This window comes from Gorilla gorilla, chromosome 10, assembly GCF_029281585.2.
Source record: "Gorilla gorilla gorilla isolate KB3781 chromosome 10, NHGRI_mGorGor1-v2.1_pri, whole genome shotgun sequence".
Lineage (NCBI taxonomy): Eukaryota > Metazoa > Chordata > Mammalia > Primates > Hominidae > Gorilla > Gorilla gorilla.
Window position 1 is genome coordinate 90,321,281 of NC_073234.2, and position 275,878 is coordinate 90,597,158.

Below are 275,878 nucleotides of genomic sequence, written 5' to 3' on the forward strand. Positions count from 1 at the left end.
CTTTTTAAAAAACATTTTATTGAGGTCTCATTGACATACAAAAAGCTATACATATTTAATATATACAGCTCTATGAATTTGGAAATTAAGTCTATACTTGTAAAAGCATCACTATACTATAATTCATAACATAAATTTATCCATGATCTTCAAAAATTTCCTCCTACCTTCTTATTTATTTTGTTTCTATGTGCGTGTGTGTTTAACAAGAATGCTTAAGATCTACACTTAGTAAATTTTTAAGTATACAATACAGTATTGTTAACTATAGGAACTATGCTGTAAAGTAAATCACTAGGACTTGTTCATCTTGTATAGCCAAAACTCCGTACTCTCTGTAATCTTTGTCTAATACCTCCTCATTTCCCCCTTTGACATAGCTTTTGGCAACAACTATTCTACTCTACTTCTATGAGTTTGGCTATCTTAGATTCATCATATAAATTATACCACGTAGCATTTGTCCTGTGTCTGGCTTGTTTCACTTACAATAATGTCCTCTAGATTCATTCATGTTGTTGCCTATGACAGGATTTCCTTTCACAAAGCTGAATAATATCCGTGTGTGTGTGTGTGTGTGTGTGTGTGTGTGTGTGTGTGTGTAATGTTTTCTTTATCCATTCATTCATCAATGGACAAGTAGGTTATTGTCATATCTTGGTTATTGTGAAAAAATGCTATAGTAAGCATGGGAATTCAGATACCTCTCTGACCTCCTGATTTCAACTCCTTTGCATATCTATACTCAGAAATGGGATTGCCGGATCATATGGTAGTTTTATTTTTATTCTGTTTGAAGAAACTCCATACTGTTTTTTATAGTAGCTGTACCAATTCACATTCCCTCCAACAGTGTACAAGAGTTCCCTTTCATACACATCCTTGCCAGTACTTATCTTTTTTTTTTAAAGTAGCCATCATAATAGGTGTGAGATGATATCTCATTGCATTTTTATTTGCACTTCCCTGGTGATTACTGATTCTGGGTATCTTTTCATATACTTGTTGGACACCTGCATATTTTCTTTGGAGAAATGTTCATTTATTTATTTTTCTCATTTTTAAATTGGGTTATTTCTTTTTTGTTGACTTGTAGCTTCTTACATATTTTTAGTATGAAAATTTTAATATGATAAATGTGAAGAGAGAGCTTTATAATAAAATTATTTCATTTCTCACAGTATTCCATTTCTCCACTGTCAACAAGTTTGCTTTTTGTTTCTTGTTTGTTTGTTTGTTTTTTCATAGTGTTGAGAGGTTTTTGTCTTTAATTATCCATGTATGAGAATATTCTGGAGCAAGTGCTAAAGAAATGTATTTCATATAAGCTTATTCAGTCACAAATACAAACATTCACTTCTGTGTGGTTTCTTTGTAGGATATGATCATTATTCACATTTGTTAATTAAACTGATAATGTTCAAAAACAAGATGTATGTATCTTGGACAGCTACATGGTGTTTTTAAGCTACATGATATTTTAAGCCCATTATTTTGACTTGGGCTACTTTTTTTTTCTTGCTGTATTTAAGCATTTTATTATTATTATTATTATTATCATTATTATTATTATACTTTAAGTTTTAGGGTACATGTTCACAATGTGCAGGTTAGTTACATATGTATACATGTGCCATGTTGGTATACTGCACCCATTAACTCATCAATTCGCAGTAGGTGTATCTCCTAATGCTATCCCTCCCCCCTATCCCCACCCCACAACAGTCCCCAGAGTGTGATGTTCCCCTTCCTGTGTCTGTGTGTTCTCATTGTTCAATTCCCATCTGTGAGTGAGAACATGAGGTGTTTGGTTTTTTGTCCTTGCGATAGTTTACTGAGAATGATGATTTCCAATTTCATCCATGCCCCTACAAAGGACATGAACTCATCATTTTTTATGGCTGCATAGTATTCCATGGTGTATATGTGCCACATTTTCTTAATCCAGTCTATCATTATTGGACATTTGGGTTGGTTCCAAGTCTTTGCTATTGTGAATAGTGCCGCAATAAACATACGTGTGCATGGGTCTTTATAGCAGGATGATTTATATTCCTTTGGGTATATACCCAGTAATGGGATGGCTGGGTCAAATGGTATTTCTAGTTCTAGATCCCTGAGGAATCGCCACACTGACTTCCACAATGGTTGAACTAGTTTACAGTCCCACCAACAGTGTAAAAGTGTTCCTATTTCTCCACATCCTCGCCAGCACCTCTTGTTTCCTGACTTTTTAATGATTGCCATTCTAACTGGTGTGAGATGGTATCTCATTGTGGTTTTGACTGGCATTTCTCTGATGGCCAGTGATGGTGAGCATTTTTTCATGTGTCTTTTGGCTGCATAAATGTCTTCTTTTGAGAAGTGTCTGTTCATATCCTTTGCCCACTTTTTGATGGGGTTGTTTGTTTTTTTCTTGTAAATTTGTTTGAGTTCATTGTAGATTCTGGATATTAGCCCTTTGTCAGATGAGCAGATTGCAGAAATTTTCTCCCATTCTGTAGGTTGCCTGTTCACTCTGATGGTAATTTCTTTTGCTGTGCAGAAGCTCTTTAGTTTAATTAGATCCCATTTGTCAATTTTGGCTTTTGTTGCCATTGATTTTGGTGTTTTAGACATGAAGTCCTTGCCCATGCCTATGTCCTGAATGGTAATGCCTAGGTTTTCTACTAGGGTTTTTATGGTTTTAGGTCTAACGTTTAAGTCTTTAATCCACCTTGAATTAATTTTTGCATAAGGTGTAAGGAAGGGATCCAGTTTCAGCTTTCTACACATGGCTAGCCAGTTTTCCCGGCACCATTTATTAAATAGGGAATCCTTTCCCCATTGCTTGTTTTTCTCAGGTTTGTCAAAGATCAGATAGTTGTAGATATGTGGCATTATTTCTGAGGGCTCTGTTCCGTTCCATTGATCTATATCTCTGTTTGGTACCAGTACCACGCTGTTTTGGTTACTGTAGCCTTGTAGGATAGTTTGAAGTCAGGTAGCGTGATGCCTCTGGCTTTGTTCTTTTGGCTTAGGATTGACTTGGCGATGTGGGCTCTTTTTTGGTTCCATATGAACTTTAAAGTAGTTTTTTCCAATTCTGTGAAGGAAGTTATTGGTAGCTTGATGGGGATGGCACTGAATCTATAAATTACCTTGGGCAGTATGGCCATTTTCACGATATTGATTCTTCCTATCCATGAGCATGGAATGTTCTTCCATTTCTTTGTATCCTCTTTTATTTCATTGGGCAGTGGTTTGTAGTTCTCCTTGAAGAGGTCCTTCACGTCCCTTGTAAGTTGGATTCCTAAGTATTTTATTCTCTTTGAAGCAATTGTGAGTGGGAGTTCACTCATGATTTGGCTCTCTGTTTGTCTGTTATTGGTGTATGAGAATGCTTGTGATTTTTGTACCTTGATTTTGGGAGATTTTGGGCTGAGACAATGGGGTTTTCTAGATATACAATCATGTCATCTGCAAACAGGGACAATTTGACTTCCTCTTTTCCTAATTGAATACCCTTTATTTCCTTCTCCTGTCTAATTGCCCTGGCCAGAACTTCCAACACTATGTTGAATAGTAGTGGTGAGAGAGGGCATCCCTCTCTTGTGCCAGTTTTCAAAGGGAATGCTTCTAGTTTTTGCCCATTCAGTATGATATTGGCTGTGGGTTTGTCATAGAAAGCTCTTATTATTTTGAGATACGTCCCATCAATACCTAATTTAATGAGAGTTTTTAGCATGAAGGTTGTTGAATTTTGTCAAAGGCCTTTTCTGCATCTATTGAGATAATCATGTGGTTTTTGTCTTTGGTTCTGTTTATATGCTGGATTACATTTATTGATTTGCATATATTGAACCAGCCTTGCATCCCAGGGATGAAGCCCACTTGATCATGGTGGATAAGCTTTTTGATGTGCTGCTGGATTCAGTTTGCCAGTATTTTATTGAGGATTTTTGCATCAATGTTCATCAAGGATATTTGTCTAAAATTCTCTTTTTTGGTTATGTCTCTGCCCGGCTTTGGTATCAGGATGATGCTGGCCTCATAAAATGAGTTAGGGAGGATTCTCTTTTTCTATTGATTGGAATAGTTTCAGAAGGAATGGTACCAGTTCCTCCTTGTATCTCTGGTAGAATTCGGCTGTGAATCTATCTGGTCCTGGACTCTTTTTGGTTGGTAAGCTATTGATTATTGCCACAATTTGAGATCCTGTTATTGGTCTATTCAGAGATTCAACTTCTTCCTGGTTTAGTCTTGGGAGAGTGTATTTGTCAAGGAATTTATCCATTTCTTCTAGATCTTTTTATGTTGTTTTTCTTCTCTCTTGAAAAAATTACTACTGAGGTTGTTTCAAAGAAGGTATCTTGACCCAAGATTTTATTGGAGATATTTTGAGACCATTGAAAAAAACTGTATCTCCCTTATCTGATTATAGTTTCATCAATTCCTAATGCCAATCTCTGGGGCTACTTCGAATGGTAAGTCACTTACAAACTGCCAAGTAATAAGCCCAAACAAGAAGTTGTCGGATAACATCCCTGGACAACTGCAAGTAACTTTAGTGTATCTACCTACGGACTTTCAAATAAATGCTCTCCTCCTAATTCTACCAGCTCCAATTCTGTACTTTACTTTTCCTGGGGGAAAAAAAAAGCAAATTTTGGTGATTATTTTGAAAATAAGTATTATTTGAATTTATTTTTCCCTTTGGTCTCTAGATGAAAAGAATTGTCTTAGCTATTCCCAATAGTTCACAGTTCTTATTTTATTTTGCACATTTGTCAGCATCAATACCCACCGTATCTGTTTCCTACATAGACATACTCTGTATGTCTAATTTTTCTAATATTTTCTAATATTTAATATTTGACCGGGAAAATATTGTATACATAGAAAACACAGGACCATCTTGTGTGTGCTTAAATTGTGTTATAGATCTCATTCTTTCTTCGATTATTCCCTTGTCATAATGTTTTTAAGACTTGTTTATACGGTTATATGATATCCTGTTTGCTATTATGTTTCTATTGCTTTATAGTAACGCATATTTCACTTTTCAACTGAACTAGAAATGCAAACTTAGGTTGCTTCCATTTCTTTGATAATTAAATTCCATTTCTTTGGAAATTTCTTTCCAAAATTAGTGTTAAAATGTGTGATTTTCTTTGCGTTCCATAGCTGGGTGTGACTGTAGAGTACATGTACACTTACTTTCGCTAGGTAGGGCAACATTTTCCTGTATAATAGCTGTATTCATTTACACTCCTACTGGAAACACAGGCTTTCCAAATTTCACCATGCTTGGAAACACTATGACCTGTTAGGTTTACCAACCAATCAGAATAAACGGGCATTACATTGTCATTTTAATTTGTGCATTTCTGATGAGGTTATAGGAACCATTTCATTTCCTTATTACTCATTCATGTTTCTCTTTTTATGAATTACCACTTTTGCCCATTTTTTCAATAGAATTTTCTGGGTGTTGTCTGTGTGCACATGTGTAGGCATTTGCATATTTTCTTGACAATTTTTAGAATTTAAAAGTGATTATTTCAAAGAAGGAACTATTTGTTACACTTTACCAAAGGTGTCATTTTTTAAACTGAAATCTTTAATTTTACTGCAAATTTATCATATATTTCTGTTATAGTTGTCAGCTACATTTTTTTTTTTTTTGAGACAGAGTCTTGCTCTGTCACCCAGGCTGGAGTGCAACGGTGCAATCTCAGCTCACTGCACCCTCTGCCTCCTAGATTCAAGCGATTCTCCTGCCTCAGCCTCCCGAGTAGCTGGGACTACAGGCACATGCCACCACGCCCGGCTAATTTTTGTATTTTTAGTATAGACAAGATTTCACCATATTGACCAGGCTGGTCTCAAACTGCTGACCTCGTGATCTGCCCACCTTGACCTCCCAAAGTGCTGGAATTACAGGCATGACTCACCGCGCTCTGCCTACATTTTTTATTTGTTCAGAATTATGCCTTTCAAAGTAGGTTTTTGATTCGGTCAGAATTCGACAGTAGTCAAACTAATTATTTCACAAAATTAGTCAATTTCCCTATTTTATTTCCTATTAAAGAGTCCATTTTCCTTACACATTTCTAAGTTTATTCTATTCCACTAGTATATATGTCTGTTTTGTCATAAATATAACACTGTATCTTTGACCTATATTTTAGTTTGTGTAGAGTGAGTTCCCTGATTTGGTCTTCTTTTTCAAAATTGACACAGCTGTTCGCTCTAGACTAAATGCCTGTGTCCTCCCCAAATTCATGTGTTACATCCTAATCCCCAATGAAATGGTATTTGAAGGTAGATTTGGTAGGTGATTGAATAATAAGAGTAGAGACTTTATGAATGAAATTTGTGCCCTTGTAAAAGAGGCTTCAGAGAGCTCCTTTGCCCCTTCCACTAGGTGAGAGCCAAAGAGATAATGGCCGTCTATGAACAAGGAAATGGGTCCTCACGAAACACAGAATTTGCCATCACATTTATTTTGGACTTCCTAGCCTCCCGAACTGTGAGAAATAAATATCTGTTGTTTATAAGCCACCCAGTCTATGATATTCTGTGATAGCAGTTCAAATGAACTAATATATTATTCAAGAATATTTTATACTTTTATATAAATTTTAGCCTATGATTATAAAATTGTTCAAAAATTCTGTTAAGATCATATTTAGATTATAAAAACTAACTTATTAAGAATCAATATGCTTATAGTAAGTTATTTCATCCATTGAGATTTGCTCTGTGGGCATGAAGAGATCTACATTTATCTTTGTATTACTTTATGTCTTTCAATAGAGTTTTAATTTTATTTCCACAAATTTTTCCTACATCTTTACTTGGGCTAATGCATAAATTATTTTTAATTTTTGTGATTTGTGAATGATGTATTTTCCTACGAAATTGTCTGGTTGATTATTTGTTGTGTAAGGCGCATTATTAATTTTTGTAAGTTAATTATGACAAATTAATTTTTTATCCAAAAGCTTTGTAAACTATTTTATTAGTGCCAATAGAGTTTCAGGTGATCTGTGGGGTTGATCAAACAATCTGCAAAAAGATGACAGTATTTTTCTCCTTTCTTGTCCATATACCTATTTTTTTCCTTTCCTATAAATTTTGTTAAAACACTTAATAAAATGTTGAAGAGTAATTGTGTTGAGGTACATGTCTGGTCATATTAATCTTAAACAGAACATAAATATTTCTTTCTACCTTTCCTGTTAGTAGGTGTTTGGTACTATGGTTTTTGGTATGCTATGGAAGATCCCCTCTATCTGTAGCTTCCTAAAGTATTTTTTTCTTTTGTAGTCTTAACTAGATATTAATTTTATCACTTATTTTTCTAATTCTATTGAAATAGTTCATTGTTTTCCTTCCATTAATACGGTAAATCGATACATTTTCTGTTGTGGAACAACACTTGCATTTCTGGAATAAATTCTAATTGATCATAATAAACTATTCTAAATAGTTTTTTTATTTTTGCATGCGTCATCACTTAAATGATCCAATTTTTCCTTTTTCGTACTTTTGTTTTCCAATTGGAATTAAAATTACATTAACTTCATAAAACTAAGTTGAACACTTCCATTTCTGTATTCTGCAACTGTATATAGATGAATAACCTTAAATGTGGAAGAACTCATTAATAAAATTCATTTGTTCTATGGCATTTTATTGAGGAGAAGGGTCGTACTCTAATCATTATTTGAGTTTATTTACTAGGTTATGATCTATTCAAGTTTTCCATTTTTTTCTGTAACACTTTTGGCATTTTACATATAAATTTCCCACCAGTTTAACCATTTCTCTTGGATTTTCAAATTTTATAATTGTTTATAATATTATTTTACTATCTTACAAACACTGTTGTGCCTGTAGTTAGTCATTTCTTTTTCATTCTGGATTTTCTCTCTTTCTAAATTGCTTCTATTTTTGTTGAGTGGTCACCTGATAATGGTCTAATTACTAATATTTTTAAAGAACCAGATAGTCAAATTTTTTCCTTTCCACTCTTTCTTGCTCTATATTTAATATACTCAAAACTATAAATCTTTCTCTAAGATTTATGGATTTTTTCTGTATCACACAAGTTTTTAGATGCAGTGTTTTCATTGTCATGCATTGTATTTTCTAATTTGTCTTACGAAAACCCCTTTCACACAAAAATATTTGATAGTATACTTTTTAGTTTCCAGATGTATTAGATTTTAAGTTAATTCTCTTGTTACCATTTATTTCGTTGTGTTATAATCAAAGGAGATATTTTTTGATGTTTATGTTTTTTATTCATTGTTTCTTTTACCAGAATATGACATTTCTATTTGCATGTTATGAAATTTTTAAAGTAATCATAAATTCATTATCTGGAATTAAAATTGCTAATACATTTTCCTTTCATTTAGTATTTGCCTGAAATACTTTTTTCTATGCCTTTGTGTTCAAACTTTTGTTATTCACTCCTTTCAAGTGGGTTTCAGACTTTTATTGTTTTACAAAGAATTTTTTAGGTTGATTGTTGTTCTATCAGTTATTATCAGTCATCTTATTTTAATTTTCTGTCTGTCTCCCTTCTTAGTTATTTTATATACCTTTATGCTTCCTCTTTTTTTTCTTCTTCTTTTTTTTTTTTTTTTTTTTGAGATGGAGTCTTGCTCTGTCACCCAGGCTGGAGTGCAGTGGCACCGTCTCGGCTCACTGCACTCCACCTCCCGGGGTTCACACCATTCTCTTGCCTCAGCCTCCCTAGTAGCTGGGACTACAGGCGCCCATCACCACGCCCAGCTAATTTTTGTATTTTTAGTAGAGATGGGGTTTCACCATTTTAGCCAGGATGGTCTCGATCTCCTGACCTTGTGATCCGTCCACCTTGGCATAATTTCTTTCTGATCTGGAGGTTACACCTGATAAATTTTATTTATCTTGTGGTTACTCTTAACTTTCTACAACTATGTAGGCATGTATATATAATCTATTCCTGTAAATTTCTACAGCTTGACATATTCATATCTTCATCCAGAACAAAGAGATGCCTTGGCACGTTTTGTAATTTCCTAGTCTCCACAAAGTCCCTGACTCTCTACCCTCTCATCATAGTGTTTAATCTATAAGTCTAGCTTAAGTTGTTTCATATAGAAAAGTAGGTATGTAGATAGATGGCAGATGTATAGATACATATGCAGATATTCAGAATATTAATAAACAGATAGGTATGTAGATGAATTTAATCCTTATATTTTTAGTCATTTACTCAATGTTACTTTCAATGTCATATGCAATATTCCTGAGTTCATTTTATAATGTTTGAGTACTTCCTCCAAAAATGTCATGAAAGTCTTTGGATGATAAACTCTTCAAGGCCTTGCTGCTAAAAATATTTGTAATTTAACTCTTATACTTATGTGAGTTGGTTCAAAACTCCTTTTCTTCAAAATTTAAAAAATGTTACTTTATTTTTTTTTGCAGTCAAACATGCTAATGAAAAAGCAATGTGGTTTTGATTATTTATTTTAGATGAGCTGCTCTTCCTCTCTAGAAGTTTTTAGTAGATGTATTTCCTCTGTCTTTGAGTTTGAAATTCTCTGGGCCATTTCAGTCTGATACTTAATGTGTCTTTATTTCTGAGACATCCGAGTCATTACTTACTTAAATATTTTCATCTCTCATTTTTTTCTCCCAAAGAGACTCTCAAAATTGTTGAGAATTCTACTTTTATTCTAAAATTTCTTATTTTTTAACCTATATTCCTCATTTCCTTGTTGCTTTCGGTACGATGTAGAAAAATTACTAACCTTCATCTTCAAACCTATTAATTTTTTGGTGCTATTCGCTGTGCTATACAAAAATATCTAGTGTCTCCAACCCACCTTTAATACTTTTGCTACCCAGAGTCTCTCATGGATGTGTGTGTGCACGAGCTACAAGGCAGCGGCAGGACCACTGTACTTGCAATAGAGGTTGGGCACGTCCCTGGATTTGGGCCTGACAGGGGGTCATTTCAGGCTCCACCCTTGACCAGGAGCTCTCTCCCATCTATTCCTCAAGTTCAGATGGAGAAAAGTTGGAGGAAGGGGAATATTCAGAAGCTGGTGCATCTGCTTGAATCTCTTTTCATATTTTTGCTTCTCAGGAAGCCTCTATCTCTACCCTGCCCTTGTTCCTTTATCACAGGCCAGTACCAACAGGCACTGCTGTTTTCTGCCTCTCATTTGCAGTGGGACAGGCAGGGATCTCTTAGGGGAAAGACAATGACCATCCAGTAAGCTTTGCTTCCTAGCAGACCTTCCATTTATGGCCTCTTTGATTGTCGATTTATCCTCCCATCAATGCCAAAATAGCTTCTTTCTCTGCAGATGTTTCAAATGGTCTATATTAGATATTAGGCTTAACAATACTCTTCTCTTTGCTTTCGTGGAATCTTTGGCACTGCGATTGAAAAAAGGAGGTGACAGACTATCGGTTTTTTGGGGGGTTTTTGCCACCTTTTCAGAAGTGACAGCTGGAGTTAACTTCTCTGAGTCTCTTTTTTCTCCTTATTCACTTTTATCAACTCACTATAAAGGGAGTAAGAGGTTTTCAGACTTCCAATTGTGGTTTGGAATAACTGAAATTAAATTTTCAGAGAAACAGCATTGCTTGGGCTGAAGCTTAGACATGTGTTTAAGATCAGAAGGGATGTTGCATGCATCACTCAGTAATTGTTCAGTATTTTAAAACTTTGATGGGTATACTGATGTGAAGCTGGAGAAGATTAGGAATAGGGTGAGGCTCAGATAAATAATAATTTTCAGGGATGGTTTCGTATGTATAACTGGTAAAATAATATTTTTACGTGACTGATTTCATGAGGCTGAGACAAAATTGCTGCATTTAAATGCCATAATTCTAATGAAGCAGATCTTAAATATTAACGTGACTCATTTGTTTATTGCCTACTGTAAGCTAAGCACTACAATATGCTTCTGCTTCTCAGACAGGAAAGTGTTTTCATATACATCGCCCTGTCTGATTCTTCAATTTCATGGCTTACTGAAGGACCCAGGTCTTCTGATTCCACAATCTTAACACTTTCTACCAGACACTAGCTGTTATTCCCTGAGCAGAGTTAACCCTGAATATAATTAATGATGTAAGTTAAACATCTGCCTCTTTATTTCCAGTGCCCTCATTCTGATTCTCAGCTGTGCAGGGATCCCTTCTGAATAAAACTTCCATGGAAATGCCATGTCCACAAACTTTGACATTCACGGCCTCATGAATCCTCACCTCTGCCCCATTCACACAATGTCTTACTGGGCGACTGCTCAGCTAATTGGATTTGAAAATATTTTTACACAGTTACAGATTAATTTGCCTCTCCTCTCAAAGGGTATTTAGATAATTATCAGCAACCTCCAGTGCCTTAACTGAATGAATAATGTGGTAACTTCCAGCCCTGTGGCAGGGTTAGGGGAGAAATGTTTTTAATCACAGTGTGTGGGAGTGGCAAGAACTGGGCTTGACTGAACTGAATTGCACTGTGTCAGCAGCTCTGCCCACACAGCCCACACAACAGGTTACACTCTCTCTGAGTAATCAACCTACAGTCATGGTATTTAGAGACTTGAGATTCAATTTCAAAAGATAAACAAATATCAACACTATTAGGACCACTGAAAACCAGGCAAATTTATACACATATTATTTATGTACATACGATATTTATAAAGCACATTATTATGAAATTTAATTTTATCCAAGGAGTATTTTAAAGGCATGTTAGTAACCTGATTTGCTCCTATGCTGTATAGCCATATTACATGAGAAGAATTAGGTCAAGTAATTAGATCAACTAACATCATGATTTTGAGGTTGTTTTTTTTTTCCATGAAGTTCTTAACTATGGCTTAAAATGCTGCATATAATCTACATCCCAGCTTATTCCCAGCCTTCTTCGTGTTCACTCAGCTCCAGCTGCACTTGCTCCTTGCTGTTCTTTGATTACACCAACTGTGCTTTGGCATTTCTATCCCTTCACACTGAAATACTCTTGAGCCAGATTTCTTCTAGAGCCACACGTTCCTTGACCATCCCATATATCATAATCATACTATCCACTTCCTATCCCCACATCCCTGTTTATTTTATATCCTTTATTACCATCTGACATAGTACTTATGTATTTTGTTTCTTTCCCCATTACAATGTGAATTCCATAACAGCAAGGATTTTGTCTGGTTAGTTAAACTAGTATAACTAGTTTATTGAGTCCTCAATAAGTAAAATTGAGTCCTCCATCATTTTCCTAGTCTAACAAACTAGGAAACTACTTTGTTAAACTAAGAAAAAAGATTGAGGACTTAATAACTACTTGTTAATGAATAAAACAGTAGAAAATTGTTGTGCCATATATATAGGTACATAGGAGTCATATAATTTTGAAATAATTCCATATCAACGAAAATGGAAAAATGTTTATGAAAACGCCTTAAAGTACATAATGTCTTATATAAATAAAGGCATTATTAATTTTTTCTAGTTGCTGACACTTTGTATAGTTTCTAATTATGATTTTTAATAGTCCAAGACTGTGTAGGACTGACTTTTTAATCATCTGAATAATTTATATTTGAAAATATTTGGATATATAAGTGTGATGGTTAATACTGAGTGTCAACTTGATTGGACTGAAGGATGCACAGTATTGATCCTGGCTGTGTCTCTGAGGGTGTTGCCAAAGGAGATTAATATTTGAGTCAGTGTGCTAGGAAAGGCAGACCCCCCCTTAATCTGGGTAGGCACAATCTAATCAGCTGCCAGCATGGCTAGAATATATGCAGGCAGAAAAAATGTGAAAAGAGTGACTGGCCTAGCCTCCCAGCCTACATCTTTCTCCCATGCTGGATGCTTCCTGCCCTTGCAGACGGCCTGTTTTGGGTCCTTGTGATCATGTGAGTTAATACTTAATAAATTCCCTATTAGTTTTGTCCCTCTAGAGAACCCTGACTAATACAGATTTTGGTGCCAGGAGTGGTTCTAGAGGAACAGAATATTAAGGATGGAATTCTTTCATTGGGTTTGGTGTTTCTGGAGTTGGCTGCTTAATATGATTAGACCCAAAATTGCTAAGGGCTCTACTTCTAATAGTATGGAGAACACAGATAGTCCTTGGCATGAACTGTTTAGAGAGTTATGCAAAATAAATGCATTTGACATTCCTGATTCATCACTCGTGAGAGGCAAGGAGTTTAGTGACTCTATACATAATACCTTTGACCATATGTGGATAACCAAGAAACATAGTGTAGCTGGTTGGTCGCTCCTAAGTTCAGTGGACAAAGTGATGCAAGAAAATGATGAACTCAGGGATTCTGTCTCCTGGCTTCAGAAGTGGATACTGAGCCTCAAATCTGCTAAGATTGCCCTGAGTGAGAATCTCATCTCCTGTAGAGAAAGAGCTGAAATTGTGGAATAATGAACACAAGCTTTTATCAAGCGAGCTGGTGACCTGCAACAAAAGATGCATGCACAGCCTTGCCAGGTATCTGCTGTTAAAGTGAGAGCATTCATTGGAAAAGAATGGGACCCTGCAACCTGGAATGGGGATGTGTGGGAGGACCCTGATGAAGCTGGGGACACTGAGCCTGTAAACTCTGATGAACCTTTTTTGCCAGAAGAAACAGTTTCCCCATCCCCAGTAGTGGCAACATCCCCTCCCCAACCCATACTACCATCAGCCTTTCTCCATCTTTGCCAGAGGAGATAAACTCTGTTCTGCCTGAGGCAACAGTGATGGCCTCCCCTGAGGCAGTTGCCAGGAAAGATAATGTTAATTCTCCTCAGGAGCCATCCCCAACACCCCTGTTTTCTTCTAGACCTATAATTAGACTAAAGTCCTTGCGAGCCCCTAGAGGTGAAGTTGAGAGTGTGACTCATGAGGAGGTGTGCTACACTTAAAAAGAACTGCTAGAGTTTTCTAATTTATATAAAGAGAAATCTTGAGAATAGGCATTAGAATAAATATTAAGGGTGTGGGATAATGGTGGAAGGAACATAGAGTTGAATCAGGCTGAATTTATTGATTTGGGCCCACCAAGAAGGGACTCTGCATTTAATGTTGGATCTCAGGGAGTTAAAAAAGGTTCTAATAGTTTATTTACTTGGTTAGCTGAACTATGGATTAAAAGATGGCCCACTATGAGTGAGCTGGAAATGCCTGATCTCCCCTGGTTTAATGTAGAGGAAGGGATCCAAAGGCTCAGAGAGATTGGGATGGTGGAGTAGATTAGTCACTTTAGACCTTCTCACTAAAGTCAGGAGGGTCTAGAAGATATACCCTTGACCAATGCCTTGCAAAATAGATTTGTGATGGCAGTACCTGCATCTTTGAAGAGCCCTTGAATTGCTCTTCTCTGTATGTCAGGTTGAACAGTGGGAACCACAGTCACTGGAATACACAATTTAAATGCAGTTGGAATAATTGGATCTCAAAGTGGCAGGGGCCAAGTTGCAGCACTCAACTGTCAAAGGCAAGGTGGGCATACCTACCGTAATAGACAGCAGAGGCAAAGCAACAATCAAAATAGTCTGATTTGTGTAGAGCTCTGGTATTGACTAATTAATTACAGTGTTCCTAGAAATGAAATTGATAGGGAGCCTACTGCCTTCCTACTTAATTTATATAAGCAGAACACTTCTAGATCAAATGAGCAAAAAAATAATTTGAATTATAAAAACAGATAATCATGGCCCCTCAACCAATTTCCAGACTTGAGCCAGTTTACACACCCAGAACCCTTGAATGAAGGGAAGATTGGGTTCCCTTGAGGAACGAATCCACTACATTAGTGATAATTTATGCAGTAAATCCTTCTTCTGTCCTTCCCCAAGGAGACTTCCGACCTTTTACCAGGGTAAATGTTCACTGGTGAAAGGGAAATGATCAGATATTTTGGGGACTATGAGGAACTGACTCTGAGCTGACATCGATTCCAGGGGACCCAAAACGTCATTGTTGTCCTCCAGTTAAAGTAGGGGCTTATGGAGATGAGGTAATTAATGGAATTTTAGCTCAGGTCCCACTTATAGTGGGCCCAGTGGGTCCCTGGACTCGTCCTGTGGTCATTTCCCCAGAGCCAGAATGCATAATTGGCATAGACGTACTTAGCAGCTAGCAGAACCCCCACATTCGCTCCCTGACTGGTAGGGTGAGGGCTACTATAGTGGGAAGGTCAAATGGAAGCCATTAGAGCTGCCTGTACCTAGAAAAACAGTAAATCAAAAACAATATTTCATCCCTGGAGGGGCTGTAGAGATTAGCGCCACCATCAAAGACTTGAAAGACCCAGGGGTGGTGATTCCCATCACATCCCCGTTCAACTCTTCCATTTGGCCTGTACAGAAGATAGATGGATCTTGGACAATGACAGTGGATTATTGTTAGCTTAACCAGGTTGTGACTCCAATTGCTGCTGCTGTACCTGATGTGATTTTGTTTCTTGAGCAAATTAACACATCTCCTGGTACATAGTATGCAGCCATTGACTTGACAAATGCCTTTTTCTCCATTCCTGTCCCTAAGGCCCACCAGAAGCAATTTGCCTTCAGCTGGAAAGGTCAGCAATATACCCTTACTGTCCTACCCCAGGGCTATTTAAACTTTCCAGCTTTGTGTCATAATCTTATTTGGAGAGACCTTGATTGCTTTTTGCTTATGCAAGATATCACACTGGTCCATTTCATCGATGACAAAACTGGGCTTTGGTAGAAACTGAACGTTTGACTATGGGTCATCAAGTTACTATGCAACCCAAACTGCCTATCATGAACTGGGTGCTTTCTGACCCATGTATACATGTTTTTACATATATACACTTGTACTAAGAAAATATCTTCATTTTATTTCCTTTTCCTTTACCATGTGACATAAGATTTATTAACTTCACATCAGCATTTAAGTATTGTTAACTCTACGTAATAGTATCTGGGTTGGGAACTGATGTATTTCCAGTTGTACGTAGGACAGTTGTAATGTTATGAGTAAATATTGTTGCAGGAGTTTTCCTTAGTTTAGCTAAAGACAGGGTTCTTGTCTATCCTATAGACATGAAAATTTAGGCTCAAAGATGGTTTAAAGGGTGAGTAAAGCAAGGTTTTATTGGGTGAAAAGGGAAAAAAAAGGAGGAGGGGGGACAGGCATCCTCCTGTTTCAGAGTCCCCTGCTAGAGAACTTCCTGCTGCTATTTGAATACTGGGTTCCACACAGGAAGAGGTGGGGCCAGGCCCCTCCCCACTGCAAAGGGCGTGAACTTCCCAAGGCTCCACCTCAATGGGCAGACTGACGGGAATTTCTCCAGGGACCCCCTCCCACCTGGCTCTCATTCACCCCTCTAAAGAAGTACATGTAACCGCTGGTAGATTCAAGGTAAGGAGGAAGATGATCTTAACTGTTTCCTGCTGACAGGGGGTGCAGTTGTTGAGAAACAACAGTCAGAGCTCCCTCAGAGGAAATTTAAAGGTTCCTGGCAGAAGGGGCCATCGTTAGAGGCTCTGGTTGCATGATTGTTTGGAGTTTGATGGCCTGAAGGCAAGAAGAGACAAACAGGGTTATTAGAAAACATGTATCAAAATGAAACAAGGGGAGGGGTAAGGACAGCTCAAAAATTCCAAGGCCGTTTACCAGTTTGCATAGGGAGAGGGAGGCCAAAAGCCTGACTGGCAAAATAAAAACTTTACCCTTTTGCCAGCATATTGGGTTTCTGGGTTACCTTCCCCTGAACCTGATCCTAAGCCAATCAGCTTAAGGTTTGGGAAATTAACTCTTTCCCTTTTGGAGGATGCATCTGAGGGAAGTGTCTCATAGTGCAAAGACAAAATTACCTAACTGAAGAGAGGACTGAGGAGGAGAAAGGGAAAAGAAGGTGCTTTTCAAAGAAGTCCCAGCAGTTCAGGATGCATTTGGAAGGGGTACACACTGAAGACGAATGGCCACCCACCTAGAAAGAGGGGAGCAGACATCCCTGGTTCCCTTCTCTTCCTAGCAGATATCCGGGGTACATGAGAGAGAGAAGGAAGTGTCCTCTTTTCCTCTTCCATCCTTGCATCCCAGAGACCCAGCAACTTTGGCAGGCACCACCATGAGTGCCAAAGCGGCTTGCACCCATGAATCAGGGAGTGCCTAGAGAATGGGAATTGCCCACTCTAACCTATGCATCTATCCCTCCTACTGTCAGTAGCATTGGAGTTCCCTAGACCTCATGTATGCCATGGATACTGACATGGTCTTTATCCATGAAACAGGAAGCTTGGGTTTGGCTTAATCAGCAGGAATCTGCCATGGTCACCTGTGCTGTGCCTTTTAACCTCCATTGCCATCTGCCTCTGGAGCCATTAGATCCAGTTTTCTTTCCAGGGCTTTGACCCAAAGCTTAGAATTGAGTCTGGGACAAAAATGTGTCTCTGGGAGGGTTGCATGGACTCCTTATCATAAGCCAAATGCTAAGGTAAAACTGTGGAACTGATTTTTCCTCCAACAAGGGAGAGGAAAGGATGTTGTGTGACACACCCAGCTAACTGGTAGCTATAGTTATGCTTGCTAGGATTTGGATGCATGGTTCTTGGATTTGGTTAGTTCCCTTGGTCTTACTTTCCCAAAAAAGGAAAACTTCACATGATGGGCATTCCATTTAGTCCCTATTTATTCCAACCCCTAGCTTCCTATTTCATGGATAAAGGCCACGTTAGTATCCATGGCATAAATGAGGTCTAGGGAGCTCCAAGAAACAAATGATCATAGTACTGAGTTGTTTAAATAGACTTTGGTCTTATACTTGGCCTGTTTATTTGCATAAAGTGCAAAAAGAATAATTATTTCTACACAGGCCTCTTGGATTGGCTTTGATGGAAGTGTGTTCCACAAGGAATCACAGATAAGACCTTTTAAAGCCCAGTCCAGCCATGGATTTCCATCCTCAAATACCTGTGGGTTAGGTGATCCCCTCCTCTTAAGGTCCCAAGATAAATTTGGAGCTCCTGGACCTGTTAGAAAGTGGCATTCTTTACTGACCACAGGTCAGGAACCCTCTACAGGGACTGTGTAGACAAGAGTATGAGGCCAGTTTCCCCACGGGGTTTTTATTGGCCCTGAAAGTCAAGCTTGACTCCTTAAAGGGAAACATACCCTTCCAGTTAAAGTCTTGATAAAATAACCTTATCCAATTGTGTCCTGTTGCAAAAGAAAAATTGAGTCTTATTGCACTGACGCAAACAACTATATTGCCATAAGAATACTTACAGATAGTTTACAAATTCTAGAGGAACTAGGCAGAGAGAAACAAATGTGCTGCAAATTTTGATCACAGGAGTACTTAATTATTAAAGGCTGTAGATAGTTTAAAATAAGTTTCCTTGACTCTGAAAAACAAAACATGGATCAGCAATATTCCAAGCAGAAGTCAAAAAGGTTGCTTCAGCTTTCTGAGTGCAATCCATTTAGTCAACTCTTGTTATGCATGATATTCATAAGCATTTCAGCTCTTTATGAATTCTGTACATTTTCCTTTATTCTAATGTTACGATCTCTAAAGTTATCAGAAGTCTGCATTTGAGAGCACCTGTTAAAGTTCTATAGCTCTTATAAACTGTCTTTTGAAAAGGATTAAAGCAAGACAACAATTGTCTGTGAATAGCAAAATGTCAAGGTTAGTTACACTTAGAAACACAATTGACAAAGAAGTTTGGTTATCTCCATGGTTTGCAGTAACTTAACATAAAAACCTTATTTATGATTGGTAGCATATTCTTAGACATTAGAATTTTAGATATCCCATACAATTTGGAACATATATTAGCATTATTCACCAAAAACCTAAAGAAGATTGAGCATCATTTTGGCAATCCCATGTACCTAAACATGTCAAATAATCCTGTTTACCTATTTTTTCTGGACACTTCAGGGGCACTCTGAAGTATTTGAAAAGCCAGCTGCCAGGGAAGACAATTTTAAAATGGAAGTTTGATTTGGGGAATGCTATTAAATGTTTGAGGTTTAAGACACTTGATATTATGAAATAGAATTACAGATTCTAATAATAAATAATTTGTTTTGCCAAAATGATGATTCAGAAATTTTAAACAAGCAAAAACCTTTTATAACTCTTTTGAATTTAATTAATATGTTTACACAGAGAACATATTCTGCAAGATTAATTTCCACAGTTTTCCACCACTTGTTTGAACCTTTAGCTTTCCCTATCTAACTGAAAACAATCCTTTAACCCTGGGCAAAAGTTTACATCTCCATGCCTTCTTATAACCTTTTACATAAAAACACAAGAAATTTTAAACAAGCAAAAACCTTTTATAACCCTTTTGAATTTAATTAATATGTTTACACAGAGAACATATTCTGCAAGATTAATTTCCACAGCTTTTCCACCACTTGTTTGAACCTTTAGCTTTCCCTATCTAACTGAAAACAATCCTTTAAACCTGGGCAAAAGTTTACATTTCCATGCCTTCTTATAACCTTTTACATAAAAACACATTTTATTGTTTTTATACCTTTTGCATTTAAATTTATTTTCAGTAGTTTCAATTACATGTTATAATAGTAACTTCTACCAATTGTTGACTTTAAGGTAAAACTTGGTAAGTTGCTTTAATTGTGCATTAACTGCAGCCAAGGTTTGCCTTCTTAGTTAAGAGCCTGGTTAGTTCCATATGTCCCTAGGCCTTACCAACTCTAAAGCCAGCAAGTGAAATAGTTCAGAAAACCCATAAAGCAGTTTGTAACCTTAAAACACTTAGAAAACCTTGCATCTGCCTTGCATTTTACCAATAATCTTTAAGGCTGTTTTTATTTCTCAAAGATTAAAGTCACATAAACTGAAAGCTACCACAGATTTTATAATCCCTTTAAAAATATTTGATCCAAGAACTTGTCTTTCTTTAGGCAAAATTAATTAGAACTCTTTTGACAGACATTACATACAGTACACAGACAGACAGGCAGAAGAAAACCCAGTCACTAGGCGGGGCCCTTTGAGACAGGCTAGAAAAATATGCAAATATCAAACCTGAGAGGGCTCATCCTCTCAGGCAAGATTGCTAAACGAAGCCTTGCCAAGCAGTAACCAGCCATGCCCTCAGGGTGTAAAGCAAGATGGAAACTTGATTTTACAACCAAAACTTTTCAGAGTAATAGTTGCACAGTGATAGTTGGGGCAGGGTCGGGGGGGTGGGTGGGGGCTAGCCTAGTAAAACATCTTCTAAAAGAAAAAAACTTTAAAAGTTAACTTGCTAATGGGGTAGAAAAGGGGAAAGAAAAGAAACAGTTTAAAAATGCCTGAAGAGAAACCTCTTATTCTTATTCAAGTTGTTCCTCCACCAGGGAGAAAATCTTAAGCTTAATTACTGTCCAATGGAATAAAAACCCTTGGTTGGGGAAGGGGAAGGCTGCAGCAGCTTGTGGCTGGGAACCAGCCAGCCAGCTGTCCAGAATCCCTGGGCCATGCGTCCCAGTCCCAGCAATGAGCAGGGAGTGTGGCAGGGAGTGGGGAGTGTGGCAGGGAGTTGCTGATCACCAGTGGATCGCAAAAAAGGAAGGAAAAGGCCTTGAAAAGGCCCAGGAGTGATGGGGCTGGGGGCATGGTTTCCCCTACCCTAAGAAGTCCGAGGATAAAAAGGCTTAGTAGCAACAGTGACAGGTTTTGAGTCCCCATTTCACTCACTGCTTCTTGAGCCCCATGTTCGGCGCCAAAATGTTGCAGGACTTTTCCTTAGTTTAGCTAAAGACAGGGTTCTTGCCTGTCCCACAGCCACACACATTTAGGTTTGCAGACGATTTAAAGTGTGAGTAAAGTAGGGTTTATTGGGTGAAAAGGGAAAAAAAGGATCCCCTGCTAGAGCACTTCTCACCCATCATTCAAATACTAGATTTCACACAGGAAAAGGCGGGGCCAGGCTCCTCCCCACTGCAAAGGGCGTGAACTTCCTGAGGCTCCACCTCAGTGGGCAGGCTGCTTGGAGTTTCTCCAGGAACCTCCTCCCACCAGGCTGTCTCAATAAGACCTTATTATTGTCTTTATTTGAAGATTATGTATGATCTCAGGAGATGTGTATGGGTTCAAGCTGACAAGGGGTGTACTTGTGATGGTTAATACTGAGTGTCAACTTGATTGGATTGAAGGATACATAGTATTGATCCTGGGTGTGTCACTGAGGGTGTTGCCAAAGATTAACATTTGAGTCAGTGGGCTGGGAAAGGCAGACCCACCCTTAATCTGGGTGGGCACAATCTAATCAACTTCCACTGTGGCTAGAATATAAGCAGCAAGAAAAATGTGAAAAGAGGCCTAACTTCCCAGCCTACGTCTTTCTCTTGTGCTAGATGCTTCCTGCCCTCAAACATTGGAGTCCAACTTCTTCAGTTTTGGAACTCAGACTGGCTCTCCTTACTCCTCAGCCTGCACATGGCCTATTGTGGGACCTTGTGATTGTGTGAGTTAATTCTTAATAAACTCCCCTTTATCTATATATATCTGTTGCATTAGTTCTGTCCCTCTATGGAACCCTGACTAATACAATCAGTATGCTAATAAAATAAAGAGATATTGAAATACCTCTGTGAAAATTCCTAGATATTTCTTTACTTCCTTCTTCATTATGAATTAAAATATCAGTAACTGATTATGTTTTGTGGTTGTTATTCCAGGTAATCAGAATCCTTATTAGAAGTATAATATAAGAGTGTGGTTTTTATCTTTACTCCATACATTAAATGCAACCGGTATCATGTGACTACATTTCGACAACAAAATTAAATCTAACTCTATGCATTTCTCTGCCACTGTGACATGAAATTCAACTAAAGTCATTGTTGAAATATTCCTCCTTTTTTGCCTCTGAGATATGAAGATTCCAGAGTCTTACACAGTTCAGAAAATGAAGGATCCCTGGTCTTTTGTTCTCACTGTTGGCTGCAGAAATGCTTGTATTTCAACTTGACGTTTCTTAAGGAAGATAACATACCAAGTGCAACAGAAGCTGTAGGCTGCATGACCCAACCTCTATTTTCTACCTTGTTCTCTTTTGCTTTTCTCCAACATAAAAGACTATCAACACTAAAGACTGAATTTACCAGCCTCTATGGGTTGGGTAATCTATATGACACAGTCTGGACAATGATTTGAAAGTAAAAGGTCACTGGTATTGCTTTTCAACCTGGGTACTTTCCTATTCTGCTTTTGTGAACAACAATGTAAGGCTGAAGATACAGATGCCATATGAAAAACAAAAATATAAAAAGCCAGCATGTTATGGTTGGCAGAATAGAGAGACAGCAAGAGCCTGTGTCCTTAATGACATTGCTAAATGGCTGAGACAATGCCAAAAACCTATGAACTAAATGCTATGTCAGAAAAATAAACAGCTATTTGTTTAAGATATTTTAAAATTCTGCCTTGTAGTTTAACATATCTCTAATTTAAACCCCAAACTTGGTTAAGGGGATTCTTATCTAGTATGATAGCTCTGCTGCCAATGGTCCCACTTAACTAGGTATATCAGGCAGTCATTATCCATAATTAGGGCTCTGTCTTTCTGGGATATTGTGATAATGTATGCATAGTTCTCTGTTTTCTTAGTTATTTGGGGCTGCTATAACAAAATATCATAGACTACGTAGATAAGGAACAACAGAAATGCATTCTCACTGTTCTGGAGGCTGGGAAATAAAGGGTCAAGGCATTGGCAGGTTTGGTGTCTGGTGAGGGCTGCCTTGTGGTTTATAGACGGTGCCTTCTATCTGTGTCCACACATGGTAGAGGGAGCAAAGCAATTCTCTGTGGCCTTTTTTTTACAAGGACCCATTCATAAGGACTCTTGCTTATGATTTAATGAACTCCCAAATGCCCCACCTCATAATACCCATCACATTGGTGATTTGGTTTCAACATATGAATTTTGGAGGTACACAAACACTCAGACCATAGTATCTGCTTTCCCTCGTAATACCCCAAGAGCTTGTCTCCTTCCCAGTCCTGGAGAATTTCACCCTTCCCCAGAGTGGTAGATGCAGCCTCTACTCTCCAAACACTTTGCTTATCCTCTTTGCCTTTGGAAAGATTAGACATATACACTAAATATGGCCTTTTAGACCTCTAATTTGGGATCTCCTTTTAAAGGTGAGATAGAGAAAAGAATGGAGTAGGGAAAGCAAATGCTGATACTAGATACATTTTTCACATTAATCTGTCAAATTACACTGCTATAACCTATCCTATCTTGGGGTAAGAATTTGATTTAGTCTTTCAAAAGATCAATTTTAAATTCTAGGTTCTGTCTCAGCTACCAGTCAATCAATTAAATGATCAACATACCCAATATATTGTTGGCTTACATAGCAAAGAACAAATTCCCATGTTTTAAAATTTAAGGTCTACTATTAAAGATAATAACAGATAAAACTAAAATTTAATTTGAAAACAGATATTATTACCAGAAATAAAAGAAAATATAAGTCCCTTTTCAGCTCTATGTTAGCCACTTGAAATCTCCTTCAGTCCAGAGTCCCCATATTGTGTTTTCATAGAGTACAATTTAAAAACATTTTTTGTCCAGAAATAAGCAGAGCTTATTTGTAAAAAAAAAATTAAAAGTGCAGCCTTATTGTTTTCTGGATAAAGATAAATATGCTGTCATTTTTCCCATCTTAGGGGAAACAAAGAAAACAAAAACAATCACTTACCTTTACTTCTCCCATTTGCAATTCCTCTATTTCTCTGTTCCTCTTTGTAGAAAATCTCCTGAGTGTCTACATGTGCTGTTTCCAGTTCTACTCCAGACCCTTAAGACTATTTTAATCAGACTTTGCCCTCAACAATACGCCATGATGATCTTGTCAAGGTTGCCAATTACCTCTTCATTGCTAAATTAAACTACCAGTTCTTACTCCTTCGTCCTTCATTTTATTTCTAAATTTTCGGATCCTTGAGATCTCTCACTTTTCCTCGTATCTATTTGCCCATTCTCAATCTCATTTGCTGTTTCTGACAATCTCTCATGACCTACCAATGTGGAAGTGCCCTAGGAATCAGTCCTTAGATCTCTTCTCTTTCCTGTACACACACACCACCTTGGTGATCTCACCCATTGTGATAATTTCAAATACCATCTTTATGCCTACATCTCCCAAATGTATATCTCCAGCCCCATCCCAGATCTTTCACCTGGTCTACCTCATCTCCAGATTCATATATCCACCTCATACCTGAAATTTCCAATTGGAGATATATATAAATTCTTTTTCCTAAGAATTCAAAATAAAGTTCATCAATTTATTTTCTAAGGAGTAAAGCCATGAACAAATAAATATAATAATAACCCACTTTTTGCACCTAGCCAGATTTTTCAATAATTAAATCTTTCACAGATTAATAATCAAATGTTCAAGATGATGTGTAGATTATCTAAAATGTAATTTCTGAAATAGTCAAATATGTGCATCAGAAGCATTAAATAAAGCTTATTCTTCCTTAGTTCAAAGAAAAATATGCCAAGTTGCAATCTCAAAGCAAGAGTTATCTTAACTTTGCATATTTTTGTCTCAGAAAACAGCAATTCAACATCTTGTGTCACTGCTATTGTTAACAATGTTGCCCACTGCTTTTCTCCTTCTCAAGCTAAATGAGAGCATGTTGTCCATTTTGCATAGGATTGTGAACAAATAGCCATGTGGTCACAACAACTACTTTAATCAGTTCAGAACAAAACCTCCTCACGTAAAAGAACCAGACAAGCAAGGTACTTTTGGGGATTTGGTAGATCTCTAAAGAATCCTCAAGATACCAGGGATGTACCAATATCATTCAAAAGATTCTGTTAATTTTGGGAGATCTTAGTGTGATCTGGGGGTAATATTAGAATCTCTTCAGCCTGCGCTACACAATACAATTGACTTTTTATATACTAATATATAAAAATTTTATAGATATGTAAAATATTCAAGAATTATGCTATGAATTTCCAATCTTATCAAACCTTTAAATTGCCAAATAGATCCTGTTAATTTCTATTTATCGTTATCAAATGTAAATATCCCACTTTCTGAAGACTTAGTCTGTAAACAATAAGAACATCATTTGAAAGTATGTTCATGTTGATGCTGGGATAAATTTTAAAGAAGGATTTAATTCTCTTTAAAGGAAATTGGAAATGGGTTTAAAAACACTTGCCAAAATTTGTGTTCAATTATAACTACCAGAAAGAAAATCAATACTAGAGAAAAAAATTACAAGTTGCTAAACTATAAAAATTATGTGTAAAAACAATCAATTATAACATGATAATTGTAATCATAATAGCAGTTCATAGTTACAGAGAAGAATTTCTGTACACAATACTCTGTTAAATATATTACACACATCATCTCATTCAGAACTCATAACAAAATTATAATGTAAGTATTACAAGGTTTTTCTTTTTTGACAGCGTCTTGCTCTGCCATACTGGAGTACAATGGCAATCATGGCTTAACTCAGCCTCGACTTCCTGGACACAACTGATCCTCCTGCCTCAACCTCCCAAGTAGCTGGAACTACAGGTGTGCACCACTATGCCTGGGGAATTAATTTTTTTATTTTTTGTAGAGATGGGATCTCACTATACTGCCCAGGCTAGTCTTGATCCTGGACTCAAGCAGTCCTGCCTCAGCATCCCAAAGTGCTGGAATTATAGGCATGAGCCAGTACACATAGCCAGAAGTCAGGTAGGTAGTAAAGGATGATAACAAGATTCCAACTCATACATGCTTAGACTCTAAAACCCATTTTCTTTACCACAGGTTAAGTATGCTTATCTACAAAGCGTAACAGGACCCAATTACTTGTGCTTGTTACAGGGGGAGGGGGCACCAGGGGAGATGATGAATGTGAATTTCTGGCTTTGGGAACTAACTCGGGCATTGCTGTTGAAAAAGATTAAAGAAACATACAAAAGCTTTGAAATATACTAACCATAGAGTCAGTGGCAAATGGAAGTGAATTAACGACACTGGTTAGTGCCTGGGAAGGTTCAGTCCAATGGGTGAGTCAGGGCAGCAAGGAGTCCACAGATGATGATAAAAACTGGGTCTATTATATTCCAATCATTTCATTAGGCTCTGCAGATACTAAAAGAAAGAATTGTATAAAGGCATTAATAGTTGACCCTCTACAGGTAAGAAGGGGCAAAATCATAAAATGTCTTGAGTGGCAGGCTTTAAAAAGTTTGTGTTTTGTTCTGAGGTTGACATATGAACATCTAGGGGAGAACATGGCGGGATGTAAATTTCAGAAAAATCAGCCTAGGTAACGGTTCAATTCAACAAATATATGTTAAGAATCTTCTGAGAGCCTGGGCCTGGGAGTGTGCCAGGCAGTGGAGATGCAGTGATAAATGCTTGCTGAAGAGCGCTAAGGGACAATGTCCAGAAAAAGAGCAGGCCTAACGGCATCTTTTTAGCAAGTTTCCTGGCAGTAAAGTGAAAAAGGATGAATGACAGCAACTTAGTTTACTTGCAGCTTCCTGTAAATTTAGTCATCTGAAAAAGAGGGGACTGAACTGTTTCAAAACAGAAAGCAAGTAACTGATTTATAATGACTTTCCAATATTTATGATAGTACTAAGAACTTTTAAAAGTCTATTTCCTTGGGAGACCGAGGCGGGCGGATCATGAGCTCAGGAGATTGAGACCATCTTGGCTAACACGGTGAAACCCGGTCTCTACTAAAAATACAAAAATTAGCCAGGCGTGGTGGTGGGCGCCTGTAGTCCCAGCTACTCTGGAGGCTGAGGCAGGAGAATGGCGTGAACCTGGGAGGCGGAGCTTGCAGTGAGCTGAGATCGCACCACTTCACTCCCCCCTGGGCGAAAGAGCAAGACTCCGTCTCAAAAAAAATCAAAAAAAAAAAAAGAATTCTAAATTAAAGTAGCTTATAGATTAGCTGGGATTTCTCCCCACCCTCACCAATCCCTGTAGATCCTTAAATTTTTGATTAGCCAAAACTTAAAATGGCTATCAAAGAACTGTCAAAGAAAATTGCCTCAGATCAGTTAAACAGTCAAGGAAGATGTTATTCAATGGTCTTGCAGTGGGAGTCAAGACTATTGGAGTGATAAAGAGAGATTGAACTCAACTCCACTATAAGAGAAATGGGAGAGCTTTTAAGTGCTGGGATGAGCTAGCAGAAAAGTACTGGAGAATGTTAGTTTGAGGTTGATCAATTTGATCAGGCCATCTGTGTTTGATGATAGGTGTTTATTGAAGTTGGTTCCTGCATTCCCACAGAAACTGAAAGATAGGAGCCCTATCTTTCTTGATAATTATATTCCAAAGGCTTGGCTCCCAGATCCCTGAGAAAGACATTTCTTAGTCATAAAACTGACAAGAGGTTAGGAAAAGATTCACATTTCACAGGGACAGGGAAATCATTTACACTTGCAAGTTTTCTGAAGTAAGTGATTTAAGAAAAGGAAAGCAAGGAGCCTACAGTAAAAAAGAAACTTGTCGAAAGTTTATTCTAGCTGAGAAGAACATTAAAGCCATCTTGCTGATTACTAGCAATGGTAGTTCAAATTTATTAGGTAACATGAAACAGTCTCATATTTAACCTGGTTAAGTTAGATGAATAATTATTTTGATAGTTGGTGTGAAGCTGTAGAAAGTTCTGCCTGTGGCTCTCTAGTGGACCACATGTCAGGGAATGCTTTCTAATTTTTAGGTTGGTGAAAAAGCAATCACAGTTTTTGCCATAAAGTAATGGAATTTTTCACTGCCATGAAGTAATGGCAAAAAGCGCGATTACTTTTTCATCAGCCAAATATTAATTCTGTGTACCCTTTTCCCACAAAATACATATTAATACTTAGCCATGTATTTGGTGTCAGGGAAAGTTGCTACCAAAGGGAAACAGTTTTTTTCCCCCACCTTATTATTTTGACATAATGTAATCGTTCTTATGAATAGAATTATTGGGTCCAAAAAATAAGTAGATAGATCTAAGCTTAAAACATTTAATTTTGAAAAATAAATCTCATAATGACATTTGTCCTAGGGATTTCTAAAAAATAATAACCCAGGCACATTAAAATTTTGAAGATTTTATTTAAGCAAACAGGAATTCATGAATCGGGAAGCGCCAAAATGCAAGTCGTTCAGGGCTCCACCAAAAGTCCAAGGCGGGAAACTTTTACAAGGTATAAAGACAGACACCTAGATAGACAGATAGAAGCAAGACAAAGAAAATGATTGGTTAGAGAGAAGAGTCTCGAGGTAGAGGTTAGTTAGCTGTTATTGATTAGTTAAGCTTAAATTCTGCTTTCCTTGGCTTTGACGTTCACCCTGAGTTGGGTTTTGGTTTACATAGGAACCCAACCCACTGAAACTGTTTCAGCCTAATGACTTCCAAATTAATTATTTTAACAGAATCTAATTTGTGACATTCAGGAGTTTCGCATTAACAGGTAACATGTTCTCTGTAAAATTATATCATTATATTGTGCTCTTGTAACAAATGAGACAAAAAAAACTTGTGTGAACACATTTTACAAAAATAAATGTAAACCCAGCAATATTTTATATGTTGACAGTCACTAGTTGATTTTGAAAGCATTTAACATCACTAGTAATGTAAATGTAAAGAAACAATGTCTGTTTGTCAAAACTACAAGAAAATAGTAACAGAAAAATTTGTCTAAATTCATTTTTTTATAAGAAATGTGAAAATTGATGATTTCTTCTCCTGCCTCCCTGTTAGGCATTGCAAACCTTCAGAGTTCCCAGTGAAAAGAATGTCTCTGATACTTTACTCTGAATTTATTCTAACATAGTTCATGAAGCAGAATGATAGAATTAATTCTTTACTTTCAGCTTATTTTTTTTAATTCACGCTAAAAGACCTTACTTCAGGCAATGTTCTATATCTGCTGCTTAATCTTGTGTCCTCTCTTTGTATATCCAGCTGTGTGTCTGTGTGTGCGCGCGCACAAGCAAGCTGGCATTATTATCTTAGATTCTGGAGATCTCTACCAGCCATCTCTCCAGAATCCTGCCAGTACCCAGTGTGATAACGAACAGCTATTGATATAGGAAGAACATCATGTAGAGCATTTAAACTAGTGCCCTTTATTGCCAGAGAAACCGTGGTAAAATGAAAGATCTGAAGGAAAAAATTCACACACACACAGCCACAGACACACACACACACACACACACACACACAGTCAGTCCTCAGGTACTAACTTCATACTTAAGTCTTTGCAATAAAGTTACAAGTTATTGGCTTGTTTTTCTTTTGTTTTTGATCAAGAAACTAATAATAATATAGCTTCTCTTGGCCATTAAGAAAGAATTAGATTTAAGTAACATTTTAGATCATCCCTAAAAGATCTCAAAAGGAAGTAAATTAAAACACTGAGGGAATTGATTAAAGAAAGGTTTCAGGAACCACAATATTCAGATTATGTTAGGAATTGTTTTCATATACTTGTATTTTTACTTATTTCATATCACTTTTTACCACTCCTAAAAGTAAAATTTTCACTAATGCCAAAATATTTTTATCATTTTATTGTGATGATAGATCTTCCTGGCTTATAGGAAAAATTTTAAATGCTTAACAGATTTTAAAAAGATCCAAAAACATTTTCCCCCAAAAGTAGGTTACTTGATTTTGAGTTACATGAAATTTCCTTATCTAATTTTTATTGCAAAAAATACTTGAAAATGAAAATGTAAGTTGTATCAACTTATAACACATTGACATTATTTTACAAATACTGTTGTCTCAAATTTAGAATCAGATTTGGTAGTTGTAAAATAAATGTCCTATTAAAAATATTTGGCCTGCTAGTAAATGACTAGCTAACCTATATGGTACACAGGAGCATGATATTTTTAAAGTCTGTAATGGTTCCACTCAGTTTCTATATTTTGAACTTAATCAAACACCATTAATAAGTGATCACTGCCAAAATACATGACAATGATGTGATATTTTATCACATGCACAAAACTACTCTAAACAAAACAATGTATTTTGAAATCATAATAGAGTTAAGAAATTGTCCTGATTATTTTAATTTCATCTACTGCTGCTGAAATGTAACATTGATATGATTAGTTTTTAAATTTTGGTCATGATTTTTTTATATTTATTGACCCAATAATTTCATCCTTGGAATAATTTTCAGGAAAAATCCTGCCAAAAAATAAAATAAAGTGGACATACGGAAAGTGGTCAATGCCTTCTTACATATAATGGGAAGGAGGAAAAAGAAATAGAAATTATGAGTGACTTAGGGGAATGAATAAGTAGGGAACAACAATCTACTGGGATAATATGCATCCTTTCAAAATTTTAATTACTAAGAAAATGTATCAATTTGAGAAAATTATTTCAGAAAGAATACTATTCTGTTAATTGTAATTTCAAGGATCTGTCTTCCATTATAGGCCTTGCTAAATAAGAAAAATACATGTGGAAATTTTTTTTCTTCTTTTTTGTTTTGCTTATTTGTTAATAATACACATAGATAAAACTTATTTTTAAAATAATGTATATGCCTAGGCCTCATCCCTAGAAGCCCTTAATTTCAAAAGTTAAAGGTTGCATACAAGGATCTGTATTTTTAAACAGCAACAACATTTTTTTTAACATAGAGCTGGGATTAGAGACCAATACATTAGATGGAGTTTTTCAATGCAGAGATTCATCATTCAACTGTTCAAGTGTGCTTCTATCAGGTTGAAAATAGTTACAGCACAGTCTGTGAGCAAAGAATAAAGTAAGATTATAAAGGTAGATGGAGACCAAATTGAAGCATGGATGATGTGATGTTAAATACACACACACACACACACACACGCACACACACACAAGTTAATAAAATAAAATGAGACTACAAAAGAGAAAAAGGCAAATTGACGAATTGAAAACATTTGGTTTGTAAAGTGGAAAATTACTGAATTATAGTTAATTTTTCCCTTTTATTGATTCTTATGAGAGCTTTTACTATTTTGTGGGAAAAAAATCTTATTTGTTTTAAAGAGAAAGAATCTTCTGTGGATAATGAACCAACGTATTTATATCTTCAACTGAAGTGACAAATTTATAAATAACTCATGTGTGGTGTATACAACCCACACTTGAGAAGATAAATTAGAGAACTGCAGTTTCATTAACTGTTTAAGAGAATCAAATAAAAAACATGAGTATTAACTAAACCGACTCTTACCATATGATCCAGAAATTGTGCTCCTTGTTATTTACCCAAATAAGTTGAAATTTTATTTCCACACAGAAACCTGAACACAGATGTTTATAGCAGTAAGATGTCTGTGATAGCTAATTTTATGTGTCAACTTGTCAACTTGCCTGGACGCCCAGATATCTGGTTAAATAATATCGCTAGGTAAGTCTCTGAGGGTGTTTCCAGAAGACAGTAGCATTTGAATTAATAGACTAAACAAAGTAAGTTGGCTTCTCCAATGTGAGCGAGTACCATCCAATTTTCTGTGGGCCTAAAAAGACAAGAGTGATGAAGGAAATGAGAATTCACTCTCTCTTCTTGACTTTTTGAGCTGGAACATTGATCTTCTGTGGCCTTTAACTGGGCCTTATATAATCAGCACTCTTGGCTCTCAAGACTTTAGACTCAGAAACTCAGACTAAAACTAGTCTACTGGCTTTTCTGGGTCTCTGGCATACAAACATGACATTTCTCAGCCTTTTATAACCATGTGAGCAACTTTCCTATAATAAATATATATATATATATATATAATCTCCTATTGGTTCTGTTTCTCTGGAAAACCTTGACTCATGTAGACTCTATTACTGAAGGTGGTTCTAGAGGAACAGAATTTTAAGAATAAGTTTTGTATATTGGTTCTGGGATTTTGGGAACTGACTTTCTAATCTGATTGGGTTTGAAGATGTGAAGACTATTTTCAGTAATAAAGAGAGCATCGATGTTCCATGGCATCAACTGCTGAGAGATACACAAACTATCTACATACAGTATTCTTAGTCAACCACTTATAAGAAGCAAAGAGCTGGGTGACTGTGCGTTTAACACTTTCCAGAATTTTTGGAAAACTAACAAATACAATGAGTTTGGCTGATTGCTACTAATGTGACTGAAAAAGCAGGGAAACAAAAGGATGATCACAGAGATCAAACTTCTAGCTCAAGTACCACATAAAGGACCTGAAAGCTTCCAGGTGTCCACCGAAGGAGACCCTTATCTACTGTAGCTATAAGATTGAAATTGCTGAAAATCAAATGAAGAATCTCATCCCGTAACTGGCTGAACTACAATGGAAACCGAACTCCAATATTAATTGGGAAAAAATAGGATCCTGTAAATTGGGATGGTAACGTGTGGGAAAACACTGATGAAGCTGAGAACATCAAGCCCCTAAATTCTGAGTCTTCTTTGCCAGTGAGAAATGTGTCCCCTACCTGCAGGAAGAGTGACCTCCCATTCCTAGCAGAAATGTCCTCCCAACTCCCAGCAGTATCAGCCTTTCCATCCTTTCCTTGTCTGAGGAAATGAATCCTGCATTGCCTAAGGAATCCATAATGACCTTCTCTGAGGCAGTTGCCATGCAAGACACTGCTGACTTTCTTCAAGCCAAACCCCCACCAGCCCTCTTTCTTCTAGACCTGTAACTACTCACAAATCTCAGCAGATCTCCAAAGGTAAGGTACAAAGTGTGACCAATGAAGAATTGTCCTACACTCCAAAAGAACTACTTGAGTTTTCTAATTTCTGCAAGAAGAACCCAGGAAACATATATGTAGAAATGGATATTAAGAGTATGGGATAATATTGGAAGCAACATAAAGTTAGATCAGGCCAAATTTAATGATATAAGATCACTAAGCAGAGATTTTGCATTTAATGTTGATGCTTGTGGAAATTAAAAAGGATTCTAACAGTTTTATTGGTTGGTTGGCTAAAACATGGACCTCATAACCTGCAGTGAGCAAATTAGAAATGCCAGAGCAGCCTTGGTTTAATGTAGAGGAAGGAATTTAAAGGCTTTGGAAGACTTGAATGTTAGATGGGATTTTGTCATTGCAGATCTACTCATTTACACTGGAAGGGTCCAGAAGATATATCTTTCTCTACTAGCATGAGAATGAAATTTGTGAGGGGAGCCATGGTATTCTTGAAGTATTCTGTGATCTCTCTTTTCTGTAGGCAAGACAGTGGGGTGGGAACTACAGCCACTGAATCAGGAATCCTAAATGCAATGGAAGCAACTGATTCCAGGGTGGAATGTTTAAAGTGGTGGCACTCAGTCATCAATGGAAAGGTAGGTGTAGTTGCCATAGTGAATGGCAGAGTCAAAGCAGCAATAAGAATAGTCTGGCTCCTACACACCTATTGCATTGGCTAGTTTATCACGGTGTTCCTAGAAGTGAAATAAATATTCCTATTTATTCCTACTAAATTGTTACTTGATCTATATAAACAGAAAAGTTTTAGGTGAAAGAAGTAAAGTCTAACCTGAAACATTAAGACAGAGGCACTGCTTATCAACCAATTCCCAGAGGTGATCCAGTTTACAGACCCAAAGTCTTTCTTACTCCATTGCCCAGGCTGGAGTGCAGTGGCACGATCTCGGCTCACTGCAACTTCTGCCTCCCAGGTTCAAGCAATTCTCCTGCCTCAACCTCCCAAGTATGTGGGATTACAGGCATGTGCCACTACACCTGGTTAATTTTTATATTTTTAGTAGAGACAGGTTTCACCATATTGGTCAGGCTGGTCTCAAACTCCTGACCTTAAGTGATCTGCCCACTTCCACCTCCCAAAGTGCTGGGCTTACAGGCATGAGCCACCATGCCTGGCCCGTATCCAAAGTCTTTTGAACAAAGGGGAGGCCAGGTACCCTTGAGGAAGGATCCCAGTACACTACCAAAAATTTATATTGGTGATCTTTCTCCCAGACTTCCCCAAAGAGACTTATGACCTTTTATCAGGGTAGCTGTGCACTAGGGGAAAAGGAAATAATCAGACCTTTTGGAGAATAGTAGACACTAGCTCTCAACTGACATGAATTCCAGAAGGCATAAAATGTCACTGTGGTCTAACAGTCATATTATGGGTTATTGAAGTCAGGTGATGAAGCTTTAGCTCAAGTCTATCTCACAGTAAGCCCAGGAAAAGTCCCTTACCCCATCCTTTGGTTATTTATACAGACTCAGAATGCACAATTGGAATAGGTATACTCAATAACTGGTTCCCTGATATGTGGAGTGAGGGCTATTATGGTGGGAAAAGTAAGTGGAAGCCATTAGAAATGCCAGTAAACTGAAAGCAACATTGCATTCCTGTAGGAATTTCAAAGATTAGTCCCACTATCCGGGATTAGAAAGATGCTGGGATGCTGATCCCCACCCACATCCCCATTTAACTCTCCTATTTTACCTATGCAGAAGAAAGATTGATCTTGGAGACTGACAGTGAATTATTGTAAGCTTAACTAGGTAGTGGTTCCAATTGCAGTTGGTATATCAGATGTAGTTTCATTGCTTGAGCAAATTAACACATACCCTAATGCTTGGTATAGAACTGTTAATGTGGCAAATGCCTTTTCTTTCATCCCTGTCAATAAGGCCCACCAGAAGCTGTTTGGTTTTCGCTGACAAGGCCAGCAACACACCCATACCATCTACCTCAGGAGTATATCATACTCTCCAGCCATATGTCATAATTTACTTTGCAGAAATCTTGATCACCTTTTCCTTCCCTAAAATATCACACGTCAATTACATCAATAGCATTATGCTGATTGGACTTAGTGAGCAAGAAGTAACAACCACTCCAGACTTACTGGAAAGAGAGTTTCATGTCAGAAAGTAGTAAACAAATCTGACAAAAATTCAGAGCATTCTACCTAAGTGAAATTTCTAGAGGTCCAGTGGCATATGGCGTGCCAAGATATCTTTTCTAAGGTGAGGAATAAGTTGTTGCCTCTGGCCTCTCCTACAATCCCAAACAAGGCAAAATATATAATGGGTCTCTTTGGATTTTGAAGGCAGTATGTAATTCATTGGGATGTGTTACTGCTGCCCATTTACTTAGTGACCTGAAAAACTGCTACTTTTGAGTGGGACACAGAAAGACAAGGCTTTGCAACAGGTCTAGGCTGCTGGGCAATCTGCTCTGTCACTTGGGCCATATGATTCAGGAGATTCAATGGCAAATTCAAAGGTAGATTGGGATGCTATTTGCAGCCTTTGGCAGGAAACCACAGGTAAATCACAGCACAGATTCAAGATTGCAGGGCAAAGCTTTGCCATCTTCTGCAGATAACTACTCTCCTTTTAAGAAACAGCTCTTGGCCTGGTACTGGGTATTAGTAGTGACTGAACACATAACCATGGACCACCAAGTTACCATGCACCCTGAGCTGCCTATTATGAACTGGGTAGGTATCCACAGCAGCACTTCATCATCAAATAGAATTGCTGTATAAGTAACTGAGCCTGAGGCACAATTAAATTATATGAAGAAATAGCCAAATGCTCATGGTTTCCACTGTTGCTACACTGCCTTCTCTCTCCCAGCTGCCTACACCTATGTCTTACTGAGGAGTTTCTTAATATCAGTGACAAGGGAAGAGAAAACTCTGGCCTCGTTTACAGATGGTTCTGTATGATATGTTGGCATCACCCAAAAGTAGACAGCTGCCGGATTACAACCTCTTTCGGGGACATTCCTGAAGAGCAGTGGTAAGGGAAATCTTCCCAGTGAGCAGAACTTTCAGGAGTAAATCTGATTGTTTTCCTTGCTTAGAAAGAGAAATGGCCAAATGTGTCATTATAAACCTAATACATGGGCTGTGGCTAATGGTGTGGCTGGATGGTCAGGGAATTAGAAGAAACATGATAGGAAAATTGGTGACAAGGAAATTTGGGGAAGCACATGTGGTTGGACCTTTCTGAATGAGCAAAAAACGAAGATAAATGTGTTGCATGTGAATGCTCACCAAAGGGTGACCTCAACAGAGGAACATTTTCATAATGAAGTGGATAGGACGACCCATTTTGTGGATACCAGTCAGTCTATTTCCCCAGCCATTCCTGTCATCATTCAGTGGGCTCATGAACAAAGTGGCTATGGTGGTGAGGATGTAGGTCATACATGGGCTCAACAACATGGACTTCTACTCACCAAGGTCAGCCTGGGTATGGCCATTGCTGAATGTCTAATCTGCCAGCAGCAGAGATCAACACTGGTCTCCAATAAGGCACCATTTCCTGCCGTGATTAACTCATTCTTGGGTGATAGGTTGATTATACTGGACTGCTTCCATCACGGGAGGGGAAACATTTAGTTCTTATTGGATTTATTGGATTACAGATTTACTCTGGATATAGATTTGTCTTCCTTGCACTCAATGCTTCTACCTAAACTACCATCCCTGGAATTACAGAATGCCTTATCCACTACATGTTTTCTACACAGCATTGCTTCTGATCAAGAAACTCACTTCCCAAGAAAAGAAGCAGGACAGTGGGCCCATGCTCATGGAATTTACTCGTCTTACCATGTTCCCCACCATCCTAAAATGCTGGTTTCTGAGATGATGGTGAATGGCCTTTGGATACTCAGTTATAGCACTAGCTAGGTAGCAATACTTGTAAGACTGAAATGAGGTTCTCCAGAAGGCTATGTATTTTCTGAATTAGCGTCCAATATATGGTGCTGTTTCTTTCAAAGCCAGGATTCATGGGTCTAGAAATCAAGGGGTGAAAATGAGAGTGGCACCACTCACTCTTACTCCTAGTGCCCTAATAACAACATTTTTGCTTCCTGTTTCCGTGACCGAATGCCCTCCTGGCCTAGAAGTCTTACTTCTAAAGGGAGAAATGTTTTCACCAGGGGACAAAACAACGATTCCACTGAAATGCAAGTTAAGACTTATGCCCAGTCACTGGACTCTTCATGCCAGTTAAACAAAAGGCAAAGAAGAGAGTTACTGTGATGGCTGGGGTGATTGACTCTGACTACCAATGCACAATTGGACTACTACTCTGCAATGCAGGCAAGAAAGAACGTGGCTGGAACACAGAAAATCTTTTACAGTGTCTTTAATGTTACCATATCCAGTGATTAAGGTCAATGGAAAACTACAACAACCCAGTTCAGAAAGTTTGGGTAACCCCACCAAGTAAACCAGCTGAGGTGCTTGCTGAAGGTAAAAGGAATATAGAATGGGTGATGGAAGATGGTAGTCATAAATACCAGCTACGGCTATGTGGTCAATTTCAGAATTGTAATTGCCATGAGTATTTGCTCCTTATTTTGTTATGTATTCATTGTATGTATGTATATAAAAATCTTTGTTTTCTTTTCTCTCATTTCTTTATCATGCAACATGATATATTTTGACTTTATGTTGTAGTATTTAAGCACTATTAATTTTGTATCAGAATTTTTAAGTTATAGGATATTAAAGAGAAGAGTAATCATCACTCAAGGAATTTATCGTCTCTTCTGGTTTAGTACACTTTTGGACAAAAACGCGATAGTTGTACTACATTAGGCAGAATTTTGACCTCATTCTTGTCTTTACTTGGTTCTTATGGTTCAAGGAGCTCCTTATGGTTCAAGGAGCTGCTTTTGAAGTGCCAAGAGTGCCAAGTTGACAAGGAATGGACTTGTGATGGTTAATTTTATGCATCAAGTTGACTAGGGCAGACATCTAGTTAAACAATATTTCTGAGTGTTTCTCTGAGAGTGTTTCTGGAAGAAATTAGAATCTGAATCAATGGACTGAGTAAAGCAGATTGCCTTTCTCAATGTGGGTGGGCAAGATCCAATCTGAGTGCCTGAATGGAACAAAAAAGTAGAGGAGGAAAGATTCCACTCTCTCTGCCTGGCTGTTTGATCTGGCATGTCAGTCTTCTGTTCTTGGACTGAGACTTACATAAGTACTACTTCCTCTCAGGCCTTTGGATTTGAATGGGAATTTACTCATCAGTTCTCCTGATTCTCAGGCCTTCAAATTCAGACTGAAATTATACCACTTGTTGTCCCGGGTCCCTAGCTTGTGGATAGCAAATTATGATTATGGTACTTCTCAGCCTCCATAATCACATGAGCCAATCACTTGTAATAAATCTCTTTATATAATTGTGTGTGGGGATGTGGGGATGTGGGGGGTGGGGGTGGGTGGGTGTATTTTCATTCTATGAGTTCTTTTTCTCTGAAAAACCCTGAAGAATACAATATCCAGTAGGTGAATGGATAAGCTGTGGTATGTCCACAGAATGCAATTATTATACAGTGCTAAAAATAAATGAGCTATCAAGTCAGAAAAGACATGGAAAAACCCTAAATGTGTATTACTAAGTAAAATACACCAATCTGAAAAAAAAATACATACCGTACCATTCCAACTATATGACATTCTGGAAAAGGCAAAACTATGGAGACAGTAAAAAGATCCCCCCGACCCCCGCTAAAATTAAGGGGAAGAAAGGATGAATAGGATTAACACAGAGGATTTTTAGGGTAAACTATTCTATATGATACTACAATGGTGGATGCATGTCATTATACATTTCTCAATACCCATAGAATGTAGAGTACCTATAGTGAACTCTAACGTAAACTATGGACTTTGGGTATTAATGATGAGTCAGTGTAGTTATAGGCTCTTCAATTGTAACAGATGCACCCCTGTAGAGTGAAATGTCCATAGTGGGGGAAGTTGTGCATGCATGGGGGCAGAGCTACATGAAAATCTGCTGAATTTTCCAGCAAGGCTAAAACTTCTTTAAAAAATAAAATATTTTTTAAACAAATGAATGTTAGGTTATCTGGGATTCACAATGGTGGTGGCCACATCCTTTGACGATCTTAGTATTCAAATTGCATATTCAGTCGTTGGTCACTTTGACATGATAGTGTGATAACAAAATCAATCTTGTAATATTAATTCTATCAAATTATTTAATTTTCAGAGAATAGTGAAACACATCATATCCTCTGAACAAAGTTTGGTGAAGAACAGGAAATTAGAAAATTTAAAATCAATATTAATGACACTGAGCTCACATTACAGAACATTAGCATATATCTATAGTTTAACAATGTTTGGGCATTTAAACAATTAATTAAATTTTGGCAGTGGAAATTGGATGGAAGAAAGAATTTTTTTCAGTAAGAAAAAAAATTAACTACATATTTTAATCACCTGAAACTTCCATGGATTTCAATAATTTAATAGATTCATTTAGCTCTAAATGTCTTCAAGCATGTCATAAATCCTCTGAAGTCTCTGCTTTGTAATGTAGCCTATTAATATTCATTACAGCCTGACAATATTCATTGTCTAAGATAAGTTCACTTTTGCTATTCTATTAGTATGTCTAGTGATTTATTTCAAGGATAAAATGAATGTCTTAACTTTTCATTCATGACTTTTTAATTCTGATTTTTAATCAAAATTTGGTGGCAATTATTATCTATTACAATGCATTATTTCCTCTTCCTACAAATTTTTCCTTTTTACAGTAAATCCAACATCCTGACATCATTAAAAATATTTTAATAGTAATTATATTTGGACAGATTCCCTTTTCTGAGCTGTTTCTTAATAGTCTTTTAAGAGTCAACATGGAACATTTTTAGGCACAGAAAAGATATAGAAAAGATTTTGCTTTGCTTAGTCAAAAGTGTTGAATTCTCCAGTATTTTTTTCTTTTATCTCACCCCTCTCCTACCCCTGGATGGTGACATAGAAGTTTATAGGGTAAACTTATATGTATTCCCACAATATAAATGGAAGGCCAACTATGTATGATGTGCTTCTGAAAGAGAGGCCTGTTACCCAAAGGTGAGACAGAAGCCATCTTTGATAGGGCATTTACAACTAGAGGCCCAGTAAATATTTAATCCACAAAAAAGTATTACAGGGAACATTATCTGTGGCAAAAATGTAAATGAACAGTTCTGCCTCTCTCATCCTTAACTTTATCACCCGTAAAATGAAAACAAAATTATCTGCCTCTAGGATTGCTGTAATGATTAACTTGGGAAACATAAATATAAATTCAGCCCTTCGGGAGGCTGAGGCAGGAGAATTATTTGAGGCCAGGAGTTCAAGAACAGCCTAGGCAACATAGCAAGACCCCCATCTCTATAGGAAAAAAGAAAATTTCAGCACTAATCATAAATACTTTATAAATGTCAAATACCATAATACTTAGTAATTTTAAAATCTCAGAATTATGAGAGAAATATAGGCAGATGAAAGAAGAAGAATACACTGGCTATTTGCCTAACGCTTGAATGATAGATAGTTAGAGCTGTGTATGTTTTTAAATCCTTTTATCCCAAATTCTTCATTGCATACAAGAGCCTGGTGTGATACCATAAAACATAAAAATAGTAAAGTCTGTTGAGAACTGCACCACAAAGAAAAGAGCCAAGACAATAATTTGAGTAATTTAATCAGATAACATTCAAGTTTATCCCCAGCTCATTTGCCTTTTATTCTTCATTTCAGTTAGTTACATTTCCACTGGTTATCATCAAGGTTGTGCATGCGCCTTGAAATGTTCACAAAAGGTCCACGATACAGGGGTTTATAATAGGCTATATGTTATATTCAGAATCCCAGGGGAACTAATAGACTCTGAAAATATTGATTAAGCAAGATGTAAAAATCTTATACAGTTTCATCTACAACAGTTTTAAAGACACGTACAAGCTTCATTTGCCACAAAACTCACAAAAAAGTAATTGATTAAAGAATATCTCTTTTATGCAAAATATACATTTTAGGATATAATTTAATTGATATTCTACTATATACTGACATTGCTCCTTGATCATTGAATAAAAAAATACTCTCATTACCAGAATTATGTTTTTGTAATATTTATAATTGAGGTAATAATGATAAAAGACTTAAACTATGAATAATGTTGGTGAGTTTCATTTAAGCTATAACAATTTCCCAGAACTAAACAAATATGTGACTAAACATAGGTCATTTTTGATAAATGAATACTAACAATTTCACAACATAATTGACAAGCTGATTACATCAGTAATTTATAAGAAAATTATACAGTCAAGTTCATAGATTCAACCAAAGAAGTAGAAATAAGGGAAATTAAGACAAAACTATACTACATCAGTATCACTGCCTTAAGTAATTCACAGCACAACCTAATGTGGGCCCATGAAGAGTAATTCAAAGAAGTGTGGGCCTTACTTGAAACTTCAGAGATGTTGATCATGAATTTGGCTTCTTTTGATGAGAAATGGCCAAGACTGTTGACCCATGCACACATGTTGGTATTTACAGCTGTTTCATGGACACTGGCCAGTCTACAAGCAGAGCACTCTCATGGGGAGCACCAGATGAGTTCCAGCCGCAGTTCTTTTATAAGCTTTAAGTGCCTCTTGAAGACGTGAGGATCTCTTCCAAGTGCAACCTGGTCACATCAGGGCACATTCAGCAGCAGAAGTCTGTTTCCAGTATAGTCCTTGGTATGGCTAAATTCCACTGTCCCTTTCTCAGCAGTCAATAATCCATGATAAATTCTGTACAACACTGTAGTCAATAACAGCAGCACCAGACAGCATATTAATTCTTTTACCATAAATTTGTGTGTAATTATAATGTTCTATGTGTGGTGTTATCAAAAGAATCACTGTGTCTCTAAATATCATATATGTATGTCTGGATAAATACATTGCTGTACAACATCTCCAACATGCAGGTCATGCTCTAGGACTTGGGGATATAGAGTAATACATGTTTCGTGGCCAATAATAAAAGTGACAATTGTCTTCCTAACAAAAAATAAACATGAGAAATACGAATTAATCAGCAGTCTCAAGGCTCCCAAATGCCTTAGTGATATTATTTATCCCTCTATTTATATTACGGCCTTTTTCTTCCCTCACATGCTCAACACATGAGACACGCTATTGCTGTTGAATTCATAGGAATGCATAAATAGACTTTCTTCCACTCAGACTGAATATGACTCCCTAAGGATTTTGTTGGAGTGTAGTAATGAATGCTGGTTGCTAGGTAGTAGAAACTGACACTGCAGCAGGCAACCAAGTGCAATGGTGAAATTGCTGCTTAAACCCTGCTTATCAAAAGGATTCACAGTGCCGATTATCTTAGGTAGTCTACAGGGCATCATTAATTTATACACAAAGCAGAGAGGCTGCTCCAAATAGCAAAAAATGGTATGGAGTTGGGTTTGGAGGGAGTAAATATTAAAATCATAAACATCTTACAGAGGCATTTCTGTGCTTCATGGAGACAGATGGCATATACAGGAAAGACAGGGAGCTAAGACAGACAGACAAGAACAACATACAGGACAAAGCACCTGATTAAACACTGCCTGAAAATCTGATTAATCTTTTGACTCAGGAATTTAAGGCTAGTCAAAAAAGCCTTCTGTGAACACCAGTGACATTTGATGTTTGCACAAAAAATTAATAAATAAAAATAAAATAAGGGGGTAAAAAAAGACACAAGAGCTTTGGGTGATATTTGGCACTCTGCCTCTGAAAATGATGACAAACCCTGGGTATTTTTTTTTTTTTAAAGAGTCTAGAACCAAGCAGCAATTTCTGGCTAAACAATGCAAGCCTGGCTGGCAGTTACCTTTCTCTCATGTTTTGTGCCTTCCCCAAGTCATTAAGTAAGAGATCTGGCCTCGGCTTGCGTGTAACCAGTAATGACAACCTCTTTGCAGTTATCTGTGTGCAAACAACCAGAGACATTCAGAACTCCAATACAGCATTTTTGAAGAAAAGGAAATCAATCAAGAAATTAAACTATTTAAAACATATATTTCTTTCAAATAATAAGAAAAAAATGTCAAGGAGAAAAGTGCCCTCCCTGCCCCACAATTCAACATGCAGAACAGTCGACCAATGCTTTCATATCAGCAGGATGGTTCGATGCAAGTACACATATCCTGAGCTATCCACAGTCCCCGAACTCTGCAACATTGCTTTCAGGTGATAGAGACAAGATGGTCCATGCAAATGAGCTGACACAAGTCATGTCGTGTGCAATCAAGATAGGATCCCAGACATCTTCAGAATGGTTTACAGTCACAAGAAATAAAGTTCCAATGAAGTGGTTGGCATTTGGAAGCACACTGTTTTAAATATATCTCCCTGAAGATATGTTTATATATTAGTGCACTGGTCAATATCTGACACTATCTGTCATTTTATTGCAAAAGGAGATCAGGGCAATTAATAGGAGAAATCTTAGCACTACTTTAGACAATCTTTAAAGCCTGGGTAAGATTCATTAGCTACCCAAGTGGCATTTCTGACTTCGAATTGTAGTATCATGCAAGATTTATACTGTATTAATGGAGCCTGGAATAACTCTACATTTAATTATTTCCATTATGGGATAAACAGCACTTGAATTAATACAATTTAGCCGACTGATGCAGTTTGGTTGTTTGGTTTACAAGATAGATGGGATGGGAGATCGAGAGCGCCTCAGAGGACAAGGAGAGTTGTAGGGTGATGTTACTGGAGAGAGCCTCAGAGCATTGCCTGCCAAGCCCGCTATGTTGTTTAAGCTTCGGGATTTTTCATATCCTTTTATGAAAAAATGCACAGACATCAGTTGAATTCAACCAGAATATAGACAGACAAATAATACCATGCAGGGCAATCAAAAGTGCTACTTTCAAGCTCAAAGAAGAATTTGTTTACAAAGAATTTAATATTGAGACAATTTATAACTCTAAAAAAATGAAGCTCACTGTAGTTGCCATTTTGAAAAGATTAAACCAGCCATCACAAATTATTGTTACAATACTTCAAAATCTATTTTTTCCCAGATTATAGTTAGCATTAATGTAATTTTGGCATATAGAATACTAGAACTCATTTAAGAATTAGGCAAAGCAACTTAAGTAAGATATAAGCTTGACTAATATTTTTAAATTTCAGAATGTATTCTTGAAAAAAAAGAGAAATAAGTAGGCTACTTTTTCTCTTTTCATTTTTTATTTCCTAAGCCAATAAAGCATACTTAAGTTTAAATGGACAACTCTTTTTCCAGCATATTTAATCTTCCAGCTTTATAGGGTTAAAAGATGATTCTTAAATAATGGCATTTGGTGCCATTATCCAGGTGATGTAGGATGGAATGCCCATTTCTAATTCCTTGGGTAAGAAAAGTAAAGGAAAAAAAAGAAAATGAATGAAATATAAATTAAGTCATAATTTCAGTGAAATAAGTTTGAATTTGATTACATGATGTTTTCAGCTGATTTCCACCCCCGACCTTCCCACCCAGGAATTGAGAATAATTTGGTGTTAATTCATCTTTTCTTTCTATTATATCACACCTTGATCTTTTGTTCATGATAGCTACGAACTTACAAAATAAAAGATGCTCTTATAAACTTTAGTCTTATTCCTTAGCTACTTAAGCAACCCTATCAAGGTCACCTTTGGAAATATTTGCATATTTTAGTATTTTTTATTACAAAATATTAGAGACAGTTAAATGAGGTGGAAAGCACCTAGTATAAATTTTGAAGTGAAATATCTTAAAGCAGGGCAACTATTGACTAAAAAAGTAGTCATACTACAAAGCTTTGGAGATGAATATTCTGACAGCTTCTTGAAAAATTGTTATAGAACAGGAAAATGAAATTCTTTTTTGGCAACCAAAATTGAGCAAGTAGATACAATTCTAGTGGACTACTTGCCTCCCTTACACTATATGACTTACTTTTTGGATTCTAATCAGACCTCAGTGTACTCGATGAGTGTGTGAGAAAAAAAAAATGGGTCCATTGTTTTTCTTTATGTACCTTTCAGCTATTCGTCTTTAATTCAATCTTTTCATGGAACTTCCAGAGAAGAAGCCATGGATAGCTTTCCTCTTTTCATTGGAAGAGAAAAAGTGATGTATCTGATTATTTTATGTATGAGAGGCCAAGACAGACATAGGTATGGATCGCAGTAACAGCTCTCTTATGGGGTAAAGCTCTCTTATAAGGTGAAGCTGGACTGGATAAGAAAAGAAAACGATGAACATTCCCCTCCCCTCACAAAATGCACACACATTAACTTTCAGCAGACTAGTTGCTTTCTTAGAAATTTTGTAGATAGAAATTTATGTCATCCATTAACTATGATAAATGTTCTCTAGCACATAGTCTCCGCTAATTAAATAATTATCTGCCAATGTTTTGTTAGTATTCTGAGCTATAAAACATAGGAGGTGGTATATATTTCATTTTATGTTGGTGAATGATGGAATAGTGGGAGGATATCTGAAATAATATTTAAGAATTGCAAGTAATTTGTCCCTAAATAGAAATTTTCACATGCACAGAGGGTTAGTTATTACTGCTCTTCTGAAAAGTGACAGAAAATATAACTTTGGGAATTGTAGGAAAAAATTATCCTATGCCATCGAAGTTGACTGTATAACCTAAAAATGTAAACTAGACGATAAACATTGATTGGCTTTGATTAAAGGCAAAGTGGTGAATATGCATGAACTAAATGGGCTGTTAATAATTACACATCATCATACAGATTTACAACTCTGTTCTCTACAATCTCCTTGCTCCTACAAGACCCCCAGAAAGATAAAATTCTCTTTGGCAGTTTTATAGTGTTCATGCCGTAACATATAAAACTTGGTTGCCATTCTAAATGTTATCTTTCTGAATTATAGTTTTATTATAAATATTCTATTCTGTTTATAAGTCCTATATTTCTAACGACTATAATTTCAGTGCCTATTTGAAAAGGCTTCCTTTCTAATTTAGTAACAAGTATTTATTAGTAAAATTATATACTATTCATGTACATATTTTTTCTTTATTCTACATGTTCATTTATGATTAGAAAATTTGATAAAATGTTGCTTAATCAAGGTTTTACTCGAATGGCTAAAAATATAATTCATGAGGGTAAACACTGTTGAACTTATTTTGAACTAACTTCTAGATATACAGCACTCATTTTAAATAATTCTTAAGAGCATGAGCTTATTTGTGGCAATACTGAAACTACCTACCCATGTGCTATTCACGAGCATGTTTTAGTTTATGCAATATGCTTTCTTAAAACAACAAACATGCATTCTAAGTATTGAGAGTTTACTCTTTTAGTGAATCCTTAAAGTTTTCTTAATATATGCCCAATTACATTCATATTTTTAGCTAGAAAAATAATTCAGTGGGAATCCAGTAATTTATTTTCACTTACAGAGAGAATTTTTAAATATTAAAATCAAATCAGCAGATAGACCAACTTGAGGGATAAATAAATGAAAGGATTATATAGAAAATAAATGAATAGAAATAACAGCAGAAATCTATAACCTACATAAGGGGAAACAGGAGAAGAAATGAATAAATTTGTGATAGATATGATAAGATAACCAACTGAAATGATTAAGTGAAGTTAGCCAGAAGTACTATCACGCTTAGTAGGAAAAAACATATAGCTATAAACTACTTAAGCAAGAATGAAAAAGAGTTGATTATGATAAGAAATGACAAACAATAAAAAACTCATGAATAAATTTTCAAAGATGTTCTCACTAATAAAAAGAATTTATATTTGTGAAATAAGATTGCATGTATAAATTTTCCATGCAAACTAAATATCTTATTAATTGCTTTGCTTGCAAAACTTTGCAATTTTATAGTAAAACTTTGTATTTGGATAGTACCTTATAATTTGCAAAGCTTTTTCTCATTCGTGATTTTCTGACAGTTTAAAACTCAAAACATTGTCTAACATAGAAGAAAAACATTCTAGAGTTCTTTAAACATATAATCTTAGTATAAATATTGCATGTGATAATCTTATTGAATGCTGCTTAAAAATGTATGTAAATTTAACATGTATATACATTGCATATAGTGATTTAAGATATTCAATGCAGTTGGAACAGCATGTTCTATATAAAATACTAGTTTGATATGATGATTATTATTTAACATGTACATATATTTTGCTCAAATACTATTATAGTGTATTCACTCTCTTCAAAATATATTTAAAGATTTTTCTAGCACATATTTAATGTAAATCAGTAAACAACCAAATAAATCTATTGAGAGGATTGAAATACATTTTGGTGCAAGAAATAGATGCAAACAATGGAAGTAATTGGAATGGAGAGGTATTTAAAATATTACTCATGAAAGGAACAAGAGTCTTTTGTCTTCTCTTTTAAGTCTCAAAGGCATAGAAGAAGAGAAGAAAAATCTAAAGTGACCAAAAGAAATGAAGAGAAGTACAACATGGGCAATAAAATATTTCAAAGAAAAAGGGATTCACAAAATAAATATTTGAACCTTAAAATGGTAAATAATTCAATAGGGAGAAACTCCAATGAATAACAACTAAGCACAGTATTATTTAAATGCAGTTGTGCTAATATGAAAGTTTTAAAGTGGATTTTTATTCAAATTCAGTCAATTACCATAAGACATTATTATAGTTATTTCCCTATTCTGTCAACAAACAGAGGAAAAATAACTGTGGCAATAAAGCAACTGGAATTGTCAAAGTAGAAGCTAATAATAAAGCATACCACTTTTGACAAAAGTGGGTTATAATAGTCACGAGACTATTCTTAAAGGGGAGGAAAAGATCCCAATTGTCCTAAGGTTGTAAAGTTCACCAAAAGGGAATAAAAAACCTTTTAGGGAATAGTTTAGACAGTGGTACAATCAAGGAAAAAGGACCCACATGATAAGTGGGAGCTTCAGTATTCTGTTATACTCTTTACCAAAGATGCTCATCCCACAATTTTTATTCATTCAATCAAGATTTATTATCTTCTAGGTGTCAGGAACAGTTCATGTCTGTTGAAAAATAGTAATAAAAGGATTTTTTTATTATTGGTCCTGAAGAAAAATTCTGTAAGTGCATTTTGTGAGTACACAAGTAGGCTCTGAAGTGATTAGACATACTGTTCCATATGACTGCAGATCATGGGCCTTTGCAACCTTGAGACCCTCAGGTAAACCACTGGCAAAAACTACCTATGTACTGGATTAGAAATATTAGAGAACGTTTAATGCTTTACTTTGAGAAAAAAAAACTTATAATTGTTTTATAGTCATGAATTACTCATCAAATATGTGCACAGAGCCAATTAGTGAGTTTTATTTTTTGCAGTGAAAAAAGATAACTTTTAATGACTGCAGAGTACATTATATTAAAGTAATTGGATAAGTGATTTAATATTTACATATTCCATTCCAATTCTGCCCATAGACAAATGGCAGACCAAAGAAGAGAGAAAAAAGGATGAGATGTCTTTCAGATATGACGATCACATAGGTTATTATGTATTTTAACAAGTTTCTAAGGAGAGAAGATGTAATGAAGAGAGGAAAAGAGCACTGTACGCAGTCTTTCCTAGAAAATGATGAATGAGCATTTTACATTACTCCATGTATTTCCAACAGTTTATTGCTAAGTCACCTGTTATGATCTGATTAAATGCATGCCTACCTTTCCTGATCCCTCCATCAGAAGCACACGTGTAATCACCTGTCGTCAGTAGGAAACATGTTTCCCCTCTTCTGTTTTTGTCTCTGGTACTAGAGCGTCTGATGGGGAGCCTTTCTGGGGGTGATAGTGGCGGCTCACTTCCTGTACTGTCGTCACCTGATAACACTGGTCACAGCACCATGCCCATTGACAGACAGTGATGAATGAGGAAATGAGACAGTACAAAGAGTTTACACAGAATGCCGGTAGTCCAGCCACTCGATATACAAAACACAAGAATCACATCACAATAAGAAAAAGAATTTTTATCACTCTTCACGAAAAATTACATGGAGCAAAATGGAAATGTATTGAAAAGAATAGAAATGTTTTTTGGGAGATTTTAATTCCATTTTGGATTTTATCTAATAGGAAACTGCCTTTCACACGACTAATATGAATTCAAAATAAATGTGAAAATGAACAAGCATGTGGATTATTGTCTTACAATTTTTGACGTTATCTATTTACTCTGAATAGGAATATTTAAAAATGGAACCTATTTAAGAAAATATCTTAAGTAAACTTTGGCTTTGTGGTTTTTTAAGAGACATGCTTTTATTAATTTCTGAAAGCATTGTGTCCAAAACTCTTAATAAAAATTATTCCAAAGCACACAAACTCCGTTTCCAGGTAGTCAATTTTGAAGTGGCAAGATATTTTTGAGCATGCAGTGGAACAAGGCCAACTTCTCCAAATGTCCTTGAAATAAGTATCTGTTTACTTCTGTATCCTTGCCAAAGACTTTCACATCCTATTGGCCTAGATACTAGCTTGTTATTTCAATGTTTACCTGGGATGATAGTGTGTCCTCTTTTCCCATGCCCTTCTTAAAGGCTCTGCATAGATACTTGAGAATAGTTTGATGAGAGCAGCAACACCAACTAAACTCTACCTTTCATAAACACATTCTTAACAGTTGTTAGATATATATTAGCAGAATTTGCATAGCAATCTACTAAATAAGCATAAGGACTGTGAATGAAACTTACAAACACTTACAAACTTCAGCTCCAGCCACATTGTTTTTTCCATTTACCTCATTAAAATTTCTAGAAGCTAAGGAGGGACCTATGAAAATGATGCCTCCTTTTTTGTTAGTTTGCTTTGTTAGTTGATGTTACTTCTAAATTATGCAAAATCATTCACATAAAATCGTCATAAGTCATTTTTCTGTAAAAAAAAATGAAATGAAATTTATCTAAGTTATGGGGAATCAATAAACCCTACATTTTCCTAGTAGGGTAAAAGCTAATTAAATTGTTTAATCTGCAAAATATTTTACCTGTACCAGACAGTAGACAAGAGGTGACACTACTATTACTTTGGCAGCTGAATGTCAATTTCTGGTCGATCAACTCTACATTGTCTATAGCAATGGGGAGGAGCAGAGATTCAACTAATCTCAAGCAGTAAATCATTCAAAATTCAGTTCTGAGAGAGAGCAGAACCCAACACATTGTGCCTAAAAAGGAATTCCACTGAGAAATTCAACTTTGCCATTGAGTGGCCAAAGCAGATCATCTATTCCCTGAAAAATGGTGGGTTAATTATATTACATGACATGGACCCTCATCAAAGGGGTTATAATGAGATACCCTACTTAATTTAAGAACAATGAAAATCTAATCAATCCTCCAGGATATTACTAGGGAAGAGCTTTGTTATCAAAAAGGTTATCTTCCATATCACCTGTTTGGAGTTTAGGCCTTTGAAATGTAAGCATCCATTCTTCTTAAATAACTGCTTCTTGTGAATTAGGTTGAGATGCATGGCACCATGTGGCAGAGGTAAAACTGAGACAAACACACCAAGCCAAACGATATGGAGATCAACATTTTGAGGATGAAAGATGAAAAATGGCCAATATCATACCATCACATCGTGCAGGGAAACAAAGAAACATCGGCACAAAAGCAACAAACAGGCAAAAGAAAATATTGGCACCATCAGCAAAGGGCATTCCCACTAAAGCAGGAAAACTCTATAGACCAGCTATGCCATCTCCTACTTGGGGTTCAATTAGAAAATGCTACAGTCTAGCTATCTACAAGCCTGACACAAACACACATTTCGTGAAAGGGTTAGGGCTGAAAACTCATGAACATTTGCAGAAAATGAGAATGACTGCCTTCTGCCTAAGGAACATACTGGTCTATAAAGTATTTAATAACATGCATTTGAAGTCCTGCCTTACCTGATCTGTTATGTTCCAGAAGTCGATTGTCTTTGCCCAGACATGTGTCACTCTGTGTACTATTGCAGGCCATATTTAATTCTGTCTTGCAAAAAGTAGGTGAGCTTGCCTGAGGAGCAGGAGGGATGTGCTTCTTTCTTTTCCTTGGAAGTTTCTGCTTTGCCATTGCCAAGGAGTAGTACATTCCAAAATTGTTGACAATGACAGGCACTGGCATGGCTATTGTCAGCACTCCAGCCAGAGCACACAGGGCTCCCACCAGCATGCCTGACCATGTTTGGGGGTACATATCCCCATAACCCAGGGTAGTCATGGTCACTACAGCCCACCAGAACCCAATGGGAATGTTTTTGAACTGTGTGTGCTCACTAGCTGAAGGGTCGTTAGGTTGAGCTCCCACTCTCTCGGCATAGTAGATCATGGTAGCAAATATCAAAACTCCTAGAGCCAGGAAAATTATCAGCAGCAAAAATTCATTAGTACTAGCTCGAAGAGTATGTCCAAGCACCCTCAGACCTACAAAATGGCGGGTGAGCTTGAAAATTCTCAGGATCCTCACAAACCTTACCACCCTGAGGAAGCCAAGTACATCTTTAGCAGCTTTGGATGACAGCCCACTGAGTCCCACCTCTAAATAGAAAGGTAGGATGGCCACAAAGTCAATGATATTCAAGAGATTTTTGATGAATTCAAGTTTATTGGGTGAAAAAACAATACGGACTAAAAATTCAAAAGTAAACCACACCACACACACTCCTTCTACATACGTCAAGGCAGGATCCGTTTCAATTTCATACTGTAGAACAACACTTGTGCCATTGATGACTGGTTCTGTCTTGTTTTTAACAATATTGAAAGCTTCATGTGTTTCCAGGCAAAAAGTTGTAATTGAAACCAGGATGAAGAATAAAGAAGCAAAAGCAATAAACTGCAGAGGAAAAAGAAATAAAAAAACCCATAGTGATCTGAATCGTAATATATGTTGATTCAAATCTAAAAGCAACAATCCCTGTAAATAAAAAAGAATAACAGCATATTTAGAGGTTTCACTTGGATATGACCTAAGGAAAAGAAGATACCTGTATGTAACATTAATTAGAGTGCACAGGTAATGTATTTCAGGTTCTGTTTTCAGCTTATAGATACAAAGGTTTGCTTTATGTTGGAATATAATTTATTGAGATTTTTTTGTGTAAGAAAATATAACCTGTAAAGAGAACATGAAAATCACTGTAAAGGAATTGCAAATGAAAACACACCAAAACAAAAGAGAAATTTAGATGACAGTTTATGATCCTAGAAATCTGTATGCATATGATCAAGTTTTAAACCTTTAAATTTAAGGTGCATGACACACTGATAGAAATTTGGAAGCTACCCAAATTTAACTGTAGATTTGTATTCATATATAAAATGTTCTGGATATCGTATGGTATCAGCATGAAAAAAAATCTTTGCAATATGTGCTGCCATGTAAATTACATCAACTTCAGGTGGAGACTTGTCCAAAAGTGCAAATTTAGGGAGGAAGAATAAATAAGACTGAAAGGAGAAAAACCCAGTAAAGGAGCAATTTAAATGAAAATGTCTTCCTCTCTTGAAAATGGATCTCAAAGTGTTCGAGTAACACACTATAAAGCTGAAAGAGTTTTCTTAAATTCAATTCATTTCTTCAGCCAATAATATATGACTACACACACACACCTACCACCAACACAGAATAATAAAAAAAGGACTCATATAGTTCTTAGTAGTACCATATACTGTTGAAAGTAATTTACATCATTAACTCACATCAATCCTCATAACAGCACCACTCCTACTCCATTTTACAGTTCAGGGATATCAGGACAGAAAGTTTAAGCTACTTTTCCATGGTCATAAACTACAAAATGATAAGCCTGAGTCACTAACCTGACAAATTTAGCTGCAGATTCTGTTCCCCTCACTTACCAAACTCTCAAATGCAGAATACAAATGTGCCGAAAACCATTTATTTATGCTGGGATCACATACTTCTTAATATTAAAGATCTGAAAACTTGAAATCCAGCTGTTTGAATGAATGGCACTGTTACAGTCAGCAGTGCTAGAGATCACTAGTAATCTGTGATAACACTCAGGTTTAGCATGCTAAATGAACACCAATAGGTTCTTCCTTAAATGTCTAAACAAAAGAGTCATCCAGGAGAAGGAAGTTGTCAGTCAAGCGGAGGGAGGTTCTTACTTGAAAATAATAGAATGTATCCAAAATCCAAAGTTGCCCCTAATATCTAGTCCTCAAGCATGCCATTGGGAAGAGCTGAGACAGTTCAAGAAGAGACTGAAACCACCTCCCTTTTTACCTGGTTGAGTTTTAATCCACCAAAATGTAAAGGGTATACAAAAGGACTAAAATATCTTAGGACTGTGGCTGTCTGCCTTAAAGAACCACCTCAAATTATGGAACTTCTTCTACGGTGTGCCAGTTAGTACATCAGCTGTATAGTATTCTAAGGCAGGTCATTTTCATGGCTTTGACTTGCTCTCTCATGCACATTTTCCAACTGCTCTAAGTTTTGGCAATGTGGTCTGACCATTAGCTTTCCCAGACGTTTTATGAGATAATAACATTCTTTTGTCATTCAGTTTTCCCTTTGCACAAGTAAATGTACTACTATTTTTTAATCAATCATTTGTCGTAACACTTAGTATCATAAAGATCCTATGTACACATTAAAAGATAACCTTTCAGGGGAAGAATCAGTTATCCTCTATTCATAAATTACTTCTTAATGTAATCCCAATTTTATCTATAGATTTATGAGTCATGATTGTTTCTTATTCCACCTAAAATCTTTTGTCATTAGAGTCCTGCCAATATGTACCTACTAACTCCCACCCCTCAACTACACTCTTCACCATCCCTACCTTAGACTGAAGCATTTCAGGCATTTACAGACTCAGAAGAATCTTCCTAAAGCCTTTATAGCTCACTACCTCCTTAGTAATGGGATGTGTGTGTGTGTGTGTGTGTGTGTGTATTTGTGTGTATGTTGACAAAATTTTGGTTTCTATGCAAATACTTGTGCATAAATAAAACATGTGAACAGCCTATAAATATAAGCAGTTCTAAGACACAAAACTTTGAAAACCAAAAGTTGCTTGTTTATGTAAGTTGTTTGGCACTTGTATTTATCAATATTTTATTGGCAATATTTAAAGAACCACACCATGATTTTGTATTTGTATTATTCTACTTTGCTATTTTTATAATTCTGTATATCTTTAGCTTTTAAGTACTTTGTAAATTTGCCAGTTTAATACCAAAGTTGATTCCATTTTCAAATATTCTTTTTATTTTCCAATTATAGTAATATTTTACTATAATATATATTACATAATTTATATAATTAAATAATTATTTTTATTATATATAACATATATAAATATATATAGTAATATTTTTACTCTAAGAGGAAAATAAAATAATATTTGAAAAAGAAAACAACTTTGGCATTCTGAGAAAAAGACAACATTCATCTCAGAGGTAGATGATTATTTTGCTTTAAGAACAACCAGAGAGGCCAGGCGCAGTGACTCTCGCCTGTAATCCCAGCACTTTGGGAGGCTGAGGTGGACGGGTCTCTTGAGGTCAGGAGTTCAAGACCATCCTGGCCAACATGGTGAAACCCCGTCTCTACTAAAAATACAAAAATTAGCTGGACATGGTGGCACATGCCTGTAATCCCAGCTACTTTCCCAAGTACCGAGGCAGGAGAATCACTTGAACCCGGGAGGCAAAGGTTGCAATGAGCCAAGATTGTGCCACTACACTCAAGCCTGGGCAACAGAGAGAGACTCTGTCTCCAATTTAAAAAAAAAAAAACAGCCAGAGAGGCAATGTTTTTATTTGTGAAAGCTAAAAACGCTTGTCATAATCTGGATTCTAATCTTAGGATAATAATCTTAGGATTCTAAGACAGAACAAAAGTATGCTTGACAATAACATAATAGAAATTTGGAAACTGAGGTTGAATTCTGAAGAGGGGAAAAGGAAAAGTTCTCTAAGGAGAAGGAGGAAGAGCTGAAAATGTGATGTTCAGCAAATGAGAAATTCCTTCACAGGTCCAGTAGCAGAACTTGAGAATAACAATGGAGAATATTAAATTTTAAGATGATGCCTTTTCTGTTTTGCTTTCAGCAAAAGGCTATTTTATAAAATGAGCTTGATGTTGATTCTGCTTCAAGGAATGAAGGTATTGGGCCAGCAGAGGACAAAAAGAGGAGAGAAGTTAACCATGGGAGGCGGGATATGTTATAGGTATAAGAAACACAGAAGAGTCATAAAAATAAGAATGCCAGGTAATAAAGGGAAATGTAGTCCCCATGAAAATTCTTGGAGATACTGGGAAGGTACAGAGTTTCCCATGGAAGGAAGAGGAACTCAGTTTGTTAGCAATTTACTTCAAGTATCAAATGAATGGGTGACCCAGTGGCTTTGAGGACTCAGAAGTATCCAGAGGCAAACACTTGGGTTGCATTAGCAAAGACTTGGTGCGCTTTATCTGAACTTAATTCTAAGCTCTTTGGATATAAAGAATGTTTTCTTTTGTTTCTGGCTCACTGAGTAGAGCTTAAATGGGTAAATATGAGGTTACATTGAATAACATTCAGAAAAAGAAAGTAAAAAGGAAAGAAATGGAGGGGAAGAGATTTTATTTGTCTTTTTTCCTTCACTGAACTGAGAAACCTTCAAGGACTGGACTGGCATCATATTCGCTTTTTGTATTTCTTGCTCCTTGCACCATTGTTAGTACTGAGTATGGCAGGATAGATAAAGGGGTAGAAGAATTAATGAAAATATAAATGAGGAAATGAATAAGATAGACCACATTCCAGTGGGAATTAAAATGATATGAATAAAAGGTAAGTAATATAAATCAAACAATGAAAAATGAATATTGCAGCAAAAAAAAAGCCAAATTTAAAAAGCAAATTGAACTGGCTTATGGGTTGAAATGTCGCCAATAGTACCTTCCATTCATTCTCTTAATGGAGCATGTGTCTTAGCAAGAAAATGGGGAAGAGAATCACACTGCCATCTCTCTCCGTCTTTTCCCTGTGATAAGACCAAAAACTCCTCCAGACATTAATTAAAAATAAAATTAGGCATGCTGAATAATTGAAATGTTAGAAAGCTCTCCAGACAAGGTATGTCATGTCAACTGATTGTACAGATCTGATGCATCATCCCAGGTAGTTTCAGAATAAAAATACTCTGTTAAAATATTGGCTTGTGAGTCTAATCAGTAGGCACATTTTTCTCCGTTAGTCATGTCCATGTATTTAATTGCAGAGAATGGCCAGGACTCTTATTTTTTTCCAATCAGTGACCATGGGTTGGAAGTCTTCATAGTCCAGGATCTCCATGGAGGGTCTCATGTCAATTTACCTCAATGCAAACATTTAAGCAAATTTTTAGGTATGTATAATAGGCAGAGAGAAAGTGATGAAAAGTGGGGTATATTTTTATTTTCCTCATTTTCTCTTTCTTGTTATCATTAAAATGAGTGAAATTGAGCTCTATAACACATTCACAAATGCTTATTCACTTTTTCAAAACTGTGCCTAGACTGTGTCCTTTCTCTGTGCTACTCTCGCCCAGGATCACTAATATTGCAGCAATTTTCACATACTTTTGTTAATAATTCCACATATCCACAAGTTGCTCAGAGAGACTTAAACATTCTATCCCCAGGACCATGACTTAAAGCAAGAAGTAGGTCTTCAGCCCCTGTTGTGAAATTAGTAAAAGAATAAATTATAAAATTCTGTTGATTTGGTATGCAAAAATTCCACTGGAGCCAACACAGAATCTGCCTTTTAAAAGTTACTTCATCCTCCTATTATTTACAATAGAAAAATCAGCCTATACTATAAAATATAAAGGAAGAAAAACTTAAAAAATATAAGGCTCATCTCTATTTTGTAAATGAAAGTCAGAGAGATAATTTAATATTTGAAAATTAACATCATGGGAAAATCATGAAAATAAGTTACCTAAAATATAATACTAAGGAATTTCCATTTTTATAATTTTACATAAGTTGCATTATTTTTAGTTTGTATTTCTAAGGACATTATCTTTCCAAATGGGAATACTTCATGCCTATTATGCTCATGTTGCTTTTCTTTCTTAAATAATAAAATAAAGACTAAAGAATTACAAGAATTTTAAATGTCCAAGTATCAGAAGTTCATGTAATCCTGTGATCCAAAATTTCCACTTTTAGAAATTTACTGTAAAAAAATTTACATTAAAGTACAAGGATAGACAAATAGAATGATATTCAATGAGGCATTATTTATAATTAAAAAATAAAAATGTCTGTCTCTGAATTGATGGTATGTCTGTAATATAGCATTCCAAGGAATTAGATACTGCAACATGTACTTACATGGAATGATCTCCAAGGAATCATGTTAAGTTAAAAACAAATGATTGCAGAACAACAATATGCAGAATGTAATCTCATTTTTTCTCATTACATACAACTAATAAAGCAAATGAACAGAAACACTATATTTTTAGGAGTGGTTATAGCTGGGTGTAAGAGTGGCATTAAGCAGAGGTATTCCTAATGAGAAATCCTAATTCATTCCATAAATGTCTGAAAAGTTAAAATTCTCTATAAAAAACTTTAAGCATGTATTCTAGGTTTAATTTTAAAACAAAATTCAAAGTAAGTAATAACCAAGAGAAGGTTAAGCCTGATTATTCTGAATGACCATTAAGTTGATTTTATTAACCCATAGAACTTATAAATTGGAAGTTTTTAATTTTTCTTCTTTTTTACTGCACCATAAACTTAGCTGATGGTCTTAATTTTGTGTATATTCATGTCTTATACACTAATTTTGCCATAATTAACGAGTTTGTTGTTCATAGAACTTTGGTCTCTATAGAGAGAAAAAATCTCTTTCATTGCTAATTCTGTCCTTAAAGGCCAATCAAGTAGGAACAAGTAGGATCCACTGTCTGCTGGTTCCATGCAGAGCTGAGAATTAATTCAGTTTCTTCTGAGGCTGCTGATAAAATCAATTTTTTTTATCCAAGTTTTACCACTTAAAAACAGATCCACAAACATTACCACATTTATGGTATTGAATTAGATTGAAGAAAGCTGGCCTTTCAATGAAACCACTATACACAATTACCAAGCTTGGAAATCAGTAAAAAAGATTAGACTTCAGGTGTCTATATATAAATGTGTGTATATATCACACATTACAGATTTTTATATCTATATCCACATAAAGTGTTTCTATGTATAAATAAATATTTAAGTACAGATTGTACATAAACATGTATATATTATAAAGATTGTTATAGAAATAGGTATAAAACAATATAACATTCACTTCTAACATAAAAAAAATACCCAAAGTTACTATTGACCACTGAGACAGATGTGGTCCCTGATAAATATCTTCTACCATGTTTTCTTTATATCCTTATCCAATGTAAATATACAATCCTCCCTCTATATTTTTATTTTGAGGACACAGATTGATTTAATTGGAATTGTAATTGTTTGTTTAGAGTCAAGGCCTATCCATTCACACAAAAATGTAATTTTCTGGGATACAAGAAAGAAAGGCTTGATGTGTTATTGGTATTATCACAATGAATTATGGTGTACAAAATTAGGTAACCAGAAATTAAAAGTCATCAATTATGAACATATAGTATCATTTTGCTTTCTTAAGTCTCATGATGAAATTTAAAGTATGTAATTACCATATTTTATAAAAATATTTTTTATAATTGTTTCATTACACTGAAGAAAAATTTTATGCTTTTCACTCTTAATAATGATAATTGACAATATATAGCAATTTCATGACATAAACCAGAATTGTAATTTCAAAATTGCAATTATTTAAAATTCCCCCTAATATTTTTATCTTTAATATATTTAATATAAATTTATTTTTAAATGATTAATTTGTCTTGGTATGATATGAACTGCTCTACCACCATCTAGTGTTATAGAGTCACATTATTAAGCCTTATCTGCTATGAGTCCCAATATGTCTTTCTTGAAGCCAACAATCATGTCCCAAAATAAATTATCCAAAAATATTTGTTTTTACTTAATGGAAAGTGATGGAGGTGAAGGGAGGTAACTAGCTTACAAACACCTGCTGAAGAGATGTTCTGATTCAGAAAAGTCTGTTTCTTTTAGCACTATGGCACTGCAGTTAAAGCACATCTTACATAGTGCCACCAATGTCTGTCTACCCTGCAGTACCACCTTTGTTAGTCCAGGTACCTGTAAACCAAAGGGTCCCCAAAACCTCAGTCACAAATATTATTGTTCTTGCTGTCTGTATTCTCCTTGCTCAGTAATTTTTTTCTAAAACCATAACATAATCCCCAGGTAGCCAATTTCCATCCAGCTATGGGAGCTAGACCCACCTGTAGATCCAATGAAGCCCCATATTACATATTAAGTTAGAGCTGTAGTACTTTTTCTTCCTTAAGATCTTTGTTTAGTGGACATCTGCTCCTCTTTGCTAATCAGCTTAGGCAGAACCCCTCCAATCCTATCTGGTACACTCCAGCAGGTGTTCCTATTCAGATGTATGAGCAGCAGACACTAGAGTCTCCCTTCCTCCTGTGTCTGAGGAGCACTTTTACAAGTACTTGCAAACTCTTCCCAGAGAGCAGAGGTAAATTTACACTAAAAGATCCTGTGTAAATTGCAATTTGGTTATGAGAAACAAGGAAACCATATTTAAAATCTATAAGAGATTGATTGATTGGCTGTGTAATTGGAAGTACAATAAAATGAACTTTAGTGTTGCATGCCTTAACAAGTTAACTATATCAACTGCTTTCACATCATGGTCTAGGGACTCCTAGTAGCCATGAGGCCTTTTCTGGGGTCCATATAGTCAAGCATAGTTTTGTAGTAATACTAAAATATTTCTTGCCTTTTTCACTCTCATTGTCTCACTTGTTTACAGTGGAGTTCTCTAGAGGCTACATGACATGTGGTCTCTCAACACATTGAATGCAGAAGCAGGTAGGAGAAATCACCCATTGTCTATTAAGCAAGATATAAAAGAGATTTGCAAAAATGTAAAACAGTGCCACTCTTCTAATTTTATTTTTGTCTCTTTTAAATGATTTTCCTTTTACACAATTTATTTTTCATTAAAATGTTAGCTCATATCACTTGGTTATATCCCAGTCCAGGAAAATAGGTGTCTCCCAGCCTTTTTATGTATGACTAACAGGACAAACTAGTGATTCTATACAAGACCACAAAGTCTCAAAGTTAATCTTCAATACAATTGGCTGCTTTACTAGATTATAAAATAAATATGACTATGCATTAACTATGTAAATAAATTTTTTAATATTGTGAATTCTTCTACCCTAAGGAATTCACAATAGTCATAGAGATCTACAATAATCATAAATATCTAGGTCTATTGCTTAAATATTGGAATGTCTTGAAATCTGGTAATCTCATCTACTTCCATGAATCCACCTGCCACCACAGCATCAATGATAACCCAAATGTCATCTCCAGCTCTGCCTTTTCTTGGCGTTTTATAATAGTAATTCCGAAATACACGAAGCTCTTCAATCTCAATGAATAAAGGCAATCAAAATACTAGCTATTATACATATTATTGTTGAAATTTTCAAGAGAACTTCAATTTACACTTGCCCAATTTGTTGATCAAATCTGCCCTTTCTATTCCATTATATATTTCTGTTATTTTGGACCATCATTTAGCAATTAAACAACTTGGTACCAAGAATCTTTTTTCTTCCCCAACACCTTCATCCATTGAATCGCTGAATCCTGTGGACTCTCAAACTCTAAATACCTCTAGCATTTTTCTCCCTTCTCTTCATTCCCAGGGCCAGCAGCTTAGCCTTTAATATGCTTTTAATTACTTTTTCTTGGATTACTGGGAATAAGCACTCTTTTAGGGGAACAAATGTGATTATGGCACTCACCTGCTTAAAATAGTTTAATGGCTCCCAACTACTAGATAATATGGAATGTTCTTTTAAAAACCTTATTTTTATTTTTTGAGACAAGGTCTCTCTCTGTTGCTCAAGTTAGAGTGCAGTGGTGAAATCATGGGTCATTGCAGCCTTGATCTCCTGGGCTCAAGCAATTCTCCCTCCTCAGCCTCCCAAGTTGCTGGGATTACATGCATGTGCCACCACACCTGGCTAATTTTTGTATTTTTTAAAAAATAGAGATGGGATTTCACCATGTTTCCCAGGCTGGCCTTGAACTCCTGGGCTCAAGCAGTCTGCCTGCCTCAGCCTCCCAAACTGCTGGGATTATAGGCATGCACTACTGCATCTGGACATAGAATTTTCCTAATATGTTATTCAAGAATTCCCTTAATGTGGTCCTTACCTACCTTTTCTAATATGAATATCACCTCTCCTATGATGTACCAGGCTATTTAATGACTTTGCACATGCAGTTCCTTCTGTCTAAAATTCACCTTTTTCCTTTGTGAGTCTGGCAAAGAACTACTAAGTAGTTAAACTTCAACTCAGTAATCACACAGTCTTTTAACAAATCCTTGAAATCTGGTCAAAATTAACCACTTCCTTTCAGTTTTCTAATATAGCACTTACCTCATTTCTGTAATATTTGATTTTCTTCTCCGTTGATAGAAAATAAGCTTGTAACAGAGAGTTTTATTCAGATTTTATGTTAATGGCATTGATTTGGTGCTTAGAAACTATTAAGAAGGCATAATGGCAAAGATTATGGCCACACCAAACATAAAGTTTAACTCAATCTTGGTTTATTTATTTACACCACTTTCCCCAAGTGGACTTTTAAGAAGGTTCATGAAAACAACAAACGGAATAGGAAGAAAGATATAAACTAAGACAAATTAGAAAATAGATTGTCATCTTGTGTGACAAGAGTAGGGTACTGTGAGAGATGTAAAGGAAAGAGGATGCTTCAAGGTGGAGAGATTAGCAGTCAATTTATGCTGAATTCAGAGATGATAAAAACGTCTATTGGATGAAATAATCAGGCCACATAGTTTCCTATGATGAAGCAGTTTTAGTAAAGAAATAGGAAAAAATCCATCTCAAGGGATTAACAAACTACTGGGTGCTGAGAAATATAAGTGACAAGTACACACACACACACACACACACACACAGACACACACACATACAAAACACAGAAATTACTGCATCATGAGGGTGGAAAATCAATTTTGTCCATAGAGGTCATCACAAATCTTTATAATTTTTATAGGGCTTAACAGTGAGTCCTAACATCAAATATTCCTGAATGCTAATCCTAAAACTTTCTAACTTATAGACTTTTCTTACTCTTAACCAATCAGCAAGCCATCATAACTACATGATTTTTACAAATTGTTTTTAACTAATTCTATTCCCAAAAAGTAACTGTGTACCTGTTGTTCTGAGAAGCATCGGGAAAGGAAGAAATTAAGGGCTATGCCACTGATAACAGTTTTATAGGATAAATAAGTGGCAATAGAGAAATTAGGAATAGCTTTAAGATACCAGTAGCAATGCCACCTTTGACATGACTCCAAAAAATAAAACGTATGCTTTCTTCCAAAAATAACAATAGTAATAATAACACTAATAGATAAAATTCAGTGAATTCATCTGTCCTAAAAATTATTTTTTATTTAATCTTAACAACATATTACATAGTAGATTCTATTACCTCATTTTACAGAAAAGCAAACTGAAGCTTAGAGACTGGAGTCAAAGCCCTCTTCTTTATAACATACATGTCTTCTCTGAATGGGCCTTTGTTTAACAAGAATCTTCAACTCAACTGGTCAGAAAGATTCAGAAAAGAAAAACTAGACTGATAAAATAGTGTTTTATGCATACACATGCATGAAAACACAACATGCATACATACTAAACTCTGGTCATCAATACTGCAAGAGCAATAAAGCCAGGAAAATGAAGTTAACTTTTATTTTTCATTTGTCTTCTAGATTTTTATATATAGTGTTTTTTTCAGGATCCTTATAAAATAAATAGTTTAACATCCAAATGCTGGTTCTACACAAGCAAAGAGAAATAAGCAAATAAGTATTAGGCTTTAAAAATGTGTTTATTGGCCAGGCGCGGTGGCTCACGCCTGTAATCCCAGCACTTTGGGAGGCCAAGGTGGGCGGATCACGAGGTCAGGAGATCGAGACCACGGTGAAACCCCATCTCTACTAAAAATACAAAAAATTAGCCGGGCGCAGTGGCGGGCGCCTGTAGTCCCAGCTACTCGGGAGGCTGAGGCAGGAGAATGGCGTGAACCCGGGAGGCGGAGCTTGCAGTGAGCCGAGATTGCACCACTGCACTCCAGCCTGGGCGACACAGCGAGACTCCGTCTCAAAAAAAAAAAAAAAAAAAAAAAATGTGTTTATTATTTGAATAAAGTGAATATTCAGTTTAAGACTAAAGTATCTGAAAAATTGTGAAACTTGCATGCATGGACAAATATGAACTAAGTGCTTCCTTTCCCAGATTTTTAAATCTTTCAGCTAGATTTTTTTTTTTAAAAAGTGATTGTTTTCATAGATTATTTAACTCATTTTAGGGCTTTCAGGTCAAGCTTTACAGGACTTGTCCTTGATATAGAGACAACAGAAGGAAAGCTATTAAATATTTAATAGAGTCAGAAAATACTACATTTAATATTCTCTTGAGCTTGCACAGTGCTGACTTAGAAGGAAATCCAAAGTGCCTCGTTTTCACATGTAGAATCTTAAAAATGCAGTTAGTAAATCATCCTCTAAAATGACATCCACAGTTTCAATGACTACATTCTTAAAAGTAAAATATTTCTTTTAAAATATGTGCTGAAAGCTCTTTGTTAATTGGAAAAAAGATAGCTATGGATTGTTCTTTGAGATGTTATTTATGTCCTATTTTTATCACCTTACTTTATCTTTTTAAAATTTCAACAATTAGGCAAGAGCCAGAATTATATATAAGCTTCATTTTTTTTTATTCTGCTTTGTCATTTGTGTTTTGCTATGTTTGGGTAAGGAGTGAATTTTAGAGATACTAAGCAAATCAGCCATATAAGGATCTTTAATAGATATTGTACATCCAACATTATTTGTTGATTTTCATTTTACATATGTAAAAATTTCCTTTAAACAGAGTTAAGATGTTCAACTCCTACGTTGAATCTTGGATTGAATCAATAATAATCAATCAATACTCAACATATGATTCAATGATAAATGTTAAACTCAAATGTTAAACTTGGATTGAATTGATTCAATCCAAGACTCAACATGTGAGTTAAAGATTTATTCAAATGCCAAATTATTAGCCTTCCCAGAGAAACTGCCTGCCTTATCTCACCCCAGAAAAGCCATTATTCTACATATAAAAAAGGTTTTCAATGTCCAGAAATGAGAGAAGCAGGGCAGTGATTGGTGGTGTTAGCAATGTGTTGAGGGTGATGGTGGGGGAGAGCTGAATAGGCAGAATTTACTAGAGGACAGACAACAGGTTGTCATTTTGGGAACTAAATTACCTCAAGTACTTCATTCAATAAACAGTTAATGACAATGTTGGCAGTAAACTCAATAAAATGTTTGAGATCTTTAAGTTTCTTCTTATACATTTTGGCAGCAAAATATGCATATGAACCAGAGACAGGACAAATCCTTTTATAATTTCTGATGAACATGTTTAGGCAAGTAAGAAGCAGATGAGAAAAATAAGATGCAAAGACAAGACTGCTCAAGCATGCCAGCACTTCCTTACCTTGCTAATGTGTTAACTTTCACAATCAATTATTATTTTTCTCAACAAATTATTCACATTAACTTGGATGATTTTAAAACTTTACCACAAAAAATCAGGTAGTTTTCCCTTTGTTGGTGTTACAAAAATGATTTCTTAGCTATAAATGACAAAAATGAGAATACAATGAAAAGATGCTGATTTTCATCGAGTTTGAAAATTGATTTTGTTTCTAAAATCAGACTCCTCCCAAATAGATGATTACTGAAAAGCAAAAGTTAACACACATGTCATGTAATCTCTATTAAGTTCTATTTTAAAACACTTTTTATTAGCTACTTTATTCTTTTATTCCCTTGCTACACTACTCTAAGTTGCTATAAAATATTATTATAATCTCTCTTATTCGACTCTACAAAATTCTAAAGCCAAAAACTCCCCACATATTGGATAAATATTATCACCTCCCTATAACACCTTCTATCTTTCATGATGTAAGTCCATGTTATCAATGTGATTGTTTTAATACAGTGTTCTAATTTTTCTTTAAATAATTACAAATTTTTACTTCCTTGGGTTACAAGGCTGAGTATAATGAATTCTGTTGATCAGCAAGTATACAGGATCCAATAATTGTGGTAGGAAGACTGAATAAATATTTCTCTAAATCACATGGATTATAGAGAAGAACAAAAATTGCATACTAATTATTTGTTGGTATTGTTATTAGAAGACAAATTTAAGTTTCTTCCCACTTAACTTTTGTTCTGAAATTGTCAGCAGTGGCAAATGTTTTTAACAAGAATGGATGCTTTCAAAGGTTGACATTGAAATGACGGTAGGCATTATGCTAAAAAAAAGTCATGTCCAAGCTTATTTCTTATGAGAGAGTATGTTGTTTTTAACTTTAAATTTGATCAGAAAATATTTTCTTTTTATTGTTTCAAATACTTGGATTTTGTGAATTTAACTCAATTATTAAGTATAACGTTTACAACTGTTACTTCAAGAAAAATTGTTTAGTATGCTTTATTTGAAACTTTAGAGTGTACATATACATTTTACTACATATGTGTGTGTGTAGCATAGCACCAACAAATATTATATAAAGATTATACAAAACTTCTATAAAAGTTATGAAACAGTGACTATATTTCTCCCAAATAATATAGGCAACTAAATAGGTGGAAGGAGAAACAAGTATCAGTGAATTTCTTTATTATTTGATGGTCCATAATCTTTATTTACTAATTTGGTTTCCTTATAAGTTAGCATTAACATTATAAAAACAGAAATAAAAAATTAAATATGATTATCAGTCCTTGAAAAATGGATTTCAAGGGTAACACAAGACAGAATCACTGGGATTCAATGAATCACATAGTGGAGACTCAAACAATCACAACAATTATTCATTCAGTTTCTTCAAAAGACCCCTAACAGCAGTGAGTATGTAGTCATTTGGTGTATTGGTATGCCTCAAATAAAATGTCAGTTTTATCTAATTTTAACATCACTTTGAAATTAATAAACATGATTTTTAACTTAGAGTTAAATGTTCATAACTTTTATAAAAGTAATTAGAATACAGTCTGTGCTGGATAATGATATTTCAGTCAATAATGGATCGTATATACCATAGTGTTGTCATGAGATTATAAAACCATGTTTTTAACTGTACCTTTTCTATGTTTAGATATTCTTAGACACGCAATACTTACCATTGTGTTACAATTGCCTACAGTATTCACTACAATAACATGTTGTACAGGTTTGTAGCTTAAAAGGATTAGGCTAGACCATATAGCCTAGAAGTGTAGTAGGCAATGCCACCTAGGTTTATGTGAGTACACTCTGGGGTGTTCACACATAACAACAATGAAATTACCTAATGGTGCATTTCTCAAACCCTATCCCTGTTGTTAACCAATACATGACTGCATTACAAATATTTATAATATTGCCAGTTATTATTAGTTTTCTCTAAAATTTTAATTTTCTAACTGCTTAAAGACAGCATTCAGTATGATCCGGCTTCCCTTGACTTTCTTAAGTAAAATTACATTCATATTTTGAATTTGCTACACATCCAATTTGTACCACTAAAAAAATGTAAAATGTACTATCAAAACTTCATCTAGAGAGACAAAATATCAAATATACGTCTATTAAAATTTAGACATTATTCTTCTTTTATAGAAGTAGAATAATTCAAGAACACCTAAATTTATGATAGCAATATTTTTCACCGTCTTCTTTATCATTTTCTGATTATTTCATTTATTTAGCACTATTTTTTATAATTATCCAATGTTCACAGTGTCACAATAAAATTTTCTTTTTGCTTTGTTATGTTCTGCTCAAATTTTATTATATCATTTCTAATATATTCAAAGTTTATATTTTTTACAAACACTCAAAGCTTGAGCTATACAAAGTGCTCCTTGAAGCATTGGAAGTAATATTAAGGATTTCAAATACAGCAGGTCACTTATATATTTGGTTTATATGGATGTCACTATCTATGACTAAATTAAAGTTTCCTAGATAATTTAAACCTTTTGGCTATAATTGCTGTTCATCTGAAAAAAATCATTTGCTTTTAAAAATAAAAGATTTTGATAATAGCTAAATCAACCAACTTAACTTCTGCTAATTTTACTGAGATGAATAGCACTTTCCTACTACTGGGATGATGAAGATATATTTTATGGGCTAAACTTAAACCAGTTTTCTTTCATCTTAAGTAATCCATTCAGCTTTTAATAAACATAATTTAAATACTAATTTCAAGAGATCCAATACACTTTTAGCCTGGAATTTGTAAATTCTTGTTCTTACTAGTGAATTACAAATAAATAAAGAATTTCAACATTTAACAAGACGTGGTTTTAAAGTGATAATTGTTACCTTAAATATACTGAATAAATGTATTCCAACTGTGTTTGATTTATAACAAATTAGTAGAAAAGGAAATTTTAGATCTGTAAAATAATGTTTTAAATCATTTAATCTAATGCTTTCAATTTGGGGATAACAAAAAAGCTTAGGCGGGCATGGTGGCTCACGTCTGTAGTCCCAGCATTTTGGGAGGCCAAGGCAGGCGGATTACATGAGTCCAGGAGTTCGAGACCATCCTGGGCTACATGGAAAAACCCTGTTTCTACAAAAAATAGAAAATTAGCCAGCCGTGGTGGCATGCATCTGTAGTTCCAGCTACTCAGGAGGCAGAAGTGGGAGGATCTCTTGAGCCTGGGAGTTTGAGGCTACAGTGAGCAGTGATTGAGCCACTGCATTCCAGTCTGGGTGACAGAGGAAACCCTGTCTCAAAACAAAAAAACAAAAATAACTGAAAAACAAATAAACAAAAAAAGCCTAAGAAGTTAGGTCACGTGTTTAGAGTTGCCTTTATAGTTTGTGGCAAAGTCTCTAATTCACCATGGAATTCATATGCAGTTCTTTCTAAAATTTCACAAACAAGTAGATAGATCAATTATAATACATTATAGTGTATTAATTCCTGTTTAAAAAATTCATTGTACATATATTCAACCAACACTTATTGAATACCCATGATAGACCAGTGAACATAACAGATATGAGCAGTCCTATGAGAATGAAGAGACAAGAATATGAGTTCTTCCTGGGGGAATATGGAAAGGCTTCTCTGTGGAGGAGATATTGAACTCTACTTACTTTTTTAAAAGGCTTCCCTGACTATCTTCTACATGGCTTGCTGTGTTTGAAGAAAAATAATATCCAAAATCTTCTATGGCAGCACTGAAAATGGGTTTTACCCTTTAACTACCTGCTCTAAGTGTAGAAAAGTCTTAAAAAGTATTAATATGGAGAATGTGTTCAAGAGCAGTAGCTCCTCTCGCTGTAACTCCCTAATGATGTCAGTGTTTACCTGCCTCCTTCTGTTTTCATAATATATTATTAATTTGTCTATGTGTGTCACATTCTCTATTCCCCCACTCCTTACAGACTATGAACTCTTAGGGCAAAAAAAAAAAATCATACTTTTTTTATGTTCTCCGTCTTGTGCATGTAGAAGTCCCCTTATAAAACTTTACTTGAACTAAAGTAAACTGCGTTTTTTGGAATGATCATGGAGTTTATCTTTTAGGCAAAGATACTGTGAAAACAACTTTCCAGGGAAGGAAACATTTGTAAAAGGTACAGTGTTGTAAAAGACTCTAATGAATCAATCTGGGGAAGAGCTTGACAAATATGCACATCTGGAGGGATAGACCCAGATGTGGAAAGCAGGAGCATGCTGCTTGTGTAGTTAGTGATGAGTGTGGTGTTGAGTCCAAATTGGGAATGGCCACCAATGCCATAATAACCACTGAGTAAACACAGTGTTCTGACCACCACAGGTATCCAAGGGCTATTTTAAGTGGGGCAGTGACAAAATCAGCCTATGTTTTTGTATACGTTTTAATGAGACAAAAGGACTTTGGGGAGAAAAGACTAAATAGAATATCTCAATCAGCCAAGCAAGAGAAGACAAGGGCAAGGGTCAAAGCGGTGGCAGCAGCCATCAGGACGGAGAGAGGAAACAGATTCAAGACACATTTCTGAGGTAAAACAGACACTGTGTGTGGCTATGTTGTGTACATAATTATTTAAGTAGGTTAATAACTTATACAAAGTAGAAGGTAGAAATGACAAAAAGTAAAGCCACATAAACAAATTAAAGGTGCCTTATTCCTATAGGAATTGTCTACTGACAAAAAGATCGTATTTGGACTGATAAAAAGCTTAATTTCCAGGAACATTAAAAAAGAGATTTGAGAAGTTGATTACAATTAACAGTTGCAAATATCAGGGGAATGTCAAGGAGAACTTAAAATAGGTCTTTGGGTTTGGAAAATGGGAAGTAATCAATGACCAGATGAAATTCCTTTCATGAGACTGTTGAGCCCAGAACCAAACTGTGATAGGTTCAGGAATGACCAGGGTAGAGGAAAGGAGGACTAACTGTTCTTTACAAGTTTTACCATAACATCAGGACAAATTGAAGGCAAAGTCTTAAAGGGGGGTTACAATAGAAGGAAGATCTGTTGTCATTGCTTGGTTTTTGCTCCTCTTTCAGCAGAAGATATTTGAGTATGTTCATGGTAGAAGGAAAGAAGTCATTGGAAAAGGAGAGTTTGAAGATATAAGAGAAAACACACATATGTGAAAATACCTTAAACATAGCTAAAACAGAAACATGGCACAGGACTAAAACACAGTTTCAATTTTATATAATCTTTTTTTTTTTTTTTTTTTGAGACGGAGTTTCACTCTTGTTGTCCAGGCTGGAGTGCAAAGACGTGATCTCGGCTCACCGCAACCTCCGCCTCCAAGGTTCAAGCGATTCTCCTGCCTCAGCTTCCCGAGTAGCTGGGATTACAGGCATGCGCCACCACGCCCAGCTAATTCTGTATTTTTTTAGTAGAGATGGGGTTTCTCCATGTTGGTCAGGCTGGTCTCGAACTCCCGACCTCAGGTGATCCGCCCGCCTCAGCCTCCCAAAGTGCTGGGATTACAGCTGTGATCCACCATGCTCGGCCTCAATTTTATATAATCTTAAAGTCAAAACAATTTTCATCTGAAACATAGCATGCTGCTTCCATTGATTCATTCCGGCAGACTAAGATTTCACCATACAATATGGCTCTTACAGAATCATTTCAGTAGACAAATTTTGGTGGTTTATAGAGATCTTACTTCAGTTATTTCTATCTAAACATAACTGAGCTCAATTAACTATTTTGTATTACCTTAAAAGAAGGAAAGAAAGTCCTTTACTGGGTATATCAAGAAAAGGAAAGCATGCCCTTCCTCACCTTCAACCTCTGAGTAGAAGCTTCTTGCAGATCTAAGCATACAAACTTTGGGGATAAGTGAAGCTTTAATTTGATACAGAGTTAATAATGTCCCCATGCCCCAGCTACACTGTTTTCACCTTTCCTATGCTAGGGAGACCCAGGGAAGTAAGTTTGAGTCTCAGAGGGTCAACTTACTGTGTAGTAAAGCCTATTTCACTAGCTCCATCCGTACATCATCATTGAAACAAATCAGAAAGCAATTAACAGGATCGAACTGGCTCCTCTGCAACAAATGTCATGAAAAGTGGGAGATTTATCTCTCTGGCTCCTTTACTTGTGCATAGAAATGTGGATGTTAACAATCATCAGCTAAGCTATTTGAGCTAACTTAAGAAAATGCACTTAATGAATAAAAGAATATTGATAAATGAGAATATTTTTCTGCCTAGTTTGTGTTGACCAGTGCAAGAAATATTTTGTGATCCATATTTAGGTACAAGATAGTCACTTTTTTGGGAAGCTGAGGCAGGCGGATTGCTTGAGGTCAGGAGTTCAAGACCAGTCTGGCCAACATGGTGAAACCCCATCTCTACTAAAAATACAAAAAATTAGCTGGTCATGGTGGTGCCTGCCTGTAATCCCAGCTACTGGGGAGGCTGAGGCAGGAGAATCGCTTGAACCCAGGAGGCCGAAGTTGCAGTGAGCCGAGATTGCACCATTGCACTCCAGCTTGGGCAACAAGAACAAAACTCCATCTCAAAAAAAAAAAAAAAAAGTCACTTTTTACACTCTAAGCATAATATTAAAAAAATGCAAAGGTAAATTATTTCAAGGAAAATTAAATAACAGTATGTAGAAAGAAAACTTCCCACATTGTCTGACACCTGCATTGCCATTTCATCTCCATTCTTAAGTTGAGATAAAAACAGAACTTTAAAAAAATTATATATACTCTCAAATACATTTACTACAAAATGATATTTTATAAACATATAAATGCATTAATATATTTTATTTATATTCACCCTTTATAGAATTTATATCTTTTTAGTTTAGAGACACTAACTTTATAAATTGTAAATATTTATTAGGACAGCATTTGTGGGAAATAAAGAGTACAAATATTTCGATAAACTATTTTTTAGAATAAGATATTAATTCATACACATAGGACATATACATGTAGAAGAAAAAATTGCACATTAAAAATACATTCTTTTAAAATTAATAGTCCATATTCTTAATGGCAGACATATTTTTCACATTAAATCTTTTATTTATCTTGCTCAGTTTTTTATTTTTATTTTTCTCATTATTTTCATGTACCTATTACTTTTTTTGGTATAGTAGAAAGTATATTTTGCAGGATTGGCATTGAAGCATATCTTCACCATTTGCTATATGTGTAATTCTGGACAATTTACTTGGTCTATTTGTGTCCCACTTTAAGGACAGAGATAATGGAACTCTTTATATAGTTACTCTTTGATCCTAAAAAATGACCTGATGTATGCAAAAGGCATTACATAATGCCAGCGTCTCTTGTAGCATTAAAGATGGCTTGGTAGCAATTAAAAAAAAACCTACATGACAGCCTTACTTATTTATTGAAGATAAATCTTATGTTTCATCTCTCCTTCTTAGACATACCAGCTTCACAAATAAAGGGGTATCCTAAAAATATTGGGAATTTTGTTTTTCACAATCTTTAATGTAGGCAATTCAGGAGGAAACCCAACACATTATTTGTAATCTTAAATGGTTGTGTACAGCTTATACTTATTGATAATTATCCTATATCCCTATGCATATTATAAGTTTTCAATGAATTTGAGAATAATAAACTATGCTTTCTACTAAAACTGTACCCCACCCAATAAAATTTTTCTGATTTGGCAGACATTTCATAATAATGTAATTCCACAGGGCCACTATCATGAAGAACAACTAACTCTTGACGGAAGAATTAACTCTTGGCCAGACGCGGTGGCTCACGCCTGTAATCCCAGCACTTTGGGAGGCCAAGGTGGGTGGATCATGAGGTCAGGAGTTTGAGACCAGCCTGACCAACATGGTGAAACCCCGTCTCTAGTAAAAACACAAAAATTAGCCAGGCTTGGTGGCACGCACCTGTAATCCCAGCTACTGAGGAGGCTGAGGCAGGAGAATCGCTTGAACCCAGGGAGGCAGAGGTTGCAGTGAGCTGAGATCATGCCACTGCACTCTAGCCTGGGCGACAGAGCGAGACTCCTTCTCAAAAAAAAAAAAAAAAAAAAAAAAAAAAAAAAAAAAAGAATTAACTCTTCATAAAAGCGAGAGTGAGCTAATAGAACGCCAGATACAGAAAATCTGCTTATAGAAATCACTCAGTATGCAAGTTCAAATGCAAGTGTTCATCAATATAGAGTCAATTTGATATATGTAATTATGCTGACATAGAATCAATATGTTATGGAGCTAGATGTGAAGTTTTACAAAGCTCTCTTTGTCTTTCTGATGCTGCCTGTGTTGCCTGCCATTGTAGCTGTTCATAGCTGTTACTAAACAGCTAATCATTTAATCAAAAGGGAGAAGAACTAAAGTCGCCTTGACAGTTTTGAGCACTATGTGAAGACAAATGTGATATCTAATTTGATTCAATTAAGGTTTAAAAAGATGCTAATCTCTGGTAAGTAAATCTAATACAGGCTATTCAAACTGTTAGTTAAGGAAATTTTAAAAAAATACATTGAAAGGAAGGGAATATTTTATCTTCAATTATTTAAAAAAATTATACTTTAGAAATATGTCTCAGACCTTTCAGGGAGTCCTGCCATTAAATATTGTGTTACAGATGCTTAATCTTTCTATGTAACTGAAGTCTTAAAAACACATAACATTTGAGAAAGTCAAAGATATTAAATATTAGAATATTTCAAAGAAAAAAATAGAAAAAAAGAAAAAGAAAAATCAAGTAAGTCCCATACAAAAAAAAAGGTCACTTAGTATTAACTTTTCAGGAGCTCTTTTATGGACCTCAAAACATTCTACAGAACTTGCTGAGTGCCTGGGAATGACAGTCTTAACTTGCATTTTTCTTTCTCTTGTCAGTTTAAATCAGATATTTAATGCTATTTCAGTAAAGGTTCTTGAACTAAAGATCTTGAAAGGCCTTCAATCTGACATGATTTTAAGACATAAATCTGTCAAAATTGCCAAATAAATATAACTTGCCAACTATTATGGGATTTAGGCTCTCTTGATAAGACAGTTTTCACTGAAGTGGGCAAAATGGTGCCCATTCAAAGCAATAGGAATACATCCCTTATTATGGAAATGTCTATTTATGTCCAAAAACAAAACCCCAAATCTGATCGAAATTGAAGCAAACTAAATTGAGAATTGCAGAACTCATTCCCAGGCTTCATAATTCTGCACGGATTGTTTATCTGTTGAGTCCTGATATTCTTTCACCATAAAAGAGCTACTGCCATTTCTTTGATTATTCAGTCTAAGTGTATAATGTCTGTATGACTTTCTAAGTTGTTCTGAAACAAATGTTATCATGCAGGAATAACAATAATATTGATAATAATGTATAGCATTCAGTTCTTTTTAAAATACACTTAATTCTCAAATAACTTATTGGTTGGCTAACTTCTGCTAAGAGGAACTTTTGATTGTTAAGTGGGAAATACAGCAAAAAGCCTTTCAAAGTAAAAGCAACTTTCAGTACCAATTTATGAAGCCAGTTTTCTTTGTAATTTTGTATCTTCTCACTTCTTGAGATAGGTAAGATTTTCAAAAAATTAAACCAAAGAAATAACTCAATGAAGAGGCATCAACATGTTTAATAAAAACTTCTTCTATACAGTTGCAATATTATACTAGAAGACAGTATTTTGGATATTTTGTTTGTTTTCTTGCTTAAAATATTCTGCACAATTTGAAAGACTGCACTTAAGTTTAGGAGGCTGTGAATTATTCATATAAACTATGTGCAATTAAGATATCTGCTTCGTAGGGGAAGAATATAAAACAAAATACAGAGATAGATGATTTTTGAATGTGTTTGTTGAATAAGCCGTGGAAGTGATTTAAAATTCTACAGATCACATAAATTTATGGGCTATCTAGATTCTAGGTAGTAATTATCATTCCTATATTGCCTTGTCTCTCAATTTATAATTTTTAACTCAATGAATCCAAATAAAACTAGATATATATTTAACCTAATTAAAGTTGCTGCTTTGTACTGAAGTTCTCCCTAAATATGCTGGAAAAGTGACTTTTCCTTCTGTCAGTTCCACGTACAGTAGCACTTGATCATCACTTGATCATTCTCTTTTATGCCTTTGCCTATTGTCTGCCTATTGAAATTATAAACATTTTGAGAGGAAAAGTTGTGTCATAAAAAGAATAATAAATAAAAAGTAGATTTAGAGTTTAAAATGATGGTTGGTTTTAGGATTGTCTTAAGAGCATGTTTAAGTAAAAAAAAGGAAAATATTCTATTACAGTACTAGTCAGAGGAAAAATAAGTAGGAGGTCTGCAAGCTAGGAAAGAAGATCTAAGACTACTCATAGATTTTTTTTTTTTTTTTTTTTTTGCCATTTGGGTAAAGTTGCTGTTGAAATTCTGCAAAACTCACCAGTGGCCTGTTTCCCAAGCAGAAAGTCTAGAGGAGTCCATGGGCAGATTTGAGGCCCATGCAGTGAAGAGGGTAGAAGAAAACGGTCAAAGTTTGTGTACTCTTCTTAGGATGCTCATTCTGATGTCCAAAACTGTGTAAAATTTCTGCTACCTGATCAATTCTACTTTCCTTGCCCTTTTAGAAATTTAACATCATATCAAGTTTCCTCAAAGCAAAAACTGCATTAACTTTGACAGTTTTAGCCTCACTTAGACATTTAGTCTTGATCTGTCACTGAAGTCTTGGCTTCTTGGCCCCCACATGTAATTCAGTGGTTGGACATGATCTTAGAGACCACTTTCAAGATTAAAAATATAAACCTGGCCTAAAAACTGAGCTTTGCTCAGCTCTCATTTATTTCATACATATTTATTATACATCTACTGTGTTCCAAACATTATATGATACTGAGATGACAAAGATGAATCTAACTTATTCCCTTGCCTCAAAAACACCTGAAGTGCTGGACAAGAGAGGCAAGTAAGTTAATGCTATAATAGTGTAATAAGTGTTGTGTTAGAGAAACACAATGTGCCTATGAAAACACAGAAAGAGGCTTATCTAACTAAATGGGAGGAAGAGCTTACTTGAATCAAACTTCAGATTATAGAAGTACGAAAGTTTTCCCGGAATAAAGAAAGAGGAAAAGGGACAGAAATATGAAACAGCAAGATGTGTTGCATTATCAGATGAAAGTTTCATGTGGAGAAGTAGAGGAATGTGAGTCTAGAAAAATTAGACAAAAATAATTTAAAAACCTGAATGTTAACCTGTAGACTGTGAACTTTATCCTTAAAAACAATATTGGAAGTCTGTGCAAGAAAGTGATGGGGTCAAATCTATACTTCAGAACTCTATTAAAATGTGAAATAGCTATACATTATCATTTTTAAAAAACTTAATCTTGTTTTATCCATTTATCGTAACTCAGATCCCACCAGGCCAATGTTGGTGGTTACATTTTACTCCAATCAAGAGATGCTATGATTCCTTTTTGCATTATCCCTTCAGAAAAAAAATACCCCTTAAGGAGCTGAATAATCTCCTTACTACTTTGGGGAAAAGTTGAATGTCTCCGAACATTAAATCCAATTCTCAGGAGAGAAATATATATATACACATATATATATATATACACACACATATATATATATATAAATAACATTGCTACAGCATGTTGCCTGCTAATCTGATGATTGAAAACGAATTAGTGGAAGCCCCTTGAGAAGATAATTACATAGTTATTCTTGAATCTGTGGGGGTTGAGTAGAAGGCAGATGACATGGTCATATTATTTTTTTCTAGAATCTTAGAATCTTGGACTTAAGTATTAAGCCTTCTGACTTAATAGTTTATAAATAAATGCAGTCATAGCTGTATTCCTCCTCTAAATAAAAGAAACTATACATCATTACTCATGGTAGCTACTCAATAAGTGTATCTGGAAAGAAGGTGTAGGATCTTTTCAAGATATTGTTTTACAATGCCTCCTTTAGAATGGACCTGAATAAATTCATAAATTCCTATCTCCACCTGCCTTAAGAAAGATAATACTTCTGTTTAATTTTGCAAATGACCTATTCTGAACTATAAAAACAATGGTAAAGTCTCCTAATGATCAAACTATTGGTCCAAAGATTTTTCAAATGGAAATGTTGTATACATATCTTGGCTTAATGCCTTATTAATGTTACATACACACACACACACACACACACACAAACACACACACACACACTTACAAACAAACCGAAAAGAATACCAGAGTAATTTTATGAAAGCCACACAAATAGAAGGCCTGGTATTCATTTAAACATTTTGAGTTGTACTGACTTACAGCAGACTTAAGAATATCAAAATGTATAACTGATGCCAGAATTTGTTCTTGAACAGTGCCAGAACATCTTTATTTTATTTTATTATTTTATTTAATTAATTAATTTATTTATTTTCTGAGACTGAGTCTCGCTTTGTCGCCCATGCAGTAGCGCGATCTCGGCTCACTGCAAGCTCCGCCTCGCGGGTTCACGCCATTCTCCTGCCTCAGCCTCCCGAGTAGCTGGGACTACAGGCGCCCGCTACCACGCCCGGCTAATTTTTTGTATTTTTAGTAGAGATGGGTTTTCACAATGTTAGCCAGGATGGTCTCGATCCCTGACCTCGTGATCCGCCCGCCTCGGCCTCCCAAAGTGCTGGGATTACAGGCGTGAGCCACCGCGCCTGGCCTCAGAACCTCTTTATATAGTCAGTTTTCAATCAACTTACATGTCTTTATAATAAATAGTACCATTATTATTAGGTATTGTCAATAAGATGCTTTACTTATGATTCTCCTCTAGAATATTAGATTCTTGATACGTATTTATTTCAATAGCCCCAATACACACTACTGTATTTTCTGCAGGCAAGTTGTTGCCTTGCTAAATGTTACTTTCAGTATCTTGGTTTTTAGTGAAATATATCTATCTCTATCTATACAAATATTTTATAAGAATTATTAATTGGGTGTTAATAAAGTTTGAGAACATCTTTTCTGGTTGAAAATATTTCTAAATGTAATCTAGTCAATGGAGAAAACACAGTCAACTTACAAAAATTTTAGTTTCAGCAACTTTTAGTAGTAGATTACTTGTTGTTTTCTAAAAGAAATCTTATTGTGTATATTTCCATTTTAAAACATTATGTTATGGGATTCATACAGCTAATCAATGGTTACTACAGTAAAGCAGATTAACATATTCAACATCTCACATAGTTGCTTTTTGAGGGAACAAGAGCAACTAAAATCTATTTATTTAACAATATTCCCTAATACAAGATAATTTCATTAACTTTAGTCCTCATGTACACCACGAGGACTAGCATTGCCAGTGCTAGAGTTGTATGGGCATTTTCTGGGGGAAAAAACACTTTTGGCATTATTACTTAAATAAGAATACAACCACTTCTATCTGGAAAACCTCATTAAAATCCAGTCAATTTTATAAAATTTAATAAACTCCCGTTTTTATGGTTCTGAATGACTCATACAATAATTACGTTCCACACATGGTCATTTCAGTAATATAACTTCACAGTCTGTCTGTGCAAATTTTGGTTTGTTTCCTAATGGGATATTTCACAGTTCCTCAAAACCATAATTGAGAAAAACAAGGTAAAGTATCTGATACAAATCACTTCTTGGCATTACTCATTTTTGATTATTTATTTGGTCCAGGATAACTTGAAAGGGCAAAATTTTTCTCTCTTCTAAAGGACTCCAAGATATACCTTTATTTGTAACTATAGATCTGTCCATTATCTTAAAATAAACTTGATAACCATAAGAATCTTGGAAGAGAGACCTAAGCAATGTAGGACCTATTCAGTGAGTAATGTCCTTTGTTAGAACACCTAAGTTACGATAGGGTAAAACCTCCAATGTATTTTATACAGAGATACAGTTAAGGGGCAAATGAGTTCATTCTCACTTTGTCTAGTAACTCTGACAAGAAAGGAAGAGGAAGAGAAAGTTTAGAAGTGGAAACACATGGTATACAGGCATCCCAAAAGGAGAGTGGTATTGAAAAAAACCCTAAATATTACATATTTAGTCATTCTGAGTTCTACCAGGAAATCCATAGTTATTATTGTCACATTCCCCTTTCTACCTCAGGACTCAAATTCTCGGAATATATTCTTTTGTCATTTGTTTTTGTGCTTTGTGTTATTACTCTTATACCTCCATTATCGTGTGAATATTTTTAATAAAATAAAATACATTCAGCTTTTCCCGGGTACCTTGTTTATAATATGAATTAGAAATATTGGTCAAAAGACACCATAACTATAAATAAGTGCAAAGAGAAGGTCCAAATGAAAACTGAAAAAAATGCTGTGTGTGTTTCTTCAAGGTGACAGAAGACCAGAGTGGTACTAGGAGACCAGCCCCGGTGGGAGGGCACTGTGTTATGACTCAGGGTTTCAGGATACATCTTTATAAAGTAGTTTAACTTCCACCTTTCCTCAAACTCATGTGTTTCAACATTCAGTTTGATATTTTCATGTAAGTCCATCTTCTGTAATTATAATGACTGTCAAGGAAATGTAGTACAGGAGTAGAGAATAAAGAAAGAGTTGTTGAATAGAATAGCTCTTTCCTTCAGTATTATGTCTTCTCCATCATAATAGTCAACATTTATAGGGAGGCCTTACTATACAAATAGTACTGTTCTAAGCTGTGTACATGTATGAACTCATTTCATTTTTACAGAAACCCTATTTAGTGTCTACTACTCTTTTCTTCATCTTATCAATGAAGAGGAAGCACAGAGATCTTAACTTGCTTAAGGGCACATAGATAATAGGTGGTAGAACTGAGATTCCAATCAAGTTGGTCTGCTTCCAGATTAACAACGAGAGTGAATTTGGGAAGGAAAATAAATGACTTGAAGGTGTTGTGAATATACTTTTAATGTAATCTACATTCTTGCTCTATTAAAGTTTCAGTGTTTTGTCACTTAAGATGTTCTTTGAAGACATCAAATTAACTAACTTGGGGATAACTCAAGAATATTTTAATTACGGTAGGATAAATTCCTTCAGATTCTAGCTGTACCTGACTTTAAGGTAACGACAGAGAGAATTATTTAAAGTACATTTCTTTACGTCAGTCAAATAAATAAATATTAAAACACAAAAGCTTCATAGTTTATTATGAAAAGTTTAAAACAATTTAGGGGGTCAGAAGAAGTAGAATTGCTTGTTTTAACTTAGATTTTAGAAGATACTACCAAATGGGGTATGCATCTTAGAAGAAAATTTTGTGGTGTTATTAATAAGAGAACATGAAATATGGTAAACCCTATTTATGGTATGTTCTTCCTCCATTGAGGAGAATTGTTAAGCATGAAGAAAGAGGAACCTTTGATCTTTCATAAGAACACATGCCCAAATGCCCTAGAGTTCCCAGAAATTCTCCAGTGACCTTCCATAGGAGATGAAGTTTCCTCCACCACTGGATATAGAGACTACATGTAAAATTTCAATTTCAACAGAAAAAAGTTCAGCTGTGAAAAACAATCTAAGATCTTAAGACATTAAGAATGTAATTTTTAATTGTAATTGGCACATTTTGTTGACTACATGAATGAGCAAATGGATAAATGGAGTCTGAATTCATTTGCTAGTATATTTGTGTATTTTAAATGTAAATACGTTTCATTGTGTGCATATATGCTTATGTACTGTTTGATCATCATAACTGCCCACAAGTTAAATCTTATCAGACATCATGAATATGAACAATCTCTACAAAAGGCCAGAATTCTAAGGTAAAATAAAACAAAAACTCAGTTACTGGATACCAAAACCTTCGATATATCTAAGCAACCAAACTGCGAGCTGGAGTTTTTAGCTCTTAATTAGGGTTTCTCAATATAAAATAACCAAATAATCAAAAGCTACGATAATTTTCTGAGACATATACTTTGGCATTTTGGACATAGACAAAAAAGATAGCATGTCTCTTTGGTACCAAAACATTATCTTCATGGATATTATTCTTTTGGGAGAACAATGTGATTCCCTGTTAATGTCTCTGAGTCCTTCCCACATTTCATCAGAAGTGAGAATAAAGAGGAGTACCTTCGATGTTGAATCTGGCAGTGACTGAGGGGGAAGAAGACTTGCTCTATGATTGTTCTGGTCTTTCAGTGAAGACTTTCTTCCACCCAGTTTAATATTACAGAAAAATTTTATTTTGTTAACTTCAAAATATATTGTCTTTTTTCTTCCTGTTTTCTGGCTCAATCTCATGATCAGTGCTGTTGGCAATAAATCATTTTTCCGTAATAAGAATTTCATTGGAAATATTTTTTAATCACAAATGTAGAAAAGTAATTAAAATAACTTGCTAAGAGAAATAGGTGCACTGCTCAAATAATCCTCTCTTTGTAACATTTTTACATCAAGTTTGAGGATTAGAAACTGTTTTGTTTTAAATATGTGAGAGAAAGAGAATGTGTTTCCACATTCATGCATTAGCCCCTCCAGAAGTGATAACTTAGAAAAAGTATAAAAAGAAGGAGAAAAAAAAAAAAAAAACCATCTCCAGGAAACTATTCAAGTCATCTCTTGGTATAAACCAACTAGCCATGCATAAAGGGAACATAGAGTTCAGTGCAGCACCAGAGATTTAATTTACAAAAGAAACAACAAAGCATTGTTGAATGTGCAAAAAATAATGTCTCTGTAGCGAAAAGGCTGAAGTGGGCTAGAATTGTACCAAATGACAAGTAGCAGACCTATTTTCAAGATGTTATTGTCCTTCAGGGATTAACTCAAAGGACAGTTCTGCACTGAATCTGGCCCCTTTAGCATACAGAATCTTTCTCTATTTTTTAGCAGTGTGCCAGTCACTTAGCACACATTTTCTTTCCACGTCATTCTCTCTCTCCCCCTCCGCCCACCACACATTCACATGTGCATGTGCCGTGCTGGGATATGCCTATACTAGATTTAATTGTTAGATAGTCATTCGAGTTTTTATATGACCACTCTATGACAGCATAGCCCTCAGTACGTAATGCAGTGCTCAACATGTATCAGAATTCCCATATATTTATTGACAGAGATTGATGGAAACTAATTATGGCTTCTTAATCTTCTCATCACAGATTCCTTCTGGAAATAGTAATATATGCTAGCCGAGGATAAAATTTACAATTTTCAGAATGCATTACTATTTCCTGTAATTTATATACTATAGCCTTCCTGTATACACTTCCCTATACACTAACTATATCCTCAGTATTCATCCAACATATTAGAGATGTTTCTTTAGCAATTTTTTTCCCAATAACCTTTCAACTTCTTGGAACATTATTCAAACTGAACCAAATCCCATTCTAAATAAAAGTTTATATATCAGGGCTCTGGCACATCAAAAAATTGTAATACTCAGTTAATTTTGTCACATTGAATTCCTAGCAATTTGGATTTTGTATATATCAATATGTTCCTAGAAGTATAAAGTGGAGGCACAATTTAACACTGCCATTCTTTTTTTTTTTTCTGAACTGCTACTATTTAAACATTCTTTTTTTTTTTTTTTTTTTTTTTGCCTTTGAAGCCCTTGTGGCTGAAGACTAGCTGTATAAACACAATAAAGTATAATAAAAGATCTGAGGCTCACTTGACCAACTTCAAAATACTTTTGTTCTACGGATTTACAGCTCTTAGCATAATAATTTGGTTGCTGGGTATAGTTTGCTAAATATTTTATCGGCAAACAGCCTGATTCACTTCTTGTAATAAATTTTCTCAGCTACCCTGGAAAATGTTAGCAATAAAAATGTCCATTCCAGATAATAGAGTCATACTTATGTAATAATTTGAAAATGGAAGAAAAATATAATAACTTTTTGTACCTCAGAAAAAAAGTCATAAATGCTTCAAAGGAAACACACAGAAATTAAAAAGCGTGATGAACATCTGCTACATTTAGAAAACAAGCATCACCCATATTAGTAGACATTTTGTGGTACAACTGATTGTTACCTAGACACCTAAACTGTACCAAATCTACATGAGCCTTTCTTCTGGTTTCAACTCATACCAAGAGTCTTCAAAATGATTATCTTATAGAACTAAAAGATGATTCCAGTTTCCTACTTGTATGCATACAATCTCTTGAGAAACAATTTCTAAGCTTGAACAAGTTGCCTTTCTGCTAAGTTTACTCAAGATGTGCAAAAGAGGCACAATAGTAAGTATTTCTTACTATTATCTCACAGGGATGTTGTGAATATCAATTAAAGCACTGTTTGCTGACAACTTTGAGAAGTGCTATAGAAACACAAAGTACTCCAATTTTGAGGAATAACAAATTAACTTAGGAAGTTTTAAATCCTGGAAATTAAAGATGTATAAGAAGGGATTGGAGTTATCTATAAAATTCATGAAGTAATAATAATAACAATAAAGGTAATTATAATTTTACTTAAAATTATAGAATGACAGTGTCAAGTGAGATTTCTGCACCTGACATTTGCTGTTAATCAAATGCATATATGAATTGGTGTTGATAAAATTCAAAGATGTTTGTTATTCTGGTTGTCAGAAGATTAATTTAGTAATATGACCCTAAAGTCTTGAAAATGTAAATTCTATTTGATTCAGAAATTGTTCTACAAAGTCACCCACGAGATTTTTTTTTTTTTGCCTACAACATTTAATCATGGATAATGTTGAAAAAGTTAGCTGTAAAAATGTCCACTGCAGTGCTGCTTTTCACAGTAAAAATATGGAAGTAACCTCAATACCCAGGGAAAAAAGAATAATTTTGGTAAATAATGATGCATAAATATGCTAAACTACTTGGTAACCAAATAAAATTATTTTCTGGAAAAATATTTAATGATATGAAAATAAGTTCACAAACTGAATGAAAACAATAAGGTTACAAAAAATATTAAGGATGATTTTTATGTTTACATAAAGATAGCATACATTTCATTTTTGCATCTAGAGATGGAGATACCTATAGAGACAGAAATAAGTCTGTACAGATAGAGATAGAACTGGAGACAGATTGAGAAAAACAAAGACAGATATCCCTATACTGGTAAACGTGGAGATTTAAAATAGAGATAGAGGCATCTATACAGAGTAATAGAAATATATCAGTGGAGATAGAATGCATATTTATATGTAAAGAGATATAAATATGAATATATATACAAAAAATTTAAGAAATTATCTATAGTTAGTAAGAATTAAAATTATTTTCTTTTATCTGTTATTTCCAAATTTTCTAAAATAAATATTTAATATTTTGTTAAAAAAAGTACTTTAAAATACAAAAAATAAAGATCACCATAATTGTACCAATAACATTACTACTTCTGTTTTCTGTTTGCTATTTTAATTCATAACAGGAAGAAAATATTAAAACCCCATTAGTCTTCTCTAATAATAATCTAATTAGTTCGTTAATTGTATTGGTAAGGAATTGATAACATATTTAAAACTTTCCAGATTTACATAAAAACTCTTGGAAACAACTATCCCATGTGCATTTAACTGATTAAGAATGTAGTTATTTAGCAGTGAATTTGATGAAACCAATCGGGGTGCATATTAAAGCCAAAAGAGAATAACACATTAGAAAACATGAAAATAAGAGTCTCAGTCCCAGTTCTGCCAGTTACCAGGCGTCAATCCTTAAAATGTTTACTAAAAATCTCCATCTTAGTTTCTTCACATAAAATTGGGCTACAAATAATTTTCCATCAACATTAACAGAGATATTTGAATAGAGAATCTGATGATATCATAAAATCTATAGTTTATATAAGCAAGATAGTAGAATTATTATCCTTTAAAATAAATCAAGAAATTGGCGGCCGGGCGCGGTGGCTCACGCCTGTAATCCCAGCACTTTGGGAGGCCGAGGCGGGCGGATCACGAGGTCAGGAGATCGAGACCATCCTGGCTAACACGGTGAAACCCCGTCTCTACTAACAATACAAAAAATTAGCCGGGCGTGGTAGTGGGCGCCTGTAGTCCCAGCTACTCGGGAGGCTGAGGCAGGAGAATGGCGTGAACCCGGGAGGTGGAGCTTGCAGTGAGCCGAGATCGCGCCACTGCACTCCAGCCTGGGCGACAAAGCAAGACTCCGTCTCAAAAAAAAAAAAAAAGAAAAAAAAAGAAATTGGCAACTCAAATGAATTGCCATATTTGTAACTCAGAATAAAGTGTTTAACTCAACATTTTAATCCTTTAGAAAGATATTTTATAATAAATACATGATTTCTGAAGTTTTCTTACTCCTTTATAAAGAAATGTACTATACAATAATTAGTAAAAACTCATAAATATCAAGATAAGTAAAAGAAAATAACTTTCAGTAAACTCAAGGAATACATACTTTAGTTTTATACCCTCTGTTCTATATTCTTCTATGAAGTGGATTGTGAAAGCACTGATGTTTCTAAATTGGATACATCATCTTAATTAGAATCTTCTGTTTAATTTTTGATTTGAGAGCCTTATACTCCTCTTGAAGTATTCTAGAATTAAACTACTTCAAGTGTGTTCAAAAAGAAAGCTGAAAAATGTGGAGGTCAAGGAAATTAATTTATCCCAAAAGTATCTAAGGACCATCTCCTCTATTGGTATAAGATAAAAATCTTGTTCTCTAGAGGCTCATAATCTAGTTGATGATAGATATAGATAGATAGATAGATAGATGATGATGATGAAGATAGATAGATAGATAGATAGATAGATAGATAGATAGATAGATAGATAGATATAGTATTATGTGTCCCATATGGTTTGGCTGTGTCCCCACCCAAATCTCAACTTGAATTGTATCCCCCAGAATTCCCACGTGTTGCAGGAGGGACCAGGGGGAGGTAATTGAATCATGGGGATCAGTCTTTCTGGTGCTAGTCTCGTGATAGTGAATAAGTCTCATGAGATCTGATGAGTTTATCAGGGGTTTCTGCTTTTGTTTCTTCCTCATTTTTCTCTTGCCACCACCATGTAAGAAGTGCCTTTCACCTCCTGCCATGATTCTGAGGTCTCCCCAAACATGTGGAACTTTAAGTCCAATGAAACCTCTTTCTTTTGTAAATAGCCCAGTCTCAGGTATGTCTTTATCAGCATCACGACAACAGACTAATACAATATCTCTGGGAGTACTGTTGTGAAAGACTGAAGTAATGGCCTTTAGATAAAGGCCTACAGACACCTAGAACGTTTATATACCATTTAAGAAATAACTATTTAAGCATATTCATTGAAGATATGTATGCTCTAAGAGAGTTAATGGACCTTTTCAAATATGTCAGCTCCCCTGTAGCAGTATCTATAGTATTATAGATTTTATATATATTTATAATCTATATGTAAATATAGATTATAATCCATCTGTCTATCCAAAGAGATCAGTTAAAAATGCAAATCAGTGAAGGACTTAAAATTCCCCCAAATGCCATAGGAATTCACAAAAAAACAGGACATCATCCTATTTCTAGTATTTTTTAATTGATTAAGCATCATTCTGCTATATACAGAAAATCAGATTCCTGAGAACTTGTTAGGCTTTATGCAGTAGCCCTTGAGCTGCTTGTTACCAAGAGGTTTAGCTGTCAGATTAGTTCTTGCAATTGTATTTCATGTCTAAATTAGTGGATTTCATATTATTACCAGTAACCTCTTCATCTTGATTATCTTATGTTACATATCTTGTATCAGAGCATCCTTTCTATTATTCACATTCCACCACTACTATTATCATCACTGCCATTACTTTGAAAAGGAAGAAGAGAATGGGGGAAGAGGAAGAGGGGGAGAACCATAATAATGGCAACAGTAGCTGTCACTTGCTGAGCATATACTGTGGACCAGGTACTATGCTATGCATTTTATATTGATTATTTCATTTAATGTTTACAAAACTATGTTGTAGGCCCCATTTTATGAATGAGAGCATCACTTAAGTCTCCTACAATTAGGAAGCGGCAGAACCATGAATTTAACATAAGAGCCTTTGCTCTTAACTGCTATAGGCAGGCTGACATATTTGAAAGCTCCATTAATTCTCTTAGGTCACACATATCTTCAATGAATGAATATATTTAAATATTTATTTCTCAAATGGAAAATAGATGCTCTAGGGTGTTGTTGGCCTCTACTTATAGGCCTTTACTTCATTCTTTCACAATAGTACTTCCAGAGACACACACCATTTAACTGATTATGTTTACTTTCCTAGTAACCTTCCAAATAACGACTCATTTCTCAAAATATAAAGAACAAGAAAATTAGGTAATTAAAGATGACTTTAGAGCTGTGTCATTAATGCAATGGTAGTGATGAAAATACATTATGTTAATATACAAAAGACCTGATTTCCCACCCTTTAAATATTTCTCAGTACACTTTTTTTTCTGCTGAAGGTAAAAGTCGGACCTATGCCCTTGTCAGTTCTAAAACTGACAATTTTAATGTAATTCAGCTTTTCTAGATAAATATGTTTTCACTCATACTATAGTATGCTCTATTCATATTCTAGGAAATATTTAAAATGTAGGAAATACTAATGATGACTCTAAAGTTTCTCTATACCAAAATTCAAGAAGCTACTACTTAGCTCTAAAAACCACTTGGAAGGGCTTTCCTTGGTTTGTGGAGGGAAGAATCAGGGAGGGGTCAATAGGTCAGAAGTCTGGTTATTAGAAGACAAGACAGTGTGCCAAATTTGTTCAACCACAAATGGTTCCTGGCTGTTGAGCCATCTGTAGTCCCTGTTATTTGCCAATGTGCAGTTTTGGCTAAGGTGCAAGAACATGCATAACAAAAGAATTATCAGACAAATTTAACTAAGATAAAAAATAAAATGCAGTTTTGTACGTTAATTTGCTTGCTATATTTTACCTTCTTCGTGTGTCTCCTCTTGAAATACTAAAATGCATGTGAATAAGTCAGATGTTTCTAATTTGTTCTCAACCTACATTTGGTCATGTAGTAGACACGCTCCATGAGTCAGCACCAGGCTTCAGGGATAAGAGATATTTTTAGTTCACCTTCAAGCCAGTAGAATGTAGTCCCATAAAAAGCAAGTTCATTTGGCAAAAAAAAATATATATATATATATATATATATATATACACACACATATTTATCTTAAGTCATATATAAATACAGAGACATAGTTCAAGAAAATGAAGGAAAAGTGAACATTTGAAATTTCTGACATTAAGCAGGACAGCATTTTATACATCTTCTATGTTACATTCTGAGTTAAGAGGGTTTCTTTGGTAGTTGACTCAACTAGGAAACTGGAGTTGAATAGCTATGACATATTTTTACAATGTTTGTAAATTCAAAAGCACTTTTTGACTCACTTCATTTTATTCATGTAGTTATTCAACAAAAAATAAATCATCAAATATTTTCTATGTACCAAGTTCTCTGTTAGGTACTGAGGATGCAAAATTGAATTATACTTTCTTAGCCCTTGTCTTTATGGAACTTAGAGCTTCAGAAGAAAGATAACATAAACAATTAATGATAACTCTATATGAGAAATTCCATAATGATAGAAATTTCAAAAATATTAAACCATTTTATCTTTACACTGTTCCTATAAGCCAAATGTGGTTCACAGTTGCCTCCTTGTATTAAAGGTAGCATTGGATATGGGGTATGATGTGAATTTGTTAGGGCCTCAGAACTCATTGAAAGCAGTTATGATGAGGATACCTATCTCTAATCACTCACCTTAGCATTAGTACATGCTACCTCTTCCAGTTAGTCAAGATAATATTCTAGAGGCTTTGATTTATACATGCTTTGGCTATTGTTTTAAATAAGCAGAGAAATATCTGTTGATGCTCTTAGCAATCTTATAAGCAATTATTCCTGTGCTTGGCCATTTCAGCAATGTTTAAACCTCTAATAATCTTGTAAAGACAGGATACATTTTCTGATTAATCTTTCTCAGTGTTTTCACTATTTTGAGAGTCGTGACCTTTATCAGTCAAGAAAATTACCATTTTTTATGCTCATGATCTTAATTCCCTCATCCACATTAATCTCATTCAACCAAATTTGGGAGAATTCCAAGCCTACACTGCTAGTTAATTTACAGATTCCTATCTGTGAGTACACAGTACTGTAGAGCCTGAAAATGCAAAGCATAGGCACAGGCTGGAGAGGCCAGGCCTGAGAACATGAGCACAGGCTGGAGGAAAGCTGCCTCCTCACCCCAGTGATCTGGAAACTGATTCAAAGAACCTTTCCAAAAAGCATCTTCAGGCAGAGGAATCTCGATATGACATAGGCTTATGTGTTTCAAATGAAACCCTTTGGCCCCCAGTACTGTACCCTTCCTTTCTTCTCAAGCTCTTAATTGCCCCCAAGTGACAGAATCATACATTTCATGGCAATGGATATCAGTTATGGAAAAAGAAATGCCTAATAATTGAGGGATAGACTTTGTGTCTGACAGATCTGGTTTTAGAGCTGGTCTATGAAACTCATCAGCTATATAACATTCAGCAACATATTTACTCTCATCTGTGAAGTTGAGGTTTAAAAAACTATCTATTTTAGGGTAATTAGAAGGATTAAATGAGGCAATGCACAGAAGTATTTAGCACAGGGTCTGGCGTGTAGTAAAATAGACAGGATTTACCACATTTTACAAAGATTACTTCCTAAGTTTCAGTTTCATCTGTGAAATAGAAATAAAAATAATCTATTCCATAAACATGTGATAATTTAATGAGGCCATGCATGTAAGTATTTAACTTGTCTCTCCTATAATGCAAGCTCAATAAATGCAAACTATTAGTACGCTGTACAAACATAAAGTTACAGTGAAAGTTCTTTGAACCTACAATTAATTGACTACCTGGATTAATCAAAACCTCTGTTCTTTGTGTAAAACATATGAACTGTCGTCCAAAATATCCAAACACAACAGCTAGTCAGATACCATCTAGATAGAGCAACCATAGATCTCGGTTTGTCTTAGCCAGTCATAGTTATGCTCTCTTTAATTTCACAAGTATTTAAACTTGGGTGATAAATTATATGGTCACCCTTTAAGTACACTGGAAGCCCTCTTCCCTGCCTCTTCCCTGCCTGAAGATTTGTACCCTTACCATACAAAAGTGATACCCTTTATCAGTTTCCAATGGTGTTTTTGCAAGTTTTAGTTATTAATGTAATTTCATCATTCAAGTAAAATTTACATAAATTGATGAGAAATGCTGTGGATTTATATATAATCTAATATATAAAACAACAAATCTATATATAAAACAACTAATCTATAAAACAACAGTGCTGAATCACAAATCCAAATGCATCTTAAACAGAGGTTGTTGCTTTCAGTTGCTAGGTGATAACCTCCACAGCCCCATAAAACAATGACAATATAAAGATCAAGTGAACAAGAAAATGCATATCAGGTTTAAATCTTAAGCTCAAAATATTATGAATTAATTTTGGAAGATTGACTACAAATGTTCATAACAAAAGAGCATCACAAATTAAGAATAAATCTTTATGCTTATATATCAGAATTCAATTTATGTATACATATATGTATATTAATTACTAAAGAAAAAATGGAAACAGATTAGGTACAGCCTGGTGATTTATTTTCTCTGTTAATATTCTATGAAAACTTAAGTGCCTATATAATTCTACTGTAATGCGCTAAAGTAATGTATTTAATCTGCAGTCAATTAATACATAAACTTTTATGTTAAATAGGAAAGTGTCATTGTATCCTCAGTATTCACTATGTAATACTCCTGAATTAATATCTTCTCTTAGAAGCCTGTATAATATAACTACAGAATAGATTCTTGTTCCACAAGTAATTGAATTGGGCTCTTCTTTGAAAGATTATCTTGTCTACAGTGAAACCAGTTAAATAAAAATACAATCCACTTATATTTAACATATGATTTCTAAATTTTAAAATATTGAATATTGTTTTATCTACATGTTTCATTAACATCAATGAAAAAATGTGCAGTTAAAAGAACATGCAACTTTTAACAGTTTTATACTTAGTCACAATTTTTTTCCATTTTCTTTACAAGTGAGGACTTCGGTGGAATTATTGCAAATGGAATTATGGTCTCCAAACTGCTAATAATGTGTTGTTTCAGATTAAAATATCTAGACCTGTCCTATCCATCTTTGTAGCCCTTAGCTATAGAAACTATTTAACTTTAAAGTAATTAAAATTCAATAAAATTTAGAATTCAGTTTCTGGGTTACATGAGTCACATTTCAAGCGCTCCACAAACACATATGGATAATAGTCGTCGTATTAAGCAATGCAGATATAAAACATTTCCATCATCCCAGAAAGTTCTACTGGACAGCCTTGAACTATGCTTTAGTGGAAGCTATTTCCAGCTTTGATTTGTTCTATGTACAGTATAATGGTCCAGTTTAAGACTTTCTAATAAGCTGGATTAGGAAATTTTGAAAATAATATATCATTTTTATTAACAAACCAGTTGATTTGGGGGTGCTCCCTTATAAGAAGTTCAAATTATCATTCCAACAGTCTAGATGGCATCTCTACAGTAAGTTTCTACATATCCTTAAATACATTACTTTCAGAAACGCTAAATGTCTTCCACATATTCTCCAAAGCTTCTGTTTTCTTGCTTCCCTTATCGATGTTTATAGATCTATTATCTTCTTAGCCACCTATCTCAAAATAAATCTTCAAAATCATATTTTTTTACTTTTTCCTCTTCCTTCTCTTCATGCTTTTAATAGGCCATTATGCCCTGTTTTACACCAGATAATTTTTTTTCCTCTCCACCCTCACTGCTACTATCTTATTGACCTCTTTTTCTCACTTTAATCCATCTTCCAAACAAAAGCTATAGCAGCCTTCTTAGAACTTAGAAGACAGAGCTAACTACAAAATGAAGTTCAAACTGCTTAGCACAGCATTAAGGAATTTCAGGATCCTTTACCCCTGCCACCAGTGACCCCTTACAAGCCTAGGTAACTATTGTTGTAATTTTTAAGAAATCTCAATGAACCAATTGTTAGAAGCCTTTTCCAAATACCTGAATATAAATTCATGTCTTTGTGACCCTCACTTCCTCTATATATAGAGTGAAGGAAAGAATATTTGATGTCAGGAATAGTTTAGAAATTATAATTAAAGCATGTAGCAAATTGTTGTTAATATCATCATTATCATCATCATCATTACCATCATCATCATCATCATTTGACTCTAGCCTCCAAGTGTCTAACTGCATTCTCAAAAATGCCTGAATAGACAAATTAATAAAGACCCTTACGTTTTATTTCACTGGTGAAGAAAAGTGGGTCAGCCAATGCACCATTCACTTGCCACGACCAATCACATCAATTAAGAAGTAGCCTTAGGATTTCAATTACCTTCTCATTACCTCTAAAAGCTACTGAGTGGCTGTTGCATCTCAATGCTGTACATAATCTTAAGTTGTTTTAATATGATTTCTGATTTTAGTGCATAGATTTTCATTGTGCTTCTCCTGATGCAAAGATCACATTTGTAGTCTGCATGCCTTATTTTCCAGACATATTACAATACCAAAGCTACTCAGTTATTGATGTTATTCTATTTCCACTAAACGGAAATTATTGAATTATTATTACTATAATGCTCATCTCAATTTTTATTATCCTTCATTTGAATTTTTTTATTCTTCAACTTTTTCTTTTCAGCTCTTTGTGTGGCAACAGTGGTAGGACCAATATGTCATTGAAGTAGATGCCTTTTGGCCTCATGAAGGCAACTTGTTATTAGCAAAAGCGAAGAATTTGCTGAATGATCATAACATCTGTATGAGCCTGTACTGGCAAGTCAATCTTGAATTTCAGCTTTCTTCATACATAGTTCTGCTTTGAGAAGCAATAAAATAATGCTTGAAAAGTGGTTTGTCCACTGGGGAGCTTGCAAAAAACAATAGTACTTTTATCCTCACGAAACCTAGTGGGAAAGTTGGGTGTTGTGTTGCTCTAATTAGAAAGTCTTTACTCTCTGCGATGCAAAATAGGTTTTTGTTTAGTTTATTTTTTAAAAAATCAGTTTAGAAGTTGTTAGAATATGTGGGGAATTTTATCTCATTGATGGTAAAAATATTTATAGTTCTCAAAAATAACCTACAAATGAGTAGGCACCTATACAGTGCTATGTTAAAAAAAAATCTATGTAGACAATAGAATACAATAAGGATTGCAGGCAAAGATAAAAGTGTATGCTTTAAGATATAATATATGGAAATACTATACATTTTGGATGTAAGTTGGAACTTATAAGATCTAAACTATTTTCTAATTTATGGTAAATAATGAAGTACTCAATTATGGTAATTAGTTGATTGAAGATAAAAAATATACATGTTTCATTTCTATATTCTGATTTTCCTTAAATATCAGGATCATTCTATTATAAACATGTTTCTCAAAATGTACTTTCTGGGCCAACAGCATCAGATCCACCTGAGATGCTTGATTGAAATGCAGATTTCTGGAAGAATCTGACTTTTGGTTGTGGAACCTCATCTGCATTTTATTTTCATCCCCTATATAACTCCCAGTGACTAAAAATTTAAGAACACTGCACTTAAGAACAAAGTAAAAGCAACTGAATGGCAAAGCCAAAGCCACGTGAAAGGCCACAAAGAATTTCTCTATTTCTCTCCTCAAAATCATGCAGAAAAATTAAAATCCTTGCTTTAGAAGTAGAGAATATCAGCCTGTATAATTTCCCTTTAGGATAATGGATCTGATTTTCAAATTTTCTTGACAAAGTTTTGATAATTAAATAGCAAAATAGACTAATGCTTATATGGCTAACATAAAATTATTTGTAAAAATAGCTTAATCAGTGTAACACTCTCTGGGGGAATAAAAAGCTTATTTTTCATTGCCTTGCAAATATATTCAAACATATTTTACTCAAGTTTTCATTAAAATTCACTGATGACAACTTATATAAATATCTTCAAGGCAAATTAGACAAAGACATCTATTCCTGAAGAATGAGATTCTCCCCTGGGTAAATGATAATTATGATACTCAATTGTACAAAACTCTAAACAACACAAAAACATTAAAATTTTATGGTTAAAAAATAAATGAATAATTGTCAATCTTCTCTTTTCCCAACCTCTTCATATTTCTGCCAAAATCCCTAATACAAGAATAACACACATATGAAGTATTACATTTCAGTCCAAAATATAATATTCTTTTAATAAAAAGAACAAGTTAATAGCTTTGCTGAAAATTAAGCCTAATGTGTGGATAAGCTTATTATATTGCAGTAGAAGTCATTCTTGCATCTATTTTTCAATCTGTTCATCACTAATCTTTATCACAGGGATGACTATGACATTAAAATGCAATAAATCTAGTGTGTGATTGTGATTTGACCTTTAGGCTTTTTTTTTTTAATCGTTCGAGTAGCTATCTGTTTCTTCTCCTATATCTAAAACCTTCCAAGGAAATGAGCGTGGAGAGTGCAAAGAAACCAGTGCAGCTATTGAAATTTTTTAATCAATTCATGATTCATAGAATCAAAATATTCTGTCAACCATAAACATAAAAATAAACGTACGTATTCAAATAGAATGGCAACAATTCATAAAGTAGATTAAATTTAGGAACGTCTTTTAGAATCTGTTCTCCTTTATCACAATGTCAATGGTCTTAGTAATGTCAACTTCGCATATGTTACAAGATCAGTTTAATTCCATAAAAACAAAAGATTTGTCAAAACGTGTTCCTACCCTCATGTGGCTATGGAAAGGCAATCTCTGTAAGAAGCTAGAGTTCCTGCAAACCTGATTCCCTGAGATGCAACATCCCTCCTTGTTGAAAATAAGAAATATTCACCACTAATTGACCACCCATGTATCAATGGGATATTAAAAGACCCGAAGCTCCATTACAGCTTATTCATAAATGAAGTATTAATTTTGTCTAGTGGTATAAATCACAACATATTAAAATTGAAGTACCCTTAAATTTAAAGGATTTATGAAGTGGTCAAAGATGCTTAATTTACAGTCGGGCCTTCATTTAGATATGTTGATCTTAACATAATGTGACATTGTGCTTATTACACTAATTTTGCTTCAATTTAAATGGCCAATGGCAGCTAAAACTCATGTTCACCACAGGAGATTCAAGGTTTTCAAAAATATTACGACTAAAAAATCTTTATTATTTTCAATTAAGAAACATAGGTCTACTGCAGCAAGAAAACTGAGATAACGTGAGACTGTTTCACTAGAAGGTCCCACTTACAGAGCTGAATTTAATACATTTTGATTTATATTTAGGTTGGTGAAAAAGTAATGGCAAAAACAGCAATTACTTTTGCACCAACCTAATAATAATGCATAGGCTCGGTACAGTACTTTACTAATCCTTTTTCTTTTTAAATTGTTGCTAACTTTCCACTTAACTAAAAGGCAAATTCTTGCCTCCCCTTTGGGTTGAGATTCAGAGTATTAGACCTGCACATTTAGATACTGGTTCACCATTTTGGCACGTACAACTTTCTGCTTGTTAAGAGTAAAGTTAAATATGATTCTCTTTTAAAGTTGCCTTTTGATTGTCCAATAACAGAAAATTTAAACATATACAAATGATATATTAAAAATAAAAAGTTACCTGCTGCCCATACACTAACATCAAGTATTTATTTCATCAGCTAATATTTTAGAAATGGACCTCCATAAAATATTCCTTTACCAAGATAACACATAGTGGAATGAGTTATTATTCTCAAACTGAACAGAGTAACAGACTGATTTATGAAAGGTGATAGAGTGATATAGCAAAATCATTCTGTTCTTGTATGCTTATACGCAAGTACATCTATTCTCATGCTCTCTTAGCTTAAAAGCTGAGCCTGAAAAGCAAAATTCTCCTCCACTCCATCAAATTTATATTAAGTAATATTTTGCATTTTCCTTTAAATTAATTTTTAAATATAGCCCCTCTGCCACCCAGTGAAATGCTTGACTTGTAAGGTCCTTGATCCTATTTAACAAGAATTTTGACCTTTCCAATAGCAACGTTTCCATAAGAAGAATTCAAGCAGACACTGAGAAGTTTTCAGGAACTTTTTAATTGAATCAGAGCTGATAAAGATTAATTAGCTACATCTGTCCTCATGACAGTCCTGATTTGGGAACAATAATCGAATGAAAGCTCTATCAACAGAAATTGGCAGTGACAAAAACTTACTTACTGCCTCTCTCAAACTCAAATCCCTCCTGCAAAGATATTACAGAAAATGATGTCACAATAAGGTAGAAAACACATTAGCTCCTGCTTAGAAATAGACCATGGAAGTCTAAGAACACCTAGATCTTTTTAAAGTAACAACAGGTAAAATAATAAATTAACAACTTCTAATGTCCCTTTGATATGAGTAAGGCTTGAAGGCATTGTTCTTCACATAGAAAGGACCATACGTTGTCAGCTCATTGAAATACTGAAGGATGAAGACTGTGCTTACTCCTTTTCTGTTTTACTGATAACAGAGAAACTGTAAGAATGAAGAAGAATGGAGAATGGTTTACAGCTGATTATTAGTACATAAAATTACACCACCATGCTACTGCTTTCATCTGCAATCTATGATCTTTATCTTCAAGTGGTTCCTCAGTACTGGCAAGCAACTCTATTATATTCTCTCAGTTAGATCAAATTCATGGGTTTAGTTGCACAGGGCCCACACATAGAATTGTCCCGTGTTTGGTTTACTCTCCCACTGTTGCTGTCTTGAAATTCTTAATTTTTAATAGAAGCCCCACATTTTGCATTTTTCCCTGGCCCTGCAAATTATGTTGCCTGCCCTGTTTCTAATCAAGTCATTCTTATGCTCCTCCAACCTTCCTAATGATTATTTCACATCTTGTTTTCCTTCATTCCTCCAGTGTTCCCTCTCCTTCTTGTTCTCAGTTTAATGATTTGGGTATACGTGTTATTTTACTACAGAAAATAAAAACAGAAAAGAAAATTTTCACTTCCTCCTACAACTATACCCAACAACTTTATTTACACCTATACCCACATTAACTCTGGTCTCTTCTTGTTAAATTGGGTGAACAGCTCTTCCTTTTTTCTAAAGCCACCTAATATGCAGGAAAGCAATCACCTTAAAAATACTTGTTGAGTAAATGAATAAATTAGATTAATCATGTTCTTAAATATTTGTTTACTAAATCTACTAAATAAATTTTCAAATTTTCCTGATCTTGACTTTCATACCATAATTATAATAATTTATTCTAATTTCATTAGAGAATAATGAGGACAGGTACTTTATATCAAATTTTATCAACCATAGGAATGTATTTCAAGTAAGATAGCTATGGCCAAAGATTCAATTTACTTACAATTGTAATTTAGAATGTCTTTGGTAAAATTGAAAAACTACTAGTGACCCTCTGAAATTCAGCTTCCACTCTTTCCCTGTCACAGGTCATTTACAGCTTGATCAAATTTCTTAATTTTCTTCATACATTACAACAGACAAATACCACAGTTGGCACTTATATTATGCCACCTTCAAGTCAACTGCAAACAGCTCACCTCAATCGTATTTCTCCGTAAAAACAAAGACCAAATTCAATCTCCCCACAACTACAGGAGATTCAATTTTCACATGAAAACTCGGGCGAATGAACTAGATGAATGTCTTCCGTTGTGTTCCAGAAACTCTTGATTTTTAAAAAATATTTTGGAACAGCTTTAGCGGAAGTGGGAAAAGTAGAAAGGAATCCCAGTAGATTCTCCTTCTTCTGCTATAGCATTTATCTTCCTTCTTCATAGGATTTTTATAACATTTTTAAAAAATACTCTTCTGCTAAAAATGGTTGAAGTTTCCTTACAGCTCTAAATTTCTAAATAAATAATTTTCATTGAGTATAGGAAAAATCATATGGACAACTTGTTATTCAAAGGACCTATATCACAGAGAAACAGTATTTCCTCAGAAGAAAGACTGAGTGACAGTAAGAGGCAGGTAATTAGGCAATTATAAGAGAAAGACATGGTAATAAACAGCAGAGCAATAAAAACAATTGCAAAAAAGTACATACCCACCCTTACACTATTCTACTACCTTCAAGCACTTAGGAAATAAGCTTATTCATATTTAATCAGTTGAAACAAACCCTGAAATTTGGAGATTAAGACAGAATAGCTTGTAATCAAGCAGGTCATAAGGTTTAGCACATAAATATTCTCATTGCTTTTAAGCACTTAAGAAATTTCTACTTTAAAATCATGAGGAATAGTTTAATTTATAGAAACACAATTTTTAAAAAGGAATGAGATATATCCACACAAAACTTTCATATGAATGTTTATAGAAACTCTATTGATAATTGCCAAAACTTGGATGCCCTCAAGACGCCTTTCAATCAGTGAATAGGAAACAAAGTGTGGTACCCTGACACAGTGGAATGTTATACAGTGATAACAAGGAAATGAGCCAACAAAACACAAAAAAACATTAAAGGACCTTAAATGTATATTGCTAAGTTAAAGAAGGCAATCCAAAAAGGCTGCATACTGTATGACCCTAACCATATGAAGTCATGGAACAGGCAAAACTGGGCACAGTAAAAAGATCTGTGGTTGCTGGGGATTTGCAGACGGAAGGGAGTGACAAATAGGTGGAGCACAGGGGATTTTTACAGCATTAAAATTATTCTGTATGATTCTGTAATTGTGAATACCAGTCATTATACATTTATCAAAACCCATAGGATGTACAGCACCAAGAATGAACCCCAATATAAACTATGGACTTTGGCTCATAATAATGTATGTATATTGGGCCATTAATTGTAACAAATGTACCACACTAATGCTATATGCTGATAATACAGGAAAATGGGAGGAGGAACATAAAGGCATATATAATAATTCTGTATTTTCTGCTCAGTTTTACTGTAAATCTAAACTGGTAAATAAATAAATAAAGGCCCATTACAAAAAATAAATTTTCTGTTTTTCTATTTTCTAAAAGGCCCATTACAAAAAAGGAATGAGAAGACGAAAGTATACTAGTGAAGTGATCCTACCTTATAAAAATGTATTAGAAGACATATACCATGCTTTTTAAGACCAAGGACTTTGAAGACAGATAGACTAGCATTTTAATTTAAGCTTTTCTGCTTATCAGCTTTTTGACTTTGGGAAAAAAAATTAACATCTCAAAACCAAAGTTTCATCATTTATGAAATAGAGACAGTGTTCGTAAATACATCCCTATGTTTGTTTTTCTCAATGTGAAATATTCAAAAACCCAATGTCCTTTTATTGTTAGGAAAATAAGAACAGTAGCAAGTTATGAGTTTGGTCAAACTGAAATATTAGTACAAATTCAGTCCCTTCTCTCTATGAAAACTCTGTAATAAAGCTTATTATTTACATTATTATAAACATGTATAACTAATATGACTGGTTCATTTTCAAACATTAAAAAAGGTGAATTTATAGCAATAAGTCTCCAATCTGAATCTCTTCCTAAGTAGATGCTGTTCTCAGCTAGATAAGAATAACTTAAGAACATGATTATCCTGTGAATATTTTATGTTAAAACACATTATCAACATTTAATAGAAGAGAAGTTTGCTTTTGCTTTTCCTAACAAGAAGCATGAACAGCCCTTAAGTACTCACATGTCTTATTAGGCACTTACATTACTGTGCTATCTGTTGCTATTTGTAAAATATTTATTTCACATTACTCTGGTTGGTTGATTTAGGTTTTGTTTCCATAGAAGACTGCAGAAAAGCTTTTCAAACATTCTAAACCTGCTGTAAATCCCTTTTCTCCGTGGAATTCTTAAATTGCATTGGTCTGGTAAAAGGAATTATTTCTGGCCAGGCACTGTGTCTCACTCCTGTAATCCCAGCAAATTGAGAGGCCAAGGCTGGTGGATCACCTTAGGTCAGGAGTTTGAGACCAGCCTGGCCAACATGGTGAAACCCCATTTCTACTAAAATTACAGAAATTAGCCAGGCATGGTGGTGGACACCTGTAATCCCAGCTGCTTGGGAGGCTGAGGCAGGAGAATGGCTTGAACTCAGGAGGCAGAGGCTGCAGGGAGCTGAGATCATGCCACTGCACTCCTGCCTGGTGATGGAGTGAGACTCTGTCTTAAATAAATAAATAAATAAATAAATAAAGGAATGATATCTCAGCAATCACACTGGAAGAACTCAGAAGCTATACAAAATCACAAGTGAAGCGTTATCTGAAAAGGGCTCAGGAACATCACACCCCTACCACGACAGACCTGCTGACACGCAGTGTGAGGCTTTGCCCTCAGAGAACTTGGAAGGTTCTGTTCTCCACGCCCTGCTGATTCATTGTTTGACCTTGCCCAAGGACTCTTTTTCACTGCATGTGGCAAGTGAGCAAAAATATCTTCTATTTTCTTTAATGATGGTTTATAAATTAATAATCTTATCTAAAAACACACATCTTAAAAGGAATGTTGCTACAAAATGTAAAATGTCACTATTATTTATGCAATTGTAAACAGAAAACTGAAACGCAATAATTTGAAAAATTATGAGTAGCGTCTAAAGGACTGGCACAAATGCAAGGTGCCATTTGTTCTCAGATAAATTTACTTTCTAAGATTCAAATGAGAGTAAAAACTTGAATATTTCATGCACAAACCCTCAACTGTATAATGCATTCAAGGGTTTTGGAGTTGAATTTAGTTCACATTCAAATAAAGCTCAGTTCCACACACTTTTTGTTCTGTCTATGAAAGGCCCAGCTGCTTGCCCAGCTGTGTATCAGTCATTCTTGACCACAGCCCTATGAGAGTGGAATTCTGTACTTTTGCTATTTCCTTTGGTGCTAAAAATGGTAGACATGTCTTTGCTTGAAGGTCATACAGAAAACTTCTGACTATGAGCTTGAAGATTACAAAGGAGACATTATTTAGATAATTTTATGCAAACATATGGTGTTTACAAGAATTCAATACTGATTCAATCTTATGGTTTTATTACATAGCTATTGAATGATCAATCATTTGAAGAAAATAAACTCAGCTTTTGCTCAAATACAAGATTTCTATTATCCTCATTTTAACCTCAAGTCTCTATTGAATAACTGCACATTAATAAACAAACAAAATACATTCCAAAAAAGAAAGCCACATTTCTATGACCTATACTATTTGTCAGAGTGAACCAAATAACTGTGAGCTATGGAATAGTGAAGCAATGGATTAGAGTAAGATGAGCTTTCTCAGATACAAAATGGTGGTATGACTTGGAAAACTAGACAGGCCTTCATTTTTGCACGTAAAAATCAAACACTTGATTAGACTAAATCAAAGATTTTTACATTGTTTTTTCAGAACCTCTGGGCTATATGAAAATGTCTTAAAGAAGGCTAAGGAGGAAGGAATACGGTTCTCCTGAGTGGGGCTTTTACTCCTCTTTCTACCAGAATAGCTCTGTACGTATCTTTCTTACTATTGGGGTTCATCATAAGATTTAGTTTAATAAAAATGTTTCCCTTTCTAAAAATACATTAAATAGTAGGCGAGTTCTATAGTCTTTTTCATATCTCAGAGAAAATGGGGTTCTTCTTATTGTGTATTTTGTCCTAAAATGTTGAATGCCTCAGACTTTGCATCCATCCCTCATTCTTCCCTTATTTATAGATTTTCTAACCTTGGGTCTGGCCACCCGGAAAATTATATGAAAATAATACTAAATGGATGTCAGGAGACCTAACTCCTTATTATCTCTGTGAATCTGACCAAATCAATTCACCACAATGGCACTTAATTTTAAAGGCTCTTTAAATGTTAAAATATCTGATTTTATTGGATGACAAATGAAAAGGAAGAAAATGTAATTTTCCAAGCCACTTATGTCATGACATTGAATTTAAATTATATCATTAAGAAGATCGTAAAATTTTATAAACCTTTAACTTTTCAAATGCTTTATTTACATTACTATCATATATTCTAAAAGGTTCACAAGGTTACTATCATATATTCTAAAAATTGTTTTTAACTTCATGTATTCATCTATTCATCAATGTAACTTATTAGTGAGAACTTACTAGTTAATAGGTTAAGGAAGAGTAAACTCATCCTGTATATTGTCAATATGTTATGATTTATGATGTTTCTTGAATTTTCTAGACAACAGTAGTTATATTTCTACAGATTTAGCTAGATTTGCCTACGTATATAATAAACTAATTTCTATTGTATTGGACAAGGAAATTAGCCTCCAAAGTGAAGCTTATTGAGAGATATCTTCACATTCTGATTTATTAGTGCATTGTAACACTGAATTATGTACATTAATTTTCTTTCAGTGAAAGAAATTACATTTGAAAGGTGAGACATGTCCTCATATCTGTTACAAGGGTATTGATAAATTTAAATTAGTAAGTTTCAACTGTGACTTGATATTTTAATTGCAGACTCACTTGCCATTTTGGACATGAGACTTTTTCACACACATTTAGGCCTCCCGTCTTGGGATTTCAAACCTTATATTTATTATACAAAATTGATGAGACAAGCTTTTTAATTAAGGAGATTTATAACCCACGTTCCATATATCCATTCAAAAAACCAATCCAGCACACTAAAAGCAGGCAGTTTGCTTGATAAAAAATATGACCATTAAACTTTTTTTCACACTGATGAGAATAGTTAAATTTCAGGTTACATGGTGTTCAGAGATGTGCTAATTCATTCTAGGGCAATTTCATGGGTTGGAACTATTCTGGGAATACCTAAAAGCAGTTTTGATGTGATTTACTAAGAAGCCACATCTTGTTTCAGAGTTGGCTGTTTGGTCTGTTACACACTTTGAGGGTACAGCTCTGAATTTAACATGGCAACAAAAAAAGATTTAGTTGATTCAGTGCAAGAGCATAAAGAAACCTTGATTTCCACAAAAAGAACATCTCTTAAAAAGAGAAAACTTGGCTGGTCCCTCAGATCACTTTTTCTTTCTAAGAGCTAACGAGTGTAAATATACTTCTGCCTTAGGAAATAAAAAAGACCAAGAATGAGAGTTCTATATTGTCCACTTTAATACAGATTTTTCAAAGCTTTGGGTGTAAGACTAGTAATACTATAGGGTTCTTCCTTATTCTCAGCACCAGTGAAAAAGGATGAGATTAAGAACAGAAAAGGAAAACAAAAATTGCATATATACATTCCTCTGTGGCTAAATTTAGCAAGCCTTGAAATTGCTAGAAAATGAGATTTCATTTAAGAGGAAAGGACTACATTTAGATCACCAAATCATCAAGTTCAAACTGCTTATCCTAGCAATGCAAACTGACAGCATATGCACATACATAATCAAATGGGAAATAATAATAGTATGTCTCGGCGGACTGCCTAACACAAGAAAGTCAACGGCCCAAGGGATATGTCAAGAATAATTTCTTTGCATGCATTGCTCTGATGCTATGCTTTGACACAGGATTATTTCATCAGTGGAGAGTGTATGAAACTCTTAGGCAACAAACTGGATTTTCCTTTTCAGCCAGTAGGGAAGAGGGACTTAGGTAGTTTCCCTGAAACAAGCCAGTAGTGGAAGCTTGTTTAAACAGACATATTTCTATGTATGCATAAGAATCAGGAGAGAAGGAAAATGAGCCATTTTGCAAACTACGTAAGGACAAAAAGAGAGAATCATGTTGAGTAAATCTGACTCTTTTTTTTTTCCAAAGGAAAATTCCATCACTTAGTATAGCATTTCAAATATAATCATTAGATGCAAATGAGATGACTAAGGTGACATCTACACTGGTTACATACCTCTATTTTTGGAGAGGCTCAGTAGCATTATTATCCAGGAAGAAACCATGCCAGTGGCCAAGATGACCCTCAATAAAAAGCTACAGCAGTGCAAATGTTATCTGCATATTTATTTAGGGTATGTATTTTTTAAGAACTCCTTTCATAATATTTATTGCCAATGGCCAAAGGCAAGCAACATTCTTAATTATACATTTATCTATGTAAACACACACATATTTCTAATTAATATATGCATATGTAATTCCTAATCATTTATGTTTTTTATTATCAAACAGTTGTGCCTTAATGGAGCTAATCAAGGACAGTATAGAAAAAAGTACGTTCCTACAAACATAGTGAGCTTTGAGTGGGCTTTAGAGAGTGCCACTGCCCATAGAATACATCTCCCCCCCACCCACACGTTTATTAATAATAGAGCTTTTAACAGGGAACCATGCCTTCAATCTTACAATAAGATAATTTGTTTTATATAGCATTGCATGGAATGGAGTGTTTTCTTTGAATTTCTCATATAATATATAAAACTGTAACTAATACTTTCCTCAGAGCAGGTTTTCACAGTAGGAGAAAGGACCTGGGGTGTCTCAAATGGGTGCAAGCATGACAAACAGAAGATGTTAAGAGTAGATATTTGGAATGATGAAGACAATTTCCAGTTTTCTCTAAGAAGGTGCCGAATTGCTGCAAAATAGTCTCCAAGGACAAATCATAGGTCTCCAGCTAAAAATAATTAAAAGAGTTAAATATAACATGCAAAACAAACAAGCTGATGAATGGAATTGGAAATTTCCAACCATGATTCAGACTATATGCGTGGGTTCCACATATCCACTACTATGGTTCCCAATTCTTTAGGGGGTTTATGCCCCTATTTGTTAAGTAGAATTGTAAGGAGAACCTATGATGTGTCATCCATTTCCTGAAGCCTGAAAAATCAGCCATTCATAATAGTTCACCAGTAACTTTGTATAAGATACAGAAGCAAGGGCAATACTTAGATGCCCTGATAATTTATTCTTATTCTTCACTGCCAGGGGTACTTTTATATTGTCACTTAATATCAACCAATTTGCTGGATGCCTATATCTTTTACCTCATTTGCTTATTTGCTAGCAAAGATGAGGTGAATAAAGTTTCACATTAGTAACTTAAAGCCAGCAAGTGGGAGACCTGGGGCTACAAATCTGAGTGCAAAAACCCATGCTCATTATACAAGGTTATACTCATATACAGTAATTCCCCCTTATCTTTGGGGGATATGTTCCAAGACTCCAAATGGATGCCTGAAACTGCAAATAGTACCTAACCCTGTATATACTTTTTTCTATACACAACTATGATGAAGTTTAATTCTAAGTTAGACACAGTAAGAGATTAACAACAATAATAACAAAACAGAACAATTACAACAATGTGCTGTAATAAAAGCTATGTGAAATGGTCTCTCTCAAAATATCTATGGTACTGTACTTGCCTTCCTTCTTGCAATGATGTAAGATGATAAATGCCTACATGATGAGGTGAAGTGAGGTGAGTGGCGTAGGTATTGTGGTGTGAGTGTTAGGCTACTATTCATCTTCTGATGATGCGTCAGAAGGAGGATCATCTGCTTTGCATGATCCTGGATCATCGAGCCATGACAATGTCAGGAGACATGATGAGGTGAAGTGAGGTGAGTGGCATAGGTATTGTGGTGTGAGTGTTAGGCTACTATTCATCTTCTGATGATGCGTCAGAAGGAGGATCAACTGCTTTGCATGATCCCGGATCATCGAGCCATGACAATGTCAGGAGCAGACAATGTCAATGATCAAAAGCACGGGCGGCATCTACATCATGAATACTCTGGACAAGGGGAAGGTTCACGTCCCAAGTAGAATGGAGCAGGATGGAGCAAGATTTCATCATGTCACTCAGAACGGTACACAATTTAAAACTTATGAATTGTTTATTTCTGGAATTTTCCATTTAATATTTTCAGACCACAAACCACTAATTGGGTGTAACTGTAACCACTGAAAGTGAAGCCATGGAAAAGGGAGGGCTATTGTATAAAGATCAGTACAGCACGTTTCCTCCCAAAACAGTACCCAAGAGAAACAATATTAATGAGTATATTCAAATGAGTTCAGTAGCCACCAATATACTTTAATTCTGAGCATGGTTTTAAAATATTACTAGTTCACACACAAATTTAACCATCATAATAATAAACTTTTACCTAGAATTTATACATTCCAGGACCTGTTCTAAATAGTTTTCAAATATCAATTTATTTACCTTTCCAACATCTTTGTATATATAGTAGATACGCATATGGAAACTGACATACAGAGAAGTTAAGTAACTTGCCCAAAGTTACACAATTAAGTAAATGATAGAGTCAGGATTCAAACCCAGGCAGTATGGCTCCAGACTCAGGAATATTACCACTGGGGCAGCACTTCCTTTTAAGTAATAAAAACATTTTCTTAATATTAGTGGCAATTATATCAGTCCATTTATTCAACAATTTTTTTTAGTATCTCCCATGTTAGGCACTGATTTAGGCACTTGAGAATGAAGAAAAGATCAAAAAATATAGAAGTCCCCGCCCTCAGAGAGGTTTTATTCTGGTAGAGAAGTCAGAAAAAGACATATCAACAAGTAAAATATGTGGTATGTAAGTCATTTGGATAATAATAAAGCAAAGAAGTTGAATAAAAATGGCTAGATGTACAGGGAGTGAAGATTTACTATTTTTAATCTCCTCATTGCAGAGTGACATATAACGAAAAGGCTGAAGGAAGTGAGTGTGTAAAACATATAGATACCTGGGAAAAGAGTAACTCTAGCAAAGGGAACAGCAAGTGCAATGAAAAAAAAATGCTTAACTCATGAATTACATAGTAAGAAGTCCAGTGTGTCAGAAGCAGAATTAACAAAGGGACAAACTGATACAAGTGAAGTCAGAGACAAACTTCAGTAGGTTGTTAGATCTGTGGAAGGACTTTGGCTTTTACTTTGAAAATAATAGGAAGCCATTCTTGTATTTTCAGGTGAAGGATGTGTTTGTTTAAGAATAGATTAAGAGGACAAAGGTGAAGGCAGGAGGCCCATTAGAAAGCTACATCTGAACAAGTACTGGTGAAATGATATGGGCTTGGACTTAGGAAAAGAAGTATTAAATTCTAGATATATTTTCAAGGCATAGAAACAGAATTTCCTAAGGAATCGAATGTAAGGAATGAGAAAAGGGAAAGCATTAAACTTGACTTGAAAGTTTTTGGCCCATACAAATCGAAGAATCCAGTTGCCATATCATGAGATGGGGAAGACTTTTGGAGGAGTTGGTTTAGAAATTACCATGATTTCGTTTTGGGACATGTTAAGTTTGAAATGGTAGCTATAAGGTAACTGGGAGGAGATGTCAATTAAAGTTGAATATAAGAATCTAGGTTTTGGGGAAGAGGATTCATATGCATCAGCACAGAGATAAATTTCTTTCTTTTTTTTTTTTAGACTTGGGGAGATCACTTATAGAGAGAGAGATTGAGAGAGAGAAAGTAACAAGAGTTTTAAGAACTGAGCTCCCAGAGAATTCAATCATTAGGATACTGTGGAAGAAAAAACAGTAAAAGAGACTAAGAAGGACCAGACAGAAGATAAAGGGAAACCAGACGGTCTGAAAAAACAAATGTTTCAAGCAGGAAAGAATGATCAACTGTGTCAAATGCTGTTGATGAATCTCAGTGTTGTCAAGGATTTAAGATTTAACCTTAGTTTTAGCTAAGTCATGGTGATGGGTGAACTTGAAAAGAGCAGTCTCAGTGAAATTGGGAGTTGGAAACCAGAGAGTGGTGGGTTCAAGTAAGACTTGGAGGACAGGGAATGTGGAGAGGAAATATGGACAGCTCTTTTGAAAAGTTTTTTCTGTACAAGAGAGCAGAGAAATAAGGTGGTGGCTAGAATTAACCACCATATGATTCTATGCTGTTAAGAGTTATTCCGGTGGTAAGCTAAAAAGAAATGATCCCCAAGAGGGAATGAATAACTGCTGGGGAGGTGTCACTAAGGAAATGAGATGAATAGGACTTACTGAGCAAAAGGAGGCATTATTACCTTGCAGGGAGAGGAAAAGTTCATTCATAGAAATAGGAGAAAATCAAAGGATGAAGGTATAGGTAATGGATGCATATAGATACATAGAATCATACACAGGTTTCTTCCAGATTGATACTATTTTCCCAATAAGATAGAAGGTAAATAAAAAACACCACCACCACTCTTATTAATAGAGCATCAATTCTGTAGCAAGCATAAAGCCAGGGCTATTAATTGTGTCTTAATACCTCTTATAATTTAAATATTATTCTTATCCCTATACTACTATGGAGAAAGCAGATATGAGCAATGGCACAATTTATATATTCAATTTCAAAAATATTTTTAGATTTAACACATGTTAATATTTAGGGAAAGCCAATATTAGTCAAGCATTGATATATACTAATGAATAATATTTTTAGAATCAACACTACTTTCTATCAGCAAATTTAATGTTGATTCATTTTTTCTTTAATATTAATAAGATCAGTCAAAAATAATATCATGGGGGCCGGGCGTGGTGGCTCACGCCTGTAATCCCAGCACTTTGGGGGGCTGAGGGGGGCAGATCATGAGGTTAGGAGATCGAGACCATCCTAGCTAACATGGTGAAACCCTGTCTCTACTAAAAATACAAAAAATTAGCTGGGTGTGGTGTCACACACCTGTGGTCCCAGCTACTCTGGAGGCTAAGGCAGGAGAATCGTCTGAACCCAGGAGGTGGAGGTCGCAGTGAGCCAAGATCACGCCACTGCAATCCAGCCTGGGTGACAGAGGGAGACTCCATCTCAAAAAAATAAATAATAATGGCAATAATAATAACAATAACAATATCATGGGGATATGGAGTTGAAAGAGTAGGCATAATTGCTAATTATAACAAATTTATAATTTATTATAACATTAAAAACAATAAAAGTAAAATATTTTTCAGCGTCTATGTGTTATCTGAAATGTTTAGTCTATTTACTAACCGCTGTCAGAAAAGATTTCTCGAAGATTAATTTTCCATTAATGGTATGACCAATCAGTCTCCTGAAATCTTTGTTAGATTTATGGTTTCAGTTGAAGAGCAGAATAAAACATAAAATACATCTGTTTATTTGAATGTATTTCTTGCAAATACTCGCAAGTAACACAGTTACACATTTCAAGTTTAAACGTCAAAAGAGTAAAAGGAATGTGGTGATGGAAACTGAAAAAAAATCAATGTTTGAGTAAACTCTAAGAGCAAACAGAGAAAATTAATTCCTAAGTCATTAATTTTACTTTTTCTAAAATATTCAGGAAGAGCTGCAAAAGAATTGCTTTTACCTGATGCATATGAAAATTTGGAGCTCTCCAGACACTCTTACTTTCTGAAAGTAGCAAGTAGAATCCTGCATGTACATCTAATTTACTTTCAAATTCTATATTCACATTATAAAAGACTTTTAAAAAAGAGGGAAAGGGAAAAGGAAAGAAAACAAGTACAGTGTTTAAAAATAAACAGTCACAAAAATCGTCCTTAGGCCTATGACCTTTGGGAGCTGGCACATTACTTCAATCGATAGTAAGAAAATGTTTGTTGAATACATTAATAAATAAACATCAAACAGATATTTGCTACATTTTGGGTTATTTTCCACCTTCCACTTTATGAAATGAACTCTCCAAAGCTAACTAAATAGATCCAAGAAGGATTAATTAACAGCATGAGTTTTTGACTCAAAACGTTTCAGTAACGGATATGCACTATACTAATGTGTCCTTGGGCAAGCTACTTAACTTCTCTGATCTTTAATTTCTACACAGAGAAAATAGGAGAAAAATATTTCTAATTTAATGATAACATGCCTAAAGCATGTAGGCAACGGGTCTGCAACAATATAAATGAGATAGCTGATGTTATGATGTTATGATTAGCAACTTACCTTGCATTGCCAGATTAGGAGAAGACCCTGCCATTTTTCTCCTTTCAACCCTCCACAGCCTCTAGAAAAAATTCTCTAATACTGTTGCTTAACCATTTGTCTTAGAAGCAATTATTTTAAAAACAAGTTCAGAATTGGGACTACTGTTTACCATGAATAAGCCTTTAACTGCCTTTATCCATTCCAAAACAGCTGTTGAATTTCATAAACCCAACAATTACCACTTGCTCCCCTCAAGCCCTCATAGCTTCTCTTAAATGGATTATCTTTGCCTAAATCCATTCTAAACCAAATAGGAAAATATGTTTTCATGAATCCCGTGTGGTAGTTTCAAGGCTAAGATAGTTTTTTTGGTCAGGAATATTTAAGCATTTTTTCCCTGGGCAGTTCAGCTGAGATTCAAACTATCAAACACAGCAATTCAACTTTATAGGAAATATCATTCCAAAATAATATTTTCACATTTGTGCTGGAAGGAAAAGAGGGAATATTATAACAACTTTTATAATTTATCTGCAATAAGGCTCAGGGTAAGTTGAAAAGTAAGAGAGTTATATACTAGAAGGAATACAAACAAACCTTAGAGTCTTGCCAAATCGGAATCAAAATCTTAGACATTTCCTAATGCAACAGTGGGCAGGCTGCTTATGTATCTAAGTCTCAGTTTCCTCACTTAAAACAGGACACTTGCTATATATCTAGAGGGATTCATGTGATTATTTTAAAGTAGATACTGTTTGTTACATAGGAAATCCCAGAAATGGTATTATCTCTTATGAATACCCGATTATAATCTTACAGGAAAAGCTGAAGATTCCAAAAGACAGCATGTCTTGAACTTAAACCTTAATGCCCCCATCATCCTTTCTCTGTGTCTGTTTTAAGACAGTAACCAAAGAAGAAACACGGGATGTTTGCTCGCCTCTGTGCTTGATGGCAGTCCAGAAACAAGGGGCCTGAAGTGATTATTTAGACCGTGTTGCACCCAAAGATAACTTTTGCCTCAAAGATCTTGAGTTAATTTAGGGAGCTCATGGTTATGTGGGATCTGAGAACCCGTAGGAGAGCTGCAGCTGGGGCTATACTGTTAACTGTCTTTGATGCTAAACAAATATTAAGGCTTGCGCTGCACCCCAGAAGATCAGGGAGCATCAGAGAAGTACCTTTGTGCAGATCGTGATCATAAGATTTTAAGTCCCCTGTCTATTCACCTGTGTCCCAGAGGAACAAAATTCTATTGAGTTTATACCCTCCCCTGCGTGTCTAGCATATACAGGACCCTAAAACCCTGATCTGGTGTCTACAAAAAGGCCACAGAACCCAGAAAACTGTGGGTAAAGTTCCAAGAAGACCCAGAACTAAAGGCTTTTATTTTAAATAGTTCACATAGAGAAGTCTGGTGATAACTTGAAATGAATAAAAGGCAATAAGATTATGTAAGGATATTCTTTAGATCTTAAAAAAATCTAATTTTTTTAAATTGGTAAAGGAAATGAAAGAGAAGATGACAACTTTTAAGAATTGGCAAAAATCAATGGACAGGAATATCACAAAACACAGAGAAAAAAATACAAGAATATAAAAAAATCATGGGAGTAAAGTTAACAGTCTGAAGGAAAAATACAGAAGGTTTTATATGCAAATAATAAGAATTTCAGATGAAGGAAAAGGAACAGATGGAGGAAAGAGAATAATCAAGCCAACAATAGACAAAACGTTTTCTAAACTGAAGAAACACTTGAGCTACAGATTGAAAGGGTTCACCATGTCCCAGAAAGGATTAAGGGGGAAAAAAAAACCCAACATATTTTATATGCATCCTGGTAAATTATTCTGAATTCCTTAAATGAGGTAAACCCTTGCAAGCATCTATACAAAGCAGGTAACTTTTGAAATAAAAGGAACCAGAGTAGCAATAGAACTTATTCAAAATATTAAGACAGAGAAGCTAATATTGACAGAACATTGAGAGAGAGGACTGTAGTCAAGAACCCATCCCCAGATGAGACACCTATCACCAGGGGAAATAAAAGAAGTATATCTCTGGATATGCAGAGATTCTGAGAATATGAACCACATGTTTCCATCTAAGAAAAGTATGTAAGAAGGCAACAAATGTCAACTGACCAGGACCGGAGATCTTGGAATAGGAAAAAGTGAGAAGTGAACAAAAGAGGGCTGAGCCATGTGCCTTAAGTAGATCTATATGGATGATCTCCATGAAGGGGACAGCAATTGATATGTGGTGTTCTAATTATGGATTATTTTTGGAAGTCTTTTCAATGTAATGTATTTAATTATAAAATACTTTCTACATATATATAACTTATATACATACATATTAAAGTTATAAAGTTGTAAAGCAAAAAAGAAGATAAATATTCAGGAGCCAAACAACTACCTAATTGTCCTAACGCCTTGACACTAGGCTATGACCCCTCTGCCATACTGCACAGGAAGTGGCCACTAAAATTCTCTTGTTTTCCCTGAATTTATGCATCTTAAAAATACGCTTTGTTATTCTTGTTTTTGATATTTATAAAAACTGTCATTAGGCTATATACAATTCTATGGAACTTACTTTTAATGCAATAATATGTCCATGAAATCAATTTTTTATAGATGATGTGCCTTCACTTAATCAATGAGAATGTTTAAAAATTATCAAATTTTTCACACAATTCTGGTGGAATAGCTAGTTGAAGAAACTTTAAAAATAAAATCACTGTGTTAGCTGTTTATATGTGCTGTAATTCTCTGTGTTCATAAAGGAAGATAATATTTTAGAGTGCATGTATTCTTCACCCTCCCTTCATCCTCTTCTAGTCTATAGATTTTGAGGAGATAGTTTAATATTTTTAATTTCAGACATTAAGTTTTCTATTTTTCTATTTTAAGTTTTCTATTTTAAGTTTTCTATTTTTCTATCAACAATCTATTGTGTGAACCCATTGCACTGCTTATCCATTTTCCTCTAGGAGAACATTGGTGGTTACCAGTTACAAACAGTATCGTTATGAACAATTGTGTACACATTTCCTGGTGAAAGAGTTTCCCTAAAGAATATGCCAAAGAGTAGAATTAAATATACTGACTTATTGTATATCAATAAATATCCTTTTTACAAGGTGATACCAAATGTTTATTTATTTTCAAAGTGATTTTTTTCTCCAATTTTTATTGGTACCAATAATATATGAGTTTCTGCTGAAAATTGCCAAGTTTTGACATTTTCATTAAGTATTCTTAACATCCGAAGCCATGCATTAAAATAGAAAATGTAATGTCTGAAACTAAAAATATTAAGCTATCTCCTCAAAATCTATAGACTAGAAGAGGATGAAGGGAGGGTGAAGAATACATGCACACTAAGATATTATCTTCCTTTATGAACACAGAGAATTACAGTACATATAAACAGCTAACACAGTGATTTTATTTTTAAAGTTTCTTCAACAAGCTATTCCACCAGTGTTTTGTGAAAAATTCGATAATTTTTAAATATTCTCATTCATTAAGAAAAGATATTCTATTAAAAAATGAAGAAAACTCAATAAAATTCAATAGGAAAAAATTCAATAAAAATATCAAATACTCTATGCAGTTTATACTAGATTTTGTATCTGTAAATAATTTTTAAATATCTTTTTAATTAAAATACAAAATGTCTGTTACAATTTATTTTTTGTTAACTATAATTTATCTATCACTTTATATAATGTGAAAAATACAAAAATAAAAAATAAGTTAGCCCAAAAGATTACTAACATTTTAAGAAGAGTTACAGTTCTACTCTATGCTTATGAAACATTCAGAATTCACAAATTATTCTCCAACTATTAAATATAAAGAAAAAAATATTTCAGTTGAAGTTAAGTTATCTGAATTAAGTATAAAGATAATTCCTCCTTGATAGCACCACTGAAGATTACATTTAGTTTCAAGGACTTCTAAGAAGCAGAATAATTTTTAAATCTTCAAAAGTTCTGTGCTTTTTTTTGTTAACTCTTCCTACAATTTCCCTATCTCTGTGTGTTATCACTTTCTGAGGTCTAGTCACTCCATTTTTATTTTATCTTATCTAAAAAATTATACTGCATCCCTATTCTCTCCATTTACTTCTTTTTACTTATTTATCTGATCCAGTATTTCCTTTCTTAACTCATAAGCTGCACATTTCTACTTGTTGTCTTCATTTTTCTGTAAGACCAAAATGTTCCTGAATTGATAAATTTAAGCCTGAACTGTATTAGTAAGAAATATCCCCCAAAATTTAGGCCCAATCAGCTACCAAAAAAATGTAACAAGCCATCAAAATACATAAAATCCATATAATTGAGCTTAAAGAAACCAATAATCTAATAGACATATTAAGTATATTACTTCTGAATTAATAGTAACCATACAAAGGATAAACACTGATTAAAAAGTCACCATACCAAAACTAAACATTTTAAAATATAGGAGGTGCCACTTTACAATTGCCTACGGTAGGCAAATATTCAGTCTTTTCTTGACAATCAGCATTGCCTTGATGTTCAAATAATATGAAAATGGAACTTCATAAAAATTCTCAAATCTATGCAAGGCAAAATAAATGTAGTTTAACCAGGAAACTTGAATTTAATTTAAAATGTAACTCAAAGGATGAGCAATAAGTAATCTAACATAATTCAGAAGACATCAAAAGTGAGAAGCATCTTGTAGGCTAGAAACTGATGCTTGTTATTATATATCTACCAACATTTGAACATCTGGAATGTTCAAAGTGAAGATATATACATAATGGTGTCTATCATTTGACAAATGCAAATGCTTTAAAATTAATGTACTAGCATTAATCACAATGTTCATATCAAGCGATTTGGACCAGTAAGGTAAACATACTTAAGTTTCATAATAAAAGACCTCAATACTATCTCTTGAAAGCTGAATTCTCAACCTTGATTCACATATATCAGTCATTTAAATATGTAGTTTCTGACCATTAGAACTTTAAAACCACTATTTCCTCCTGTAATTTTCAGAAAAAAATAAAAGGAAAATGAAAATAGAGAATTCTCTTCAGTATCATCGTTCGAAATATTCTTACATGTAGGTTTATATTTATAAAGGAATAATACCATCCTGTGTCAGAATTCTGGCCTGTTAACATGCCCATTCTGCAATCCAGCCTCCATACCAACACCTCCAAATGTCATACCCACCCTCTCTTCAAATGGAGTTTAGAGAGACTAAGAACACATGGGCTGCCCACTATAAGAAACTGTCAATTAAATCTCAGAAGTCCATCTTTGCAAACTCACAATATAGGTAGAGAAACAGGGGAGTAGAACCTCTTACCTATTTTGTATCTTGATTCTGAAGTGCAGTCTTGCCCATGTCCTTTACAGGGCATTGGTCTGTCCTTCAGCCGTGGATTGTAAGAATACTGTGCTGATACTACTACACAGAGTTTCGGGCCACTTTCAATCTCTCCAGGGAAAAGAGTTTTGTCTTCAATTAGAATCCAGCTTAATTACAGCTTATTTATTTGTAAGCCTATATCGTTACCCAAAGAAACACACATACACATATATACACACACACACATTGTTACTGAAAGTTTAATGTCATAGACCATAGCTTCAGATGAATCAAAAGAAGACTCAGAAAATTTAATCTAATTTGCACTTTAATTTTATTCAACTAAATTTTTAATTTGAAGTGGAATGACTCTCAAAATCTGTTGGAATCTATAAAATATTCAACCAACATGAGAGTGCTTTTGACTTTTTGGCTTACAGACCCAGAAACAATTATGGATAGGTATATTTTAATAAAAGCTATCGCTAAACAAAAAATATCTAAAATTAAAAATTAGATTACAGACAGTTGCTAGGTTGGACGCTTCCCTCATTTTGTACCCTATAGCAAATCTATCAGCAAATATGGTGGGTTCTTGTTTCCAAACATCTTGCAGGCATTATTCATTTACTTGACAAATATATATGTAACATCTAATAAATACCAAGCACTATGCTAGTAACAGAGACATAGTGGTAAGCAAAATGGACTACGTCTTGGCCTCCTTTAAGTCTTGGTCCCCTGAGCCTGTATTCTGTAATGTTCGGCTGCTACGAGTAAGGGCTATAAAGAAAAATATATCGGGGAAAGGAAATGTTAGAAGATGTTACTACAGTTATGGGAATTACAACCCAAAGAAGTAGCAGTTGATCAAAGCCTGAGTGATGTAAGGAACTGAGCCTTCCTCCACACATGTGCAAAGGACCTGGGGGACTCACTGAGGTTCACAAATACTACTTCACATCATACTATTTTATAGTTCTCTCCCTAAAATGCCTTCAAACTCCTGCCGTCTTTTAGAATACACGGAGTTATTTGTGTTGCCTTAGTCCTTTCTCCAAAAGCTCCAGTCAACATTCAACTTCTACTTTTTTTTTTTTTTTTTTTTTTGAGAAGGAATCTCGCTGTCACCCAGGCTGGAGTGCAGTGGCGCGATCTCGGCTCACTGCAGGCTCCGCCCCCCGGGGTTCACGCCATTCTCCTGCCTCACCTGCCGAATAGCTGGGACTACAGGCGCCCGCCACCGCGCCCGCCACCACGCCCGGCTAATTTTTTGTATTTTTAGTAGAGACTGGGTTTCACCGTGTTAGCCAGGATGGTCTCGATCTCCTGACTTCGTGATCCACCCACCTCGGCCTCCCAAAGTGCTGGAATTACAAGCGTGAGCCACCGCGCCCGGCCCAACTTCTACTTTTGATGACTAGCTCTGTATTCACTTATTGTGATCTGTACCAAATGTCATTGCACTTAGAATCTAAAAGAGAAAACTGATACTTATGAAACTTCTAATCTGAACCAGGATCTCAGCCAGTAATCCTTCCACACATTATCTGATTTTATCTTCACGATACTTCTATGAGGTAGGCATGGTTATTCAATTTTACAGATGAAGAAGCTGAGCTTCTGAGAGATGCTGCTGATCATACATCTATTAAATGGCAAATCCGAAATCTGTACTCTGTTTTGAATAACTCTAAATTTCATCTACTTCATTTTGTTTATTTACTTATTTATTTATGCTCCCATATCAAAAACAAAGTTTGTCCCATGTCTCGTTACCAAGTTTGGGAGCCAGATGATTATTAGTGCTTTTGCCAGGAATTCTGTTCATCTTCTCCTCTGCATATCAAAGTCTTCAGGGGCTAGCATGTTAGAATACTTTTCCGAATTAGTTCAGGTCACGTCTCTAGACTGGTACACTTGGAATCAGAATTGCAGAGATTTGTACCTATTTATTTCTCTACTTGTGTGATTCTTCATATCTTTTTTTAAACAAAATTATTTAATTATTTAAACAAAATTATTTAAGAAACAAAATTATTAAGAATGAGAGCTCTGGACACCCTCTCCCCAAAATAATGAATATAATTACAATATTGTGCATACCTGAAACTCATCTCTGGACTCCCTGCTTTGAATGCATTTATTTAAACTACTCAAGAAAATTACAGGTTGCTTGAGAGCAGCAACTATAATTCATTTTTTCTTGAGCTCCCTGCAGTGCCTGGAACAGTGCTGAATAAATACTAAGTGACTGGCCTGTCAAGGAACCTTGTGCTTTATATTTTTAAAGTGATAGGTTTTCAGCATAAACCCGTCTAATTTCAATAAAAATGTTGTATGCATTTTGCAGCACCCAAAGATCAGGGGATTATACCTTTACAAAGGGAGCACAAAATGGTTCAGCATCACCATTTGAGGGTCATCAAGCAATGAATTCCAAAGCCGGTTGCAGGACCTGAATTTACATGTTTCAAAAGAGAGTCTGAAGGGAACCAGAAAGACAGCTGAACTCAGCTGGGAAATCTCATACTCTGCCTCAAAGAGAATATCAGAAGAAAATGTACTCTTAGTGATATTGTTGGAATTGTTATTATTAAAATAATAATAATAAAGTTAAGGGAAATATGATTAGACTCCAGAAAGAAGACTATAAAAGCAGCTACTAAAAATTGCTGTTATTAATTCTCCTTCCAATTCACATAACATTATTTTCTTATTCAGATTCAAATGAAATGAACATTCTGAGAAAACTGGCTGAATATACATATTCCAACAGAGGAAGATACTATAATAGCAAAACAACATTTAAAAATAGCTAAATAGGAGCAGTGGAAATAAAAGACAAAACATGATATTGTATCTTGAAATTCAGATCACTAAATAACAAAAGGACATTTAAAAGTAGAACAAAAGGGTCACATAGGAAAGGCTGGTTAAAACGATGCCATTTCCAACATTCTCTGTCCTGGCAGTCTCAGCCTGTAGCCTGCACCCACCCTTCTTAACGGACATCATATGCTGACCCTCCTCCCCCAGGCCAACACACACATATCTGCAACTCATGGTTGATACAACTAATTCCCTGCTGCCCACCCGCCTCCAAAGAAAACAGCTTTGCCTTCATCATCTCACTTTAAAGGGTAGCATCTCATCTGCTCTAGCTATCATTTCCAGTCTAGCATAAGAAAGCTTCTCTTACAATTGTTCTCCCTACGATTCCATTCACATAGCAACACATTTTTTTTCTTCTGTTTTGGGCACAGTTACTCCCTGACTCTCATTATCACCAGTAATTGGGCTTTCTTGCATTGTGGTTTAAAAAAAAAGTAAAGGAAAGAGAAGACAAAAAGAAAGAAAGAACTTCCAGATTTAATTATACATTTGTCTCTGTACACTGAGAAGCTTCTGGGTTTAAAGGCTTACTGTTTTTTATGCTTTCTGACGCTTTGAGAAGTTTTGTTTTGAATTCATTTTGCCTGCTCCTTTCAAAATATATAAAGGAGAAAATCTGGAAAAAATACAAGCTGCACTGTCAACAGGCTGGCCCTGCATTTCTTTTATTATCTTGACTACAACCACCAATGGGATAGCAGACAATTTACATAAATTTTCTATAAAACAACTGTCCCCCCAAAAAGACTGCAACACTGACTTTCTTTTGTAGCAATTGTTAGTCTCATGGGTACTCTCGAAGAGTCCAATAAATGGCTTTATAGTCAAAAGCTATTTTTCCACATCCCAGTCACTTCGCTACAGTTTTCATCATTACTTACTCCTTAACAAACGTAGAGAGTATTCAGGGAATTCTTTAAGAAAAAGAAATTAGCAATACATAAGAGCAAACTAAAATATTAGAACTCTTAGGTTTGGAAGGATAAGGTGGAGAGGGCAATAGTTAAAGTTTAAATCAATTAAATAATACTATATTACATATATTTATTCTAATAATATATAATAGCATATACATACTCTTTAACATTTATAATGGCATGTAAATATGGAAACTATAATGCCTTCTTCATCCGTTTTTAAACGAAGATCATATGAGATAATACTTAAAAGTGTTTAAAAGAATGCATGCCATAATTCAGGGCAATGAAGTTTGGGCATTACACAACTAAAGAGGTTACTACTCACCCATACCACATATTGGTCCCCTGGAGTTGTGCAACTCAGTCATCCTGCATAGTAATCAATATATGTTAAAATTATTTGTCTATGTATGTCCCTACCCCATCATGCTGGACTGTCTCAAAACAAGACTCATCCTTCATTTTTGTACCTCAGTCCTAACACAAGGCCTTCAAAGGTAAGCAATGGCATTTTTAGAGCTTCACAACACTAAAATTTAGATAGAGCAGAAATTACAATCTCATTTAGACAAATCAAGAAGCCAAGTCTCAGAGAGTATAAGTGACTTAATTAAGGTCTTTCAGTTAAATGAGCATATACTGAGCACCATTACAGAATAACCTACAATGAGCCAGACTTCAAGGGTACAGCTGAGAACAATACATGCACGATACTACAGAATAGCTAACATTTCAATGGAGAGGAACAGATAATAGCAGGTAAACAAATAAATTTAAATAACTTCAGATATTACAAATTAGCAAAATGAAGACAATAAGGTGGGTGGCAGGTTTATATAATGTACTTGGGACAAGCCCCTCTAAAGAGTGAAAATTTCAACCTCATTGCTGAGGGCTGTCATGTAAGAATTAGGACAAGCATTACAAGCAGAAGAAAGTCAAAGCTCAAGACCTGAAGCATGCTGGCAAAGAGCAGAAAGAAGACCAGTGGGGCCAGAATGCTGTGAGGAAGCAGCAGTTTTTAGGAAGAAGTCAGAAGGAAAGGCTGGGCATTAGAGGCCATGGTAAAGAAAACAGATTTTATTCTAGTTAAGAAGGGAAGCAGTGAGATTTAATTTAAACTTTAGAAAACTTAATGCAGCTAATATGGAGTAAGTGAGGTAAGAAAGTGACAGAAAAATCGGTTAAGGATTTAGTGCAGTAATCCAGGAGAGAGACTATGTTTTGTATTATATCCCTTTCTACCACTGTAAGAGACAGAACATCTAACCGGACAGAATATAATAGAGATTAAATCTGACATCCCTGAATTTTATGCTTTCATGGTTTATAGGCAAAGGAAACTACACTGGAAAAGGAGAAATTTGCTTACAAAACAAGTATGATGCCTACACCTTACTTTTGATCAACTCCACGGTAAGTTAACAGGCCTGGTGAGAATCCATCTAAATCATAGTGGGACACTGAAATTACAAAGAATAAAACAACGAACCAATTAATTGAAATGGTACATGGAATGTGTTTGCTGAATACCCCCTTCCATGGTATCCTTTAAGTCATTTCCTTTTCACAAAATGGCCCTGTCAAATAGATTAATATTATACACAATGGGGTAACTGACAGACTGGGATCTGAGGCTGCTCACTGTTGTTTTCAGGAATATAACAAAAACAGCATGCAGAGGCTGCCAAATGAAGCATTCATAGGTAACTTCAAAATGTAGGTTTTGTTTAAAATGTGGCTTTGCCCAAAACTAATCACTGCTAGGAAGGTGGATATTTTCTGTCTCTAGTAGAGATCGTGAAAAGGGTTAGTTAAGTGCTTTCCCTTACAATGTCTCACATGATCCTCAAAATAACACTGTAATATAATATTATAATAATTGTTATCTTCATTATTCAGATGAATAAACATATTCAGAGAAACTGGTGACTTAACCATGAAAACTTAACCATAACGGGTGAAGTGGGCCAGAATTTGAAACCAGTTCAACTTTCAGGGTCACGTTACTTCTATCACTCTGCATTGTTTGCATTTAGTAAAGACTCTTGCCCCAGAGGGCTGCATAGGTCCAGGTTAGACTGCATAGGCTTTGAGGTTGTTCTGTGCACCAACTCTGCTCCTTCACTTGGAAAGTTTTCCGTATCTGAAAGTTTTCCATTTCCTCATATATAAAATGGTAATAATAACCTCCACCACAAAGATTTTCTTTGAGAATTAAGACAACATAAGCAAAAAGTTTAGTGTAATATTTTTGTCAACAACAGTAACTAAATACATGGTAGTTTAAGAAACAGATGACCCTTTCAACTGAATAAAGGTATCTGATTATATCTGATAATAATTCTGATTATCTTTGGAACACAACTATAAAACCAAATCCGGCAAAATGTGAATCAAAGAGTTATCATGCGCTGCATAAAGCTTTCGAAGAGGATTTCCAGCCCATCATCTCCATCTCGCTTATAATTAATATAAGACTGGGGATTCAAATGCAATAAATACAGAATGAATAAAACAGAAGGCTAAGTCTCTCATGAGCTTCAGTTTGATATTTCTAGTCATTTACATTTAAGGGGAATATAGAACAACACGTTTTCCATTATCCCCAAATACGCTATCATTTTAATAGTTGCAGAGATTCCACGGTATAGCTACAGTGTCTTGTCAATATTCACAACTGATTTATGTTGCAGTATAGACCACAGACAGATTCCTGGGCATCTTGGCATTGAGGCTTGGCAGAAAGCCTCCTGCCCTGGCCTTGAACCAGGAGTCATAGACTCCCCGCTGCTGGCATCCCACAACCCTATATTCTAAATCTGGCAAGATTTACAGCTGGTATTGCACATAGCAGCACTTCTTTGTAATGCCATTTCTTGAGCCCAGCCAGTTCTTTATACTGCTGGAAAAAATCCATATGCTATCTCTAAATCCTAGGGACTAGCACTCTTGAACTTCTGAAGCTGCTTGGAGTAAGATCACAACTGAAGCCAAAGCCATGAAAAGAATATCCTGTCCCTGACACAGAAGTGCTAAAATTGATGGAAGACTCTGGCAACAAGGAGAGACTCTTACAAAAGACTCCTTGGCATGTGATTATTAATTACCCTGCCAGGAAAAGCAGTTGCTGGACCTTAGTAAGTGTTTCTTGTAAGAGGAGATATGGGAATTATTTGAGAGGGGCTCCATAGTATGTTTTGCAGAGGGCCTTGAGATTGTACTCTTGATTATTAGCAGCTTACATCTTTTCATTTCTTTTTCCATTGCAATACTTTTCCTTAAGTGAGAGCTCTGAGTATGAATCAACAAAAGACTTAACCCTATACATTTTTTAATAACAGATGAAGCTATATTGTATCCCCATTTCATTTCCCTCTGCAACCAATATAGGGCAACTTTCCAACAGCCACCATTTGCACAGTGTCTGTATACAGCTCTCTCTGGACCACGGCATCCATGATGCTAGGACTGGCCTTGGTACCCTCTGTGTTTCCATTCCTAACCCTTACAATGTTTCCAGTTCTCAGTTTATCTCACTCCTATTTCCTAATGCTACGAATATTCATGATCAGTGCTACTGAATTCCTGACTTGGCTCTTAAATACATATTTGATTTCAATGAATTTCCTGTTAATTACAGCTGCTTTGTTTTCAAATTTTTCCCTTTTGGGTCTCATAAAGAAACCAAGCATTCTGTCTTCCAATGTCAGCTGATTTAGGACAATTTGCTAAGTCCCCTTTTTCATTCCGCAATTAGTGAGCACAGGGCCAAGCGTAGTGTGAAGCACTAAAGACAATACAGTGAAAAATAGGCATGATCTCTGCCCTCAAGAAGGAATGGATACTAAACAAGTAATCACACACATAACTAGAAAATGTAAGTTGTCATATGAGCTAGGAAAATAAATATAGGGGTGGGAGGCAGAAAAGGAAGTTTCCCTGAGGAAGTGATTGCCTTTGTCGCAGGACCATAATCACTCTTTTTCATTTAATTGTGCATTTTGATTAGCTATTGAAAGCAGAATGTTGTATTAGTTGGGTTAATATTCAGCATGTGATTCAGATACTCTGCAGCTGTGCAGAGAGAGCTAAGTCCTGTTTCTTTTGAAATTTCCTATGGAACAGAAGCAATCATTCCCAATGGGCATATTGGATAGATTAAAGTGAGTGTTATTCACTTGTCAGCTCAATTGTAGTATCAGAGCAAAGTTCTCCATTCTGTTTCTGGCATTCACCATGATCCTTGACCACCTCTACTTTACAGAAAAGAAAAGTGAGGCCCTTTTTATTACTGAGTTTTCCCAAAGATCTCTGCAAGTTCAAGAATGCAGAACTCTTGGTTATCAGCTTCTTGAACACTGACTCAGTGTCAAGTGTGAGTGATAGGAATCCTCACTTGGAGGCCACTGCTGACACCACTTACCTATTAGACCATACAGTGACCTAGCCAAAGTACTTAGAAGAATGGAACAAGGAAAGAGAAGGATGATCTGGAGAAATCACAGGTCAACATCCACTACCACCAAGACAAAACTCTCAGTCCTCTTTCAAGAACAGTGGAGACATCTCTGCCCTCTTATAGATCCATGGACAAGAGTTCATTTGTTTGTGTTGGGGAGAAGGGAAATGGGAGCTGTTTTGTACCAGGCATGACAGGAGGTACCTTCCAAAATTGGCCATTCAAATATCACAACAGTCTTATAAGTAGGCACTGTAATTCCCATTTCACAAAGAAACTGAGTCCCAGCACTATTTATAAGGTAGAAAGAGAAGAGCCCATTTCAGAACTCATGTAGGTGAGTAACATAAGAATGAGGATATAATCAAAGCAGCACAGAATTGGAGATCAAAGAGTAAGGCTAAAGTCCTAACTCTTCCCATCTATGAATATGTGATCTTAGACATTCATTAATCCTATGAACTGATCCGTAGTACTACATTTAAGATAAGGAAAGTAGAATTCATCTCCTCCACATGGCTTTAGAATCAAAGAAAATCATGTCAAAGCATATGAAAATCTATTATAGAATTTTCGTAGTTGGTCTGTTAGGGCAAATAAAGACTATTACAATTAAAAGACATCAAAGCAAACCAGCAAGTACAAACATGTTTTTGTTCATCTATGAAATATTCATTATCATCTAGTATTTGCTAAGGCTGTATATTGAAACATCAGATACTAGTAAAAATCGGAAAGTGAAAAGATATCGGAAAGTGGTAAAGGTTATAATTTTACCAAAACAACATATTCTTTGTAACTTAGTTTTATTTTCACAAGAGACTATTTTATTTAATTCAGGTCTTAGGCCAATCTGCCTTGATAATTTACAAGGATATTTTATCCACTTTTATATTGTTTAAATTGAGTTTTTAGCTAATTCTAAGTGAAATAAAATCTGTATCTAACCAGATCAAATAATTACACTAAATTAAATATATTCCTTTAAAAAGTAAGTACAAATTTTGTTTAAAAATAAATAAAATGAAATAAAGATTGGAATATAGGCCTTTAAAAGATGATTTTCCTCTAATTTCATTACATAAATTTAAGATGATGCCACTTTAAGTTTCAGCTTCAAAATCAGGTACAGAAGAGACATGCATGAAAAAATAATTGTTTTCAAGGAAGTTTTTACTGCATAGATTAAGCCTAAAGATTCAGCTAGTTTAATTGGCTTAGAATTAATGATATGTAAATCTAAGTTGAGTATTGCTTGAAACCAGTTCTATTCTTAATAGCATAAAAATAGATACAATAAAATACTTCTCTTCTAATTAAATGTTTTAAAAATACACTTAAGGAGAAGAGCAAAACAAACAGTTTGGTATCCACCCGTCATCCTAAGCAACCACTTTCCCAAATGCCTCCTTTAGAACTGAACAGGCAGTTTCTAACCCTTAATTCTGCCCTATGTTATCTTCCCTAATTATTCATTCTGTCAAGGAAACCAATAGAGCAACATCCTCTCTCCTTTTTCCTAGGGAACATCCCAAATGTGTCTGAGGACAAACTTTATCATCCTGATTCTAAACCAATAGAGTACAACCCAGTATAGTCTAAGTATACCACCACAACTGAGGTATGCACCACCCTACTATCTTCTCTTCTTTAATTTTTTCCTACCACGGTGGAAAACTTGGAGACCTGATTCTCTTAGGAACCCCAGGGATCAGTGAGCATTACACAGAATCAAAGAAAACAGGAGAAACTTCAAAATCAGCCAAAACTCTATACATTGGTTATAGAGGAAGTTCTCCAAAGGTTGTCAAAAGCCAAAATTGAATACCACTTTTGCAACACAGTGCAGCCATTTTCAATCAACACTACGATTTCTAAAATCTTATATGTTCCCCATTCATCTAATCAAGCAAATAAAATTTTACCTAAAATAACTTAAAAAAACTCACGACATTTCTTAAAAAAGGTCAAAGCTTTCAAATCTTCCTGCATGAAACTTGATCTTCTGTGTTCAGGGTTTGGTTCTGTATGTGCTGAAGTCACTTGCTTTCCCTAAATAAATTTTTACATTGTATATAACTCCAGAGGAAAAAGCAATCTGTCCTCTGCAGATCAATGTTTATGCTTCAAAGAAGAACAGACATATGGTTAATCTAGGGGATTTGTTCACCGCTAAACACCTTTACACTGTATGTTTTTTAAAGTTAAAAGGCTCCAGGTTTACTTGATCAAAATCTTTAGCTCTATGAAAATTTACTACCTAGCAGCTAACCAGCTGTTTAATACTTTCACTAAGGCCGATTGCAATAACAGGGATTTAATGATATAAAAACATGAACTGTTGGTAGAGAGGACTTTTAATATGCTTTAATGGGTTATTAAGGATTAAGAGTCTGAGATTATTTAAGTATGCAGTCATACAGAGAAACAAAATAATGGGCTCTGGATATCCCTCGCAGATGTACGATTCTGCAGAAATAAGCCATGGCACAGGTGAGTCTTTGAAGATAAAGATGTTTTATATACATTAAAGAAGGATTAAGATATAAATTCAAGCCATTGTGATTAAATATCAATGTGCTACCAGACTCATACAATTTAAAAATTTTTTTTTAAATTTGCTTTCCTATTAGTGGTTATAACATTCTGTACAAAAGTTTATAATCTTCCCACCAAAATTTATCATTCTTGATATATTTCTTACTTTCTTAGTTTGTTTCTTTATCTTCATTTCTGTGGAGTATACCTTAATAAGAATTTATCGGCCGGGCGCGGTGGCTCACGCCTGTAATCCCAGCACTTTGGGAGGCCGAGGCGGGTGGATCACGAGGTCAGGAGATCGAGACCATCTTGGCTAACACGGTGAAACCCCGTCTCCACTAAAAATACAAAAAAAATTAGCCGGGCGTTCGTGGCGGGTGCCTGTAGTCCTAGCTACGCGGGAGGCTGAAGCAGGAGAATGGCGTGAACCCAGAAGGCGGAGCTTGAAGTGAGCCGAGATCGCACCACTGCACTCCAGCCTGGGCTACACACTGAGACTCCGTCTCAAAAAAAAAAAAAAAAAAAATTAATCAAAGTTTCTGGGCAAAAATGGTAACCAAGCAGGCAAAGAACATCAAATAGGTTCAGATGACTGACACATGTTCTACCATGACTGGGAATAATTATACCAACTAGAAAACTCATGAGGCTACCACTCTCCTGTACCAATTAGTTCACAAGGGTGGATAATAAATAGATCAAAAAAGTATACAAAAGCACAAATACAGATTTTGAAAAATAATCTCTAGGTCTTAAACTCGAATCAAAATTAGACAAACCGATTTTGACTTATAAACCAATGATTAGGACCACATGATTATACTGTCATTCTTTTTAATAGAAACTTTTCAATATACCCACAATTAAAATTAATCAACTGTGTTTTTTCAGCAGAAGATCCAAACCAAGTGAGAAACAGAGGAGCAGATGGGTGTCTTAACTGCTCTATTTGCATATCCTTATGGAATGGTGAAATCTTTCATGTTTGGATATTTCTACTTCACAAAGTGATCATTCTGAATATGAGACATTGCGCTATGCCTTCTGTTTTCATATCACTTTTTGCGAAGTAATTAGCTAGCACTATTAGAATTTGTAGGGTCAGTCATGAGAAGAATTGTGAAGTACATTTCATGGTCATTGCTAATTTACGTGCCAAACTCCCCTTTTGGATTCCCTTTTCTTTTTCGTGTGTACCATTATCAAACTATATACACTCAGATTACTGGATAACACCTTCAAACTGAATTCATCTCTCTTCCTCATTCCTCATCAGAATTCTGGGCTCTCTCACCTAGGCTCATCCATTGGGGAATCAAGTGGTCAAATATAAAATTCTGTTTGACTATTATCCTTTGAATTTATAAAGCAATTTAATATATATTATCTCATTTTTTATAATAACACCATACTATAAATATTATTTTCTTTCTTTTAAACAATAAGGAAACTAAGAACAAAAGATCCAGAAGATGGATATCTGATGAGCTTACGAGCAAAACTAAAAAACCCGAGTCTCTCTTCTCTCAATCTCATGTACTTACTACTACACAAAGCAGTAAACAAATTTGTCTTTATAGCATAACCTAGGGCTACATGAATTACTTTCAAATGCATGTTTGCTACATTGAAGATGGTAAAACTAATACTCAGTTAATGTGTTATCTCCCTGATAATATTTGCATTTTTAAAAAGAATAACATGGTAAACTATGTCTTTTAAATAAGAAAATGAATTTTCAGAATTGAAATCTCTTTATTCACGCACATGTTTACTCAACAAATTTTTACTAAACTACCTACAATGTGTCAGACACTGTACAAGGTGCTAAGAATACAACTTGAATAAAGCATTTTTATATCCCTAAGGATTTTATGTAACAGAAAATTTAAAAACACTATTGATTACAGTAGAGTGTGATAAATTATAAAAAGAGGATTTCCACAGGATGTTATGGAAACAAAGGGCAGTTAATAAGAGGGGGAGAATGTTCCAGGCACTTAGGAGTTTATAAAGAAGGTAGAAATAGCATGAGACGTGGAAGGAACCACAAGACATTCAGAATCGTGCTGGCACAAAGATGAGTCTGAAAATGAAGGGTCTCATGGGTTAAGCTTAAGATTTTAAATCTTATCTTAAACACTGTAGGGTCCCATCAAAAGTTATAAACAAGAACATTCAAGATAAGATATTTGTTATAAAAATATTATTCTAGCAGTAAGGAAAATTAGAAACACGCCTTTAGAAAAGCATTTGGGGCAGGAAGGACTTCCTAGGGTTCTTAAATCACACGGTATAGAGCCAACTCTTTTATCTGTAATTTTCCAGGCATGACACTGGCATATTAAAAGAAAAACTTACGTATAATAATCGAAAAGCTTCGAGCTTTCCATCATGCCTACTAAAACAGTGTTGTGTTAAATGTGCCTTGGTCTAGTTAATGTATTGTGTATTTCTAAAAATCTTTGCTTTCTAGTTTGTCTCAGTTAGTGTTTTGGGTTTGGCACTTGTCTCAAAGAGTTATGAATGGGAACTCACGGTGGAAATAACAGAATACAGTCGGTAACAATCTCTGTACTGTTGCAAAAGTCACATTTTAACAAAGCGAGAATTAGTAGTTACATGATGGTGCTAGTTGAAAATGTAGCTCAAATTAAATTCAAGCAACATTGAAAATTACAGGATCCCTCACTTGCTTTCAGAGAAAAAGGTCAGTTCTTAGCTGTTGACAAGAAGAGAAAAAGGAGGTTGATATTTAAGGAAAATTGCCTATGGCTTTATGGAACTGCGGAGAAAACAGGCAGTCTCAATAGTCTGTTTTATTTCATTCTAGTGATTGGAATTAATAAATAATTGAACATGTCAGTTGAAAATATAAATAAAAGGGAAGGGAAGGGAACTAGTTTGATCAGGTAAGCAAAACTATGTAGACTCCCATTGCCAAACTGAACAGCTTCAAGAGGGCCAGGAGGCAAATAAAGGCATTGACCTTAGGACTGAGAAGAATAAAAACTAGACTTGGTAGATAAGTAAATGTGGGGCAGTAAACAGTTCTTTCTCTAAAATGAGGTGGCAGGTGAAAGAGACACAAGATGTGTCATGGTTTTTACCTGTACAAAGGCTGTAGCCATATAAAAATACATAGTGGAGACTTTTCTCCAAGCTAAGAAAGAGCATCAAACCACAACCACTAATAAAGGTCATAATGATGAACATCTTCTTTAATATTAAAGTGTCGTAGCAATGAAAATATCTAGTAATGTAACAGGATTTCCCAGTTTCAGTTGCAATATTGTGGAAAAATCTTATTACCAGACTACCTCTGCAATCTATTTTCTATTACTTTTACTCCAAATGAATCTACTTTTCTTATTATAATATCTTAAACCTGAAAATATTCACATAATAGATTTCAAATGAGAATAGCAATGATAAAGAAAAATCTTCCATGTAATAATCACAAAATTATCCAATGAAAAATAATAACTCAAATTATATGTAATTCTCTATGGCCCACAATGGAAATCTATTATATTCACTCAGAAGTAGAAATATATTCAACATAAAATGAAATTCTTTTAAATATCTAAATAAGCCTTATTTCTGCACAAAATTGTCCATGACCAAAGCAGTGTAAAAATTGGAGGTGTAGATTCTTACTGGCCAGCCTCACGTCCCCATATGTTTTAAAAACCTACCAGGAAAGAGCAAGAAGTTTGCATTAGCATATGTGGACCTCCAAAAATTCCTCATTATTTCATGATTCCAACACCCAATTTACAAAATTAGTTAACATACCGAGTCAACAAATACTCCTATTAAATATTGTTATAAAAAACAATACTTGGAGAATTAAAGTCATAGTTTTAAGTGTAAGAACCTACTCAAAGAAGGGATAAATAAAACAAAATGGGTCAAAAAATTCTTTGTTACCAAAGACAGCAGAGCATATTTGCACATCAGGATTTTTAGATTTTTACATTTATACAAGCCATACCCAATCTCCTCTGTTCAGAAGAAAAGAAAATCATACTTAGGGTTTTGTTCTTCAAATCCTACAACAGGAAAAAAACAGATATTTAAGCTTCAGAATGGTTTTCACTGCCTGGTTATGTTAGTCAAAAAAAAGGTTAAGCTTTAAACTCATTAATTTCATATAGGAGGGATGGAGAAATGCATACAATCATATAATCACCAGTGGTGAGCCCCATTATCTCTTGATTCATGCTTCATTTATTCCCATGTTTTCTCTAGAGAAGATGCAATTAGCCTCTCACATGCTAATCAGATGCAATGGCTTCATGCTTCTCAGCATTTCAATTGATATTGATCCCTGAAACTAAGGTCAGGTTGTCACCAAATAGGAACATATTCTTTACTGACTTTCACAAGCCAAGATACTTTCAGGTTGGAGAAACAGGCCAAATAGCCATTTAAAGCATGGTTCATAATGAGGTTACCAGGGTGCCAACTTGAAATCCTTGTCAGCTAGTAATAGTTGCTCTATCACTTGGTTATACATTTCATCCCTTACTCCTCTCAAGCTACTGTCTTATAAAGACGGGTTATGGTATCAAGGGCAAAGGAACAGTGGCAGATCAGCGCAAACAAACTAACCACCAGATGAACTAGTCCTCAAGTACATTGCACAGCCAGGGAGCCGGGGTGCCATGACGCTAACAGACTGCAGAAGAGTTGCCCCCTCAACCAACTCTACCATGATTGCCAGTTAGCCTGGTAATAAATTAACAAACATCCAGTGATTTATATTTTATGGATAAAATGGCTTTTATTGAGCTCGTAACTTCCCTACCATTCAGTGTACCAAGTGCTAAGTATTAAGTACACATTGTGCTTTCATTGGTGTTTAAATCTCATCTAACTTCTAACTTCTAACTTCCTTAAAGGTAGGGCTGTGTGTCTAGCTTTGTAAACACACAGGGCTGTGTGTCTATTCTTTTGGTTCCTTTGTCAGTGCATACCACAATACTTGGCATACAAGAAGTATTTCATATACACAAGTTGAAATAGAGTAAAGTGAGATGAGAAAGTAGAAACTGTACTGGGTGAAGAAATAAAATGATTTTCTGAAATATCTTTCATGATGTGGATATCACGCAAAAAAAATGGGGATGGAGAGTGCTAGAAACAAAACAATCTGAATGCCCATAATAATCAGTATACCAATAAGACATTCACGAAATGATGCAATGCCTATGACTTTACTGTAGTTTAATCCATTTTAGAAGGCTGAGAAATTTATGGCAGCATGGCAATTTAGGTATGTGGTTGACTCGATAAGTATCTAAAGAAACATGCAAAAAGAAATCTCATGAATAGTTTCCTAAAGATTATTAGGTCCATATAAAACTACCTGAATTCTGTATAGTACCCATAATATGCCAGCCTTTATTCAATCTACAAAATAGTTCTTTTTCTGTTTACCCTTCAGGGTCACCTGCCGTGTTTTAAGTGTAGGGAACTGTCCTAATTGGTTCTAAGGTGATATTCCAAAACAGGTCCTGTACCCCCATCTAAAAATTATCTATGTATAATTTCCCAAAGAGATTAGAAACTAATCATAACACATTTTGAGTCTTATTTCATATAATTTTATAAAGATGCACACACACATACATATACACACACATGTATTTATATCTCTTTCAATTCTTCATCCTCCATTAGGTCTGTCTCCTCTATGTTTCTTTCATACTCTCAATTATAACACTTATAATGGCATAATAATAATTTATGTACATGGTTTTATTTTCTACCAGTCCATAAGCTTTTTTGAGAATCTGTTTTCTATTTATCTCTCTCATCCCTGGGCCTAAACTACATAACACAACACAACATAGCTCTATATAAAATAAACAAATGAATGAATGGTGTAACTAAGCTTTATGCTAGCACCAGTAATAGGAAATGTTAGGGTTGTAAAGATGAATAAAATCTAAATCATGCTCTGAATGAGGCTACAGAAATTATTATAACATAGAAAGTGATGAACACATCAATAAGAAATTATTATAAGGGTGTGGTTAACAGCAAATTCATTTCCATCAGGTGGATATTAAAATCACAGGTTATCCGTATTTGTGAGGACAAGATTTTTTATTTGACTTGGGTATGTACACATTTTAAAATCATACAGAAGTTTTCACATATTGTGAAAGGACTCCTAGTAATAAAAAAAAACAATGCACATGGGCATGGTAAAATGAGGCAGGAAAGACAGATAGGGAAGCTCAGATTTAGTCTACCCTGTAATCCATATCAGCTCACTGGCAATCCTGAGTGAATGACCAACATCTGCCATTCACAGACAAATCAATCCCATCTGTTACGCCTCCTGTTTGGGTGCACCAATGCAATGATGTGTAGAATACCCTTTGGGATATAACTAGAATAAACATATGTTGAGAAAAGGCCTGAGGCTTGGGAGTAGTCATGGTACTTTGCAAATTATCCACCAAAATAAACAAAACTAGATGATCATAAATTTTCACATACATGATGTAACACGTCAGCGAAAATGCCTTAACTAATTACAGTGACTCAAAGCATAAAGAAGAAAATATTTCACAGGAAAGATGACTACATTTTTTATTGGCATCTTGAAATTTGCCTTTCAAAATCTACCCAGAAATCAAAAAAGTACATATGAACTTTATAATAATTTATGATAGATCTTATTCTCAAATATTACATTATTTATTCCTTACACTTAGCAAAAGCATGCTTTTAAAAAAATGTTGGATGATCTTAAAACTAAAGAACTACTGAAAGCAGTGGCTTATAAATGTGATTACAGTAGGCAGAATGGGCCCTCAAATAATGTCCTCAGACTTGTGAATTTGTTATGTTACATGTCAAAATGGATTTTGCAAATATAATTAAGGTTATGAACATTAAATAGGGAGATTATCCTGAATTAGCTGGGTGGGTTCAATCTAATAGATGAGCCCCTAAATGCAGAGCATTTTCTCTGGCTGGTGGTAGAGAGATGTGGCAGAAAGAAAAGTTAAAAAAATTCAGAGGATGAGAAGAACTCAACACATTGCTGCTGGAGGGGGCTACCCAGGAAGCGTAACAAGGAAGTCAGGCCCTGTAGGAGTGAAGATGGCCCTCTGACAGCTAGTAAGGAAAGAGGGACCTCAGTTCTACAGGCACAAGGAACTGAATTCATCCAACATCTGAATGAGCTTCACGGTAGAATCTCTCCTAGAGACAGAAACACAGCCCAGGTGACACCCTGATTTCAGCCCTGCAAGACCTTCAGCAAGGAATACCGTTGAGCCAGCTTTGCGTGGACTTCTGCCCCACAAAACTGTGAGATAATAAATGGATGTTATTTTAAACCACGAAGATTGTGTTAATTTGTTACAGTAGCCACAGAAAACTAATGGAGAAGGCTTGTCTCTAAAATCAGAAAATTTACTAATTTTACACAAGTTGGTCAGATTTTACAGCTGAGTATAACGTTGAGAAAGTCAAGCTTCCACTTTAAGGTTTTGTAGTTTCACTTGGAAAGGTGAATTAATAAAAGCAATATACCCCTCATAGCCTTTTGGGGGTTATCAGTGAGATACTGAAGGTAATGAGCTTTGCATAGTGCTTGGTATATGATATTTACAATAAATATAAAAAATTAGCTATTTCTATTGAAAATCAAATGTATTTGCAGAAATATCTAGCTGGATGTATATTTTAGCTACTTTGCAATGTATTTTGCAATGTACCAAAAATAAGTGGATTGATTAATAGAAATAAAGTTAGTTAAATGAATAGATATGTGCAAGAGCAAGCATAATATAGTGTTCATGCCAGAATTGAGGCCATGAGTTTATGGATGTTCACTGTAACATTCTTTCAACATTTTTGTATGCTTGACAATTTTTACTATAAAACTATTGGAACAAAACAAAATTCATGAATACCAGGGACTTTAGGGCAAGGACACATGTTAAGGTGAAACATATTGTTGGCAAAATTGCAACTTTTGAGAAGAAACCTTGGTTGTAGTCATAGCTCCTTCTTTGGCTTTCTCTATCCCATCTTTCTCTGATTTGTTAAGAGAATCAAATTATATAAAGGACGCAAACTCTCAATACAAAATAAAGGGTTTATGGTGTATTTTCTTACATGATTAATAATTTTTTATAGTGATACATTTGTATGTCTTAAAATCGATTGATTAAATCAAATTTAAGTGATTCTATAACACTACTGAAGAAATGTGAACTGCATTTAATGACAGCTCCACTACTACTCCAGGTTCCCTACATTTCACTGGATTATTGTTGCTGCTCGACACTGCTTTCATTCATTCCTTACTGACTACCTCTCATCTTTACATTTACATCCTCTGGTTGATGAATTAGCGTGCAAGGTTGCTTCGAATCTTGAATCACTATAAATTCTGGATTACTAAAGACAGATAAAATTACTATAAAAATCGATGATAGACTTTATCAACTCTATTATACACCCAGTTTTTCTCCAGAAACCAAATATTTAATAATTATTTTAATAATTAGCTACTTGTAGAGTAGGGCAATAAAGAGAGTTTGGTTAATGGATTCAAGATACAGTTAGAAGCAATAAGATCTAGTGTTTGATAGCACAATGGGAAGACTATAGTTAACAATAGTTTACTGTATATTTCAAAATAGCTAAAAGATTTGGAATACCCTCAACAAAAAAGATGATAAAATATTTGAGGTTATGGATTACCCAAATTTGATCATTACAAATTGTATGCTTGTAACAATGTATCACATATATCCTGTAAATATATAAAACTATTATGTATCCATAAAAATTTTAAAAGGAAAACAATACTACAGAACTGAAAAAAAAAATTAGCTACCTATAAACAAGGATTTTAATTTAAGTTTTTTATAGATGGGTTAAGAATTTAGGAAAAACTTGGCAAGTGATTCCAATTAAGTCAAATATCTTAGCATGATCCTGAACCCTCAAGTCCAAACCATATATAAAATTTTTACTATTTAGCAGTGGCGTTTCATAAGAGTGGCCTTACATGAATAAAATGGCAAAATTTAACTTTCAGATTTCACTAAGTCTGATATAGTTTTTGAAATTTATTATATAAAAATATAGAATCTAGGCCTTATATGCAGATGCAATATATGTAATTCATTCTTTGATGAGATGGGAATTCATTCATTTAGTGTCTTATAGAACATATATCCTGTGCAAACTGGGATAGGCAGTAACAAGAGAGTGATGAAACAAACAGACATGGTCTTGCTTTAAACAGAATAACAGGGATGAACAGTTAATAAAGATACACGAAAAAAAGATGAAGAAGGAAAAGAAAGAAAAAAGTGGCAACTGGTAGGGGTAGGAGGATATAAGAGCACATATCAGGAGGCATTGACTGATATTAATTCTACATTTCTCAAAATTGTATTGTGATATACAACATGTCTGAAAACATGAAACAAAACATGTCACACAAATGAAAAGCAATCTATCTATTATGGTATCCAGTGATAATTAAAATACACCTGGGCAAATGTCAGAGTCACCCGACAGGTCAGTTATTTTCCACTTAAATATGTATAGCTAAAATTAGAGCATAGTACTTAAAATATAATTTAAAAAGTAAAAAAATTAAAGCATAGTGAACTGCCTATAATAGACATTAAGTGAATAGTTGTTGAATAGAATATTTTGATACTCCAAGGATATGATTATGTTGTGATTCTACTCATACTGTAAAAGCACATGATTAATACATATGTGCATGCTTCTTTATAACACAAAAGGCATGATATTTATCTCTGAAACAAAAACAATACAGTTCAATTGAACAGAAATTATTATTTTAAACGTCATATTGAAATTTCAGGAAAATAAGCAGAGATATCTTTGTGATAAATTACATTGATTAAGTGTGTAAGTTCAGTCCTGAAAGAAGTTTTGATATACCACTATCCTATCCACAGACCTACCAAAAAAAAAGAAGTTATTATTCTCCTTTCATAGATCCATGAAATGTTGGGTTAGAGTTAGAGTGGATTCTGCAAGCCTCTAAGATAAAAAATGCTTTTAAAATAGTCTTCAGTCTTTCTGGAACTATCTATTCATAGATAATGAACGACAAAATTATACTTAGAGTAAGTTTCTTAAAGCCTACTCTTAGAAAACACTTTCAGCCTGATATAAAATACAATGTGCATTTGCAAGTAATAAAATCATATTTGTTTTAAATGCTCTAAAATTCTGATTCATATTATGCTTCTCCATAGCTAGTCTGATTATCTCCATAGCTAGTCTGATTAAACAGGCTTTATATAATTATAATTACACTCACAGAAAGCAATGGCTTTTAGTAAACCCATTCATGATCAATATCAGATCATTTTTACTTTAAATAAATACAAAATATTTTCCTATTTATACTCTCAAATGTTACATAGCCCAAGTCACTAAGCCAAGATTTTATTGATTCTTATGGCCCAGGGTTACAAATTCCTGTTCCTTTCAGAATCCCTATCCACAGTTACATAGCAAATGTGAATAAGTTCAGGAAAAAACAGATGGAAAATAGCAGGGTTCATTAGGCAACATTCCAAGTGTTTGTTTCTGGCAAAAATGTAAAATAAAATTTAAAAAAGCCACTGAATCCCTGACCATCACACGTTCACAGCTCTGTGTGAATGTGATAATGATGGTAGTTAAATTAATGTGTCTCTCTTTGCTACAGGGCAGATCTGTGTTATTCCAGTTGTACATTCAAATATATACTGCATGCAGACTAAAAATCCAACTTTCCTAATATTAATGATGCCCTTAAATAATTTCCAGAGAAAATATGAGATATACAGATAAATAAATAAATGCTTATATTCAAACTTCAGACATTGTTTTGAAGACAAATATTTTTAGTCCAAGTAGGAATCTACAAACTAGTAGATAATACTGATGTTACAGCAAAATCTGATAATTCCAGAACTTTTAGTGAAAGCTTATTATTGACAATCAAAGATAGAAAGTATAAGAACATTCTACATTGGTTCTGTGAAAAATAGCCTTACCTCTTTGTTCTGCATGTCATCGAATTGGTGACTATTACAACAGATTTGATCTCTACCCACTCATTTCTTCATACCTATGCCCTAACTTAGATCTTTATAATAATACAGTTTCATTATAAGTCAATATTTCTAATCTTTAATTGTGTGCTATGTATAATGTCACTCTATGTGTACCCAGAGCATGGCCACATTCTAATTTAGCATGGTTTTCCCCTTTGACAAGTCTGTAATCTACTGAGGAAGACCTGATAATTTTGTGTTATGCACACCACACTTACCAACTCCTTTTCTCTAACGTCAGAGAAAAATTTCCCTCCACCTAAGACAAATATGTCAAACACTCAGCTCTATTATCCTTTTTTTCTTGGTATATTTAACCTTTCTGTCCACTATAAGCTTCTCTACAGCCTACAATAACACCAAATTTAAAAGATTTTCAAAATACATGAATATAGAGACACAACATACCGAAACATCTGGGATGCCGCAAAAGCAGGGCTAAGAGGGAACCTTATAGCATTAAATGCCTACATTTTCTAAAAAATCGAAAAATCAGAAATTAGTAACCTAATACTGCACCTCAAGGAACTAGAAAAACAAGAACAACCTAAACCCAAAGCTAGTAGAAAAAAAGAAATAACAAAAATCAGAATAAAACTAAATGAAACTGAGACCAAGAAAAAGGATCAACAAAATAAAATTTGGTTCTTTGAAAAGATAAACAAAATTGATAGACCACTAGCTAGACTAACCAAGAAAAAAGATTCAAATAAACACAATCAGAAATGAAAAAGGAGAAATTACAACTGATACCACAGAAACACAAAAGATCATTCAGAGACTATTATGAACAACTACGCTCACCAGCTAGAAAGCCTAGAGGAAATGGATAAATTCCTGGAAACATACAGCCTCCCAAGATGAACCAGGAAGAACTATAAATCCTGAACAGACCAATAATGAGTAATGAGATAGAATCAGTAATAAAAATCTCCCAACAACAATAACAAAAGAAACCCAGGACCAGATGGATTCACAGCTGAGTTCTACCAGATGTACAAAGAGGAACTGGTACCGGTCCTACTGAAACCGTTCCAAAAAATCAAGGAGGAGGGAATCCTCCCTAACTAATTTTATGAAGCAGTATCACCCTGATACCAAAGCTAGACAAGGACTCAACAAAGTCCCTCCCATTCTTTAAAATGAAGCAATACCTTTGCTTTACTCTGCATGTTCCCACCACAACATTCCCAATCCATTGCCACACTCTCTCCTCTTTCCTTGTCAAATTTGCAATTATAACCTGCTCTATTTTCCCCTTATTCCTTCCCAACTGTTCTTCAACTCACTACAATCAGTACCTTTTGAAAATACCTTTGCCAAATCCACCAGTGACCATCTCTTGCAAAATCTAATAGACACTTTTAGGGCTTCTCTTCTCTCTTCTCTTTGGCCCTCAAAATACTGTCTCAACTAGTTCTCTCCTACCTCATTGACATTTAAGTATGCATCAGTAGATGTTTTTCTCTTTTTGTCTTATAAATACCAACTCCTCAAGGATCTCATCCTCAACTCTTTTTTCTTTACACTCTGCTCTAAGAAATCTCATATAATTTACTGGTTTTAACTACCACCTATACACATAATAAAGACGTTTTACAACTGCATCTGTGTTCCTGGCTTCTTCCCAAAGTTCCAGGATTCTATGAACAGCTGCAAATACTGTATATATGTATACATATTTGTGTTTTCATCTGTCATATAACCAAATTCTTCATCAGACCATGGAAAACATGGACTAACAAAGATTTTTTAAAAAACAAAATGGTTAAAAGAAATAATGACATAATCACATCCATTAAAAACAGCCATATTATAATTAATATTTTACCCCAAAATATTATGTCCCAAATTATGCATGTGCATTGTCTGTACATATATCTTAATGCCAAAACTTTCTACACAGATCATCCATATTTCCGCATGAGAAAAGCTTTACAGTCAATATGACCTTTAAAACAAAAAAAATTATATAAGTAAAACATAAAGTCAGCTTAGATTCCCTTTCTCTGTTTACATTTTCATTAAGAAACATTCACCACCATCAAATATTCTCAATTCCTCAGCCTGGGAAGGAATAGCGCATCAGTACCTCTGATTTAACCTTGATACAAAAGAAGTGTGCCGGTTAGCAGTTCACATTATTTTAATAGCTACCAAAATGAACATACAGCATTGAGTTCATTTCCTAAAGAGAAAAATCTAATTCAACAAGATTATGAGCATTCTGAAAGCCCACCATGGGAATATAGTGGCTGCTTAGAGTGGATTGTCATTGATCAACAGTTACCCATGCTGTGGTCTCACATGGACTGACTCACTGACCTGGACATAAACAGAATCCTGCTAATTTCATTTTTAAAGTACTGTTTATTTTAGGAGGATTGCATATCTGAAGTATTTCTTGACACCAGAGCACAGCAACTATCTGCATTTTTTGCTGTTGGATTTTGCTTTTGCCAATGGGAAAAAAATCCACTGTAAACAGAACCATTTGCTCATCTTGTACCCACTACAAAAAGCTCTACCACTGATCGTTCTCACTTTCTTAATCATCAGCCTTAAAATATCTTTTTATGCATATGTGTTAATTAATAATACCAGTTGGAACAGGAGAAAAATAATGCAAGTAGACCTGAGGTTACGAAGTGTGTTTTTAGACTACCTGTTTTCAGAATCACTTGAGTGCTTAAAGAACTAAAAATAAATATTTTTTAAAATAAATTTCTGGACACCCCAGGAAATTAATTTAATAGAATATTTATGGTAGAGCAAACGTCCATATTTTAATAGCCTTCCAAGGTGATCCTTGTGTACACTAAAGTTTGAGAACAAGGTATGTTTTTATTGTATTTACTGAGTTGACTTTGGGCAAGAAATTAGAAGAAGGAATTCAAAGCAGAAGGGGTTGTCAAAGATGTTTTACCTATAAGAAAACGGGATTCCGGGCCGGGCGCGGTGGCTCACGCTTATAATCCCAGCACTGTGGGAGGCCGAGGCGGGCGGATCACGAGGTCAGGAAATCAAGACCATCCTGGTTAACACGGTGAAACCCCGTCTCTACTAAAAAATACAAAAAATTAGCCGGGCGTGGTGGCGAACGCCTGTAGTCCCAGCTACTCGGGAGGCTGAGGCAGGAGAATGGCGTGAACCCGGGAGGCGGAGCTTGCAGTGAGCGGAGATCTCGCCACTGCACTCCTGCCTGGGCCACAGAGCGAGACTCCGTGTAAAAAAAAAAAAAAAAAAAAAAAAAAAAAAACAAGAAAGAAAAAAAGGAAAAAGAAAACGGGATACCGGTTAGAGAAGGTGCCAGTAATACTCACCTGAGAAAATGCCAGAGAATTGAAGGCATTCTAGCATGAGGTCCTAGAGACCTCAGGGACCTAATAAATCACATTATTTACTGTCTACATCTTTAAGATTAGCCTGACTGCCTCTGCTCTCTTTCGAGTTAAAATAACCAACTCATTTCATTTCATTTTGCTGCACAAAAAAAGCAGTCACTTCAAGCATCCAGCTTGGCCCAGATATAATAATAAGGCCATGCCTTGGAAAGGAAGTGAAAAAGAATAAAACATGAACCAAAATTTTACCTCTTCTTCAATGGAAGCTGTGAATTATGGCTAAAGATAAGCCGATAAAACTGTGAGCGATGCTCTGCTTTAAAAACAGCAGCGAGTGAAATAACAATTTGGCAACCAGCATGAAGAATGCAAAATTTTCCCTGAAATGGAGATCACGTTTGAGGATGAAATTTTCTTATGTGAACAAGAATTTTTGAGTGAATTTAGTTCAGTTCTAACTGCTTTTCCATATCCATAAATATTACCCTGACTCAGGCTTTCTCTCTCTTTCTCTAAATACATTTTCTGGTGGTAGCTATTATAACTCTTCTCCAGCACCAAGGAGATGTCTAAGCAGAAATATGCTAAAGCCATGTTTTCAACTATAAAATAAAATAATAGTTGACTTTGAAAGCATGATTTATAATTTTGTCTTTTTTTTAATTTCTGAAGAACCTTGTGACAACATTAATTATTAGACTTTGTTTTTCTTCTAAACCTGTCGGAGGAATTAATAAAGTATTGCAGCGGAAGAAAAACTAAGAGCAAACATATATTTCAGCCATAAATTCCACATATGTAAAACTGAGGCAACAATATCTTCCCTAATTGCTTCATAGGCTTGATAGGGGCATCAAAGGGCAATATGTATGTCAGTTACTTATTGCTGCAATAACAAACCACCCTAAAATATAGGCATCAGAATAAGAATCATATATTAACTAGGGATTCTGCAATTTGGACAGTGTTTAGCTGAGAGATTCCCCTAATGGTCTCCCCTGTGGTCAGTCATGAGGGGGATCTACTGGGCTTGGTTGGGCACAGTGTTCTCACTTACATGTCTGGACTTTTTTTTCTGGGCACTTCTGTTCTTCACATAGCTTCTCCAGCCTACGTCAAGAGAGTAAGTCACATCATGTAAGAATCTATCAAGCCTCTCCTTGCATCAAATTTGCTAATATCCAACTGGCCAAAGTAAGTCGGATGGCCAAGTCGAGGATCATTAGGCAAGGAGATTACACAAAAATGTGGATAGATAGGTGTGATTTGTCAGGGACCATTATTATTACAATCTATCAAATGTGTATGATAATTATTTTGTAAATGGCAAAGAATCATACAAATATAAGTAATTTAATAGTAAAAGTTAGAATAGTAAAGAATTATAAAAATAAATTTGAACTAAGTTGATCAATGTCTTCCCTCCCTCGAACATTGATCTTGTTTGCTACCATGTAATAAATTTGATTGATTTAAATTTTATCACGTTAAAAAATATCCTTCAAGGTTTATGTCTGTGGAAACACATTTGGGATACATGTCTACTCATGAAGAAATGGAAAAACCAAAACGCAGGCAGACAAAAAAGAATATCTGATATATAATGACCAAAAAAGAAAAAAAAAAGTGAAGAATAATCAAAGACTTCAGTGAATTAAAGATTAGAAGTGGAGATGCATAATTTATAAAACTTTTAATGTAACGATTAATGTCATAGACTCAGGAAGATGAAAAGAAATTGAGAGATTTTCTATTTCCTCCAGAACACCATTTAGTATCATGCCAAGAAAAAAAAACAAAAAACAAACTTATGCTTTAAAAAAGTGAAGGAAAAAAAAAGCCATGTCTTCCATTAGCACCATTTAGTAAACAATGATTCTCACTGTGGGAAATACCTTTCTTGTTTCTAACTTCTGCTATTCATGCTAAATCTTGGGCTCATTTTCTTTGCTCTTGACCTTAGGCAAACTGAATGAAAACTGGTTACTCTCTTCACACAATTGCCTAACCCACCATACATTTGAAGGCTGTTCTTAGACACCTCTTGTTTTTCTCTTCTTTGGGCTAAGTTGCAGTTTTCTAACCTGTCCCTCAAATGTTTTATTTTCAAACCCTTCAACCACTTTCACTGCACTCTTCTAAATTCTCTCAACAATGTCAATACCCATCTCTAGGGAGTGAGGCTTCTTTATCCTAGGTTGTGATTAACCGGAGAAAACTATAATGCAAAGTTAACCTCTGCAACATTAGATTATCTTGAGGATTAAATAAATCGATAAAGTTTCTTTAAATGAGCTTAAAACAGTAACTAGTATAAAATAGCAAGTAGTAATTACAGTAGTAGTGATAGCAATTATTTGACACTTTGATTTTAAATACCATGTGCTGGCACTTTTCCTAACAGAAACACATTTCTGACTAATATGTAGCTCTCTAACCCACACTGACTGCTAGCTCTTCTTCACCTTTATTCAGAAAGAATCAATGATTTCCCATTTAAGCATTCCATTTTTAAAAATTTATTCATTTATCAAAATCATTCAGAATTTGAATCCATCTTCTTACTTTCAATGCGATGTTTCCATGTTTGAGTAATGTTGTGGCTAATATAAATTTAGTATAGTGTATTGGATAAGCCATGTGGTCCTGAGACTGGGTTGAGAGAATAATACTCTTTAATGAGTATTACTATGTACCAGAGTAAAAAATTTTACATGCTTTGAAGCATCATCTAACGTCATTCAAACAATAAACAATAGCTAACATGTATTGAGCCTTTACCGTATGTCATCCTGTGCTAAGCACATTATGTATTTCTTTCATCCTCACAAAGATATACAGCCTTAGTATTCACTCATACTGTACTCATTTTATAAATGAGGAAATTAGGTCTTAGAGAGGTTAAGTGACTTGCTTAGAGCTACGCAAGTAGTAAGAGGGAATACCTGAATTCAAATTCAGGTCAGACTCTAGAAGCTGATTACCTAATCCTTAAATAAACTTCCTGTACAACTGTCACTAAAAATCCTGCAAAGGACTTATCAGTTTCATTTCATAGGTGAGAAAATTAAAGCAGAGAAAGATTAATAATTTGTCCAAGATCCTACTTTAAATGGCTAACCTAAGACTTGAACACAGTCTGACTTCACGATTAAAAACAAACAAAACAAAAAGATAAGACAACTAACTGTGGTCCCAGAAAGCACAAATCTGTAAATGTGAATTTCTCATTATACTATTTAGACAGACTTGTCATTTACAAGTCAAAAATGAAGATTTGAAAATAAAATAATAATAAAAACAATAGAATCTGTGTGCTAAACAGTTTTTGAAGCCCTCTTGAGTAAGTGGTGTCACTGATAACTATCATTGATTAAACAAGCACTCAACGTCCAATATAGCAAACTGCCTGCAAGACTTAGTGGCTTACAACAAATCATTTATTTTGCTCATAGATCTGTAGTTTGGGGAGGAACAGACCACTTCTGCTCCATGTGGCATTAGTTGTTGAAGGTTTGAATGGGGTTCCAGAAGATTCACTCATGACTTGAAGATAGGTTTAGATTGTTAGCTGGGAGTCAGCCAGGAATATTGGCTAAGGGCCTCAGCTCCTCTTTTCATGGGCCCCTACAAGGGTTGCTTAGGCTGTCTCACAGCGTAGTAGTTGGATCCAAAAAGCAGCATCCCAAGACAATATACATTAAAGCTAGGTTGTCTTTTATGACCTAACCTGAGAAGTCACATAGTGACACCACTATAGCCACAAGTCCGCCTGCTGATATCCAAAGGAAGGGAACACAGACACCACCTGTTGAAGAGAGGAGTGTTAAAGTGATAAAGTATTTATTCCTTTGCACTCCTTTTACTTTAAAAGTTTCATGATTTAGCACCAATTAATAATTTTAGGCCCATTCCCAACTCTCAAATCCAAGAGGATGTGTAAAGCCCTGATCAAGCAGTTCTGCATCCTCAGAATGAGTCCATCTCAGAGGCCTTTAGAAATGATGATGTTAGTGAAAGAATATCATCCTGGAAGTTAGGAAATTCGAGATCTAATTCCAGGAGATTTAACCAATTTGTTATATAATTAAAGCCCCTACAAGTCTCACTTCCCTCATCTACGAAGTGAGGGAGTTGATCTCGGCGATCTCCAAGGCCTCTGAGATTTATGATCAAAGTAACTTATTTCCTACCTATTCTCCTGTACTTATGTCTCAAACTTCATACTCTACTGCCCATCCAGAAACAGAATTTTTCTGCCCCTGAAAATACATCTCTGTTAGTAGGCACCTGCTGCTACAACTTCGCAGAGGACAACCTGCCTTCCAGAATTTCCATCAAGTGTACCTCTTTCATTCAGCTGCCACACCTGACTAGCAAGGTAGACACTACATTTGGTAACTGAACTGGATGTGGTTCTAGCCCCCTGCCCTTTCTGACTTATCTTCAGATTCAAGCCCTACATGCCTATTATTAAAATAACAGGCTCTGTCCTTGATCTTGAGCTCTCCTTAACATTCATCTAATCAAAAAGGTTCTAATAGAAAGCCCTGACTTTATGACATAAAATTTCCCACTGTCATTTGATCCTGGATTCTCATGTTTATTCTTCATGCCTCTCCCTTTCTAGAATTGTATTTTTAAAAAACATCTAGTGAGTTGTATTTTTCACCATGACTTTTGCTTCTACCTGCAAAAATAATAGAAAACCTTACACAAAATCTTCTGTAACTCAGATTGAAAACTCTTATTATGTATAATTTGTTTGGATGGGAGTTTTAATTAGACATGTAAAACTAATTTAAGTGTCAGCAATATTTTTTCTAATATGCCTGCAGACATATCGTCTATCTGATAATAAAAATGATGCACAAAAGGTAAAGATCATTTCATGGGAGTGAAGATTACCTAGGAAAACATCACCATTCATGGTGAACATCCATTTTTATATGACTGACGTTGTATTAATAATTATGACAGTTTCACTTGCCACCAAAAGGGGAAAAAAGCAGAATACTAGTTTTATTGTACAAAGATAGATTCGTCATTTGTATTGCCTGATGAATATTAACCATCATTACTTTTTAAATTAATTATCTTTTTAAAAAAATTAATATGTCATAAGCATGCTCAGGGCACTAACTATTCTGAAATACAAGTTATTGGAAGACATGGGTATATTCCTTACATATCTTTAAAATGCAACACGGTAGGCTTATCATGCATTCACATCATGTGTTAGAGCAGATATAATCAGTGAATTAGTAGAGTGTTGTCCCACTAGTACATTAATGTTTTATTCATTAAATTATTAAGTCGTTGGCTACTGCACTAAATTAGGGCCACTAGAACTCCAAAGTATGCTTGTATAGGCAAGTGCAGTGGCATATGCTTGTAGTTCCAGCTACTTGGGGGGTTAAGGCAGGAAGATCAATTGAGCTCAAGAGTTTGAGACCAGCCTAGGAACCATAGGAAGACTGTCTGTAAAATATATATATACACATTTTTGTGTATGTGGGTGTACTTTTGTGTGTGTGTGTGTATATATATATATGTACAACACACCAAAAACACATTCCAGAGTTTCTTCACCATTTTAATTTGTCCTTATTTATAGCCTAACCTTATAAATACTTATACCTTGTAAATACTTTATTAACTTCACTGGGCCATCAAAATTCCAACTGGCGTTCAAACTGTGAATTGTCTACAGTGAATGGTTTCTTCCTTTTGACATGGACATTATATCACCAAGACTCAGGAAGTAGAGTCTTTCCATAATCAAAATAGTCAGAGTTCCTCATCAACTCCAAATCTCATTAAACTTACAGTCAAGTGGATGAAAGAGTAAAAAAAGGAAAAAAGGGATTATGCTTATAGAGCCAGCAATGTGATTCTCACAAATCCATTGAGGATATTTTAGACCTGCTCTGATCTTCTGTGTCTTTTTACTGGAAAAATTACTGAGCCAGAAGGCTAAAACCTTGCAACATCTGTGTGCCAGTTATAAATTCAGAACCGAGTCATTTATCTGCCCACCTCAATTTTCCCGTTCCCAAGCTGAAAGGGTTGCTCTATGTCTTAACTTAGTAAAAACTCTGGATCCTCTCCAAAAGAAAAAAGTACCTCAAACAATTTATGTATGAAATTTCAGGAGATTCAAGTGCTTCTTAACACTTCCCCATGTTCTCTTTAGCACAGCATTTTAAACAATCCCAAGTTTAAAATGCCTGGGCCAAATGATTTCTAATACTCTATGAATAAATAAATAAAGCTCTATGAATTTTACGTTGGATTCTGTTTATTTACATGCTGGGTCTAAGCCAGCTACATTAAGCTCATATCCTATTTTCTTTTCTTTTATTAAAAAAAAAGACATTATCCTTGTAAGAATTGCATAATGATTACTTTCAAAGTCTTTCTACATTTTTAATCTTATTTTATATGACCCCGTTAATATACAGGTTCAACCATTCCTTGATCATCACCTGTCATGTTTTTCTCATATTTATTTTCATATTGAGGCTAAAACTGGGGGTAATAATTTAAAACATTTAATCAGTGTCAAGGATAGTAGAAAGATAATTTCTAGTGTCTTCTTGTTGTATATTCTGGTAAATAGTGCTATGTATATGTACTAAGATTTTTTGGGTAGGGAAGAGAATTAACTGAAATATTTTGAAAATATAGAAAAATATAGAATATGGTAAAATGAACACTTTCATGTCCATCTAGAATTAATATATATTACTGTTGTATTATATTTGTTTCAGATCTTTTTCTTTTGTTGTTTATTTTGTTTAAGAAATAAAATGTTACAGCTACAACTAAAGTCTTACAGTCTTACCAATTTTTTTTTTTTTTTTTTTTTGAGATGGAGTCTCCCTCTGTTGCCCAGGCTTGAGTGCAGTGGCGCGATCTCTGTTCACTACAGGTTCCACCTCCCGGGGTTCACACCATTCTCTTGCCTCAGCCTCCCCAGTAGCTGGGACTACAGGTGCCCACCACCACGCCCGGCTAATATTTTGCATTTCTAGTAGAGACGAGGTTTCACCGTGTTAGCCAGGATGGTCTCGATCTCCTGACTTCATGATCCGCCTGCCTCGGCCTCCCAAAGTGTTGAGATTACAGGCAACAACCTTACTGACTTTTATTTTTCATCAGAGATAATCACTATCCTGTAGTTGGTTTATTTCATTCCCATGAAGAGATTTTTAACATGTAGATATACTCACCAAAAAAAGAGATACAATATGTATTACAGTTTTATGTGACTTAAATAATTTATATAAGTGACATCTCTGGCTGCTCATTTGAATATTGCCTTTTATGGAACATTTTGATTTTGAGATGTGTACATGTTATTAAAAGTAGATCTGTTTTATTAATTTTAACTGCTGTGGAATAGTTTAGTATATGTGTAAACCACACTTTATTTCTTTAATCCATCTCTGAAATAGATTGGTTTCATATTTTTGCTATTAAAAATAGTGCAACCATCACCATGCTTGTGCAAGTGCATGAATTTCTCAAGGATACATACCTAGAAATAGAAATAGAATTGCTAAGTCATAAGATATGTGCCTCCTCAACTTCAATGATTGCTGATAAATTGATCTGTGTAGCAACTGTAACAATTTTAACTTCCACCAGCAGTATATAAGAATCTCCATTTCCTCACATCTTAGCAACTATTACATGTATTAATCATTTTATGTGTATATAATGTAACCATTGATTGGTTTAATGTGATTCCCGAGGAAACAATTTTCACTGAGTCTTTGAACAATTGTGCTGAGGTCTGAGTGAGAAAAATGAGAAAATAAATATAAGCAAAACAAAAAGTACCAAGGATCTGAAAGAAAAATAAAAACCTTAATATTTACACATCATAAGACTTTATACTTAGAAAATACAGGAGAATCCACACAATTTTAGGTGCAGTAAGAGAGTTTAGCAAGTTTGCTAGCTATGTGATCAATACTCAAAAATTCTTACCATCCCTTTAAAAATGAAACATTTTCATTTTATTGTAACATTTTTAAATAAATAATTACATTTTGTTGACAATAGCAATAAAAACAATAAGACACCTAGAGATAAACAAAATGTGTGCAAGGTATTTACAGACAGAAACATGAAATTTTATACATTATAAAAAATGACCCAAATAAATGGAGAATTTTTTTTCGTGGGAAAGAAGACAATCCTCCTCATACTAATCTATTATTTCAATGAAGCTCTGATTATTAACCAGACAACGTTTTCTTAAAAGTTCACTTTCTTACCATCATATTCACACTGAATATTAGGCTTTTCACTAGACCAACTTACGACCTAATTGACTTAAAGTCAGTTGAATGTGAAAATAAAATTAAAACAATCCAAGAAGTGATAGGTTTTAAAAGAATAGGAAAACAAATAAAAACTATAGTCATCATCTAAGGTGGTCAGAAAAGATGTTTACATAATTAAATTTGGACCTGGAATTTTAGTTAAAACTTAAATAAATAGGATAGGGAAAAAGTGTCATTCCTGCGAGATGAAATTTTCTGAGCAAAGCACAGACATGACGCATGGTTTGGCCAAGACCACAAACCTAGTATTTATGGAAAAAGACATGGATAGATCCTAGGGCTTCTTTCACCACACTTAGACGTTACAGTTTCCAAGCTCTAGCCATGAAGAGACCAAAGTAACCTAGTTTTCAGATATCTAAGATACACAACAGTTAGTGATCTGGAAGATATTTCTGGGACAAACATTCAAAGTTTAGAGTTTGAAAGGCAATGAGTAAATATAAAAAGTATTATAGTCCAAACTACAAATACATTTAAATATTAGACTTAGGAGTTTGGACTTCACTATAAAAGCTAAAATTAGCAAAACTTCATTGTGTAAAAACTAAGTAAAGAACATGGGCTATTGATTAAAATTTATAGCATCCAAATTGTAAATAAAAGACAGTACATCTCTCTTTTCCCCATCCACTTTTCCCTACAATGTATACATATATCAGAATATTGCGTTGTAGCCCACAAATATATGTAGTTATCATTTATCAATCAAAATAAAATTTTAAAAGACAGCACTATGTCCTCCAAAGTATACAATCTATGATTCATTGTCACATGGTCCTAATCTTATCCTTTACATGACTAGTAAAAGAATAAATGAGATAACCTCCATCGAAACTGACAACCATAAGCTCTTCCATGGCTGACATGGGAGCTGTGACAACTATTCATTCAAAATGAGCTCTCAGGAAATATTTTCCGCCTTGATTTTCTTTTAATCTAAGCATCCTTAGGTCAGGAGGTCTGCCTGCCCCTAGCTGTATAAATGATAAACTGGAAATATTTTGTTTTCTTTTGTTTTTCCTTCAGCTTATGTCTTCCTATTTATTTTCTTCTTATTTTAGTAATTTAAAACAAGAAAGCCTAGCTTGGTGACTATGATATTTCAATATTTCCTTTTGAAAGATTAAAAGAAGATATATGCTGTGTATTTCATGTTATATTTTTTAGGTAAAATAAAATTACATTACTTTTTTGTTAACCAAAAACATAAATCAATGCCTATTATTAAGCGTTGTTGTGGTTTTGTTGCTTCTCATCAAACTTTGGCCAAATTCTTTAAAGAACATTGAAACTTTTTTGGCTTCATATTCCCTTATATCTTTCTAGAAAAGAAGTAATTAGTCAATACTCTGAATTCAGTTTTTTTTATTTTGTTTCTTGTTTTATCTTTGCCTCAATTTCAGCTCAACAATTTGAGGATTTCCCCATCTGGAAATGCAAACCTTTTTTAAAATGGCATTATTTCTTACATTTTTATGTCACATTGCATTTCTTGATGTAAATGAGTGTGAGCATCTTTTTGGTGACTGATATACAAAAAAAAAAAGAATCATAGAGGAAATTGAAAACTGATATCATCTTATCACTATCTACCAGAATATTAGAATGTGAAACCCAAGTGATGAATGGCCAATTCCCAATAACTTAATTAATCAAGGCTGAATTTTGGAAATCTCTATCCAGTCATTTAAAAAATTAATGGTGTGGAAAAGTTGGAGGAACTCTGTATTTGTGTGTGTGTGTGTGTGTGTAAAGTATGTAATTTATTTTGTAGTTTTCCCACTTATTCCACCTCTTGTAGCAGTAATATTAATATTAATGTGCAAAAGTTAGTGAATCCTGTGTCCACAAATTTCCATTCATGAATCAAAACTGCATATTAGCCATCTCATTATTTTTTAGTCTTCTGAAGACTACATATTTGCCTTCCCTCCAAAAAATGTTAAGTAACCTGATAAAAATCAAGAAACTATATACCATTTTAAATGTGAATAAAATTTCAGGTTAAGCTGAAATCCTCATCTGTAGAAAACGGTTTTCTTGCCAGTCCTCTAAGAAGCCACACTAATGAAAGAAATGATCAGCGAATGTGGTATGTCTGTCCACAAACATTTTAGTTCAAATCTTACATTGAGCATCTTTAATCTTCATTACTGCTCAACATTTATACGTTAAATAGCCAATGTTTGTTTTAATTTGTCTTTTGAATTGTGTCCCAGAATTTAAAGTAACACTGAAAGGATCTTAATTACCTGCTTTGAAAAAAAAAGTCTAGTATAATTATCTGATAATATAAAAGGAAGATAATAAAAATGCATAAATATAATTATTAAATTTAGACTGAAAAAATTCAACATCTTCTTACTCAAATCTTGGGCACTTAGCTAAGGGCTGCAATGGAGGATTATTGAGACAAATTCAGTAAAAATTTCCATTTCATTCAACCAACAGAGTCAGTGCTTTTAACATACTAAATTTGAACATGCTTAGGTTAGGCATGGACATTTTAATTTGCCAAAGTGTCCAGAACTCTTTGGTATTTTGCAGTAAGCCATTGCCTGTGACTCCTGAAGTCATTTGATTATACAGCCTTGAATATAAACTGACATTCTGCACCTCTATCCAGAGCCTGCTATAACTCATTTCTACTAAATACATATTCCTATACAAGCTTTACTCATAGGACACAAAAAATTCCTTTATTACAACAAAAATTCAGAAACCTATTTATTCTCAATAATTTGGATGACTCATAAAAATAAAATAACCTCAATGATCTCTGCTTAACAGTTTACTTTTCACCACACCCTCATCCGTTACACTAACACACTTTATCTTTTTCAATAATAGTGAGCTTATAGTTCTGTGAAATATATCACACTACCATTCCTGTAGAAAGTCTAGCCTCCAGACTAGAACCATCATCACCACCAGTCTTGATTTATTTACTTGGTGAATGCCTATCAATACACAAATTTCAAGACCACTCTTCTTTTTCTTTCTTTAATCATGAGCACCTTTGCTTAAAAAGTCCACTCTCAAGGGTTCCTTGACTCCCACAGGCAGACTAAGTTGATCTTTCCTATAAGCACCATCAATACTTCCTTGGCATTATATTGTTTTTTCCTGCATACCTATCCATTGCTAGACTGTGAGCACCATCAAAGCAAGAACATCTCAAACATATATCTGCCTATACTATGAAATACAGTCTACAGAAATTAAATATTACACGATTCTAATCAAGATTTTATAGTTACGTTTAATACAAATATGGCAATATTTTACATATTTATTTTTAATAAATAATGCTCTTCTGAATATCATCAATACTTTTGTAACTAGATTTTTCTTTATATCGTTGCAAGAATAAAATGAATGTTATTATAAGAACTCAGCTATGTAAAACGTAACCTTCAAAACCCTAAAGTAAAATTTAGAGATAGATTCCATTTTCTATGCACTCATGGTTCCTGAATTAACACTTAAGATATCTGCTTCCATTAGTATGGTGGATTATATGCTCTACATAAAATCTGGAAGAGGAATAAATATCAAAAATGATTTTTATCTTGACAGTTTTTGCCTGAAGTCAAAAGATTTTGAATTTCCATTTTGATAACTGGACGGGCTTGGAGATACAAGCTCACCAAAGCCCAAGGCCTTCACGATGCAAGAAAACTAATAGAAAAACCTTGCACAGAAAATTAAATATAGGAGAAACAAACCCTTTATTTCTATGAAACCCTTCCATATCAAACAAACACACTGTCTAGATTCTGATTGTGGGTGAAGAGAAAAATAAAGTGCTCCCCTGAGAATTTGTAACCACAGAATAGTCTTCACACAAGTTTGCAGTTGGAATTCACACTACCTGTACAGTATCAAGGTCTTCGTTCGGAGAATTTAATCTAAAGCTAAATTGGGTTGGCCCACTGCCAGTTGTCTGGCAAAGAAAAAAATGCAAATCCTCTTTGGAACAGCTCAACTTTAAAACAGACTTCAAAGAATTCCCAAAGATAAAAATTTTAAGAGAAATGAATAGCTCACAGTCAAATTTCACAACCTGAATAAAAACCAAGTCATCATAAATGAGAACCAGAAGAATGAAGAATGTAGGATAGTGATTGGCATGTACGTGTGTGAGAGAGAGAAGATAGATAATACAAAAATTTTAAAATACAGAAATTATCGGAACTATCATCTACTTATTTGATATATTTAAAGCAATTAGATCTGTAGGCAATATTTGGTATTATCAAGAATCAACCAGATTTGAAAAAGAACCAAACAGAACTGATAGAAATTTAAAAATACAATGAAATTTAAATTTATTTTAAAGGGCAACTAAAAACATCAGTTTAAGAGAAAATTAGTGAACTGGAATAAACATCTGAGATATTACCTAGAATGTAGTAGAAAGGGTCAAAGAGAAAGTCTAATATATATATAATATATTATATATATTATACATTTATATATAATATATTATATATTATACATTTATATATAATATATTATATATTATACATTTATATATTATATATTATATATATTACATATTATACATTTATATATATAATTATAGGTTAAGAAAGCACTCAATATTGCTGTGAACCTATAATTACTTGCTACAAATAAAAAACACCAAAGTTTTAAAAAAGTGCCCAGTAAAAAGAAAGGAGAGCAAATGCTGTTCAAAGAAATACGGTAACGCCAATGACATTTCCAGGAGAAGATCTGAACGACTGAATCCTCAGATTGAGGAAGTTCTACGAATCCCAAGCAGAATTAATAAAAATAAATACATACTTAAACATATCATAGTAAAAAAAAAGAGTATCAAAATGAATAAAAAGATCTTAAAATCAGTGAAAAAGAAAACACAAAAAATAAATAAACAAAAACAGGTTATTAAAACAACTGGTTTCCAAATAATAATAGAAACCAAAAAAGAATGGTTCCCTTGGTTTACTGAGAGAAAATAATTGTCAACATACAATTCCATGTGTATATTTGAAGCATTTGTATGTTTAAGTCATTTTTCCACAAGTGATTATTAAGAGTTAATGAAAAACATTCTCACTAAAGGAAATTTTTATTTATATCCTTCAAGGCAAAGAAAAATTATTCCAGATATAAGATTGAAGATGGAAAATAAGAACATTGGTAAATATGTAGGTAAATCTAAACAAACATTAATCATATAAATTACCAGTAAAAATGATTAATTGTATGTTCATTTAGGGTGGGAAGTAAACAGCTAGAATTAAAGTTCTCAAAAATAATAATACATAAGTTGTTGGAAGGGCCATAGAGTTGGAGAATTCTAAGATATTTGATTTGTTTCAGGGAGAAGACTCAATGCAATAAATTATGACTCAATAATTTGGAAGCCTCAAGTAAGGTATGCATATGATGTGTGCAAAGGTAATCACTAGAAAAATAATTGTAGTACACACAACATTCAAAAATTAGAGGCGAATTATACAATGACAACATAAATTTAAAAACTCAATTCACCCAAAATGACTGGGTTGGGGGCGACGTGAAAAGCACAAGGGGAGACAGTGGGAAAAGTGGCAACAATAAACATGGATGAATTTTTAGGTATCGTGAAGTAAATTCAGAGAAAAAAATACTGTATTACTTAGTTAAAGTCCACAAAAAGTCAACACTAAACCATATATTGTTTAGGGTTGCCATTTGGAATAATAGAATAAGAGATGGCTACATGTGATTGGGAAGAAGACACGGTGTGTTCCTAAGGTACATGTAATGTTCTATTTCACAGTCTGAGGGAGGTAGCAACGATGTTTATTTTATCATTTTTCTTAAAGTATGTGTATACAGCAGACCCTTGAACAATCCAGGAGTTATAGGTGCCAATCTCCCATGCAGTTGAAAATTTACGTGTAACATTTGACTCCCACAAATACTGCATATTCGGACTTGTAAGTGGGAGCTAAATAATGTGTACACATGGATAGAGAGAGTGGAATAGCAGACATAGGAAACTTGGAAGGGTGGGAGGGTGAGAAGGGGCTGAAAGATAAGAATTCGCTTAATGGGTGCAAGGTATATTACTTAGTGATAGCTACACTAAAAGCCCAGTCTTCACCACTATGCAATATATCCATTAACAAAACTGCACTTTGTATCCCCTAAATCTATAATAATAATAATTTTTAAATATGTTTCTGCAAAAAAAATGAATAGCCTACTGTTGACTGGAAGCCTTACTGATAACAATTAACACATATTTTATATATGTATCATATACTGTATCCTTACAATAAAGCAAGCCAGAGAAAAGAAATGTTATTAAGAAAAACGTGAAGGAGAGAAAATATATTTATTATTCACTAAGTAGAAGGGGATCATCATAAATGTCTTCATCCTCATTATCTTCACATTGAGTAGGCTGAGGAGGAGGCAGAAGACAAGGGGTTGGTCTTGTCTCAGGGATGGCAGAGGCAGAAGAGGTGGAGGAGGTGGAAGAGGAGGCAGGAGAGGCAGGCACATTCTGCGTACTTATTGAAAAAAAACTATGTATAAGTGGACCTGCACAGTTCAAACTCACATTGTTCAAGAGTCAACTATAATTTTACACACTTTTATTAGTACAATATATCTCCCAATAAAATTTTACTATCAGGACTCTAAAAAAGAAATATATTTCTATTCCATTGAGTGCTTTCATGATAGGACTGACTAGATGGAGCATGCTGAAGTAGATGACCCCTAGGGGGTCCCTCCTGTCTCTGATATTTATTTATTTAGCAAAACATGCAACTATCACATTTGTTGTATCAGGAGAAATGGTTATGGAAGATTTGGATGACAGCATTTGAAATACTGGCATCTCAAACAAGCAATATTTTTGATACAAAACTGGCTTTATAGAGTGAGCAGCTGAGATTTAGGAAACCTTAGTTGAGTTCTCCTTTCCAGGGATCATCACACCTGTCCTCGAAGTTGTCTATTTCTAGACTCCCAGCCTGATGGCCTCATGGAGGTTCAGCAGATTTCATTTTATGCAGTCTTTACACCTTGGCAAATGTCAGGCATCTAGGACTCATCCCCACTGGCATTTGTAGCAAGTAAAAGATAAGCTACAATAAATCAGACTGACTAAATTCCCCAATACCATCTGTGCTGCTACAGCATACATAGATGCCATCATATTTTAAAAAAGAAATCTGACTGGCAATGAAGTGTTTTGAGTCATGGAATGTGTGAGCTGGTCACCCAAATAAGTAGGAAAGGAAAATCACATGAAGCTTTTATAATTCTGAGCTATTTTCATTTGATGTCATTTTATAAATCATATGGTACTGGTGCTATAAAACTAAATACACAGCATATAAATAGATAATATAAAAGTCGTGTGGCTTTCTACAATAGTTACAACACAGCAACTGCCATGCAAGATTTCTTTTACATTTTTGGACATTTTGAAAAACTAATTTTTTTTCTGTCACTGTTCTGTCTTTATTGAGCCTGTAGAAAAGTATTTTTCAAGTTTCAACACACTTTTTTACTGATATACTGTGCTACCTGCTTAGTATGAAAAGGACTTCATGACCATCACCAAACAGTTTGGTGCTCACAGAAATACAGGGAAAATAAAAAATTCTAGATTCAATCTTGTCTGTCAACCCTCTCTCCCAAGAAAAAAAACGCCCCTCTTTACCATGCCTGCACAAATTTTTGGCTCAAATATTGCAATATAGCCATCAATGCATAAATTGGATGTGCAAATTGGATTAGGGCCTGATTTTATAAACTGAGTAAATTGTATTCTATGATGCCTGTGATGAATTCAAGTTTTCTCAAGCACTAGACTATTTAAAAGCTAACTTGGAGGCAGTGAAACAAAGCAGAAACAAAGAAAACTAAGAATAGGAATTTTTTCCCCAAAAGTTAGTCTCAAAACAAGCTGTAAAAAAATGTCAGGAACAAGTAAGAAGAAAAATAAACTTGCAATCATTCAAGAGAATGAAGTCAGTACAAGCATGATTGTACTGAGTTTCAACCAATTAATGCATATTTCCTTAGAAATCAGTTTGTGAATCAAGAGTAGAACAAAATGAAGATAATTTGACTTTATATTAGCAAAAATTAATATCTAATCTTTATTAGAGTTCATGTACTACATTTGCCCACTGATAACAGAAAATGAGAAGGCTTGTTAAGTCTACAGGTGGCCCTAACTAGAGAGGGTGCTTAGCAAGAGAAAGAACAGAAGATGAATTAATGAATTAGACATTGGTCAAGCAGATGAAGAGCAGCAGAGCACAGTTCACTAATGACAAGGTTAAGGAAGTGCAAAATACTGAACTAAATGCTTTAGATACAGTTTATCAGTTTGTCTCACAATAAGGCTTCAAAGTGGGTATTATTTACAGAGGATGACAATTTGAAATCCCAAAGAAATGGGACTGTACATGAAGAGAGAGAAAACACTGTCATATAGAAGCATAAACAAAAGACAAGTACCTACAATGAGGCACAGTTTCTTTAAAGGAAGTGGAGTTGGGCTTCACTGCTTAGAAATAATTTTCCAACAGTCTGATTTCAGGTCACCAGGAGAGAAAGTTGTCTATTTCTACCTCAGAGCTTTTAAGAGTAGGGATATTACAGCCCAAAGAGTGCAGACATCCTAGAAATGTCAGCTTGATGTGTCTATATTAGCTAGATATAGCACCAAGGTCAAACACATAGGACATAGAGCAGGAGTCAGCAAACTATGACTCACGGGCCAAATCTGACTCTCTGACCATTTTTTTTTTGTACAATTTGTAGATAAGAATTATGTATACATTTTAAGTGGTTGAAAAAATATCAGAAAAATATTTTATGACACAGAAAAAGGATATGAAATGCCACTGAAATTGAATTTTCAGTGCCCATAAATAAAGTTTTATTGGTTTGCAGTCACGCTCATTCTTTTACATAATGCCCATGGCTACTTTCAAGCTAGTAGAATTGCATATGCCTCGCACAGCCTAAAATGTTTACTATCTGGCCCATTACAGAAAAAGTGTATTGACCCTGCTTTAAAGTCAATAGGTATTAAATTCAAATCTTGATTTTTTTCTAGCTATGTGATCTTAAGAAAGACAATTTCTTTCAACCTCAGTGTCCTTATTTTTAAATGATGCCTACCATTGAAGGTTTATTGCAAGACAAAACAATAAACTATCTAAAGCACTTAACCTAGTGTCTTTCACACAATAAATACTCTAATATAGCTACAGATGTTCTACCCAGATAACTCTAACTCCCTATTTAAGTTTGCAGCCTACCATTTCTATAATATGTTTTGGGCTCCAAAAATTCATTTAGAATTTCTTTATATCATTATCATACCCAAATAATATCACACCTAAATAATTCATCGTAGTATCATTTTCCTGTAAAGAAGCAAGTGTATTTATGAGCCAGAGGGTAGCATTGACATAACTAACACTGTGTAAAGTGTTGACTATGCGCTATAAACCAACTTAATTCAAGAAATATTTAGAGACCCCACCATAATCTGGGAACAATCCCAAGTACTGCTCTGGTTTCCCTCTGTGAAGAGCCTGATGTTGCTTACAAATAGTCATTCTCCCTTCTTCCTCACTGACAGAACATCAGTTTCGTTAGGAGCAACAATGTCAAGGACAGCAAACAAAGCAAAACTCTACATTTTGTAATTGCCTTAAAGTTGGGGATGATTTTGGTAATAAGAAAGTAAATGAAATTCAGTGGGCAAGCTTTCCATTTTTTGTTGGATTGTCCCTTCTGCATTTTGTCCTTAGTCCTTGCCCTTCCTTCTTGCTTAACTCTGTATATCATGGCTGGAACTCAAGCAGTCATTTTGTGGTTATGAGGAAAAGGCTAAAAGAATCACAGAAACCTAAGCTTTGACATCCTTGAGCTGCTGAACCGGCAATTATCTACCTCAGGATTTCTTGATGAATCAGACAAAAGAAAGCCCTTGCTTTGTCTTTTGGTTTCTTGTAACAAAATTCAATCTCTAACTCATAGATTTATCCTCAAGAAGTTATTTGATCCACATACTTCCTTGGACCTGTGCATCTTTAAACATCAAGAGCACAGTTTAGCAATTTTAATGAGTTTGTTTGAGTCATTTGTGCCTGAGTAACATCATATAATCAACTGGCTTTCACGTGAGCAAGGCCATCAAAAGTCCCCATGTGATGGAAAAAGCTTTAAAAATAAGATATGTCATTCCTTAGAGAAAAGGAATTTAAGATGCTAAACTCTGAATGAGACTCTGAATGACTACTGACAGTGATTATTTTAATTAGCAGCATCTCTGATCTAGGAGCTTGAACTCCATGCCGCAAATGAAAAATACAATGACATTATCACTTAAATACATTTTAAATGGAAACTTCAAACTTTATAAACCTTTAGTTCATCCATTCCTCTGAAAACATTTTCCCTTAGAACGGTTAAATTAAATGGCCAGGAGTCTTTATTGATGTCAAGGCCATTTAAGTCATTTGCGGCAGGTCACTGATTTAGTTGCATTTGTATTTGGCAAAATTTTGTCATTAATCTAATCTTATAGCCCTTATTTACACAATTTACATTTGAAGTCAATAGAAGTCAGTAGGAGGCTTATTTGTGTTGTCTCATAGCATTTAGTATTGATAAATTTTGTCACTCTTTTAGTTTGTTAATTTGTTTTCTGAATAAGGCTTTCATCCACCAAACTCAAGTTGTGAAATATAACAGTAATAAAATCAGCATCATTACTTCATAAGCCAAAAAATGTTGTTCTAATTTTCAGAACCAATAGAATCTAACTTCTAACCATGAGTGGGAGGAAAACAGTTATCTGCACAGCTTTATGGACAACTTTAATAAGAATTAAACCATACATATATTTGGAAATCATTAATTAAATTACTGGAGATTATATTTTTAGATACACTTGAGAGAAAAAAAGAAAACAGCTGCACCTTTTTAGTTAATAACCAAAACAAAGTAACAGCCTATATTCTCTTGCCTTTACATTGGGTGTAATTTTGGTTTTTCCTACCAAGAGGGCCTGGTGCTTTGAAATCAAAAGCAAGGTTTTTTCATGGTTATGACATTTCCCATGACATTTATTCAAAAAAATCAATCTGGCTTTTAAAGCACTGGAAACAGGGTCTTGTGAAAGGAGGAAACCATAACAAGGCTTCATCCAACAAAGTTACTTTGATATTTTTTTTCCCAAAAAACCTTCTGAGAAGCTTTATCTGAAAATGGATCTGGGTAGTTACACTTCAAAGGGAAAGGCCATGTAAGAGGCTTTTTATTAACAGCAGGGTTATCTTCTACAGATTTTATTTTAGTCCCTTGAGACTTTGAATATAATCAAGTTATAGAGTCAATACTGAACAAAATTTAATTTAGTCTTGTCCTAATCAGGCTCAAGTTATGCAACAGGGATGACAAAAACGTCTTTACAAAAGGCATGGAAGGTGGGGTAAATATAAGTCCTTGGTAGGGGTAGAAGGAGTAGCTAAATAGGTGTGTAACACTGTTAAGAAATATCTGAGAACACCGCATGTTCTCTCTCCTAAGTGGGAGCTGAACAGTGAGAACACATGGACACAGGGAGGGGAACATCACACACCAGGGCCTGTCGGAGGGTGTGGGGGAAAGGGGAGGGATAGTATTGGGAGAAATATCTAATGTAGATGACGGGCTGATGGGGGCAGCAAACCACCACGGCACATGTATACCTATGTAACAAACCTGCACATTCTGCACATGTATCCCAGAATTTAAAGTATAATAAAAATAAAATATAATTAAATTTTAAAAAATGTTTAAAAATAAATATCTGAGCTGTAAGCTGCAAAACAGTATGGATCTTGTTTCAGTTTTTGCTGCTCCCCCAATAAAAGTTCCTTAAGTTAAGATAAAACTTAGGAAATACTCTACTGACAGCTTTGGAAACAGTGTATGACTGCCTGTTGCATTCAGAACCTTAGGGACTCAAGTCAAGTGATTTAAGATTATATCAGTAAATAATTCAATATTTATCAGTGTGGGGGAAATGCAGTAAGAAGGCTCAGTCCCACCTTCTACTCAAATCAGTTGTGCTCATCTTGGACTAAGCACTTGAAACTCCCTTAAACTCAATTTCTAACATCGCTGGACTAGGAGGTTTAACAAACACAAAAGAGCTAAACTATCTAAAAAGCAGCTTACATATATGGCTAGTATTTTCCATTTAATCAGAAGTGTTCAAACCACCATTTCCTTCAGGGAGTTTTTTGTAACTACATATTGCAAGTTCACTCTGAGAGATTCTGACACACTCAAGAGTCTGCATATTTTAAAGTACTTTAGGTCATTCTGTAGTTCAGCCAAGTTTGCAAATCACTGCAACTATACTATGAGTTAATTGAGGATAGGGACAGTGTTGACGATCTTTGAATCCCTGTACCTGGCACAAGTGTCTGTCCCAGAGTATGTTCTATAAAAGTGAGTGCTAACTGAAAAATATATAAATTAATGAATAAATGATAAACACTTTTAGTTACCACTATAGGCTGAGTTGTGCCCTCACAAAATCCATTTGTTGAAGGCCTAACCCCCAGTACCACAGAATGTGACTGTATTTGGAGATAGGACCTTTAAGAAGGTAATTAAATTCAAACAGAATTGTAAGGCTAGGCCCTAATCCCATATGATTGCCACCCTTATAAGAAGAAGAAATTTGGACACAGACACCAGAAATGGACATGTACAGAGGAAAGACCCTGTGAGAATACTGCAAGCCAAAGATACAGGCCTCAGAAGAAACCAGACCTGTCAACACCTTAATTTTGGACTTCTAGTCTCCAGACCTGTGAAAAAATTAATTTATGTTATTTGATCTATCAAGTCTATTTTGTTATGGCACCACTAGCAAACTAATACAGTTAGAAAAAAAAGTATTAGGATTTACTAGAAACAGGCAATGATGTCAATACTTTGCACAACATCACACAGCCAGTAAGTTCCCAGGCCAGGGTTCAAACACAGGTTTACTAGTTCTATAACTCAAATGATTTCTCCACAAATTACTTTCTCTACCGCAGTACTGAAATGTGTGACTTATAGTAATAAATCCGGAATTATACTTGCCTTCTAAAACAGGATCCCATCTGTAAAAAGATGAAGGTGGTTTGTTTGAAAACAATATGCTTTTCTGGTAACAATGTTGTGAATGTGCATTGATATCCTCTGTATTCAGATTCTCATTTGCTACATCATGAGATAAATATACTCAAGGCTCAATTAAGATCTAAGAGAAATACAAGTATTTAACATCTCAGTTAAGTGCATTATCACAGCTTCACAAATAATATGTATGGTAGTTCATAATGACCAAAAAAAGTTTTAAAACATAATTTTCAAGCATATTATTGATCTTAAATCTTCAAAATCTTGTGAACAGCAAATTAGACAAAAGCAAATTGAAAAGATTATGTGTTTTGTGTGTATACTTAAAAAGAAACTACAATAAAAATAAACCAGAACAGAACGTTGTATTTGCATTTATTACTAGGTTATGTGAGGTGTAAACCTACATATTTGGGTTTTAATTAGCCCATATAACTCAAGGTTGTAGGAACTTTCATAAATTAGGTCTCATGTTGCAAAAATTAATGGATGTTTAGATGTCCTAATATAAAAACTCAGGAGTGTTTTTTCTTTCAAAAGGTGTCATGAAAGCAATAATAATTATTATATGGAACTTAGGATTTTCAGAAGTAAACTAAAGTATTAAATCTAAAATATTTTTGTAAACATCTGTACATATATTACTAGAAATACACTTTTAAAATATAAATGATATCTAGTCAAGCAGAAACTGATTTTACTCATAGCAGCACCGGAAGCTACTTTCAAGTTGTAGTCCAAAAGCAGAGTTCAAAGAAATGTAAACATATTCTGTCAAATGTTGCACTCTGATTGATACCTTTTAAATGAGGAATTCACTTTACCCAGCACCAGGGGCTTTTACAAAATAAGATTCTAAAGTTTTAACAACATGAAATTAAACCATCCCAGCTTCATCTTAATAAGAGAACTTTATTGACATCTTCTCCTCTAGGAACATAAATTTTAAGAAAAGAATTACTCTAATCACCTTGGTAAAATTTCTGGCCCAGTAAGTTTTACAATCTAGAGCACAGCTTGGCCACTGCCCATTTATAGAAAATGTTGTCCGCATACACTGGAATGTGAATTGCTCCCCTTCAGAGTCATGCAACACTGCTTTTAACTAGGAAATATATATTTACTCTCAATTTTCTCACTAAGAAAAAACAGCCTTATTCTCCTATCCATGAAGAATTCCTATGAGACGTTAAACTATGACAAAAAGCAACAGCAATTAAATAATATATAGGCAGAAATAGGAAGACACATTGAGGAAGAAAGATGCTTTCAGTAACATAACTGAAAGCAACTTAAATTCCTTCAAGGTTGTGAATTCTGTGCTTATATTCCCAACATGTATACCACCCATTCAATCAACCAATAATACTTGGACCCACCAAGAGCCAAGTGTTAAGTGAGGTTCTATTTGGGATTATAAACAAATAAACAAAGACACTGTAGTCACATTCTCATTTTCTCCCTCCTCTCTTTCCTCTCATCCCTCTCAACTTTAGTGAGCATTTCTGTATGGCAAGTCTTCCATTGAGCCAGGAGTTTACTGTCTCAATATATATTATTTTAAATTGAGATGTAGTATAAACATCTTCCTAAAATTTATTGAAAACTCAGTTTCTTTGATGGAATATTCAGTCTTAGTTTTTTATTTATAAATTATTTAGGCTATATGGATTTCAAGGTCTGCTTTTTAAGTGTTTCTAAATGGGCAGGGTTGTTGCCTTCAACCTAATCATGACTTCATTCTATGACATACTGAGTCATCAGCTCAGGGTCTCCTCAGGTTTGTGGAACTCTTTGCCAACACACAACATGGCACCTGATAGATATGGCTTTGGGATTAATAGATTACATCTGTAGTTTTGTTCTTTCTTCTATTGCTGTCAGACTGTCAGAGGCTGTGTCTTGGTATTTGGACCATCATGACATCCTTTTGCCCTGACTGATGTCACATCTTAAATCACATGCAAATTTAAAATCAGATAACCAAGCCTGCTAAAGCTACATAAAAAGAGGCTTGCCCTGTGAAGAATTAGATTTTGAAGAGAGAAAACAGACTCTTTGCTGCCTACTCATCCTCAAAAAAACCTCTATTTTTCCCTTTCTTGTGGTTGTATTCTTTGAGAGAGGTAACTTAACCCCTCTCCCTACCTGCATGTTAGTGGAAGGTAATATTTTCAGCTCCTTTGAGCAGCATCTATCTGGGACATTCACATGGTCAGTCTATTGACTAGAGATCTAAAAGTCTTAGGCCACAACCTGCTTCCTCTTTATTTCCTGTACTTTAAAGTAGGATGCCCTTTCTTCTTGTAAGTTGCCCCCACTAAGCAGACCTATTTGGTTGATTGTAGAAGTGGATCTGCAGATCCATATCTGTCTCTCCTCGTGCAGACAAGCCTGACCATGTGAGTCAGTATTTGGTTCAGGGGAAGATGGCATGCTGTATTTGCTCTAAGTCCTAAGGCCAGTAATACCGCTTCCCAGCAAAGCCTTGTAAGGGGAGAGAGAGGGAGATTTGGAGGAGAGATGGTTGCAAGAATAAAAGGGTGTGTTGCTGCTATCATGTGTTTTTACATTAATTAATAAAGCTGATATTTTATTTCCTTAATCTCTGTCATTTTTTGTGTATCTAGTTCCCTTGGCCAAAAACTCCAGAGGGAAAATGATTGATTAGGTTATCTCCAGGTAAAAGAGATATTATTGTGGAATCATTATGGAGAATAAATAAAATTGTTGAGAGAAACTTATTATTTAAATGGGATTCCTAAACTTAAAGTCAACCAGATGGTGAAGAACTCTTTTCATTTGGAACAAATGCATTTAAGTCTCTGCACGCTAATAATTTGTTTTCACACCAGCCACTTACAGTTAAAGACTGCTAAGCACTAAACGCAACATTAAGCACACACATATTCCTGTAGAATGCTAAATTTCAAAACTAAGAGACATATATATATAAAACGTAAAAAATATCTATTGCTACTTATGCACGCCAATCATTTTTGGGTTTCTTTTTAAAGAAGCTGGTGACGTAATCTCCAACACAATGTTGAAAATCTCAACACTACACTTGGAGACTGATTTCAACATTTTGAAACATATAGATTATGTAAAAGAGAAGATTAGCGATTTTCTTGAAACCTAAAAACTTGAAATGCTAACTGTTTATCTTAAAACACTTACAGTCTTGCTAAACTTTCTGTTAAGTAGGCTTGAAATGGGGTCTGTGACCCATTTCGAAACTGCCATGAGACTTGCTGCAAAGTTTGCTGCTGTTACTGTGAAACAAACCCCAGGTGTTCTCAAACTACCTTGGGGAAAATCCTACACACTCCTTTTTTGGAACTTGCAGGGAACAATATGAAAGAAAAGAACCAGAATGGTTCCTGGATTCAGGAGCTCTCAAAGCTCTTTTCAAAGAGTTACCTTTAATAAATACATGACTTAAGCTCCCTGTTCCATGACTAGCTTCACGTTGGTCATTTGAGAAGAATACAGACTCAGGATCCGAGCATCATTAGCCTCTTAGGTCTTTTTTCTTTATGTATTTTTCTATACATTTTCAGTAGGAGTAATGTTTTGGACTCAATGCCCTTCTCAAGTGTATGTGTCGGCTTTGCCCATGTTCACTCTGCCAGCCTAACACACCCTAACCTAAAATTGAATTTGATTAACTGTGTTTTGTTCACAATAAATCATCATCCACTTTGAAGACTCTGGTTTCATTATCATGTGAATATCCCAGGATGTCACAAGTCAATTTGTGTCCTCAGCTCCATACATAATCTAACACTTTCTACTGTGCACATTAACTGGAAATTTCCAATTTCTAGAAAACATTCATATTTCTGATACTTTGCCAGTACCCACTGTTCCTGCAGGCTTTCACTTAATGCATTTGGGCACAAGTATCGATCCTCAGCTGGAGTGCATTCCTCTGGACTAAACTGCTGCCAGGTAGAATTCTGGTAACAAACACATCGAGCATCTTCAAGGCGGACATGAATGTTCTCTGGATAAGTAAATTCCAGTCCCTGAAACACTAACCTGTAACAACTGCTATTTCATTTCTCTTTCCAAATCTATTTAATCTACGAGAATAGCCAAAGGAAAGGTACCTGGAGTTTTCTATGTATTATTCATAAATCAAAAATCGTCGAACTAAAACTTTCTGCATTTGCATAAATTATTCAAAATAGAATTAAAATTTATCGAATATTCATTATTACTTCAAAAGCCTGTTTAACAAAATCTGTCAATTTTCCAAGTGTGTGCTTCCTTAACATTAGTACCAAAGTGTCCACCAACCTATGCCAGTTATAACCATTGTTTAGGAAGTAAATCCATGGCTGCTGTACATACTTCAATTCTTATTTTATTTCTTAGTGCTTCCAACTTGTTGATGTCAAGAGAGTGATCACCAACAGTTCCTTAGTAATGTCTCATAAATCCAACATACCTATCCATGAAAAATTCTAAGGAGAACTGATAGAGGCAATTTTTATTTTAGAGTATGATTAGAAGTGTTTACGATATCTAATTATTTAATGCTCTTTTGTGTATTTTATGTAAGCATACAAATGCATAATGTTATGTAAATATATAAAATGCACAAAAGAGCATTAAATAATTAGATATTGTGAACAGACTGTATAGACTAAATAGAGTGGACTTTTTAATTATACACTTAAAGAAATATGCTGTCCCTCAACTTCGCTCTTACTAATCCAGAACATTCTATTTTCATATGTTATCTCAGAGTCACTGCTATATGTATTAGGCAATTAATTGCAGTTAGTCATGAGTTAGGAATGATAACTAATTTATACAATAAGATAAATTAGTGAATTGTAATTGTGTATAGATTCTTATTGATAAATTTAGTTTATCATTTAATAAGTTATTTTTTCTATTATTTTAGCAAATTCAAATGTACATATTTATTTTTCTAATATATTCTACCTCTTCTAAATATAGAGAACAATGATTCAAGATAATGTTAAGTGTTAGGCCCATCAAAATTACATACTACAGAAAGTGGAAAGATAGAGTACTTGAAATTTCTAATTGTAGATTATTCAGTTAAGCCTATTTTTCTTAACAGTAAATTATATATAGATTTTGATATCTATGTACATTTGCCTAAGTGTTTCATCTATAACAACATACTAATATTTCAAGTAACAGATATCTGGAAGCCCTACATAAATCCAACAGGCTAGCCATTGCTTATTTGGGAGGAAACTGATATAAAGATTTGGTTTATCTGTAAATAAAAACTATATTAAATGTAAGTTGATTGAACACTCCAACCAAAAGACAGAGATTGGCAGAATGAGTTTAAAGAATGACATAATTCAACTACAAAAGATATTCATATTCAAAGATGCAAAAAAGTTGAAAGTAAAGAATGGAAAAAATATATACCACATACCATGCAAATAGCAATCAAAAGACAGCTGTAGAGGCTCTATGAATATCAGACAAAACAGACTTTAAGGCAAAAATTGGTATGAGAGAAATAAACATTTTATAACTGTATCAAATAAAATGATTTATAAATTTATATAATTTTATATATCTAGTGCAGGGATTTTTTAAAGTCAATCCATCAGGAAAATATAAGTAGAAGCATATGTGCATCTGAACCTGAACCCCAGAATACAGAAGCAAAAACTGACAGAATTAAAGGAAGAAATACATAATTCAACAATTGCAGTTAGTGACTTCAATATCATACTTAAATGATGGATAGAACATCTAGGCAGAAGATCAAAATGGAAAGAGAAAACTCGAATGATCTAAAAAAAAAATAAGTTAGACCTAATAGATGTCTATAAAACATTCCACCAACATCAGCAGAATACACATTTGTGTCAAATGCACATGAAACCTTCTCCAGGTTATATCATATGGTAGAAGAAATATAAGCCTCAATAAATCTATAAGTATTAAAATTATACAAACTACGTTCTGCGATCACAAGCAATTAACATAGAAGTGTATAATAGAGGCAAATTTGAACAGTTCACAAATAGTCAGAAATTAAACAACACATTCCTAAGTAACCAATGGATCAAAAAAGATGTTATAAAAGAAATTAGAAAATACCTTGCAACAAATGAAAACAAAAAAATACACTAAAACTTTTTAGATAAAGCTACAGCACTCCCCAAAGAAACATTTATAGCTCTAAACACATATATTGAAAAACAAGCTCTCAAATAAATAACTTCCCACCCGAAGAATTAGGAAAAGAAGAGCAAATAAGCCCAAAGCCGGCAGAAGAAAGAAATTAATACATATTAGAGTAGAAATAAAGAATTCTAAAAAGAGAAAATCAACAAAACCAAAATTTAGTTTTTTCAAAAGATTAACAAAACACACAAACCTATCTGAACTTAAAGAAAAGAAAGGAAGGAGACTGAAATTACTAAACTTAGGAATGAGAGGGTATCACTAGCAACCTCAAACAAACAAAAAGAATTATAAGAGAATACTATGAACAACTATATACTGACAAATTAAATAACTTCACTGAAATAGACAAACTACCAAAACTGATTTAAGCAAACATATGGATGACCTTTTACTTTCTTTTTTTATTATCTGTAATTTTATTTTGTCATCTTGGTTTCTATCTAATGACAAGTGTGGGTTACTTATTTATTTTTTCATTTGTAAAATAAAATTCCCTTTGTAAATACTTCAAAGAGAAAATAGATGGATTAAAAATAATCTAGCATTTTTCTCAAAAATATAAAATAAAAGCTTCTTATGAATCACAGTTTTCTCTTTAAAAATAGTAATAATTACAAGGTAGGAATCACTTATAGATGTAATGCATGAAAAAGTCATAAGTAAACACATCATAACAGAGAAAGAAAACTGCACAAAGAAAATAACTTGGAATTTAATGTTTATAAAATCCAAAAATTAAGAATAAATAAATAAAGGCTAATAACCAGAACTGACTTGGCAGGAAAGGCTTTCTTCCACCAATCTGAGTTGTAACTGATCCATTGTGTTTGAAGAGCTCTGTGTTTATGGCTCTTGTGTTTTCTCAAAAGTACAGCTAAGAAAGATTGAGTTATTAAATCTTAATTCAACCCAATAATTTTTTTATTATTTGCATTTTTTTTCTTTTCGTATAACCCCTATTTTATAATAAAATTGAATCATGGTTGTATATATGCCAATGTCTCAAGATTTTCTTACTCCTTGATAGCATTTGATCTATAATGCATTAAAAATTATCTTAAATCTTCAATTATCATTTCCAATTTTGTCTCAATCTCTGCATTTTATCTTCTATATTTGAATGACAACTCTTTGCTTAAAATGTATAATATGAGATTGCCAGAGACTAAAATGAGCTCAATATCCAAGTAGTTTGGAACTGCTATCTTTAAATGTCTAATCTTATCTTGCTATTCATCATTTGCCCTCCTAAAACTGACAAAATAAACGCAACTTTTTAAAAAATGAATGACTTGAGAAAAACTGAAATACATTACTATGTTAGGCAAAGCAATCAAGCCATGGAAAAAACTCTACAATGACTTTTAAATACCTTTTTTTTGAGTATTTACTATGTTTCAGTCTAGTAGGTATACACAATAATCTATAAAAATATAACAATAAGGAATATTTATTAAACACTTGTCTATGTGCTAGTTATTGTATTTAGTTCTTTACTAAATATCTATCCCAGCCTTATTTGGAAAATAGGGAACTGAGTCAGAGAAGTTAATTGCCCAAGGCCGTAAAGAAGCTGGAAAGTAGTGCTGCCAGGCTACAGATTCAAAGTTAGTGTCCAGACTGAGCTCCCAACTACAAAGCTATAATTATCAATTGCATAGTTTCTATATGCCAATAAATTTCACATAAATTTACCAGGGAAAATATAATTAAGTAAGAATTAAACAAAGTCCGTTAGTTTTGAGAACCACAAATGGTGAAAACAACTTAAAAAAATTTTTTTGACAACCGCATTCTATTTCTTACCATACCAAAACTGGCAGAGGGAGAATTTCTCAAATATGTTTTTAAATTTATTTCTTTGTCAAATTTAACCCCAAATTATTTTGCTGTCTGTGAAGGTTGTAAATAATGTATCAGTCTATGAAAGTGAGTTAGAAACTAGAATCTGGTCAAATATATTTAATTTGAACAAAATGAATATTAGAAATCTGCTTCAATATTTTTGGAAGCAAAATTTACTCAAACCTTAAAGGCTCTCTTCCTTAGTTTAGGCCATAGCTATGATTATTTACACAATTTTGCTCACAAGTACAATCCAAATGATAATACTAAGAGAAAGATTTTCCTTTTTGAAAGCCAGACGGATGATGTTTTTAATCATCAGTCTTCAGTTTAGACAGGTGCCAGAAGGAAAGGACAAACATTTTTTGTCAGTCATCTCTCCACTAAGTAATTTATTACAGGGAGCCTTCTTTTCTGAAGCACAGAAACTAATACAAACATTAGATCATAGTAATTAAATAATCACTTTCAAACATAAAGCTAGTTGAGATTGCCTTTGTCTGAGGCCTTGAGATTCTTTCCCAGGTAAAATTTCTATCTTAGCATGTAGAGCAGTACCTGGCACATAATGAGCATTGAACAAAAACATTTTTGAATCATTGACTATCACAAAATAGATATAAAATTACAGCAATTCTGAAACTAGCTGAATTAACAATATTCAATGAAATAGCACAAGTTACTCAAAGTTTATAATATCTTCAGTGATGTTGCATTACTACTGATAATGTCATTTAAGTGTGCAAAATGATAATTTATTCTTTTAAAATTTATGAAATCAAAAGAGATATAGGAAGATGGTTGTATAATAAGATTACTATGTCCCTCGGGAAAATTCTCTTTAGCTCCTACAAAAGTAAAAAGGAATGTAATTTACTTTTTCACTTTTGGTAATGTATAATGTCCTGTGTATTCTATTTTAAAGCAAAGTAAATTTTAAAAATCTATTTCAAAAATGTAATTCTTATAAATTACTATGATTGTTGTTTTATTTCTTTTCTTTCCTTCTCTTTTTTCTTAGAGAAATTCGACAAATAAAGGGGGAAAATAGACTCAGAGAACAAGAGCTATTAATAAACGATGAAGTGAATTATTTGCAAACAAGCATCTACATCTTTTTCTCTGCTACAGTGTCTTGGAATCTTTTATCCTTTCACAGGTATCAATGTTATGAGAATGTCATTAACTGCTGTTGAAATCAGAAGATTTTTAAACCAAGGACCTGATTGCTTGTGATTACTTTTTCCCTAGGCCTGCAAAAGAAAGGCAACATAACATTAGCAATAAAATTTGAAAATGGGGGAAATTGCTTATTTTAATCTTTTCATATATTGTTTTAATCTATGACTAAGTAAAAGAAAAACAATTTCCAGACCATTTCAATGTTTTAAAATTATAACTACCTTTTTCTTTTCTTAAGGTGAAGTCACTAGAATTCCAAGCTCAGAATATAACAAAAAAGTAGATGAAAATGGCTTAAAAATAATTAGCACTTTATGATTTTACAAAGCTCTTCCTCATACATTCTCACATGTGATTTCAGTAATCCTTTAAGATAGCAAAATGGAGGCTTAAAGGGAGTAAGTGATTTGCTCAGGGCCACAGAAATAACAGAGTGGCCCAGACAAAAATCTAGCTCTTCAGATGCTTTTTCAAATGTACCAAGAGGAAGACAGCTGTCCCTGGTTTCAAGCTATCGTTCAAAACTTTGGGATTCAGGACTCCTCTGAACCAAAACTCATGGAATTCTAGATACAGAGGAATACAGATAGGTTATCTAATTCAAATCACTCAATTTACAGATGGAAAACCTGAATACCTGAATGTATTCACTCAACTAAATATGTTTGACTTCTTAGAAAAACCCAAAAAAAGTTCTTTGATTACAGTCCATATATTAGTTTTTCTTCTCCAATGTTGTTATTACTTAACTGTATGTGAATCAGTAAGACTAGCATGTCACAATGATGTAATTTCTTTCTTTAATATGCCGTTGATGTTGAACTTTTTTTCTTTCCAGGAAGAGAGTTCTCAGCCAAGAGATGTTAACTTTTGTCAACAGCTCCCATATTTGAACTTCTCCACGTTTCAGGGCAACACCCAATAGGCATCTCAAAGCTTCTGCAAGTTAAAAGTTCTGGCACAGCGTAGCTCAGAATCTCACAAGGCTGTATCAAGAGGCTGGCTGGACTGCATACTCATTTGGGGGCGGGTGTACTCTTCCAAGCTTATTCAGATTGTTGTCAGAATTATGTTCCTTGAAGTTCCTGTATTCTTGCTAGCTGTCAGCTTGATGTTACTCTCAGTTCCTAGAGGCCGCTCTTGGGTCTTAACCACCTGGGCCTCTCACAATATGGCAGCTTACTCCTTCAAAGCCAGCAGGAGGATCTTACTAAATTTGAATGTCTCTGACATTTTCTGTATCTGACCTCTAGACTCTTTTTTAAAGGGATCACCTGATTAGGACAGGTATACCTTTGATAATCTCCTTTTATATTAAGTTAAACTCAACTGATTAGGAGCCTTAGTTACTTCGGCAAAATCCCTTCACCTTTGCCAGGTAATGTAACCTAATTACAGAAATATCCCTTTCCGTTGACAGCCCTCAACCATGCTGAAGGGAAAGAGATTACATCAGCTGAGTACAGTAGGAATGGGAAGAAATTATATAGCCTGTGTACACTAGGATTGGGAAACCTTGAGACTATCTTAGAAATCTGCCTACCGCAAGTCTTTGTAATTGCAAATCATACTTTTCTCAGTCATCTTTACAGGATAAGAATAAATGTATGTCACTTGCAACTACATGGATGAAACTGGAGGACATTCTGTTAAGTGAAATAAGTCAGGCAAAGCAAGACAAATATCATACGTGAAAGCTAAAGAAATTAATATCTTGAAGGTAGTGAGTAGAATGGTGGATATCAGAGGCTAGTGGGGAGGGAGGAATGAAGAAAGCTTGGTGCAAAAATACAGTTAGGTGGAATAAGTTCTAGTGTTTGATAGCGCAGTAGAATGACTAAAGTTAATAAGAATTTATTGCATATTTAAAAATAGCTAGAAGAGAAGATTTAGAATGTTCCCAATACAAAGAAATAATAAATACTTGAGTGTTGGATATCTCAGTTAACCTGATTTGATCATTACACTTTGTGTGCAAGTATCAGTATCCCATAAATAGTCACAGATGCTGTGTATCAACAAAAAATAATAAAACACTTAAAAAAGCGTTTTCTAAATTATCTTTATCATTTGTTCTCTTCTATTAAGGATGTTATCTGCAAACCTGCGTATACTGCACATATACCCCTGAACTTAAAAGCTGAAGAAAAATAAAAATAAATAGTCATCACCATACCCACCCTCACCCCCCAAAGAAAGGATGTCACATTGCTCAAATGAAGAGAATAAGCCTGTTTCAGGCTTCCATCTACATAGCTCATACATAATTTGTGGTACTCAAATTTGTATTATTTGGCATCCTGACATTAATGGAGTTGGAAGCCATTATCCTCAGCAAACCAACGCAGGAACAGAAAACCAAAGACAGCATGTTCTCACTTATAAGTGGGAGCTGAATGATGAGAACACATGGGAAGATGGCGGGGAAGGACACTCACTGGGGCATGTTGGAGGCAGGTGTTGGAGAAGGGAGAGCATCAGGAAGACTAACTAATGGATGCTGGCCTTAAAACCTAGGTGATGGATGATCTGTGCAGCAAACCACCACCATGGCACACATTTACCTACGTAAGAAATTTGCACATCCTGCACATGTAACCCTCAACTTAAAAGTTGAAGAAAAAAAAAAAAGTACATCCACCTTTGCCCTGTACTTTCATTCTTACAGCTGCTAAGACAGAGCTTTAGTCTATTTCTAAATCAGCCCGTGCATCTCTCACAAGCTACTGATAAGTCAGTTCATCAAGGATCATCAACCGGGAAACCTTTTCAATTTAAAATTAATCAAAACTTTCTATACTAGCTGTTGGCAACTGGGAGCTTAGAAAGAGCTAGGCTTTTACATCCTTTCTTAACACTTAAGTGAATATTCCTCAACCAAGTTCAAGCTTCCTCTCTGATAGGCTGCAACCGCAAGGCTACTATTCTATAAGATCACAACTTGGCCTTGTTCCCCATGTGCCGGCTGTTTCCTTTTAAACCCCCAAAGCACCAGTTCAGGACTGTCTAACTACCTGATGGGAACCAACTTTAACAAGGTAAAATTATTATAACCAGAGAGCCAGATAGAATTCTGAGAAAAGCAAATCTGGCAATTGTAAAATCTTTTCAGAGATCCCAGATCAAACAGAAATCCATTTTATGATCAAACTCAAATACTCTATAATTACTATTATATACCCTCATGGTAATAATTAGCATTCCTTTGAATATTGGCATAGATACAATTTTAATATTTGCCTATGAAATTATTTACTAGTTCTACTCCATCTCCATAATCACAATTTACATCTTCTCCCTTTCACTATATCAATAGCAAAAAATTCAGAAGTCAAACTAGAAATAAGCATTTTTCTTCAAGATTGTATTAGATTAGTTAAATCCAAGTCAATTCTAGTTCTAAAATTATTTGGTTCTGCATTTCTATGTCTGATATAGAGATATAGAAGAATCACATCAGAGTAGAGTGGTTCTGAGAGCTAATCTAAAGATACAATTGAAATTATCTTACAACAATTTAAATGGAAAATAGAACACATAAATCATTTCTTCTTCCAGATTTGGGCCTGTAAACTACACTTTCCACTACTCCATAGTTCCTCATTTCTCACAAACAAAAGGAAAAAACAAAAGTGGGTATAAAGAATATTATATTCTTCACTAAAGCACTTCCTATTTTTCATACTGTCACAAACTCAGCTTTCCTCACCAGAGAAATCCATGCCAATGATTGCCATCTTTATTAAAATTCTGTATAATTACATGTCCTTTTGGAAATATAAACATTCTAAATTAGGATTTAGAGGGTAAAATTTAAAACTAATTTTCAACAGAAAGTTTATAATAATAAAGGAGTTTCACAAAATGCAAAAATAGATTTGAATCAGGATGCAAAAAATTCACAAAGTCATTACTGCAATACTCTTCATGTTATTGGAATAGCGAATTACTTCCAAACCTTTGGAATTCAAGTATGCATAAAAATCGGCTCCTTGATTTGATCTTAAAACACTGTATAGATTTCTTAACCAATGAAACTTCATTTGTACTTTCTTTTCACTGGCCATCAAGGTAAAAATCAGTTTAAAAAGATTTTTTCCAACACAATCTATTTCATGGCGTGACATTTCTTCATCTTCTGATTTTTTTCATATTTAGTATAATACTTTATCCTTCCCAACAAAAAAGTCATTTTAAACAGAGTAATTTCTTTCATATCAATTTTGATTTAATTTAAGTTAAATACTGTTCTTCTTCACAGTTCTAACTTTTTTTTTTTTCAAACTGGCTCCTTAATTTACAATCACGGTGTATTTTTTACACCATGTATTTTTTATACCGTGTATTTTTTACACAGTGATTGTAAAATATTTAAGTTCGTTATTTTTTTAAATAACAAACTTGAACGTTCTGGATCATTAATTAAACTTGATCAGAATTATTGAATTTACTAAATATGTGGCTAAAATGTCATAAAACGAATGCTGATATATAAAACTCATTTTCAAATGTTCTTAGGTAAAGTAATTGAATGGGCATCTTAATCACTCTTGGTATTCTCTATGACACATAGATTCCCCTATGAATATAAAATAGTAGCAAATGCCTATTTTACCTTGCCTCTCTTCACCTATGAGAGAGATGGAAATGTTGCAGTCATATTACATAGTCTGAAAATGTTCCATATGTAACACATAAATTTTATTTGACATAGAGCACATATTGTCTCTGATCCACTCCTTTTCAGATATCAAAGTGGTCATTTAATCCAGCCTTTACTTGGAGTTCAAAAGTCCTTCCATTCCCCAACTACTGGTACTTATTAAAATGTGTCTTCTGAGTTGTAAGAAGAAATGAAGTCTATTTCTGGTAGAAACCCCCCAAAGTTGTGTTATTCATACAAAATAGACTCAAAAGAAGTCTCCCATTAGAGTTGCCAACATATTTCATTACATGTTCTATTGAATTAACAACCATGGTTTTAATGCATGTGTTTATCTGAGCAAACATCTATTTATCTGACATGGTTGAAAGGATAGCAGAAAACAAAAAGGCTAAGAGAAAGCAGTTAATACGACAAGAATTCCTCCAAGCTGGTGATAGCAGTAATAAAGAGGTGCAGAGAACAGAGAAACTGTAGTGTCCAGATGCCAAGGAATCTGCTTCCTGCCTGCTCTATAGAACTTCCAGAGAAAAAGCAGGAGGGGACAGCTAGGCAAGAGAGAAGCAGAAGACAGCCTGTGTACCTGAAGGATCAATGCAGACCACAACAGTAAACTTCCAAACGCACCCCTAAGACAAAATCACTCAGTCACACTGAACCAGGATTAGAATGAAGTGAGAGAGGCATTAGCCTCCAGCCCAAACTGTGATTGTGGGTCTGCTTTATCTAAAAAAAATTCTAGGACATGCCTTTCAAGCTTCTTATCCCAAATGGATTAAATAAGTAGAAAGTGGTTAAATGTGTAAGTTAAAATGAGATAAATATCATTAGGGAATGGCAAATAAATTCCTATGGGAGCTCAAGAAAGTAGAGATTATATATGTGGGGAATTACATTAAAGATTGCATCATTGGTACTATTCTCTACATAGCTCCAATCCCCATCTTGCCCAGGACATGACAGAATTGTACATTTGGTTTTAGTTGATGGGTACAAGGGACTATTTCTGGTCAATGAATTGCAAGCAGCAGTCATGTTTGCCACTTTCAGGCTACAGCATTTAATTGCTAAAGTGAGACTGCAGAGCTCTCTTTTTTCCCCTCTGGCATAGTAAGGAGTTAAGTTTGAAACAGTAGTCTCTGAAGAGCTATAATTAATAAGGCTTTTCTGCTGTTCCACAAAACACATGTAGTAAAAGCAGGAAATAAAACTTTCTTATCTTAGGCCACTAATACTTTGGAGTTTCATTTCACTGCAGCATAACACAACCTATCCTAACTGAAATAACGTCAAAGTCAAGTATTCAATAATAGTTTAAGAACAGGGTTGCCAAGTAATTATGGGATGTCCAGTTAAATCTGAATTTCAGGTAAATAGTGAAAACGATAGCATAACATTCAATATTTGGAACATACTTATCCTAAAAAATGATTTATTATCTATCTGAAATTCAAATTTAACTGGATATACTATATTTTTGTTTGCAGTGGTATCTGAGATAGATTTTAAATTATTAGTAGAATTTGACAGATAAAAAAGGAAAGCAAATGCTCAGGCAATGGGCCAAAGACCAAAAAGTACAGAAGAATGTTCAAAGATAAGGAGGTGTAACTTAACTGAAACACTGTGTGCCTGGAATGGCAGGTACCTGTACATTTAGCTATTTCCTATGGTTCCATCCTGGTATACTATTCTCATTACTCTACATATTGCCCTAAGCACTGTCATCCACTCCAGCCCTTCTTCTCTCCTGAGCTGAAATGGGGACTAGAGAGGCAGTTTGGGCTTAACTCACCTCCACAACATCCTCCCTGGTGTGGGCTACTATCTTAAAACAGAGGCCAGATCATGCCATTCCTCTGCTCAAAACCTTTCCATGGCTTCCACCTAAATCAGAGTAAAAGTTGAAGTCCTTGCAATGGACTACAAGCCCTGTAAGATCTAGTGCCCTACACATTTTCCGATTTAATTCACTAGTCTTCCCCTCTGCTCACCCTGTACCAGCCAAATGGCCTCACAGTTCCTCAAATGAACTAGACACTCTCCCAGCATGGAAATTTTGCTGTGGTTCTTCTCTCCACCTGAAAATTCTCTACCCCTAGTCTTCTATGATTGAACTTCATTTTTTCTCTCCTGCAGTTAATAAAACATGTCTGCCACCTAAGCTTAAGAACATATAGAATAATTCATTTCTAATGATATTGTAATTTATGTAATCTCTTTGGAGGTGAATATAGCATTATTATTAAAGGCCATTAAAATATCTGTGACCTTTGAAACAGTAATCCAGGTCCTGGGAATTTGTCCAACAAAAAAAACCTCAAAAAGAGGGCATATGTGTATTTTCAAATATGTTCTTATCATCAACATTTCAATAGCGTTCTCAATAATCTAATTTATAGCAGTAAAAAACAGAAATATATGAATGGACTATTGTGTCTCGTTAAAATGTATAAATAAGAAGACTGTGTCAACATGAAACTGGTAAGTGAAGTGATGCTGCAAGTTTTATATATATATATATATACACACACACACACACACACTGTACTTCAACTCTGTATATTGGAAAATGGGAAGAAATAAAGCAATTGTTTTAGGGAGTGTTAGTTTGCTAAGGCTGCAATAACAAAATACTAGAAAATTAGTGAAATAAAGTGAAACTTAATGGGAAGATTTACATTAATGAATTTAATAAAATCTGATCCACTCCCTCTATTTCTCAGCAAAAAGAACAATGAAGAAAGTAATGCTATTTTTATGAAGAAACACAGGGTTCAGGAAATATAACTAAAATTCTGTATAAATTACTGTAGAATCCCAATAGTTTTAAATTGTTTAAGTAAAAGGTACATTTTTCTAGGAATTTCTGAATTGGAAGGAACATTTGGAATTGTGTCAGGTAAGATGCTTTCAGCTACAATAAACAAGAACTACTGACTCAAAGTAGGTTAAAATATGATTTTTTTTCAAATTTTATGAAAATCAGAGGATAAAGGAGCTGTTAGACTGATTAACCTATCGGCTCAGCTAGGTCAGCAAGTGGCCAGTTCATTCCATTGTTCTTCTCTAACACTCTGTGTTTATTTCATCCTTAGTCAAACAATAGTCTTAGTTATTACATCCAGATATAATATCATACACAGAAAGAAAATTAAGTTCTCTTCTTGAGAACTTTAGAAGAATGATTTCTTCAAAAATTTTCATGGATTCTTGGCCTAAAATTTTATTGTTTAAATTGAACAATTTACCTACAAGACAAATGGGATTTTTCTTGGACCAATCAGGCCTACCATTGTATGTGGGTTGGGATGAGCATAATTTAAGACATACATCTGTGTAAAAAGAATGGTGGAAACTTCAACAAAGTTGGAGATTCTCTTAAAAAGAAGAAAAGTGGAAAACAATAACAATCTTCCTTACTTTACTTACTAACACCCAACAGATGATATTTAGAGACATCAAATACCTTGTCCAAGAATTTGAGTGGCCAGGCCTACAATTGATGCCTCTCTCTTTTTGAATATGGAATGGCCAGTGAGAATATTGGTTAATCCTCTCAACTTGCACATTATAATTTACCCCCAGGAAAATACTGAAGGCATGTCCTGGCATGAAATACTAATGAAATAGTCAACAGACTCTTCTACTTTCATCACAACCAGTGAGTCATTGTCTGACTCACAGTAAGACATGTACATCTGTGCTTAGTAATACAACTCCACTGTACCAAAGAAATTAGCACTGATGCATAGATTTACTAGCTGTCATTAGAAAATAGACCTGTTATAATATAAATAAGGTGGGTAAGAATCAGACTGGAAAGCTGGATGTGAATCAAATTTATTGATTCACACAGATGGCAATATGATTTTTGAAGCTCTAAATATAATTGAATTCAAATTCATTTATCAGTCACTATTGATGCTGAAGGCAGTGTGCAAAGTTTGTTTCTTAAAATTGTGTTTTGTTTACTATTAACAATTTTGCAAAGACTTCATTGTAGAGTGAAATGTACCCTAGATTTGGAGTCAAAACCCCAAATTTGGAAACTGGATTTGTAGCTTACCAACTGTGTAAACTACAACTATTCAGATCCTTGTAACCCTCAAATGGGGATTAAATCAAAACAATAACAAAAGTACACCCCCAATTTTTAAAAATTTGCAGGAATGCAGTGAAGAGAAATGAGATAATACACATGAAAACATTCAAAACATAGATTAGCACAAAATACTTCTGTCTTTGATACAGAAAAATCCATGCTTGCCAGCGTGGAGCAAGTAGTTCAGGGTTAAGATTGCCATTTTGTAATGGTGCAAGTATTTAAGCCCTCCTTGTTCAAAGAGGTGGGGGAATCGTGCATAGAAAAGTTTTGGGACCCATGAGCTAATAAATCAGGTAATAACTACCCAGTAGATGACTGTTCTATCTTCGAGCTTGAATGTTTTATCCCTATAGAAAACAAACAAACAAACAAACAAAACAGTAGAAGGAAATCTCCTTTCAAGGTTCATAGGAAAAACAGAAACATACTAAAAGAAAAAAGATCATGAAATAGAAGTTAAATCTCATGATTCTAAAAAGTTTCACCCACATGTTCCAAAAATATTTGATACGTATAAAACTATGTAATTAAACAGTTCAAATCCAAGTTTGAATCAGAACACTAGTAAGAATTAGGCTGTCTGCAGGAAATGATACAGTATTTTATTTGTCTTTAAACATTCAGAGGGCGAAATTTTTTTAACTGAAAATCAATTGCACCTTGGAAAGAGACTATCATCTTCATCAATCTCAATTTCTTTTCTTTGTTTTTCATTTTGGCAAAAATATATAAGTAGTGAGTTTGATAGATACTTAAAGAAGTATGCCTTAAATCAGTTAACAAAAAAGAAATGAACAAAGTCTTTTGAAAAATCTCATGTGATTGGATATCAATTCTCATTATATGAGAAAAATAAACTCAACATGTTTTTTAATTTCCAAAACTTACTGATGTATTTTGGCTAATTTATGCATGTTAGACTCCATATTTTCATGAAAACAAAGTTATAGAATGAAGACATCTATCTGTGTTTTATAAAAGATAGTTTTATATCTTTTATAAAAACTATAAAAGATATAAAACTACTTTTATATCTTTTATAAAAACTATAAAAGATATAAAACTACTTTTATATCTTTTATAAAAACTATAAAAGATATAAAACTACTTTTATATCTTTTATAAAAACTATAAAAGATATAAAACTACTTTTATATCTTTTATAAAAACTATAAAAGATATAAAACTACTTTTATATCTTTTATAAAAACTATAAAAGATATAAAACTACTTTTATATCTTTTATAAAAACTATAAAAGATATAAAACTACTTTTATATCTTAGAAATCATATGTCATGGAAAAATATATTAACTATTGATTTTTCTAATGATATTTCTGCTACTATTTCACTGACACACAGTCTCTTCAACTTAGCATTCCGTACAATTCTAAAGCTACAAATTGCACTGTATCTTAATCATCTAAAAAAGCATTTACTGAATATCATCTATTTGTAGACTGTGCTAAACATGAAAAATAGAAAATTACATAAAGCCGTAAGTTAACAACACCAAAATTTATTATTTTCTTTCCTATGTTGTTCTTTATTATCAAAGGAATATATTGTCAACATAGTAATTTTAAATATAGACATTTTAAAGTGTTAAATGCTCAATGTTTTGTATGTTAATAATTTGGCACATATCTATCCTACTTTTAAACAATAATTATGTCATATAGTTAGTATCACACCATTTTCTGCTTCTAATACTACAAATTTTATGAGAAGACTACATCTGGTTTTGTTAATTCTGTATAAATCAAATTTTTATCACATACTAAGACCTCAAAAATGTTTGTTGAATGGGTACCATTATTTTCTAAATATATGAAGCCTCCTATTAGATTTGTGTAAAAAGTATGTCTTTTTATCACCAATCATTTCTGATATAAGGAAAACAAATGAATTTTATATGCACAATTTATTGTGAAATACTTTTAGTTCCAATCAAGTTTTATTGTTTTTTCTTTTAATTTCATGGTGCATACACTGTGTATTCCTTATGATGTATATTGATTTTATTTGTTTCAATAATAATTTTCTAATATTAAATTATGTTTAACAGCTAGGTTAAATCCTACTTGATTTTGGTAGATCAATATTTTAATAAATTCTTGAATTCAATTTGCAAGTATTCCATTTAGTAATATAGCATACTATATTTATAAGTGAGTTTGCTATATAATTTTTACTGTCAGATTCAAGACAAGTAGATTTTCATAAAATTTAATAGCTTTTAGAAAGAATCTTTTCCTACAGTGTGAAATAAATGATACATATTTAAAGTTATCCTTCTTTGATATTTAAAAGAACCCACTATAAAACTAAGTAGGTTAAAAGAATTCTTGGTGTAATTTTTGGTAACTTTCAATGTCTTCCATAGTTAGCATTTTTGATAACTTATACCTTTTCCAAAAAAATCAATTTCTTCACAACTTTCTGATTTACTCACACATAGTAGAAAGTAGAATTGTTCTCAAACTTTTTGTCCTTCTAACATGTTGAGTAAAGTGTTCAAAATAAATACTTAAAAGAGAGTCTTAATGGACAATCTTCAATCTCTAAGCAGAGAAAAGTAAGAAGCTTGACAAACTAGTTTCTAGGATTCTCATGGAAATGGAAGAAAAAAACTAAAAGGTCAATTCATTTAAAATGCAACTGAGTTAGATTCCAGGTACAAGGTTGAGAACTTCGTTGAAATGAAAGGAAAAAAGACAGTAATTTTCCATTCTTATTTTAATAATTAACTCTTGTCACAAAATAAACTGCTTTCCAACTTCTAATATTATCTTTTGGCTTTTTTCAATGCTTAAATCATCATTTTTTAAAACCTCTTTCTGTCTGTGTAAGACATATCTGCATATCTACAGCCATGAAGACAGTATCAGTTCTAAGCAATATTTCAGAGTAGCAAAAGTTATACTTATTACTTTTAGCTTTGCCTTTGATTTCTTCCTCCTACTACTAAGTATACTGCACCTTCCCCTTCAAGGCTGCTGAGGGTTCCCTAATGGACAGTGTCTACTGCCTGACCTTCCTCCAACAGCCTCTTATTTTCTCAACCTTTTTATTCAAACTAGTTCATTAAAGCTCTCCCTTCTATAGAAAACTAATAGAGTATAATGTCCAAAATTGCTGATTTGGCAGCCTCACAGATATGAACTCAAATTCTCCTCAATGATTTTCCAGCTATGTGAACATGTGTATTTAAATTAACCTCAACAGATCTCAATTTCTTCATTTATAAAATGAGGATCACTGTGCCAATGTCACAGTTTTACCACAATAATTAACAATAATAAGCCTGTGAAAGCATAGGTATAAGTGCTTCACATCTCTTGAATCATTTAATCATTACTACCAGTCTACTAAGGAAACATTATTCCTATTAATATCTTCCATTTTTAGATGAGAGAACTGAGGGAAAGAGAGGGAAAGGTGCATGTGCAGAGGCACATAGGTAGTTAAGTGATAGAGCTGGAATTTCCACCCAGGTAGTCTGACTTTCAAAGCCCTGCCTTGTCCATTCCATGACAACTGCCTCTCCATGAATGCTTCAACAAGGTAATGTGTATAAAGTGCATACCCTGCTTGTCACTTAGAAAGCACTGACTACGGCCGGGGGTGGTGGCTCACGCCTGTAATCCAGCACTTCGGGAGGCCGAGGGGGGCGGATCACAAGATCAGGAGATGGAGACCATCCTGGTTAACACGGTGAAACCCCGTCTCTACTAAAAATACAAAAATTAGCGGGGCATGGTGGCGGGTGCCTGTAGTCCCAGCTACTTGGGAGGCTGAGGCAGGAGAATGGCGTGAACCTGGGAGGCGGAGCTTGCAGAAAGCCCAGATCGCGCCACTGCACTCCAGCCTGGGCGACAGAGCGAGATTCCGTCTCAAAAAAAAAAAAAAAAAAAAAAACAAAAAAAAAAACAGAAAGCACTGACTGACTCTATGGTACTCTCTAAGGTTTTCAGTCTCTTACTCAAAACCTTGAGGGCCAGATGTATTTCAGAATTCTGAATTTTTTAAATGTTTAGAAAGGCAATACGGTATCCTGAACATGTGCGTATGTTATGTAACACTTCCAGCAGAGTTTGGGGCCGCACCGCATAATCAAGCACGTTAATATTTCTGTGGCAATCAAAACATTCACACTAAGTGGGATAAATAAAGAAAACTATAAATAGCCTCACCTCACTTCAGTTTTGCTGCAAATTAGTTCCCAAAATTCTGCTATTCCTAGAGCTTTTTCAATTTTGGAATTGAGGACAAGAGATTGCGGGCTGTTTTATGCCATGCAGTGTACTGAGATGGTGCTGGGGACATGAGATGAATGAAGCACAGTGAGCCTAACAGCAGAAGAGGGAAGACAGATGAATACATGGCCATCCGGCCCTTCTGTCCCCAGACTGATGGAGTGGTTAGCAATCTGATCACTAATTCATAGTAGTGTTCATGGCTGAGAAGAGCTCAAAAGGTTATCCTTTTCAGGAAACTTACTTGTATGCTAAGAGAGGCATTTGGAAATCATAGTGCATTAATTGAAAGGAGTCATTCCACTACTAGAATTTCCTGGCATTGTAGCAAAGTAACACAGTGTGAAAATTTTGTTGCCCCCCAAGCTCAAATATTCTCCACAAAGAGACTACCCATGCAGAAAGCTCAAACCTGAAATTTGACCAATCCTTTGTGCTAAGCGAAGACGTGCTTCTACAACCAGGATCATTTCTAAAACAAATTGTAGTCTATTATAGAAGATCACCACCATAATAAAAACATTAAACTTGCTTTTCAATGTACAAGCACAACAACAACCACAAAACAAAAAATATTGTGCCTAATGAACCAAAATTATCAACCATATTCAGGAGTCAAATAACCAGTACCCAGAAAGTCCTGGGAATGACAATACCCTGGAAACGAAAGCAAACTTTACATTCAAAATTTTTGTAAGATCTTATGCATCTTTGAAATATTATCCACATATGTTAAAAATTTTAACATAATCATTATGACTCTTTTCAAATCCAACTGAATGATACCTCTGTCTTCTTGCAATAAAAAGGACATAAAAATATGGAGCAAGTTTCCTCTGAAATGGTCCCACATCTTTAACAATAAAAATCTGTTTTACCCTAGAATATGAAAATAAAATTGAAGAATGTTCATGTCTTAGAATATCGCTCTTAGGAGAAGTCCAAATTCCTCAATATGGCTCACCGGGTCCTCCACAATCTCCATCTGCCTTTGCCAACTTGCCACTTCTCTTTCCATTCCACCTCTCAGATTCTTGGAATTCCAGCATTACTCAACTTTATATATTTCCCAAGGAGTATCATACCACTGGCCCACTTGATGCCCTTCATCTCACAGCTCACACGCATTCTCACCCCCACCCACTTCTCCATCCTATTCTCTACTCTTTCTTCAAGAATCTCTATAAACTTCACTTCTCGATCTCCTCCGCTTGATTAGATTCTCTTTCCATGTCTCCTGTGGACTGCCTATTATAACACTTATATTTGATAGTAATGCTTAGCTCAGCTTTTCTAGATGCAAGTTTTATAAGACTCGTGTAGTCTCTGTGTGGCGTCATTAACTAACACAGAGTCTTCCGTTTTGTAGAAACTCAAAGAACAAATTAATTTTGACAATTATATATGCTTTTATAGGCTCTGAATATTTTTTATACTATTTAAGAGCATATGCATATTTTTCCCAGGTTAATCATCTAGTTCAGAGTCTCCATAGATGTGGGTTGGCTAGATAAGAAAACTTAAGCTAATACACTGAATTTAATCACTAATGATAACATCAACCACTGGTTTATGTTCTTCTATGCCTTCTATGTGAAGTTGATTTATATATTTTTTTCACTTAAACCTTACTACATCTCCCTTTTCAGCAAGGAAAGGGAGAACTTCCTGGAAGTCATTAACTTAATTGACAGAGCTGGTATGTGAACTCAGATCTAATTTCCCCCAGGTACTTTTTCTTTTTACTACCTTATGTTGCTTGATAAAAAAAATGCTGCCACACATTTATTTCTTTTCTGAATTAAGGAAAGGTAGGGGTCACCAAGCACAGTGTTCTCTTTTAATTATCTCATAGCACCTGGGAAAGATTATATGCAAAATATTCATCCAGTTCTGTATGATGCATTGACTGAAGAGCCACTTATGTACTTAAGTGCCTGCTTGTGAAATGATCTGTGAATCCACAGAGATAGAACAAAGATTAAATAATTATGGTGGTTACTTGCCTACTCCTCACTATTCAGAACCAGGGATAAGCATGATTGTGACAGTTGATATCTTCATAAGAGATTTTAAGTATGTAAGTATTCATTTGTGGACACATGAATGCAGGCTCTATCTGAAGGGAGCAGAAGCATAAAGCCGGAAGAAAACGCAGAATGAAATTTAAAATGATAATAGACTTTATACCTGAAATGATTTAAGATATGTTGTATTTTCTCACAGAAGAAAGTATAAGCAAGAGTTTAAAAAGAACTTAACTTGCAATCCTTAATAGAAATAGTAACAGATACTATATTTAATCAGGTAGTAGAGTATGGAATTATGAACATCTTTGGGCTATAACAGTGATAACGCATGCTACTAAGGTTATGTGATTGATAAGTTTCAGTTATTATTCAATTTCTCTGTATTTTGGAAAACAAAATGCTACAATGCTATGGTTTGAAAGTGCCCCTCAAAGTTCATGTGTTGGAAACTTGATTCCCCATGCAATGGTATTGGGAGGTGGATCCTCATAGGAAGTGTTTGGGTCATGGGCGCATGACCTGCATGAATAGATTAATGCTATTATTGCAGGAGCAGTTTCCTTATTAAAGATCGAGTTTTGCCCACTCTCTCTTTCTTATCCTCTTCCTTCTCTTTTACCTTATGTTATGGGATGACACAATAAGAAGGCCCACACTAGATGCTGGCACCATGATCTTGGACTTCTAAGCCTCCAGAACCATAATCCAATAAAATTTTGTACTCTACAAATTACCCAGTCTGTGATATTCTGCTATAGCAACACAAAACTAAGGCATACAAAATTTCAAGTCTACTAAATAAATGTACTATCATAATTTCTTGTATGTGTTAATTTAATTATAAATTTTATTGTAGGCTGGCTGTGGTGGCTCACTCCTGTAATCCCAGGATTTGGGGAGGCTGAGGCAGGTGGATCACCTGAGGTCAGGAGTTCCAGACTAGCCTGGTCAACATGGTGAAACTCTGTCTGTACTAAAAATACAAAAATTAGCTGGTCATGGTGGCAGGCGCCTGTAATACCAGCTAATTGGGAGGCTGAGACAGGAGACTCAACTTGAACCCAGAAGGTGGAGGTTGCAGTGAGCCGAGATTGCGCCATTGCACTCCAGCCTGGGTGACAAGAGTGAAACTCTGTCTCAAAAATAAATAAATAAATAAATAAATAAATAAATAAATAAATAAATAAATAAATATTTTATTGTAATTAAATAAAGAAAATAGAGGTATAATTCTAGCGCAGTTACATAATACAAAAGAGTCTACAAATCATATACCTTGGGAAATTTTTTTCTGGCTTCTCTGAGGCGCCTTCTTGGAGTTCTTGAAACATCTGGTGCATTTTGAAGAGATACACAGGGCTCTCACTTCCATGCATCTTGTGCCTCTGCACACCACTCCAATCAAAACAATCGATTCATGGAGCATGCACAAACTCAAGGCATTCCCAGTGTTGCCCTCTAACAGGAACAAATTTCTATTTATTTCTATGATAAGATTTTAGAATATGCATTTTTCCATGTTACTAATATTTTTTTCATAAATATTTTTCAAAATAGAATATTCTATCATGTGGATTGTTATAGTTTACGTACAACCCATCTCCTTCTGTTGTAAAAAAAGGTTATTATTATAAAATGTTCACTACTGTGAAACAATTATTCAAGGGATACTTTTATGCAACAATTACTTTCCTCATATTTAATAAACTTTCTTTTATTTCCTGAAAGTAAGATTATTATATTGAGAAACAATTTTGCCAGTTACAAAGACAACAGCATTTCAGCAGACTTCGCCTTGATTGAAAGAAAAACTGCCATTAACTTTCATGAAGACATTATTATTTTCATGATACTTTATTTTTTAGTTGTCGATACCTTAGCACATTAGGATGTCAAGTAATCAAAACTCTCAAACGTTGTCTTAAATAATGGCCAAGCTCAAAAACATACAATGTTGAGCTAAATCCTTATTTCACCAAATTGATATCTTACATCTCAGTCCTTCAGTTTTACATGGAAAAGTAAATCCAAGTGTAATTTTCCTTTTATTAGCCATCTTAACACACTGTGATATATTACTCTAAAGTAATGACTTTAAAAATACACATATCAAAATTCAGATAAACAATTAAATGACCTCTTCCTTTTTTTAAAAAAAATGCCCTAAAAACAGTTCTTTACCAAAGGTATTCCATGAAACTGGATGTTTTCAGAAAACTGACAAATTTGGAAGATAAGCACTTTCCCTTTTTGTTTTAAATGAAACTTGTAAGAGGCTTTAATACACAGTGTGCATTGTAAATTTACAAGTGGAGGTAGTGTGTGTGACTCAGTACCCAAATGGAATTTGTTTTTTATGAGCAATATCTCAAAGGAATTGTGTACCGAAGAACACATTTCTGCTTTAGGAGAGTACAACCTTAATATGATATTGCCATTGTTTAAAATATGTTTGGAAGTCCTCTGTTGGAACTTACTTCAAACGACAATTTACCAAACACTGGAAAATCAGTCTCATTGAATTAGTTATAGGATATGCTCTTTTGTTCCAACCTTTTTCTTTGTCCCAATATTCTCAGATATCTTCCTTCAACTGTTTGTTCCTCACTTACTGAATTATGGGGAGCTTACAGTAGTGCAGGCTGGCACTGCTAGGGAGGAGAATTATTTGCAGAAGAGATATAGTGAAGGCCAAAGAGAGTGATTGTAGGACCCAGTTAAATGTGGTGGCCAGAAGCAACCTTACTTGGAATACATTATGGAGCAGACTGTTATTTAAGTTTAATTGCCCATTTACTATTGCCTGTCTGAAAATAACACAAGTCACACCGTAAATATAATAACCCGACGACTATAAATGAAAATTATGAGAACCCAAATTGCCAGAAGAATGCATATACACGTGTATTTAAAAATACACCTGTAACAAAAAGATGGATTTCTATACAGCACATAAGTAGTTACTGAGTTTTCCTCAGAGTATTGCCTTTGTGTATGATTATTTAGTAATAATTAAAAGCCCTCTTTTTGTCATAGTCATACCTTGTTTCATTAAAATATACTAGGAACAGACTATCAACATGCAAACAATAGAAGTTGTATAAGCAACAGTAAAAATATAAATAGAAGGTAATTTGAAGTATGTTGGTCCAATAACGTTTTGATAAAAATGCCATGAAATTTCACCCTTTCTTAGCCCTAGGACCACGGAAATCACCTCTGGCAAGGACCAGCCATGTCTGTTTTGTTCTGTCAGTGTGCTACTGGATGGCCAGAGGAGTTATCGATCTTTATTTGAGCACTAACTGTTTCAAAAATTAGAATTAGAGTTACAGTAGACTCTCTACAGCACCATAAATACATCTAGTTGGAAAATTTTGTGTATAGGACTAATGCTAAAACAGTGAGAAAGACTGCAATGTAAAACCACCAAAGCTTCTTTCTGAATTCACTTTAAAACACAATGTAGAGTTGTTGAATTTAGCAAATAAAAATATAAGATCCTTATTTAACATTGGGAATTTCAGATAAGGAACAATTTTTAGCATAAATGTGAACCACAATTTAGTATATTTATTTAATATATATCTGAAATTGAAAGTTAATCTGGTATCATACTTTATCTGGCAATATATCCATAAAAAAAAACAAGGTGGCCCGGGTGCGGTGGCTCACACCTGTAATCCCAGCACTTCGGGAGGCTGAGGCGGGTGGATCACGAGGTCAGGAGATCAAGACCAGTCTGGTCAATATATGAAATCCTGTCTCTACTAAAAATACAAAAAATTAGCTGGGCATGGTGGTGCGTGCCTGTAATCCCAGCTACTCGGGAGGCTGAGGCAGGAGAATCACTTGAACCCGGAGTTGGAGGATGCAGTGAACTGAGATCATGCCACTGCACTCACTGCAGCCTGGTGACAGAGTGAGACTCCATCTCAAAAAATAAACAAATAAATAAGTAAATAACAAGGTGACACACTATAATAGCCCAGGAAATTCAGTACAACAATAAACTACATGGCAAAATCCAGAAGGGTTTGTATTAGTCAAAATAACTGTTGAGAATAGTTAAGAGTTGATGATCATAGTAAATCGTGCTCAAGCTCGTGAAATGAAAATAGTGAATATTGACAGGATTAGGGAAATTTTAAAACTCCCTTCAGCTTGAAAGTTAGTTGGTGCAGGCATTGTCTCTGACTAGGGAAATAACATTAGTCAAGAATCCGTCCACCCATAATGTTTTGAAGACTGGGAGCTACTTTGTAAGAGGGATGAACCCTACTTCTGCAACAATATCATTTTTCAGTCATTAGTGTTTTGATAGTTCAGGAGGTGAAGAAAGTTACCACCATGGTCACGTTCTCTACAACCAGCAGCATAACAGAGGACAAGGGGTACTCCTGTGCATTGTTCCTTATCATCTGACAACCATTTCAAGGAGTTACGGAACTGAGGGAAGAAAGGGGATTACAGTTGCTTCCCTTGGAGATGCATTTGTAAGTTGAAGTAGTAGAAGCCTTTGGGGTCTAGCTTACTGAAAAGTGTACTTTTCCACCTAAAAGGCAGTCAATCCACCAGTCTGTTAGGAAAACACTTCTGTAAGTACCTACTGTGTACCAACCTGTGCTAGGCATCAGTAATTAATTAAACTTGTGCTAGGCATCAGTAATTAAACCTGTGCTAGGCACCAGAATTCATTAAACCTGTGCCAGGCTTCAGTAATTCATTATTTTTCTCCTCCGTACCACCTGATCTTTCATTCCCTACACCGCATTCAAAGTGAAGTAGGCAACGGTATTAGGAATGTTGTCTATCTTCATTCTACACAGGGTTCATATCTAATGCAATTACAGTCAAAGCAGCAATAGAGAGTTGTCAGCTGTGCTCTGCAACTTATGGGCAAAAAATACATTTATCTTCAAAACTGTCTTCTATAACCTCGTGGATTTTCTACCTGTGAGTCGATGAAAAAGAGACTCTTCTGTCCCCACCTCTCACCAATACAAAAATCACTTGATAAATACCACTGGTTATTAGACTAAAGATTTTGAACATTAGCCTACCATTAAGCTTGATATAGTAATAGCTATGATTTATAGAATGTTCACTTTATGTCAGGCAGTCTGCTATGCACATTAAATATGTTATCTAATCCTCATAATACCCATTTATGAGGAGGTTTTATTATGAAATTGAAAAAGAAACTTAAATTATCCATGGTTATACAACTACTATGTTGTAGGGTCATATCCTTTGATTGTCCCATAACTACCTCTCTAGGCCCTCTTTCAATAGCTCCCAGTAGCCCTCTACCTCTGGTCATGCCTATCTTCTTTCAGTTCATTTAATTTTCTTTGCTCTCATCTCTAAGACCTCTATCCCACTAATTTCTATTTCTTAAACACCCCTTATCTCCTTTGGCTAAATTCTGTTACTTTATATTTTAGTGTTTTGATAGTTCAGGAGGTGTTGCTCTCAATCAAAGGTTATGCTTTCCTTGGGGCCTTTACAGATCCAAGATTTTGTTTTGGGGTCTTGTCTGTGCTCACAGCATAGAAATGTTTCTATCCTCTTTGTTTGCCTACACTTTATTATTTCTAAATGTTAGATAGCAGGTTTTAATAAACAAAATTGCACATCAAAAACTTGTGTACTAAGCTAAGATAACTTTCATATGTGAATATAACAGAAAGATATCCTCGGATATATGAAGACACACAAAAATATATCATATTCAAGCTATTTCTTAGTTCCATAAAGAAATTGGAAAATATATAGCATATCACAAAGAGATGTTTCCAAATTGACTCCAGAGAAAATAATTTCAGAAAAGCAGTAGTAGCAATTAAACAGGTATAAATATGACTGAAAATTATGACCACAAAAGTAATTACAAATTATATGTATATAGTATAAATTAAAAGATACAAGATATAGACTAGTAATAACTATTATAAATTATAAACTGAATTATCATTTATATATGGCATATCCACAAATAAACTAAGACAATAAGTTTAAATAATATTTCAATCAATAAGAATTCAGTAAGATAACTATACCTATGATTAATGTACTAAAAGTAGTAGCTTACTCATATGCCATCAATGACTAATTAAAGTGTAATGGACTGCAAGATACCATTCACAATAACAACCAGGCATAGAATATTTAGGAATAACATTTAAAATGAACATGTAGGACCTATATAAAGTAAGCTATAAAATTACTTTTTGAGATCTAAAACCAGATTTAAACAAATGAAAAGGTACTATGTTCTTGCCTATGAAGGTTAAATTTAAAAAAAAAAATCCTACATATGCCCTCATGGATATAATTATCTTAGAGAAAATGAAATAACTAAACTAAATTTTTAATAGTCTTTGGGGAAAAAAAGAACATTTTCTTCCTCAGGCTATTCAATATTTTCTCAATTTTCCATTGTAAGAATATTTAAATTTATGATTTAAGAAAACTTTTTGTTTTAAAAATAAATAATTTAACTATAAAGACACCTCATCTTAAAACCACAAATTCATTCTAATACTTTGTTCTGAAAATTATAATCTATTTTATAAATTTATTTCATCTACTATCTTACAATGGTTTTTCCTAAAACAATACAGTTTTACCTAATCTCTATAATACTATAAATGAAGACTTTTTTCATTCTATTTACATGACCGCTATAATGTACCTATGCTTCTTTAAACACCTTTCTCAGTCCTGCTATTTGCCACAGCTCAGATGGACTATCTGGGCATAATTCAGTTTTACATGTAATAGTCTTTACGCATTTGTTTGATGAAGCATATTCTAGATAGAATGTGGAAAAATTCACCTTTGGATATTTCTAATTTATTAAATGAAACAAAGTAACAACAGTGCGATAAATAGGGATTCTTTCTTTTTCCTGTGCTCCTTGTCTAATTTCTTTGCTGCCGCAACATCCATTCTTCAGCATATTTTCCTAGGACACGGCATCCTTCCATGAAGGCCTCATTTCCCTGTAATTAGCAGGACAATCAGTGCCATCTATTATTGTTAGTTAGAAGCTTCTCTACATAATGGGGACTTAGCATTTGGTCCCACCGGCAATGTTTCTGTATAAAAATTTAAAGTACACTAATATGTAAATATTGTTTCAACTTAATGGTGTACTTTCTATGGAGACTCAGAGACATTTGTTAAGCCATCAAAGTGCATGGTTCTTACAAATGTATTCTCAGTGGGTAGATAACAAATTAAGTGTCACCGTCGTCCGAGTGATCCTTTTCAAGAATTTTTCATTTACTGTTAGTCTAAAAAGCTTCTTATGGCAATGAGAAAATCACACATTATGGCTAGGCTTCTAATTTTCTCAGTAGGATTGTGTATGTATTTGGGGATCAGAATAAATTAAAAAGTGGGAAAAGAAGGTGAGCTCAAAGAAAAGAAGAAGAAACATTGCCTTTGTGGGGAAGAATCATAGAGAAATACATCATTGTAGGCAAGGAAAATCACAGAATTATTCAGATGGTGATAAAAACCTAAGCTTTAGTAATCTATCACACAAAATGGTGACCATAATAAATAATAATGCATTATATATTTTGAAATTGCTAAAAGAGTATATTTTAAGCATTTTCACCACAAAAAAATATGTGAGGTGAGAAATTTATTCATTAGCCAGATTTAGTTATTTTACATTGTAAATATATATCAAAATATCACATTGTACCCTATAAATATCTACAACTTTTTTAAAACCTAGTGAGAAAATAACCAGACACTGTTCATAACTCTGGGTAAAAACAACAACAACGACAACAAAATAGTGTTCCTATACACAAGTTTATAACTGGTATGAACAAGAAGCCTATACACATATAGTCTAACTCTAGATGAAGATAGTAAACTTATCTTCTTATCCAAATTTTATTTAAAATGGTGAAAAATAATCACAGGGATGAAAAACAGGAAAAGTTATTATTATTGGACTAGAATACTGAGATATAAAGCAAATAGGATGAAAATAATGAATACATAGGTTGGAAGTGGAGTAATGTAATTCAATATAGGTAAAGAAAAGGGGTTGGTCCTTTTCTTCCCAAGGAAATCCAGAGGAGCCTCAAATTCGAGGCAACACGTACTAGGAGAGGGAGCTGGCTATGGGACAACTGCTCAGAAGGTCTGGAATTTCTTTCAGTGTCTGGCTATAGAATTTGCCCTTAGAATATAGCTAGCAAGAACAGCTCTATAAATAGAGTAGGGAATCAACAGAAGAGAAGACAGTTCTAAATTAGGTATGTTGGTGTGATAAAGAAAAGTGGAGCAAACTCTAAGGTACCTTCATATTTCCTCAAAGTGCATGGAGAAAAAGAAAAAGGAAAGATAACCCCATATTGATTGAAATGCTCTAAAGTTCTATCTCCAAATAAAACTTCCTTTTTTAGACCTCCACAATACCCTAATTTGCCGACCTGCTCCTATCCACCCACCCTGAAGGGAATCCTGTGTTCTGCACAATCCTGCCAACCTACCCACAACACACTATATTCACCCAACTCTCTTTCAGAGTAAAAGATATCTGAAGAGATTCAATAGTATAAAATGCAACAACCAAGATGAACAAATGAAAAAGAAATTCCATAGAGGGACTAGAGTTAATGCCAGAAATAAAATAGAATTTAAAGAATTTTCCAATTAGTATCTTCAGAAAGATTCACAAAGACATTATAGTCATTAAGATACAACATGCAGATATGAAAAAAAAGAGTAACCAGAAAATAAGAAAGATTCCCTGAATATTGCAAATGTGTTGTCAAAATGGAAAAATTAGGGTACTGGGTTCAATAGTGTCCTTCAAAATTCATGTCTACCTCAAACCTCAGAATTAAATTTTAGCTAATTTAACAATTAGTTAAATCAAAATGGAGCCATGCTGGGCTAGGGTGGGCCATAATCCAATTGACTATTGTCCTGATAAGAAGAGAAAACAGAGACCCATACACTGAGGGCAAGGCGAGGCCAGGTGAAGGGGATCATCATGTGAAGATGGAGATGTATCTCCAGCCAAGAAACACAAAGAAACTCCAAGAATTGCAACCACCAGAAGCTAGCAGTGAGTCATGAAACAGATTATCTTTTAGAACCAATAGAAGAAACCAAGCCTGCCAAACTAGCTTCCAGCCTCCAAAACTGTAAGACGATAGGTGTCTGTTGTCTTAAGTCACCCCTTTGAAGTCATTTGGTTGTGGTGATTTGTTATGGAAGCCTTAGGAAATTAATACAATTTAGTTAAATGCTATAATACAATGTCTATAAAGTGATGTGGAAACTCAGAGAAAGAAATTAACTGCTTTGGAAGAGGTGTTTAAAAATATTTGATAACTAGAGAATACATGTCTTATATCCAGGAAGGGCAAAAACTGTGGTTTGAACATTGACTACGCTTTTGGCAGTGGAGTTGTAAGGAAAATGACTAGGAGCACAGGTAGTAACAAGATTCTGAAGAACCATTCTATGGAATCTTAGTATGTAGTCAAGGAAAACGGATAAAGTTCTTTTAAAACAAGAAAATGGTGTGGTATATATGTGTCTTGGAAGGAATGACTGCCTTGTTTCTGAAGTCACCATCTTCCCAGTTTAATACCTGCTTTCATTTTTATTTTTCTTCCTCACTACCTTTGCTCTTTCTTCTACTTTTCTACAGTGAGTTTTATGTAAAGCAATTTTCCAAAGAGTATTTTGAACTTCAGAACCACATTATCATTTTCCTTTAATCCTAGTTCAATTCAAATTTCTAGCTTTGGAATCCACATGGACTTCTACATGGGACAGGCAGTTCTGTTTCATAGAAACTGTGCAAAAACTAATATTATTTTCTTGGGCTTTAAATAAAGTAGTAGCAATATAAAGCCTGTATTTCTTGTACAGAGGATTGCTTATCTCACTAACTTGTTATGGTGGTGGGTGAATTACAATAACCAAAAATCTTAACTGGCATACTCAGCATCTAATTTCATAACCATAAAACTTATGAAGTAGCCTTCTATAATTAGGTAGTTTATACAGAAATATAAAAGAAAAAATCACAAAATATAATACCAAATATTATAGTGTTAAATCTTGTAAAAGAATAACTAACTACTCATGAGCCAGATACCCAAATAGTAACCATTGAATCTTGAATGAGAAAGAAGTCATAAAGTTTCTCTTGTCCCATAACACAAACAGAAACTAAGGGAATATTCTTGACTTTTCTTGTTGCCTCATTCACTCCTACCTAATTAGTCAAAACTCCTCTTCAACTGTGTCCACTTTACTATTTTACTTCATTCCACTTGCTACTGTCTTACTTCAAGGTTCAATGTTGTCTCCTACCACCTGTGTTACTTCAATAACACACTAAACTGTGGCCCTCTTGAAAAACTTACACTCACCCTCTCCAACCCAATCCCCTCTTCAGCTACAAAGTTTTCAGAATGATATTCCCGATTACAAATTTGTTTGCCGCTGCTCTTAAAATCCTTCAAAATCTCTCCATTACCAGCAGAGAAAGACCAGAACTTCTCAAGAGAACTTGTCAAGCATTCCCAGCCAACCTCAGGGTCTGTCTCCTGGTGTACCTCCCCACCCCTTGCTCAGTGCTCCAGTGGTATTTAATTATTCACAGTACCTCAAACAGGACAAACAGTCCATGCCTTCCTTTCCTGTTGAAACTATTTAGGCTCTTCCCACTGTCTGAAAAATCTATCTCCTCTTCATCCTGTGGTACCAACAAAGACTGGAAAATTTTTCCAATGCTAGCAAAGCTGTGTTAACCTCCAAATCACCCTGTGCTCACTTCTACTGCAGATATTATGACATTGCACTATCATCATCCTTTGGTTGTTTTCTTACAATAGACTACAAGTGTGTTAAAGGCTGGGAATATGCCTTCACCTTGCCGCTTGCAATATGCCTGATTTATAATATGTATATTGGATATTATTTTAATTAATTACCATTTAATCATAAATGAAATAATTACTTCTACAACTGCCCAGACAGTCATTTAGAATCCACACAGAAAATCTCAGGGAGAGACAACTTATTTCTTCATGAACACTCTAAACACCAGAAAGTCTTCTTAAAGTAGGCTACTATAAACGCCTCACCTCCAGAAATGAGCAATGCTTGCCTCAAGGAATAATAGCAATGATAATGTTAAGAGTAATAATAATACAAATGACATTTCTAGAACCAGGTCTGGATTCTTAACATAAATGTGCTCAGTCTTTCCTCATAGCACTCTACTGAGTCAGACACTATTATTTTCTCCCTGGTCCAGATGAGAAAAAAGGAGGCTTAGAGAATTCCCTGAAGAAAAGACAGCAAGCAAGTTGTTGAGTCAGAATTCATATTTAGCGTATTCAGTCAAGTCCTTAACACTAATACACTAATTAGCTTCCATCGCAAAATCAACTATCAGAAGTCAGCCAGTTAGTTACTTAATTCCTTGACTCTAAGAAGACACGCAATTAAAAAACAACTATATAACTTTATTTTTAACTTTTTTCCAAATTCTTCCATCCATGAAAGTCTTTTGAGAGAAAACACCTGTTAACATCCTACTGAAGTACAGGTAACCAGTTCTAATACTGGTCTAAGCTTGATTTGTCTCTTAATTCATTGTTGAATTGTATTTGTTTTTTCTGCAGTCATAGCACAATACTGGCACATAGTGAGCAAGTAGCCAACTGCACTCAAAGTGCATTCACCTGATATGAATCATACCCAAATCCCACTGAATTAGGATCTCTGGGGTGAGACCTGAGTTGCACAATTTTAGTCAACATCTTAGGTGATTCATAGGCACATTCAAATTTGTGAACTGCAAATTTTAAGTAAACTGATAAAACAGTGTCCATTGCTGTCCTGGACTGAGAGTCTTACATCTAAGCAGGATATCTTACATATAAGCCCAGTGGTCCCCTCCTTCCCAATTTCCACCCTCCCTGTTCTCTCAAGCCTGTTATTCTGTCTTTGCCATGTTTCATGCCTTCAGATCTTTTTATTATTCAATGTTACATGACATGATATTCCCCGTTAAGCCTTCATGTTTGCTCACTACTCCACTGACCTTCCCCTTGATTTTTGGAAAATGCCTACTTATCTTCTGGGAGTTAACCAAAATGTCATCTTTGTTTCCTCCTTAACCTGTGCGTCTACACTATATCAGTGTCTCTACTATATCACTTAGTGCACTATAACTGTGAATTTATAGTTCTTCTTTTCCTACTGAATACAAGTGTTGCGAAGGCAAGTGCTAAATTTTAATCCATTTTGCATTCTTAGAACATAACCTAGTTCTGGCCAACAGTTGAAATTCAATAGTTGTCAACTGACAGATTCAAAAGCATTAGAAACTCTGATGCTTTTTTTCTTTCCCAGTTTGTTTAGTTAAAGGAGAATGTACAAATCCTGACAACAACATGCTACTTTATCATCCAATCAGTGTGGACAAAGTAGAGGAAACACAAAAGACTATAGTGATAAAGAAACCCAGCGCTGAAGTACAATGTCAAGTACTCTGACAACTGCACTTACATCTAAAAAACAAACGTTACTAAGAAATCACCTAAGATAGATAAATCAGTGATGAATTGATGAAAAAAATTGAAAAAGAATCAGATTTTTTTAAACACTCACTAAATTAAAAAAATCTTGCAACTGATAGCAAGTACATACTACAATTAAGAATTAAACAGTAAATTTATAGAAAACGAGGCTAATTAAAGACAATCCTGCTTTTGCATCAAGTCTAATCATTTTTTAATGTCATTAAAGCCTAATAATACATTAAAATATGTTTGATCTTATTAGTTTGCTTAAATTCTATATTTCTAGCATTGCATTCTAAGTATCAAATTACAGTCAACATTATGTGCCTGGGAATTAAGCATAAGCATACAGCATACACAAACGATACAAATATGAAAGTTGCTCAACTTTGACGCATCCACTAATTATTTTAGATGATGGTGATAGGTTCATTCAGGCCTAATTATAAAGTTATAATACATTTAAAAAATTAAAGATAACTGCTATTTTTGATTCTGTTTGTACAGACAAAAGCCAGTTAAGGTTCTATTCTGCCCATTTCCTACTCAGTCTACTTGGTTGCATTAAGAGCATTCTAGTAACTTTCATAATATTCCTCTCATTGCTCCTACAAGAAGCCTAAAAGAGAGAAGCAGAACAACTTAAATGAAAAGTCAAACTGTAATAACTATTTTTATGTTTTCCTAAATACCAATTTTACTACTTTTATCTAAAAATTAATACTTCAACATCAGTAAGGAAGTTTGTTACTGCGATGATTATTATGCCATCATTTCCAGTACAATTATTATACAATATTCACTTTTAGCAAATAGCATTTAATCCTAAGTCAATAAACTTAAAAGTACCAAAATCAAGAACCCCATATCTGAATTTCTATTCCATAATTTGCAAGCATAGACACAAATTTTACATAAATTCTGAATAATGTCTGGCCTTTTCATGGAGCACAAAATGACAAAAAAACTCAAAAAAAATTTATATTGGTCCAAATAGTTTTTGCTTAAACATAATTTATAAATGTGTAATATATATTTAGAGTCAATTAATATTATTTGAATATATGAGCAATATTATTTAAATCACTACATTTTATAAAAGATGTCTTTGCATTTTATTGTTTACTAAACAATTTTAAAATCCTGGATAAAATATTGGTGTAAAATAAGAGAATTTATGCAACCAAAAGCTGATTATTTTTTCTTTCTAGGTCTCTCATCATAGAGACAACTCAAAGGAAAACACCTTTTACTGCTAAGACTAAATTATAGAAAAAACTGTCAAGAAAGACTATCTTGGCCTTTGCTCCGATTTTTAAAGATGTCTACAGCACAGTCAGATATTGTTGAAGAATGGCAACGCTCTAAGATTTGATAGCACACCAACCAGGGGCTTCAAACAAAGAATGAAGGAGACACTACTGAAGTGTCTGCATGAGATTTTCTGGACACATACAGCATTGAGGAAATGTCAGTTTAGCAAGATGTTGGTATCATGATCAACTTTCAGGAAAGAAGGCCAGTCAAGTAATTGCAGTAATCATGGAGTATTTTTGCCCAACATTACCCATAACATTTTGCCCCAAGTTCTTCTGCTTTGATTTCTATAAAATGTATTTTCTAGGACACTCCCAAATTATAACACTGCTTTACATTCCCATCACATCATCTTTGGCTTACTGTTCATTAAAGAATATTCAGGGAAATTGTTTTTTCTGTATTGTATTTACTGACCTTACAACAACATTTAACTTTGTTTGCAGATCTCCAATAGCTCTAAATGCTTTTCTCTTCAATTCACCAGTTATCCCTGGGAAAACCCACCATGACCTGGTTATTTACATTTGAGAAGATGATGTTCTATTGCCAATAGGTTGAACCAGTGTTGCATTAAAAATAAATAAATCAAACAAAAGTAGAAAAACGTATTATAAAAGACATACACACGAAACGGTCAAAGGAAAAATAGGTATCATTTCTTAATTATCTAAATATCTTCTGGCTCAGCTTGGGAGGTAAGCTCCTGCAGGTCTTCTCATAGGTGTTACAAGCTGAAGGGAAAAAAAGTGGTTAAGTGCAGAAGCAGGCTACTTTTAAGGCTTTTTAGGAAGTAAGACAATAACATGTAAAACTAGTGGGGAAGGTAGCAATGGAAGACTGCAACTGGAAAGGAATCTTGAAAATAAGGCAAATCCCTAAAATAATGACAAATTTCTGAGATTGTTGAACAATAAGACATGGAAGGGATCAGAGCCTACCCTTCCTAACAGTCTTGCTGCTTCCCGACAGCTAAAATTTGTGCATTTAGTGTTAAACACAGTATAAACTAAGCAATCAAAATTGAACAGAATGAACACTTAATCAGAAGTCACAAGATCTAAATACTAGCCCTGCCATTGCCGTTAACTTGTCATGGCTGAAACATGTCAGTTGTCTTCTCTGTGAATTGAGGCAGTTGTGCCAGATGCTTGCCAATTTTCTTCCAGTTCTAATCAGCACAAACACCAGAAGTCTATCATATATTTCTTCACCAATTTCACTAATATAATATATATTTTGGACACATATAATAACATGCACACACGCACTTCTCAATCAAAACTTGAAGCCATATTCCCACAAGTCTATTCTAGCTCTTACCCACATACAAATTTTACAAACATATTCCCTGAGTATGTGTCTGTATTATAACAGTGAATATATATTTGAATATATATTCTTTTTATGTGTATACATATACCCTAAAAATAGAAAAATGATTTTCTCAAAACAGAAATATGGAGCAGTATACACTACACATGCACATTCATTTTAAAATAATCTTCACTAGTGAGCACATTAAAATATACCTTAATGAACATTATGAACAAAATATAATTTTAACTTATGAAGTGTGCTAGATAGCACACTATTTTCTATGTCTATTCTAATAGAATGGGTTATGAAAGAGATTAGAATTGAATAATTTGACACTATTTTGTAAACACTTAAATATGTTAGGCATAGTGTAAGTCCTCAAGAGAATAAGACTGTCCCTTTTATATAAAATATGAAAAGGGGAAAAACATGGCGTTGTTGATAAGATACTTTTCAAGTGAAAATGAGACTGGCATTATCTAATCGGTTACCCTTGCAGGTGGTTGGATATACACCTGCACTGAATCTTAGACCTAACAAATGACAGAGCTGAACATCTTCATGGGTTTCATGACAGAGCCACAGCAAAATCATTTCCTGAGATCAATACGTGGTTGAGAGAAAGCTGTTTTCAATGGAAACAGGAAGCTGGGAGCTAACCTGTTTCTATGGTAACCACAGCAGTAGCTACCCAACAGCTGTAGGGAAAATAAAGGGCAGAAAGTTACAAACGAAATTGAAAAAAAAAAAAAAAACAGATTCTGGTTTACTTTATTAGTGTGATGGTCCTTGGAGTGCAATCTGAATGGGCATGAACATGTCGTCCCTTCCTCTCTCCCCCAGAATCTTTAGCAATAATTATCCTACAAATCTCGAAATTTTAGAGCTGAAAAGAAGTTTAGATACTATCTAGTCCAATGTGTCATCTCAATGTTTGGGTTTTATTTTTCAGAATAAAGCAAAGGAAATCAAGATTTAGGAAGACGAAGTAAATTCTCCAAGGTCACACAACTAGTGTTGAAATCAAGACTGGAGCGTAGGTCTCTTAGGTCTCAATTCAGGCATTTTTCAATTCTTTTTCCATATAATATCCAGTTCTGCTCTGTTCTCCTCCCAACACTCACATTCTATTCACTTTCTATGAAAATATTGACTACACAGTGTTAGGATTATTACCATCCCTCAATCTGCATGGAAGGCAAAAAAGCAGTGCTTTTCTGTCTTAAAAGAATATTTTGACTGCTCTTCTAGAAGAAAAGCCCTTCATATTTCAACCAGAATTGAATTAAGTTTATGGAATATATTGAAGGTTATTTTTTAGACTATTTTTCCACTATATATTTTCTTCTACAGGTCTGTGTTTATCTTTATTGCCCTTTACTATTTTATTTAGACACATTTCTAAAGGTTCCCACAATAAAAAGAATACATGGCTCAGAAGTTCAAATAATACAAGACTTGAAAATCACATTTACTTTATTTGTCATAGTAAAAATTGATGGCAATGATAAACATTTTCAAATGGAAAATCTACAAAAAGGTTGATCTATACCTTCCTTTTCAGTTGCTTTGAAAATGAGCTTATTGACAAAGATAAAAAACTTTCCTTGTCTTTTATTTAATTTTGTCAACTCAGGTCTACAAATGAGCTCTCAGCAAAATATTACAGAAGAGATCATACCTAATCTATCCAACTACATTCACTTTTTGCACACCTAATGTCCAACCATAAATCAGGTCACCTCATATGTATATCACTTGTATGTATATTTAGTTGGCAATTAAATTTACTTGATTATTTTAGTGATCTATTAATCAGGTACTCTCTGATTCTATCCAATGCTTAGAATATAAGCATAAAATTAAATTTATTTATAAGCCTTTTGACCCTGAAAAGGTCAAAAGACACTTAAATGCTTAGGTGGAAAGTGCAAACACACTGGACTATTATAGCAGACTCTTTTGAGGAATATGAAGTTTGGGTATGCATTGTCATGATGTTGGCCATGACTTTTAATTAAATGGAAATAATGAAAGAAACTTGGCCACACCTCCAAATAGCTCAATTGTTGTTTTGTATAAGTACAGTCTTCATTATATTGTAAGGAGAGAGCCTGTAAGTCATTGTGAAAACAGAAAAATAAAGAATTTAAGAGCCTAATATTTTGTAATAAAATAAAGACCAATAATACCTTAACATCATCATTTCTAAAAGGAATATTTTACTGCATGTGTCAGGCAATATTCCTATGTGAGTTGTTTTTTTTTTTTAGGAAAATGTATTTTTAACACCTCTAGAATTTTATTTGCCATAATCTTGTTTTTTTAATTTAATAGATAATGCCTTTAGGAAACATTTTATTATAAATAGAGAGGTGAGCTCATTGAAGGCAAAGGATTATATCTTCTCCATGCATTCCCAGTACTTTTCATAGTTTTCAGTCTACAGTGACTGTGTAATCAATATTCATTGAATAAATGTGCTTTCTAAAATTTTAATAATTGACAACAATATTTTATGAATAAGCTATATTTAGCCATTAATTCTTTTAATTAGAACCACTTTTACAAAACAAGACTTAATACATTTTCTTCCTTTAATCTTAATATATGATTCAAATTGTTCCTATACCTTATTATAATTTTTAAAAATCAAGTGCTACATTTAATACTAGCAAATATTTATTTAGATCATGTCTTTCTTGTTTTGTTTTGTGGCTTGGGGAAGAGGAAAAAGTGGCCCATACAAAGTAAATTAAATATTTGCAAATTTGAGTCTAATGCTAGAAATTACAATTTCCATTTTAATGGCTTCTACGGAGTACGTTTTGGTAATGCTGTAGAAGTAATCTATAATGCTAATAATATGAATATTTTCAAGATTTAAAAAATGATAGATTCACTATCACAATCCCTGTATGATGCAGAAGGATTGTATATGAGATACAACCCATATTGTATTTCAACAACAGTAAATGAGTTAAAGGTCAGGGGAAAGTATGTGAAAGAGCTAGAAACACATCAAAAAGGCAACATCTTAAGTGGGGTTCCTTGGCAGTTATTATTTTGTTTTTTCTTTTCTAACATGTGCTTTAAAAGTAAAAAACAGAAGATCTACCAGGTAATCAAAGATATGCATAAATCACCAAGGAAGAGCCAACACTCTAAAACAGAGCTGAATTCAATCATCTCCCCTACCCTATAAAAAATATAAGTGAAAAGAAGAGAAAGAGAAACTTATAACTGCTCTCAGCTGTTTAATATTCCAAACAGATTCTTCAAAATTGTCTTTTATTTTAGTATTTTGTCCTTATGTGATTTTTAAAAACTTCTAAAAATCTAGAAACTCTATCAAGGAATTTCTGCTTCGTACCTGTCCTCTTATATTTGATACATTCTTCAAAGGAAAGCACATACAAGCTTCATGTTTTTCTAACACTTACACATTAAATCGAAAATATACAGTGCATCACATTTTTACAAATATATTTATGCATCCTTGTTTTTTACTGTTTGTAAATATCACTCACTAGCATCAACAAAATAAACTCTCATTTTTTTCCTGATCTCATTTTCTCCACAACAGGTTTCCATGACAACTTATATTTGAATTTTTATAAATTTCTATTTTTGAACACTATTCTTAAGAATAAGAATTTAAATGTATAAAATATAAACTTATTTACCAATTGAAATACAACCATATAGACCCCTCAAATATGTATTTACTTCATAAATTAAAAATCACAGAGGAGAGGGACATGCCAACCAAAACAAAAGGCAAAAATGCAGGGTTGCAAAATTCAATTAATTATTCAGTTCCTATCACCGTTGTTTTGTCTGTCATTTAAATCACAAAAATTACAAACAAAGCACATCTATTATATAACTGATCCAATCCTTTCAATATTGGAGAAAAAAGAAAATTGTGGAACAGGTATAATGAGTTGAAAAGGGAAATTTAGAGAGTTAAAATTTTTCATGTCAAATATTTCAATGAAAGATGAGCTAATGTTAAAAAGTAAGAGTGTTTATAAAAGTTTAAATACTTCTATTAAGAATGAAACTCATGATAATAAGACAACTGAAGCAAACCACTTGATAAATGCTTTATGTTTCCTCGAATTGTGTCGATGCAAAATATAATTTCAACTTGTGGCCTCCACATATGATTCTATTTTTCAAACTAGTCAGATAACGTTGTCAGGTTATCATCTTAACTAAAAGTGCTCAGGTAAAAATATTAAGTCACTTTTGAATAGAATGGTGACTTATGATTACTTTTTTTCAGCCAACCCCTAGGAATTTGAAAAGGGATTTCCCTGAAGACAAGACCCACAAAAGAAAGCCAAACATTAAACCCTGACTGGTCAATAAAAATGGAAAGTTCAAACAGGATTCTTTTTAAGAAGTTAATTCAAGTCCCATATTTTTATTCTACTGTTGGGTGGTAAAGGATAAAAATTCCAGGAGCAAAAGTCCTGGAATACATATATTTTAAAAGTCATAGATGACCTTTCACAGTTAGGACTCTAGTGAATGTCTTATGCTGCATTAAATCTCAAGACCAATGTGATCTGCAGAGATTTCACAATCCAGTCCAGTTATAATCAGTAGTTTTGCTAGAAAGGGTCTGAGGAGAGTGTCATGAGACCTCTGGGATAATTTTGGCTTTGCTATTAACTTGATGTATAACCTTGGCCATCACTTAGCATCTGCAGTCTTCATTTCCCTCATCTACAGTATAAAGGGTCTTGACTAAACGTGACCTCAAATAAATTTTTCAGGTCTATGATTCTTAGCTGATTCTGCTTCTACTTGCTCTTTGACCTTGTTTTAATCTCAATTTTGGTGTATTCTTTTCTCACCAAAACAGATGCAGATCAAAGTCTCAAGATTATTATAATGAAATATCATAGTAAATGCTTTTTAAACACAATTTTCAAGTCAATGGTTTATCCTTTTGATCAATAAACTATAGAATCAAATTTAATGGCAATGATAAAAGTTGAACACCTTCTTAAAGTTTTTGCTATGCAATCTGGCCTACAATAAGATGTATTATGTTATCATAAGGAAAAATAGTAAAACATTCTGTCCTTTTGTAGCACATGATCTGGAAAAAAAGAATCACATGATGGGCCTGAAAACAAATTCAGATTATCTTTTTAGCCACCAAGTGGAAAGAGCTCCATAACACTCAGCTGGAATCCAAAAAACACAGATGCACAGATGTAATGGTCATGAGCCTGTGGTTTAATTTAAATAAATATGCACTTGCGGTTTTGTTTGGTTGGTTTGGGTTTTTTTTTTTTTTTCCTGAATGCCAACTCTGTTGTTGAATTTATGGCATGGCCTGAAAAAAAAAAAAAAAAAAAAAAAAAAAAAAAAGATTTCCAAGTTGAAGCTACTAATTCTATGTTCAAATATGTGTATGCAGGCATGTTAGAATTTATGTATGCATTTAAATACCAAGTCTAAAAGAGTAGCAATGCTTTAAATTGTCTCTTTCATATTCTATTTCACACTGAAAACAAAACACATCCACAGACTTCCAAAGTGTTATCAGTAGCACATCTGACAAATTAGTAGATAGCTGCATAACATCTCAGATGCAGACACTTCTGACATACAGAGGAAGAAAATAATGAAGATAGAGCCAAAGTAAAGTTGGGAGAATTCCCATTCTGCCCATGGGGTGTCTTTTCTGGGTGTCGGAAGCAAACCAGACACATGCAGTTGCAAAGATTTAACTGAATACAGTACTTTGTTCTCACATATAATTAAAAACCATTCACATACTGTATAATTTTTGGTTATTTATATGTCTTTATTTCCTTTCAACCAGAGAAACCATTATTGGTTACTTTTATAATCTCTTCATGAGATTTTGAAGAATTAATTGGGAGTGTCAAGGATTAAAGTTGAGCTGTCATTTAAACTAGAACCCGAAAAAGAACACTGAGGCTGGAATCACAATATTAAAAGTAAAATAAAGTTTGCTCCAATCTAAATTACTCAGATTTAGAGAACTAGGATCACCAAAGTGGTTAATGTATGTTCCACCTGTAAGGATCAGAGATACAGCCCTAAGCAAAAGGGACGAAGCTCAAAATTCTGTGTGTAAGTGGGCTCTCTGGTCAACTCGCGGAAACAATCCTAGTATTCGTCTCCCTTGGAAAGTGACAGGCCCAAACAACGTTCTGGAGATTCTCTTCACAACATAAACTTCCCGGCAAACCTTTCCTCCCTCCACCTCCCCAGCCACATAGATACATTCCATTTCCCCTTCCTCTGTCCTCAGATTCAACCCCCAATTGGAGCCACGGCTCTGGGTGAGTCAGATGTGAAGGGGGGCTCACTGAAATTGTCAAATAGGGATGACCAGGAGGCCAGAAGAGAGACCTAAGCTAAAGGAAAAGTTAGAACAAAGGAGTGAAGGAGAAACTCGAGATGAATCCTCATACCCGTTTCAGGACAGGGTCCAAAGACGTGCACAGAGAAGTCGACACTGGCCCTCTAGGTCCCATCTGCTAAAGCAAATCTGTTTAAGTTGGGAGAAGAGGAGGAGGAGAAAGATGGGACTGGGTAGGGATGGTGGCCAGGGTCCCTGGGTTTACCCTGCAAAGGATGAGCCTCTAACTGTATCGCTAGGAAATCCCGGGTCTCTTCTACCCCCCATGCCTGGGGCCCTGGGGTGGAAAAGAACAAAAAGTTGGGGAGGGAGTTGGGAGAAGTTGAAGCAGCAGGGAAGGGGTCGATTCTAGCCTTACCCTGGCGGCTCTGGACGAGTAGGGGTCTTCGAAGAGGGCCCACATGCGGGGCTGCAGCCTCCTCCAGCGGCCAGATTTGCCGTCGGGGCCCCCGAGCCCCGCCGCGTCCTCGATGCCCAGCCTCTTGGCCGCCAGGTCCTCGTCGTCGCCGGGGTCGCCGCCAATGAGGTCGGGGGTCTCGAAGATGTCCAGCGCCTCCTCGGCGTCGCGGTGCTGCCGGTAGGTCATCCAGCAGCAGGGCTCCACGTCGGTCTCGTCGATGCCCCAGAAGGCCAGCTCCTCCTCGAAGAGCGGCCCGCACACGTCTGCGGGGCAGTGCAGCTTGCCGGTGCGGTAGTAGTTGAGCACATAGGCGAAGACGCCCGGGTGCCGGTCGAAGAAGAACTCGCGGCCGCCCCCGGGATGGTCGCTGGCCCTGCCGCCGCGGGAACTGCAGTTGCCCGCGCCGCCCTCGAAGCAGCCGCCTGGCCCGGGGGACAGAGGGGGCGCTCTCGGCGGCGGCGACAGTGGAGGCGGCGACGGCTGCAGCTTGTCGCCCGCCGTGGTCAAGCAGTCGCCTGGGGGCTCGGAGGAGGCAAGAAGGGCCAGGCGTGTTCCAGGCAGGGTCTTGAGGGTGCTGCGGTAGGTTTCGTGCCGGGTGCCCCCGACATTGAGGATCACCCTCTCGTTGTTCTCGATCTTGCCCATCTCTGTGACTCAGACATGACTGGGGGGAGGCAAACACAGCGCCGAGTTAAAGATCTTAGCCGTCAAGGACACACCATGACCCCCACCACCAACCCAGAGCGAGTCCAGGGATGCAGAGTTGGCAGACAGGCACGGGTCAAAGACCCTCCCCGGGAGGGGATCAGCGTCCAGCGCTGTCCCCGCCTCTTGCATCAAACCTTTCCCAGGTTTCCAGAGAACTACAGAGATAGCAGTCCAAGACTTTCTCGACTTTTCATGACACCGTTTTCCCTGCCTCCCGCTTTCCTTTTTTTGTCTCTGATCTCTTCTCCTTCATCTTTTCACCTTCCACTCTTCCTCTTTTCCGTTCCCACTCAAGTCCAACCTGCTCCCAGCCCCTAACCCCCTCTCTGCCTCCCCGAACACACTCTCTCTCCCTCTAAACCTACTTTCTCCACCTCCTTTGCCCCATTCTCTCCTCCTCCCCTGGTTGGCCTCTCATTCCCACTCTCCAAGACCCTCCTCTTTCTCCCCTTCCCCTAGCTTGGATGCAATTCTCTTAGGCGGGGAGTTTTCCTCAAGCAACTTGGCAGTGTTGGGTGAGAGCACACCCTCCCCCCACCCTGTGAAGAGCCCCGATTCCACATCCACCCTAGGTCAACCCCGGACCCCTCGCTACTCCCTAGCGCTCAGGGAGTGCCCTCTGCGCAACCTGTTCTAGGATCACCTCTACACTTGCTCACAGACCAAGCAAAAAGACAACGCAGAAGTCAGAGAAAAAAAAAAAATCTCTGCTGTTGCTTTTCACCTAGGAGACCTCTGACTTATTTCCTCATTCGATTTCCTTTTCACATTATTATTATTGTTGTTGTTGATATTATTATTACTTGGGAAAGGAAACAACTAACTAAGATCCATCTTTAAGAATAGAAGTGATCAATGCATCCCACCCATCCCCCTTCCCAAGAAAAACAAATCCCTTAGTGGGTGGAGGGTGGGGGATTTGCTTTCTAGGAGGGGCGAGGCTCGGGGAAAAGCTGCTTGGAGGCACACCCCCTGGGTCCCTGAGCTGAAAGTCTCGCTGACAGTGTCCCTGTTTCCAGCCTCCCAGCCACCTCTCCCCAGGGCTTCATCTCTACATTCCTACTGCGGAAAGGCGGAGCGGGGGGATGCTGGCCTGCAGGGTCAACATGCCCTTTCCAGGAAATCGCCCCTTTCACCACCCCGCCCCCATTTCCAGATACCTTAACGAGACCGAGAGAAAAGTGGTTCTGCTTTGGTTTCCGAGTGGACGAGGTTCTCTGGGCAGCGGGACTGAGTCTTGGCGTCCAGCTGAACCGCCCTTCTCCGACGAGAAACTACTTGTTGGCGTTTTCCGGATTCAGGTGGTTGAGCCGCTTCCCTGGGCGCTGGGGTGGGGGAGAAAGCCCCCGCCGGCCGCCGGCCGCGCTCCCCGCCTTCATTCTGTGATCTGCGGATTTGCCAGTCGCCAACCTCCGCGCCCAGAGTCACCATCGCGCAGGGTTGGGCAAACCATGGAGCTCGGGGCGGGTCCAGCCGGCACTGCCCGACCCCTCCGGGAGCGGGCAGATCGGCTGGCCGTGAATGAAGTGGAGACTGGCCGGAGGTCAGGAGAGCTCACCACTTGAAGGTGAAGTCGCCCTGCTCGGATTCCATCTGCAGATTTTGTTTCTCCCCCAAATCAGCCACTGCTGGAGCTGTCCCTTCAGCACCACTCGCCATCAACCTCCCGCCGCCATCCGAAGCACAGGGCTCAGGAAAGGGTGGGTGGGTGGGTCTGGAGAAGCTATGTGTACCAACCAGGTTCACATATTTTTCTTCCGTGAAGCTCTGTCTCCACCCTCTCTGGAGCTTCTGCCTGCCTTATTTACACCCCACTCTCCACACCCTCTCTCTCCCCCCACCCCTCGCTACGCCCCACCCCTCCCAACAAGTGAGAGAATCTAAAACCAATTGCATTTTTTTTTTCTCAATGACAGTTGGCCGGAGAGAGAGGTCTACTAACAGGTGACAGTAAATATTGTTTTTTATGTCTTATGCATAGCTCTGGCTTGCTTTTTCAAATCAAATGTCAGTCTCCAGCCACCACACCACGGTTATCTAAAGCAAAACAAGTTTTAGAAGTTTATCCCAGGAAGATAGTGCTTTACAAAGTACAAGCTCCAGGGTTTCTTTTTGTCTGAAGCTGAAGAGAAAAGCCACAGATACCCAAGTATCCAAGTAATTTTTTAATAAGCCAATTTCACCCTTTCTCAAGTTTTCATTGCCCCTTGTATTAGTTTGCTAGGGCTGCCATAAGAAAGTATGACAAACTGGGTGGCTTAACAGCAGAAGTGTATTGTCTCATGGTTCTGCCAGTTTCAAATACAAAATTAAGGTGTTGTTAGGGCTGGCTTCTTCTGATGGTTGTGGAGGAAGAATATGTTCCAGTCCTCTCTCCTTGGCTTGTAGATGGGCATCTTCTCCCTGTGCCTCTTTTGACTATTTTCTCTCCATGCATATCTGTCTCTGTGTCCAAACATCCTCTTTTTATAAGGATATCAGTTATATTAGATGGGGGCCCACCATAAATGACCCCATTTCAACTTCACTATCTCTACAAAGATTCTATCTCCATACAAGGTTACGTTCTGAAGTACCTGAAGGTTAGGACTCTAATACAACTTTTATGAGGGGAAGGAGCACTATTCAACCTATAACAGTCCTCATCACCAAACAGATCGTGTGTGTGTGTGTGCGCGCGCGCATGTGTGTATCTGTGTGCATATTCCATGAAAGAAAGAAAGACGAAAGAAAGAAAGAAAGAAAGAAAGAAAGAAGAAAGAAAGAAAAGAAAGAAAGAAGAAAGAAAAGAAAGAAAGAAAGAAAGAAAGAAAGAAAGAAAGAAAGAAAGAAAGAAAGAAAGAAAGAAAGAAAGAAAAGGAAGGAAGGCAGACACTATTCTACAGGCATAGTTTGTTAGAATTGAAGTCCACCCAGTAAGGAAAACACCAGGTCCTCTGTGGAAGAAGATTTCTTTGATAAACAGGTATTGATATGATACTACGGCTTAGAAAGAGCAAGATTTGTGAGTTATTAATAAGAAAATTTTAGCAATATAGAGAGTGATGACAGGTAGTAAAATGTGAATTCACCAAATAAACGTCTATCTGTTATGACACATTAAATAGGTTAACAAAGTAGAGAACCAAAAGGTCTTTGGAAGGTCATTGATGTCTAGAAAATAAATGCAAAAGATGTAATATATACATTTATTTTTTAAATTATGGACAATTTTACAGTAAATGTGTAAAGACAATGTGTACCCAGCATGTGAGTTACTAACACACACAAAAATGTATAAGGCTTTAACGTGAAGAAAATTATTTTAATTTTGTACAATTATCAATCACTGAGGTATTTCCAAAAATAATAATGATAATAAATTTCAATTGCCAGAAAAATTACAAAGAAAACGTATATTCACCTTCTAACAGTCATTCTTCCATTGTCTAGATGGTATCATATATTTCTTAATGTAAATTCAGTAGGTAAAAGGGGGAATGTGGTTTGCTTTAGAATAAATTAACAACTGTAATAGCAACAGAAGCATTTATAATAATAGGTATTTACTGAGATCATACTATGTTAAAAATGCTTCACATAAATTACCCCCTTTTAATTTAAATGGAGAGAATGTTCACATTAAATTGCAAGACTGTAAAAAGATAACTCATACAGATGATAGGAATCAGTAATGAAAGCCTTTAGTCTCATAATATTAGTTGCATTATAAGACAACTACAGAGAAAACAAAAAGAAAGGAAAAGATAATGCAAAGTACTCATGGGGAGGAAAATGGAAAGACAAAGATCTAATGAATCAGTTTGGGTGTAAGGTTATATTATATAAAGCTATCTAGAAATAATCACATTGACAAGAGGATCATCGTTCAGAAGAACTCAGACTTTTCTTGTGATTCAAAAAGAATTATATAGAGAACATGTCAGAAAAGTTTGAAAATAAGAATGTGGAAAGATAAAAGGATGAGATGTGCATGTCAATGGAGAATTGATACACAAAGCAAGGAATAAAATACAGTCTCTTTTATTTTTTGCTGGTCAATAGAACAGGGGAAGAACCTAAAACAAATATCCAGGCTCCATTATATAAGACAGGAGAGAACAGAAAACCCCTCCAGCCAACGAACTTTACTGATCCTGCTGTAAAAGTCAGATAAAAGTGAAAAGAAAGCAAAGCTTTGAAATATGGCAATGGAAAACTGAGGGGGAAAAACATTTGTGGTTTCCTTTGTGGTCTGTGTGGAGCAAGGATTTAGAAAACTGTACGGACATTACCCCTTGCAGGGAAGCAACTGAAATGCTGCTTCCTTTATAATTCTTGAGTCAGCATCACAGAAAGGCTACAGAAACTAAGCACTACGTCACCATCAGAAACGTGGATTGATCTCATGAAGCCACACTGTGACTGTCAGAATGACATACTTGCAAAAGTCTAGCATTTGAACAACTTAATTCTTCTAAAGTCTAATGTGAGGATTTTTAAAATATTGTTCACTCTCAAAAAGTAATATATCCACAAACAAAATTTTTCTGCAGTAGATTAAAGAATGGCCACAATTTTTCATTGCTCCCTACAGATTTGGCCCTTTATAATGTGACTTTGCAACTTCTCCCTTCAAGTCTGTTTCTCCAGCTCTTGAATCTGTGCTGGCTTTGTAACCTACTTTGGCCAATAGAATGGAATGGAAGTGATTATGTACCAGTTCCAAACTCAGGCTTCAAATGGTCTAGTATGCTTCTACACTCTTGCTCTCTCTCTCTCCCTTCCTCTCTCTTTCTTGGAACTGTATCCTGATACTATGAAAATAAGTCTTAACTAGTTGACATCATGATGAAAGACATATATGACAGTCATGCACACACACACACACACACACACACACACACACACACACACACTTTCCGTACAATAAGAAATAGTATTAGGAGCCAACTCAGAGGACATAATAGAGGATTATCCATAAAATTAATAAGTTGTGTCTCAAAACAGCTAAACTTCTCATTTCTGCCCCCATATGATAGCCAGCTGGTTTCCAAAAGTAGAAAACTGTCTTCCTTCCTCTTATTCATCTGTCTAGAACTGTCCAGCCCAAATGCACTGCCCTACAGAATCATGAGCTAAATAAAAGACTAGAGTTAAGCTATGAAATTTGGGAATTGTTTGGTATTACTGATTAATGCTCTAAATTTCTTTTGCTCAAAAAGTAATAATATGAACCTACATATCTGCCCTCTTTACAATAACTAACATTTATATTATGTATTGTGAATTCAAAAAGAAAAACAGCATCTGATATATATTTTTCTCAATTTCATACATTCTTGCTAAGCATTCTTTACAGTGGTTAATTACACAGGCCTTGGAGACAAATAAAATAGAATTTATCTTCTGGGTGTCATTCACTAGATGTCTCACCTGGAGAAAGTTGCACAACTCCTTCAGCCTCAGTTTTTGATGACACTATACTAGCTATGAGTATTAAATGACAAAAGAGGCCTTAGAAATATTTCTGACACATTTTAGGCATCTACTAATTGGTAGTTTTTATTGTCAAATGAGAAAAAGGTCTCAGCCTCAACTCAAGTAGTTAATAATTGGCAGAAACAGGACCATGTTCCATATCCTCTGACAACCATCCTAACTTCTGTCATACCATATTGCCTTGCATAGAGGTCAAAACTAGCTCAAATACTTAATATTCCTCATAAATGTAGTGAAAGTGCAATATTTTAATCCTTGTAATAAATCTCCATTCTTCTCAAGTTATTTTTACTTAAAAATATATGGGCTGGGCATGGTGCCTCACGCCTGTAATCCTAGCACTTTGGGAGGCCTAGGTGGGCAGATCACGAGGTCAGGAATCTGAGACCATCCTGGCCAACATGGTGAAACCCCGTCTCTACTAAAAATACAAAAAATAGCTGGGCATGGTGGCGGGCACCTGTAATCCCAGCTACTTGGGAGGCTGAGGCAGGAGAATCGTTTTAACCTTGGAGATGGAGGTTGCAGTGAGCCGAGATCACGCCATTGCACTCCAGCCTGGGTGACAGGTCGAGACTCCATCTCAAATATATATATATATATATATATATATTATATATATATATAATTAGATATTATAATATATAGTATATATTTATGTATATATATTTATGTGTATATATTTATGTACTAACCATCTTTAAATGAGCTACTACATTGTCTTAGTTCATTTTTTGCTACTATAACAAAATAATTGAGACTGGGTAATTTATAAAAACAGAAATGTACTCCCTCACAGCTCTAAAGCTAGAAAGACAAAGATCAAAGTGCCAACACCTGGTACGGGTCTTCTTATTGCATCCTCAGATGGTGGAAGGCAGAAGGGCAAGAGAAGGACAAATTCTTTGTCTTCACATTGCAGAAGAGAGAGAGAACCTCCTCCTGAAATTTTTTATAACAGCATTATTCCATTTATGAAGGTGGTGCACTCATAACCTAAGAACATCCCAAGTCTCACCTCCCAACACGGCCACACTGGGGATCAAGTTTCTAACACAAGCATTTGAGGGGACATATTAAGACCATGGCATTTACGCAATACACTATTTTCCTACCCAAAATAATTGCAGTAGATGCTTGAATAATACAGAGATTGGGGCACTGATCCCTACACGGTGGAAAATCTATACATAACTTTTGACTCTCTAAAAACTTTACTAGCCTACTGTTGACCATAAGGCTTACCAATAAGGCAATCAATTAACACATATTTTGAATGTTATCTGCATTATATATTATATTCTTGCAATAAAGTAAGTTAGAGAAAAAATGTTATTAATAAAATCATAGGGAATAAAAAATATATTTACCATTTATTAAGTGTATGTGAATCATCATAAAGGTATTCATCTTAACCACCTTAATGTTGAGTGGACTGGGGAGGAGGGGCAAGAGAAAAAGTTGGTCTCACTGTCTCAGGGGTGGCAAAGGTGACAGAAAATCCATGTATGAGTGGGCCTGCACAGTTCAAACCCATGTTGTTCAAGGATCAACTATTTTTGTGATGATTATAATAAAATAGACCTACATATGATGAATTCATGGATTACTAATTTTACAACTTGACCATTGGGTTTGTAAGAAATACATATTTGCAGAGGCTCTGCATAAATATCTAGCATAATAACATAGATGTTTAGTCAATTTAAGCTTGCTGTATACTTATAAAATTGATATGTAAGAGTGCTGCAAAAAGGCATTTTAGATTAAAGAAAGAGAAAAACAAATTTCCATAAATATAAGATGATGTTGATTGGTAAGCATTAAAAGTAAGAGTTGAAAATAGCCTTGCTTTGAAAAACAATTCTTGGTCATAGCCTTCTTCACCAGTCATTCATTTAAATAGATAAAGATAAATGAAAAATAGAGAGATAAATAGATGATAGATAGGATGGATACATAGACAGACAGATAGATAGATAGATAGATAGATAGATAGATAGATAGATAGATAGATAGATAGATAGATGATAGATAGATAGTAGGTGGATGGATGCAGAGAAAGAGAGACAGACAGACAGACTTTAGAAAATAGAGCAGCTCATTATGCATATCACACTATCTGAGGTCATTGTAATTTACAAAGGGGGCAACATGAGCAGATTTTCCCAGGGGGATTGTCCTAACACTAAGGGTTAAATCATTGGCAGATATCAATAAAGTGTACTCTACTTTCTTGTTGTTCTTGTTCCTCTACAGATCATGGATGATAACTATGACACTTGAATATCTGAATAATTGTATAACCTGTACTTTTAGTACTTTACCTCCTTCTACTGCTAATTATTTCATTATTTATAGAGTAAGTGTATGGCTTACTCTATCACATTGTAAACTCTGTAGATCTGCTCTATCTATATTTTCTTATGACCTCTCAGCCATAGGAAAGTTCTATGCTTGGAAATACATCACATCACATCCCCTGAGAAGGTTTTTAAAATGCAAAAATCTTCACCCTGAGATTTTGATTCAGTGCTTTGGTGCAAAAAATTGTAAGTCTGTTTTTAAAAAGTATCATATATTTTATGAAACACTGTCTGTAGGAAGTTGCATTAAAGCAAATATTTATAAAATATGAGAAGACATTACCTGAACATACCATCTGCAGAAAATGTTAGGGAGGAGTGAGGCAAAAAGAGAACTAACATTTATTAAGGAAAAACTGTAATTCCAGGCACTATATCTGTATGTATTATTTCATTATTTATTATAATAGGTCCACCAAGAAAATACTGAAATACCATTTTTTTTATATTTGGCAAAGGATTGTCAGATTAATGAAGAGAACAGTATTACTGTAATTGCAGCAGTTAAAACTTAAGTACTTAAGTGCAAAATAAAATGCCAAGAGCTTTGGATTTAACCCATTTTATCATCAACCTATCATTTTTACTGGTGTTTTCCAAAGAGGAAGCTGACGCTGAAATTGTAGAAAAACTTGCCCAAGTTCACATAGCTAATAAGAGACAGCTGGTAGTGTTCAAACCCACAGGTGTTTAATTCTAATGCCTGTATCCTGGTCAAAGAGTAAATAGCAGAGCTGTGATTTAAATATATGCAGAACCACGATTTGCATAGAAAATAGAAGATAATCGACATGACAAAAAATAAATACCAAATTTAATGTATCCCAATTGTTTAGGAAATTGAAAACCCACCACCAAAATATCTTAGAGCTCTTTCCTCTGCTTAATAAATAGCATAGGATAAAACCAGTAATCAAAATAGGCAAGTAAAATGAATTTTTAAGAAAAAAATGAGTTTGAATTTGTTTAGTACAAAAGGAGAAGAATGGAAAACATACGTCACAAATATTTTTCTGAAAAAAATGTGGAGAATGATCGGTTGATTTCCTCAGGAAATAAAAGTAAAAGCTCAAGGAATGAGGATGCTGAAAGGGACCTGCAATAAGACTGAAGCTTGTCTAAGCACACCAGTTTAGTTTCATTATTTAGAAAGATACCTAGACAAGTAGAAAAGCAGGCTTCTATAAAGCCACTACATGCAGTTTTCAAACAGAATCGAGGGAGGTAAAAATAACATGAGGGCAAAGGAGCAGTTCTAAAGAGGACCAGACTGAGGCAAACATGGAAATTCTTTTCCTTTAGCCATGCCATGGAAACTTGCTTTTAAATTTTATTTGTATTTACTTTGTAAATAAATCAAACAATAAGATAGTATAAAATATCATGCAACTTGAGGAACAGACATGAAAAAGAGTATAAAACTCCAATATGGATTAGCATAACAAAAGAATCCCTCAAAGAAAATAATAAGCCATGCACCAAAATACACAGTGAATTGTTTCCAAAAGATATAAAATACACTTCAAATTTCTGCTGGAAATAAAATCCATTTCAACACTATATTTAGATGTATAACTTTAAAAAGTCCAGTATTCTCTAAATGATCTAAATCTTATTATTGCCATAATTACATTTGGACATTGAGTTAAATAAATTTAAGAGCATTTTTAGTTGGTGCTATGGTATGAATGTGTCCCAAAATTTCATATAAGGTAATCATCAGTATGATAGTGTTAAGAGGTGGTACATTAAAGAGGTGATTAAGTCATAAGTGTGGAGCCCTCATGGATGGGATTAGGGCTCTTATAAAAAGGCTTGAGGAAGTGAGTTTCCCTTCTACGCATCTTTCAAATCTCAGTTTAAATATCTTTACCTCCAAGGCTTCCTTGATGTTCTAAAATAAGTCGTACTCCGTGGACTGGATATTGTGCATATGCTCTAGCACCCTTTATTGCTCCTGTCAAGACAACCAGAAGCCAGAATTGCAATTACTTCTGTAACTGTTTGTCTCACATGCTAGATTGTAAGTGCTGGAATCAAGTGTGTCTTTGCCACAATTATATACCCAATGTCCAGTTTAGTGCCTGATTTGCAATGATCAGTGATTTTGATAATGAAGATGATAATGATGATGATGAAATAACTGCAATGCTGATTATTTTGCAAGTAAAGATCATAGTTATCATTAATGTACACCTGCCATCTTCCAGGTCCTGTGCTAAATGATTTACATCTATTCTTCCATTTAACTCCCGTAATGCTATAGTATATGAACTATGATTATTCCCATTATATAGATAAGAACATGTAGGTATAAAAAGGTTACTGAAAAGTAGACGTAGAAAGATTACTTGAATTGTCCAGTAATCGGAGGAAATAAGACTGGAATCCAGGTGTTTTGCCTACAAAGTTTGTCTTCTTGAATATTTGTGTTGTTTTGTTGACTGTTGTAGGTGATGTGGAGGAAATTGTTCTGTATGAGTTTGGGTCCCTACAACTAAGAATTTTAGATATTGGATTCTTATTCTACTAGATTGCTGATGTTTCTTTTTTTCATTATACTTTAAGTTCTAGGGTACATGTGCATAATGTGCAGGTTTGTTACATAGGTATACATGTGCCATGTTGGTTTGCTGCATCCATTAACTTGTCATTTACATTAGGTATTTCTCCTAATGCTATCCCTTCCCCTGCCCCCCACCCCTGACAGGCCCCAGGGTGTGATGTTCCCTACCCTGTGTCCAAGTGTTCTCATTATTCATTTCCCACCTATGAGTGACAACATGCAGTGTTTGGTTTTCTGTCCTTGTGATAGTTTGCTGAGAATGATGGTTTCCAGCTGCACCCATGTCCCTGCAAAGGACATGAACTTATCCTTCTTTATGGCTGCATAGTATTCCATGGTGTACATGTGCCACATTTTCTTATCCAGTCTATCATTGGTGGACATTTGGGTTGGTTCCAAGTCTTTGCTTTTGTGAATAGTGCCACAATAAACATACATGTGGATGTGTCTTTATAGCAGCATGATTTATAATCCTTTGGGTATATACCCAGTAATAGGATCACTGGGTCAAATGGTATTTCTAGTTCTAAATCCTTGAGGAATTGCCACACTGTCCACAATGGTTGAACTAGTTTACACTCCCACCAACAGTGTAAAAGCATTCCTATTTCTCCATATCCTCTCCAGCATCTGTTGTTTCCTGACTTGTTAATGATTGCCATTCTAACTGGTGTGAGATGGTATCTCATTGTGGTTTTGATTTGCATTTCTCTGATGACCAGTGATGATGAGCACTTTTTCATGTGTGTGTTGGCTGCATAAATGTCCCTTTGAGAAGTGTCTGTTCATATCCTTTGCTGATGGGTTTTTGTTGTTGTTGTTGTTTGTTTTTGTAAATTTGTTTAAGTTCTTGGTGGATTCTGGATATTAGCCCTTTGCCAGAAGGGTAGATTGCAAAAATTTTCTCCACTCTGCAGTTTGCCTATTCACTCTAATGGTAGTTTATTTTGCTGTGGAGAAGCTCTATAGTTTAATTAGATCCCATTTGTCTGTTTTGGCTTCTGTTGCCATTGCTTTTGGTGTTTTAGTTATGAATTCTTTGCCCATGCCTATGTCCTGAGAGGTATTGCCTAGGTTTTCTTCTAGGGTTTTTATGGTTTTAGGTCTAACATTTAAGTCTTTAATCCATCTTGAATCAATTTTTGTATAATGTGTAAGGAAGGGATCCAGTTTCAGATTTCTACATATGGCTAGCCAGTTTTCCCAGCACCATTTATTAAATAGAGAATCCTTTCCCCATTTCTTGTTTTTGTCAGGTTTGTCAAAGATCAGATGGTGGTAGATGTGTGGTGTTATTTCTGAGGCCTCTGCTCTGTTTCATTGGTCTATATCTCCATTTTGGTACCAGTACCATGCTGTTTTGGTTACTGTAGCCTTGTAGTATAGTTTGAAGTCTGGTAGCTTGATGCCTCCAGCTTTGTTCTTTAGGCGTAGGATTGTCTTGGCAATGCAGACTCTTTTTTGGTTCCATATGAACTTTAAAGTAGTTTTTTCCAATTCTGTGAAGAAAGTCATTGGTAACTTGATGGGGATGGCATTGAATCTATAAATTACCTAGGGCAGTATGGCCATTTTCATGATATTGATTCTTCCTTCAATTTTATTCATTCACAGTGTAATGTTTCTACTTTCAGCTCTGCTTCATTCTCTTCAGTATTCCAAATTATTTATTTAGATAATTAAAAAGCCCACGATATATAATAAACTTACAAAGTTAAAATGTTTTTAACAAATATTTAGAGATTTATGGATCAACAAAAGAAATAATAAATATTTAAGTTTATGAGAAAAAAGCCCTATTTTTTTATTAATTCGATGACATTATTTTTCAGTTAATAGTCTGCTCTAATATTAGCCATCACTATTTTTTAAAAAGAGAAAAAAACTTCCTAAATATAAGAAATATAAGAAATCTTCTCAGCCTCCTTCTTACCTGAAGCTGATTGGAGTCCAAAAGCCTCCTCAGTTTGTCCTTTCCCTGCTCCTTTTAATCTAAGCTGAATAATTCCCTTAAATCTTTGTGTATGAAATTGTAATCCACTTCATTAAACAAAAGACACATTCATAAATATTTTTATAAGTCTGTCTAAACCTTGTGTCCATTCATGAGGATGCTGTGATTAAAAAAAAAAAAACCTTAATAAGTCTTAGGAGTTTTATTGTTTTAACTTGAGGTCTTGAGGTGCATCCTTTAATTCTTTTGTTTAATTGACTCCAATTATTTAATACACAATGATGCAACTGTGATCCCAAGATGTGCAAAGTTAAAGCCTTCAACTGCAGCTGAGGAGAGGGCAGGAATGATACACCTGGGGACAGTGTTGAGTCAGGAATGACAGGCAAATAGCCATTACCAGGCAGCCTCCTCTCCAGGACCAGGGATGTGGGAGTAGCCTGAGAAGCAGGGCCCCATGGTAGCCCAGCGCCAAGGGAAGGACCCTTCATTAATTTTTTAGATGGCTTTTGTCTAACTGAAAATGTCTGTAAGACACTAACTTCTACCTTTCTGGGATTTCAGCAAATAATCTTACAGCCCTATTTGATATTCTTTACTTTGTTATTCTTACTAGGAAAGATTGAAAAAAGAATTAGTTTTATTTTTAAATTCAGCAGGTTCTGGCTCATACAATTTCTCTAAATTCTGCTCAAAAGCCTAGCAATTTCTTCTTTGCTGCATCTCTTCTTATATTTTATCACAAGCAGCAAAGAGACACCAGTTGTCACTTTCTACATTCTGCCTGAAAAGTTCCCCTGGCAGATCCATGAGTTTATTAGATTCTCTTTCTATTTTCCACATTACTGTAGGCAGCAGTATTGTCAAACTTTCTGCCACTGCATAGCAAGGGTTCCTTTTTTTTCAATCCCTAATGGCATTTTTCTCATTCTTCTTCAAGCCTAAGGTCTTTCCAGCTTCAACTAACAGGCTCCTTGATGTCCTTTCAGCTTTGGTCTAGCATGAAGTCCCAAAGTCAATGGCAAATGCTTTCAGTTTTTATTACAGCAACATCACACTTTCCTATATCCAAATTCTCTTCTGATTATAGCTGCATAACAAGCTACTATAAAGTTCTGAAGCTTGAAACAAGAACCATATTGTTATAGTCTCTAATGGTTCTATAGTCAGGAACTTAAGCAGAGTATGGTGAAGATGACCCATGATATCTGTGACCTCAGATGGTGATATGGTTTGGCTGTGTCCCCACCCCAAATCTCATCTTTAATTGTAATCTGAATTGTAATCCCCATATGTTGGGGGAGGGATCTCGTGGGAGGTAATTAGATCATGGGGTCTGTTTCCGCAAGCTGTTCTTTTGATAATGAGTGAGTTCTCATGAAATCTGATGGTTTTCTAAGGGGCTTTTTCCCCCTTTGCTCGGCACTTCTCTCTCCTGCTGCCATGTGCAGAAGAACATGTCTGCTTCCCCTTCTGCCGTGATTGTAGATTTCCTGAGGCCTCCCCAGCTATGCAGAACTTTGAGTCAATTAAACCTTTTTCCTTTATAAATTACCCATCTTTATAGCAGCATTAGAAGGGATTAATATAGATAGGATGACAAAATGGCTGTGGGCTGAATCAGCTGGGCCTAACTGCGAATCTGTCTGATACATGATCTTAGGGTTTTTCCGTGGAATGTGTCCACATTCTTTCTCCAGTATGGCAGCCCAGGCAATCAGATGCTTTACATGGAATCCCAGGACTTCAAAAGCGATAGATCCAATAAAGCATGGTGGAAACTATAAGGTTTCCTATGATATCGCAAACATAAGCTTAACTTTTAGTACTAGTAGTTTAATTTATATTCCTTAAGGTTCTATTCCTTAAGGTTCTTGCTTTGGGACCATTTCATTAGTTGTTTCCTCTGCCTGGATTTCTTTTCTGATGGATCATTTCCTGGATTGCCCTTTACACGATGCAAGTCTCAACTGAGACTTAATGTCATGTAGTGGCTGTCCTGACAGAGCCACCTTCTGAATCAGCCACCTGCAAACTGAGAGAAATGTCACTTCTGGTAATAAAATGCATTTAGTGAGAGGTCAATAGGAAAAAGAGAACCTCTTTTACAGATGGCAAGAAACTACAAATACTTATGACTTTGTTGTTTTCCTGATATATTATTTTCCTCCTTGAATCTTTGTGGTCTTATGATATGCAAAGTTATTCACAATTTAATCACATGCCTCTTTTCTTCTTCTCCGTTACCTAGAGGTTGGGAGAATGTGTAGTTACAAAGTGAAGAAACAAACAAATTAGGATCCAGGCTAAAAACAGTTGGGACTAGAAGGTAGCGTCACCAACCCAAAAACTCCTCAACCCTCTTCCCATCAGACGTATCAATCACACATAAATTGTCTTCTCATTATGATTTTGTTTTTTGTGTTTTTTTTTGTTTTGTTTGAGACAGAATCTCACTCTGCCGCCCAGGCTGGACTGCAGTGCTGCAATCTCTGCTCACTGCAACTTCTGCCTCCCAGGTTCAAGCGATTTTCCTGCCTCAGCCTCTTGAGTAGCTGAGACTACAGGCATGAACCATCACCCCCGGCTAATTTTTGTATTTTTAGTAGAAACGGGGTTTCAGCATGTTGGCCAGGCTGGTCTCAAACTCCTGACCTCAGGTGATCCACCTGCCTTGGCCTCCCTAAGTGCTGGGATTACAGGCGCAAGCCACCGCCCCCAGCCTTCTCGTTATGTTTTACTCCCATACTCAGAGCAACAGCGGTAGTATATAGCAGATGGAGAAAATGTCCACCATAAAACAAATACGTATGCTTTGTATTCATTCAAAAATATCTTGTAAACTCTATTTCTCACTGAGAATTAGAACGCCAAATGAAATGCCAGTTTAGGAATTTATGTTAGACTTAGAAAGTTCTGAGCTCAATTGTTACAAGAGGGTGAAATGTGTTGTGTTGTCATAGCAGATGCTAAGAATATTATTAGATAGCAATTCTTAGATTGTCTGGGATGAACTCTTCCTCTGGGCAATAGAAGAGACTACAAATTTGCTTGTAGCCTTGTCTCAGTCTTAAAAATGTGCACTCTAAATCACAAGGGAATATCATCAAACATCAAGTTTCACCACTTCCACCAAGAGTTAGAAGCAGCTAGTTAATTTCACATGCATTTTTTTTTTTTTTTTTAGTATGGAAGATGTTTTCACAGACTCTAACTCATGGGAATCATACTAGAATCGATTACACAGTGAAAAAAGCAATACAGGAATATATTTGTACCATTACTTAACTATAAAAGCATAGGTGAGGAAGGTAACTTGCAAAACCCATTAAGAAAGTGTACCTGGAAGCCCTATTCTCAGACTAGCAAAATAAAAAACTTGAATCTCTTCCAGTGGAGATAAAATTACTTTATTGGAACAAAAATATTTTCAGTGAAAACTGAATGAAGGAACTCTGGCCATAAAGGGCAACTGGAAATATAATTTGCTGAATGATATCATAACATATCTACTACACATATGCTACCCTGCTCTGAAAGAGATATGAGACTCCACAAGATTGGACATTTTACTTCAAGAAAAAAGGTAGCAGCTACCTATTAACATGTAATATAATTGGGATTTCATTTCTAATATATGGAATAGCTGAGAAATGTCCTGGATTTTAAGATATGTGGCATTATCCCTTTGTATTTCAAATATTTATTTTTCAGTATTTTAAGAAAAGTTATCTAGAATATATTTCATATTTCTAACTTAGTGTAAGGTGTGTAAGAAATGTGTGAGAAGTATAATTTATACTCTATATAGATAGAAGAAAAATGCTATATTATTGTTTTGTCACATTGTATTTAGTTTATTATTGGTGAGCTTAATATATAAAGTATATTTAAATATGCATAATTACACTTATATGCGCATATGTTATATATATATATACACACAAACGTGTTTATATTTTGCCTAGTCAATTGAAAATAAGTTATAAATAACTTGACACTTCACCTCTGAATATTTCAGTACATATTTCATATGAATTAAGACATTCTCCCAAATATCCATAACACCTAAGAAAATTGACAATAACTCAATAATATCTAATAAATATTTCATATTGAATTTTGAAATTTTCCCCAACATGTCTTTTAGAGCTGTTATTTTCCCCAATCCAGGAACTAATCAATGCTCACACATTTGCATGTGTTCGTTACGTCTCTTTAATACGTTCTCATTTGGAACTTTTTACCATTTGTTTCTTATGATGCTTTTGAAGAAGTGAGGCCCTTTGTCTTGCAGGGTGTCCCACATTCTGAATTTGCCTGATTGTTCCTTCATTTTTAGATTCAATTAAACATTTTTGGAAAGAATACTACATAAATGATAATGTGCTTTTTTATTGCATCACACTTGAGGACTTATGATATCCAGATATATTACTATTGATGCTTTTAAGTTGGTCACTTGGTAATCAAGTGACTGCCAAATCTTTTCATGTATGGGTACATTTTGACCATTGTAATTAGTAAGTAATCTATGATATGATTCTTTAAAAAATCACATGAACATGATTTTTGCAGCATTTCACTTATTTTAGCATTCATTGATAATCTTTGTCCTACTTAATTATTTTATTAGTTATTCCAACATGGAATATTCTAGAAATAAAAAAAGTTGCTGAAATTAAGAAACTATTACATGAGTTTAACAGGACATTAGACACAAATGATGAAATGATTAGTGAAGTAGAAGATCAATCAATAAGTAGAAATACCAGGACTGAAACACATATAAGGAAAAGGAAGGAAATATGAAGAAAACAATTCAGGAGATACTTAGGACACTGTAAGAGGTCTAATATGAGTGTAAAAACTCTGAGGAAAAGGAGACAAATAGTTGGGCATAAATAATAATTGAATAGATAATGGTTGACAGTATTCCAAAACTAAAAAGTCACTAAGTCACAGGTTCAAGAAATACTCCTATTTTCCAAGCCAGTTTAGTAAAATAATAGGCACACCAGAGTAAAACTTCTAAAGAGCAGAGGCAAAGAAAATATTTAAACTTAGCCAAAAAGACATATTCCCTTCGAATGAGTCATGCTAAGACAAACAGCTGAATTATAAACCAGAAGAATAAAATATTGCCTTCCACTTATTGAAAGAAGATAACTATCAAGCTAGAATTCTATACACAACAGAAATATTCTTCAAAAATGAAGAAGAAACAAAATATTTTCACATACATGATTGAGAAAATTTTTCAACAACAGATTTGCCTAATAAATAATAATAAAGGAAGTTGTTCAATCATAAATAAATCACAGATGAAAGCAAGGAAAAAAGGGAAATGAATGAAGAGCGATGGGAATGATCAGTAAGTGCTAAATCCAAATGAACGCTGATTTTATAATAGTAGGTACTGCCTAAAATGCATTCAGAATTTAAAATATAATGAAAATACCACACAACCTGGGGATATATAGAATTTTATGTGTTCTAATGTCTTTTGGTTGTCTGACATATGGCAAAAAGTGCTAATTATATTATACTGCTTAAATAAGTTAAACATGCATATAATATTGTAATATCCAAGATAAACAATAAAAAATAGTACAGTAAAGCGATTTTTAACTAAAATTTAATAGAAAGAAAATGGGAAAATAAAACAGAAATACTTGATTAATCCAAAAGAAGCTAGTGGTAAAAAGAAGCAAACAGCAGGTGGAAAAGAAAAACAATTTTTAAAGTATTAGAGAAAATTTAGCCTAGTGATTAAAATGTGTTATTGACCAATTTATACTTGTTTTAATCCCATCTTTTTCACTTCTTAGTGAGTAGTAAGATGATATAACACCCTAATAAGTCTGTTTTTTCCAGCTGTGTACAACAGTTGCCTTAAAAATTAGATGGCTTTATTGCCTTGAAGGAATACTGAACGAGAAGTTTAAACAAGTGAATTCTAGCCTTGGTCTTACTAGTGTTTAATCGTGGCCAAAAAAAAAAAAAAAAGTCTTTATTCACTGGACATGTCATTTAGCTTTGGTGGTCGTTAGTATGTTCAATTTTAAAAAATAATTTTAAGAAGACTAACTTTGCCTACTTTTCAGAATTTCTTTTAAAATAAATGAAATGAAATTACATACATAAGAGAATGCTGAGAAGTGTGTCATGTTCAAATGTAAAATGTGTTTGTCCTCCTTCGTAAGTGTTGAAATCACTTGTCATTATTGGTTCCCTAAAGGAGGAAACCAATAGGAAAAAAAAAAAAAAAAAGGACTTTGTCATCCTGCAAGTATTGTTCTTCAGAGAGGATAAATTGAAGCCTTTAGATAAATTAACTGCTAAAGTAAAGCCCTTCATGTTTAATAAACTTAATGGAAAGGAATAACTTCAACAAATACACAAGTTATTCAGTCTGTTCTTGAATAGCTGTTTCTTGATTCACACACATTTGGTAAGGTATTATTTATAAAACATCAATAAACAAACTAGCTTTATCAGAACTATGAGTGTATTTACAAAATAATTTTATATAAATCTATTCTCAAAAGAAAGAAGGAAAGGAAGGAAGGATGGAGGGAGGGAGGGAGGGACAGAGGGAGGGAGGGGGAAGGGAGGGAGGGAAGAAAGAAGGAAATAAAGAAAAGTAATTGTTATACATACATTTGGTTTTCCAGTAAGGTGTATAACTTTGAAATGTCAAAAGTAATTCATGGTTCAAAAACTACATACACCAATTTTATTTGTTAAGAGTATTTTCTTTTAATTGTTAGGGATTAAAAATATCTTTCATCTTTTTCTTAAGAAAAAAATTTTTTAGGTTTGTAACATCCAATTTTTATACATTTTATTTACCTTTTTATTTACTATGCTGGCAAAAATTTAACACATTTAACCTCTTCTTAGAACATGCAAGCATTTTGGAATATTTTAAATCTCTTCATCTAAATGTAAATAATGTTGTCAAGTATTACATATATAGATATAGATATATAGCATATATGTATAATAAATATATAAGCTCTACAAAAGATTATTGTTATCCTATCCAGCCACCACTCATTTATATTTGTCTACATATTTCTCCTGTCCATTACTTTTAATTCATTCCTGAACCTTAAAGCTGCCCTTTTAGGACATTTTCCATCTTCTTAAGGAATGATCTTTACTGTTTTCTTCAGAACAAGCTGCTGAAGACAAATTTCATAATTTTGATTTTTCTGTACTTTTTTTTTTTTTTCTGAGATGGAGTCTCCATGTCCCCCAAGCTGGAGTGCAGTGGCGTGATCTCTGCTCACTGCAAGCTCCGCCTCCTGGGTTCATGCCATTCTCCTGCCTCAGCCTCCTGAGTAGCTGGGACTACAGGTGTCCACCACGACGCCCGGCTAATTTTTTTTTTTTTTTTTTTTTTTTTGTATTTTTAGTAGACACGCGGTTTCACCGTGTTAGCCAGGATTGTCTTGATCTCCTGACCTCGTGATCCACCCGTCTCGGCCTCCTAAAGTGCTGGGATGACAGGCGTAAGCCACCAAAACCGGCCAAATGTTTTTGTTTAATTATCATTTTAGAAGACTATTTTATTGAACATAGAATTCTAGTTGATACATATCCTTTCATTACTTTGAAAATATCATCTCACTTCTAATTTCTAATGAGAAACTTGGAGTCATTCTAGATCTATTTTCCTTCTGCTTAAAAACTTTCTATTGATGTATTTTAGCAGTTTTACCTTGTTGGGCCTAGGTGAGTCTTTTTTATTTATTATTCATTCTTCTCTGGGTTGAAAAGCCTTTTCTAAAAGACTATTGTTTCCTCCATTGTGTGTACTTGGTGCCTTTGTCAAAAATCAGGTGGCTGAATTGTTTTTCAGATAGTTGTTCATTTACAGAAATGCAACTGATTTTTGTATATTGACTGTGTATCCTATAACCTTAAAAAATTCATTCGTAAGTTCTAATAGCTTTTTGGCTCAGCTTTAGTATTTTCTGTATAAGATTATTTCATCTGCAAACTGGTCACCTTTGTCTTGTTCCTGATCTTTGAAAAAGCTTTTCACCATTGAGTGTGATGTTAGCTGTGGGCTTATCATATACGACATTCATAAGTTGAGGTACATACCTCCAAGAAAGAAGGTTGAATTTTGTCAAATCCTTTTTCTGCATCTATTTTAATAAACATATGTTTTTATTCTTCATGCTCTTAATGTGGTGTGTCTAGCTAAAGTTTTATCCATTTTACTTCTTTTCAAAAATCCAAGCCTTAGTTTTGTTAATCTTTTCAATTGTCTTTCTAGTCTCTATTTCATCTCTTTTGGTTCTACTCATTATTATTTCCTTAATTCTGCTAACTTTGGCCTCAATTTTTTCTTCTTTTTAAAGTTCCTTGAGGTGTAAATTTGCGTTGTTTGAAGTCTTTCTTTTTTCTTAATGTAGGCTTTTATTGCTATAAACTTCCCTCTTAGAATTGCTTTTGCTGCATCTCATAAGTTCTGGTATGTTATGCTTTTGCTTTCCTTTATATCAAGATTTTTTTTCCCATTTGATTTTTTTCTTTTATCCATTTGGTGTTCAAGAGTGTGTTGTTTAATTTCCACATATTTATGGATGCTCCAATTTTTCTCCTATTATCAATTTCTAGTTTCACACCCTTGTGGTCAGAATAGAAGTTTAACATGATTTCAATCTTCTTAAACTTAAGACTTTTTTTTATAGGATAATATGTGATCTATCCTTGACAATATTCTGTGTGTGCCTGAGAAGAACCTGTATTCTGCTACTTTTGGATGGAATGTTCTGTATATGTCTGCCAGGACATTTTAATCAATATTGCTATTCAAGTCTACTGTTTATTGATTTTCTGTTTGGATGTTGAAAGTGGGGTGTCGAAGTCCTCCACTATTTTTACATTGCTACCTATTTTTCCCTTTAAGCCTGTTAATATTTGCTTTACATATTTAGGTGCTACAATGTTGGGTGCATATATATATATTTACATATTCAGATGCTACAATGTTGGGTGCATATATATATATATTTACATATTCATATGTACAAAATAAATATATATTTACATATTCAGATGCTACAATGTTGGGTGCATATATATATATTTACATATATTCATATATATATATTTACATGTATTTATATATGTATATATATGCACCCAACATTGTAGCATCTGAATATGTAAATATATATATGAATGTTTATCCTCTTCCTGAATCACCACTTTATCATTATATAATGACATTTTTGTTTTTTGTGACAGATTTTGCCTGAATTCCTATTTTTTCTAGTATAAGTATAGCCACCTTGCTCTTTTTTAGTTACCTCTTGCAGGAAGTGTTTTCTCTGTCTTTTAACTTTCAGCCTATAAATGTCCTGAAAGCTAAATTGAATATCTTGTAGGAGGCACATTGTTCAACTTTTAAAAAATATGTTCAGCTATCCTGTGCCTTTTGATCAGATACTTTAATCTATTTACATTTAAAGTCATTATTTAAAACACTTACTGCTGACATTCTGTTTTCTGACCATTTTGCAGTTCCTTTTTCCGATATTTCTCTTGTGTGATCTTATTTGGTGACTTCTTTATGGTTTTAGTGGTACACTTTGATTCATTTCTCTGTTTTGAGTATCTAACAGAGGTTTTTTCTTTGTGATTTCCAGGAGGACTATATAAAATATTTACTGTAATAGCAGTCTATTTTAGCTGATAACAACTTAAGTTCAATCACATACAAAACTTCATACTTTTGTTTCTCTTCTCACATACATTTTACGCTATTGGTGTCACACTTTATACCTTTCTATATTGTGTATCTATTAATAAATTAATGTAGCTATAGTTATTTTTAATCCTTTTGTATTTTTACTCTTACACTGGAGTTAAATGTGATTTCTGCATCACCATTACACTATTACAGTATTCTGAACTTGAATATATATTTAACTTTATTTATAAGCTTTATACTTGTACATGTTGTTAAACAACAGGTTTTCATGTTGTTACTTAATATTCTTTTGTTTTAACTTGTATAGTACCCTCTAGCATTTTTTATAAGGCATGTCTAGTCGTGATGAACTCCCTTGGCTTTTGTTTGTCTGGGAATATCTTTATGTATCCATTTCTGAAGGATTGTTTTGCCAGGTGTATTACTGGCTGTAAGGGTTTTTTTTCTTTCAATGCTTTGAGTATATTATCCTACTTCCTCTTGGTCTGCAAGGTTTATGCTGAAAAACATCTACTCATAACTTTTTCAGGTACCTTTTTATGTGATAAGCCACTTTTCTCTTACTGCTTTCGAAATTATTTTGGTATTTGACTCGACAATTTTATTATAATACATGGCAAAGTACTCTCTTTTGGACTGATCTTCATTAGATATGTTTCAGATTCATAAATCCAGATGTCCATATTCTTTTTAAAATGTAGAAAGTTTTCAGTCATTGTTTCTTTAAATAAGTTTTCTGGCATTTTCTCTCTCTCTTCCTTCTAGGACTTAATGTATATGTTTGTTTGTTATAGGCTTTTCATGTTTCCTGTATGCTTTCTTCACTCTTTTTCATTTATTTTTTTTTCCCTAACTGGTTAACTTCAGGTGACCTCTCTTTTAGTTAACTGAATCTTCCTTCTGCGTGATTGAGTGTGCTGTTGAAGTTCTTAATTGAATGTTTTCAGTTCTATTATTGTATTTTTTATCTCTAGGATTCTAGCTTTTATGGTTTCTATTTCTTTATTAAACTTATTTTGTTCCTTCATTTTTTTTCTAATGTTTAGTTTTCTGTGTTCTCTTGCATCTCATTGAGCATCTTTAAGATGATTATTTTGAATTCTTTGGCACGTAATTCATAGATCTCCATTTCTTTGGGGGATGGTTACTAGGGCTGTATTGGTTTCTTTTGGTGATGTTATGTTGCCTGATTCTTCATGATCTGCATAGCTTTGCATAGATGTCTGTGTATTTGAAGGAAAAAACAAACAGCTCTTCAGTCTTTACACACTGGTCTTGGCAGGTAAAGATCTTCTATTGTTAGGTCCTTAAGATTTATGAGACTGCCTCCAGGATCACAGTTGAGTGGTGTTGGAGCCAGGTCATATGGCTGCTGCTGGATCCACAGGGGAATCCATGATTACCAGGCCTGTTATTAGTAGTTCAGGTAGACATACATGAATCCTGTCTGATACCTGGGTGGATAAAATTTCCTCCAGGACCTTAGTCAGTAGGGCTGATGTTGGGACAAGAGTCTATTTCATGGTCTGCCATTGGATCTCTAGACAGTGGGACTGTTACCAGATGTCTCTTGCTGGGTCCCTGGGTGAATAGGACTGCTCCCAGATAGCAGCTGGGAGGGATCAGAGGCAAGACACAAAGCTGCTTCATAATCCATGGTCAGACCAGTGCCAGCAGTTCTACCTCTGAGGTCACAGATAATCATGTCTCCCAAATAATTCCACAGGCAAGACTGCTCCTGGACCGTGCTTGAAGGGGCTAGAGTTGGATCATGCACTACTTCAGGGTCCATAACCTGAACTGAAGTCCCAGGTGCTTTTGGCTTTTCCTGTGTTTCTTGGCAGATGGTTCTGGTGTTAGAACTAAGGCCAAATGAAGTTGTAGCTGAATCCAAAGAGGTACATAGCTGATTTTAGGTTTATAGCCAGAACCATGGTCAGTAAGCCTGCCAGATGGGTGCATACATGTCTTTTCAAAATGGCACTACTCAGTCTTGGGCTCCATCAGGGTTTCACAACCTCCTACCTGGATGCCAAAGCTCCCACAAAGGCAATTTTGTCCATGGATAAATATTGTTGCTGTGGTGGGATATGAGTGAGGCACCTCCTATTTCACTGTTTTCCTGGTATCACTCTTTCATTTTGTTATTATTAATAGTTTCACTTTTTCTGTAAAATTTTTCAATTTTTTTCTTTTAATTCCTTAAACAGGCACACCATGGTTATTTTAAAGTCTGTGTCTGTTTACTTCATTATCTCTTTTTCTTACTGGTTATTTCTTTATTCTCTTCTCTTGGTTTTTAATCATGTTGACTGCCTCCATGAATTACTTCATTTTTTATTGAAATTATAAATGAAATGTTATGAAAATGTGATGACATTAACTCCCTCTAGAAAGGATGCATCTTCCACAAGCATTTCTTTTACTGCTGTATAATCTTTTATTAAGGGTTGCTAAAAAAAATAGGAATTGGCTATTCTAACTTAGCAATTATCCAGGACAAGTAAGTGCTTGACTAATTTAGTTAATCTTGCAAATTGAAATTTGACATTTAAGGATACTCTTTATTGATCTATTTAATAACTATATATTGTTAAATATTTTAAAATCTATGCAGCTAGGAGAGCTAGTAATGATAGATCACTTGGATCCTTTTACAGAGATAAGGGTGACTTGATCTGGGCTAACGTCTTTTGAAGGGTTTTTCTACTTATTTTTCAATCTTATTTCTATGGTGTAACCTTTCAAATTCCAATCCAAAGGTGGGAAATTTACTAGTGCTATCCCTTCTTGATAAATTCTGGATACCAATATTTTCCCATAGTCCTACAAGTCTGTCTAGGTTTTGCTCAGTTATTTCCCTCTAAGCCTTTTTTTCTAGAGTTGACAGGTATCTCTTCTTGAAATACTACCCCAAGTGTCAGGCTCACTTCTCTGAGTTTTTATCTATCCCTGAATCTGACTTCATAATTCCTCACTACCTGTTGACTCTATGTGCTTTCAAGCAATTTTGTGTTTATATTTTATCCATTTTTCTAGACATTCTAGATGATCTGCATTTTTTGGCTGCCATTTCTAAAAGCATTTCTCTGTTACCATTTGCTAAAGGTTACTCAAAAAAAGTATGGTTTGCCTGTTTTAATTTAGTAATGACATAAGACAAACAGAAACAGTGGCTGAACAATTTTATTTAACTCATTTTTGCAAAGAACTTATTTTAGAATACTTTGTATTATCTACTTAACAATTATTTATTGAAGGCTTACTATGCACAAAGTACTGCTTCAAATCATGAGCATACAGTAATGAAAAGACACCCAAGTTTCTTACCTCTTAGCACTTACTTTGTCACTGGTGTAATATAAAAAACAAATGGATAAGAAACTATATAACTTCAGATTATCATAAATGGTGTGAAGAGAATAAACCATGAATTGTTATAGAAAAGTAAATTGCAAGATAAAACTTAAACATTAAAAAGAATCCCTTGTGCACAGTGGTGGGAAAATGGTGTCCAGGCTTAGGTAACTAAATAAATACCCTGAGAAAGAAAAAAAAGCTTGCTATATTAGCAGATCATGGCTAAACTATGATGTGTTAGCAAGCGATTAGTATAATTTGAAATTCAAAAGGAGCACAGAGTCTGGATCATGTAGAACCTTGTATAAGAACAACTCAGCTTTGTTCCATAACTTTTTAAAATTGAAGATCATATGAGTTATGGTGCTGTATTATAGCTGAGTTAGCTGCCATAATATTTCTTCCCATTTTCTTACCAAAAAATGCTGTCAGCCCACTAAACTGGTAGGAGTGCCCTATACTGTCAAAACACTTCATAACTACATTGTTTCTACTGACAGTTTTACCTCTTAGAGGGTAGTGGAAGCAACTGGGGAAATTGCTACTCTGAACTTAATAACAAACAAAAGGGAAAAATTGGTTGGAAAAGTAAAAGTGATAAGAACCGTGGGGACAGGAAATAATACTTCTTTAGAATTTAAGATCGCAACAAAAGAAAATCCTGGGCACATTTAGACAGTCATTAAATCTTTGAAGAAAATGTTTTTATTAGTTTAAAAACAAAGTGAAAATGGACTCAGGGTGTTGGAACCTAAGAAGGAAGACCGCAAGTGTTTCAGAATGTTCCACAAAAAAATAATTCTGCTTACATCATTATGGAAGGAATTTTGATGAGACAGGTCATAGAGGGAAAAGAAAAAAAGGCTAATATAGCCATGGAGAATGCTTTTAAATCAAGTAATACACTTGACTTAAAAAGACAAGCCAGCGGCAATTATAAAATAATGACACCTAAGAATGTTTTCAATAAGTCTGGTTCATAATGCATTCAAACTTAAAAAAATATTAAAGACAACTAAAAAAATTGTGCTCATTTTTGGAGCAAAAAAACTACCAAAGAAGGAGCAGCTTGAGGGAATATTAATGGATTATGAGAAGAAAATGAAACTGAACTATTTTGCGTTATCCTACAAGATGAATGATTATAGAGTAGAATAGACTGACTAGCCAGGAGTTGAAAGCCAGATCATAAGATATTTGAATAGACACAGTAACCTCTCAAAATGAGGCCAATTTTCTTAGATCAGGTGAATTACCCCTGGAGTGTTAAAATAACTTGCAAATGAATTTGCTGAAGAATATGTGATGGGCATTCATCTTTCAGAAATCCTAGTGAGTAGAGATGAGCTGGTGAAAGCCTAGAGAGAATCTAATATCTTTCTAATATTCAAAAGAGCAGAGAACAAAGTGAAAAATCCTGAAGACTGTTCTTATCTAAATAACACTTTCAGAATGGATTATAATGGTATAGTTTATGAACTTTACAAAATGAAGCTGTTTTTATTAGGAAATAGTAAGTTTACTAATGGCAAGTTATATATTCTAATGCATTTTTCCATCTCTCCTTTGCTTTCTATGCTCCAACCACAGAGATCTCCCTTGCATCCAAAAACCTGGCATACAGTTTGGGTATCCCTTATCCAAGATACGTGGGGCCAGAAAATTTTCAGGTTTTGGAATATTTGCATATATATAATGAGATATCATTGGATCAGACCCAAGTCTAAACACAAGAATTCATTTATATTTCATATACACCTTGTCCACGTAGCTTGAAGGTAATTTAATCCAATATTTTTTAATAATTTTGTGCATGAAACAAATTTTTGACTGCATTTTGACTGTGATCCATCACGTGAGATCAGGTGTGGTATTTTCTATTTGTCGCATCATGTTGGCGTTCAAAAAGTTTCAGATTTTGGAGCATTTCAGATTTAGAATTTTCAGATTAGGAATTCTCAACCTGTAATAGAAATGCAGTAAATTTTGTTGAACAGATTATTCAATTTTCTCTAATATGACATGCTCCAGTGGCATTTTCCACACAGGGCCTCTGCACATACTCTTCCCTCTGCCTGTAATGCTCTCATTCTCTTGATTGACACTCTCTTAAACCAAAATTTCTCTGACTCCAGGTCAGAGAAATTTTGGTCATAAACTCTTTGTAGGGCAGTTTTTGAGTGTAGGCAATCTCTTTTATAGATACTGGAAGAAAAGCTAGAGAAATATAATTTAGTTGTGGTTCAGTTAAGTTGAATAGCAACTTTGGATTAAATGACTATATCCAAGAGATAGAGATCAAATAGAGTCTGGAGACAGTGTATGTTATATGCTAACTGTCACTTCATATGATAAAGCAGTGATTTATTTTCTTTGGCCAAAGCTGGTACAATTTGAACAACAAAATAAATAAGAGAGTAATCATATGAGTAGTTTTAAGCACTTCCTGTCTTTCTGGTACTAAAGATGCTCTAGGCAAGTATGACTTTTATACTTGACAAAAAAGGTAAACATCAAGGCCTCATTCTCAGTTGTTTGGGTTCAGGTGGCTCTCTGTACTCTCTCCACAGGGAAACTTTCCAAGAATTTTGTGGTTTTCTGCAGGACTTCTCACTGTAATATCACAAGGACATTCTCTCTCCCATTGATCTTTTCCCCTCAGGCATATTCAGTTACCATCTAAATTAATAAGAGTCCATCTTGGTAGTCTTCCTATTTTAGGCTACTATATAAATGACATACAAGATAGATTTACAGATCAAACATTTTGCTTGGGGGAAAAAATTTACTTCCACAAGTGTGTTCTAAATAAGCTTTTTTAAGTTTAGAATAGCTTTAAATATACAGAAAAATTGAGAAGGTAGTACAAACAGTTTCCATACACCCGTACCCAGTTTCCACTATTAGTAACATCATGCATTGTTATGGTGCATTTGTCACTATTAATGAACTGATTTGATTATTATCATTAATTGAAGTCCATATTTTATGTATATTCCTTAGTTTTTACCTAATGTCCTTCTATTCCAGGATCTCATCCAGGAAACAATATATTAATAATATTTAGTTGTCATGTCCACTTAGGTTCCTCTTGACTGCGACTTTCTGCAGGCTTTCCTTATTTTTGATGACTTTCATGGTTTTGAGGAGTATTGGTTAGGTATTTTGTAAAATGTCCCTCAATTGAAATTTTTCTAATTTTTTCCTCATGATTGGGTTTGAATTATATAATTTGAGAAAGAAGAACACAGAGATAATTTGCTATTTCCATTCCATGATAATAACGGTACATAAAATCAACATGTCTTGTCTCTGTTAACTTTGGTCACACAGCTGAGGTGGAGTTTGTCGGAGTTTTATCAGTGTAAACTTATTCCCCACTGCCTCATACTATGCTCTTTGGAAGTCACTATGCACAGCTCACACTCAAAAAGTGGGGAATTATTCTCCAATTCTCTTGAAGGCAGAATACCTACATAAATTACTTGAAATTTTTCTGCTTGGAAGATTTGTCTATGATCTCCATTTATTTATTTATTCAAATATTTATTTAAGTCCCTATTTACTCATGGGTATTTATTTCATAGTTTGGGTTATAATCTAATACTGTCCTTTTATTTTGTTGCTCAAATTACTCCAGCTTTGGCAATTTTGAGCAACATGCATCATTATGGGTTTTTTATTTGTTCGTTTTTTGGATTTTTTTAAGTACTTCTTTACTTTCTGGTACTACATGATGCTCCAGGCTCATCTTGAATATTTCCTGCCTTGTGCTGGGATCAGTCATTCCTTCCCAGGGAAGCCTGGCTTCTTTCATTCAAGAATGGTATTCAAAACCAAGATCTGGGTATGCTCATTGCCACTTTAGTGTCATTGTTTTTGGGTTCCCTCGACTGACAGAACGAGGACATAGATGTATGTACACTAACCCATATATACACACATAGTATAATCATTCCTGTATGTAACCATCTGTATCTATATTAAGCCAAACATGAGTTCATACTGAGGTCTCCAACTCTAATTTATATGGATCATTCTAGCCCCCTTTCCTTGATTACCTCAAAATCCCTCTGAGAGAAACCTGGCTCCCACTATTCACCATTCAATTTACTTAAGTGCCTTGTTAAATTCCAGTATACATGTATGATGGTTTCAGAATTGTTCATCAATACACCTGGGAAGCAATATTATCCCTACATCACAGCATAATGTTTATGTAAAGTCCACGTTGTCTTTTGTCGTATAGGCTCCACTCTTCCAAAGTTACTGAGGTCAACAGGTTTTTCTCCCATGCTCTTCAGTGAGATTGCCTCATACATTGGTAATACAGACAGATTTTGGAGGGGGGTCACATTCTGCATTCCATTCTGGGATCCTTTATTCTCCTAAGTTTTTTTACATAAAATAATCTTTAATCTTTGTCTCAGGTTTTGGGTTTGAGAGATACATAGTGTTATGTATTTACCATTGCAGCATCACACATAATAATTTCATTGTCCTAAAAGAATCTCTTCTTTTTTATTTAACCTTTCCCCTTCCCCAAAAACCTTTGGAAACCATCGATCTGTTTGCCATCCTTCTAGCTGTGTCTTTTTCAGAATGTCATATAATTTGAATCATAAAGTATGGAGCATTTTCAGACTGGCTTCTTTCACTTAGCCATATGCCCTCAAGATTCATCTATGTCTTCACATGGCTATATATCTCATTCTTTTTAATCAACAAATAGTATTCCATTGTGTGAATGTACCAAGGTTTGTTTATTCATTTATTGAAGGATATCTTGATTACTTCCAATTTTGGTGGTTTATGAATAAGGCTGCTGTAACCATTCATGATCAAGTTTTTTTGTGTCCATAATTTTTTCAACTAAGATGGGTCAATATCTAGGAGCACAATTGCTAAATCATATAATATGGCCATGTTTAGCTTTCTAAAGAGCTGCCAGTCTTACAAAATAGCTGTACCATTTTGTATATTCATTAGCAATAAATAAGTTGCTCAGCATCTTTGCCAGAATTAGGTGTTGTCAGTTTCCTGGATTTTTTTTATCTTCCTAATAGGTTTTAAGTACTATCTCATTGTTATTCTAATTTGTGTTTCCTTAATGACAAATGATGTTGAGCAAATTTTTCATATGCTTGTTGCCATTTCCTTTGATGATATGTCTGTTCATATTTTTTGCCCATTTTTAATTGGTTGTTTATTTTGTTATTATTGAATTCTAACAAGTTATTTATTTTATTTTATTTATTTATTCCTTTTTTTTGAGATGAAGTATTGCTCTGTTGCCCAGGCTGGAGTGCGGTGGCACAATTGCAGCTTCCACCTCCAGGGTTCAAGCAATTCTTCTGCCTCAGTCTCCTGAGTAACTGGGATTACAGTCATGGGCCACCATGCCCGTGACAAGTCTTTTATTAGACTTGTATTGTGCAAATATTTTCTTTTAGTCTTTGGCTTACGTTTTCATTCACTTAACAGTGTCCTTCAAAGAGAAGAAAGTTTTAATCTACTAAAGTTTGTTAGTTTTTCCCTTCTTGGATTGTGCTTTGAGTGTTATATCAAAAAACTAATCACCAAACTCAAGGTCATGTAGATTTTCTCCTGTGTTTTCTTCTCGGAGCTTTATAATTTTGCATTTTACAATTAGATCTATGATCCAGCTTGAGTTAATTTTTGTGGAAAGGTTAAGGTCTGTGTCTGTGTTCAATTTTTGGACTTTCTGTTGTTCCAGCACATGTTATTAGGTGTAAACACACTTAGGATCGCTATATATCCTGGGAGAATTATCCCTATTATTATTAGGGAACATCCTTTTCAAACCTCATAATCTTCATTACTCTGAAGTCTGCTTAGTCTCAAATTAATATAGGTTACATCTATTTTCTTGTGATTAGTATTAGTGTGGTATGCCTATCTTCATCTCTGCATTTAACCTGTCTCACTCTATTTTTAAAGTAGCTTTCTTGCACACTACATATTTGGGTCTTGTTTTGTAATTCACTCTGAAAATCCATATCTTTCAAGTGGTTTATTTAGACTACTCATATTTAAAGTGATTACATATGTAATTGGATTCATATTTGTAACTATTTTCTATTTGGGAAATTTATTCTTTGTTTCCTCCTCATTTTTCAGCTTTCTCTGGTTTAACTGAGCTTTTTATAGAATGCCATTTTCTTTCCTTAGAATTATAGTTATTTTTAAAGTTCTCAGTGGTTACCTTAGAGTTTACAACATGTGTTTTGAACTAATGTAGGTATTTTTAACTAATCTAAGTCCACCTTTATGTAATACTATACCACTTCATATGTAATGCAGGTACTTTAACAAGAGTATTCTCAGTTCCCCTTTTCTGCTTCTGTGACATTGGTGTCATTTATTTAACTTAACCATATGCTGTTATTATTCAATACAATGTTACTATCATTACTTTAAATAGATAAATTTTAGATCCATTAAGAACTTTAAAAAGGTAAAGATTTTATTTTTCTTGCAGAGCAGGTCTCCTGACAATGAATCTCTGATTTATTGTTTATTAAAAAAAATCTTAATTTTTCCCTTCACATTGAAGGATACATTTGCTGGATATAAAATTTTAGATGATGGGTTATGTCTTTCAACATCTTAAATATTTTATTCCACTCTCTTCTTGCCTGCATGGTTTCTGACAAGAAGTCAGCTGTAATTCTTATACTTATAACACTCTGTAGTAGGATTTCCTCACCTTATCTCCTCAGGCTATTTTCAAGATTATCTCTTAGTCTTGGTTTTCTGCAGTTTAGCTATAATATAGATAGGTGTATGCTTAGGTTATTATATTTACATTCTATGAGCTTCTTGAATTTGTGCTTTGGTATCTGTCATTAATTTTGGAAGTGTCCCAAACATGGCTACTTTAAATATTTCTTCTGCTATGTTCTCTCTTTCTTCTTCTTCTGGTGTTCCAATTACAGGCATGTTATATCTTTTTAAGTTGTCTCACAGTCCTGAATGTTCTAGTCTCCTTTTATTCATTCTTTTTCTTGTGCATTTCATTTTGGAAAGTTTCTATGTACCTCTCATCACTAACATCATGAAAAACTGAGACATTATCTTAACATTATCTTTAGTGCAGCACATGCTTAGCAGAGAATCAACAGTGTAAACTTAGTCAACTCTGTTCTCATGAAATCTTTTTGTTCTATTTATCATTTCACTCTTTTCTGTTTTATTTGACAGAATAAAAATACCAATTCATTTATCTAGTATTTTTTATAACCCAATATACAGCTTTTTGCGTTTTCAAAATCCAGCTATCATGTTTTTAATCTCCAGATATTTTTCTTGGATATTTCATTACTTCTACTCTAGTTTTTCTCAAATCATAATACATTTACAGATTATGGATTTTTAAAAGGCTTCTCTAACTTCTTATAGCATAAGTCTGTTTTATAGGGGGGAATTTTACTGCCTCAGACTAATCTCATTTAAAATTGTGCAGTTTTCAATATATTGGTAAACTTTTTGGTTTACTTAACCTTTGAGAGAGAGCTCAAATATTTGAATAATATTGGGCTGAGATAAATTTTGAGAAATTGGGTGATTGAGTCCCAGTTCAAATCATAAAGGCAAGAACATAAAAACTTACATTTATTATAATTTTACTTTGCAGTATTAGTGAAAAAGGACATTATACATGGATGCAATCACAGCATGGATTTTTCTCTTTGTTGCTGAAAATTTTCTCTTCTGTAATTGTGGAGTAGTCCCAATTATTTCCATATAACTATTCTCACTGGCTTGACAGCTCTGGGAACTACCTTCAGCTATCTCTGTAATTTAGTTAAAAAATGTAATATGAGAATAATATCTACAGCAGGTTCCCTGCCCTACATAAATCCTAGTATCTAGAAAATTTTGATGGCTTAATTAGGATAAAAGGTTGCTTCTCTATAAAACATACTTTTATCTAGCTCTTGCCTTTCAAAATTAGGTAATTGTAGTAGTTCTTTCAATGTTCTCTGAGTTTGGCTATATTTTATATACTGTGAGTTGTGGTATGATATGGTTTCCCAATATAGTTTCTCCCTCTGTTACAGCCTTTAGACTCAAGTCTTTTAAGCACAATACATACTCTTTTCTAATTTTTATTATTGATACATATTTTTCACTGTTATTATATTCTCTTGGTAATTTAATGATGTTTTGTGAGAGATGAATGATACAGGAATGAAAGTGAGAAAGATTAACATTTTATACTTTTATTACAATTATATTTAAAGTATACAGTCAGTGAAATCTTACTAATCACAAATATTACATTCATCTAAATTCTACAGAGCATCTTATTTCCCAGGAGGGCTTATGAGATTTTTTTTTTTACCACTGGTTTTCAACAATTTTGGTAAATGTATTAAATACAATACTATACAGTAATAAAAGGGAACGAACTACTGATATACTCAACAACATGGGTAAATTTCACAGATAACATGTTGCGTGAATGGAGTCATATGCCAAAGAGTAGAGTTGGTATGATTCTATTTACATACATTTTTAGAACATGGAAAACTAATCTGTGGTGATAGAAATCAGAGCAATGGAGATTGATAGGAAGCAGGAGAAGGTGATCACCTGGGAGATAATAGAAAAGGATTTTCTTCTGTGCTGCAATTGAACTATGCACTGATTGGGATGTGGGCCACATGGGTTTATACATTTGTCAAAATTTATCATATAGTATTCTTAAGATCTGTGCATTTCACTGTATATAAATTATAGTTTAATTTAAAACGCTATGATAAAATAGCTGCACTAAAAAGAAAAAGTGTTTGTTTAAAAAAATGCAATGTATAAACCTGGGAAATTAAAATCTTAAATATCTAGCAAAATTTTAGTAATCAGTACTCCATCCTAGTACAAAAATAGTAGAAAACCATAAATACAAATATTTTACAAAAATTAATTAAAATGGCATTAAAATACATGAAAAATTTTAAACTCCTTTAGTAATAAGAGAAATGTAATTTTAAATCATAATGATTTATATATAATTTTTTACCTTCCACATGTTCACTTATTATAAATGCCATATAATTTTATATTTTAACATTTTTATATAGTAGACCTTCAAATAGTCGATGGGTGAATAAACTAATGCTAGTTAATTTAAATAGTCAATGTTTGATATGGCTTGGATCTGTGACCCCACCCTAATCTCATGGAGCTTGTTGGGGGGTTTGTTTGCTTGTTTTTGTTTTTGAGATGGAGTCTCACTCTGTGGCCCAGGCTGGAATGCAGTTGCTTCATCTCAGCTCACCACAACCTCTGCCTCCCGGGTTCAAACAATTCTCCTGCCTCAGCCTCCCGAGTAACTGGGATTACAGGCGTGCGCTACCACACCTGGCTAATTTTTGTATTTTTAGTAGAGTCAGGGTTTCACCATATTGGCCAGGCTGGTCTCGAACTCCTAACCTCAATTGATCCGCCCTCCTCGGACTCTCAAAATGCTGAGATTATAGGCGTGAGCCATGAGGCCAGCTCCTAATCTCATGCTGAGTTGTAATCCCCAATGCTGAAGTTGGGGCCTGGTGGGAGGTGATTGGATCATGGGGGCAGATTTCCTGCTTTGGTGCTGTTCTCATGAGAATTCTCACCAGATCTGGTTGTTTAAAAGTATGTAGCAAGTTCTCCATTCCCCCTCTCCCTCTTGCTCCTGCTCTGGTCATGGAAGCTGTGCTTTGCTTCCCCTTCGCTTTCCACCATGATGGTAAGTTTCCTGAGTACCCCCTGGAAGCCGAGCCGATGCCAGAATCATGCTTCCTGTACAGTCAATGGAACTGTGAGCCAATTAAACCTTTTCTCTTTACAAATTACCCAATCTCAGGTATTTATGTATAGCAGTGCAAGAATGAATTAATATGTTTTAAAGTAAATATTATTAAAATTGTAAATCATATATTTATAATTTAAAGAAAATGAGTGGATCTTAAGGATAATAACAATAAAACAGGTATCTAATTATATGGGAAGAAATTAAAGATGTAATAGTAAATTTTATAGCTTCCATTACTTAAAATTACATAATTACAGAATTAAAATAAGTTAACATTTATATTCTGTTCTAAAATTATGATAAAATAAATTTTAACAAAGAAAAATAAAATTAAACACAAAATTTAGGAATAAGTTGATTAATTTAAGGAAGAAATAGAATTGTTTACTATCAAGAGCTAATTCTTGGAGGCAATAACAATAAAATTAAAAGCAATTATCAATATTATCAAGAATAAGTGAAACAAGCATAATAATAAATAATATATCAAGAAAATTATAAATTATAAGAAGTATAGCATACAGAATTTCATGCTAACAAATTTGAAAAGAAAAAGGATTTTCTTTTCCAAAGAAGAATTAGGAAACTTTAAAATGCAAAAATAATAAAGATATAAAGAAAAACTAAGAAAAAAGTGAGAAGCAAAAATACACTATTAAGGTTTACAAAGAGACCTAAAAAAGAGCTAGAAAATGGAAAGATATATCATGAGCAATCGCAAAACAATTAAATAAATCTATGTTTAAATACTATCTTAATCAATGACAAGATAACAAAAACTTTCTGAAGTTAATTAAAAGTATAAACTAAGGATGCTAAGGAAAATAGAGCTATGAAATTTTTAAAAATAAAAGTAATGAGAAAAGATTCATTAACAGAAGTTAAAATATATTACAAAGAGAATTCATAAAAAATTCATAAACAGATCCATGTATATATTTTAACTTGGTTTGTGATGAAGACAGCATTGCAAAATGAAATGAAATAAATAATATTTGAGCAACTGGATTTACACATTGAAGAAAAATAGAATATTAGTATGTAAATTCCATGCTAATTAGTATTACAAAAGTAGTAAAACATAAGTTAATATTAACGGTGGGATTTTCTAATTAAAACACAAAAGCCAAAAGAAAAAACTGACAAATTTTATTTCATACAAACTAAAAGCCTTCCTAAAACAAAATACAGCATAATTAAAGTTAAAATATTCAGCAAAGTTCTGGGGAACAATTTGCAACATATATAACAGACAAAGATTACTATCCAGTATATGTTTACAGAGTTCTTAAAAGTCAATATAAAAAACAACTCAATAGAAATAAGGAACAAGATATAAACAGGCAATTCACAAAGAAAGATCACAAATGCCTAATAAATATATATAAGGGTGCTCAACCTGACTTAATAATAAAAATACAAATTAAAAGGAATTACTTTTTATAATATTGGCAAGAATTATAAACAGTAATAATATCAAGCCTTGGCAAGTTTACAAAGAATACTAATTTCATATGCTCCTAGTGTGAGTATAAATTGGAGAAACCATTCTGAAATTCAAGTTGACAGTCTATCAAAATAAAACTGTACCTCTCCGGTGACTCAGCAGTTGTACTTCTAAGAAACAATTATAAAGAAATATTCCAAGCTGAGCACCAAATTGTACATTGTAAAATGATTTCTTTTTTGTGGAGGTAAAAATTGGAAACCTAAATGCCCATCAATAAATTATTTTTATATTGTGTTACACAGCTATTTTTTAAAATGAGATAAGCTTTTACGTGCTTGTACAAATCTTAACCCTAACTCTATAAATGGAAATTAAGAGATGCAGAGACTTTTTAAAAAGATTTTATAGCTGATATGCACATGCAATGTCCTTACACTAATAAGCTTGATAATCCACACCAACGAATGGGATAGAGGATGGCATGAAGACCAGAGATTGTTGTATCCATTCTTTGGTCATAAAAAAAAACAGTGTTTTGAATTTATTAAGGGATGAAAGGCTGACTTTTTGGATAAATTTAAGTTGTTCCTTTAAGAAAAGGGCAGAAACAAATATTCACTTCAGCCTCGGCACGTATCTGGAATTTTGTTTTTGCAAAAATCTCAGCTGCATTTGGCAAAATTTCATGTTCTTTAAATAAGAAGATTAGTTAAAACAAAACAAAAAAAAGAGATGCAGAGACAAAAGGTAGAAGTATCCATTTCTAGCTGATAGAAATCCTAGAAAGTGAAAAATAAATAAGAAAATGAGGGGAGGAAATAACTGAAGACATAACAGTCATAATTTTTTGTAACTAAAGAAAGATACATGCTCTCAGTTGAGAAGCCTCATGAAGTACACAGCAGAGCAGAAAAGACAAAATAATGCATATTTATATTTGTAAATCCAAAACACAGAATGCCATCATAAGTTCTCAAAGTTTCTTTTTTTTTTAGGGTTTTTTATTTTATTTTATTATTATTATACTTTAAGTTTTAGGGTACATGTGCACAATGTGCAGGTTAGTTACATATGTATACATGTGCCATGCTGGTGTGCTGCACCCATTAACTCGTCATTTAGATTAGGTGTATCTCCTAATGCTATCCCTCCCCCTTCCCCCCACCCCACAAAAGTCCCCAGAGTGTGATGTTCCCTTCCCCTTCCTGTGTCCATGTGTTCTCATTGTTCAATTCCCACCTATGAGTGAGAACATGCGGTGTTTGGTTTTTTGTCCTTGCGATAGTTTACTGAGAATGAAGATTTCCAATATCATCCATGTCCCTACAAAGGACATGAACTCATCATTTTTTGTGGCTGCATAGTATTCCATGGTGTATATGTGCCACATTTTCTTAATCCAGTCTATCATTGTTGGACATTTGGGTTGGTTCCAAGTCTTTGCTATTGTGAATAGTGCCGCAATAAACATACGTGTGCATGTGTCTTTGTAGCAGCATGATTTATAATCCTTTGGGTATATACCCAGTAATGGGATGGCTGGGTCAAATGGTATTTCTAGTTCTAGATCCCTGAGGAATCACCACACTGACTTCCACAATGGTTGAACTAGTTTACAGTCCCACCAACAGTGTAAAAATGTTCTTATTTCTCCACATCCTCTCCAGCACCTTTTGTTTCCTGACTTTTTAATGATTGCCATTCTAACTGGTGTGAGATGGTATCTCATTGTGGTTTTGATTTGCATTTCTCTGATGGCCAGTGACGGTGAGCATTTTTTCATGTGTATTTTGGCTGCATAAATGTCTTCTTTTGAAAAGTGTCTGTTCATGTCTTTCGCCCACTTTTTCATGGAGTTGTTTGTTTTTTTCTTGTAAATTTGTTTGAATTCATTGTAGATTCTGGATATTAGCCCTTTGTCAGATAAGTAGATTGTGAAAATTTTCTCCCATTTTGTAGGTTGCCTGTTCACTCTGTTTGTTTTGCTGTGCAGAAGCTCTTTAGTTTAATTAGATCCCATTTGTCGATTTTGGCTTTTGTTGCCATTGCTTTTGGTGTTCTAGACATGAAGTCCTTGCCCATGCCTATGTCCTGAATGGTATTGCCTAGGTTTTCTTCTAGGGTTTTTATGGTTTTAGGTCTAACGTTTAAGTCTTTAATCCATCTTGAATTAATTTTTGTATAAGGTGTAAGGAAGGGATCCAGTTTCAGCTTTCTACATATGGCTAGCCAGTTTTCCCAGCACCATTTATTAAATAGGGAATCCTTTCCCCAAGTTCTCAAAGTTTCTAGAATGAAAAAGTAAAGCCGTAAATTTAAATCATTGGCCTGAGGTTTCCAAACCGCAACATTAGATGTAAAAAAAACAAAAGACTAATATAGTATCTAGCAGATAAAGGGTGAATTCGTTTGTAAATAATATCAATAATTGGTTTGCTATATGGAATACACAATAAAATTATAATCAAATTTCACAAAAATAAGCTTCAAGAATTGAACATATCTTGTGAAAACCAAAACAACCAAATTAGTAGAAAATATATTCTATCTCTTATTCCATAGAGAATATTTTTAAATAAGAACAAAACGCATTTATGATGTAAGAGAAAACCATGTATAACAGTACTATATGGAAAGTAAAGATTTCTTCAAATATGGTCCCTTATTTAAAGTTAATAATACAGGCCGGGAGCAGTGGTTCATGCCTGTAATCCCAGCACTTTTGGAGGCCGAGGTTGGTGGATCACTTGAGGCCAGGAGTTTAAGACCAGCCCGGGAAACATGGCAAAACCTCAACTCTACAAAAAATTACAAAAACTGGTTGGTTGTGGTGGCATGCATCTGTATTCTCAGCTACTTGGGAGGCTGAGGCACAAGGATTGCTTGAGCCCGGGAGCCAGAGGTTACAGAGAGCTGAGATCACACCGCCGCACTCCAACCTGCTCAAGAGAGTGAGACCCTGTTTCAAAATAAAATGAAGTTAGTAGTAGAAAAGGTAGTTGCAATATCCAAAACTGACATAGGATTAAGATCTAGAATATAGCAGGAAGAAGGAGACCGCATGGCCTAATGGATGAGGCATCAGACTTTGGATCACAAGATATAATATATAAGGAATTCTTACAAATTATGAAGAAATATGAAAACCAGAAAGAGAAATAGGGAAAGGATATGAATGGGCCATCTGTAGAAGCAAACACTATAAATTACAAATAAAAAGGTCAGCCACAGTAGTAATCAAAGAAGTGCAAATAAAAATCACAATGAGATACATTGCATGTACTTCATGTTTGCAAAAACTCTAATAGTATCAAGTGTTGGTGCAGATGCCAAGAAATGGAAATCCTCAGGCACTACCGTTGGATGAAATCAGTGGCATTTGTTTCGGAAATAAAATCTATTATTTAATGAAATAAGGATATGTATATATCCACAATCCAAAAAATTCTGGAGAAGGCTTTGCTCAGGTACACAAACAGACATGTATAAAAATATTCACTGAAGTCCAGTAGGAGTAAAAAGTTGGAAACAATGTAGATGGAAGCCAATAGAAGACTAGAAAGTGGGCACTAAAAGGATAAGTCCAATATATTTATCAAAAAAAAATTCTAGTTTTATATGGAAAAAGTAAGAAAAGTAAGAAATATAATACAACTTAGGTAATTATATATGAAATTTATGCTATTTATATCTACATTTATAAGAATATATATACATTATAAGAAACAATGCCATATATTTTACATGAACACACACATAAATAAAGAAACTTAGGTGGATTGGCAGAATGTAAGCACAAAAGAGAAGGAAAGTATAAGGGAATGGAATCATGCTGGGAACTGAAAGGCATGAAAGCAAATAAAATGTGTGTCATACATTGTTTGATAATATACTAAGGAATATACCTCAATTTAGTTGGGTTCCCCTGAAATCCTCCTTTTCAAATGATCACTTTCGGTGTGGGCAAGGGCATGAGTAAAATAAGCACTTATATATACTGGTGTTAGATAACACTTTACCAGGACATAAACTCCAAACTTTAACATTTTACTTCCGTTTTTTGAAATGTAAGACAAACTAGTCAATTCCCGAGCCTATAATAATGTATAGGAGCAGACCTCATCACTTGGACTGTAGAGGAGACTTTAAAAAATGTTGGCCTTACTCTTTATCAAGTTTCTAAGCTCTTCATTCAACAGATGTCCACTGAACTTCAGCTGCATATCACAAACTCTCTGAGAATGTATCCCTATCCTTCACTTATTTCCTTTCAATATCTCTGATTGCTCCATTTTATTTTTCAAAATTTTACCCCTAAATTTGAAAATCTCCAAACTCAATCTTTTTTATGGTAAAATACTCTTCAGATTAATTCTCCATTCTCGTAGATATTCTATATTTTCAACTTCCATATCCAAATTTATGTTTCTTTAATCTGGATAGTTATGCTTTCATATTATTCTACTACCTGAAACTCAACATAAATCAGTTGAATCTCATTACCTTCTCCCTCCAAATAGCTCCCATTGCTAATTCCCATTTGCTTCTGTGGATACATTGTCATCCCAACTGACCTCTTCAGATTTTTTTTAAATTGCATATTTGTTTTACTCTTTTCTTTCCTTTATCAATCACATCAATTCCCATTAATTCACAACTGTATTAGTTTCCTATTGCTGTTATTAACAAATTAACACAAATTTAGTGGCTTAAACTAACACAAGTTTATTATCCTGCAGTTCTGGAGAACAGAAGTATGAAATAGGTCTTACCAGACTAAAAGCAAGATGTCAACAGGGCTACATTCCCTTCTGAAGGTTCTAGGGAAAAATTCATTTTCTTGCCTTTTCCAGATTCTAGATGCTGCCCACATTTGTTGGCCCCTGGCCCCCTCCCATCTTCAAAACCTGCAATGACTGGTTGAGTCTTCTTATGCTGCCATCTCTCTGACTATTCTTTTTCTATTTAAGAACCCCTGTGGTTATATTGATCTCACCTGGCTAATCCAAAAAAAGTTCCCGGACTAATTGATGAGCAAAATTAATTCTATCTTCAGCCTTAATTCTCCCTTGCTATGTAACATAACATATTCATATGATATTAGTTTAGGGCTTGAATATCTTTGGGGAGCCACTATTCTACCTATTACAATATCCAGTTCATTTCAATTCATATATCCCCCATGTCTTATTTACTGTTTTTCTTTCTTCACAATTTAAAACGAATTCTCTGCAAAAGCCTTTGCCCCCCAGGCACATCTAGGGTCCCCACCAGATATCTTGCATGTACTCAGAACAAGTCATGTTTTTTAACCTGTGCTAATATCCCTCTTTTCTTTTTCAGCCTTTTCGCTTGAGTGCTGTACAAGTGTGTCCTTCAGGTACTGATGGAGCCTCAACAGAGCTCTCTTCTCAGCCTTGCTCTGCCATTTCTGCTGCTACTGCAGCAGTGACACTGGAATCCTTGAAGCATCAAATCTTGAATTGGAGGAAGGTACTTCTTTCCATATTTTGTATTATGTCCTACTAAAGGATAGCAAAGCAGAGTTGTTTGCTCCCATCTTAGAGACTTTTAAATAAAATTTAGGTATTACTTTTAAACATAGGTCCACAGAGAAGACAAATCTAAGTTGCAAAAATAATGTGTATTCAGCGTCACTATTGCCCAAGGATGACAAATGTATGTTTTTTGCTATAATATCACCCAGTTGACTCCATCTTCTCTTCTATTGAATTTTCAACCAGAGAGCTTCTTAGTTCCTTATTCAAATACAGTTTTGGTAGACCTAACCAGTATTATATGTGCCAGATCTATCTGAATCTAATCAAGTTTGGTTTAAATGAAATCAAGTGTACTCACAGCCTCTCATACTTATTCCATTTTTACTTTTGTACAACCACAAAACTAGCCCGGGGTGGGGGAGTTCACTTGATAATTTGGTAAGTGCAATTGCCACCACCAGTACTCTATGATCCAGCCCCTCCCTACCCAACATGACATCATCGATTAAAATTCCTAAATTAATGCTATTTTTTACTTAAGATGTATAGTATTTTTCTGTGACCCTTCAGATAAAGACCCTCAATCAATCTACCACTCAAATATCTTCCTAATATTTACTATAATACAGTTTCCATTGTTCTCTAATTTTAGCGCTTACGTTTCTTCATCTCAGCCCTATATCACGAATATTCTTCCTTTTCAAATGGTCACATTATTTCTAAGTATCCACCACAATCTCTACCTTCTCTCAGAACAGTTGTGAAATTTTAAGTTGTATTTTTGAAAATTTGGTAAATCATTTGATGCTTAAATAATTGAATAAGTTCAGGTTGTGTTTAATAAATGTCAGCTGTGCTTTATGGTATGTAGGTAAAACACAACATGGCTTAAAGGTAAAAATCAAACAATTCATCCTAAGGTTAGCATTACAATTTTTATTATCCCCTTAGGTTAGCAAACCACTGATAACAAACCCAGGTGTTACTCTGTCCTTTCTTGTTAGACTTAAACTCAGTAATTCCAGATTAAGTCTCATCCTGATATCGTCAAAAACCCTATTTGGCACTTCAGTTATACCCTGCCTTTACTCAGTACTTTTAGCAAGTCTCCTTTCCTAAGGTAACTGCCTGCCTTTTTAGAAAAATTTCCCTTTGTCGATGGCCTCATACTTCCAATCTCTTTTTCCATGGTTGCCTTCATCCTCCTACATATGACTGCAACTCCTTCAAGCTTGATCAAAAATACAGTTCTTTAATTTTCAGAATTTCTCACAAAAGTTTTCCTTTATTTCATCCTTATTGCCTTGCTGAGTCAAATTACTGCTATATGTTCATTAATAAATCATGAAATAAGTTTATCTAAAGATAATGTGAACACTTTTTCATCAACAGGAAGAACAGGGACTATAATTCAATATCTAATAACTTCCTTGGAGAAAGAAGCATTTCTTCTCAAAGCTTTCCAGATGAAAAATGAGATATAATTTAAAAATTACAGAATTACTTTGGCAACAAAGAAAAAGAGCTTTAAGGGTTCTGAGCTGTCTACTCTTACGCAACATTTTTAGAGCTCTCTCTTGAGAAAGAAACAGCACTTATATGGGGAGGGAGGGAACAGAGTGTTGCTGTAATTGTTGATAAAAGTAAATAATTCCAACAAAAGAACCAGGATTTAAGACACGGTGAGAAGACCAAAAGATGCGACATTTGGAGACCTAAAGTTAAGTTTGCCAATTCACTTGGTGTTATTCAGCAGTTTACATGCATTTAACTGTCCTAATGAGGTTGAAGAGGTAGGCATCATACAAACCAAATATCCTGTTTGGGGGTCTCCATATCTGATCTGGAAAGATAGAGTTACTGAGCTGAAAGAAGTCATCTTATCACCACTTAAATTAATTATAAGACATGGAGGGTTATAAGGAAGGGACTTAAACTAATGATTCGGCTGGGCACAGTGGCTCATGCCTGTAATCCCAGAACTTTGGGAGGCCGAGGCAGGCAGATCACGAGGTCAGGAGTTCGAGACCTGTCTGGCCAACATAGTGAAACCCCATGTCTACTAAAAATACAAAAAAATTAGCCAGGCATGGTGACACGCCCCTGTAATCCCAGCTACTTGGGAGGCAGAGGCAAGGAGAATTGTTTGAACCTGGGAGGCGGAGGTTGCAGTGATCTGAGATCACGCCACTGCACTCCAGCCAGGGCCACAGTGTGAGACTCCGTCTCAAAAAAATAAAAATAAAAATAAAAAAATGACTTATCATGACATCTAACCGTATTACAAAAGCCCTGTATATATCAGAAATCTTGATACCCACTGACAATTCTTCACATATAGTCCTCATCACCTCCCTGTTACAGACAAGGTACAGCACTTCCTGCACAAAAATGACTTGCGCAAAATTTAAAATAGAATATATCTGAGGGCAGTCACCTGCGAACAACTCACATTTCTACTTTCCTTAGTCACTGAAAATTTTCAACACCCCACACTCTCTTTTCTTTTTCTAGGCACCTGTACCACTACTGTTTTAGACTTCTCATGGTGGCCCTTCTCTCTATGAACAACACAAACCCCCTGCCGTGTCCACCGCCACACAGGACCCTTTTCTGTTCATTATAAACTGTCTTAAGTACTAACCTTTCCCTCAGGACTTCATCTCTTTGCCTTATTACCTCTACTCTGAAAGTCCAGAGGACCAGAAGGTGGCCCCATAAAAACTCCCAGTTGAGAATTTTTAGTTTATAAACATACAACACTCTAAAATATTTTCTGTGGCCTTGATTGATCTGATCCAGACTAGTTTGGAATCTGCAAAACCAGAATTGAACTGGGCACCGAAATTGAATCCTCTTGCTTTCTTTGGATTGTTCTTTGTGCAATAAAGAGATCACAACTGCAGTTTCCATCCTCCATAGAAGTCCTGAAATACAATAGGCTTCATTCTAAAGCTTTTTTCTGTACCACCATTTCTAACATTACTAAACTTTGCTCCATTAATATAGAGACTGACTATATTAATCCATTTGCATTACTGTTAATATAAAGAAATACCTGAGACTGGGTAATTTGTAAAGAAAAGAGGTTTATTTTGGCATGTGATTGTGCAGGCTGTACAGGAAGCATGATGTTGGCATCCGCATGAGGTGAGACCTCAGGAAGCTTACAATCACGGTGGAAGGTGAGGGGGAGTCAGTGTGTCACATGGTGAGAGAGAAAGAGAGCAAGGCAAAAGGTCCCAGACTTTTAAACAACCAGATCTGTGAACTAACTGAGCAAGAACTCACTTATCACCAAGGGCATGGTACTAAATCATTCATGAAGGATCCATTTCCATGATTGAATCACCTCCCACCAGGCCCTACCTATAACATTGGGAATCACATCTCAGTGTGAGATTTGGAGGGGACAATCATCCAAACCATATTACTGACTAAAAGCCACCACTACTTACAAACCGCTGTTACTTACAAACCACGTGGTTTGGACCATGATCAGCAGGTCATAATAGAGGAATGGCACAACTACTCTCTGCCATTAATTAGAAGAGATATAAACCAGGAAAACTGCCCATATTTGGAGTTGATAAACACTGAAATTGTTATGGTGCTACTTCTCTTACCCAGTATGGATTTCAAAATAGGTATATAATTAAATGGTGAAATAAATTTAATAAAATTTCAATGAGATTTTAATTATTCTTAAAGAGTCACTTTAATAAATACATAAATTTTTAAATTTTTGATATTTTGAAATTTTTTTAATTTTTAAAATTTGATAGTTTATTAAGAACCTTGGCATGGAACGTGTTTGGTCTACTTACTGAATTATGCTTCAGTACCCCAATTATAGTACCCACAAGTGGTCTTAAACTAAAGCATGGAGCATGTCCAAAGTGCTACTAGCAAAACTTTACTACATTCTATTGACTGCTGGCTCCTCCAATTTCAACATCTTGTTATAATTACCCAGTACCGTACCATGTGAGAATGTCATTTGGTTAAAATATATTTGGTGCTAAATGATTCCATATATTTATTTAAATATGCAATTTTTCTCTTATAGACATGGATACATAATTAGTCCTTTAAAGAACATATGGAGAAGGTAAATTTCTATCAAAGAAAAACAAAAGGAAGTAAAGTTAATACTAATAAATCTTGGACTTATTAGATAAAAATATGAGATGAACAAAGTGATATTATACTAATAAAATAAGTAAAATACAAAAGTTACATACAGGTGGTTTAAGAAACCTTAAAATATTTGACATTTACATTTTTATTAACTTTTTTTGAGACAGGATTTTCCTCTGTAACCTGGCTAGAGTGAATTACAGCTCACTGCAGCTTCGACCTCTGGGGCTCAAGCAGTCCTCCTAACTCAGCTTCCTAAGTAACTGGGACTACAGGTGTACACCACCATGCTTGGCTAATTGTATTTATTTTTTGTAGAGATAGGGTCTCACTATATTGCCCAGGCTGGTCTCAAACTCCTGAGCTCAAGCCATGCTCTCACTTTGGGCTTCCAAAGTGTTGGGATTACACACATGAACCACCACGCCCATCCTATTAATTTTTATTATAGGTGAAAATCATATAGAACCAAAAAGCTATATCAAAAAGCCACGATTTTCTGTACCACCTGTTTCTAACACTAGCCTCAATCCTCAGAGGCAGCTGCTTTCAACGACTTTCACTGTTTTTCTAGCATTTAGCTCAGTGTTTCTAGATAACATATTTATACTCCAATGTCTCAACAATCAACCTATCACCTACTGAATACTTCTGGTTGTTGAGGGCTTATCTAAATCACCACCTTCCCCAATTTTTCCTCAGCTGCACATCCTCCTAATATAGTTATAAAAGAATCTTTAGTTAAATTAAAAGTGTTTACACTATAATTCCATGTAAAATTTGTTTACACTAAGCCAACTAGTTTATTAGAACTGTATTTCTTTTAGCATATCACTCTTAGCATTTTCTTAATATAATAATCTGTGTCTTCCTTCTGTTATCATTCTATATTTTCATTGGTAATTTTTTCAAGAAACTAGAATAGATCTATTGCATGCTTTTTATTCATTCCGTTGTGTGTAGGCAGTGGCTCTTCAAACTGGGGTCATATCCATCAATTATGAGAAATTTTATTTTATTATTTCTTTTATAATTCTGCATCTCTCCCACCCCATTTCTTCTATTTCCTTTTCCTATAACGGGATTGGAATTAATCCCAGGTTGGATCTCCTATATTAAACTTTATCTTTTTTGTTTTTATTTATAATCTTCCAAAAATTCCATTACATTATTTTATTTAATCATCTATTTTATGCTTTGTTCATATTTTTAAGTTATAATCTGTTGCCACATAAAAAAGAGAAATATCCAATGTGAACCTTGGAAATATTATGCTCCGTGAAAGAAGCCAGACACAAAAGGATATATTTTTAAAGCTAGACAAGTATTATATTCCATTTATATAAAATGTCCAGAATAGGCAAATCCATTAAGACAAAAAGTAGATTCATGGTTGCCCCAAAATTGGGGTGAGGGATTGGGGCTGACTGCTAGTGGATATAGGGTTTCTTCTTGGAATGATATTGGAAATGTTCTAGAATTAGTGGTGAGGTTTGCACAACATAAAAAAATACTAAAAACCACTGAATTGTACACATTACAATGGTAAATTTTATTTTATTAATAATTATATCTTGATTTTTTTAAAAGCATAGAAACTCTCAAACTATATTGACTTAAAAATGGAAAATAACCAATGAATGTTGACTTACCAGTAAAAAAGCCATCAGTGTATAATTTGTGATACAGAAATATAATGATTCATGTCTATGTTTAATGACTAGACTATTGCATGCATGATGTTAAAAACCTGTATTTTAAGTTCTTTGGTAAGATTCATATTTTATAAACATTTTCTAAAGTTTTGTAAAAAGCACACATTTCTCTACATAAAACTTCATGTATACAGTTTAAATGTCACCATTCTTATGACTCTACCATCATATTTAAGAAATATGCTTAAACTGTATTATAGCAAACATTTTTAAAAATTGTATTTCATCTTAGCATCCATATACTAATATAATTAATTTTGAAATATTAATTTCAAAGCAAAGAAAATGCCATAATGCAAACTTGGTATTTAATGTGAGAAAATTAAATAAAATTAATCACTTAAACAACATTTATCATTTACAGACTTATCTATTTCTGTTCAACTTCTCACATAGTTGTATACATGTGCATGGAAAACTAGTGCATTGTCAGGCAAGACACAGCCATTGGGAGCACAACAATCTAACAGCATTAGCCTGTCATTTGATTGTGCCCTAGCTGAAACCTCCATTAAAACATTACAGAATAAAACTCACAGAAATGTCAATACTATAACTCCTAAGTTTATAGGCCCTGAACCAGAAAGAACACTGAGCATTAAATTAAAGGAGGGGGAATTCTTGACATTCAATAGTATATTCTCTGTTCTGAGAAATGAGATGTAGGAGGTCAGCTAAGGGGATCAAAGATAAATCATTAAAAGGATTACTGCTTTCTCTAGTACCAAGGCATTTGCACACTCTCAGTCTGTTTAAATAAAGATGCCTGAAGATGTTATACAAAAAGTTTAAGATAAGCTACAGTATTCATTTGATAAATTCTCTTGATAAGTAATAAATTAAATGTATCATCCCCTTTCCTATTCCCACAAGTAGCTAAAGATCATTTTTATTCAAAGAGAAAAACAAAGTGCTAACATTTAAATTATTTTCAGTTGTTTGAGAGTCCCTATCCTATTTGATGGCTTAGAATATAAAAATAGACCAGATTTGGTCTGAATAATAATAGACGGTTGGTGTTCTAATCTATGATCTTTCTGCCTTCATGAGAACTGGATAAGAAAACTAACTACTTCCCCATTCACTGCTTATAAACCATACACATCCTTTAAATTTTGACATAATACAATTAGATTTCTAAAATGGAAAGCACAGAGACTGTGTCACTTTCAAGTTCAAAAAGATGTACGTCTTTGATCACTGCGATGAAAGCTGCTGAGACTTCATTCCCCACAACTCACATCTTCAGAGTCCTCACTTTCACTTTCATCAGGACAGTTATCCTCCAATATTGTTGACAATTTAGGAACACCACAGTAGCTGTCTTGGAGGGTCTGGGCTCTTCATCTAGAAACAATGCAAAGCAATTTCTTCCAACACATAGAGAAAATATTCAGCTAGGCATTTAGAAACTACTTCCCTCCACTAAAAGAATTCGTTGTCATTAATCTTTGAATGCCTTATAAGAAGCAGGAAATTTTTCAATAATTCAGTAAATTACAACAGTTCTACTTCCAGATTAAGAAGACACAAAACTAATACAGATGGTTTTGCTTTTGAAAACATTAGCAAAAAATTGCAAGTTTTCAGCTGAGCTTCCAGTTTATAAGGCCCAATATTTCTTTCCTTTCTCAAATAAAGAAATATGAGTCTTATAGAAGCAAAAGAAGTTTAAGGTACAGTACGTTCCAATTCATAGTTCCAAATTTTTTTCTGAAATTATTTTTCCATCAGTTTTCTGTCAGAAGAAGCAGTGTGTTTACATTGACGAATCAAAATTACTTCATGAGCAGATAAGACATTGCATTCTTTTTCAACTATTCTGGCAACCAGCATAAACAACAGACCCCAGTGAAAGATGAATTTTAGGTTTCACCTTCAGAAAAGCCAAGGATCTGTCCAAAATATTGGCAGCCACAATAAAAGTTTCCGGAGAAGATTCAAAAAAAGTTAGTTAAACCTCTTAGTTCTTAATATTTTTTATATTTGATACAAAATGTTATCATTCTCAAGAGTTGCTCTATCAAGCTCAGCTCTTTGTTCTCATAGTTGGATTTTCTATTCCTGTTTTAGGTAGAGTCTCAACAGTTCAGATAACTGGACCCATTCCAGACTGCTAAGACCTACAACCCCAAATTCTTCACCAGGTGGGAGATGTAATGTCTGACCAAGAGAGGACTGGGTGCAGAGGAATATGATAGACTCTCTCCTGTGTCAGGGACCTGCCAGCTCAGGCATCCAACCCTCCACTGCCATTGCCATATCCTCCTCGGGTTCATAGTCCCAACTTCATGCAATTGCCTATACCCACACTCCCACTTGCAGTACCTTCTCTTCCATACTACTGGTCTCCTGGCAGCTGTAGGCCATGCCATTGCCAACAGGGGCTGAAGCAAACTTCTTCCTGTTCACTGTATTTTTAGTTTCCAAAAGCTCTAGTTCTCTTATTGTCCTTTTTACATAAGACCCCATTTCTGTTTTAAAGAAAGATTCTCTTCTCTTATCTCCTTGAGGATATTAACTATGGCTTTTTAGTTTGCTTCTTTTGCTCCATTGACTGCCTTTGTTTTTGTCCAGGTTTTTTCTTATGATTATTTTTGTCTGTCACTTAAGTGTCTTTCCTCAAATGTCTACTAATAGTCAGAGATTTGTTCATATGTGAAAATGAGAAGTTGATTGGAAGATGAGCATTGATGTGTGTTAGTAAGGGGAGGGTATAAACTTTGCTATCCAGGATTCTAGGAGGAAGCAGGAGAAACAGCCTATTAGTCTTGCATTTAAATATATAGATTTTTGCATAATCCTACTATTCTTAGTCCTTGAACTCTGCCCTACTTTATGCGATGCCTGTAGTCTCTGAATCCAGAGGCTCTTTGTCTTAGTTTCACTAGGCTAAGCCTCCTATTTCCTCTGATAGATGTGGGTGGGGTAGCTTTCTGACTGCTCAGGGAGGTGGTGGGGACTAGGAAAGTTCAACCACTTTGTATATAGATTTTCAACCAATCATATTGTAATCACAGGCCTCACCCCATGTTCCAAGCATTCAGCAAGGCAAATTAGATCAATTCTTATAGGTATCCCATCTCCAGCAGGCATTTGTTTAGATTCCTATTACTTCTAGGCTGCTAAATCCATAGTATCTTCTTCATTAGTTTGCTCTTTTTCAACTTTTTTTTGAAATCCTTCATCCACTATTGTCTATGTTCTCTTTGTCCTTATGTGTTGTCTTTTATTCTTATTGATACTTTTATGAAGCTTGTAGAGAGAAGAGCTGATGGACAAGAACAATCAATCTGCCAAATTTAAGTGTATGGGCTCAATAGTTAACTGTCGATATTTTTAAAACATTGGACAACGTTATAAGTTGGGATATATGGTTTGAGACAATGTATAATGCCATATATCATATATAGTATTAGAATATACTTTTGGTTTTACATTCAAAATATAATCAGAATTTGAACCAGCTAGCAGCCAGCATCCTAATCCAGTGACATCATTTGAGACAAAGCACCACCATCTATTATGTAGATTGAAACAATGTTGCAAATGACAGAAGCCAATCTGAATTTACCTTGATACCTGAAGTCTAGCCAATAGCTGACTTCAGTTCCATACTATACTTGTGGGCATTTGGAAGAGAGATCCTGTCTAATGCTGTTCTGGTCAATGAGTAAATGCCTAGGAGTCATATTAAGTAATAGACTTTTGGTTTCCCCCCAAATTTAAATCTGACCTAACAATTCATTTGCCACCTTAATATGTGCTCACCAGCCTTTCAATTCCCATCCAGGGCTGCCTTCTATGGTTGGAGTCTAGACCATTGACAACATTGCATATATAATAAGAAAAAGGGGGTACAGAATGTAGGAGAAGAAAGCTTCCTCAACCTCTGCTGGCAGGAACTATCTTGGCTGATGTATAGAACCATCTTGGCTTGTCTAAACATTAGTGCAGTAACCTTTTGTTGAGTAATCAGCCTCCTGTAGCTTATTGTGTATCTATAGTTCTAAAATGTGAACCACAAGATCCTGAGAACAGATAACTGATGCAAATACCAAGATTAAGACCTAATCCCTTCACAGACCACAAGCACAGTTAATGCAACTGGCAGAATATGTTCTGGGAACATGTGAAATACCACTTTGAAGACTCTCAGAATTGAGACTAATGCTTTTTTCATAGGTGAGTGGTTAATAGCCCCTGTGCATAGATGAACATGTCGCCTTCCCTTATTTCTAACCCTATTTCTCTAACCACAAACAGGAGCGGCCTCCCAAAAATTAGGTTATACCCATTCTCCCATCCCACTCTTTTTTCTACATAGTCTAAAAATTCATTCATGTGTAAGCTCCATGCCTTCTTGTCCCAAGCTACCTACTATTCCATCAGCACATCCTATTTTTTTAACCCTTTCCCTTTTACATTCTTATTCTTAATATTAAATAGTACCCCCACTTTATCCTTATAAATGCTTTTTGCCTTGTCTGATATTAACTTAGTTATATCAGCTTTCTTTTGGTCATTTCAAAAAATGGTATACATATCCTCATCCATTTCTGTGTGGCTTTAATTTAGGCAAGTAGGTAATTTAACTTGGGTATTGCATGTAAGCAGCATGTGGCTAAAATTTTATTCTTTTTATCCATTTTGATAAAATTTTATATTTTATCTAATCTGGTAAAATCTGCCAGGTAAAATTAGTCCAATTGTATTTATCATGGTACTGACATTTTAGAACCTTACAACAATCTTATTTTGTGGTTTCCATTTAATTGAAGTTTTCCTTAGATTCCATCTTTGTTATCCACTTGATAAACAGTTTTATGCATCCTTTTTTCATCTATGATAACAAACTATATTTTTATAATTTTTTGGTGGTTTCCACTAAAATTTTCACATGAATACTTCACTATAATTTTTTAAAAATTTAATAGCATTTCCACCTCCCTTCCCAACCCATCACACCACCTTTCACAATCCTTTTCTGCACCATAGTATTGTTTAGAGTTTTCATTTTATCTTTTATTTTAAACATATTTTAAACACACTTTATGGACTTTAATTTTTTCAATTTACTAGTCAAATTCCAGCAAAAACTGTACTGTACAAGTGCATACTATACAAACTGTACATTTACTGTACATGCACATTATACAAACAAATATACATACCACATACTATGCTGTTCTTCACTTCTGTGGATTTGTCCATGCTGGGCCCGTCTAGAATGCTTTTCTTTCTCTTCCCCACTTCTCCTACCTCCATTCTTGTTATTCACTAATGAACTTCTCACCATCCCTTAAGAAGCATTTCTAGCTTCAACTTTTATAAGCGGTTTTCTCTGATCAGATGCCACTAGCACATTGCTGGAGCTTCCACAGTTCTTTATATTCAATAATTACATAATCAAATAGTGATTTCATACAGTGGACAAATAGTCACATGCAGGTAGTGAATGCATAATTTGTGTTATATACTCTCAGGGCCTGGCACAGTGCTGACATATAGTAATTTCTCAATATGTGCTTGTTGAAAGAAAGAATAAATGAAAAGAACTATGGGCTTGCTTAAGGGTAAAAAGTAATTAGACCCAAATACTTTCAATTAAGATTAGTGGTTATCTACAGCTTCAGAATTAGCCAACCATAAGGAACCCAAGTGAGACTTTAATAAATAAACTAGGATTTAAGACTTTAATCAGAAAATAATACTGAAACAGAGAAAGTACAAAATAGAATGTTTGTGTGGGTGTGTGTGTGTACAGACACACATAGAGATATGCATTTTATTTTGTTCAATTTTTTAAAAATATAACTTCTCACCAGGTTGTGAGGCAAAGCTGGTTCTAGAGATGCAATTGATAGGGCCTAAATCAAGGATGGAAGAGGGGAGCTCGCAAGGTAACACAGGTAAATAAGAAAACATTAATGGGACTTCACTGAGAAATATCTTTCATTTTTAAAAAGATATAATGACACATAAACATTTGTAAAACAAAAGATAGAGTCAAGAAAAATATGAAAAACAGCAAAAATTTAAAGAAAGAGAACATGGATATGAATATTAGGCCATGACCATTGAAATCTAACCTTAAAATAGCTGCAGAAAACATCTGAATAATGGAGAAAATTGATAGTCAACATTATAAAATTAAGATATCTTTAAATTATGTAAAACTAAAAGTAACAAAAATGAAAACGAAAAAAATTACATTTGGTGTCAAACGAACAAGCTGAAGCCAATATTGTGATACGTTCTACTGAAAGCCTTACATTTCAATAATACTCTGTCTGCTCAATGCCATTGTGTGGAGAAGCACCCTAATGCATAAGCTTTTTAATGCTGTAAAATATAGTAGCTGAAATTAAATGCCACTTTTTCAGAGGTGAATTAATGAACAGCCTGGTGAAATTGAAAAGGTTTTTGATATATAAACTTGATAAATGGAACTATTCTATCAATAAGCAAAAATGTAGCAACCTATCTAGATGGATAGTATGTAATTTCAGCACAGGTCTATGTTTAGTAAATACATCACTGTATACTGATCAGGAATCTTGCTCCAATAAAGTAAAACATTTTTTTTTGGAAAAAAAAAATTCCCAAACTTCAAAAGCAAACAGTCAACTATCAGAAAACCAAATTTTAGAAAGCTTCAAACTGCCAACGATAGTGGAGTGACATATTCAGAACTCTTAAAATGAAAGCATGTGCTATTGTGAATAGTGCCACAACAAACATACGCATGCATGTGTCTTTATGAAAGAACAATTTCCATTTCTTTGGACATTTACTCAGTAATGAAATTACTGGGTCCAATGGTAGTTCTGTTTTTTAAGTCTTTGAGGAATTGCCACACTGTCTTTCACAATGGTAGAACTAATTTACACTCCCACCAATAGTGTATAAGCTTTCCTTTTTCTTTGCAACCTCACCAGCACCTGTTATTTTTTGACTTTTTAATAATAGCTATTCTGACTGGTGTGAGATGGGATCTCATTGTGATTTTGATTTGCATTTCTGTAATGATCAGTGATGTTGAGCTTTTTTTGCATATGTTTGTTGGCCTTCTGAACTTAAAAGTTAAAAAAAAAAAAAAAAAAGCATGTGACCCAGGACTGCTACAGTATACTCTCAAGTTGTCCCTACTGCATGGTGGCTGCAGGGGCCTTTCTACCATATACCAACATCCAACATCTTTTCCATTCAAATATTTTTCTTCAGAGAACAATAGGGAATGGTATCTAGAATACCAATGACTGAAGGATTACAGGAAAACTCTGAATAAAATCTTTGGATGTCCTGTAAACTAATTACTCACTTTAGTGATATGCAAATAATAGCAAGAAGGAGAAGATAAAAGAATTGTCATTAAAAAAGGGTAAAATACAAACACCAAGAAGGAGCAGTGGTTGCTGTGGATTTTAAATAATTACAATAATTTTTGGATCAAAGCATGCTTTCAAAAATGTCAGCTCTTCACATATAAGTCATAAAAAATGAGAAAGAATAGAGACAGAAAAGACAAAAAGCATAAAACATTTGATGTAAAAATGGTCCAAAAGTATTAGGATTGTTTAGGCAGATGCAATTTTTTTGTATTAATGTCATTCGACCAATATCTTTTGTGTATTTACATGCCAGACCTAAGGCCAGGAACAGCACTAGCCAATAGTAATACAGTGATGAACAAGGAAGAAAATCCCAACTGCCCTCTCAAGAAAGATAAAAATTGATAGAAACAAACACAAGCAGCAAAGTAAAGCAAAAGATACCCAGAATGCAATGGAGCATGAAAGAAAGAGACTCAATATTTCTAGCATTACAGGTTAGACCTGAAGACATTTTTATTTTGTTTATATGAAATTTCAGAAATAGAATAGTTACCTCCTGAGTGATACTAAAATGTGAAAGGAAAACATAATTAGGAAAAGCATCAAAATCTTACCGTCTGTCCTGCAACCTTCATTGTCTTAGGAAACTCCTTTAAAACTTACCTCAGGCATCATCTTACCTCTCTTTTCTCTCAATTTCACAACACATCTACAAATACACATGCCCTAGGGTAATTTCTACATAGCCATGCTGCCAACCACTTATCACATTTATAGTCACTAATCTTAATCTGTAGTCTCCAGGATCCATAAGGCTTCTTGAAGAAAAAAAGTATGTGTTATTCTACTTCACACCACCAGTGTCTGCACAGCCTCTAGCATATTCCAGACAATCATAAAGGCTTGTTAAATGAATGGATGTTTGAATGAATGAGTAGCTCTAAAAGAAGAGATTTAGAGTAGTATCCAAAGTGTAATGGCCAGTATAGCTCAACCTGATATACCTCGTCTGAACCCCCTGACTACATTTTCTTACTCTGCCAACTTTCTTAGCTCTAGCCACACTGGCCATCTCACTGCTTTTCAAACACACATGGCACACTCCTCCCCTAGGTCATCTGCACTAGCTGTCCATTATCTTCCAGGTTTTTGTAGAGTGCATTTTCTCATTTTCAAGTCACTTTCTCAATGCCCAGCTTGAACATTCTACTTCAGATATGCCCATCCTCCTACAGATTTCTCATATCCTGCTCTATTTTTTAAACTTTTATATTCAGTCACCTTCTAGCATACTATGTTATTTATTTATGTGTTATGTTTATTATTTACACATATCTTCACACACCCCCATTAGAATGTAAGCTCCAAGAGACTTATATTTTTTCACAGGCATGCTTATGACAATGACTGGCACATTATAGATTCTCAATAAATGTTTTTTCATGAGTGAATCCAAAAAGAAAGTATAACACAATTAAAACAAGATGTGTTTACAAGCCATAGATGTAGCATTAAAATTATAACATTGAAAATAAAGTACTTATTTTATTTAATAAAATTAAATAAATTAACCAAGCAGGTGAAAGATCTCTACACTGAAAACTATAAACATTGATGAGATCAACTAAAGAAGACACAAATGAATGGAAAGACATCCTATGTTCATGGATTGGAAGAATTAATATTGTTAAAATGTCCTTATGACTCAAAGTGCTCTATAGATTCAATACAATCTCTAGCAACATACCAATGACATTCTTCACAGAAATAGAAAAAACATTCATAAAATTCATATGGAGCCATAGAAGACCCTGAATAGACAAAGAGATCTCGAGCAAAAAGAACAAAGCTGTAAACATCACACTATCTGAATTCAAAATATACTACAAAGCTAAAGTAACAAAAACAGCACAGCACTGGCATTAAAAACAGACACATAGACCAATGGAACAAAATAGAGAACAAAGAAATAAATCCATCCACTTACAGCCAATTAATTTTTGACAAAGATTTCCAGAACACACAATGGGGAAAGGACAGTCTCCTCAATAACTGGTGTTGTGACAAATGGATATACATATGCAGAAGAATGACATTATGCCCTTATCTCACACCATATAAAAAATTAACTCAAAATGAATTGCGCACTTAAATGTAACACCCGAAATTATGAAACTACTAGAAGAAAACATACAGGAAAAGCTCCATGACATGGGTCTGGGTGATGACTTTTTTAATATAACCCCTAAAGCACAGGCAACAAATCATAAAATAGACAAATCAAATTATATCATGCTAAAGCTTCTGCCTAGTAAAGGAAAATATCAACAGAGTGAATAGAGAATCTACAGAATGGGAGAAAATATTTGCAAACTATTTATCTTATCGGGGTTAATAGCCAAAGTATGTAAGGAATTTAAAAAACTGAATAGCAAGAAAACAAATTACCTAATTAAAAACTGGGCAAAAGACCTCGATAGACTTTCTAAAAAATAAACATGCAAATGACCAACATGTATATGAAAAAAATGCTTAACATGATTAATCATCAGATAAAATGCATATTAAAACCTCTTACCTGTTAAAATGGCTATTATCAAAAAGACAAAAGATAAGTGTTGGCAAGATTGTGCAGAAAAGGAAACCTTTGCACACTGTTGGTGGGAATGAAAATTAGTACAGCCATCATGAAAAACAGAATGAAAATTTCTTTAAAAATTAAAAATATAATTACCATATGATCCAGCAATCCCACTACTGGGCATATTTGCAAAGGAAATAAAATCAGTAACTTGAAGAGACATTTGTACTTTCATGTTTGTTGCAACACTAGTAACAATAGCCAAGATACGAAATCAACCTAAGTGTCCATCAACAGATAAATGAATAAACAAATGTGGTACATATACATAGTGGAATACTATTCAGGCATAAAAAAGAAGAAAATCCTGTACTTTGCAATGGCTTGGATGAACCTGGAGCACCTTATGTTAAGTGAAATAAACCAGGCACAGAAATACAAATACTGTGTGGACTCATTCATACATAAAATCTAAAAAAGTTGATCTCCTACTAATATAACATAGAATGGTGGCTACCAGGGCCTGGGGTGGTTGGAGGGTGGGTGGGATGTTGGGGAGATGTTGATCAAAGGTTACAAAATTTTAGTTAAAAGGGTGAAAGAAATTCAAGAGATCCGTTGTACAATATGTTGACTATAGTTAATAATATATTGAATTTTTGAAAAATCCTGCGAGTAGATGTAAAATGTTCTTACCACAAAAATAATAGCTATGTGATGTAATGCATATGTTAATTAGCTAGAGATAGTCATTTCACAATGTGTATATACTTCAAAACGTCACGTTGTATTAATACATGGCAAATATACACAATTTTATCTGTCAACTTAAAACAATTTAAAATTAGAATAACGGAATGCCAACGTTTCAACATTATTTATCTAAAAATATAAACTCCATGCAGAATTTAGAAACTTAAAATTGTAAAGGTACACATTTTTCAAAAAAACTTAAGCCTGGATTTCAATTCTTCCAAGACTTTTCAAGTTTAAGTTTCCCTTCCCACCTACATCAATTTTGTAATGACCTGGGAACCCCATTTCTCCTCTTCTTAAAACACTGACTACAAGTATAGTATAGTATAGTATAGTATAGTATAGTATAGTATAGTATAGTATAGTATAGTATAGTATAGTATAGCATAGCATAGCATAGCATAGCATAGCATAGCATAGCATAGCATAGCATAGCATAGCATAGTATATGGTAATGCACTCTGCTAAAATTTCTCAAGAAAATAGCTACAAAGGAAGACGTATTTACTAACAAACTATGTCTGTTACTTTTATGATTAGAATTTATTCCTAGGTCAGGTAAGTCTCAAGCAGAAGGTGAATGACAGGGAGTTGGAAATGGATTTGGGGAATAAATAAGTAAGTAGGATTGGAGATAAGGTCTCATCAACCTTTGGATAGTCAGGTTTACACTAAAAACAAAAAGACTACTTTTTCCAGGCACTAAGTTCTCTGCAATTAGTAATAGGTACTATGGCATTGTGTGAAATGAGGAGGCAGGACAGAAACAGCAGAAAGACAGAGGTGACTGTATTAGTTTGCTAGGGCTTCCTTAACAAACTACCACAAACTATTCACCTTAAACATAAGTAAGTTTATTGTCTTACAGTTCTGGAGGCTAGAAGCCTAAAATCAATACGTGGGCAGGGTTGGTTCTTTCTGAGAGCTGTGAGTGAAAGATCTGGCCCAGGACTCTCAGCCTGGCTTACAGATGGCCATCTTCACGTTCCTGTGATGTTTTCCCTGTACCTTTACACAGTCTTCTCCCTGTATATATATTTGTGTCAAAATTTCCCCTCTTAAGACCCCAATCATATTGAATTAGGAACCACCCTCACGACTTCAGTTTAATTTGCTTACCTCAGTGAAGACTGTATCTCCAAATAAAGTTGCATTCTGAGGCACTGAGACTTAGGATGTCAAAATACAAAATTTGGGGCAGGAGGTGTTACAATTCAACCAATAACAGTAACTAAAGCCATTTTGCACACCTATGTTCCAAGAACTTTATATTTTGTCTCATTTCATCCCCTTAGTTTTTAAGGAGAATCACTTTTTGATAACAGAGATCTGAGGCTTATTATTGTGCCTGGCCAAGCGTTTTATTCTGCACAATAATACACTTGACCTCCCTTGAGTGTCTGTAGTAGGCAAGTCACTAAAGTAGAAATAGAAGACATTCTTAATGAAGTATCAGAACCATATATTTAAAACTTTCTCACCACAAAACTTTCAATGGAAAATAAAAATTGATATTGTAACTTGAGGCACTAAATTCAAGGATTTTTTTTAGAAATCAAATCCTGAGGCCCATGGTATATTCCTCTAATATTTGTAAAATATTCACATTTTGTTTTTTCTCTGAATAAAGTGCAGTCTGTTTTGAGTCCCCATCCCGTAGGCTGGCAGGCAGGGCTGGGGCTGGTGTGAGTTAATAGAGGCACCTGCCCTTTGATGAAAAATTCAAGAGACACCAAAAAATTCAATAGTCAAGATAAATTTTATTTTAATGTTATATTTTAAAAAATAAAAATTGATCCAAAAACTTTATGTTGAACAAAATATGAAACATTTAAATATAGACAAGATTAGTATGACAGATTTTTCTTTTGCTTCAGTCTCCAATATAGCTCTGTCCATCACTCTTCCTGATTCTGTCTTCATCTACAATATTTTGTTCATTGTGGATATTTTAAAATTAATGTTAATATTCATATATTAAAATACTATTCATTTGATTACTAAGGGTGGGGTTTTTTTGGTGCTGCTTTAAATATTATGCATGGGTGTGTGCCTTACTTGCCTCATTGTGACTGTAACCCAGCTGGCAGGACATTCAATATTAATTGTTCGGGGACTGGGCTTTCCTCTGCCAATGATTGATCCCACAGGGGCCTGGATATCTCACACAAGTCAGAATATTTGGAGTATGGCCTCTGGTCTTCAATTCACAATGGTTACTGTAATGAAGTACCATTATTATGAAAACATTCTCTATTATTTGCTATGTTGAAAAAAAAAAGGGACAAAAATCTTTCTCAACCCTACACTCACCACTAGTTACTGCCCCATAACTCTGTTTCACTTTGAGGTAAAAATCCTCAAAAGGGCCGTCTCACAATTACTAAAACCACATTCTCAATTTCGTTTTGTTTTTTGTTTGTTTGTTTGTTTGTTTTGAGACAAGGTCTTTCTGTTGTCCAGGCTGGAGTGCAGTGGCATGGTCACGGCTAACTGTACGCTGGATCTCCTGGGTTCAAGTGATCATCCCACCTCAGCTTCCTGAGAAGCTGGGACTACAGGCCTGTGCCACCATGCCTGACTAATTTTTTTTTATCTTTTTATTTTTTGTAAAGTCAGGGTCTCACTGTGTTGCCCAGGCTGCTCTCAGACTCCTGGACTCAAGCAATCTGCCCAACTTAGCCTCCCAAAGCACTGGGATTACAGGCGTGAGCCACCATGTCTGGTCCTTATTTTTCATTTTCTCTTCAAACCACTCCAATTTGGTTTTTCTCCACCATTTCATGTTGTCAAATCCAGTGACTGCATGTTTGCCCTCATTTTATTCAACATAGTTTATTATTTCCCATACTTGATTACAGTTTAATTTCTTGGCTTCCATGTCACTATGTTCTTCTGACTTCCCACCCACATCCTTGGCCAACCTGTTTCAGCCTTTTTTGTTGGCCACTTTACTCTTATTATAGTTCTAAATGTATTCTAGGGCTCAATCCTTCGCCATCTTTTCTGTCTATATCATTCCCCAAAGAGCCTCACAAAGTCTCAAGACTTCAGATGCCACTTAATATACTGATGATTCTATATCACCAACCCTGGCCTCTTTCCTGAGCTCTTTACTTATAAATCCAATTACTCATTTGACATTTCTATTTAGAAATATCTTAACCTATTGGTAAAGACTCTTAACATATGGACAAAACAAGTGTTTGCTTTTTCCTCTCAAACCTGTTTCACCACTAATTTTCCCCATTCCTAGTAAATGGCATCACCACCGCCACCCAGTTGCTCATTCTAGCCGTCATGCTTGCTTCCTCTTTTTCTCTTACAGTACACAGTCCACCTACATGTACTGTTGACACTACCTCTAAAATCACAAATCTAACTACATCTCACCGTCTCCAAAGCTAAAACCCTAGCTAGTCCAAATTACCATAATCTCAGACTAGGACTATGGAAGTAGCCCCTTAGCAGGTCTCCTTGCCTCCAGCCCAAATCCATATCTCTGCTAGCTTTCAGAGTGATCTTTCCAAAGTACAAAATCAGATCGCAGTACTTCTCTGCTTTTCCTTGGGCTTTGACTATAAATCCAAACTCCTTCTTATGGATTATTAGGCTTTATATGATCCAACACTTTACTACCTCTCCAATCTCATCTCCTAACATTCTCTTCATCCTAGGGAACCTTTTTTTTCCCTTGAACACACCAAACTCATCGGCACTTCAGGGCCTTATTTACTAACTGTTTCTTGTATCTGGAATGCTCTTTCTCTTCTGCTTTGCCTCATTTAGGTCTCAAATAGAATGTCACCACCTATAAGAACTTTCCTATTCACTCTCTGCTCGTACTATTTATTTTTTCTTCTTTTTAAAATGATTTAACTAAATTATCTTATTTGTTTACTTGCTTACTATCTCCTACCAGTATAAATTGAACTGTTTGGGGCAGGCAATTTGTGCATATTGTTCTTGGACGTATCTCTTGAACCTGGAACAATGTCTCATAAAACTACTCAATAAATATGTGTTGAATGAACAAATGGTTAAATTGATAACTGTATGAATTAATAAATTAATTATTCAAGCCCTTATGGTCCCTTGAAGGTGATATCTCTGAAACCTGGGAGTCATATCTGGGATTAACAGCCTGGGTGCCTGGTGTTTGCCACACAGACACTCTCCTCTGAGGGCCCAGAATCTCCCCAGGCAATTGCTGCCAGAAAACAGGGAACATGGCTCTATGCCCTCAGAACCAGAAACACTCTTCCCTTTTCTGTCTTGGAAGAAACTCTCAAAAGTTTCCCTTTCCACTCTAGGTGGGCCTATATCTATTAGAACCTACTCAAGCAAACTCACATACACATGCACACACACACACACACACAGATAGGTAAGTGTATTAGTCAAGGTTCTCTAGAGGGACAGAACTAATAGAATAGAGTATACATGAAGGGGACTTCATTAGGAGAGTTGACTCATGTGATCACAAGGTGAAGGCCGTCTGCAAGCTAAGGAGCCAGGACAGGAAGCCAGTCCAAGTCCCAAAACCCCAAACGTAGGGAAGCCGATAGTGCAGCCTTTGGTCTGTGGACAAAGGCCTGAGAGGCCCTGGCAAATCACTGATGTAAGTCTAAGAGTCCAAAAGCTGAAGAACTTGGAGTCTGATCTTTGAAAGCAGGAAGCACCCAGCATGGGAGAAAGATGGAGGCCGGGAGACGCCAGTCTAGTTCTTCCACATTCCTCTGTCTGCTTTGATCCTAGCTGTGCTGGCGGCTGATTAGATGATGCCCACCCACACTGAGGGTGGGTCTGCCTCTCCTAGTCCACTGGTTCAAATGTTAATCTCCTTTGGCAACACCCTCACAGACACACCCAGGGACAATACTTTGCATCCTTCAATCCAATCAAGTTGACACTCAATATTAACCATCACAGTAAGGTTCAGATTCTGAATTTAGTTCTTCACAATTTCTGCCTCAGACTGTGAGACAACAAAGATAAAAGCTTGCCTGACTTATTGGAATTGAGCTGGAGGGTTCTCTTTTATTCTATCAGATCACTTTATTCCACACAACTTAGATCATATAGACTTACTGTATTATTTTTCTTTTAATATCTCAGAAGAATTTTGTCAACTGTGGGTCATATTAACTCCTCAGTATATTTGACAAAATGTTTTTAATATTCTTGCTCTTATTCAAATTCTATGTAAGGATTTGCTCTTACTATTATAAACACACACACACACAAATTCTATTTGATTTGCTCTACTTACTATTGAAAACACACACACACACACACAATTTAGCAATTGAAACCAACCATTTTACTTTGTTCACAAGAATATTGAAGAGCTTGGCTGCATAGTTCTCACTTGGGATCTTTTAGGTGAATGTAGTAAGGTGTTGATTAGAGGTGCAATCAACCCAAGACATTTCACTTACATGTAGACAATTGAGGTTAGCTCTCAGCTGAGAGGTCAGCTCTAGCTGTTAACCAGAGCACCTATATGTGGCCCCTCCAGTTTGGCGGTCTCAGGTAGTCCGACTTCTTACCTGGTGGCTCAAGTGTCCCAGCAAACAAGGCAGAAACTACATTGCATTTTTTTTTTTGCCTAGTCTGGAAAGTAACACAGCATCACTTTAGACACAATCTAGTGGCTGCCAGAGACTACTAACAAGTCACCCAGATTCAAGCAGAGGGGACACAGAGCCCATCTCTTGATGCTAAGCCAAGTTCACTATGTAAGAGTATATGGGATGAGAGATACTACTGCAGCTGTGTTTGGAAAACACATGTTACAGAATTCAGGATCATCAGTGGTCTTAGTATGTACACCAGAGAAAATAGCAATGCTGCCTAAGTTCTTTAAATACAAAATTAGCCTCATATAGGTATCATTTTCCAGTTAATTTGAATAACACCAATTTTGTTACTAACTCCTTTTTTAAGCTGCCACCTTGTTACGTGCTTTGAAGGAAAAGAGTTAATAGCCCTAATGCAAGGTTTTGATTTTCTTTCATGGATGCTGCTGAAGAAAGAGAATTAATAATAATGAGAGGCTTATTAAATTCAGGAGGAAGTGATGGCATACAAATTATTCCTACCTAGTAAAAATATGTTTTTAAAAGAATAGCTCTTATAATTGCCATTCAGGATAATCAGGGAAAAAAAAAGAAAAGCTTTTAATTAATTGAAGAAAACAGAGGAAATAGAGTATTCAGAATATATATATGTGTGTGTGCGTGCACACATGTTAGACTGCGGTAAGTACTATATCTATATCTACATCTCTGTTATATCCATATCTATCTATATTCCATACTCGCATCAACCTGCAGTTGAAGTAGAGACTCAATAGCTTCCCAAAGTCATGCAGCTAATTTGTAGAAGAGCTCAAGTCTGAAGTCAGTATTCAGTGATTTCAAAGCCTGTGCTCATTCCACATCATTTATATTAAAATACTAATATAAGTACATACTTTTTCTTAATAAAATGGTCATCTGAATGCTTCCTCAAAATAACTTTTCATTTATAACATGCTTTCTAAAAAGATCCTCGATAAAACTCTTCAGCTCCTAGATAAATATGCAACTTTCGTAAGTGAAACACGATTTCTTTGAAACACAGTCATTTGTTTTATATCAGCTTTATCATCATTAAAAATTCCCAGGAAATTCAACATGTATTTGTGAAGGTGAGAATCTTTACACTTTATAATTAAATTCATTTAGACATGGCTTGGAAGTCCCATCCTAATCTGATAAAAGGGAAAGTTAAAAGCAACAAGGAACTTGATTTTTTTCTCTCCTTGAATAAAATTTGTCCACTGGATAGGTAATTGCTTATTTAAATCCTTCCAAATGACTTTACTTTGCTTGGATATCCAAAAATTACACAAATCAGCTTATATAAGATTAAAGAGAGAAATCTGAAAATGTATATCCATTAGTACATTTTCACAATTTATACAATCAAATCTCCAAAATCTTTACCATTTCAGTATTTTATATTAAAATACTTTCATTCCATTTCAATAATACCTTAATAAATCATATGTTTTCAGAATAGTGAATTATTATTACTCCCCTAGGATGACATATGCAGGTCTTAAATGCTCTGCTGCACCTAGTTTAGGCCCAAGTTGTATCAATTATGGACTTCTGGTATTTGTCTCTTTAACTTTACTACTTTAGGCACTGTATATGCCTAAATGCCATGCCATTTTTAGGTCTGTGATGCATACTACAGTGTCTAACAGAGAACTGCAGCTATGAACTGACTTAAGCCAATTAAACCATTCACAAGTAATAGGTTCCTTTTGGTAGGTAACCATGGCCCTCTCTGCAAAAAAGTCTTTGAGGTAGGTGGAAATTAGCTACCCCATCCCTTACTTCTAGGTTGTAGTAACATACATTTGAGAATAAGTTCTGCCACATAAACATTTGTTAAACAAACATTTCTTAGCAAAGAGGCCAAAAAAGTTTACACAACCTGTTCTGTAAAATCAGTGCTATCCCAGCAGTTTGTCCTTTAGAGACTTCAACCATAACTCTGCTTGAAAGTTTCACCAAGGAAGTAGCAGCAACATTCCAGGACAGGATCTGCTTACTTTATTATGAGTCGAACAACCAGAAGTCTTTCTAATCCATGGGTAGACCAAGATTCCTTTAAGGCTCTAAGAGCACACTATTTTCATGGATGGAATTAATTATGCTTAGAAGCCTAATTAGCTAGGTATCAGATGTTGACCGAGTTCCAAAAAATGGAAGTGAATATAGTAGCCCCTACGTACTGAGGCTTTGTGGAAAAGTGGCCAGCTAGAACATGCATTCTGTGCATTATTAGGGTAACTTACAGCTTCCATAGGTGAATTTTGCACAAAATTGCATGTTCATACTATTTACGTGGAGTCTACTAAAGTGTTTTGATGCAAAAGTGCTCCAAAACAAGAACTCTGACAATTTCTGCTCAATAAATCACACATTTACCCAGCTGACTAATAATTGATTTAACGCCTACCCCATGTCAGACACTGCTAGACACCCACCAGGATCACAAAGCTGAATAAGATATTGTTCTTACCTTCAAGAAGTTTACAGTCTAGTGAGAGAAACACAAGCAGAGTTATGAGTACAGCAGAAAGTGATGAATGCTAGAGTAAAGGTACACCCAGGGTGCCAATGGGATCCCAATATATCAGATTCAAGAGTTTGTCTGATTTAACTTTTCAGAAGACATTATTCTTAAGGTAGTATTTGAAGATCAGTATGAATTAATTTAATGCACTAAGTGCAGAAAATAATTTTGGATAAAAGTAGCAGAACATGTATGAAAGCGCAGACGCTGGAAATCTCACAATCCATTTTAAAGGCTGTTACATAGTTCAGAATGACTGGAAGAATGTGGGGAGTGAGCT

The 275,878-nt window shown here is 34.8% G+C and overlaps 1 protein-coding gene across 17 annotated transcripts; it reads right to left on the reverse strand.

Moving 5' to 3' along the window:
- Positions 1-40,485: 40,485 nt before the first annotated feature.
- KCNC2 (potassium voltage-gated channel subfamily C member 2) lies at positions 40,486-210,133 on the reverse strand. 17 transcript variants are annotated; one of them, XM_063694151.1, is made up of 6 exons: positions 209,860-210,133; positions 207,950-208,655; positions 50,798-51,725; positions 50,293-50,396; positions 48,562-48,726; positions 41,521-42,786 (listed from the first exon to the last, which is right to left on the reverse strand). In XM_063694151.1, the coding sequence occupies exons 2-5, from the start codon at positions 208,634-208,636 to the stop codon at positions 48,607-48,609; spliced, it is 1,839 nt and encodes a 612-aa protein (XP_063550221.1). In that variant the 5' UTR covers positions 208,637-208,655; positions 209,860-210,133; the 3' UTR covers positions 41,521-42,786; positions 48,562-48,606. The 17 variants fall into 17 exon arrangements, with proteins under 17 accessions (XP_063550216.1, XP_063550227.1, XP_004053634.1 ...); XM_063694150.1 differs by lacking the exon at positions 50,293-50,396 and having other exon boundaries at positions 41,529-41,614; positions 42,692-42,786; XM_063694154.1 differs by having other exon boundaries at positions 41,530-41,614.
- Positions 210,134-275,878: the final 65,745 nt, after the last annotated feature.

What these genes read in the sequence shown, in the direction of transcription:
- KCNC2 (XM_004053586.4), bottom strand. Translation starts at nt 208,636, where the DNA reads ATGGGCAAGATCGAGAACAACGAGAGGGTGATCCTCAATGTCGGGGGC. An exon ending in ACTCGTCCAGAGCCGCCAGG is followed by an intron (nt 51,726 to 207,949) that starts GTAAGGCTAGAA and finishes TTTCCTCTGCAG; the next exon opens with TTTATTGCTTTTGCTTCTTT. An exon ending in TGATGGAGGGATCAGGAAAG is followed by an intron (nt 43,654 to 48,561) that starts GTAGGCATGCAT and finishes TTTTCATAAAAG; the next exon opens with GATATGAAAAATCCCGAAGC.